Source organism: Numenius arquata, chromosome 10 (genome assembly GCF_964106895.1).
Source record: "Numenius arquata chromosome 10, bNumArq3.hap1.1, whole genome shotgun sequence".
In the NCBI taxonomy this organism is placed as follows: domain Eukaryota; kingdom Metazoa; phylum Chordata; class Aves; order Charadriiformes; family Scolopacidae; genus Numenius; species Numenius arquata.
The window spans coordinates 27,404,040-27,692,397 of record NC_133585.1 but is presented as its reverse complement, the minus strand read 5'-3'; the positions used below and the strand labels follow the sequence as shown (position 1 = coordinate 27,692,397).

The 288,358-nt window shown below is 41.4% G+C and overlaps 4 protein-coding genes across 6 annotated transcripts; 3 read left to right on the top strand and 1 right to left on the bottom strand.

Annotated features, from left to right (window-relative positions):
- The first annotated feature begins 64,012 nt into the window (after nucleotides 1-64,012).
- Nucleotides 64,013-71,578, top strand: LSM6 (LSM6 homolog, U6 small nuclear RNA and mRNA degradation associated). The gene is made up of 4 exons (XM_074155090.1): nucleotides 64,013-64,039; nucleotides 65,000-65,104; nucleotides 68,407-68,520; nucleotides 70,035-71,578. Exons 2-4 carry the CDS (start codon nucleotides 65,011-65,013, stop codon nucleotides 70,067-70,069), a joined length of 243 nt encoding a protein of 80 aa, XP_074011191.1. The 5' UTR covers nucleotides 64,013-64,039; nucleotides 65,000-65,010; the 3' UTR covers nucleotides 70,070-71,578.
- A 7,584-nt stretch (nucleotides 71,579-79,162) lies between these two features.
- REELD1 (reeler domain containing 1) lies at nucleotides 79,163-87,469 on the top strand. The gene is made up of 6 exons (XM_074155184.1): nucleotides 79,163-79,382; nucleotides 80,269-80,491; nucleotides 82,079-82,251; nucleotides 83,248-83,548; nucleotides 84,211-84,274; nucleotides 86,879-87,469. The coding sequence occupies exons 1-6, from the start codon at nucleotides 79,163-79,165 to the stop codon at nucleotides 87,467-87,469; spliced, it is 1,572 nt and encodes a 523-aa protein (XP_074011285.1).
- A 13,456-nt stretch (nucleotides 87,470-100,925) lies between these two features.
- Nucleotides 100,926-253,598, bottom strand: SLC10A7 (solute carrier family 10 member 7). Of its 3 annotated transcripts, XM_074154789.1 has the most exons (12): nucleotides 253,499-253,598; nucleotides 249,669-249,751; nucleotides 244,528-244,664; nucleotides 239,709-239,784; nucleotides 200,672-200,710; nucleotides 152,224-152,259; nucleotides 137,280-137,363; nucleotides 126,012-126,177; nucleotides 123,014-123,065; nucleotides 121,429-121,502; nucleotides 104,767-104,912; nucleotides 100,926-100,970 (listed from the first exon to the last, which is right to left on the bottom strand). In XM_074154789.1, the coding sequence occupies exons 1-12, from the start codon at nucleotides 253,596-253,598 to the stop codon at nucleotides 100,926-100,928; spliced, it is 1,038 nt and encodes a 345-aa protein (XP_074010890.1). The 3 variants fall into 3 exon arrangements, with proteins under 3 accessions (XP_074010890.1, XP_074010891.1, XP_074010892.1); XM_074154790.1 differs by lacking the exon at nucleotides 152,224-152,259; XM_074154791.1 differs by lacking the exons at nucleotides 100,926-100,970; nucleotides 104,767-104,912; nucleotides 121,429-121,502; ... (4 more) ...; nucleotides 200,672-200,710; nucleotides 244,528-244,664 and having other exon boundaries at nucleotides 239,710-239,784.
- A 30,197-nt stretch (nucleotides 253,599-283,795) lies between these two features.
- Nucleotides 283,796-285,513, top strand: POU4F2 (POU class 4 homeobox 2). Its single transcript, XM_074154836.1, has 2 exons — nucleotides 283,796-284,098; nucleotides 284,572-285,513. The coding sequence occupies exons 1-2, from the start codon at nucleotides 283,796-283,798 to the stop codon at nucleotides 285,511-285,513; spliced, it is 1,245 nt and encodes a 414-aa protein (XP_074010937.1).
- The last annotated feature ends 2,845 nt before the right edge of the window (nucleotides 285,514-288,358 follow it).

Here is a 288,358-nt window from a genome sequence, read left to right as displayed (position 1 = left end):
GTGTAAGTGAAGACATTCTGCCAGCATCTGTGACTAAACAGTTCCCAAAAAACTGACTTCTTTACACATGGAAGCTCCACTTACATGTTAACATTGGAGTCTCAAAGGGCCCATCCACCTGATTGAACCCTGAAAACCTCAGGGGGCTAGGCCAGAGGACCTCCAAGGGACCCTTCCAAACTAAATTATGCTGTAAACAACTCCAGTGACTGGAAGCTCAACCTTAACTCTGCCCTTTTAAGCAGATGCCACCAAAACACAGTATTATTGCATCTAATAATATAAATCTTTTTTTTTTTCCCCTCAACAACTGAAGTGTCAGTATCTAGCAACTCCCTTTAAATTAATTTAAATTATTGCAAGTCTGCTACTTCTCTAGCAAACTATTCTATATAGAAGAGAACTTCTTCACCATAGCATGTGTTTTAGCAGCGCAGTCTTGTCTTGCGAAATTACCTCTAAATTTACACAAGGGCTGTCCAATGAAGTCAATGGACAAAAGTGCAAAATCAGGGCCCTGGTGAGCAGCAGCTGTATACTGTCACTTCAAGCAGCGTGGCAGCATTCCTCAGGTGCATTTCAGGTTATGGAACAATTTATAAGACATTAATTAAGGCCTAGAGATCCTAAGAACACAGCTTCCTATCTAAGCTGTGCTAGAGTCCACAGGACTTGCCAGACTAAGTTACATTTGCTCAGTTACATTGTAACACTGGTAAATTAGTCTGTGTACCAACATCTTACTATTTATTTCACCAACAATTGCAACAGAATCCAAAATATCAGGGAGAGCTCCAGGGAAGGTGCTACATCATTTAAGTGAAGAACATTCGTGCACCAGCAGCAACCTGTAACAACTTAGGAGTGAATCATAGCGTGATACCCACAATGGGGCAGAGTTAAGGTTGAATATAGTATTTAGACGTCTTCTTTCTAGATTTGCGTGGTGCACTTTACATTCTTCTGTCATCATTAACACTTCAAAATGAAATATATACATTGTTCCTCTAAGAAGTGTATCGTTAAAACCAGGAGAAATTGTAGGATAAAAATGTGTTTTACACTGAGTACCTATTAAAGCAACATGTTGCTAAAAAAAAATAAATTAAATCACTATTTATAGAATTTGCACACTGAATGCAATGGATTTCAAGACATTTTCTGAATCTGCAGGACTACAGGCCAGAATAGTATCCTGCAATTCTTCCTGAATTATCTAATATATTATTATTATTACCAAATAATAGCTTTTAATCGAATGCAATCTAGTTGTAAAAGAAATTAAAATAAAGAAATCCCATTAAAAGCTAGCATTTGTGTGGGACATACAGCATGTGTGTGTTTCACACACCAGAAGAAAAAAAAAAAAAAAACACAAACAAAAAACCCCACCAACCTCCCATGAATTAAACTACAGAATTAATCCGAAAGAACTGCACATTAGGCCGTGCATTAAAAAAAAATAACAAAACAAAAAAAAACCCCACCAAACAACAACAAAAAAACCCCACCACAAAAAAAACCCCACGACCAAAACCAAATAACACACGCACAACTCAATTTGCACAATGAAGACAATTGTTCCTTGGCCCAGAAACAGCCGTGACTTCCCCTGGCGCGGTCGGTCAGGAGGTCGGGGCCGAGGGGAGCCTCAGGCGCAGCCCGGAGGCAGAGGCAGAGCGGAGCCCGGCGCCGGAGCCGAGCCCCCGCCGCCGCGCAGGGGAGCGGCACGCCCCAGCGAGCTAAAATGGAGCCCAGGTTTGATGTCAGCCCGAGAAGCAGGCGGAGGGCAGCCGCACCGGGGCGGGGGCCAGGGCAAGGTCAGCCGCCCGCCCGCCCGCAGCGCCCGCCCCGAGAGCCCCTTTTCGCCTCCCCTCTCCCGCGGGGCTTCTGCCAAACCGGGGCGGCGGCGGTTTCTCCCATTCTCCCCCCCCCCCCCCCCCCCGCCACCTCCTGAAACGCCCCTCCACGGCCACGCAAAGGCCCTGCGCGCCCGGGCTTGGCCCCTGCCCCCGCCCGCCGCGCCGGGGCCGGGCGCTGCAGAGGCGGGCGCCGCGCTCCCGCTGCCGTCGCCTCCCCCGGCCGCCGCTCTGCGCGGGGAATTAGCGCCGGGGCGGCCGGCTCGGCTCCTCTAGTGGGCAGATGGCGAAAGGGCTGCGCGGGGGGCAAACGGCGCGAGGAAGGGAACGGGGGGGGGAAAGGGGGAGGAACGACACCAGAAACCCCCCCAAGTGAATCCCACCGCAACTCTAGCCCTTGACTCGACTCCGACGGAAAGGAAAAGGAGAAACGTTTACGGGGCTGCAAGTGCCGCCCCCCTCGCCCCCATCCCACCGCCCCCCCCCCCGCCCGGGGCCCCGGCCCGTGGTGCCGGTACTGGAAGGGAAGGGGGAGAGAGGGGGAGCGCTGCCCCAGCCCCTTTGCCCGCATAGCGGGGGGGGGGGGGGGGTGCGGGGGAACGGGCCGCGCTCCGCCCGCAGCGGCGGCGCCCCCCGGGCAGGGGCCGGGGCCGCCCCGGTGAACTCCCGGTGACCGAGCCCGGCTCCGGCAGCTCAGCTCTCGCCCTGCCCCGAGCCCGGCGCGGAGGGGCTGCAGGCACACTCCCGAGCAGATGTGCCGGAGACAGACAAATGACCCCCTCCATCCACCCCCCCGCTCGCCTTAAACCAACCCTGGGGCCAACCGGGGGCAGGGTATTTTTAGGTCCCTTCCCTTCCCCTCCGCCTCTCTCTCAATAGCTGCCGAGCGCTTAATATAAGGAGAAGGGGGGAGAGCGAGCGGGAGAAAAGTTAACTGTTTTGCGAAGAGGGGAGAAAATAGGCAGGGAGGGGGAGGGAGGGAGGGAGCGAGAAGGAGCAGGGCAGGGTGAGCCGTGCCGGGGGATGCGTGTGCGTGTGTGTGTGTGTGTGTGCGCGCACAGGGGGTGCCCGCAGGCGGAGGATCGGGATGCACTTTAGCCCTGTGCTCTGCTGCTCTCGTCTGGGGCAGCGCCGCCGAAGCCCGAGTCTCGCCTGACCCTTCGTTTCACTGCGGCCAGGAGGAGCCCCGAGCCTGCCGCCGCCGCCGCCTCTCCCTGCTCTGCAGGGACCTCGCCTGCCACGGTCTGCCTCCCCGCCGCCCCCTCCCCCGCCGCCGGCGGCGGCCCGGACCCCCTACCGGGTGGCGGTGGGGTCGGTGTGGGGTGCCCCCGCCGCCGGCCCCCGCCGCGGCCGCTGCCCGCCTCCCCCCGCTCCCGGGCCGCCCAGCCCCGCCGCAACCTTTAGCCGGGGACGGACCTCTCGGCTGGTTCCGCACAAGACGCCAGCAGCCGCTTCCCCTCTCGCCGCCCTCCCCTCCGGTGCTAGCCCCCCTCCCCACCCCAATAAAACAGACACCCCCCCCCCCTCCCTCCGGCCCCAAAGAGAAACCCACACGCACCCCCCCACCCCAGCACAAATGCACAATCACGGGCGAGGGGAGGGAGGGGGAGGAAAGGGCGAGAGACGCGAAGAAAGAAGGGGGGAAAGGAGAGAGAGAGGAAAAATTAAAAGGGCACAAGGCTGTTCATCACCAACATGGCTGCCTTAGCTCAGACCTAAAAGAGGAATAACCCAGGCTGTGTCTTTGTCAGTTTCACCTCTGTAACCCTAAACTAATGCACGAAACGACGGAGGCGGCTGCAGAGGGGAAGGAGACGAGGAAGAGGAGGAAGGAGAAAATGGCAAAAAGAGGGGGCACTTACGTGAAGAGAGGCGCTTGGGCTGCTCCTGCTTCCTCCTGGGCATTTTCCCCCTTTTTTCACATTCTCCTCCTTGGTTTAACGGGAGATCAAATAAGACCGGGAGGGGGGGCACAGACAGGCACAAAGCCGGGGCCCCCGGGGGAGCTGCTAACCGGGGCGGGTTTTCCCTCTTCGCCGGGGGAAATGGGGCTGAAGCCGGTTTTCCCGGAGCCACCGCGAAGGGCTCTCTCTCCCCCTCTCTCTCTCTTTTTCCTCTTCTCCCCCCCCCACCCCCCCACCCCCCCCCCCAACCCGGTCGTGCACCTGGCTTGTCCCCGGTCGCAGTATCCCTCAGCGGCCGGGGATGTGTTTCCCGGCGGGCGAGCGGGGCGCCGTGCCGGGGAAAGGGCTGGCGCGGCGGTGGCGAGGGCTGCGCCCCGCGCGGCTCCCGGCCCCTAACTAACACTAACGGCGGGATCAAAGGGCAGCGGCGGCGCTCACGGCTCGCCCGCGGGCGGGCGGGCAGCGAGAGGCAGGCAGGGACACACACACACACACACACACACACACGCACGCACAGCCCGGCGGGCGGGCACACGCGTGCACACACACACACACACGGAGACAGACAGACACACGGACACGCGCGGCCGGGCAGAGCAGAGGAGAAGGTGCCCCCCGCGCCCCCCGCGGCGCTGCGCGGCAGCGGGGCTCAGGCGGAGGATGCGCTGCCCCGGTCCTGCGCCCGCTCCTAATTCACTCTCTTAAAGAAAAAAAATTAAAAATAATAAAAAATAATAAAAAAAAAATATGTGTGTGTGTGTGGATTTGTGGGTCTCCCGTTCGCACGGTGAGTCCCTTATTTCTAGTGGGGAAGAAAATAATAACAACCACTTCTTTTTCTTTTTTTTTTTTTTTTTTTTTTTTTTAAATTAAGACGTTTGGTCTTCCTACGTTAGGAAAGAAAAACTGTACTAGAGGCAAAGCTAACCCCATAGGTGTGTTCGGCCGTTCCCCCACAAAGCACAGGGGCCGGAGGGGCTTACTGGAACTGAACTTCAGTAGAGGGGGGGAGAGAAGGGGTTAGATACAACTCCCTCCGTGCCAAATTAAGTGTACAAAATAAGCAAGAAAGGAAGGTGAAAAAGTTAGCATGTGGATATGCTGTTCCAGTTCCAGTACCAGTATCCCTACGATTTCTAGTGTAGGTCTTAAAAAGTGGAAAGAACACAAGCAGCATGAAAAACCCAACTCTTTGAGAAGTGTGTGTGTGTCTGGGGTGGGGGGGGAAATCAAGATTAGGTCACCCCTAATGGCTGATTTAACTGCTACATGATACTCCTACAGTGCACACAGCAATCTGGACTTCTGAAATTTACTTTTTTTTCCCTGCTGTAATGCAGGTATATGAAGCTTTACCCTGCAGCAATTCTAGCGTGCGTTATGAAACCAGGATAGCAGTTTTCATTAACTGATACATACTTTCATTACTTTACAAATCACACATCTTTCTTCAAAGACAGACATGAAGGTGGGGGGAAAAAAAAAAAAATAGAAGAGGGATTGGGTCTCACTAAAGCACAAAAGGTACTCCGTGAAAGAGAAGTGCTCTCTTTGTGACTTGCAGTCATTTGGATAAAAGTTCACACAGAGGTTGTTAATGATTTAAACTCTAAAACCTGTTACTACAATTGAAGTAAAATGGTTTGAAGCACGGTTGTTTCATATAGCTCTCTCTTTGTGTAAGGAAACTTTGAATTTAGCAGAATACATAATCGAAATCATGAGTCAGGTGTTGCAAAAATTTAAAAAAAGCATTATTCTGGCATGTATACCTGTTAGAGCTTTTTTGCTTTTGACAAACTGACTCATCATTTTATCACATAATTATTTATCCTAACTTCAAAAACTTTTTTTTTTTTTTAATAAACAACTGTCTAGGAAAATGGCAGATTTGCAACCTAAATCTTTTAAACAGTCAACTTATACTCTTAATCACCTCAAGTTAGAATGGTTTCAAATAATATGATGCCCATTTTACAGTCATGGCTATCTTTTCTCCAGGGAAAAAAACACCCTAAATAAGATTTAAAAGATTACGTACACACGAATCTCAGGTTCACTAGCATGCATGTGCAATTCTGAGTTTTAAAACCACATGTATAGAGTACACTTCTACCGAGACAAAATACATTCCTCGTGACTTCAGCTGGTTTATCATCTCACAATACAGCTAAAATACTTCATTTTCATGGAGAGATTTACTTATTTTTAATCCAGAAGTTAAAAACCAATGTGTGTAACTGACAGAAACAGGGCTCGAGATTTTTGAGGGTGGAGATTAATCCAAACAGCTACCTTACACTTACTCATAATCAAGAGTACCAGAGTCAGAATTCCCTCAGAATATTTGGGTCCTGTCTTCTCCTTCATTTCTCCAGATCATGCCGGTTTTAGAGATTTGTATAGCAGTAGTGATGATAACCAAAAATATCAGAGGCATTCTTTACTATTGCTCACAAACCTCAATTTTGGCATGCCTGGGACTAGCAACAGAACTTTGTTCACTAATACGAGTTGCAGTGCTAAACCCTTCTTCAATATTTTTTACATATACTCTAACGGCAATTGTGTTTAACTAAGCCAGCTTTGTGACCAGCAGCTTTCTGTCTGTCCGAATGCTCCTATCTGGGCAGGAGGCCGCAAAGTAGCCATTTCAGAAAGGGACAGAGTACCAGCTCTGTGCTATGACCCACCACTGCTGTGGCAGCCCTTCTTCAGGTGCTCTAGGAGAATGGAACGTAGGAAATACTGCATTCTGCATCATCGCTCTTTCCACCCTCTATTCCTCATACATTTCTGGCATAAATTAATGTTGACATTGTCAGCATTAATTTACAATATGCTGTGTGGGTTTTTTTTCCCCTCCATCATTTGAAACCCCCTTTAGGAGAGTTGAGGTGGCTGCAGCGAAGATGCTACAGGAACACAGCTCTTTGAAAGGGCCATAGGGACTGGCAAGACACAGAGCAGCATTAAATCTCTCTGAGGGTGACCTTGGCTTCAATAGACATCCCAACAGTTTGCCTAAGAGTTTAGTGGGCCAAGCCTTAAGCCTGTTCTGCACTGAAAGAAATCCCAATGGTTGAATGAATTATCAGGGAGAAACTTTATATACTCTAGCTTTGAAGAGTTTTTAATCCCATGCCTGGAAATACTCTATATAGGAGCAACTTGGCTCTTCATATCTGTCCTGACTAATTGCATTGCTCCACATACTGTCCTAGTCGATAGATCGTATTCAGCCATCACATTGGAATCAGAGACACATCGGTCCTAACTTTACCTTCTTCTATACATTGGTTTACGGAAGATGACTAAGGGCATAATACCATTTTAAAAATAATCCTCCACTATATGTTTGGTGGTATAGTAGGAAAAAGAATGAAGTCAGCTGACCATACTTTTGAACATTTCTAGTCCAAACACAAGAAAATAGTTGCAAGTCTTCCACAGATAACATAATATAAATAATGCATTGCTTCTGCAGGTCCTGCTATTAATAAGTAATGATTGTATGGCACCTTCCAAACACCAAACCTAGTTACACATATGAATTAAGTTCAGCCTCAGAAACTACTTTTGAACAAAGTAAATATTTTCTTCACTTACACATGAGAAAAATGAAACAAATTGAGTAAATAAGATTCTACACAGTAATAAATGATGTAACATTCTTAAAACCTTTGCAGGGTGTCTAGCATCCAAACTGTCTTTCTGTAATGTAGCAAATACTTGAAAAGGCTGCTAAACAGAAGTTTAGAAATTAGCTGACACCCTTGCTTTATTCTTTGAAACTTTAAAGCCCAGGCTCAGATATTTTTTTCTAAAGAAAGTGTATTGAGTGGAAAACCAGGACCATTTGAACCAGTGCTTGGATCCCAAACCAAACTGCGATGTTTGGCCATCTCTGCTTTAAGCAAAATGATGGTCAGCTCAGCTGTGCGTCCCTGAGCACACAGAGTTATTCAGGCCCCAGGGGCTCTCTTTAATGGTACTCCTATCTTTAGATTAATTCCCTATCGAACATAGCGATATTTGCCTATAGCCTCCGTATTTTCATTATCTAATATAAGGCACACTGCTTTTCATTGAAATTACTCTCTCTCTCCCACACCTCTTGGAGGGATATCCTCAATGGCCTAAACTCTTCCTCTTTTCTGTTTTAATTGATATCAATATTTCTACACTCAGCAGTAACTATGAATCAATCCTGCAAACAAGATTTGATTACAAACTTCTCTTTGCTCTAAAGCATTAGGGGCAAACACAAGGGGATGAACAAATCCATAGGATAACAACTCATGGATACCATCATCCATGTTTGCAAATGCTCTGTAAGCAAATAACATTAAGTAATGGATTTGTAATAATGATAAATAATGAAAAGTTAGTGACTGGTGACGCCACCAACCAGTTTTACGAAGGCCAATAAACAATGATCAGAAGTCATTACTATCTGACGATTATTACCTTGGGACAGATAACAAACAATTACAGAGTGGGAGGTGGCGTTGGATAACCAGTGGATCCTAAACAACAGACAGGCTTTAGCCTTCGTAAAAGGCAACCAACTTCTCTTTTCCCAGAGTTTGTAACCTTTTCCTTCTTAAAATGAAAGCGCCACAGTCAGTGAACTATCACGGCAATCTAGACAAAAACTCTTTTTGCAACCCCTGAAGTCACTGGCAGCATTCCCCCAACTCTTCAGCTGCCTATGCCATGCTTGTGAACCGAGAGCATTGGGAACATTCAAGACTAAGATTTTCATGAATTCCGCTACAATCTTACAGCCCCAGAACGGAGAGGCATCAGGAAGGAGGAATGCAATATATCCTGCATCTCTTAGCTAGCCCACAACTGGTTTTCTCATAATCTTGTCCAAATCCTGGCAAACAAACTGGCCATAATGATTTTATAATAATTTCAACACAAGATGCTAGTAGTTGCAATGCAAATTTAACATGTTATACTTCTGAAGAACTGTGGCGTTTATATTTTCAGCTGTTAGTATAGCACACTACCTAGGAAAGGTGATATAGCTTCTAATTGCAGTAAAAAAAAATAAAAATTCTTAAAGCTGTTAGCCTTAAACCCATGCTGATATTTAAAAGCTAGATTTTCCAGGCCAAAAATACATTATCTGTAGGTCTGGAAAGAGATTTTATTAGTATCCACATCTTTCTGTTGTTACTTAGATACTATTGGATGTCTCTTCAGACTTATCCAGGAGGTCTTGTGATTCTTATCTTACCACAAGTGTAGTCGTTTTTTCAGTTCCATATTTCCCTACACTACCTCTTCACAGCCCTTTTCTCTAAGTACATTTTGCACAAAAACTCACTTCAGCCTATGACTACTAGACTTAAGTCTACAGATACTTGAAATGCAGAATTTCTCCCCCAAATCTGAACCAGCAACATCTTACCCAGTACAGATTAAATATAGAAAAAACAAATTAATATTTTACAACATAAAATACTAAGCAACTTCTGAAACGATGAGTAGAATTTGTTTAGTCAACTGGGGACTGGAACGCTTAGCTCAGGGCTATTACAGTTACAAATGTGGAAATAAAAAATGATAAGTATCTGCTCCAATCCTGATCTTTTTGCACCATTCTCCATTTAAATGCATTCAAATCAATAGCTTTACCCCATCCTAAGAATCGTTTAAGTTAAATCAGAGTGAGATCCAGAGCACTCTCTCTGTCATTTTGCTTCCGCTTAACATTTTGTCAGTCACTGATCAATTGAAAATTTAGGTACATGCTCATTAGCAAACACCTGCCATGGTTTAAGACATTACCATCCTCCTGGAGAAGCTAACTGCTTCTACCCCCAAACTGGCAAAACAGAATGCATTTGGCCTCCTCATCTGCTTCATTGTGAAGTCTTGCAGCTTAGTTAAGCAGCAAGGCGATAGCATTTTAAGCCACAGCTGTTTGCTAAATGAAAGTGTGTCTAAGTTCTTAAACACCTTGTTACATATACGTTGAGAGGCAGAGTTTCGGCTGCACCTGCAAGGTGGTAAATTCCTCAGGGAAATCAATTCTGGTTTCTCAATTCACTAGCTGGTTTTCTGTTAAAACACCGGAGTAATACTGAGACTGCTTTGGACCCCGAGAACTGGCAAGATCCCAAGGAGCTCATCTACTATCTAGGACTGTGCATTTACCAAACTCATCTCTCTTCTGACATAGCACCTTACCAGAAGTACAGCAGGAGCAAAGCAGGCACAGAAGCAGACGTTAGTGGTACTGATGCCAACTATGCCTTCTTTGCAATACCTTAACAGCTTAAAGAAGGGTGAGGTAGACTAGAAGGGCAATTGGGAGACAAGAAAGCATGGTGGTGCTGAGATCTTGCATTCCTAGGGAAAAGAAACACATTAAAGCAGAGGAGATCAAGCTTCTAGCAGGCTTCACCTGCCTGGTGTGATGAATTTCACATGGCATTCAGCTATGCTTCACCATGCTGCATGTCCTCAGGAATCAGCCCTTACCTACTGGCAGGCAGAAGGGTTTGGGCTCCAAGTCAGCCTGCTGTCACTGCTGCCTGCTGAGCATGAAGTCATGTGGCCAGTCCCCTCCTGTAGGGAATATCTTCTTGCATTGGCACTTCCCCATCGTACCAAACAGCACAGAGGAAAAGACACAGATTTGTGTCTTTGTCTTTGGAGATACTAGGAATAAAGTCTCATCTCCTCAACCCCTGCTGACACGGTTTGATGAAAATACTGTTTCTAGTCCCTACTTTTCAGCAACACTAAGGCCACCCAGTGTTTTCAAGTTTGTAGTTTACAGTAAGATGCATATTATTTGTTCATAAGAAGCAGACTAATAATAGTGAAAAAAAAATCATGCAGAGTAGCAGAAAACTTCATTAGTAGGAAGAAAGGAGAAGAGGTAATGCCTGGAGGGAAGCAGCTTGCATTTCCACACAAAAAAAAAAGCTGAGGAACACACTCTCAACAAGAAAGTTGAGTGCACCTTCAACAAGTTTGCAGATGATATAAAACTGGAAGGAGTGGCTGATACACCAGATGGTTTTGCCACCTTTCAGAAGTACTACCTTGACAGGCTGGAGAAGTAGGCAGAGAGGAATCTCATGAAGTACAAAATGCAAAGTCCTGCATCTAGGGAGGAATAACCCTGGGCACTAGTAGGTCCTGGGGGCCTACCAGCTGGAAAGCAGCTTTGCCAAGAAGGACCTTGGGACCCTGGTAGACAACAAGCTGACCATGAGCCACCAATGCAACCTCACAGCCAAGGCAGCCAACATTAGGAAGATTGTTGCCACCAGGTCTAGGGAAGTGATCCTGCAACTGTACTCAGCACTGGTGAGGTTGCATCTGGAGTGCTGCATCTCATTCAGGTTTCCCTGGTACAAGAAATATCTGGACTTACTCAAGTCCAGCACAGGGCCACAAAGATGATTAAGTGACTGGAGCATCTGTCATACGAGAGGCTGAAAGAGCCGAGATTGTCTAGCCTAGAGGAGAGAAGACTTGGGGGGGATCTTATTTGTTTGTACAAACGTCTGACGGGTGGGAATGAAGGAAGGAGCCAGACGCTTCTCAGCAGTGCCCATTGACAGAATAAGAGGCAATGAGCACAAATTAAAAACAAACAAACAAAACCCAGAAAATTCCATCTGAACACAAGTAAACATTTTTTTTTACTGTTAAGAAGGTCAAACACTGGTACAGGTTGCCCAGAGAGGTTGCCTGAACAATCTGCTCTAGCTGATCCCATTTGAACAGTGAAGTTGGACCAGATATCTCAAGAGGACCCTCCCAACTTAATGGTCCTGTGAAAGTATTGTAACATGATCATTTATTGTTTCCTAAACATGATATTCATGTCTAGTTTTATGGGAGTAGTTTACAGAACACAAATATTCCACTCTGTGTCTTTAGCTACTAGGACTCTTCACTGAAAACACCCTTATGATATCCAAAAGTTCTTTAATGTCCAAATGCTTATTTTTAAAATTCCTACTGGTTTATGAGCTACTTCCTAACAGAAAACACTCATTAATCATTCCAAAATGATGGCTGGTGTTTTACTCCCTCAGTCTTCTTCCCTCAATACGGCTCCTATTCTGAAGATTTTACAAACTAAATGAAGCAATAAGATAACTACAGAGCAGGTAGAAGAGTGGTTGTATTTTTAAATGCATGCACTGGAAGTTTGCTGTCTTTTTTCTTAGACTTTTCTTAGACATTTGCAAAGCATCATTACCTCCACTTTTCAGTTGGGGATCTGCACTCTGCCTCCAAGAGCAGTACATGGTAGTTTAATAACAAAGCTAGATGTAGAATTTTAAGGCTGTTGTTCCCAGCAAACCATTATCACCAACACACACCTGATGTCACCACAGGTTTTAATTGCTTTTCTTGCTAACCTGCACCCATGCTTCCTTTGTGCAATTCTCTTCTCTTACCAGCAACCACACAGCTTACTCATATATCCCCTCATAAATGTTGGCTGCTTGACCTAAGGTTTCCTATTTCATGGAAGTAAAATTCATGAGGTACCCACATAACTTAACTTCTCGTTACTCTTATTCTCATATAGATTTTTGGGACAGATACTGCTGTACACTGAGAAACACCCATTGATTCCAGCCACATTATTCAAGACTTAAGGCGCTCAACACGGCATAGAGAGGTCATGGTGGCTCTTGGCAAAGAGTAGCATGCTCTTCTTGCCTGCAGAGGGAGTATCGGTCCCATGCAACACGCTCTCGCACGTCTCTTTCTCCCCCAACTGGAGCAATAAACATGAAAATCAAGGAGCTGTGGGGCAGAGGGTTTGCCCCTCTGTATGTTTCCCTCCTTGAAAAGCAACTGTATGAATAAAGAATTGGGGCTCTGAAAATGGAAGAATATACTAGAAAGCATTTGAGTGAATCTGTTTATCCCTTTGTGTATGTCCCACACACTCCCCCCCCCCCCCCCCCCCATTTTGTATTAAAGAAGAAAGCAGGGAAGAGAGAAGCAGAAGTGTTCTTAAGGTAAAGGGAGGAGTACTTTTCCCATATTTCCTACACAGGGAGGATTTTGCATGAGCCAAATCGATGGAAGCTGGCAGGAGCCTTAACAGTAAGTATTCCCTGCTTGGCCAGAGAAGGTATGGATCTCCCACTTAGTCCTGTGAAGGTCAACAAGCAGAGGATAAAAGGGAAAAATCAAAGTGAATGACTATTAGAGAAGAGGTGCAGCAAGACAGTTGACTTGTGCTAAGCCTATCAGATTTGAGATGGTTTTTGTTAAGTTTTCTTGAAAATATTATATTTGGGAGGTTTTATTCATTCTAATGTACTGAATGGCAACTAGTGAGAAAACAAGCAAGCCTTCTTGGTCTTAATAACCATTAAGTCAGGTAGCCTCTACCCCAAAGTGCCAAAAACAGCGGCCAACAGAAACAAAATATTCTGGCTGCCTCATGAACCCTAAAAGAACTGTAACAAGTCAACTCAGGAGGGAGATACTGGGATGCTTTCATTTACATGGGGAAAAAAAGCAAAATCAGTGGCTTTTAAATCATCAGCTAAGTAGCAAAACAATTGGGAAGAGGGCCAAGAAAGTACTCAAGTCCAGCTTTCCAAGAGAAAAAAGCATTGGAGAAGGTACTGCAGCAGAGCTGAGATAGGAAGAAACAGTGTGGAATGTTTTTCTGATCTTCTAGTGTAAAAAAAGAAAGTCTGCTCAGTGGAGAAGAGTAATGCAGAAAATATGACAGGAACTCTCCTGTTCAGGGCTTATCAGGTTTATATGATTCATACAACCCTCCAGTCCCCACAGCTGTGATGTCATGTCAGACATAATTACTTCTGCTGCCCAACTGGGTATGCTAATCAAGGAAGCTGGGTCAAGCCTGACCCCCACCTACTTCCCTCCCTTCCATAGCTTTTAATCAACTTATTTAAAATGTTGAGAACTCATAAAATATACAAATATCAAGACTGTCATTCTCCATTGCTGACATTGTTGGAGAACTTCAGAACACAAGGTCTTTTACCAAAGGTCCTGCTTTATGCTTTCAATGCCTATATATTATTAAAAAGAATAAAGTCCAACAAGTTACCTGGAGCTAGATACTCCTGGTTCCAAAATACAAACCCAAAAGAGAAAAACAAGATTAAAACATCACACACAAAGCACCCCAAAAAACCTCAGAAGATACTAAAAAGATGAAGACATTTTAGGTTGCAAGGAAGGTTTTAACACAGCTCAAATATTTCAGCTGACTGAAATTGTCACCCCATCATGTAATAAGAGAGACTATCTAACTTATAAACCTTTTAAGCTTAGAGGCCCTCTCTCTTTCCCAAGTCACCTCATCCAGTACTTTACCCCTCGCTGTTTCTCCCATTTTATCCTTATAGCTGAGGCATATCCCTCCCCTTCATCCCATCCTGCCCCGTAACATTCTTCTAACCTACAAGAACATCTAAGCTTTATATTCTTCCTCTGATCAACCATCCTATCTAATTCAAAGCTTCTACCTTAATTTGTTGCTAAAAATCAACCATCCCTACCAAACTTTTTCCCATCTCCAAATTGCTGTGCCTTCCATAGCTTCCTGTAGTATGAAGACTTCTCTGTCCAGGGTCTTTCAAAATGGGCTGCCTATACTTTTTAAGCTGACCTTCTCTGACAAATTGCTCACCTCCAGGCCCCGTTAAGTCTCCCATTATCTCAGTGACACCGTCCCCAGTGAGGCTTCCCATACTACTGACTGTCTTATTCTTTTTAGCTGCTCCTTGTATAACCAAGCCTTGGGTTTTTACTGGCACAGTAAAGCCATCTTATATCCAAAGTGATAACATGATTTTGCCACATAGTTGGGGTGGGAATTAAAGAAACCTTAAGGGCCTTAGCCTTTAGAGCTCTTCCCTAAGGGCCTATATCTCCTCAGAACCCAGACTGAAGCAGCTATGCTATCAGACGCTTGGACTGAAGGCGCTTCTTTCTTGGCCCACATCCAAGAGCCAGGCAACTCTTCAGGCCTTGCTCTCCTGTCCTTTAAGACAGGCGACATCCTAACCCCTGTATTCGAAATCCTGCTCACAAAAGGGAGAAAGTCTGCTGAGGGAAAAGGCTGTGTCAATATACAGAGGACGACAAAGTCACAAATGCAAAAAGATTAGGTTACAGGCCAATACTTGTTTCCTAGTGATAAGGTTAAGAATACTGAAGATAAGATAGTGACTTATTTATGGGCGCAGGAATAAAAATCCCACACAAATTTAAGTGATTTTTACATCTTATTAAGCAAGGACAAGCTCATCATGCAATCAGCCCAAGACACAGGTACCTTCTGAAACCCACCACACCTTTCTGATGCACTTGAACAGAAGGCAATTGCCATCAGGTGAGAAGAGACAGCGTGCCTATAGCAGCACCGACTCTTCCCAAGCCCTTCTTTGGCTCTGCAGGTCCCTGGCCCGAGGTTTGGTGGAAGCCCTTCTAGCAAGCCCCGGGAGAGGCTCCTACCTTTGCCTTTAAGAGCAGGGGGGCGGCGGCGGGCGCCCCTCTCCGCTCCCCTACCCCGCCAGCCGACGGGGCGGGCTCTGGGCATGCTCGGCGTGGCCGGACCGGCCGCCGGGCCGCACCGGGGCGCTGGCGGACCCCCTGCCCTCTCCCGGCGCCCCGCTGCCGGCTTCGGTCTGCGGGGGTGGGGAGGGGCCGGGTCCGGTGGGAGCCAGCGGCGGGGCGGGCCGCCGTACGTAGCGCTCTGTGTGTGTGTGTGTCCCCCTCCGGGACCGCGTTTGAATGGGGACGTCTAGGTGATACGTGGAGGGGACAGTAAATCACCTCATTAGCATGCACAATAGGCAGCTTTTTTAGAAGTGAGTTAAGGACGTGCCTCATTGTGTTGCGATATTAGAGGCTATTGGGGCGATTCCGGCCCTAACTTTAGCTGTGCTTGCTTCTGTTTTTCTCTCTTCATTCTTACGAAGTGATTCTTAACACGGTTTTGATGGAATCACACTCCATTCAAAGGAAATGTTTAGTTTCCTTTGTATTAAAAAAAGTGTCATTTAAAAAATCCAAGTCCCCTGGAAACACCTGCCACAGTCTGTTACATTACTATTTCTGCTCATTAAAGTTAAATATGCTGAATCACTAAGAATTAGACAATTAAAGCAAGATTTCCGGTAGACATTTAGCTACCGTGTTGGGGAGACTGTAGGAATGTCAGCTTTTGAGTAAATTAACACAAGAATTTGGGGGGGGACAGCTCAGGAAAATTTATCAATGCCATCTTAAAAATAACCCAAGCTGGTTGGTAGTTTGTGTTGCTCAATTTGTGTCTCACCATGTGCTCAAATATGCTCTGTTTAGCAGCCAACTTTTTCCTTTTGCTTAATTAAAACAAGAACATGAGTAGCAATGTTTTAAAGAAAACGATGTAGTAGAACAGCACGTCCACCTGCGCTTTTAAAGTCTCCCCACATACTCTACTAGATTCCCGGTGAACTGAAGCTGTTGTCTGTCCCTTAACACCTACCCACATCATGAGCTTCCCCAGTCCAATATCCTTTAAGATCTACCGCTTGACTTGAGCAGTAGCTTCCACTTGGGCCATTTTCATGTGGGTTTAGTTGTGGAAATACTCATTATTAACACAGATGTGAATTAACATAGAAGATGCGAATGAAACTCTAAAGGACTTATGAATTTCACCCATTAATATCAAACCTGTCAAATGTGTAAATGCTAATGCTGTTAACCACTACCAAAAAAGTTTTCTGGTACTGCAATTTCTAGCCCAGACCTTTCTTCACAAGGTATTCATGAATATTACTACCCACCAGGAAAGCACAGAGAGCAACTGCTGCTAAAACACACAGGCTCAATAGCAACATCACAGAAAGAATTAGACACAAAATTGAGGATATAGATAACCCCACATAGTAAGTTACTGTGGTTTAATAAGTTGGTGCTCATCAGCTGAGCTTCCCTAACTGCTCTTGTGCACCCTTTTAGACTATTATAACAGCAAGTACAATGTGTTAGACTAAAATACCTTTGTTTCACTTCAAACGTGCCAGAGATCAGAAGAGCACAGTCAGCTACCTCATTATGCCATTGTAATTCAATAGCCTGCAACAGTCAGTACAATCCTAAACCAGTGGGTTTTTAAAGTTCTGAATCGGAGGACACATACTGGAAATAAAGGAGTTACTCCGAATGTGCCAACTTATCCTGGATTCAAGAGCCTACTTTGCAGTTGTCACTACTAACCTTTTTTAGTTCTACCATTTTTATTATCTTTTTGATGACCATTGCTGAGCATCTAGAAAATTGCTACTTTTACCACTGAAAACAGGGATTTCCTCAGGTCTGCACCTTCTACTTGTTCATTTGATTTTATTAAGTTCGTCATAGCAATAGAATTGCTGACACAGTCAGATTTGAATGTGAGAAAAAGCATTACACAATGCACGAATACAGAAAAATTGGTTTAAAAAATGGGTCTTTTTGTACTCTTACAACCAAGACTTAGACCAACCCCCATACTGAGAAGCTGCCTAGGGCTAGTAGAAATTGGACTTTAATCTTACTAGTTGTTTATGCATTTTCCTCAACAAGTTTCCCCATCCTACAATAGCCAAATATCAGGTAATATAGGCACACTTTATAAAGTGTAAGTTATGGGCTCGAAACAGGTCCTTTAAAAAAGAAAGTGAACGTAGCTCACCTGTATCCTGGAGTTCACTAACCAGTGGTCTGCAGTATGAAAGACTGTACATCATCAACTCTTCTTTTAGCTTCTTCCCCCCTCTCTGCTCCTTTGATCTGAAAGAAAACAGTAGCAAGGAATACCTTTGCTGAGCAGCCCAATCGCTTACTACTATCTCCATCCACAGAGGCTGGTAGATACATTCTTGATTCAGATCAAGCAAAACTGGTCAAACTGCGTACTATGTCTCAGTTTGAATTTAGAAAACATTTAGCAATGAAAGCTAAGCTTAGGTGCTTCCAGAGCTAAATAGCAGCTGTGGCTTTTTTCCCCTAATTGCAGTCTCAGATGTAGGTAAGATTTGGGTTGGGGGCAGAGGCTGGGTAGATTTGGGGTTTTTGGTTGGTTTTTTTTGGAACAACTGCTGAATGCTAGCCCCCGAACAGAGCCTGGGCAGATACAAGTGCAGGGCAAGTCATTATATCTGCCCCACCACCACTTTCAATAGTTCAGTTTATTTCTGTAGAAAATAAATAGTAATAACCTTTCTACTGCCCAGACTGTGGCCTACAGATTTCTAGCATCCTGTGAAGACATAGGACAAATGCTAAGAAGATAAAATAACAGGACTGTGCTGTTAGCCTTCAGCTATCTTTCTGTCAATCTCCTTCAGACCGCATCTTCCTTGCAGGGAAGTTCTCCTGGTCACCAGCCTCTCTGCCTCTCCATGCATCAGAATTTCCTTCTGAGGGGAACCAGGCAGGCCAGAAGATAATGCATACCAGCTGTCAATCCAACACAGATTCAGGTGGCAATCAGGCTGTTCATCCAATGACCAAAACTTACAGGTGCAGCTGATCAAAGTATTATTTTTCTTCTCCTTTTGTGGAACACCTCAGCATTTTTTTTAAATTTTTGTTATTTTTTTGCAGGAGTATGTAGATCAAATCCTGATGTTGAAATCCTACCAAGTGTGTTCCTGTTCTGTTTTAGAGGATGGGCCCACAAGGCAGTAAATATATAACTTGGTTTAGGGTATTCAGCTGGTCAGCTAAGTCAACACTGCTAGAGAAAACTGACTTCTGATAAATCAACAATCCTCTGCACACTTTTCCCAGTGGTTTTTTTTCTGATTGAAAAACAGCTTTTCCTCAGACTTCTTAGTAGGCATGACCTCAAATTTTAAAAGTTTCTTTTCAATTGTCCTCATGAAGCCAGTAGTTCGGTGAACTTGTTTTCTAGGCTCATATATCTTTTGCTGACTATCACAGCTCTCTGGAGACCAGCTAGACTGGAAACAGCAGAGAGCTGTTCTGAAAAAAAAACAACCACCAAACAAAAAAAAAAACCCAACAGACTCCCAAAGAAGTATCTATAAACAGAAATGGTCAACATGAGATAAGAATGCCTGTATTACTACTGACATAGTACCGGAACTTTACAGAAAGACTCTTTTCTGCTACAAGTCCCTTTTTTTTTTCAGGTGTTTCTACTGTACCTGAGAGGTAATCCACAAATATTTTATGCAGTTATTTAATGCACTTACATCAGCAAGCTGTGCCTGAAGGGCTGAAGAGGAAAGTAATGCAGAACTCACCATTCATTTGCTTTAATGCTCCTTCCATGCATCCATCCTCATCAACCAAATACTACTTTTTAAGTCACATGTTTTAAAAGCAAGTAACACAGGGATTTATGAGACCTGCTTCCCATACTGAAAAGCTGGGAGAGGGCTTCTAGCATTGGCAAAAAAAACCAACCCCAGAACCAAACAGCTCTAAGGAGCAGCACAAGTGTTGCTCATTTGCCATAATTAGAGTGAAATCCTGGTCCCAATTCAATCAATGACAAAATCCTCAATGATCTGCTTTTAGCTGGGGTTTTGCTCATAGAAGTTAATGATTCTAGCTCTCCTGCACCAAAGCATGTTCCAAGGCTTGAGACACTTTACTGCCCCCAACTGCTTTTTCCATCCCTTGGCTAGAAGTCAATTTTCCCATCACAGAGTCAGCAGAATTAATCATATACCTTCACCTTAGCCACTGTATTTTGCAGTCCAGGTGTTAAGACACAGGCAAACTCAGCTAGCTGCTCCTGATCCAAATTAAGTGATTGCTGACACATTCCTGATGGCCTGGCATCCCCTCCTCCTGCTTCTGTTCTGTTGATTTCACTTTCTGCCTTACCATTTCCCAGTTCAGATTTGCAATCTTACTGGTTTAGGGTTTGTGGGTTTTTTGTTTTTGTTTTAAGAAACACTAAACATAGGGTGATATACTAAGCTTTTGCTGGGGACTGTGCTATGTAGATAGCAGCCTGTACCAGAGGAAGACGAGCAAGCTGGCAGACGTTGTGTCTCACCTCACGATTCTCTCAAACCAATTCCAGCTAATCTAGCCACTTTGTTGTTGACAGTTTCAGACATGCAGGAGTGTCAGGTTTTATTTCAAAGCTTTTTGAAATTAATGGAAGATACCAGCCTTGAGGAGTTTCAGGCAGTACATAGTAAATGCAAATTCTGCTAGACTTTACTATGATAGAGAAATGTAGTCATTTAATGTAACCTAGATTTCTAGGTTACCTGTTGTCAAAAGAGAGAGTTAAGCACTACCAGTTGGCAACTGTTCTCCATCCTGTGGAAGGCAGGAAGAATTTCTCTGGAGAAACCTTGCTCTCTCCATGGACTACAGAGGGAACTAGAAGCTTGGTTCAGCCCAAAACATCAAATTTGTAGATAGCTAAACCTAGCTTAAAGGCAAACTCCAACTCTTAAAAATCAATTGTCATTCCATCACTCATTTAACTAAAAGGAATGCCATTTAAGTAACAGGAGTGCTGTGTCCTAAGCCATCACACATAATGCAACACAGCCTAGTAACACGGCAGGGTTTGATACTCAGTGGCAGTATAGTTTGAGCAAATGTAAGCAATTGCCACTCACCTTGCCTATCATTCCTCCTCTTCTGCACCACACTAGCAAAAGCATTTGTGTAGCATGCAGTGAACAAGACTGGACAACAGATGTTGCTAAAACTAACTCAGAAAAATAAAAGCTCAAAGTCACTCGTCATTCAGATGGGTTCCCAAAGGCCCCACAAACTGCATCTCTGAAGCAGAAAACAAGGGCTGCCTACAACTGAATGGCCATTAAAGCCATGCCAGGTAAGATCACACACTTTGCCTGCAGTCCCCTAGCCTGCTGTACACTCTTAAGCATTTCACTCTATTCTTTCTCCTTGCAGATCCTCATCTCTTAAGAAAAGATTAACACACCCCATACCTTACTAGACTGTTATGACCCTAAATATATTACATATCATGTGCTGTTAATGTGTATGTTGTTGTATAAGCTCTGTAAGTATATACACAAGAAGAGCAAGCACCAGAAGCCCACCTGATAGTCTCTCTTCCCATACCAAATCTGTCCCTTCCTTGCTTAGCCCACTAGGCAGGTTACACAAAGGTCTATTTGCTCACCTGCAGTTTTTCAGAATTAATAGTTACTGTGTTTGTTAATAGTGCTTTGGAAGGCTTCTGTCATAGATCAGACTTCTACAAGGAACATACTAGACCCATCACAACCAGGAGGCCAACACTACAGAAACTTCAGCTGCCAAATCCAGTAGATTTTCTGAACTGATGAATCTGACTAAATACTCAGTGAAGCAGTTTCCTCAGATAAAAAGAGCAGGAAGGGTTGCAAATATCCTAGTACAGTGACTTGAGCAATTATACTTTCAGATAAAATACTGATTTCTAGCCTGGCGCTGGAGGTCAGCTCTACTGAGCTTTAGGGTTTCTCAGGCCAGATAAAGAGGATGCCTTTTGCCCTCCACCCCCTAAGATGCAATTAGGTAACTTGCAGATTTCTTGATCAGAATATATCTGTCACTGTTTCTTGCTGAAGGACCCTCTTCTCACTGCAGCCATACTTCCTGCATTGCTCTACTAGCAGGCTGCTTCCACCTCTGACAGAGATCAAGTAGCACAGTCCCACCCATGAATTCCCAGATTTTAAGTGACATTATAGTATAAAAAGAAAAAAAAAAACCCAAAGTGTTTCACAGGATGACGACTGGGACACTCAGCTATAGCAACCTCCTCTCAGACCCTGACGCTTTACAAACCAAGGCTTAGTTCGGCTGTGATAAGCCTTCTGACAGAAAGCCCCCACCAGCGCCACTGCCACTTGCTGCCCGGGAAGTTCTGCACTGATCTGTATCTTGCCACCTCATTTGTACAGCCACAGATCTCACCCTCTACTGTAACCTGTTACGCCACCTTCTGCTTTAGCCGTTCCATAACACTTACACAGCTATTCTACTCAGTCTTCCTCTACCGATGAGAGCAGTTTACTTCTTGCATCAGGCTCTTACAAAGACAGCTTCTAGTCCTTCATCCCCCCGTAGGGCAGCAGAAAGATCTGGGTCAGCATCTTCCAAACTGGAAGGTCACAGGTCAGCTGAGCCACCTTGGAGGAGTAGGAATGTAAAGAGTAGGACGTTCTGCATCCATCATACTGTATCCCCATTTACAGCTTCTATGAATCCAGTTTCCCCCTTGACTAAATACACTTCTGAAAGTTGCTTTAGCAACCCTTTCTGCAAATTAAAATGATACCTGTCGCTAGCAATGAAGCTGAAGATAACAGAAGAGAAAGTAAAGAGGAAAAAAATATAATCCAGTATTTACATACTATAAATACTTTGTCTGACCCCTTCTCTCTCATTTGTGTCAGTACGTAAGTTACTAATTGTTTTGTGTTGGATTATTTGGCATAAATTCTGGAGGTGTTTACACACCTTCCCCCCCCTCTGGTGAACTGAAACAAGTTGGAGGCCCTAGTGTTCTAAGCAACATTCTTCACACTTTGGTGTAAAGTATATTTAGAGGAAATGTAAATGAGCTAATGAATACTTTATACCTCAGTTAAATTACCACAAGCCAAAATGTGGTTCTGATTCTCTTTACCTTGGACCCAATTAGCATGGAAGTTAAGGCAGAGGGGGAAAAGCTCTGAGTTTTTTGTATCATTGATTTACGTTTTTTATCCTTCTTTATAGTGGAAGTTTAAAAAATAGAAAGTAGAACTTGCTTTTTGCCAGAATCTCTGGATGGTGTTTTGAAATGTTTAATTAACATACTACACAAAACAATGTAAATCAGACTAACTTCATCTGTTTCTCAGTGGCTAAAGTAATGAAAAAAAAATGTAATGGTAAAGAAAATGAAGGTTGAGATTAAAGAGGCCTACAGTTAATGACAGGCTGAAGTTCAACTGTCATGTAATTGAAAATGTTTGAGAATGGACAATAATTAAAGTCAAGCAAAAGATGAAGCCCAGATTATTATAATGAGATATGATATGTTCTTCAAACTATCTGGAGGTTAATGTTACTTGGTTTCATATGGTTACGGGTAAGTAAGTACTGTACTATATAGTAAAAATAATGTAACTGGATACAGTCTGCTTCACAGTGACCCAAGGTTAATGGTAGTTGCTCTTAGTATATTTAAAAGGTTTAAAAGAGATGTAACAACCTCAGCATTACAAATCTAGTGCAATAGCACTAGAAATGGTACTGAACAGGCTAGCATAATACTGGTGTTCTTGGTTCCATGAAAGCAGCTTCCAGTCTAATGTATGTTGGCTTTTATCTGTATCATTATACTGAATATGTCCATGAATTCTTTCATTCCTGAATGGCACCACCTTTTGAGTAATAGATCATTGGTATGCATCACTCTGATAAGGTATTACACTAATATATCATTAAAGCAACAGATGTATTAGTGTAATACATTACTGGGATAAAACACTCTGATGATGATGTATTCCTGAAAAGATGGCACCATACAGAGAAGACGAGGCCCAGGAGAAGACTTTTGCTCAGTTTAATAGAATAAAAGGTATGCCTTCCTGGCACAAAAATGTGATGCTCCCTATAAAGATATGGCACCACTATTAATTGTATTCCCATTTGTATTGGTAATTTGAGGATCATACGGCTTGGAAAAAATTTACTGTGGTTAAGGAAAAGATAAAATTTAAAAACATAACCTATCATACTGTTTCACAGTCTTTTACCAGAATGCCTGATCTCCTTACCAGGATCTGTATCAGGGCAGGCAGTTCAGGGATATACTCCCTGGCCCATGTTATTTCAAAGGAATTTCACAGATTTAATTACAAAGGGTGCATGCTGATGTATGAAACAAAGGTGAGGGCTGTGAACAATTAGTCTCCTGAAGCAGTCATCCTTCATGTTTTACTCATTTTCCATCTGTAAAATTCCTCACAAAAATTAAAATTCAAATGATAAATGAATTAATCTGAAAAATAATTGTTTAAACACAGAAGTCCAGATTACAATACCTTAAATCGTGAAGAGTTGTGCTGTATTCCTTAGCCCTCATAAGGCAAGAGAGTGTTCTGATCACAGTTGGGTCTTAAATGAAATTGATTTGAGATGCAGTAGTGAGTATATTGGCAATTTTCAAAATAATGCTGAACAACTGGAATATTAAGGGGTGAGACTAACACTTATACAAAGAAGGTACAATGTTTTACCAGATTAACATTATGAAGTTTTGCAGGGCCGAAAATGACTACAGAAGGGGTGAGGCAGATGGGAATCAGGATCATGGAGTTTTGGAAAGCTTTATTCTAGTGGTGTGGTATTGTTTCTCTTAAAATGTTTTAATTTCAAAATTATAAAGTGGTAAGTGGTAGTAAGACACAAAAGTAGCCTAACTGGATCTCTCTTTCTTTTTCTCTTAATAGGACTGATATGTGATGGGAATATTTGTTAGTACTGTCACAATCACAGAATCATAGAATCACAGAATCTTCTTGGTTGGAAGGGACCTTTGAGATCATTGAGTCCAACCACAAAAAAAAAAAACCCAAACAAAAAACCAAAAACCAAACACCAAAACCAAAACAAAAACAAAACCCCCACAAAACAAACACCCACAACCACACCCCACACCCACCCACAAACAGACGCAAACCAACGGTCTCGGGCACTAGAGCATGCCCTGAAGTGCCATGTCTACACGTTTCTTAAATACCTCCAGGGATGGCGACTCCACCACCTCCCTGGGCAGGCTGTTCCAGTGCCTGACCACTCTCTCAGTAAAGTAATTCTTCCCAATATCTAATCTAAATCTCTCCCGCCCCAACTTCAGACCATTTCCTCTGCTCCTGTCATTATTCCCTTGGGAGAAGAGGCCAAGACCCACCTCTCTACAGCCTCCTTTCAGGGAGCTGTAGAGGGCAATGAGGTCCCCCCTCAGCCTCCTCTTCTCCAAACTAAACATGCCCAGTTCCCTCAGCTTCTCCTCATATGACTTTCACGAGAAGAAACCCCATATCTAACCCATTTTTCCAAACAGCCACTTCATGAAGAAAGTTATCACATTTTTTCCACAGTTATGGTATCAAAGAAAGAGAAAAAAAAAAGACTACTTGAAGAAAACTATTTGAACACACCTATAGATAATGAACCAAAATATAGTGGACTCCACACTGCTTACAGTAAGCATGATTGATAAGGTATTGTAAGGTAGAATCATAGAATCATCTAGGTTGGAAGTGACCTTTAAGACCACCTAGTCCAACCATTAACGTCACACTGCCAAAACCACCACTCAACCATCACAGAATCACAGAATCAGACCTACATGCTCTAGTCAGCGGAAAGTAGGTGATGTAAAATAATTAGTGTGTAGTATATTTTCATATAACTTAGCTTTAGAGTCAAATTATTACCTAATTCTTCTCTTTGCCAAATGCTCTCCAGCAATCTTCTGTTATTTTACCAGAAATATTTGCATAACTGTTAAAGAGCAAAAGCTACAGGGTTTGTTCTGTTCTTTTGTTTTGTTTTGCTTTTTAATCAAATTCTTGTATTTCTCACATGCAAAATACTGCCCCAAATTCTAACTAATGGGCCTACCTTGATTTATTGTAGCTGAAGATCTGTTTCACAATGTTGCATTTGATTGGTATCAGAGAAAGGGAAACAGACGCGTTCATTATTTCAGTACAGTAGCACCTAGGAATCACAAAGAAGCATAGCACAGTTACCCTTATTAGGCACTGGAGAAACAAAAAATACAAAACTACTTCCTGACACGTAAGCCTTACCATCTAGGATTTTGTTTTGGTTTGTGACCCACTTTCACAAACGATGACAACTCAGTGCCTTGCAAGTCTGAGCTGAACAGATGCACCATAGGGGGAGATCATATGTGATATTTGGAGCCTTCCCTCTGCTTTTCTAAACAGATGAGCATCTGTCTAAAAACTTAAACCTCAAAGTCAGCTATGCATTGCACAATTACTCAGCTCTACAGAAGAAGTACTACTACAGTGTGATCATTGGTATTATAATCTGGTCAGTCTGCATGCAGATTTGCTCTTACTTTGCAGAAAGAATCTAGAAATAGGTAACTTCCAAGATGATATCTTTTCTGTAGTAGTTCTGTGGTCTGCAGAACTCAGAGAGAACTAAGGAATCTGCAAAAGAAAATTGAAAGAAGCAAACTTATTCTAAGTAGGTTAAATTTGCCATACACCTACACTGGAAAGCAAAAAGGATTAAAAAGCGCTGATTTATGTGAGATACAACTTTACATTCTCATATCCATCCTAAGTATTTCCCTTAGCAGTTTCTTCCATGCATTACTTGTCTTCTGTCCAAAACCCTATCCTTTTCTTTCAGTTGGAAACTGAGACTGTGTTTTAAAGTTTTTTTTCACACAGAAACAAATTATACAGGAAATCTCTGTAGAACCTGTTCCAACTCTTTCTCTTGAATTCTAGGATGGCCAAGACTGCCTCCAATAAAAAAACATTCAAACAAAAGAAACACCCTCTGGAGTAAGACCAATGATGCATCCAGCCTGGTAACGTGTCTCTGACAGCAGGAAAAACAATGGGGAGGAGGGAGCGTTCTGGCAACTGTTTCCAAGTTTTTATCCCCAACTCTACAGGGAGCAGTAGCCACACCCGGGTGCTTTCCTCTATGTCTCCCTCCACTTCCCTACATATGTATTATTGATACTCTCACCCTCATACCCTTTCCCTTTTTTAGCTGTTGTGCCATGAGTTGTTTTCACATCCTCAAACAGTTTTGGGTTTTTTCCTCCTTTATTTGCCTTTTCCTTAGATCTTTCTCCCTGGGAAGTTTTGTGGGGGTTTGGCTAATGCCTGGCCTAGAATGGAAAAGCCAGTGGAGATAACAACAGGAAAAGCTATTTAGGGAAAGCATGTGAATTTGACAACTATTGGCAATGCATTCCCCTTGTACTTCTCTAGCATCCACTGTTATTGTAGAAATGTTAGAGGTTACCTTCCCACATAGTCATTCTAGTATCCTTTTATACACATCCTGCCCATGAAGTTACCTAATTCCTTTCTGAGCTTTCTGATCCTAGAAAGATTTAGCTAATCCATCACATCTGTGATTTTACGAACCTTTATCACATTTTTCCCTCACCCTTCTCTCCAAGCTGAAGAATATCAGCTTTTTTTAGGCTCTCCTCATAAGGCTGTTGCTCCATCATCACATTTTGACTGACCTTCTCTGTATCTTCTTTAATCCCACTGCCCTCTTCTTAAGATGTGGAACCAGAACTGCACACAGTATTGAATATGTGGGTGCATCACAGCTTTGTATGGTGACAAAATGTCATCTCTTTTTTGTACTTAGTACTTTCCTTGGGGTTTTTTTGGCTTGGTTTGGGTTTGTTTTGGTTTTGTTTTTGCTGCCACAGCACTTTGAGCTTAAGATTTCAGAGAAGTGACAGCAATGACTCCAAGATCTCTTACCTGAATTCAGGAGTTCGGCACCTCAGTTCTGAGTTCAACATCATACAGGTAGGGTTTAGATTATTTTTCATTAGATCACATTTATCTATGCTAAAACCTGGGACACAAAATCAGTTAATATAATCTGCAGACCTGAAGATTTGACTGTTCATTCCCTCTCCATCTTTTTGATGAAGACACTGAATGAAACTGGTCCTAAGACCAGTTCCTGGGGGACCTTACTGCTGACTCTTCTCCATGCTGAGCAATGCCCATTAACCCTTACTCTTTCCTTTCCATCCTTTGTCCAGTTTTCAGTCCATACAAGCACCTGTCCTCCAGTTACTGCAATTTACTTTCTTTAATAACCTTGGGCAGCTGGACTAGACGATACAGACCCCTTTCCAACTGGAACTATTCTATTCTATTCTATTCTATTCTATTCTATTCTATTCTATTCTATTCTATTCTTTGGAACCTTGGCAAAGGCATTTTGAAAATCCAAATATATTATGTCCAGTGGATCCCCTTTATCCATACTCTTATTGTCACCATCAAAGACCTTCAGCTTAGTGAGGCAGGATTTCCCGTTACAGAAGCCAACCTGACTCCTTCTCAACAGTCCAGCTTTATCCATGTGCTCACTGATCTTACTCCTTATTATTATTACAGATGGTACTCTCCCATTATCCTAGGAATGACAGTAAGGCTTAATGATCTCTAGTTCTCAGGATCCTATCCAGAACCCTTTCGGTAGATGGAAGCTGGCAATTTTGTAGATGGCCAAGCATCCACCCTCCATCATGGTGGCTCTTTGTTATTATATTACACATCACGGCCAGCAGTTCTGCAATTTCATACATGAGTTCCTTCAGGACTCTTGGGTGGATATGATCCAGTCCTGGTGACTTACTGACATCTGACTTGTCTATTTGGACCAATACATTGTGTGTATTAACTTCAAATTGATCTATTTTTTCTGACTTATCTGCTACAAAGAGTGCATCAGATTTGGGAATGAGACTGCTTCTGCTGTAAAAACAACTCAAGAGTTCATTCAGTTTCCTTCATCTACTGCAACCCCTTCCACACCTTGACCATTGTGTGGTCACGTTAATCCTCATCTGGCTTCCTGCCTCTGGTGTAGTTACAGAATTCTCTACTATCAGCTTCCGTATTCTTTGCCAGGCTCTCCTAAAATTCTTTTTAGCTTTCTTAGTTTCTTGCTTGAAATTGACCTGCCATTTTATGGGATTTCCTGTTCTCATTTGACAAGCTTTCCACTTCTGAAAAGTCTTTCTTTTTCTTTCAATGGACTACATCATTTTCACATTGAGCCATGCAGCGGCTCATTTTTGGACTGCTTTGTTTTCTTTCTGAATTGTGGCACAATTTTTACCTAGACTTCTAACACAGTAACTTTTAAAAGCCTTTAGGGTGCTTTTAGGTTTCTTCCTTTCAGGCTGCTTCTTATAAGGCCTTTTTCCTTGAGAATGTTCCTCATTTTTATGTAGTTCCCTGTCCTTAAACTGAAAATCTGTATACTGAATTTATTTCGCTTGCTCTCTCCCACTATAATTTTAAGTTTGATTATATTGTGGCTGCAACCATCCTACTATTATTTCTTGAATGAAGTGTTGTGTACAGTCAAGACCAAATCCAGAATGGCATCTTTTTATCACTTTCTGCAATATTATTTTATATTCAGCTTCTTATAACTTGACTAAATGTTAAGTGATTGAGCTGAAATTTTTCATGTCAAGTGACTGCCTCGTTCAGCTCTTTCTGAGAATGAGACTTGCAAAAAATATATTACAAAATAGGTTTGAGACTTTTGTTTTGAAGTATTCTATATCCTCACGCTCTGGAACAGAAAATTGTTATTTGCAAGGGAGAACTTTTAGAACTTAAACACCTAAACCCTCAGAAAATTCCAATCTCATTGTATACTTGAACTTATAGGGCTGACCAGACAACTCATATTATGGGGTATATGATCACAGTGCAGCCCCAACACCTATGGCTGCTCAAGAGGACATTCTTTGTCATGGCCACTTTCAGCTCGCTGGACACCAGGAGTGAAAACAGGGTCCTGGTCGCATCAGTGACTTTTAGGAACCCATGCAGTAGAGGAGAGAAATCTGTCTAATTAAAACACAGAACAAAAACTACATCCAAAGAAAGATAGGGAATGGACTGGAAGAAACAAGCCTCTGTGTGAAAAGCAAGTAAGTGAATGTCAGGGGCAGACTCTGAAAGAAGACCCAGAAGACAAACTAGTTCTGGCTTGATAAAGAGACTGGAATTAGGATGAGAAGCCTCAGGAGTTGAGGTTACGCAAAAAGAACAGGAAAGGAGGCCATGAATGGAAAATTGACAAGATTGGGACAGGCACAACTTACAGAGGGCGAGACAAGCAGGGGCTGAAGTTTGTTAAAGATAGACAAGAGTACCCGTGTGCACTTTGGTATGCTGCTGACCACTGCTCAGAGTTGAACTTGAGTTTTCACTGAAATATTGGTGTTCCTTTGCTGCATCCCACTACAAAAAAATGACAATCATATAATTGAAGGTTATCATAAGGCATATATGCCCAAGGACTGAGATAAAGTTGTATTGCAGCATTGGTACTGGCACTTCCTAAATCCTGAAGGCTTAATTCCAGAATCTAATTGAACATGCTTGTAATATACTTTCTGTGTGTTGCAGAAGGGGAGGCTGAAGAAGGGTAAGGTTGTACTGCTCTGCCTACTGAAATGAGCCAGATCTAGCTGGTGATAAATGATCTGGTATGGTTGCTGTTGAGCAATCTGCCATTTGAAGAACTGGGCCACACCTACTCTGAAAGGGTCACTCCCAGTTTGGAAGGGAAGTAAAAATTTTAAGGAACAATTAGGCTTCTTGCCAAAGTTGCAGCGTAACTAGTGGACTTCAAGAAGGAGAGAGGAAAACCCTGTAATTACAGCAGTGCTCGCAATCTTATTTGGTTGGGTTTTTTTTTCCCTACCTGTCTTTAGCCAACTGTTTTCTGCATGCTTTCCTTCATTTACTTATCTTTAATTATTAATTTATTTTAAAAATAAAACTGCATTATAAATTGCCACCTTTTTTTTTTGCTTCCTTTGGCATGATAGATGAATCTGTGTGGATATGACATCTTTACAGAGATCTTAAGCTATGTGTTGGAGGGTTTTCTTTTCTCTTTTTTATTTTTATATCAGAAAGGAAGTGAATTAAAGGGAGAAACCTCCAGAGGTTAGTTACATAATTTTGAAGATTCATATAAATGCACATACTACACTTTGTAAGTTCTGCTATAGAGACAGTGCAAAGTTCATTCTAAAGTATGTAATGTTTCAGTGACTTATATTTTACTAATATGTATAAATTTAAGGCAATGCACATTAAAATGGGATGCCTTCTTGGTGAAGACTTGAGAGAAATAAAATAGCAGCAATGGTTCCTTGACCTTTTTTCTTATTTAAAGATTAAATAGGAACTATATTGCTCTTTTGGAAGCCTCTCTACATCTTTCCCAGTGGCACCAGAGGTCAGTACAATCACCAGGACCCTGACATCCTGTCTTCTGTAATGAAAAATCCTTAATAATATGTATAGTTAATAAAATCTAATTGCATAATTCAACTGTAATTTCAGTCATGGTACTTGTCAGTGTGTCAAACACATCTTTCATAATGTATGCTTCTATGATATAAGTCCCCCCAACTCTATTCAGCTTCCTCATGAATAAGAGTATACACTTTTAAATATTCAGTAATTGTAGGTTCTTGTCTAAATCCAGCCAAATTTGGCACACTAATAAACTGAAAGGTCATTTCTCAGTTACTGCTTCTCTGAAGGTGACATTCCTTTGGTCGAGCTTCCTGACACTGTGTAATTCCTTCTTCTGTTTATTTTACCACTCTGGTACCTCATTAGCCATTGCAGAAATGGGATTTCTTTGATTGTGGTTTGCACAGAGGACAGAACATATCGATATGCACTTAAAGAGTGTTAAAATGCAGACTATGTAAAAGCCAGTGTTTAGGGACAAATCTGTAAATGTAACTTAATGAACCAACAGACCATGCCAGCTTCAAAGTACTGAAAATATCAGAAGAGAATCAATACTGTGACACAGGATTGTTAGCAGGTTACTTCCATTCTTCTGCAAGGAACATAGTTGATTTCATTACTGCTAAACTCTTCTTACTAGAGAGATACCAAATCTCACCTAAGCCATACCTAAGACAGCCGTGACAACCTCTTCTAGTCTACAGAAGGAAAGTGGGGCCAGAGTCAAACTGTACCTGCCAGTTCAGGTGAAAACTGCCTCAGTCTCCTGTGGACACAGAAGAAGTAAAACTAGGTAATTAGATCTTGCTGGCTAGGGACAACTTTGGGCTACCAGCCCAGAAACCCCATGACATCAGTGTTGTTCTCCTCCTGCTCCCCAAGCTGAATTCCTGGGGCCCTCCTTCGCCAGCTTGAGTTGAAAGACGGAAGGTGACTGTCTGCCACCACAACGTCCTCACCCCAACATCCAATTTTCTACCTGGTTTTCTCTGGCACAACCTCAGATGGAGCTAGCCTTGACACACCAGCTACATTTCACCTAAATCCACAGTTCAGACTGTTCTTCTTCACTGGCAAGACTGAGCCCTCTCTTCCTTATAAGATCCCTTATTAGTTAGTTTTTAAATTATTACGTCTCCCTTCAGCTTTGTTTTTTCTAACTAGACCATGCCAGAATTTCTTAGCCTCTCTTCATAGGTCTCATTTGTCAACTTTTTAGTATTTTTGTTGCTGTCTACTGAACTCTTTCCAACATACTGAGGTAATTTTCAAACCTGGTGCCCACAACTGAACTAAACCTTGCAAATGAGGCTTGCACAGGACTGTCAAATAGAATAATTACCTTGCTTGTCTCTGTATATAATTCATTATCAAAACTTGTAAAATACTACGCTTTTACTGACAACGTCTTCTTTTTAATTCATGATTAGACCATGGGCCAGGATTAGATGTCACCATCAGCTTAAGCAATGTCAAGAAACGAAGCTGGTCAAGGAATATGCAGTTTAAGCAGTAAGCAATAGCCAGGCCAATGCTGTGAAGCTGGAGGTGTCTAAACCCTGTGGAGGAAAGGAGCAAGCAGGCCTGCAGAGAGGCTTGGCAGGACAGAACCACAGCTGTGGTGGCAGACAGCAAGAGCTGCAGCCGAGAGCTGGGCACTCAGAGGTGGTCTGAAAGGCCATGAGGCTGCAGGGGATAGTTGACAGGATCCCTGTATAAGTGAATTAATTCAAAAGTCGGGCTCCCCAGTTCCAACCCTGTCTAATGTTTGACTTCCATTAGATGCCAAGGGAGCTGGATGCAGCTGGCGGGGGGCAGTCCAGTGCCCAATGGCCATCTCATAGCCTCGTGCAGGAAAAGGCATAGTTCTAACACCAGGGGGTGTCTATTTAAAAAAAATACTCTTTTTTTGATTTTTCATAAATTTTCATTTCATTTTATCCTACATTTTTTCATCTCAATTTCTTTCCAAGACATGTCAATCAGTAACAAAACAATTATATCTTTAGTTCTTTCCCTCAATGATTTTCTTTTCTTCTCTTTCTACTCTCATCTGTTGCCCCCTGTTAAGCCTCCCACATGTCTAACACTTCATCTCTACATTAATTTCACCTCCTAACAATTTGCAAAGTCACATATAGAGTCTTCAGGAAAAAACACTGAAAAGGGAAAGAAAGCACAGTGGATGGCGCAGAAAAAAAATCACTATAATTTCCTGTAAACTTTCTGTAAAATGGAAGCTTTCTTTTATATTTCAAAATTGGGCAGGAGGGATAATTGAAGAAAAAAGTGATACTTTCCTTTTATTACACTTGTTTTTGTTCAGAAAAAACAGCTTTTGCATACTTCTGCAGTAGAGGAAAAAGCTAAACAAACAAACAAACAAACAAAACACAGAGCAATGAAGTTTAAAAAAATACCTCATGCTTTCATTAGAGAGAAACTCAAAACACAAATTTTAAAACTAGAAGCTAATAACACGTTATTTTTTCAACTTTCAAGTCATATTAAAAAGAAAATAAAAACTTTTCCTCAAGCACACCTTTTTTCTCCAAAAAGGGCAAGGCAAAAAAAAAAATCCAAACAAAAACCAGACAAGAGGTCTGTTTGATTTGCAGCTGGCAAATTAAAAAAAAAAAATTTACAAAATTTCAGTATTTCTTAAGAGAGATTCATTTAGACTTTCTGGGAGGGTTGGAAATAGAAAATGTTAAAAAAACCCCATATTTTGGTGGTAAAAAAGAACAAACACCTGCAGTCTTTTCTTATTTCACAGAATAACTTCCAGTGAAATGTACTACTGAAGAATGACTGGAGATTTATCTTACACCAGTCTGATTCCTACATTGCAGGTCAAAGCTGAAGACTAGTGTGTATCATTGCCTTTAAAAACAAAATGGGGTCTGTAAAACTACATTGTAATTAGAAGGCTCAGTTCTACCTATCTTGACTTCCATGACATGTTCATCATTGCAGACACCAGTGGAAAACTCAAATGAGGCATGCCACCTTAGAGACTCTCCTATTGCTTTTTGTGGTTTGTAATAAGTAAAGGTTAATTGTTATCCTTTGTATTTCCCAAGAGAGACCAAAGAAATGTAGAGACGTTCAGGTGTCTGTAAACACAGAAGCATTCGGAAACCTGTGGCAAAGGTGGTTATTTTGCTAGCCTTACCCTTTGTGTCCTGTAGTTCTCAGCACTGTCCTTCCGACAACATCTCCTGAAGTATTCATAAAATTATTTCACAGGACGACGGAATGTCACAAAGGCTAATTGTCTTGTGCTGCTGCAGTGATCCATGGCTGTATACATACAGACAGCATTGTTTCCAGCCAAATGTATACACGCACCTGCAAGTGGAAACTGGGATTTGAATTCATAACCTTTAGCTCCCCAAATTCAGGTCTTTATCCAGAGAGTTAAAAGAGCAGCTGTAGTCACACAAAAATACTGCTATTCATGAGCATGTTTATCTTGTTAAGGTAAAGTATCAGTGCATTTTCACTTTGGCCAAAGTGACATATTTCCCAGGGAAATCTACTTCTGGAAAAATGCCACAGTTCCTTTACGGTTTTTTGGGTATACTGAACAGCAGCTACTGGAGTCAGCCTGAGCTGTCTCAGAATTTTTTGTCTTGGTGCCTCAGCTCCTGGTCTTCTCCTTGTACATCCTACTCATTTTTTCTCCAGTGTTTTGTCTAGCTCGTCTGGTAGCCAGAAATATAGTTCACAAGTATATTAAAAATGTTTAAATTTAAGTATGAGGTGCACTTCTCCCAGTACCATTACTAACATTTAGTTAATAAAGAGAACAATTTATAATTGTTGTAATATACCAGGCCCCAGTAGCAATTCATCTCTAAGCTTTCTATCTAGTCTAATACTCCAGTTTAACGCGATCCTTTAGGATTTAAATACGTATTTAGAAGAATTTTCAATGCTTATACTTTTTAATTATATAATTAGGGATGTGGAGGATGTGTTTGCAAAAACTTTCTGAAGGATCATATTAACATACTCCCTGTTGAGGCAGGAGCGCCTCACCTGCCACAGAAGCAACAGTGGTTACCTTCAGTACTTTTTCAGAAACCAGAAGAGACATTTCTACAGGGAAAAAAATATGTAAGACGTGTTTCAAGTGTCCTTTAAAGAACTATTCAAAGCATTTTCTCAGGTTTTAGCACACTTATTTTATGGCTTTGGGGAAAACAGGATTACCACAAAAACACCTTATGGGACTAAATGGCTGCTGTCCGAGGATCCAGATCACCATCCCAGGAGCAAACAAGAGGCACCCTGCTTATACATGCACTCATTTCAACTCATTTTCACCTCTGTGCACAGCCCAAGACTCACACTTGAAAACAAGATGTCCCGATTTGTTCACATGGAGGCACAGAGATGCCTGCTTTCAGCAAGCTGAATGACATCTGTTGTGGTGACATAGAATCATTGAATTGTCTAGGTTGGAAGAGACCTTTAAGATCATCTAGTCCAACCATCAACCTAACTCTGATAAAAAACCATCACTAAACCATGTCACTAAGCGCTATGTCAACCCCTCTTTTACATACCTCCAGGGATGGTGCCTCAACCACTTCCCTGGGCAGCCCATTCCAATGCTTAAAAACCCTTTCAGTGTAAAAATTTTTCCTAATCTCCAATCTGAACCTCCCCTGGCACAACTTGAGGCCATTTCCTCTTGTCCTATCGCCTGTGACTTGGGAGAACAGACCAACCCCCACCTCTCTACAACAACATGACACAAGGTAAAACAAAATCCCACACCTAGTGCAAGAGAGGCGTCCCACTTCTTTCATGCTTTCCTCAATATGATAGCGAGGGACTGGTGGGAAAGAAAAGGATTTAGCGTGTCTTTCTGATGAGGAATACTGTATAGCCAAACCAGAACACAGGTTATGACACCTGAAGAGTGTCAAAGAAAGAGAAGAAAACGAGAAAGGTAAAAATCAGCATAAATACAGACCAAATAATCAAATCTGTTCAATATTAAAAATGGATTGTATACTGATTTTTATATTTTGCAAACACAGAACAACTACAGTACTTTTAAAAGCACTCGAGGAGATGAGTCAGATTCCTTCAGATTGCTGTTGTTCCTATTTGTAATGAAAATGCCATGGTGTGAAGTGTACGTATCTCAGTTTTGCTTTCTCATAGTATAAGTGCAGAATAACAATCATGAAATAAATTCTGCTTATTAGCTTTTATTCCCTTTCATTTCTAAATAACCTAAAGCATTTTATAAATCAGAAGGGTCAGTAAGACCGGGAACTCAGAAACTGTCAGTGTGAAGCTGCTCAGGACAGGAAGCGTGAATGCCATAGCCAACTGATACTTAAATTTATGCAGACAGAATTTAATTACCTAAAAAAGGCTTGAGAAGGGGTAGGACTGCTACTCTTACAAATAACCTTATCTGACCAAAATTACACCTCTAACAGCACAACCCACTTGACAGCTAGGACTGCCAGATATTTGTTAAATCCTTTTATTTCCTGTTGCACATGTACATGTTGTGATGATTTACCATTCAAATACAACCCTTCTCCAGCTTAATGAAATCCAGACTGGTCACAGTACCAAGGTGGTACCAGCTCATAAAATGCAACTTTGGTTCTTTTTTCTCCAAATAAAGGGCAAAAGGCTCTACTTGTACCTAACACCAAACACTGTATTCAGTACTGGATCAATTATTATACTGAGGTGTTTTCTGAATGCAATGCCTATCCTCATTGCTCAGTGATTTTGGCTCTTGACTGTCTGTTGTTCACACGTAATGGTATTGTATAGCTCTTCTATAGGCACTGGGAAGTGTAGCTAAATACCAGCATAAAGGATGTGACAAACGAAGTTAGAAATGGGGAAGAGGAGTGAGGGGAAGAAATTGAAAAAAGAAAAAAAAAAAATCAATTTTAATAATAGCTTGACAATTACAATTAAATAATCCAAAGCTCAAGCTGAGCATTTTTGTTACACACTGCATGAATGATGTTTGTACTTTGGAACCTTTAAAATATTTAAGCAGAGAAGAAATGAAATGAACTGCAACCAGTTAAGGTCATCCATTTAGGACAAAATTGATAAAATATTAAAATGAAAGAAATAAATTTTCAAACAGAGATACTAAGGCTTCATAGAGATGTATTATTCAAAGCAGAAGAACATGTGTGACCTCTCGGCTATTACATAATGGAGAAAGGATACGACAGTTCAAATGAGCAGGAACTACAGGCAGCAGAGACAGAGAGGGAAGATGGATTAACCATTCCGTCAGCCAGTGCTTTGCTTCCAAGGTACTGAGACTGGACCCCTTATTAAAGCATTACATTCTCAGAGCCAGCTCTTGGACCCCACTATTATATTGGGCTTAAAAGACTTCGGAGAGATCATGGATTTTAACTACAGAATGATTTTGTGTCTAACTGAGTTCATTCTCAGAGGCTAGCATTTAAAGCAGGGGTGCTCCTGAGCTGCCGAGTTTCAGTGCCTCGGCTTCTTCTGAATCGTCCTTATGCGTCTTTTGTAGAAAGGCCTGCAGTCAGGACAGCACAAGCTGGCCAAGGAATAGTGCCTCATACTTCTCTCATTTCTGTGGTGAGCTTTGCTGGCTGACAGCCAACCTTCTCATTCACCTCTGCCATACCAGGGCTTGAAGATGCCCAGTTTATGTTTTGGACATCTTCAAGGAAAGTGGTCCTAAACTCTGGCAATAAATTCGCCTTTTTAATTTAAGGCCAGAACCAGTATTTATTATACAGGGTTTATTATAAAATGGGGTTTTGTAAGCATCTCAACTCTTTTGTACCTGAGGTACTTGGCATAAATCTCCCTTAAATGATGAAGTAACTGCCTGAAACAAGAAATATCTTTAAATCCCAGTGAAATCTGTGTAAGAGTAGAGACTTTGCTCCTTTGAAAAATTCATTTCCACCTAGCAGAAGGCCCTTGCCTCCAAGTTCAATGTTCTGATGCAATTCCATTTCTCTCCTGTTGGCAAAAGGTATTCAATATTCATACAGCCAGCAATGCTGTGTCTAATGTAAGGTTTTGAACTGCCCGTCAGGGGCCAGGTGTCAAATAGTTTGGTAACATAATGCCAAAGCTTTTCCTTGGACGTAGATTAGCCTTCCTAGAGGATATACAAAAGCATCTAAACTATTAGGAAAACAAGTGTCACTGACAGTCATTCATGATCTTAACTCCTCTAAATGTTTTTGATCGTCTTCCCATTTCTACTCAGTTGCAATTACTCCATGTGGAAAATAAATCTTTGTATTTGCAGAGCAAGCATTTATTTCCAACTCTGATAGCTCCTTCCAAAACTAAGTATAAACATTATTAGCTTGATTTTATAGCTGTCATAAGCGGAGAGTTAGGGACTGTTTGCAAATGAAGTACTATCAAGGATGTAGGCGTAACCTATGATACTAGTTCTGTGCTCCTGGCACTGCAGCAGGCTTCTCTAGTGACCCTTGGCAAGAGGTTCCGTTACTTCACTGGAAAATGGGGATAATGGAATGTGTCTGACCTTTTGGAAGTGGAACGAACACAGTCCTCGTAAGGCCTATGGAGGATGGAGAGTTTCAGTGGAGAACCAAAACATGATTCCTGGGCCTGGCCCTGTACCTCAGAAACATTTTGGAAGAGAATGGCTGTCGATTATATCATAGAGTTCTCTTTCCATTTTCCAAGGAATTTTTAAAATACCTTGGAAACTGTTTGGTGTGGTTTTTTTTCTAAAAAGGGATCAACAGAAGTCAAAACCTCAATAACAAAACCTACCTTTTTTCATTGGTTTAGCATAAAAGAAGAGACACCTTCTTATAAAAATAAACACAATTTCTTAGAAAATGGCTACCCTTGCCCTTTTTGAATGTCTTTGATTTCCATCTGTAGTGGTATAATTTTCAGGAATACAAAGAAATAGCAAGTGCTTAGGGAAAAAAGTAAACCAGCAATCATCAGGCTTGTAATCTGACAAAGAATTCTCTCAAATAATGTAAAAGTTTCAGTTCATATTTTAGTTGTCAATATATTTTACCCCAGAAGCTGAAAATACAATCACATCCCTTTTCTTCATAATTGTCAAAAGGGATCATCGAATATGAAGAACATAACAGAACTGCTGTCTGTATGAAATGAAAAAGAAAGACTGAATTTCTAGTGTGATTGATTAAAAAGCTGTGGCTACAGTTCTAAAAGAATGTTTCTTACTTTGAGTCAAAGTGAATTTTTTGTTGACATAACTAGGACCGGCCATGTTGATCAAATCAAAGATCCATGCCACCAGCTACCTGTCCCTCCAGCAGAAGCCAATAGCAAATGCCTAGGGAAGTGAATAAGAAGGGGCAAACGTAGTGACACAGCTCCATTATAGTCTTACAGTTTCTAGTGATCTAGATTCAGGGTTACTATCTGTGTATTTGAAAGTCCCTGATAGGTTTTCCTCTCATGAAGTTGTCTGATTATATTTTCAATATATATAAAAAAGTGAGCTCCACAAAATCCTGTAGGAATGAGTGCCACAGTTTAAATACAGGTTGTGTGAAAAAACCTCATTATCTTTCTAGATTTCAGCTAAACAATATGTGCTGATATTTCTCTTCCTGCTAAATCCAACAGAAAAACATCCATTACCAATGGGTATTTGTGTGTGTGTGTGAGATTGGTCTCAGAACTACCTAGAACAAAACCAATAAATACATTTTAATTTAAGCCAATCTATTTTCTTCAAAAATCTGGTAAAAGGGATTTATATGGCAAGACTGAAGAAGTGAGTTACCCTTTTCAAATATCGGAGGAAAAAAAATTGAATTGGATAACTTGAAAAACTCACAATAACTTTATTGAAATTTTTCAGAAACAATCTGCTATGCCTTCAGTGTAGGCAATGAAATTTTGTACCCAACATAATTTTTAAAACTGAGATAAGTATGTGTGTTGGGGGAGGGGATAATAGAGCTTTCTATTAATGGAAAGCAGTCCGGCTGCAGCCTGAACCTTGGTGTCTTCCCTCCCCATAATCATGGCATTAATTACTTCATAGGTCAAATTATGTTTCTGTTTGAAAGAGTCTGGCCGTCTACGTGAATCAGGGCATGCATATTTAGATCTACTGTATCCTCTAGCATGGGCTTTTATTCTTGTTTGATGCATGCAGGCTACTAATTTAGTTTTTCATTGAAGATGGCTCTCTTTTTTTCTCTCCTGCACAATGTCAGTCTGGTTCCAAAATATATAGAACAAGAACACATTAATTGAATCTGAGGGCAAGTATACTTCCTCTTTCGACCATATGGACAGGATTTTTCTTTAAAATAAAAAGGCCAAAAAGTGACTGGAACAATGCCCAAAGGGGAGAATAAAGACAGACATTTAAAGGTGAGCTCACTAGATTTATAATAGCAGGGGACACTATCATCCTTTCCAGCCAGCTGCCCAGTTAGCAGTAATGCTTATATCACAAGAAAGGCCCAGGAGATTCTTCTTTAGAAAATAATGGATACAGCTATTAATATACTGGGGAAGCTGCAGCAATCCACTTCAGATATTGATAATAAATTACATTGTTCAGATATGAAATTACATAATTCAGGCAGACAATCAGAAAAGCGGTTTTTGTGTATCAGTGTTATTTAGAAGAGCTGCTCAGAAAAGTTTTAAGGAATTAGAGTGCTTCTGTCCACAAATAAAAGCCAAGAGCTTTGAACAAAAATACTGCTAATCATTTAAGCATATGAAGAGCCTGGATGAGATAGTAGCTCAGGGCTCACAGGGAAAGCGCTACTTCTTATATTAAGCTGATTCCACTCTTTGTGGAAACAGCTTGTGAAATTATTTTGAACATATCAGAACAGGTAGAGAAAACATCAATGTATTGTAACACATAGCAGGGCTTGTTCAGTCAATGAAAGCCTTTTCACAGTAGGCAATAGCATCACCTCTACAAGGGCCAGTAGTGACACAGCAGCCTATCCACTAAAAACTGTACCAAGACAAGCAGTCTTCGTCTCAGAATTTTTCAGAGGATTAGCTTACTCCCATGTGCAAACAGATGTAGGAATTTTGTTGCCCAAAACTTAAAATAAGAAGCACAACGGGGGAACAGGAAATACACCTGAAAATCCCAATATTGCTAACCCTAAACACATTAAAAATACCATGAGCTTGTTGTAAGAACCACTGTACTTCAGAGCCCTGTGATATTTCAGTCATCTGGCTTGTCTGCTGGTGTTGAGATAAATGGCGTCAATGTTTTTACATTTTTCTCAGTCACAAAGGTTAGACGTTTGTTTGTATAATGATAGCAAATATCCTCGGATTACCACAGCTATGGGAGATGAGAGTTATAGAAGCTCTTAAAAATCATGACCTTGTGATAAGGTTGTGAGTGTTGCCATGAGTGAACTCCAACGACATTTCTGAACCCTGTACAAGCTCCCTTTCTTCTTCTGGTTTCTGACTGAGCATCCGGTACAAGAATTCCCACTGAAGCCAACAAAAGTTAAAATCCCTTTTACTTGAGATGCTCAGTGCTTTGTAGGATCAGAGCATAAGCAAGGCTTACAAATTAATACAATCAGAGTGATATTTTTTTTTTTTTTAACTGTACCCTTTTAACCGTATAGGCATCTTTAACACTACCTTTAAAAAAAAAAGTCTGACTCTAAGAGGATAAGCATAATACAGCAAGTTTGAAAAATTCCCTGACTCCCTGGTACCGCAGCTTCAAGTCTCGGGGTCACTGAACCCTTCACCTTTCTCAGATAGATAAGATGACTACTGCAATATTTAATACAAGATAAGCCACACAAGCATTTGACTGGATTTGACCTCTCAGACAGCTTACAAACCCAAGAGCTTGTGTAACCTGAACCTCTGCAAGGAAATGGATATTTCTGCATTCTCCCGTAACTCTAAGAACTGAGGACTTTGGAAACATCAAATATCATAAACCATGCAAAAGTTGTTAGCCAGCAATATTACTGAAGACACTTCTTTAAGCTGTATCCTCTAGTATCAATGGCCAAAGCTGCCATTCAGCCAGGTACAACCATCAGTCTGAGCTCTGGTGTCCGTACAGCTGCAAAGCTCCATTCCAGAAGCAGCTGCACATCGGAGCTAAATGGTAGGCACGTAAGAACACCAGACAGCTCTTCTGGGTCAGACCAAGGGCCACACTGACCAGCTCCCTGTCCCCAACTGTGGCCAAAGGCAGATGCCTAGAATACAGAGCAATAACAGAGCTAACTGGTCCTTGCTACCATGTGCATACTGCCAGAGACTGCTGTGGCTTCTGACAATTTATGATTCAGCCTCCCTGTGAGCCAAGGGTGGTTACTGCCTGTTTAACAACCATGTACTCTCTCCTCTGAGCTTCCACCACCCACCACGTCTGCACCAAGCAGCGCCACAATGCCTGCCCAGGTACTAGATGAAAAATTGCCACTACTTCTTCGTTTTGACCTGCTGCCTGTTGCCCTCTTTTGATACTAGTTCACATACCCCACAATGAACAATCAACCCTTGCTCACTCTCCTCACGCCAGCCATGATTTTACAGATGGCTAATATGCCCCCTCTCTGCCGTCCCTTTTCCAGACTAAAATGTCTTAACGGATGGTGTTTATACCTTTGACTGCTGCCGCTGGTTCTTGGCTATCTTCTCTGTCAGGAGGCGGCACCAAGCGGCAGTTGGGGCGCTGGCAGGTGTCAGTTAGGAACCGGCCCCGGCCGGTTGGATCCGGAACAAACCCACCTCAGCTGCCACAGCCGCTGCACAGCAGGCAGCCCTCCCAGCAGCCAATCAGGGAGGCTGTGCTGGTGACAGGGGGGGCCAATCCCAGCGCAGGAGGTGGCTGCCCCAGCCAATGAGAAGTGGCAGAGACCACTGGGGCGGGGCCTGGGCAAGGAGGTGGCAGGATGGCTGCCCCTCGCTGGCAGTTGGGTGCCTGGGGGAAGGCAAGGCAAGAGCTGGCAGACGGGGAGCCAGCGTAGGCCTTGGGTGGGGAAGAAACCCAGCGTGCCACGAGCAGCCAGCGCTGGCAGGCCCCAGACCTCCTGCTGCGCTGGGAAGTTATGAAGCAGGTGCCTTTAAGGTACTGGTAAGGGCAACAAGGACCATAGTGTGGCATCAAGCTTGCGTTCAGACAGGATTGAGCTGATGTTTTCATTAACGATGCACTATAGCCCTAAGATCCTGCTCCTAAGTGACAATAGGCTGCTGAGAAACAATTCTTTTGTATGGGAAGTCTTAGATGGGCTCTCTGTTGTCCCAGGTGCATCACCCTGCTTGCGTGTAACTTGGTGGGGTGGCAAACAGCCTTCCCGTTCAGTCAGATAGATATACAAACATAAAGTTATTTTCTTCGTTAGAAGATACAACCAGAGAGGAAACCCAGATAGCCAAAACCATCCACCTCACATGATTTTGCTGTTCCAAGCATTGCCCTGGTGGTTATTTTGGGTAAATGCAAGCTCTGATGCACCAAAGAAGTAGGGCAGGAGAAGACAGAAAGCTGCAGGTGGGTAGCAAGGACAGCCGCAGGCCTGGCCACGCTCCACTGCCTCTCCTCCCTTAACCGGTTGGCCAGGAGTCCTTAGATTTTGACACAGCTCCTGTACAAGTGTTCCTATTCACGTGAAGTACATATAGTTTCAGAGTACATTAACCCCATCTTCCAATGTGACGAGGTTTCTCCTAGTGGCTACCACTGTCACAAAAGAAAGCAATCAGTGCCTGAGGAGAGGTACTTGGGGCTCTCCTGCTAGCTTAGCTCACGCTACGGTACTTCTGATGCACCGGCAGATGCTGTCATTCATACTGCTGTGTCATCCAAAGCCGCTCTGAAAAAAAGTTGTTTATCTGTTGGTAAGGACACAAATGGCTCGTCCACAGTTGGGGGTCTGGTAGTGCTAAATGTAGACTGGTAATGGTGCGAAATTCCCAAGTGCAGACCATCTAAGACAGCCACAGAAATAATCCACCAAATTTCAATAAACTTACGCAAGGCATTCCTATTTCAGAAGCAGTAATTCCTTATGCAAGTATTTCCATTTCTTCTTTTGTACTTCAGGGTGCACTTCAAATGCCTCTGAAAGTCCAGAACAAAGATTCTTGTCTTAATCCAAATGTCCTCTAAACAGCAATGGAATTTTGAAGTTGCCTGTAAATTCTCAGAGACTTGGGGATTTTTTTCCCCCCCTTCTGTTGTGGCATCAACAGAAACTATAGATGACAAAAATTCAAACGGCACAGTTGGAACTAACATTCTCATCCTAACCTAGTTTTAAACAACAAAGATATGTCTTGTTTAGCATAATCTATGAAAGCTTCTTGGAGAATCCAGGACCACTTCAAACCACTTTGACTATGAAGACAAAAAAAAAATCACTACTAAAAAATTTTAGGAAGAAGTACTGGATGTAAATTAATGAAGAATTTTGATATGTTCTTAACACTATACTTATTTTGATAAAAAGAAAAAAATAATTAGAAGATCTTTTATTTCCCCTATTATTGCATTTGTCTATACAAATAAATTAATTCCTATTCCAATTCAGTCCTAACACAGACAGCACTGTTTGTAGTAGCAAGTAGCAGGAAAATATATGTAACTGTGATTGAAGCTATCTCATGAAGGACATATTTTTGGTACTGAAAACAAGTACAGCATTAGAGTTTTATCTAGTCCACTTTTTGTCTTTTTAAGAATGGAAACTATGGTACACTATAGATCACATCTGGTTATGATAAACTGGAATAAACTTCTATTTGGGTTTTTTGACTAAATGATTGTTAATGTAGGTTATTTTTCCTCATTCTGACTGCAGTGGCATGAACTCTTCTGTATGTTATTGCAAGTTGATTCAAACATTTTTGTCCAAACCACTTCACACTACACAATTCAACATTTAAAAGACCTGGGACCATACTAATTTATTGCTTTTGTTATGTTAAACTTGATGCTAACCAGCACAATCCCAAATATGAAAACACGACTTAAACCATGCAAATAGTCACAATTACGTCAGTAGGTCTACTGACATACTTAAACACATGCAGTTTCAGGTTCATGACCCTGGTGAGGCTTCGCCAGCTCTTTGCCTATGCATCCTGCAGATATGTATTGGCTGCAAAATGCTCCTGCAGAGTAAGAGATGAAATCCACAGGCTGGACAACTGCTCGCAAGATGAATAAATATAATCAACTTGCCAGAGGTACTTCCTTTGTGTCAGATTGTTGCACGCAAAAAGGTTTGATAACCTGTGCCTTCAAAAACAACAATTCAAGGTGGCTAAGATCAGTTTCCTCAATCTGACATAATCAGGTATTAGGTATTATTTTCATGACAGAGGCAATGAGTTGACCTAGATTCAGATGCAAAGGTTATTTATGTGTAAATGTTATATATATTACTAAAGTTACAGGAAGCTTTTAAAATTAAAATTTACATTGCATAGTAATGGTTCCAAATATGTGTGAAATGAACAATAAGGTGCCCACAAAAATCTACTGACCCTGATGGCAGTGTCAGCAAACTGCTGCTGCTACAGTCCAGGCTCACAAAGGGACAAATATGGTATAGCTAGCAGCAAGTCTCCTGCTCTCTTCTTGTTACCTATGAGCCAGCACTAACTGGGTATTACTGCTGAATATGTAAATGCTGTGCTTTTTGTATATATACATACATTAATATATATACGTCACGTATATAATACACACACACACTTACATGAAACAAAATAATCTAGATGAGGATTCTTTGGCCATCTAGAATTTGCACACCCCTCATTGCCTTCTTCCAAAATGCACAGCTTTGAGTTCATTGTTTTCATTAATTTTACCCAAGCAGAGCTTTCCTTTCACTTTTGCTTGGACGATTTCTGAGCTGAGCTTCTAGGTAAGCTTTGTTCCAGCCATGGATTAACCAGTTGCAGTTTAATGTCATACCTTTCCATGAGCTGCTACTGTATGCATTAGTCACTGCATTCATCTTGGTGACAGGACAAGAGGAAATGGCCTCAAGTTGTGCCAGGGGAGGTTCAGATTGGAGATTAGGAAAAATTTTTACACTGAAAGGGTTTTTAAGCATTGAAGTGAGCTGCCCAGGGAAGTGGTTGAGGCACCATCCCTGGAGGTATTTAAAAGAGGGGTTGACATAGCGCTTAGTGACATGGTTTAGTGATGGTTTTTTATCAGAGTTAGGTTGATGGTTGGACTAGATGATCTTAAAGCTCTCTTCCAACCTAGACAATTCTATGATTCTATGAAGTCCAGTGTGGTGACTGAGTTCCTGTGCTAGCAGAAGACAAGGCATTACTGAGTTAATTTCCATTGCACTCCTCACTGAAGAGTGCTGAACTAATGTTTGATCTGATGGTGGGACAGACTCCAGCTCTTCTCCTGTAAACGTATTTCAAATGGCAAGAGAGAATGTTTCCAACCATTTGTTGCAATAGGCTTCTTACACCAAGATTTCATTTTGAAATCTTCCATATTAAATCAGTGACTGACATACAAGATTTCTTATTTTGTGGTGTTGGGATTTTATATTCTGTGATGCGCTATATTATCTTAAACCTTTTCCCTTTTTGAGCAAGCTGGTTATGGCAATGTTAACGGGGGTTGACACCACAGAGCTATTCCTCCTTTTCCCTATAATACATGCAACAAATGGTATATATTAAAAATAAAGAAGAAATCCACTTTTAAACATTGCATTAGGATGTTCAGCTAAAGCAATGTTTCCTTGGAGAAACAGGATAATAATAATTTTAATGTGAGGGCAAGATCTGAGGAAGTTAAATTTGATTTTACAGTGGCTAATAGTAGGTGAATATTTCAATGTAGACATGCTACATTTTAACGTAGACATTAAACAGACATGTTCTCTGTCCTAAGGTCATAAAAAAGAGAAGGGAAGGATAACTAAGAAGGAGATTTCAAAAGTTCAGAGTGGCATTTAGGTGAGAAGCTTTTGTGAATGTTGAGTATTTTTGTACTTTTTGAAATTGTTCCTTTCATAAAATAATTGTGATTTTTTTTCCAGGTATTCAGCAATCTTAATAATAATGTCAATTAATTTTGGGGGGGGTTTCTTACTGAAAAAATTACATATTTAGTCCTGATACATTTAATAATATGCTCTGGGGAGGAAAGGAGGCAAGGGAAACATGCAAATCTGGTGAAGCAGCATGGAAGCTCTCTTGGACAACAGCATTCTAGTGGAACCAGCTCAATTAGTCAGGAGCACAGGAGAGACAACCTGATGTAACTTGGCCCATGTTTTCACTCTCAATAAGCAGGGTTCAAACATACTGGGAATCAGTGAACAGAAACTTCAAAATATTTACGCATATCCAGACAGAGCAAAAAAGTTCACATCCATAATTAATGGTCATTAAAAAAAAAAATCAAAGCAAAAGATGAAGGAGATTCTCTAGGCCAAGCTGAATTTAAACCAGGGCTAACTACAGCTGCATTAGACAGCTGAGTCCAAAATTTGGCTCAGGTCTAGTTAAAGCATGATCTGACAGAGAGCCCCTTTTTATTACAACTTTCTGCTGAATCATTTAGTTTGGGAAAGAAGCACGATTCTGGCATCATATCTTAAATTATGAAAATTATGAGATCATTTTTATAATGTGAAAGGGTAATATCAGGCTCTTTTATTAACCTCCACAGTTTGCCTAGGATATTTTTTCTCCAGGAAACATACATGTCACAATGCTTAGCATCCTGTAAGACTTATAATAGTAGTAGTAATCTTATTGTTGTCTTCTCAAAAAAGCCTTGCAGGTTGTGTAACCTCGTTAACTTTTTTTTTTTTAATTTTACAAATGGAATAACTGAGAAGGATTACGCCATTGACAAGCTTGTAAAGCGTTCAAAATTGTCAGTGGCATAAATGAGTGGTTCCCAAACTGTGATGCACATACAAGTAGTTGTATATAAACTCTGGGTGGTATATGATGTAAAGTTGCCACTGCTAATGAATGAACCCTCTAAGATAGTGGTCCCCAAAGCGCGGTGCACCCAAGACAACCTGTTGGGATGCAGGAAGAAATTTTTTTGTGTGTACCATTAATAAATAGTAAAAAAATTTTCATTTAATGTATTTCATCTTTGGCTCATCCTTTTTTAATTTCTATTTTATGTATGTTTTATAATGTACATAATGAATTAGTACAGTCATACATGTATATAATTTATAAATAAATGATTATACATATACAGAGGGAGCATGCTCAAAATTTTTTTGCTGATAGGGGTGCACGATCCAAGAAGTTTGGAGACCGCCGTTTTAATGATCAGTCCCTAAGTGACCAAAGTGGGCCTCCCATAATTTGACAATTCTCCTCTAAAAAATTGGCAACTGTTTCTTGGAGCTTCATGCAAAGATCACTGAAACAAATGGGTGAAACAAGTGGGTTTGGATCAGGCCCATAAGAATTAGAGCAGCAGAGATAAGAGTAGGTATCTGGCATTCTGAATCCTGCTTATACAGCCCTGCTGACATTACATGCCATAAAGTATTATATAGATGGAGAGGAGGGAAAAAGGGGTTATGTGTAATTCTGCGTAGCAAGAGAGTAGTTTTATGGTGAATACATAGATAAATATGCAAACCAAGTATTGCTATGGGGCAAGATAAACACTTTTTAGATCACAGTAAAGGGTATAGTTAGGAAAACATAAATTTAGCTGTCAGCTATGTACTTTTTCTACTGTTGCACAACATAATCAGAAAAAGTAGAACACTTGACACTGCTATTCTAAAGTAACCAAATACACAGCCCACAAGTTTTGACAAACAATGGCATTCTATCGTCTTAAAAATGGGTGCCATCTTATTCCTTAGCCCATGAGCTGTCCACAGCTTTGTTGCTAACAAGAGGGACTTTGTGCTACAAGACAACAATCCTTTTCTGTCATGGATTTATTTTATTATTGGCGGCTACGTTTGGGTGGCATTGATCAGCGCTAGTTACTGACCACAGTGCCACAGCTCTAACAGGAGGTGAGCTTATACTTGATGCCAATCACGCTGTCCCTCGAGCAGTTCAAATGCACTTATTTTTTTTTGTCGGATCTGAATGATGAAGAAGGGCACCTGAAATATAGCTGTTGCTGCCACTGCACTCTAGAAGTGTTGCGATGTAATGCAACGCTTTTATGCACCAGAAACAATTCTAACACTATAAAAAAAGGTAGGTGCATTTATTTAAACGTCTAAAATCAATCATCAGCTACCAAGAATAGATCATGTCTGAAAAGCTATTGCTTATCCTCCTCAGTTTCAATAGTAACTTCACTGTAGGCCTGTCTCTAACTGGCGTAAGTGACTGGGAGGATCAGAAGGAGGAAGCTTAGAGCGTCAGCATATTTTTCTTGCTGTGGACCTCCCTCCACTAATCGAAACTTCTTTCAAGATCTCTCAGCTGGCTTTTGAGCTCTATGCAGAGCTACTGCAGCCCTTCCCAAACGAAATTTTGCATTGTACCAGATGCAAAAAGGTGACTGATGCATCCAGAACATCTTTAATTAAATAAAACACATGGTTATTAATAATATTTAATTACAGAGGATATCACTGAAATTACATTAGCTCTAGAAGAATGCGCAAATATAAATTCAGGGCAACATTTTAGCACTGACACACTACTACTACGCTTTGGTTAATATGATCAATAGGACATTGACTGATGGGTCTGCACTGGATTATTCTCTAGGTACTGGCACACTTGTGCTATGGCTGCTGCTGTAATTTCAATCTATACACAAGGGAGGGACTCAAATTATTTCAGAGGGTGCAGAGGGGCTCATTCATTAGTCTGGCCTCATAAAAGCTTACTCTGCTGCAAATATGTAACTGGCAACACCTATTTTAATGTAATTAAAAGAGTTCATAAATCAATGTCGCAACAAGTATCCCCCTTTAGATATACCCACTAATGATCTTAGCTCTTAGGATACAGCTTTCCTTTCCTTAGTGTCTAGGTCACAGCATCCGGTTGGCCTTTCAGTACTGCAGAAGCAGTGGAAGCCACTAGTCCAGTGGCTACAAGGACTCTCCGGCATCACTTTTGAATCCTTGGCTGCTGCTCAACAGACTTGCTTGCCTCCACGTCCTGGAAGAGCAGGCAATGCTGATATACCTGTGTCTCTCTGCTGCACTGCCTCAAAGTTCACTGCTATCGTTAGTGTAGCAAAGAGGTCCTGTTGCTGCCTCCAAGCACTTTACAATGACAATATATTTTCTTAAGGTAAGTCCCGTTATGGCCTTTTTATAAAAGGGGAAGCTGAATCACAAAATGTTTAGGTGGCTTATCCAAGATTACAAAGCAGCATCAAAGTGGTAATTCTTATGTAACTCTTGGGGAAAGCAGCATATTTCACTGAATCATGCTGCCTCCCAACCATAAATAATGATACTTCGATTCAGCACTTTCAGATCTATGAGCTATTCTGTCCCTGACTGATGGCTAATGGAATCAACTGCTTTTATCCTCCAAAACCTGAAGAGAAATAGGGTATATTTCAAGCTTATCTTATGAGTGAGCCCATTGTGGAAGAGATAACAAGGTGGTGGTTCCCAGGAAACTTTTCATTGTAAGACTAAATAGGCAATTTTCCGGAGACACGCATATAATATTTAAAAATAGAAACTCCAAGGGAGCACAGACTGGCAAAAGCACACCACGCAGAGAAGGACTAGGTCAAACTCATATATCCCCATTCATAACCAGCTGCCCCCCACAAAACCTTTGGGCTCGCACATTAGGTGGGGCAAGGCTGATGAAGCTTTTGAAGGTAGTCTGCCAGATGCAGACAGGTGGACCCCAAAGCACAGTGCGCTCAATATCCAGGTTCATCCACTACCTCTTCACCAACAGCACCCTGTTCTGCTGTTCACAGAGGTGAACAAGGGGAAGGGCACAAAGCCTACTGTACACCTTCATAAGGTTTATGTTTATCTGAACATGGTTTCTGTTATTGTTTTATAGTCTGGAGCATGTTAACAGGAGATAAAGAGGAAAGATGGCTGAGGAATTAAATTATCTATAGTGCTGAGCAAGCCTATTTCAGTCCACTGTGGTTTAAATTTGCCACCTGACATGATAAGGTAGAAAAGGTTATGTTACTCTTCAGCTCAAAATGCACCTGTCTGGAAAGCCCTAGCATCCTTCATTAGAAGGGATAGTGCATGACCTAGCATTGAGGTTAATACTAATATGTTCCCCTGGAGCCATGACTGTGGTCCCTCATTACCATTATCCTCTGAATGTTGTTCTAAACACTGGCACCCTAATTGATAAACAGACTCAGCCAGTTTCAGACCTCAGAGACCAGCGACTAGAATTTGAGATAGCTACCCTTTGAAACAGGCAAGGAGAGCTTTTTTTTTTTTGCATTAGGTGCCTGCAGAACTTTAATCAATCTTCATATGATGCCAATAGTTCACAGATAGAGCTACAGTGCAAAAGGAAATGGGTTATCTTTTCCCACTGCGAGCTGCTATTTCTGAGGAGCATTTGATGCGAGTCTGAAGTAACCATGCAATCTGAATTTGAAAGGACCATTAACCAGGAAAAATTAACAAAATACATAGAAATGACTGAGCTCGGATGGCCAGTTTTCCAGCTATGACCTTTAATTCTCCATAAAGAGAAGGTGCTTTAAAAAGTCAAACATTCTCACCAATCTGGTTATTTAAATAGAATGGTGAATGATGCCGCATGTGCGGAAGGAATCCAAAATCAGTTTGGGGGTAAGAAAAAAAATGCAGTTATAACCCAGCCTTATTTAAAGAAGAAAAATTCATATTCAAGCACATGGTATATTAATTCATGAACCTTATACTGTGAGACTAGTATGTGCTCCCTGACACTAACCGCTTACCTGAATCATAGCCAAAGCAAACAGATGAGATGAACTTCACGCACCAAGCATCAATGAACCAGTACTGGCATTCATAGGCAAGTAAAATTCACCCCTACAGAATGTGTTCTTTCCCTATCCTATCTAATTAAACACACAGAGATTTGTTACCCATCTGAGGGTACAATCCTCGAATACCTGCTAACATAACTACCTCTGAGTTTTGTAAAGAAGAAGCTAATGACAACAAAGCAAGTTACTAATCACATATAGGTTTAAACCTAAGGCTTTTAAAAGAAGGAGCATATGAGTTCCTGGTCCAATATGCATTTGTTTAAAAATGATATTATCATAACACCTAACGATACAAGTCACAGGCCATCACTCTCTTGCACTTGGCACTGTATAAGCACACACAGAAGCAATGCGTATTCCCCAGACAGTTTACAATTCAGTTATAAACAAAGATACAATAGAGGGATACGGCATGGAAAGCACAGGCAAACAATGAGATTGGTTGATGTAATGCAGTAGATTGAAAAACATTGCTTTGATGTGGCTCTTCTTCTACATTTCTACCTTCCAAGTTAAAAATAGCTAAAATCCCTTAATTTCTTCCCTAATAGTACTTTCCCAGGTGACCATATGCCACAGGGATGCTACACGATCACAAATGGGAAAAATACCAAAGATCGTAAGGGGAATGAGTCATGAAGCAGTGAGACATGTTCTAAAAATATTTACAAATCCTTAATTAGAAAAAAAGGGGCTGTTGCAAATGACACTTCTTGGGCAAGAGGATTCTTTGTGTGGACAAATGGCACATGTGACTTAACAAATGGCAAACTTCTCACACAAGACTAATTTTCAAACTGCTTATGAATGTCTCTCTCCCGAATTTCTTCTTCAATTTTTCCTTAAACTATCCTGAGTCTTACATATGGAGAAAGAACAAGCTTAATCGGAGCAACTGTAAGCCTTTCATCAATTCAATTACCCGTTTAAGGACTCACTCATTGAACTTGGCCATAAAATGTTAGAGTTGCAGTGCTGCTCCTGTCTATCAGCTTGTGTCCCCGAATTCTTTGTACCCTCAGGGATGTTTTATCTTTTGAGAAATGTGACTGTCTGCCTTTTGAGACTGGCCTCGGCAGAGCTCCATAACCAATATATTGACAGATATAAGGTAGCATGGAAAGTGAGGCAGTTCACAACTTGTGTCTGTCAAGCTGCTTTCATCTCCACACACAGGATCTTTTAAAACTATTACAGAACCTTTCAAACCATTAACTTACATTAATGGCATCTGATTAGTATTTTTTCCCAGGGATCTATGGATCTACAGCAGTATCACATCATACCTCGTTTCCCAGTATTTTTACTTCTTGGAAAATATAATTATCGTATCTCCAAGCATACAGAGAACTGATCTTGGGAATGTTCCTTAGCTGTCAGAAGAACAGGTTCAAAATGGGGAGAAGAATTCACTGATACTGCCACCATTTCTGACATTTTTACTGAAATGTGAGTTGATTATTTCTATATGTAAACTTGAATTTGCAGTTTCTCTTTCCTGCATTTTGAAGAGGGATGAAGACAGCTGTTTCAAAGTAAATTAAAAACAATCACCTCACCCCTAAGAACATACTCATTCATAAATATTAAATTCAAAACAATAGAGGACTAGCTGTGGAACATTACAGGCATCTTCAGTGAGGTCAACAATCATTTCTGATTTTGCAGGAATAAACACAGATATGCAGCTCTACTGACATCAACACTTCCTTTTTGGGCTAACACTACACAGGTTGGCCAACACTATGATTTTCTCCTTGTTTTACCTTACCTGAATATTGTTGTTTCTGTGCACTGGCACTGCATCTAGGGGAACGTGATGGTTCAGATCCTGCTGAAAAGCATTTTCTTTTAAAATTAAGATTTCTGCAAAGATAATAGAAAACAACAGAATTACTTCTGTTTGTTCTTTCACGTCCTTAGGACGTTCCTTCAAGATCAAACTGCGAAAATACCAAAAGGCATGATATTCAAAGTGGATTTTCTTGAATTTTATTTTAGAGGAAGTGAATCTCTTGATGAGATATATCTATATGTGTAGAGATACATATATATATATATATAGATGCCCACATACTTTAATTTCCTGTCTTTAACCAAAGTCACCAGCCTAATGTTAACACAAGATACTTACTGGACCTTGAGAGTTCTTGCCATTTAATGGCCTTTTCATCTTATGCTCTTGTATACAAGGTTTAATAATGGTGCAGGTTTAGAATGATAAAATCTTTCAGTCAGGAGCTGGAAGCACATTTAAGAAGGGACTTAAGAAATGCACATTTTAAATCAGCCTTTAAAATCACTGGCAAGTATTTCCTAGTCAAAGTAGGAAATTCATTGGTCTAATGTACAATGATAGATCCAGGTTTTGGAATGAATGCCTGTCCTTTATCTCAGTGAAATAATCATGTGTCCAGCTAACGGTAGACTATATTGCTGTCAATATCACTTTCAAGTTATTAGGTCCAATCAATGCTGGATAAAAGGAAAAAAGGTGGTCAACAGGCAATCTAGCTTTCAGTTTAACACTCCCTTGAGGATTTTCATTATCCTTTCCTTTTCTGTTCTCAAGGTTAGCTCTAGCTAGACTATTTCTAGCTTCAACTTCCTGGAGATAATGCACATCCACAATAGCCTTGCTCCTCCAACGTCAGTGTGCCCTTCCACCTGAGTAAGCAGAGTCCTGTCTTTTTTCTATTATTTGTGACCTTTTCCTGGGTTAAAAGGTCGCTCCAGAAGCAGACAGGTTTCACTTCTTATGGTGATTGCAGTGCAAAAAGCAGGCTTCTACCTTGTTAGAAGTGACATCACTGTACATTAAAGACATCATATCTCCTTTCATATTAAAATGCCTGTCAGTTCTGCTGCTTGCAGGCTGTAAATCTGCCACAGTATCCTGTGCTTGGGAGCTTTCATTATGAAAATATAGAAGATAAGCACTCCGCTTTACTGTCAAAAGGAAAAAGTAGTCTGGTAGTAATGAGGTTACTTGAAAAATAAATACACAATTTCTTAAACATGGGTTATTTGACGTGGGGCAATTTTTGAAAGCAGTCCTTTTTATTTCAATTCCTAAAAAAATTCAAGCTTAAAACCCAGTATGAGTAAAGCATGAATATACAGTCCTGTAGAATTTATTAATGCATAGATTTTGCACTTGCTCATGCAGTAAATCATTAGATTTTCCCTTTGACTTTGGCCCTCCAGCCTTGAGAGAAATGACACACCAGAATTTAACCTCTTTTTCATCTTTATATCATACAGATACAAAGAGACTTGTTATGTTCTGCAAGAAAGTGACAACATTCAGCGGTTAGGCATATGACCAGAAAATATAGAGCATAGAAACATACGTCCTAAACAGCAAAGAAAAATATAAAAAAATATTGATCATTTTCTCTCATGGCATCATTAGGATATTAATAATACCTTGCTATTACATAAAGCCTTTCCCCCATTGATCTGAAAGCACTTTAGATAAATCATTCTTCTTGTTTTACAGAAGGGAAACTGAGACACAGAGAGGCGAGATGACCTGTCTAAACATTTGAGAGCAGCTCAGCAACAGAAGTGAGAACAGATCCCACATCTCTAGAATAGCCTGTCCAGTACTCGACTTGCTTATTTCAAACTGGAAATTTGCATCGTTTGCTGATGTACCTCTGAATTGTTCACATAGCATGTGATAATTAATTTATTATTCATTATTGGGCTAAAATATCACAGATAGTGCTTTACTATAAAAAAAATAAATCTCCTTATCCATGTTGTGCGAAAATACTAATCCAGTGCTAGTCCCCATTTCTATTAGAATTCCCTCCAACTGAGGAAACTTCAGCACATGAGCACAGCATGAGTACTTTCATCTTCCAAATGACATATTCCATTGTCGATACTCTGTTTGAGAAGCTGAAATGAGTGGCTCAACAGTTATTTATGGACGATGAAGCCTTTCACCTCCAAGGCATTGATTTTAATGTCTGAACCCTACATCCAGAGACAGAAATATATATTTAGGTTGTGCTGCGTGCATTATGTGAAATCAATTGGTAGTGTCTGTTCCAAGCAGACAAGCGCAAAGGTGAAAACCATGAAAAACTCAAACACAAAAAGATTATTTGGATGAGGAAGGTGAATGCATAGGAAAAAATTTAGTAGCTGAGGAGATGCCATGGTTTGGATACGGCCTGAAGAGGCAAGACCAGAGGATTCCACGTCATGGAGGAAGCAGAGCATTTTTAACTCAGTGAAGCTGGAAGTGAAATGAAACAAGAAACCAAAGAAAAGCAATGCATGGTACAAACACAGTTTGCTTCTTCACCTTCTAGTTTCTCCTGAATACAGAGGGAATTTTCTTCTTTTTCTTCTGTGTAGAATGAAGTCCTCTGTTTATGTAGAGCAGAGCAGAGCGAAGTAATGGGAGCCATAGTTCTTTAATGATCCGAGTCATAAGGATTTATAACCCATTTTACAGCAACGTTGCCAACACCTTCCTAGCCACAAAAGCCTGCAAGGACTGGCTGTTGTATCGTCTCTCTTCTCCTCAGAAGAGCCTTTTCGAACTTTTTCGGTTTCACAGTCACAAGTCTTGTCTGTGCTGAGTAGTTTCTCCACTGTTTTGAATGTCCACGTGGGTCCACCAGCAGTAGCAAGGATGCAATTTTTAATGACAGGTGGTCTGAATTGCTACAGGGACTTTACGCTACTGCTCTCTAAATTTTCTAGGTAGGATTAGGTGAGTGAGAAAACATGGGTGTTGGTTTTGCCCTAGAGCTCCTACAATTCCTAGGAGTAGTGGAGCTGCACTGATAGCACAGATGGCAGTTTTGCCTGAAAGCTGAAAAATGGACCATGGAACAGCGAGTCAGTTGCCCTGCATCATTCCTCTCTCCTAGAAGATAATATTCATTCATACCTGCTAGTGCAGATCTGGAACAGTTAGTATATAACCTTCAATATTGTTTTATATAATTTTTCCAGTAATACATTTTTTCTTGTAAAAGCAGTCAAGACTAAAGTATATAGGAATATTTTCTTGCATGTGTGAACACCACGGAATCAGATCTGAACAGTGTGTTTGAGGTTTTTACTACCTCTGAAACTGCAGGCCCTGAGAACTGGTTCACAGGCAGTCACAATGTATTGACAGATCTATATTTATGGATAGCATCCTTATTTTCACTAGTGTATCCATTGAAATGATAATAAAGCTTAAAAGTCAGGACAGATGCATAATGTACTCGGTTAAAAATTAACTTCTGACTTATTATGAAAATTTATGCTTTTGTTTCATTCCTAACAAAACTGTTTATCTTGCATATATACAATTTCTAGTCCTCCCTTTTGATTTTACCTAATTTTGTTGCTACATTGCAAAACAATCACATTCCATTTTGTTCCCTTAACTTGAGAAATAATGATTTTGTAGTCAATGGCCAAGAATTGAGGCCAGTGAAAAATACCAGCTCACAAATGCTCTAGGAGTGACCTAACATTGACATTAAATCACATCTTGTCTATGAAGAAATTGAGTTCTCTAGCTAGTGAAGGCACAGAAAGAACAGAGTGATTATATGACAATCTCCATTATTTTAAATACTTAATTGTTTAACTTCCTGGATTAACAGTAGGTTAAATATTTATGTTTAAAACTACTGAAACTAGGAATATTTGAGATTTTTCTACATATATCTTCCCTGTTTTCCCTCCATGTAAAAAATAATTTATAGTAATAAAAAGAGCTTCTTCCATCTAATCAAATTTCTTTTAATTGAATGTGGGAACTGAGCCACTGAAGATGCAACCACCCTGGAAGCCTCTGACAGAGGCATATGAGAACCCAGGTATTCTGAGTTACAAAAAATACCATCATTTTTGCCTATTTCCAGTATCCTCAGAACAGTAACATGTCTCAGCAGAGTAAACATTGACTTGGTAGCCTCTTCACATGCCTTCCACCCTGACTAATATCCAGGAACACATCCCTCACATAGACAAACTGAATCATCTTGGAATACTTATTTTCTCTCTCAAATTCAATTATTATTTCATTATTTGCATTCCAGTAACGTCTAAGAAGGTTCTGCATAGTCTACAAATATAAAATAGCAACAAAACTAAAGGTTTGCAAGTCCAGAGTTTGAAACCTTGATCTCTTTTTTCATGTCTTTATTTTCCAGTATTTTTTCTTCGTATGCGTCAGCAAATGCTTTGAATTTCACAGTTATCTACACTTCTTTTTTATATAATGTTGCGGTCTGTCAATAAAACTCAATTTGCTACTATTACAACTATTACTTAAACTGTGCTGGCTGCCCCATACAGTGAAGTAGCACTGCTAGGTTCAGGCTTATGTCTTACAATTTCTGGAAGACTGAAACGTGTGGATGGAAAAAAACCTGCTCAATTTATTTTAGGCTTGATCCCTAATCTGCTGCTTGCTGAAATCCATGGAAAGGCTCTCAGGCTCTTTCCGAGGAGAGGCAAAAATACGTTTTCCCCATATATGAAATACCTGTGGAGGGTCAGGTAAATGGAAAAATTGAGTTGAGAGGCAAGAAGTCAGGTGATGGCAGATTCAGTTAGTTCCCAAAAAGACTTATTCGCCCTGTGAGTCAGATGGTATTTCTTCCTTAGAGCATCAGCTGGATCCTTAACTGGAAAGGGCCAGAGAGGGTCAGAAAGGTGACTGAACACTTTTTAATCTTCCTTCTTCACTGAATTTCAGAACAAGGTATGGATTGTTTTTACCACATTACAAATTAGAGCTGCCTCAGATTTACTTGGTATGCCCAGGTCTGCGTCAGAAGCATTTCTGGGGAGCTGGGAACTAACCTTGCAGATGCTTTACACCAGCAGGTCCATTTAAAGTAACCACTTCAGCCTGTCTCTACACTTAAACTTGACACCAGAGTTTTCAACCTGAAGTAGCAAATTAGCATCATTGAACTGGCTATGGAAAAGTTTACATTGAAATGTCATCTGGAATTTATATTCCACACTGGAAAAGAATAGAGAACATGTCAGTCTTTGATGTAAATATTTTAGTAAGTCTAAACACAAAACGGCTATGTCCAATTCCATCATATTTTGGATAGAATCTAGCTAAATGTTGCAGAAAAGAACCAACAGGGGCGGTCCAGTCTTTACTTAATGTAACAGAAAGCACAATTTTCACGTGATCTATTAAGCTACAGGAGAGACAAACATATGACAAAAGGTAGTAATGCCACTTAATCCATACAGGAAGAACACCCTAAGGAAGTGAGCACAATGTAAGAACTTGAAGACATAATTTAATTGGGCTCTTCATAGAATGGCTTGGGTTGGATGTGACCTTAAAGACCATCCAACCCTTCCGCCATGGGCAGGGACATCTTCCACTGGACCAGGTTGCTCAAAGCCCCATCCAACCTGGCCTTGAACACTGCCAGGGATGGGGCCTCCACAGCCTCTCTGGGCAACCCTTCTTCTACCGGAAATCTGTAGGACAAACCCAATGTTTTTTGATTAAGGTCCAATTACAAAATGCATTAACTTTTTAATTGAGAACATGGCTGGAAATCAGCAGTTCTGATGATTTTAGCATAGCATGGGAAATAATGTTGGATAACTAAGCCTTCATTTAAGGGGAAAAAAAAATCTTTGATCTTTTATTGTATAGGCAGAGATTGACTATCATTCCAATGCTGAAAAGCTTCAATTCTCCCACCCAAATGCATGTAAGGGGGTATGTCAAACCTCTCAAGGCTCATGAAAAAGCTTGTCCCTTGGGGAAGCCAAGGAGAGCACTCCCAGGAACTCCCGGGGAGTTAAGTGGACTCTGAAAGCTTCTGGGGATCTTCCCTTTCTTATCTACAGACCTGAAAGTCTATGAGACAGAGAGAAAGCCTCAGGCTGAGTTCTCACATTATTCTCCCCAGCTCCCTGAAGACCTGCTGACAGCTCCCTGTTTACCAGGAAGTTTGCTGAGGAGGAAAAGGAGGGAGGCCTTCCTTTCTGTTGCTTCTTCCTGCACCCTTCAATGTCCAATTCCTCATCCTCAGGACATCAGAAGAGGACTCCTAAGAAGCACAAATCATAGTGAAAGAACACAGCCCGGCAGGGAGGTTATGCTAATTTCAAGAGAGTCGGGAGGTCAGCTTCAGCAGTCCTGTGCCAAAGTGCAAATCTGGCACAGATCTATTCTCTGCACACAGCACAGCCTCTGACAACGCGCAGCATAACACAGAGCCCTCAGCAAAGCATACCCACTGGCTTGCTATCAGACAACAGCCTGGGGGGGCCACAGCAACGAGGGGGAAGCTAATCCCACTCTTGGGGCACAGGAGTTACTTAAGGACTGAAAAGCAGACAAGCTACTTGGGTGGCAAAAGCTCTCTTGTCATGAGGTTGAGCAGCACAAAACATCAATGCGCACAGTGCTGCCTTAGGAATCCCGTGGGATAGCTGTGGAGAAAGCATGTATGGTGCTTTCTTGATCCCAAGTGGATGGAAAGAATCTACACCTAAGAGTCTTATCCTGAATCCGCTTGGAGGAGTTTTGGATCAGGCCAGCAACTAGAATCCATTGCTGAGAGGTTTCTAAAAACAAGCTGTGACAACTATCAGTCTAACAGTTATCTTCTTGGTACCAGCTCATCGAGATGGATTTCTTTTGAGATTTCAGATGTATTTTCAGTAATTTTTAGAGGCATCCTCAGTACAGAAAAGTAATTAGCAAATCTTGCACCAGCTTCAGTGGGAGCAGAACCTCACCTTCCACCTCTCAAACTCCAAAAGTATAATATTATGTTTACTTCAGGGCCCTCAAGAAACCCTGCAATAACAGCGCTAATCTTGAATTGCAGAGTTTCTCCACCTTGACACTATTTCATGGAGGCCGACATCTCCTTCTGCCCCCACGCCCTCAGAGGCTCTGAACAAGAAAAGTTTCCCTGGATTTGGAACTCGTTCTTGGCCTCTTATTTTATTGCATAATTTTCAAATATTCCCCCCCCCCCCCCCCCCCCCCCCCCTCTTTCTTTCTAATCTAAAGTGGCACCAAAGATGATCATTAAAATCATGTGGAAAGCTGTGATTGTGGCCGGAATGGGTTTGTCCTCTCTGACACAATCTTCAGGTGAGGATCGTTTATTAAATCATCTTTTTTTCCCATCTACTGGTTGTAGCCAGGGACTATTTAGGCTGAATTCAAAATCTGCCACAGACATCCTTTTGTCATCTGGATTGTTGCTCTTCTGCATTTAACTTACATAAATGGTGTGCACTTCACAAGAAATACAAAAACTGGACACTCTTTTTAACACATTCTGTGTTATATAGCCACCTCGCTCTATGGAAATGCTTTTATTTCAAGTAGCTGGGAGAGAAAAACCTTCCTAACTTTGAAGTGGTTTTTATTGCATTGAAGAGAGACAGAGAGAGACTGTCAAACCCCATTTCATTTTTAAAGTTAACTGTAAAGTTTTAATTAGGTCCTCTGAAGAAGAATTCTGCGATGCTTTATGTTTAAGAGTTAGCAATAGTATATGATCCACTGACTTCTATCGTTAAGTTCAGTTGACAAAGGCCAACACAACTCTTTTCTTTGTAACTTTGTAACCATTTATGTTTGAGGTGAAGAAGTTAATATGGAAATTTTGTGAGCTGGGAACGACTTCGAACTCTATCATTGTAATTTATGACCTTTCATCTAAGGCCAAATGTAAAGGCAATCACAATTGTTCTATATCTCAAGGCCAGCACATAGCAGATGTATGAAATTTGGAGTGTTAGACATAAACTTTTATTACCAAATTATAAATAATTTCTACCACTTACAATGTTCACCTTTCAAGTTCATCTTGATTCAAATGCAAGGGCAGCATCTCGCTGATTTCCATGAGTTATATAGCTGGAAAAGCTCTGTCACAGAACAGTATGAAAGGATAAAGCAATGCAGTATTTAAAAGAACCTACAGATAGCAAGGTAAGTAATGTTTTAGATCAAAATCCTTTTTCACCTAGACGATGAGCAAACAAACAAAAGAGTATCATTAACCAACGACATCTTAATTTTATTTTCAGTCTTGAAGCTTTGAAATCTTTAAGGAGTCCACTGAATATGGACTACTTAAATCCTTTGAAGACCACCTTCCTGAGGTCACTGGGGTTTTGTCACTCCGGAAATAACACATTCTTTAGGTTGCCTAATAACAGATGTGATGACATAATCTTCCTGGATGTACAAGATGGGAATTCTCTTCCCAGGTGTGAATCGCGCTACACCAAAGTGCTCAGCAACACATGCCTTCCTGCGTGAAGGTTAATTTACCACTGGGAACAGCATGTGAGACGGCTTTTGAGACCCACGGCAAACCAAGGAAGATTACCTACGATTTGGGTTCATGACTTGGTCTCAAACCACAAAAGAAGGGAGCCAAGGATACAAAACTTGCCATTCTCAATGCCTGTGATTCAAAATAGATGTGTTTGTGAAGTTAGTAGGGTATGAGGCAGGAAAGCAGAAGGATTTTGTTGGCTGACATCAACCAACCAAAGTATCCACAGACATAGATATATGCCTAAACTAGCTAGAAAGCAGCCTAGCAAGCAGAAGGCAAAATAGCTCAGCAGGTTCTGACGGCTAGCAAAAAAAAAAGAAATACATGCTATAAAAAAGACAAGCTCATAAGAAATAAAACAAAGAGAAAGGCTCCCAAACCATAAAATATCCCTAGTTGGACTTGCGAAGTTGTCATGAAAATTTACCAGCCCAGGTGTGAAAAATCTACTTGCCCAGTCTTTATCACCGAGATAAATAACAACAAAGACCGGAATACTCCCTTATCAAAGCGCTGTGCACTGAAGCCGGGCAGCCAAATAAAACTTTGCAAGCCTGCTCCCCAGAGTAACTATTTTACGATCCTTTTCTGCTTCAAGTACTTGATATAATCAAGCACAGTTGGATGTTCCTGATTAACATGACGGTTGCCTGGAAACACGGGCACAGTGTGGCCCAACTTTCCTGGCTGTGCCTGTGCCTGAACTCTGGGACAGCCAGGTGAATGGGGTCAGGTTTGCAGACCTCGCCTCTTAAAGCCTTTTAGCATAAGCTTTGAGGGAAAAGATGTTACCGGATACCTGTTCAAAAAGAGAAGATAAACAACTCCAAAAGGAAGAGAGAATACAAATCTGCGTTCTAAAAAGCCATAGCACACTTTCTTCGTATCACGAGAATTAACAGTTTCACCAAGATACTAAATCAATAACGGAAGACTAAAAATCCAGTCCAGAAGCTCTCACAGCTGATTAACTCCTGTCACGGTACTAAATCCCTTAAAAAAAAAAAAGTATTCTCCAGACATTAGGGAATAGTGGGGAGAAAGGGAAAAAGATGGGTGAGAAGATGAGGAGAAGTAAAAGACAAAAGTACAGCTTCTCGTTGTGCCATATTCTTTCCAGGTGTTTTTTTTTTTTTTAAAAAATAATATATATCTCTTTGCTTCTGTGTTCACTAATTAATCTGTAAAACGAACTGAGCAACACCTTCCTCTCCAGCTCTGGTACAGACATCTACACTGAGATCTGCAAGACGAGCACATATTTCTCCAATAAGCCCCATGGAATTAATGGAATCTCATTATAGTAGAATATAATTATAGAGAATTGTAGAATTGCCTGGGTTGGAAGGGACCTTTAGGATCATTGAGTCCAACCATTAACCTGCCACTGCCAAAACCACCACTAAACCATGTCCCAAATGTACTGGATCATGAAGTTTTTCCTTCAGAAATCGATAGGATTTCGGGATGTGAGTGTAAGCAAGCCATAAAAAGCGCATCTCCGTGAGGGAATAGGGGTTTAGCCATGAAGGGTCCCTGGGTGAAGCCCTGTCAGCACACCCTGACGGGGTTGGGGGGGGGGGGGGGGGGGAGTCATATGAAAAACCCATAGCGCTTTTAGGCCTTAGCACTGCGAAACCAGCCTCTCACGGCCCCAGCGCCGGGGCGGAACCCACCCGAAACCCCACACTCGGGACCGGGAGCTGGAACCTCACCTCACGGGCCCGCACGGATGAAGGCGGGCAGCGGCCGCCCCTTCCCGCCCACAGGCCCCTCCCTCCCTTCCCGTGCCTTTTCGCCACCGGCGCGATTTGTCCCTGCCGCCGCGCCGTAGCGGGGCGGTGCTGACTGGGCCGGCGGGAAGGGGCGCAGGCGGCGGGTGAGTAGGGGCCGGGGCGGTCAGGCGGCGCTGGGGGGCCCTTCACGGGGGGAAGGGGGGGGGCTCCTCGGTTATGTGGGTGGGGGAGCTCCTTTACTTCTCGCTGCCGCTTGCGTGGCCGTTACTGGTGTCCGTTGCAGCCGTTGGTTCTGCTATTTTTTTTTTAACCTTCGTGAGGGGGATGTAGAGCTGCCCGGCGGTTCAAAACGCGGTTGGTTTTTTGTTTTTTTTTTTCCATGAAAGGTCGGGCTATAAAGTGCCGGCATGGCCCGTGGCACTGTGAAGTGTGTGTAGAATCATAGAATGGTTCGGGTTGGAAGGGACCTTAAAGATCATCGAGTTCCAACCCCCCTGCCATGGGCAGGGACACCTCCCACCAGACCAGGTTGCTCAAAGCCCCATCCAGCCTGGCCTTGAACACTTCCAGGGATGGGGCATCCACAACTTCCCCGGGCAACCTGTTCCAGTGCCTCACCCCCCTCACAGTAAAGAATTTCTTCCTGATAAATTTGTGAGCTGAGATCAAAAATCCTCCTCTTGCTGCTGCAGCACAGACCTATGTGTATAGAGTGTGTACCGGCTTCTCCCTCCACCCCCTAAAGATACAAACCACTTCTTACGGCTTAGCTTTCTAATTTTAATAAAACCATTTAAGCAAAACGCGTTACAGGGATGATGAGGCCTTTGGCTCTGTTGGAAGTGTACAAGATGTGGCAAACAAGGATTACTAATAGTTTCAGAAGTAATAATTTTGGCATAAAAATGCCAAAAGGAAGATTTAATGCTACAGCTCTCAGAGCTCTGTCTCTCCACCTCCACCCTTAAGGTTTTTATCTCTTTTCAACATTTTCTCCTACTGAAAGTATTACGAGTCAGGGGACTGCCTGTCAGTACTGAGTGTTTAAGACTATATGTGAGCATGTTGCTTATCCAAATGTTTTCTTTCACTTCTCTTCCCAGAAAAGATCAAGATGAGTCTACGGAAGCAAACCCCAAGTGACTTCCTAAAACAAATCATTGGAAGGCCAGTTGTTGTAAAATTAAATTCTGGAGTTGATTATCGAGGTAAGTTCTCCATCTGTCTCTCACACTGAGTGAAGTAATTGTTTGGGGAGGCTGGAACAGATGCATTGCTTTTGAAAAGCAAAACAGTGGGATCCAGAATCTTGGAGTATGTGAATATAGATCTCAGAATGGTGACATTAAAAATTGAAAATCAGCTTTGGAGAGACTGATTAAAAGAGGTTAATGGTGGACTTAAGAGATTAAAATTACTTATCTAAATCATTAGTTTCCTTAGTCACAGATGGTTAGACTGGAGTCTTGGGACGATTCTGATTTTCTAAACTGTCCAGAAAAGCTTCAAACAGAAAACTGTGCTATCAGTCATAAACCTGGTCTTATATGAGAGATTAAAGAGTTGTTTACATTCTTGGTCAAACAACTGCCTACACACGTGTTGGGTCAAGACTCATGCAGATATAGGAGAAAGCTTATTGTGGCTTTTACTGCTACATGGCCAGCTCATTTTAACAGTCCAGCAGTTTTATTCTGGAACTCTTCAGTCTATCTGTATACCTTCATGCACTGTATGTAGGATCATAGGGTTTTTTAAGCAGCAAATTAAATTTCTTTGTTCAATGAAATGTTCTGATCCTAATCCCATTAGGATGAGACTATCAGCCTGTCCAACTTTTTTAGTACTATCCAAACTCAATTAAAACTATCATGTATTTCCTATTGTGCACAATTTAGACATTTCATTCTGAAATGACTTAAACATTACGGTACTGCTACAGATAGCTTTAATTCAATTGGCTCAGCTTAGCACTTGTGAGAAGAGACTTGTTTGTGCTGTGACAAGGAGTCTTTGTATTACAACAGTTTTAAATTGTTATTGTTCACTGGCAGAGCATGCAGTGCCTTCTTATCCCCTCCTGTTCCTCTTTAGTGTCTCTCAGCTTACAAAATTTGCCATCTGTCACTTCTTTGAGAACCTCATTGTCTGAGCATTTCAGGTGGGGTTGGTGGTTTAAAAACTTCATGGCTTCTCATCAGTGTTTGGCCTCTGTAAATTCTTTCTTGCAGGAGAATGTAGCAACAGCTCATTAAAGTCAACTAAAGGAAGTCATCATTTACCTAGAGGTATATACAAGGCAGGGCCAAACCAGTTTTGGCTTTTGGATGCACTTTCTGTTTTCTTTGAGAATGTTGGTACCTTCTGCTCAGTAAGATCCATTTGCAACTGCTACTCTACTTTCCCCTCAACAAAGCTAGTTTAACATGCCTACAGGCAGACCTACCAGAAATTGAACCATAGTTCCTTTGAACACCCTTATTTGTTACTGGATTTTTTTCCCCTCCCTTCTCCACCTCTGCACTTGATGTGATTCTGCAGTTAAAAACCTGTACACTGTTCTCATCTGTAAAGTATGCACTCTGTTTTCTGCAGAAACTTGACCAATGTTTTTAAAAAAACAAACATTAAAAGAGCCAGCATCTCAGCCTTTTGTTGTAGATCTGTCTAGATTTTCCCTCTACACAGTGTTGCTAATTTTATGTCTGTACCTCCACCCTCTGAGCCACCATAAGCACAAACGTGGCCTAATACAAGTGTTGATGTGTAACCGTAAAATGTCTTGATTTGCTGCCAAGTGCTGTGCACGTCTAAGGGAAGAAGCCCTGGGAAAGTAATCGGTGATAAATTAATATGTATGATTTCTGTATGTTGAGATGGATATGTACATGAAAACATCTCTACATATAGATAAACCAGATAAAATACTAGCCAGGATGGGCAGTGACAATATTTAATGCCATTAGTGGCCTGAGAGTAAACACAAAGAAAAGGAGGAAGAGAGTGAGACAACCATGAATGCACTCCCAGAAAAGAGTTTGAAAATGCTGCATTTATGGCTGAGTGGTAGCTTAAGAAAATCCACAGAGTCCAATTTTAGTTTTGGACAAGTATTTTTTTTGTTCTCTATTGTTACGTGGAGCACTCAGGATTACTGAGGTGAAAGAGAGTTCTGACTTTTCCGTGGTTTGGGGTTTTTTTGGTGTGTTTAGTAACACTTTGTGAGCAGTCAGTTTTTCCTATGTGTGTGGAAGCAGAGGAAAGAAAAACATAAAGGAAAATAATAATCCTCAAACCATTACAGGTTGGCAGGAGAACTGTAATTCCTAATTATTTCATGGAAGATATTACAGTAACATGTTTGAAAAATGAAAGCATGTCCTCAAGGAGGATTCTCAGACTGGAGTTTCTTCCCCTCCCTGAGTACAGCCAATACACTATATTTTGAGTTTTAATGCCAGGTAAAAAATTAGGTGTTTTTCAAACAGAGGAAAAAATTATTTTAGTAGCATTGTCTATGTGTGCAAGGATGAAGTCAGGAAAACACACATGCAAGATGGAGACGATTAATACAGCTTTTTACAAGTTCTTTTGTGCATGATTAACAAGTCAGATTGCATTCTCTGAGTAATTCTTTACATCTGTTAATCCCCACATTCAGCTCTTAACAAGAAAAATCTGTTTGTTGATCAGGTGAGTTAGTCTGTAAACCACCATGGTTCTGATCTTAAGGGTGGATGTAGACACCAAGGGGTGATTTTTAAATGAAAAAATGCCATCGTGCTGCCATCACGTAGGAAGTACTGTGTGATCAAGGTACAGCCTTCAACAGGGGCTGAGAGAAGTGAGAATATAAATACTTGTCTAAAAGCAAGTGCATATTTTCCTGATCAAAAGAACATCTAATATTACAAATGGCAGGGATTTTTTTTCTTGAGTTGCATTAATTAAACTGTAATTTTATTTTTTATGGGAGGATTACAGTGTCATTTGAAAACCCTTTTGCCTGTTGAAAATTATGTAAATTTTGTGTACACCAAAACAGAGACCTGCAGTCAATATTCTAGATCTGTAAGCACAAAGATAAATATGAAAAAGCATGTATGGTATCCTGTATTAAAAGGGTTGTTTTTCAGCTTCATTCTTTACAAGTTTTGATGAAAACTCAATTTACTTAGCCTTGTCCTTAGGTTACACAGTTACACTTAATGTCACAGGTTTTCAGGTGTGTGGCTTAAAACACAAGTGAGAAGGGACAACTTCACCTTTAGAAGTGGAGATTGTCAATATTTCGAAAGTTATGCCTTAATGACTTCTTTCCCATATTAACTGATAAAGTTGCTACTGGAGCGTCTGGAGTTCCTCACTCTTGGCTTAATTCTTTGAAGAATACTCTGATCCACTGACTCGTCTGGACAAGCTTAGGCTTTTTGTGTTCAAACACAATGCATTTTTGTTTATTTTAAAATGAGTTTAAGCTGATTCACTTTTAAACTGTCACTGTCTTCAGGTGTCCTGGCTTGCCTGGATGGGTATATGAATATAGCTCTGGAACAGACTGAAGAATATGTAAATGGACAATTAAAGAACAAGTACGGGGACGCATTTATCCGAGGAAATAATGGTAACTCCTCCTCCTTATGTTATTGCTAAGGAGAAGATTGTGTTTTGATATTCTGGATTTGAGGAGTGGCTGAGGTGTAGACAAGCTGCCTGTAAAAATATTAGTTTTAGGCTTTCTTGGAAACCTTAACATCTTTACTTTTTACAGTTTCACTTTTCAGCGTCTGTGTTTTCTGCATTCCTGTGGCCCTTTTTGTCTCTGAACTTGAAGTTAATTTAGAGAAACACGCTCTTTTCTAACCTTCCTTAGAGCTTATTTCCTGTCATTTGACAGGTTTACTCTTTTGCACTTACTGCCTGCTTAGATGGCCTCTGTTCCAGAGTTGTTTCTGTGTTTTGCTAGGCAGACTACTGCATACATTTATGATACAGTACAGATATTGATGACACTGTAATATTTTTCTTGTGATGCAGTTGTCCAGACCTGAATGAATGCTGTTCATTAGACTGGAGGCTATTTTCTTCTTCACAAGTAAATATTTTACCGCCATTCAAGAAAAACGCTTGTAATTTACTATTGAGCCTTTGAATATTCCAGTGCAGTAGGTGAATTTTAGTGCATTTCAAGGACAATCCCAGGCTCCTGAAATGTCTCTGGTACAGCCTAACTGATAATAGCAGGACATGCCAGGGAGAAGAATATCTAAAAATAGAGAAGGTTCACAAGTCAGATGCAAAGAGACTTGTAGAGAAGGTAAATGAAGCAGAGTTTGACCAAGTTACTTGAGAAGAAAATGGAGGACAGGAAGGAGGGAGGAAGTGTAAAGAAACAAGAACCAAATCCCATGCTACAAAAAGTCAAAGAGAATGTGGCAGCAGTGTGAAAGAGTGTTCTAGGAGGAGAAATAATCCTTGAATGAGACCAAAAGCTTTTTGCAAGGAATTTAGATTATTATGCCAAGGAGTGCAGTGACATTACAGCTGGAGAATTAGTTTCAGAAATAAGAATCTTTTACAAAAGTCAAAACAAATGAATGAGAGGCAGGAAGCTGAAGAACAGGCTGAGCAGAGAATTTAAGACATCCCAGGTTCAGGAGCATGATGCAGTTTCATGTTGTGAATGGATCTGTTCTGGGGATGTCACCAGCCAAGCAGAGGGAAGAGTCTCCTCCTTCATAGGGAATTGTCAGCTTTGCCTTAAGTGCTTGGGATTTCCAGCTTTTGTTTAAAGATCCTAACATTAGTGCCCGACACCTGTAATTCCGCTGCTTAGAAACTCTCTCATGCCCCATTCAGTAATGCTGCAGGGTAGCTGGCTTTATTCTTTCTCTGTTCAACCTGCATCTGCTGGAGTATAGTTTGGCTATGAGTATAATAAATGCTGAACCAAAGTAATACATAATGTGCAAATTTGATAGCATTTCTTGAAACCTGGACTTAAAATTTCCTGACTTTGTTCATGCTGAATGGGATTCATCACACTGTTGTACAAGCCATGGAAATAAGATGTTTGAAATAAACAGGCAAACTATTTAGCAGGGCCCTCTTATGTATGCCTCTTTCTCTTTTTCACAGTATTGTACATAAGCACACAGAAGAGGAGGATGTGAAGATGCCAGAAGGAGGCTGTTTCCTACTTGTGAACCTCTTCGAAGTGATGAGCCCTATTTGATTTGTAGTTAATAACCCACAGGTGAAATAGACAAGTGTTTAAATATTTTTTTTAAATAAATGTAAACTTCCTGAATGTTTTTGTTTCTAAGCATTGCTTTGTTTCACTGTACAGAAAAACAATAAAAGAGAAGCATGTAATAGTGCCGCAAGACTAATTCAAAGCAACAGCTTGTTTAATTATGCTAACAGTTACAGAAAGACTGATTTGAAGGTAAGCAGGCGTGGAGTAATTGCAAATCACAGCCTTGTATTGATGGCAAAACAATAGTTTTACTGATGTTGGGAAGGGAAATGCTAATGTTTTGGTTACAATGACCTGTCCCTTTTGGAAAACACAAGGTCAGCTTTAAATGCCAGTCTAGTAAGAGTCATCCGGTAAAAAGTTCAGCTGTCCAAAAAAATCTTGAATTGTGGATTGAATCAAGGGATGTAGCAGTGACACTTCAACAGTTAGGGGTGGGGAAAGAATTGAATCAAATGGAATAAAGCCCGAGGGGTGCAAAGGCGGCTCTGGGCCAGCTGAGGAAGTCAGTCACAGGTGAAAGGCTCACAGTTGGTATGCCAACGCAGCTAGTAGCTGCTTCACCCCCTGCCTCTGTGCCCCCCACCCTACCCCAGCTTGAAGTTACCTTTTTTCCCCCTGCACCTCTACCAAACACTGGACTTCTTCAATAAAAAGCAATTTTAACTAATATCTAAAGCTACTCCTGAAAACAGACTAGGAATCTAAAAGCTTTTGTAAGCATGCCATACGTATCCCTCTTCAGACGGTTCACTCTTTTTCTCCCATCTGCTTCCCCCCCAACCTAGTACCACCTATATATGCTTTTTCTTTATATGCTAGCCAGAAATGAGAAGGAACACATTAAGCTTGTAGTATGGGGTATGCATTAGGGAGCAGGAACCTCTGTTCAGGCAACGGAGTCAGAACTTGTTTGTTTATATTTTGCAACAGTGCTCCCAGATAATTAAAGCCCATGAGTAAATCCAGCTCAGTTTTACAGGGATACTTATACCAATTTATAAAATATCTTTTCTCCTTTTACATGCAGTCAGCCAAGAAAAAAAACTCAACGTTCAGATATTTCTTAGTCTGAGTGTTGCTGCACTTACCCAGATACTCAGAATGTTTCCTTGCTCCTCTAAATAAAGTTATAAGTTAGGGTAATGTACCTCATGGTCAGGTTATTTAGCCAATTTTCTTAAATGGGTTTTCTGAAGCCCTGCTTTATTCTTTGGGCAGTTTATAGTGCTTCCAGGAACAAAAATACTTCTAGTTGAGGATGGATGAACACAGGACAGTTGTGTGAATGTAACATGTATTCTAGATTATGAAGTCACTATTCACTGTGAGGTATATAAGAAAATTTGTATTAAAGATGAGCTGTTGTAATTCATATTCAAACTTCTGAAGTAGCTAAAAAAATTAAACATTTAATTGCCACAATCACTGACCTTTATGTACATTGTACAAGATTATTCCTCCTTAATTCAGTTTTCAGCCCCGATGTTTAAATCAAGTGAACATTTAAGCTTGACTTCAATTAGGCAGTCAAATACTTGGCTGTAGTCTGTTTTGAGTTGGATAAAACATTCACCTTGGATTTATTTTACTTATCTTTTAGATTTTGTTTTGGCTTACTGTATTCTGTAGGACAACATACCAGTGGCAAGTAAATCAGACGCTGGCCAGGCAGCTTTCAGAACAGCACATGGAACACTATCCAAATTTTAAGGTGAGCCATGCCATTATATATGTATGTAAACATCAAAGTAGAATAGTGTATTTCACAAACTTTTGATGCTTAAAAATGCCTCAACCTAATTCATGAGATCTTTATCTCATTGGGAGATACAAATAGTCTTACAAACACAATATATCTTCATACACAAAAGACTGCGTTAGATACTAATATTCATGTCCTTCATGTTAGCTTGTTTACCATATCCTAATGCTCTTGCCCCAATACCTGTGCATAAAATGTTTTTTTCATCTAGATAGGACTCATCTAGACAGGATGAGGCTCATCTAGATAGGACTGACAACAAAACATTCCTTGAGCAGCTTACAAGTGCTTGTCCATCCCTTGTCTCAGAAGCATGCACCCAAAATTAAGTAATCCAGAAGTATAAACAAAAATTATTTGAAATTCAAAGACTAAAGCTGCATTCACTTACATAGTTAGTACTCTCATACAATGAGATCACTTCATGAAAGCGAGGCCATTCAACCACTACCCCACCCTGCTTCCATGGGCTCAGTTCGCAGGCTCTAGGAAGAGCACTAACTCTGGATTTGCTTCATCCCGTGCAAGTTTCTTGCACTTGAAAAGCCAAACTAAGCCACATCTCCTTAAATAAAAGCCTGGCTGGGAGCAGCAGTATGGCATATCCTGTGGAAATGAGAGGAAGCAAGACAAGAAGGAGGCAAGTACTCACTGTGTGGTGGAGCAACCAGAAGCGAGATTACTACTGGAGCCTGGAGTCCCCTGGACTGCCCCTATATAAAGGGAACAGAGCATGCTGGGAAAGTTTTTCTTTAAAGGTGTACACTGCTTGACCACTCACCTTTACAATTTGTTGCCACCTGTTTCCTAGTTCAAAGGGAATCTAATGCAAACAATTCTGAACGTTATTTGAGTTCTTTCTAGCTTCCCCTCTCCACCCCCCCAATGTAACAATGACAAAACAGCTACCCAGAGCCCTTCTGGGTATGACTTGCTCATTAAGCCCTGAGACTCCCACCCAGCTCCGAAAACCAGCTGTGCCCTACAGCTGGAGGTTTTGGCCATGTTGTTCATGGTGGTCAAGAAAGCATAAAAGTGCACAGTGACGGCCACCGAACGTTTGACTGATGGTACCAAAACAATGCCTGATCTATAATATGCCAACCCCTTCCCCCAGCCAGCTCCAGCCCGGTTTTGAAAGCAGACAGACTGTGGAGCCAGCAGTTTCAAATTCTCAGGTTCCTGTGCCAGACTGTTCTCTGAGGCTATGAAATCAGGTGGGAGGAGGCTTTTCCTGAGCTGCTGTATTGATCCTGACCGCAGGACCCTTGAATGGTTAGGAGTCAGTGACCCACACAGCAGCTTTGGGCTGGGCTGCACACCTGGAGTGGCTTTCAGGTCTCCATTGGGTGCACGCACCCCATGGCTGCAGGACACCTCCATCAGCTCATCGTAACGGAGGAGCCTGCAGGCAGCTCCCACTTGGCACCGTGAGTGCCCCCCTGCCTGGCCCTGCCTTTATCTAACAGAGCAGCAACAAGTTTTCATGAGAATATCCTTTAGAAAGAGGGTTGTTTTCTTGTAAGGAAATTATAAAATAGGTCAAGTGGTGAAAGGGAGAGCTGCTCACCACGGCTGGGGTTGCATCTGTGCAGCGCACTGGGAAAATCCATCTGGGCTCTGTCCAATGCTACATGAACATGGGGAGCCCAGCATCTGAAGGGACGTACAATTTACTGCTGTCTGTATTACTTGTCTTATTTAAAGCAGTCGTTAAGCTACTTGTTGCTGGGTCTTTCTTTTTGAGATCCAGAAAGAGCCCTGCATCATTTCTCTCTCTCTCCCCTCAAACCTCTCCTCCAGTGCAGAACAGCTGCCCAGGTTGCAGTAGTTACCAAATAAAATAAAGGGTTGTTTGGTGGTTTTTAGGCTGAATTTGTAAGGGAAGGAGGCTCATGTTACACGTTCCGTGTGTGTATGTGTCAGTTCATTCCCAGCAGTAACATTTGAATCCACTGTCACACTTCAGTAAGTGGTATAGAGGAACAGCAAGAATAGCCAACTGGTTAGAAAAGGAAGGACCTGCCAGTACTTCTGCCAACCTTCTGTCTAACTAGAGTCAGGAAAATATCCTCTTTTCCCTGGTCTCCCCAAAACACAGAGCCACAGACATGCACAGCTCATGTGCCCGAGATGCCAGTTTGTAGGCATTGTTCTCCATTCTCCCTGTGGGACTACCATGGGTTTTTACTGCTCTCCCACTGTGGGTTTTTAACTGCTCTTTTTGCAGCTGGCCACTGCTCTTTGTTTTAAAGGTGACCTGGAATATTCTTAAATAAGATGGTGCTGCCAGCTTTGTTGGTTTAATGATCAGTTCCTTGTGATTTGGACTCAACTAACTGTTGCCACCTTCAAGATCTCTCCTTGATCAACGTGCCCACTCTTCTCTAACCCCCACCCCACCCCAGACTTTGTTCACAGGACTCAGGTGGCTGCTAACGGTCCAGGAAGGACTTCTAACTTGTTATAACCCTGATTATCTTGCAGTATCAAAGCACTTAACCTGTCAATGAAGCAATCAGCTTGCTCTTGAGTGTCAGTTCTCGGTTGCTTACATCCATGCCCATATTACATACTGGTCTCCACTGCACCTGCGCCATGTCTGCTGTCCCTGTCATGCCCCAATGATGTGGAGATGTAGAAGCAATCTGCAAGAAGGAGAAAGTTTCTGCATCAAAGAGCCTGGGATGTTACTGGGTTTATAATCTTTCTGTGTACTACATTGCTCAAATTTCAAGTTATACAGTTTATAGTCCATTTTAATTATCGAGCTATTACAGAGCATGCACGGTTCTCCCTAGTGCTATTTTAAAATCCCAGCTGTGTTTTTTCTTTCTTCTAGAAATCCACTACAGAAATGCTGCTGAGAAAACAATAAGCAGGATGTAAGTTGTCTCATGTCCCCTTTTCCTTACCAGCTTCCTACTAACACAGAAATTTATGACAGGAAAAAGGCAAACCTCTCTGTAGTGACAGCAGTGCCACGTGGTCTTCTTGTGACTGTCTGGGCTCCGTCGTCAGAGGGATACGCAGAGCCTGGCTGAGCTCAAGTGACTCCAGCAGGTCAAAGCTCTGGCCAGAGAAAGCTGAGGCAATGCTGTCCTGGTGGGTGATGCAACCAGAGGCTATGGCAAGGGCTGTATTTCTTATTGGAAATATCTGCCTGTCACGTGGCATTCAAACGTGCAGTTTGAGGTTGCTGGTAGGTGTTTGTGTCACAGTGATGACTATGACAGGCTTTTTTCCATCTCTAAGGAGGAGATAGTTGTGACATTTGGTTTCACTGCGGCTTTGAAGCCATGGAGTTCCTCTGCTTTAGAGCAGGCAGCGAGGATGAACTCTGCGTAAGGCTGTATTTCAAATCAGCCCAGCAATTAACGCTAAACCTGCATACAGCAGTCCCCAGCAGCACGTCCTGCCCTGCCCAGAGACTGCTGCCATCTTTGGGAGCGAGTAGAGCCAGTTCAGCGCTGCGGTACATCCTATGCTGTTACGGAGGGGATGGGTCTGGGTCTCATTCGTTTGAAACTCTTCTCCCCATAGAGCACCCAAAAGAGCTGCTTCACACAGAGCACCCAACACCGCTGTGTCAGGGTCTGTACTCTCACCCTACTGCTTTTCCCCCTTTTTCAGGTGGAAGCCAGTGGAGAAATGGTCCTCACTGGAACCGGCATAATGAAAATGTGTGCCTAGCTGAAGAAGACCATGCAGTGCTGTAACACCATGCTGTGATGCAAAGACCTACACTTACCTGGAATACTGTTTTCAGACCTGGCCACTGTGTCAGAATGGCTGCGACATGTTTGGCGTTTGCCCTGCAGATCACCAGAGGTCTAGAGCTGCTGCTTTATTATGCCGGAATTGTAAGCAAGGGATAGTTTAGCTTAGGAATAAGTTAATAAGGAAATGCCGTGAGACCATTTGATTTCAGGAAAAGATTAGTCATTAATAGAGCATAAAGGTACTCTCTTTTGTGTATAAAGTATGAGCAATTACAAACTGGAACTGAAGCAATATTGCAAACTCTTCCTCCCTCCCCACTGAACTACTCTGCTTCCAGTGACAACAGGAAAGAAAACTGTAAGACTTGCATTATATCTTGAGATTCAGTGAATATAAGGCCTCTTTCAGATGCAGAGAAGAGCGGTCTGCTGAGAGCCCAGTACCACCAGTTCCCACACTTTCAAACTGGTTAAAGCGATGACAGCTGGGATGTCAGTGGCAGTACCTCAGCGCCAGCCCAGCATCTTGTTTCACTTCCGAAGGACAGGATGCAGAGCAGGGCAGGCTGATGGGAACAGCACCAATAAGTGGGGTGTCTGCAAGCCTGCCTCCAGTTTTTGAGGGGTGCCTCGGGCAAAGGTCACCACTGCCAGAATCCCACACTGATCAAACCCTAAGCAAGATCAAACATAGGCACCACTGGAGCTGCAGAAACAAAACACGGTGGTGTCACCTATGTGTTGGTGTATCTCCTTTGGACATGGGACATCACAGGGCTTTGTGCTGTCCTGCAGGGGGAGTGGCCTGAGCACCAGCATGAACTCATTCAGCCATTAGACACACATTTATCCAAGGAGGAGGAGGACTGAAGGCCACCAAATACACCTTTGCCCCTCCATCTTTAATAGCTTTCCTGCACCACAGGGTCAGCCCCCTTCCTGGTGGGCCTGGGACACCAGAAGCTGCCTCTCAAGGGTCTGCTGGCTGAAGAAAAGCCAGCTGGCAAAAGGGGTAGTTACACCACTCCTCTTGCCCTACTTGGGGCCGCAAGGTGCCAGCAGTATGTTCAGCATCTCCTGATGGTGGCTCTAATGATGATAAGAAATTGGACCCTCATTTCTATCCATTGCGAGCAAGGAGCCGCTGGCAGGGAGTGGGGTGAGCCTGGTGGCGGTGGCCAGGGTCAGCTGAGAGTCCCGATCACCAGAGCGGTCTGCAGCGACGAGGTGGATCCAAGGAGGAGTGGGGAAGCCCAGAAACAGGATCAGCTCCACGGCCAGGCACCAGCACGGTTGCACCATAGCCTGGACAAAGAGCAAGGGTGACAGCCTGGACTGAAACGCAGCTCCTGTGCCAGGGGACAGTCACACGGATCAGATGCTTAGTCCCATGTGCTGGCTCCGGTGGGTTTGCGGCTTGTCGATGGCTCCTCTTGGCAGGGCTGGCGTGTGGGATGCACCTTCCCGGCCTTTCTAGCAAAATTCTGCTTTTGCTATCAAAATAACTCCCATGCAAGCGTGGGAGACAAGGGCATACTGCTGGGGGAGGGGGGGGTTCACGGACTAGAAGGAGCTGATGTGGTTTGCTTTGCAAAGTTTCGGCATGGAAGGTGGGGGGAGTGTGGGGAGGATAATGGGGCAAGAGTCCAATCCTCCAGCTCTGCAAAGGAGTCCCAGGGTGCCCCACACAAATCCCATGGCTTGCTGCTGCCCCCACCCCCCCCGCTAGTTGCCTTTGTTTTCATTGCAGAAGCTTGGAGATTTAAAAAAAAAAAAAAAAAAAAGTGGGTGGGATGTGAAGAGGAAAACTAATATGATTAAGGCAGGATTTGGGCGCTGGCGGAGAGCTGCCGTAGGTGGTGGGTATTAGCAGTAACAGCTGCTGCGCTTCCCATTAGAGGAGAAAGGGAAGAAGGTCCCTGAAAGGATGGGTCTCCGGCAGGCCGGGAGGGCAGCGGCGGCAGCGAGCCCAGCGGCAGACGTGTCCCGAGGTAAGCGACGGCGGCACCAGCAGCCCCAGCCTGGTCGGCCCTGGGGAGCACGGTCCCGCTCCCCACGGCTGGGGGGTGAGGGGCACCGGCGGGGAGGGAAGGGAAATGGGGCGCAGGCAGGGAAACGCTCGAGGGAAAGAGCTGCTTCTCAGGGGGGCTTTCATGAGCTCATGTGCATCGAGGGAGGTTTAGGTGTGCCCAGAGGGGAGGCTGACTCCACGATGAGGAGGCATCCCACCGCTGCTCCTGCAGGGGCTGGGATATTTAGGAAAGGCTCCTGTGACTCCCACAACCATCTTTTGGCACATAACTGGTTGGAATGGCATGATGCTCAGCTGCGGAAGGTTAAACCGCGTCTGTTTGCTCCCTGCTTCAGGCTGGGCACAAACTCTTTTGTGTGCTGAGGTGGCTTGTTAGACTCAGCTGGCAAGTTTCAGAAGTGCTAGAGATGGAGGTGTAAGCTACACCTCCTCAGCCTCTGCTTTCCTCTGGTTTATTTACATCTACTTATTGACTAAGCGAAATGAAACCTAAGCCAGGAAAAGCTGCATGTTGAAAAGAAGGTGTTAGAAAGTGCTACATTAAAAGCAGGGCTTCCTGCCTTACACTATCCATTCGATAACTACTGCACGCTCCTCATTCAGCTGCACTTTCAAAAGCGCATTCTGAAAAGTCAGAGTAACACAATACTCCAGCTAATCTGGAAACGTGTTCTGTGCCAGCCACCAAAGCTGAGAGGTACTAAAGACATGGCATACCAAATATTAATCTTTGACCGCGTCGAGAAAAAAAAATGCTTGCTTGGATTAAAAATTGGAGAATAAGGAGAAATCTTGGCATTAGCCAAAACGGCTGTCCATTTTTCTCAGGCTTCCAATGATGACTTCAAAGACAGCATCGCTTCTGTCTCGTCAGCAATAGCAAGCCCTGACCAAGAAAGACAAGCTGAAATGCTGCTGGTTGGCCAGGGATGGGGCCGACGGTCACAAACAGCCCAGTGCCTCTGAGCTGTGATGGGTGGGCTGCTAAAAGGTGCATCGTGCTTCCCCAGGCAGGAGCGAAAGGCAGCCCCATGCTGTCCCTGCGGGGACCCGGCTCTGTGCCGGGCACCAGCTCTGCAAGCAACGGGTTCTGCAGGTCTAAGGGTAGATGTTTCCCCCATTGATCAGGCTGTACGTTTGGGCTGGGAATGGTGGAGGCTGCTGAGCGTGGTCATGCAGAGTCTTCTCCTCCTCCTAAATGCCACAAGACTTTTAAGAGCAAAGCTTCTCCGACCGCTCCCTCCATGGGCAACTTTGCAAGACATGCATTCTCTTGCAGGGCCTCTCCTCTCCCAGCTCAACAATTTACTTCAAATTTTGAACGTCTGTGGATTACCATGTGCCACAGAGATCATTTATTCTCCTTCATTTAAAGGCTGTGGGAAGGGCAGCTCTGGAGCTCAGCTAATTCAAAGGTGCCGGGCGCACTCACAGGCTGCTGAAGCTGCTGCTTTGAAATGAACCTGCCTGTTGGTTTATGGCTGTAGGATGGAGGACGGCAGGAGACCCCACGTCGCCATCGTTGGCTGGGCATGCACAACCCTGTGCTTGGTGTCCTACACAGCTGCCTTCTCACATGGCGCCAGCCTTTCTGCCTGCACCGACATGATGCCCAGGCACCTGAGAGCGCAGCTGCACAGCCCCAACAACAACTACGTTACTGTCCACACCAACGTGTCCTTCTACTTCCCTGGTGACAAGGTTCCAGGTAAGGAACAGCTTCTCTTTCCTGCATCTGAAAAATACATGATAATTGAGCTCAAGTGATGGCATTAATTCTTTGTGAGGGAAGAAGGAGAGCTGCTCCAAGTGAGTTACGCCACCTCTCGTCACGAGGAAACGAATGTATTTACAGAGGGATTCTATTTGCAGCACTTTCCTAAGCTTTCTCAGGTGATGGCTGACTCCAGATTTTCACCGTGTTTCAGACCAGCTGTTTGCCAGAGGCAGACAGTAGGTTGGGATGCTTCGGGTGGGATTCATTTATCTCAACTCTGTCTCAACCATACGAGACCTCGCCACTCGCAACAGCGTGAGAGGCACCTCCAGAGGGTAAAGTGGCCTTCCCTGCTCCTCTGCACTGCACAAAGGGTGCACTGGGTGACTCACTTCACTCTTAAGTATGGTTGGGCAACGTGCCCTGTCCCCAGCATCACTGCTCCTGAAACAGATGCGGATAGAGCATCTCTCCCCAGCCTGGCCACTTGCCTGCTCATCCCTGTGCAAAATAAAACCCCTCTGAGGGCAGCACACAAGCTTTTGCATACGTACAGGGTGGTACCCAACCCTCCTTCCTTAAAAACGGCTGTGTGCTGCCTCATGCAGTGTGGTTAGCAGCTTATAATCATGGAGGGGGAGGAAAGACTCAAGCAAATTTTGTGTGCAATTACATACTACAAAATTAGGTAAAGTCTGGCCTCCTGTGTCCAGCATGTCCAAGACAGACCCTGAGGACAGACAGTAAGATTTGTTTGTTGTTGTTTTTGCACAAGGTTTTCTTCTGTTTTCAGTGCTAGCACTGGAAACTCCATTGCAAATTACTCACCCCGTAACTATGGGACAAATCCCTTTGTGTCGCATGTTTTGTCTTGCAGTGACAGTGAGGAGCACCCGGGATTTTATGGGCTTTTTGCTTCAAGCTCGCAAAGTGTCTAATGACAAAATCGCTGGCACATTCATCTTCATTCCTCCTGGTTCCAAGCTGCTGACTTGTTTTGAAGATGGTGACACCGTCACCCACTCAGACAAGTCACTGAAGAGAAACCTGTCCTTCGTATGGAAAGCACCAGACCAGCCCATTGGAGACATCAAGTTTTTGTAAGAACGTGCTGGTTCCTAACCAAAATTTGTGTCTTCTCAGTTAAAGGCTTGGCTTTATTTTTCCCATCGCACTTGTCCTGCACAGTGGTTTATGTATCTTGAACCCCTGCAACCGTATCCCAGCAGGTACATAAATCGCCATTTATATTTGCTGGGTAATACTGCTTTTTATTTACATGGTCACTATTTTCTCAGAATAACTACACTGGAAGATGACAGCCTAAGCACTTAGGAAATAGAAATATTAAGGCATAAAGAGAGAATTGTGGTCACTTTGGCTGTCTTTCTAAATAACACAGAGCATAGGACTTCCCTGCCTAAAGGATAATCTTGTATATCTCTTCTTTAAAAAAAAATAATTAAAAATGAGTGGTTTTTAAAAAGTTAAATGTAAGCAGAATTATTCACAGTAGGAAGAGAGAATGAGCACTGGGACAAAACTTGACATCCCTGTTCTGCACCAAAGTCCCAAACTGTCTGAGTATTTTGGTTCTGATTTGGAGTGAAATGAAACATTTTCTAACTGGCTGTTTCAGAGGAAACTCAGTGATATTTTAGTTTAGAATAGATTAAATTGTTATGTTTTGACTTTACAGAACTGCTTAGAAGCTGCTTGGCCAGATCATTGGCTGCTCCCCAAAGCATAAGCATCCTGATGAGCGCCATGGCTTGTGCATCTCATGCAACACTAATTCATTGAAAGAAAAATATCGCTGCTTAGCATTTCCAATTTTGCCTGTTGTTTTAGATTGGGAAATACTATTAAAACCACATAAAACTCAAGCAACCCAACCCAAACCCAACAACACCTATTCCTAGCCTTCTCTGATGCTTCCTTCACCCTCTGGCTTTTGAGCCTCCAAGCTGGTTTCTGATGGCATCTCCCTTTTCTCCCTATTACAGCATCTGGAAAAACTCCTTGTTAGGCTTAAAAATGCCTCATAAGAGTCAACTGGCACAGGAGAACCCGGGCTGGTTTCCCCTTAACTAATTTTCAGAAGCAGCTGAGCAATCTGAGCTGAAATTCTCCCCAAATCTCCAGCTTAAATAAGGCTCTCTGGATGAATGCTTAAAGGTTGGCCAATGCAGTTTTGGCACCTGACAAAAAGCAGAGGGTTAGGAAGGATCAAATATCAGAGGGCTGAGAAGAGAGACTCATTTTTTTTTCCTACCTATTCCACTGTTTGTACAAGTTACATTGACTTGTTTTAATTAGTAAATACCACTGTTGTTTCCCTGCCTACGGAAGATTATAAGCAGAGCTAGTCCAAGTTTTCCAGATGTACTTCTGTTAACACAGGAATATAAGTGTCTTTTTTTTTTTTTTTTTTTAATTTAAGTTCCCAACCCTTTTTTTTTTTTGACTGACCTTAATTATGAGTGGTGATTCTTCACCAAGCATCTTTCTTATGGGACCTGGTGTCTTTCATTTGTAATATAAATTCTGTGACGGGCTAATCCTTTAAAATATTTTTGCGCTGCTTCTGCCTTCGGGTTAAAGCAGTCCTTGTGATTAGCCAAACAGTCGGATGTTTTATTAACGCTATAGAGCCGGTAAATTCTTGCCTAATTATGTTTTAACAGCATCTCTGTAGTCCAGTCATACTTTGTTTACTGGGCAAAGATCGAATCTGCTATCGTGGCTCAGCGAGGGCAAAACGAAACACTTACTGGCAGCGGCAAGAAGCCCGACCCCGTAAGCCCCGAGCCCTGGCAGGGACCGGCTGACCCGCACCCCACAGGGACAGCGAGCAAAGGTATGGGATCCTTACTCACTGCTTCCCCCAGAGTAGTTTTACAGCTTGTTCCAGGCAAGCGTTGAACACAAGTGACCCCAAATAAGCTGGAGGGACCCGTTTAACTCCCGTGGTCATCGGGAAATCGGTGATGGCCACGATGAATGCCTTGAAGTGAGGGGATGGGTCAGCACTCGAGGTGATGGAGCCAGTTCCGAGGCAGGTACCGGAAAGATAAACAGGGTTGCCAGATCTTATTTCAGATCTTTCAGTGGTTCCCAGCGATAGGACGAGGGGCAATGGGCACAAGCTGAAACATGGGAAGTTCCATTCAAATATGAGGAAAAACTTCTTTCCGGTGAGGGTGCCAGAGCTCTGGAACAGGCTGCCCAGGGAGGTCGTGGAGTCCCCTTCTCTGGAGATCTTCAAGCCCCGCCTGGATGCAGTCCTGAGTGATGTGCTCTGGGCAACCCTGCTTTAGCAGGGGAGTTGGACTAGATGATCTCTAGAGGTCCCTTCCAACTCTGATGATTCCATGATTTTATGATTTCAATGCAAACCCTAAAATACAACATACTTTACCTAAAAATCTCACCTCCTGAAAACAAGCAAGTGCAATTAGTAATGCTGTCTAAATAAAGGAATACATTTGTCTCTAAATGTGGCTATTGCCCCTCAGGTATGTATTTAGTTGTATTTACGTGGCCTTTGGTCTGTAAAACGCTCCAAGAATTTACTTATACCCAAATCAGATGTGTTTGTCAGCATTTTTGGCATGGCACGAAGACTGAGTTTTAATTATTTTACTTTACCGTAATTTAGGCAGTGAGCTTTGCTGCTTTACTTTCCATCTGGGTTCCCACTTAGAATTAAGAGACAAGAAAATAACAGAAAGTCACTATTACGATCCTTCCTGGCAAACGTTAGCACCGAGTGGGATTTGAAATAAACAAACCGAAGACAATAGACTTCTGCTCCTCTCTCCCTGCTTCTTGTTTTGTCTCCGTGCTGGACAAGGTCCCACCTCTCCCGTGGCTGCCACCACCTCCCCACAACGCACCCCCGCGCCGCCTGCCAGCCCCACCAGCATCACGGCAACGCCGGCACCGGAGCCAGGTTTTGGTATGGGATCAGATGCCCGTCCTGGTGCTGAGCTGAAGAATCCAGCCTGGCCTTCTCCACCTGTGTCTGGCGGGAGCGGTGGGTCCAGCAGCCGGGGGCTGGAGCCGTCCCTCCCCACCCGAGACCCCGGCATGGTGGACATCTTGCAAGGTTTCATCTCCTGGGACAACGCCTCCAGCTACAGCACCTCTGACAGGTAAACTAGGTGGTGGGAAGAGCTATTTCTCCAGCCCTTCTGGGGAAGGAAAATAGTACTAGTTTCCCTATGGATGAGTGAGGGTCCGTGTAGGAAGGTGACCGCGGCTGGGGGGAAGGTGAAAGGGTGTTTACTTGCTGAAATGTTAAGAAATAATCCTTTGGAGATTGCATGTGACAGAGAGTAACAGGGAGAAAATCCAAAACTCTTAAAAACCTGGTGTTGTGCTGCTCAGCCCAGCGGAGGATTGGCCAGGTGGCTGAAAAACATGATAAAAACTATTGACTGCTACAATATTTTTCTAAAAGTGCATGCAGATATTGAAAAAAACAGTGAACTCAGCAGAGCTATTTCTCCACCTGCAGGGAAAAAGAAGAAAGAATCTAAAGCACTTACGAAATTTGGGCCGGAGGATGTCTGCTCAGAAGTCTTAGAGGGTTTGGGCCACATGAGCTTTCAAGCAATGTTTTACACTGTGGGTGGAAATGATGGGAAGAGCAATAAATGGTCACTTGTCATTAAAAATACAGCCCCGTATGGTCTGTGTTGGCTGCTCTAGGGAGCATCACGCTTCCCTGGTGGTGCAGAGCCCGGGGATTCTGTGTGAGCTGCAGTGACGGGTCTCACTTACTAACCCTGCCTTTCCTCTGTGCATGTCTTAGAGCAGGAAGCACTGCCAGCGCTGCCACCCCACACCTGTGTTTGATCTGTAAAGACGACGGGCAGGTAAGCAGCAGGGACGGGGAGGATGTCTTCTCCAAAGACAGAAAGGTCTAAGAGAAGATGAGATAAACCTCTTTACTGTGTCACAGCACCAAGCAGCCTGTGTAGGTCTCATAAGTGACTAAAACTACACTGTGACTGTTAAGAGTTTTAATTTTTTTCCTTTAACTGAGAATTGGGTTTTATATCTCTTCTTTTTTTTTTTTTTTTTGTTTTCCTTTTGAACCCGCTGCCTGTTTTTATAAGAGTCCCACTGTAAAAGCAATCTAAAGTAACTTTTCCATATGTAGACCTGACTACAGGCTGCTGGATGTTATGGGGCTGGGAATGAGTGTTTTATTCCCATGGAAAGACGAGATGTGTCCCTTCCAGAGGTGCTGGATAGATACCACCCATGACATTCACCAGAGGTTGAAGAGTTCATCTTCCCGGGGGTTGGCCAAGGAAGCTGTGTGCTTTCCGAGGACAGGGTCAGCCTGGGAGGCTGGATGGACCAGAAAGGCAGAGGTGGTGGTGGTGACACGGTTAACCACAGGCACAGTGTGCACTCAGCAGAGAGACAGGACAAGCAGGTAGAAGCCACTTTTTGGAGAGGAATCCCAGAAAGATGTGAAAGGACTGCAGCCCTGGGGAAGTGGGGAGGCTGTATGTATGGAAAGAGATGTGGGAGCTGGAAAGGGCATGTGAGGAATTAGGTAGAGAAAGAAAAGGAGAGCGAGAGGAGGGAGAGGAACGGGAGAATATCAGGGCTGCAGAGATGAGAGGAGGATGCTCAGATGGGAACTAGTGGAGAAGCTGGAAAGCAGGGATAGCTTAGAGACAGAGTACACAGTTAGGGTACAGGGTAGCAGGGAAGTCGAATACGCAGGGGATGGAGAGACGAAAAATGCAAGGAAAATAAAGACCTAGATCTGGGTTGCAGGATGCCACAGAAGGAAGAGAAGTAATCTCACAGAAAATAAAAGAGGAAGGGGCTACACAGACATATTTAGGAAGGAGAGGAGGACAGAGAACAAGTAAAGGAGAGACATATGAGCATCTGGAGTAGCCACAGAGAGAAGTGGAGAAATGACAGAAGATGGTAACCAGAAGAAAGGAAGAATTATTTCACAAGGCAAGACCAGAAGAGCATAATGAAATAAAATATTGAGAAATTAGGCAAGAAAAGAGAGAAGAAGTATGAAAAGAAAAATGAGGCAAAATAGGGCAAGGACTTATGAAGCAATTTCATTTTCTATCCCAAAGTCCCAAATCCTGCAGTATATCCCTACAGTATGGCATCTGCATTTTGAAGGCCAAGTGATCCATACACATGCAATCCTAACTTAGCCAGCCAGCTACTTCACAGTTTGCAGTTCAGCTACTGAAAGTCTTTTATTTACTACTGCATTTTACTAGCAACTTCAGAACCAGTCTCTTCCACAAAGGATTCTCTGACCCTCCCCTACTTTGGTTCACAGCTGGCCAGGGCTCCTACCTCAGCTTTGTGCTCCTGTCACACTGTCTTCCCAGCAAGCTTTAGAAATCACTAATGACGGTAGAGGGTGAGAGTTCTTCTGGTGTAATTAATGGATGTGTGAAAAAGCCTGCTGGGCTGGACAGGCTGGAGAGGCGCCAGCTACTGAGGGCCAGATCCAAATCTCAGTGGAGCCAAAGAAAAGAGTCCAGTACATTTTGTAGGTTTTGGATGGGGGCTCAGGTGCACAGTGGGAATGGAAAAATTCAGTGGGGGCCTCCTAAATTGTACGATTGTTTCACAGTTAGTCTTGGATGATATCTGCAGCAAAGCCTGGGCTTCAGAACTGGCATGGAGCAGCTGTCATTTTGTGATGGATAAAATAAGGTGTGTGGCACCAGGCAGAGCCCCTAGGAACAGGAGCACGCAAGAACAGTCATCCCTGCTAAAATGGATGGTTAAGCACCACTGAGAAGCAGCAGGTTTCAAACTGACTGTATAGACTGAGAAAGCAAGATGGGTTCTGGGGAGAGTTCACTGGTTGTATGTGACAGCCCCAAAACCACTGATGTCCAAGGCCATCCCAAGCCTCCTGGGTCCCTCTGCTCCATGGTTTGATCCACAGCCTCAGAAGGGTGATAAAGAATCCCGGGGGGGCTGGTATGACCCTAAAAAGCTTGGCCAGGAAGATCATGCCTGTCCTTTCAGCACGACGATGGCATCACTTAAGAGGGGAATTGTTTATTAAGTGATTTTTTTGTGATAAAAAAGTTTGTGAAAAATACCACCACCACTACCACAATGGGAGTTGCAGACCTTTACTTAGGCAAAGCCGTGACCTTCCTCTCCGCCTGTCACCTTCACCTCTGCTCCTTCAACCCCCTCTGCCTTGCCCCCCTGGGACCAGCTCCCAGTGCCTTCTCCCTCCCATGGCAGTTCTGATACAGGTAGAACGGGGTTGGATCTGCCTCATTTTCTAAAAGCTACTGAATAACCAGGGGATGGAGCAGGGTTATTCCAAGGCCGGGGGACACCTGGGTATCAGAAACACAGAGCTGAACTATATCGTGATGTCAGTCGTGGATGGGAACATAATCAGCCCTCTTTCTCTTTCCTCACTGAACATCTCATTGTGGTTTTGCTCTCAAAAGGCCACTACCGAGAGCAGGACCATCTTGAAAGCCTCCCTGCCTGTGACAGTGTCTCCTTCTGCCCCGCATGTTCACACTCACTTGGGTGATGCCACTGCGACAACAGCCTGGTTTGGTGATGCCACTGCTGCCGGCAATTTGTCATCGGCTTCAAGGCAAACGGCAGAAAGAAAGCTGGCACCGCAGCCAGAGGTGGCAAGTGCCAGGGGTGAGGAGGAGGAGGAGGAGGCGGCAGCAGGTGGGAATACCCTGCCATGGGTGACCAGACCAGCTCCTGAATCTGCTGTTCCTGGGAAGGGAGAAGACCCTGGCAGAGGAACCCGACTCCTAGCAACCCAACTCGGCATCCTCCTGGTCTGCACCGCTGCCCTGGGCCTGGCGCTGGCAGCTGCCGTGCGCTGTGTCTGTGCCCAGCATTGTCACAAGCGGACAGAGGTCTCCTTCAGCGAGCCGGACCCAGAGGTCATCGCCGTCAGAGAAAACGGGGAGGTGATGCACTTCCGAAAGATCCGGGAGAACAGCTTCGTGCTGGTGCAAACCGAGTACAACTGGGTCAGCCCCTCAAGCAGCGGGAAGAAGACAATCATCTGAACCTCTGCAACGCTGAAAGCGGGGCTACAGCGGCCGGTGGAGGTGGAAACGGCCCGGACTGCACAGCACAGGGTATAGGAAGCAGTGGGGTAGTTCCTCTATAGGAACTACCTATAGTGCCACCATATAGGTAAACAAACTCGAAGCAGCCAGTTCAGACAGAGGTGTTAGTCGAAAGAAGCTAAGCTACAGCTGCTAAGAAAATAGAAGTTGATAGATTGTTCAGTGTGTTACACTTACCGCAATTAATATTGTATATCTGCTCATTAGCTGTCACTGCAGCCATGACATACGCTTCCTCTGTTGCCTTAAGGGTGTAGCCAAAAATAGAAATTCTTCCTCTGTGCTCTAGTATTGTCTCCTGTTTAATCTCAACAAAAGTTTCTAGTGTTATATTTCTTTCTAGGAACTAGAAACCCCCGAAATAAACCCAACCATTCTCATTTAGGAGCTTACAGGTTTGATTCCGTGCACTTGGTATCTCTCAGATGACAAAATATTTGCCGGTGGATTTCAAATTTCAATTTGAAAATCAAAAGCAATAACTCATTAGTGGAGAACATTGATCCAAAGAACGCTGAATTGATCTACGGGAATGAAACACAGGGTGACGGACACCAGCTTTTGGGGGAGAAACATGCCTCCTCATCAGGTGCAAATGGAAGAAAACCTCTCCTGTCCATTTGCACCTGATGAGGAAGCTTGTTGAAGCCTGACAGCCAGCATTTACTTGGTCTTTTACTTCGAGTCAGCTCAGTAACACTCTGTGCAGAAACATGCACTGAGAAGTTCCCTTCCCAGGTCACTTTGGAGATCCCCAGCAAAGGCTGCGTGGAAAGTTAACAGCATCCTTGTCCTCTGAGTGTGTGCAAACTTCTCTCCGACTGTGTGGTTTTCTGCAGCAGGCCACTAAAACAGCCCTTGGAAAACATGAAGATCCTTGACACCTTCTCAGAAGGAGAGGTGATGACAGCAAGGGTAAAGGTTTGTTTTACTGCAGCTTTGAAAGAGCCAGAAATAGCCCTGATATCGATCCTCTTGAGACGTACATTTTAGAGCCCTTCAGAGAGCAGGAATCACCCCTTCTGGTGTCCTTCTCTAGGGCGGAGGGGCTCAGATGGTCCCCAGGCTGTGTAATGGGGGCCAGACGGTAACTTTGGTGCTGCAGCTTATTTCGCAGCCTGCAGCAATCCCCCCCTGAGCTAAGCAGATAGTGACGGGACCCTGGTGGCTCACACATCCTTCCTGGTGACAACTTACGCCCTCTGTCAGGAGAGCCCCGTGGCCATCTCCAACGAGCTGGCCATCTTCATGCTTGATAGTCAGTCAAAGCTCTGCTCCCAGGTCCTCCCTTACCTTGCCATTGACTTCAGAAGAGACAGGTGGGACACAGATGAGTTCTCCTGTTCAAAGCCCTACAGCGTGATGAACTCAGTGCGGCTTTTGCTAGTAGCACCTTCTATTAGTGCTCAGAAAGGGCTGGTGTCTGACCTTACCGCTGTACAGCGATTAGCGATGTGGTGCTTGGCACACACGGCCAAATTTGTCGCGTTAACTTCTAGGCCTAGTGAGCCTTGGGCAAAATAAACGAGTAAGAAAAGAAGTGTACTTACAAATGCAGCTTGCAGAGATGAGCTTGATGTTCTTAACCATTGCAGTTTGAAGAGAAGGGTGGCCTCACCATGTCCCTTCCGCTGCAGAGTAACCAAGGGTAGCGCTGGAATTGAAAAGACATGTGTTTCAGGGCTTGAAAGGATGCCAAGTGAATGGGTTTATGTTTAGTAAGTCGAGCTTAAGCACTACCTGCTAGGAAGTCTACAGGTTTCTAAGTACAAGTCTAGATGCTTACAATGGCATTCCTCTCCCATGTCATGTGCTTTAGAAAGCAATCATGTTTCTGTAACCCAGCGTAGCTGAACTGCGTAGCGACTCAAGCAGACTGCATTCAAGTCCTTGTTAATGCAGCCAAAAAAAAATCCTAATTAACTGAGAAAATAGGTCAACAAACTCTTAAATATTTAAAGAGCTATCACATATTATTTTAAAAAAAAAGTCTTATAATGGCGTAGCTGTTTATGAATAAATCACAAATACCTATGGCCTCTTCCACTGTCTCTCTAGATTTAACGTTACCAAACTGGTACAGCCTCAAAACCGTAACCTTCATTTCCCCGGCACTTTCCCCATGACCCAGCACCACTTCTTGCCAGGCTGACCGGAGCAAGCGAAGGCTTTGCGGAGACGTTCGATGAGGATAGCAGCACTTCACCACCACTCTCTCTTCTGCCAAACTCTGCCTTCTGTTAAATTTATGCAGCTCCAGTATTATTAGTAGTAAAACCAGTAATGGTGAGCTCTGAGGGACACAGCTCCTTTCAATTAGTAATGACTTGTGCTACTTTGCGGGCTTGGCTGAGACCTAAAGTGCTTGTGTTTCTTTTCTTGACTTCTGAATGATGTTTCGTTTATTGTAGTTGCCATGACAAGAGGGATGGAGGTTTTATGCCTTCTTAAGGCTGTTAAAAACATGAGCGCTGATTAATTTATTAAAAGGCAAACCATTCAAACACCCCCCCAATTCTTAAGTGACTCGCCTTGTATGGAAATTCATCTGTGTTCATGTTTGGAACAGATTTACGAGAAAAAAAATGACAGAATTAGGAAAAAAAAGGCACAAACCATTCTAATATTTACTGGAGGGACAAGTGAAAGCCTTGCCTTGTTTCCCTCTTCAGTTGCACGGCTGTGTTGGTCACAGACATTCTGCTGGAACTGGGGGATCTCAGTTCCTCCAGCGCCGGTCAGCCTGCAGCCGGCTGTGGCCCGCGTTAGGCTGCCATCCCTCAGCAGAGGGACAGGGCTTTGGGTCAGAATTACTGACCAAAGGTGTGGAAAGCAGCTCAGACTCAGCTCTAGTGCACATCTATCCTGAGTCTGCCTCCCCACCAGCTGAACAGGTATCAAACGCAGTTTTGGCAGTGAAAACTCCTACGGCTTAAATCTTCCGATGCCGTTACAATGCTTGAGCTATCCTAACTAAAAATGAAAAGATAAAAAATTTAGAAATAACTAACTTGCACACAAGGCGTGCCCGTTCATCACGCCCTTACTTGCATACTCGTTTTCCTACCTTGTGTCTCTGTGATTCCCTCTTTCCCTCAGCTCCACAAAATTATAAACCACTGCCCCATAACCATCAGTCCTGCGCGTTGAGCGTGTAACACCATCACTGATTCTCATCGCTTTTTCCATGGTATCTGAAATCACTTTGGTTTTGCCCATCGTCAAGCCCTTTCCTAAATCTGTTCCCCTGCGCTTCAGGGACGATATCGTGTCGTGCGGTTATTACGGAGATCTGGCTGGGTGGCTCGGCCGGCCCTTTTGGCACAGCTTCTGCGACTACTCAGGATCACCCAAACCAAGGGAGGGAAAGCAGCAAGGCCAGGAACCCAGTGAGTAGAACACGCGGCACGTCCCACAGCAAACAGCCCGGGGAGATGCCTTGCTGAGGGATGAAGGTTCGTCCTCTCCCTCTCCCCTGAGGGCTTGCCCCTGCTTCAGCCAGCTCCTCGGCGGAGCTGCAGGTGCAGGTGCTACATATTCACTTAGATTTCAATAATGATGAGAAACGCTTGTAAAAAGATGAGGAAATGCTCTAACGATCCCTGCAACAGTCAGCTGCAGAAAGAGAGCTGCTTCCCAGCAAAAACCAACGACAAAGGAGTGCCCTGACCTGCCCAGCTGATGAAGAGCAGATCAGCCCCCTCGCTGCTCCCCCCGGCATGCTGGGCCCCCTCCGCTGCCCCTGCAGGGTCTGAAAGCCATGGCCTCTGGGCACGCTCCGCAGGGCTCCCTTCCTTTTGGCCCCCTCCCTCTCTCCCACCAGCGCCTCCGAGGCACCTACCAGAGGGCAGAGAAGGACACGGGGAGTCATGACTGCCCTCGGACCACTGCTCAGGGATCTCTCCCCGCTCCCTCCCACCGCTGAACCGCTTCCCTTTGCGGGTCTCGTCACAGCAGCCCCCTCTTTCCTCATCAGCGCGTGTGTGACTCTCCCGGGAAAGTGTTTTGTTATATGATGTATGAAGGATCATGTCTCAAACCACATTTTACTGTATATTTAAGTGTGCGTTTTGCTGATTTACTGCTGTTCTAGAGAACATCTCCCTTCCTGAGCAGGGCAGGCCCATAAAGGATGTATCAGCTCTGACTAATGATTATTAGTACATCTCAAGGTTATGTACCACAATCAAATAACGTGTAGGAGGGAAGCGAGACTCCAGCTCACTCGGCTGAGGACAAAGATCACAGATAGTCTCTTTGAATCTTCAGATTGCAATATCCATTACGGATTGCCACCTTCTAGTGTCAAAGTATAATTTGTCGTGGAGAAAATGTGTCGCTATTTCAAAGGGGAGTCAAAGATCAGCCTCGCTGTATATCAGCGGCTGTTGATGTACGTTCGGAAGCGACGGCCAGGTACCAAGGACGTTGGGCTGCTGGCACAGAGGGGAAAGGCAGGAGACGGGACTTGCTGGTCTTTATTATGCAAACTCGGGGCCCAAAGTGGGAAAATATTTAACCCAGTCAAGTAAAGCGTCACCAGTGATTCCCGGCGCAAAGGCGACGTGTCAGACGTGTTAACCGCCTCCTCCTCCTCCTCCTCGGGCAGCAGGCGGCGGGGACCCACCGGCGCCCGCTGTGCCGGGAAGGGCGAGGGACGCGGGGCCGCCGTCGGGGAGAGGGTTCCGTGGGGGAGACGGTTCCTGCGGGGGCGGGGTGGGGGGGAGCGCGGCCTCCGCCCGCCCCCGCGCCGCCGCCAGGGGGCAGCCTTGCCCCGGCCATGGCGGCTGCCGCCGGCCCCGCCGCTTCCCCCGGGCCGGGGCGGGCAGCGCCGGGCACAGGGGGGGTCAGACCCGCCGCACCCCGGCGGGAGGCGGGGGGGGGTGTGTGTGTGCAGCCTGTCCGGGCCTCGCCATCCTCTGAGCTGGGGGAAGGCAGCGGCTTTCCCGGCGCTAGGGCCGAGGCAGAGCCCCTGGAAAACCGGGGGATGCTGGATTCCCCGCGGGCTTCGAGCTGGTTGGGATACCCGGCAGGGAAACACACCAGTTACCTCCAGTCTCCGCGGGCTTCGGGCTGGTACCGGGCAGGGAAACACACCAGTTACCTCCAGTCTCCGCGGGCTTCAAGTCCCCGTTGAAGCAGAGGAGGCAGGCACACCAAAAGGCGGAGAAGGAACAAGCGGGGAGAGTCCTCGGAGCTCGGAATCCGGCTCCCCCGTCGCTTTCTGAACTGCGAACAAACGAGGCCCCAGCCAACCATCAGTCCAAATTTTTCACTTCAAAGTCAAAGGGCTGATTTGACTTTTGATTTCTAAAGGACAACCATCAGAAGAGATGGATAGCGCTCTTGGCGATCTGCATGATTTATTTGGCAAAGCCCCTAAGTTCTTTCTGGAGCAAATTAATACTAATTCTCATCTGTTTGTCAGGGGGCATTTAATGTACGCTAAAAAGTCATTGGGAGTTTTCTTCGGATGGAAGTCCGTTCAAAAATGGAACAAAAAAGATGAATTTGAGAGAAAAGCTTAATAAAGTCTTCTTTAAATGAAAACCACTCAAGGCTTGATTGTTAATCAAAAGGACATTACTTACCTTACTCAGCATCGTTGAAACCAGAATCTGGCAGCAAGTTTTAAAAAGGAACCTTTTTTCTCTTTCTTTACAGTCACAATTTATAACAGTTGAATTATTGGCTATAAATACTCTTTTCCTTCTGCTAATGTATTGTGCTTCTGGGATTGTTCAGAGCAAACATTTTGTTGCTAAGACAATAAACTCCTAAACTGGGGCTTCTGAAAAAAAAAATTTCAAGCACATTCCAAGCAGCAGCTATTCAAAGAATACCACGAGGCCATCTTATCAGACTAAATCAAGTTTCGCTTTCACTAGTATTGAAAAGAAATTTGTTTTCTTAAACATAGAAAGCTGCTGCTTGCAATGCGCCGGAGCACATTCATGTAAATAGCAAAGCTAAAAATTGGAACGGGATGAATTAGCAGAGAAAGTTTGCTCTTTAAAGTAACAAGCTAAACAAGCAAAATATATTCTTAAATAGATGCAAAATGTTAAATTATAGAACACGGAAGATGAGGATTTAATACACACCCTGTTATACATGGAGAGCAGTTTTTCTATATGTAATATCCACCTTACTTTTAAAAAAACCAACTACCTAAAAATCTTCCAAAAAAGCTGGTACCACATAGATTTGAGTTTTCTTCTTTTTTAATCAATGTCCCAATAGATACTATAAATGAGAATATCTGGGAACGCTGATACGCAATAGTATAGCTATATACAGCTCTTCATGCCCTTTATAATCAGAGAGGTTACGCATTAGTGTTATGCATCACAAATACGTGTTACCTGCTCAGAAACATGATAAAAAGTCAGGCTCCGCAGACCGCGGCGCTTCTGTTCTGTTCCCCTGGCTCACACAAAAATCTCACGTATCACAGCTCAGCTATGTTTTTACATTTGGAGGGGCCAGAAAGAGTGGTTTTGCGAGCGCAGGGTGGCAAACCCCCCTGGCGCCCTGGGGAAGTGCTGCTCCCGCAGCCGTGGGATTTGGCTCCGGCTTGGGGAGAGATCGGTGCGTGATGCTCGCAGACAGCCGAGCTGAAAAGATACAGCCTTCCCACATTAGCACTCCGTGAGGTGCATCAAATACAGTTATCGTATTAGCTGGCTGAAATTGTGTCATACTCTTTATTTTTAGTATGCTATTATGCCTCTGGGATATATTTTATTTAACAGGGAATTGGACCTAAACAGATGTTGTAGCAGTTTTCTAAAGGGGGCTTTAGGCAACTGGCCGTGAGGTACCTGAAAGAATGCGTGTATGTTTTGAGGGAAGGGCAGAGTGAAAGCGTGAGCCAAACACTATACACGCATCTTTCTTAGTCCTGAGTCACTGTTTGGAAATACACAATTAATTTTTCAGCCAGTGATCTAAAATATTTCAAGGAAAAAAAGATCTTGTCATCTTTATTAAAAAAAATCTTGTGGATCTCCTGAAATTTCTCTAATGTAAAGCAACATTATGAAACGGAACAAGCGAGAATTTGCTGAGGAACTTGGCAAACCATCTCATGCGGTAATTCGGGATTGCCCAAAGCACCAACAGTGACTATAATGGATACAGGGGTGAGCTGCCAGCCCGTGTGGGTGTTCCCATCCAGCAGAGCTGCGAGTCCTAATGAAGAACATGAGAACCATAATTACAATGGCTGAAGTTCTTCTGTGCCAGCGCGAAAAGCTGACTTCTGCTTCCCCAAGCAGAATCTTGGAAAGCTGCCCTGGTCTCTCGGTCACAGTTACCCTGTCATGCTGCTATGGGATGGGGGCTCCAAGAAGAGAGCATCTTCTTAGAGATGCTCTCCAAGCAGACGCGAGCATCATCTTGGTGATAACACCAACAGGTTCAGTTAGGGACAGCTAACTGGGAGAAGTTTAAAAAAAAAAAAGGGGGATGGGGGGAATTTAGGTTGAAGATAGGGGAAAAAAAGATGCTTTATCACTTATTTCACCAAACACTGTTGACAACAAGTGGCAAAACCGCGTGAGGAAGGCACCAGGAAATAAGACAGAATTTTGTAACATCTTGGGTATGGGCTATGCAGCAGACAAAGGACACTGATGGGGAAGGACTCCAGTCACAACGCTAAGAAATGGAGGGAGCACAGAATTGCAAAAGCTTTTGTCAATAGAATTTCATACCCAATTATTGTCATGGGACTCTCAAATTTTATTTCCTGCAATTCTTCTGGCAAAAGGCCAGTTCTCAGATGACCTCCATAATTTTTTTAATCCTATCTACGAAATCGTCTTTCTTTTGAGGCAGCCCATTTTCCTCCCTTTTAAGAGAGCTGACTTCCCTTAGAATTCGGAACTGCTTCGTAAGAAAACTGACCATAAACAGTAAGTTTTCTATTACAGAGGTGACCTAACATCAGCATGCTAACATCTGCAAGCCTTTGATCGTGTTACAGTTATACTAGACGGAGGATACAGAGGATGCCACCCAAAGAGGCTTTTCTTCTTCTACTTCATAACTGGGTGAAAAATGGTTGTGCCAGGTGGCCACTTTGAACACAGGTAAAGAGCGGAGAATACCCACCAGCACGGGATCCTAAGGAGATGCACGGCCTCTTCTGTGTGCTGCGAGCTGTTGGGTATCGGCTGTTTCTCCGAGCAGGAACCGCAATCAATTTCTACTCTCACGCCTGGTTCTGGTCTGGGCTTAGCAACGTAGGGTCAGCGTTGATTTGAACCTACCAGATAGCCTAAGAATTAACAGGTTATTTTATTGCTTAACAAATCCAGGTGACGGGATCAACTCAGTGGGGCTCTTTTCTGCACAGCAATGCCAAAGGCCATTGATCTACCTGCCCTCCCTGCCCAAAACTGCAGTCAGCAGGGCAGGTGGCAGCGAGCAGAGCCCGATTCAACAGCAGCTATTGCTCATTTTCTTGTCACTCTAGAGGTCACCGGCTGGCAGAAATCTCTGCGGAAACGCATCTAAAAATATTTTGAAAACTTGGCCTCCGCTGATGAGAAAATTAAGTGGTGACTCATGCTCCCATCAGCTCCAGACTTGATTACTGCAATTTGATGGACTGAGAAGCTGATATTCCACCGAGACTGCAATTTGCTTAGGGGAGCAGCCGAGAGGCCTCATTGGCACCAATTGCTTCCAACACATCTCTCTTGTCCTTTTAATCACTAACAAATTTAATTTCACTTCTCACTGAGGATCTCACTCTCCACCTCTCTGGCACGAGAACAATTTAGAGGCTGCTTTCATGACCTCTGCTACAGCTCCAGATGCCAGCATGAAGCAGACCTGCCTGCAGCAACGCCTCGCACCTGTATTTCCTGGCTTTGCTTTCTCTGGTCCCGCACGCCCAAAGCCATCAGACAGCCCTTGACCATGCTACTCCAGAAGACTACTTACCATCCTGCAGGGTGTTCTCTGTTGAATGAGAATTTTACAGGAACGGTACACAAAAAACTTCGAAGAATTTAATTCAAAATGCTTCCTCAAAGAAGTCACAGTCTAATGATGACAAGTGATAATGTGGTTTAAGGAGGAAAACAGCAAAGAGGAGACAATCTTCCTCTTCTGCCGTTATTCTGATTTGATGCTGTAGTTTTGGTCTGGGAGATTGGGGCTACCCGTGGAAACAGGGACGAAAGAGATTTGGTTTGTTAGGTGCTGGAGAGGGCAGGCCATCAAATCTGAAGTAAAATACTCCTCATTTACTCTCCTCGTGCTACATTATCACCGAGCTTTGTTAGAACAATGGCAGGGCTCTTCAAACAGCTTCCCCCCAGGGAGACCGCTCCGCAGCTTAACAGCCCTTTCGCTGGAGATGTGCAAGTGTAACCGAGGGCAGAATTTAGTCTCTTGTCTATTTAACACGTTTGCGAGGGGCTGTATGCGTTTCTGGCACTTTATAATAATAGTAATATAAATGCATTTGGATTATAACAAAATGGAGAAACTACGATTTAGCCCTTTACGGTGTTGTAATTCCCAAATGCATCAACATCTATTTAAGTGCAAAATAGTCTACGGTTTACAAACACAGTGCTGCAATCCTCTGCTGTAAAGGTTCTGTATGAGATTATGATTCAATACAAAACACAACTCAGTGTCTGAAATTTCATTTTTAATGTCAGAATAACATCAGAAAAGTAGCTCTTTCTCCATATGCAATCTTGCAAAAAAAAAAATGTATACCAGGGACTTGGTCCTTTCTAGTGATTTCTACATATATAACTGCTCATCTCTTATGCACGTATGCACTTGCACATAAATAAATGTGCTCGCAGACAGACAATATTTCATCTTACCTTCTAACCTCCTGCTGTCAAGATATTTCCACAGGAAACCGTACACAAATAAAACTAACAGCTCCTCTTTCCCTGACTGCCAGAATAACGTAGGGGACTACTTCTGTAAAACCACGCTGCTGGATTACTCGCCTCTTGCTCTGTGAACAAGCACAAACTGTGCAGCTTCTGCGGAGATCGCCTTTTCTGTCGCGTAACCTATTCGCACTAACTAAAGGACATAGAAGAAAAAAACCACAACCATAATTATGATTCTATCTACATAAAAAATGATTTATCTTGGATCTATTACTGGAGTCATCAAAAGCTTCTTGATTTAGCGCACAAAAAGGGAAATAAAATGTTTGAGTAACTGAACGCAAAGTGCTGAGATTCCCTGTGATGTCTGAAGTGCCCCTTTATTGTTTGGGCATTTTTCCCCTCTGCTATCATTAGATGGGATTATAGATATGCAGAAGAAAATAAGTGTTGATGATCAAGCAAATCCTTATGTTGTAACATGGACGAAGTTCTCGTTTGCCTTCAGTTTTGCCTGATTATGTTCAATACTGGATATCCCTCAGTTAAATTTAAAGCCAAGAAGTTGAAAAGATTCAGAACTGTTCTAACCCTCTACTGAAAAACTAGTGGAGTTCAACGAATTAATTTTCAATTGATGATAATTTGCAGTATTCTGAGGACTTTCCCCAAGTTCAGTTCATAAAATATTTCTGTACAGTTTACGGATTTTTTTTTTTCTGAAGAACACGTGAACAGTTTAAAGGCTTAGCCACAAAAGAACGAAAACATAGGTAACAGAAGCAAAAAGTTGACCTAGAGGAATAGCAATTTTACCTTATTTACCTATTAACAAAATTAAATTCAAAACCATTCTGTTTATTAAAGACATATAGGCAAAATAACAAGTCATAAACCAAACATCTTAACAGTCTTTAAACATAACAGAATTGATATGCATAATTAAGTTTCATTAAGTATGGATTTAATATATGTATTTCCATTTTGCTTTATATTCCCTTTAGACCAACACCTCCCAACACTCATACACAATATTTAGGCTGCCCCAAGCAATCAACAAGGACTTTGTAAAGGCTCTAACAAAACTCCACTTTAAAACAGTTTGAAATATTCTTAAATGAAGAAAAAATTTAACAAAGGAAAAAGGACGTGTCCAGTGGAATCTAAGCAAGTTGTTGTACGTACTGAAAGTCGGAGATTCAGTACAAAGAGGTAGCTCAGTAAGGGTACTTGCAGTGTTCTGACTATGTAGCATCGACACAATCACAGTAAGTCACTGTATGCTTGAACCCTTCCTATATATTTTAAAAAAGTGAGCACTCTTTCTGGGCCAGTTGCTTTGCCATTGAAAACCAACAGAAAGCGTCAGCGATTTCAGTGGGATCGGGATTAAGTTCTTACATAGTCTGGAAGTTCAGGTTTATGGAAACAGAACACAAAGAAACTGTCCTGAGTCTGGACTCTCTGCTGCAAGCAGGGTTTTTAAGCCCAGACAAAGGAATTTCTTCCCACATGGAGCCAGTTACCGGTTAGCATGCTTAAGGAAGGGGAACCTTGAATTTGGCCCAAGAACACGCACGCTATCCTCTCCAATTACCTCGCTGGTTGACCTGTTGGGGGATCTTGACTATGTGCTGTCTGGGGATGCGCTGATCAAAACTGTGAGCTCACTGCCCACTGCCCTTTGCATCACTGGCTAGTGAGAAGAGAGCACAGTCCTGGGGGACACGGGCGGTGGACAGTGTCCCTCAGCCCTCCTGCCTGCTCAGTGTGCAGAGCTTCATCCCCCTCCAGGGGATGAAAGAATTCAGCATGTTGCCACCTCAAGTACCTTTGTTACGTGGTCGTTTTATTGGTGATGACAATTCCGAACAAGGTAACGCTGCCAGGAAACTGGAAACTATTGTTTCTCGTACAGATGGCACCAGAGCAGTCTTGCACTGACTGACCATCAGGTAAAGCACCGATGATTGGTACCAGATCACTTTCCTGTTGTTCACAGGAATAATGGACTAGGAATAACAGACTAGGTAAACCAAACACAGGTTTTTTTCACTAAGGCAAAAGGATATGAATTTCACATGCCTGTTGTCATACAAAAGATCTTTAGCTTGTGTAAATGTCCATAGCCTTATCAGAACTACAACAATTTACATCTGCTAAAGACCTGCTCCTAAGTGTTTGCACTCAGTTGTACCCTTAACTGCAACGTTAACTTGAAACTTCTGCATTTATACCGATCCCAGTTTGACCTATTTCTTTCATTCCTTTCAATGTTTAAATGCACGGTTGCCAGCACAGTTTTTGCAGATGGGTACACCTCAAAGTCTGCACTAGAGTACATTTTTGAAATCTTAATTTCCCAGACACGATGCAGTGCTGGCTATATGTTTAAATATATGCCTGTGTTCCTTTCTCTTGAACACTCCTCTTAGAAATAGTATTTTGCATTCTTTTTTAGTATAAGTTTATTAAGAAGAGTAACAAAAGTTGCGTGTGACTGATTGTCAAATTAGCTAAGATAGTGTTTCTGTTACTATAAGGATCCTTTTAATTGGCAAAAAAAAATAAAATAAAAAATTGTCAACTTTCTTGTCCTCACAAGCTATCATTCATTACCAATGCAGCAATATAGAAAATGTAGCTTGGCTTCCTACAATAAAGGCTGTTTCAATATTAGCATCCTAAATTCTGTCACTGCAGATCTCCGTGCATTGCACCAGGGGAAGGAAGAGAAAAAAGAAAAACAAAAATTTGTGTTCTTCAGGGGTAAATTATAAAAGATCTCCTAGCTGCAAACACAAATACTTCACTCATAACCCAAGCACCAGACCATTTCTTTGAAGAAGCTTATGAGGCATTTAAGATATACAATGGCACAATATCATACAATGGAATTGAAAGAATTTTCTTGAGAAACCATTAACTTTGAAGGAATGTCTAGACAACTGTGTCAACAAATGCAAATAATTCATGCTTCTCAGCTTCTATCCAATGGATGGCCCCATGCTGAGCATACACAAACTCAGAAGAAAAAGGCATGTCACAGTCATATGACTAGGGAGTGTAACAGAGTCACACAGAAATTCAAGTCAATCTTGGAAAAAAAACCTTCAGAAAGCTCTTCCCCAGGGTGAGCCGGCAGTGGGATAGGCTTCTGGTCCTTTTGGCTAGTTTAAAACAGAGACTTACAGCTAGTGCACCCTGGCTTCAAATTAGGGGCAATGGAAGAAACAGCTGTTAGTCGTGACCATTCACTCGGTTAGAAAAATAAAAACTAAAGGACTCCAAAATACTGTACAACCTCTTGCAGTAACCAACAAAGTGGCTTCTGGAAACAATGCTTTTGCCAAAAATGCATCTGTAAGGCACTTAACAGGTATCTTTCTAATATATATATATATATAAAAATAAAATATGCACTGAAGCAACATTCACAAATACCCAGTTGTCTCAATTGTCTGTGTGTACAGTATAGTACATATATACATTCACTGAGACACAGGCCATCTCCATAATTATACCTTCACGGGTGCTTTGGGCTGCCTGGTTAACTTCTGTGCCTGTGAACAGTAAACAAAACAGTCACTTTTTTATATTCTTAAAAGACAACCAACAGCACAAGACAAGATTTTTATTTATACGAGGCAACAAAATGCTGCGTGCACTTCTGGGAGGCTGAGCGAGGAGTCAGCATGCAGCTCATAGGCTACTCCGGGGTTTGTGATGACGTTTTTGTCTCTGATAGCCCACCACAACCTCCTCATACGCAGATCGCCTCAGCAGAGGAACCACAAGGAATACGGCTACAGTGCCAGTGAAGGAAGCAGAGGTAGGTCTTGGATGTCTTTTAAGAAAGGAGCTATTTGGACTCCACTCAAACCACTTGTGGCACAGATAGAAGAGCTTCTGACCCACTTAGGGAAAGACCCATGAAGAAAATTTCTGCTAACCCCTTTGTGTTCCCTGGCCTCCTTCCATCTGGCTCGAAACCTGCTCAGAGCACAGTCACTGCTGCAGTGGTGGATGTCTGGCACCTCTATGTTTATACCTTCCTTTCTGAGAAAAGGTAAGAATAAGCCAAAGTCCGTATGTCCAGAGGTGATCTTATGCCAGGGGACGCAAGGTCTTTGTAGCTCTAGTCTACTCTTACTGAGGAGAAGGAGAGAAACCACAAGCCCTTATTTGATGGCAAGGTCCAGCTCTGTGCTCCTCGCAGGGTTGGCCAACTATGGTAGGTGAACTATTTATTCAGTGTGTGACAGAAGTTCAACTCAAACGACAGGTGACTGTACTCTGGTTTGGCAGGAAGCAGCCTCTCTAGCTCAGGAGGCAAATGTGACAGGCTTACAAGGTCTTAGGTTTTCAGCTGCTCCTGTACACTGATGTGGTCACTGAAGGATGCCTGGGTTTTGGTGTGCTCTGCAACAAAAAAGCTCAGTGCCTTCTAGCACGGGATGAATTAGCCTGAGTGAGGGGGGAAAATCTGTTAAATTTGCAAATTCCTGAAATTTGGAACCTCTGTTTTCCTTAGCCCTTTGGGGGAAGTGCCCTGACAGGCTAGCATTTGCCTGTCGAGTGAGAGACTAATCATTTCTGGAGGGTTGGCTAAACAAGCAATTTTCAGTCTCAGAGATGTCTGATGGGTCTCCTTACTGTAGATATTAACCTTTAATATTGTACATTTAAAGCTTGTAAGCACTGCTTGAAAAATGCTCCAGCATAAATGTAAACCCTTAAAAAAATCCAAACCTTTAAAAATAAATAGGCTATATTCCCCTCAGAAACACCAGCATTTAACTATTGTTAAATCTAGCCGTTTGAGATTAGTCTTTTGGATATTATTCAGCAAGAGACTTTGGAGAGAGACATCGTTCCACATTTTGTTTGGGGAAACAATTTTTTAACTTTGTAGTTTGGCAGATTCTGCTGCCATATTTGCAAACTAGAAATACTTTAGTGTAGATGAACCTCTAAATATTTAAATTCAATTTCATACAACCAGATCACATGTACTATCATAATTAAGTAAGAATGTCACTGCAGTTGAGCACTGTGACTGGATAACCGTCTCCCCCTGCAAGAGAGATGCCAAAATGAAGCCAAGGTGTTTATAGAAAATAAACATCAAGGGTGATGATGACATGTTTATTTTCAAAGCGGGAGACCATTATCCAGTCACAACATTCACTTCTATTACACTTATTATAACTGTACCAGACCCAACCTCATTGATTTTTTTTTTTTCAAAGAGTAATTAAAATAACATTTGTGAATAATACAGAAGACCAACTGAAGAAACTGCTGCAACACAACAACAATCCCCCAAAGTGGTTTTACAGTAGCATTACAGTCTGATTAGCACAGGAGGTTTATTTGATGCTTAATGAATAAGAAACTAGTGCTGGCGAACTGTAAATCTCTCCAGTACTGTCAACTTTTCCGATGCCCTGTTTAAAGGCTGTGTTAACTGGCAGCATCTGACAGCAGCCCCTAAAGGCCGTTACCGCCCCTGAGGATCAGGGAGGTCTGGAGGAGTTCCAGCCCCACTCCCAGTCTTGGCAGCAGACAAGCGGTTAGATGCTGAAGAGAAGCCAGCATTGCAGGGATTGTTCCGTCACCGGTAGTGTCAACTTTAGGCTATCTTTCTGCGGGAATAGCATGAAAATTTCTTTACACAATCTGTAATGTCTCCTGATAGTTTCCGATTTTAAAATGTCATGACTTTCAGACTGACGGAGAAATGACATATGATTCTCAAATTTCCATTTTCATAGAACCATAGAATGGTTAGAGTTGGAAGGGACCTTAAAGATCATCCGGTTCCAACCCCCCTGCCATGGGCAGGGACACCTCCACCAGACCAGGTTGCTCAAAGCCCCATCCAGCCTGGCCTTAAACACTCCCAGGGATGGGGCATCCACAGCTTCTCTGGGCAACCTGTTCCAGTGCCTCACCACCCTCACAGGAAAGAATTTCCTCCTAATATCTAATCTAAATCTCCCCTCTTCCAATTTAAAACCATTACCCCTTGTCCTGTCACTACACTTCCTGACAAACAGTCCCTCTCTGGCTCTCCTGTAGGCTCCCTTCAGATATTGGAAGGCTGCTATGAGGTCTCCCCAGAGCCTTCTCTTCTCCAGGCTGAACAGCCCCAGCTCTCTCAGCCTGTCTTCATAGGGGAGGTGCTCCAGCCCTCTGATCATCTTCATGGCCCTCCGCTGGACCCGTTCCAACAGGTCCATGTCCTTCCTTTTCTGATGCTAAGATAAGGTTATCCTAACAAAGTCTGATTTCTGGACTCAGTTCCTGAAAATTGAGAGTTTTCCTGCTTTTTACAGTACAGGCAAGCAAAAGTGGAGCCACATAAAAATCACTGATTTAGGGAATTTAGCATTCAAGTTAGCAAGGTGACTTTAGTGGAGTGATGATAGTTAAATGGCAGCCTGTTGGGTTTTGCTGAACATTGGAAACATGGAAGTTATCAAAAAAACCTTCTCCACTGAAAAATGGAGAATGCAGCGTACTGGTGGCACTGGTCTTCCCACAGTAGGTCTCAGCCTTCACCTAAAATGGTTGTCAAAGACAGCTTCAGTTGCCACAGCTCCTTGATCCGTATTATCTCAGAACGTTGGAGGCAGCATTAAAATCAGCTGCATGGACCTGCTTTTTGTGAGGTGGTTACTACTGTTCTGAGAACCTGACTAAAACCATTGCAACTATTTCATACAGATCACAGAATGGCTGTCAGACGCCAATAGCTTCAATTCATACTGAAATAAGCATAATTTGAATCAGTGACGTTGATGCAAAAACCTCTAGGTTATAGTCCTACAAGCTATCCCATGCCGTAATTTTGGCATGAAATGTGATGCACCAGTCTTCTGTAGACTTCTTGCCATTGTAAACAGTGACCCAAGTAGAAAAAAAAAAAATTAAAAAGTTTTCATCCTGCTTCAATTCAATTCAGAAAGTGCCCTCGTTTTACCTGATTTCCCCAGCTCCCATTCCAGTGGACAGATCTTTGTCACTTCTCCATAACGGAGATCCAAAGCTGTGGTTATTACCCAAAGACAGAGCCATTCTTACTGGGCATAATCGGAATTCATAATTTGAATGAATTCATAATTTGAACTAACCATAGAGGTCTAACTTCAAGATTTGAACCTTTTCAGAGTCAAAGAGGATAAAGTTCAGTATTTTTAACTTGATACTACTGTGACTGTCGCTGTCATAAAGGATGTAAAGGAACAGAAAATGGGACCTCCAAGAAGAAACCTGAGGAGTTTAAGACGTGTTTATGTTTTTTTTTTCCTCATAGCACACTTTCCATTATAAATCAAAACCAGCAATTCTTACCTTTTGCCTAGAAACCATCCAAGATTTTATTGTTGGTACCAGCAAACTGCCAAGAAGAATCTGAGCAGGATGATAGATGAGTAAGGGGACGGAAATTAAGGACAGGTGCTCATAACCCGCAAATACTATCTTCAGCATTGGAATCCCTGCAGACAGAAAAACAGGAGACAGACTCTCACCTCAGACTTGAGGTCCAGTTAAATCAAACCATTTTATGTTGCATTGATATTTTACCAAAAAATAAACCCCAAAACAAACAAAATGAAAACTCAGGAGTTTTACATATATAAAAAAACAATCCAAACAAACCAGCAAGAACATGAACAAAAAAAAAAAATACAGGGCAGAGAAAGTTCTGTGGCAGAAAGGAAGGAGTAGGGGAATGCCATAAAAGATCTTTTCTAATAATGCTAATAGCCATCAAACTCCTGCTGAAGACTTGATATAAAATACATCTTGCTATAGCATGAGTGTTCGGTTGCTGAGCATAGTTCTGTATTGCTTATCTACTGCTTCCTCTCACTGTCCTCCATTTTGTGTTTTCATGATCATCCTCCATCCAACCTGCCCGACTCCTGCTTGTAACCTTTCTTCAAGTCTGTTCACCGTTGGAGGAGGGTTGCGTTTTCCTGGCATACTCCTTGCCAGCTGGTGATACCCAAATGACCGCCTTCCTGATTCAGGCAGTCAAGGTAGAGAGTCAAGCGCCCTGCACGGTGAGTGCTCATGCGTTAAGAGAACAAAACTCTCTGCTCTAGCTGTATGTTTCAGAAGAGATACAGCATGAGGGAGAAAAGGTTTAGTGAACTGAGTGAGCAATATGAAGCGGTCCTGCCTCTGAGGAGTTAGGAGCAGCTGGAGTACAGAAGTTGCTAGGTGCTAGAAGTGACTGTTAAGAGCTAGAGATGGGCCATATTTCATGAGAGCTTGAATTTGCACTCACCATTGTAAATGCATAAACTTCCCACTTGATGATGTTATACGTAAAATCAAATTTGATTTAGTTTCGCAGTAACAAAACTGATTCTTTACTTTGAACATGTTATTGTTCAAAATTATCTGTTTCAATCTTAGAACTTTGCTACCATGCTCCACAAAGCACAGGTGTGGGAAAACCTTGCAACCACCTCTGTCTTGCTTGACCAGACAATTGCATAGTCACCAACAAGAGCAGCAGTGATTCCACAGGAGCCCCTTGAGAACATCCCTTATCTTCTCCCCCATCTCAAAAGTCATTCTAGGAACCTTCCACCAGCATCAACCTTGCAGCGAGGCAGACTACAAACAGTTTTCACAGAGCTCATCTGCCTGTCTCCTTTCTTAGCAATCACACAAAGCTGAGCTTTGTGCCACATGCCCTCCATTCCCCCATTAGTAGATGTTTCAGATCGGCCAAAGTTGCCGTGTTTACACAGACTGTTGTCTGTCTTGGATAAATTTCCATTCTCAACACCCTTTCAGGTTTCCCTTAATAAAAGTTGCCTCCTCCCTATGTGAAGAAACAGCTTATTTGTTAAATATTACTGCTCCCCCAATGCCCCACTATTGCTGACGCGTGTCTAGGCTTGCTGAAATTGTGATGTTTCCACAGCACCATTTCTTGTAATTGTTTTGATTAGCTTCATCACATTAAACCACTAACGATCTCATCCCCATACTAGCAGCCTTTACTTATGTGGATATTTCCAGGGAGAGATTAAATAAAATAAATAAAGGCTTACATGCTTAATTTCAATATTTTAATTACCTTCAAAATAACATCATGGACCTATCACACAATAGGGCTGCTTATTAAGAACGCTAATTTATGGAGCTTGGGAATAGATAGTATTTGGATAGAAATTAAATGGGCATTTGCATTACATTAAGGAGTGCAATTTACTTCAAATGCCCATCATATGTTTTTGTAAACAGATAAAGGTTTTATCGCCTGTTACCAAATCTAAACTTGACCCTTGCGTGTCCTTTTCTGTTTTCTAACCACAGAAAAGAACCCTAGAGTCTCAAGCTATGAACATGCTATATTTATGTTCTTAAGACAGTACCTGGTGTTTTGGCAGTGCAATTTCATCCATAGATCCAAAACCACTTTAGTAAGCTGAACAGGACTCCTACAGAGAATCAGAGAACACTAAAATGTCTAGCCTAAGATCACACAGAAAACTAATGGCAGAGATGTGAACAGAACGGATCCAAAAATGACTGAGACATGCTTCAAATCACTGTATATTTTCTGAAAGAAAAAGTTGAGAAATTCCAACCTAAAAGGTAAATTCTCTAGAGGAAATCTATTTCAGTAAACCAGAAGAAGAAAATTAAAGTTGTCAAATATAAATACAAAATACAATAATTAGTGTGACAATATAATTAGATCACTGGGTGGAAAGAGGTTCCTAATTCACAGTTTGTTTAAATACATGTCACAACAATAGGTTCCTGTAAGCTACTAATGTGCAATTAAAGTTCCTGTTATTTACCAGGAAAAACTAACTGGTGAAAAGAAGAAATAATAATCATTTTTGCAGGTAACCATTAGTTCATTGAAAAGAAAAAGCCCTGTTGCCTTTTTATGCGCTATGTGATTTTTATAATTCCAACTTTGCCAGCATGCAACTCTCTCAGAAAATATTTCATGGCAGAGATCCACAGACTACAATCACAATTGCTTTGTGTCAGTAACATTACCACAAAGCTAAACGAAACAGCATGGGCCTTCTTTATTTTTAAAAATGTTGTCTAAACTTTTTTTTGTAGCAATACATAGTAACTGCAAGCATCAGTATGACTGCTAATGTTTTCCAAATACATAAAACTCATGCAAATTCCAAATTAGGAAAAACACATTTTAATAGTTACTTTTCCCTCTCTTTAAAAAAAAACGAACTGTATTTTTTTAATGTAGATATAAAACACGTGGGGAAAAAAAGACAACAAACAAAATGAAAACCAAATCCCAGCCAAAGGAAGAAAGGTGACATTATAACGCCTGGGCTGATGCTGTGTGCTGAATCTTAGCCCGTAATGCATTTTCAAGATGAGATTATGAACTAGCAGTAAGAGAAGCTATAACAGAACCACTGACTGAAACAGTAGTGACATGAACAGGTGCAGCTATAACACAACTAATAAAGTGAAGGAGATGAGTTTAAATCTTTCAGATAGATAGCAAGGAATGAAGGTGCTAAGCAAAACGGATATGTTTATCTTTATTTTGGGCTGTCCACTCCTCTTTTCCTCATCTTTTATAGCATATTGCCTCCAGTGCTAATGAAGTATGATAGTTACACTAAATTTAAGTAGATACATAAAATTTTGCACAGTATCAAATCTCATATATTAAAACCCAGACCACTATCTTAGTCTTAAGTTTCCTCAAAGTACACAGCAGTTCCTCCCTCCCCCTGCCCTCCAATATTACTAGGGTACTTACTTGCCATCTGGAGCATTAAGCCTGCATTCATACATATAAAGAATAATTCCTGTAAGGATTTTTTGTTTCGTTTCCACAGAGCCATTAATCATGCTTATCTGCATTTCAGGGTAATTGGATTGACTTCTATGGGTCTTCATCTTGACTGACACTGGAGGAGGAACACTGGCATTATCAGTTTATAGACAATCTTTTCGTTAAGTTTTAAGACTGCTGTCGTGGCCTGAAGGCTCATGCCACAAACACCCATTCATGTTGCTGCAGTTTAAGAAGTTACAGGCTTCCAGCAGCTTGGTTCAACTCCTCTGCCAAAAACCCTGCCTCCCTACATATCATGAGCACAAAGTGCTCCTCTCCGGTTTGGTGCCAACTCGGGCAGCTTTGCTCAAAGTAGGGCTGTAACAAACCGTTAAGTTGCCAAAATCTTTTAAACAGCCTTATTGCATGAATGTGTGTCCAACTCCTGGATCAGAGCTGACCTAACACTGTGACAGGTGCAAGTCAGGGCTGTATCCCATCCTCCTCCAATGAAAGCAGAAATGTGGTACCCAGCTGAGTAAGAAAAAAAGCATCTCACCTGACCAGGACTACAGAGAACCGTAGCAGAAGGGAGGAAGCACTGAGATCATCCCACAGATATCCCTTACAAACGAGATCATTGGTATTCCCAGCTTTTTACTCTGAATTTCCCTCTTCTCCTTTGCTTGGCTATGTTTCTCCTACCAGTGGTCCCTTGTGTTCACATCTTCCTCCTTGCTCTTTGGCTCTGGTATCCAGAGGCTCTTTTTCTATTCCTGTTTATATTTTCTCCCTTCCTCCTTTTTCTTCCTCTTCTCCACTCCCATGCTTCTAGCCTGCTTGGTTTTGCTTCCCAAGACCTTTGATTCTGCTCACTTGTCGTAGCGTAAATTTTGGGTACTTCCACTAAAATCACTAAGTTCCACTAAGTACAGCACTAAAAATCACAGTCCCACTGCAACTGAGAGAAGTGAATTAGGCCTGTGATATGGAGCACATTTCATTTTTCTCCCTGTTTGTGTCCTCACTCAGTCCACCTCGTGTAAGAGCTTTGCAAACCTGAGGAAGAACTAGCAAGAGAAAAGCTGTTTAATTCGTGATCTTCAAGAACATCAAGGAAGAGCGAGAGGACTGCTCTTATAGTCTGGTATAGGAAAGCCCAGTTTGCTCTCCATTGCTCCAGGTTATCCCAGTTTGGCTCCAAGTCTGTGGTTTATCAGCGCTGGTCAAAGGCCTCTGTTTCTCGAGTAGCCTGCACAACTGAAAGCTATTTATCCGTCCTCCAGCTTTGCACCCAGTATAACCTTCCACATCCTCCCCTTTCCCCTTTGCTACTTTCACATTTCATAGTCACCTTCTTAAAAGGCCCATGAAAATATTATGCTGCACTTCACTACATTTAGTTAACTGTAAAATAATAATAATAATAAATCCTAAAAGATTTGAAGGTATTTTTAAGAGAATTTAAATATAGGACTCTTTTCATCTAGCTATCACTGCAGTAATATAAATGAAGCAAATTAATTTTAATGCTCCAAGGTACTGATTCTGTGTCACTGTCACTGACAGGATCCAACTAGACTTTATGAGATGGCATTTGACTTTATGGAAGTGAGCACTATGCACGCATTTACAATTTTACAGGGACTTTAAGCTGTCATGCTGAAAAATGTTTATAAAACATTAATCAAAAAATGCCTCTTTAATACAATGCATTGTCTGAAAGATGTTAGAAGGCACATATTGTAAATGGATTCTTTTTCTGACTAAAGTAATTTCTACCAAAAGCCTTTCCCCACTGCTATACAAGTACACAGTGTGGAGAGATAAAGAGCACTTTCTCAGCACATTACTACCTGATCCAAACACTTGGGAAATCACTAATGTACAGCATGCCATATTTCCATGTCACACATGACACATTTGTCTAAAATTACCCAACAGAGTTTGACGTTGCAGCATATTCCATAGCAGGGCTTTCAACTGACATCTGCCAAGTAAGAACTTCAAGTAGGAGCTTTCTTCTTCTAACAAGCAAGTAAGAGTTTTCTTTTATCCTATACCCATGATGGAAGTGATAAAACAATAAGTACTGGAAATCTGGGGTTTTTTTTTCTATTTTAATATGTTTATTTTATGCTTGCTGAATGTGTAAGCTCCCCTCAAAGCACTGTTTCATCATTTGCTGTTTTCTATCACGTTGCAATGGGTTCAGAGAAGTTAATAGAACATTTTTATTACCACTGAAACACAGGCCATTATCTCTCACACCCAAAGCAGAATTATTGCTAGATGCTCTACTTACATACTTTCTGTATAGGTTTTTCCCCTTCAATGTCTTCATCACAAACAATTTATCCTAAAACTTTATTGCCGCAGCATTTCTTGTTAGGAAACAAGGTTTGGTGCAAAACAAAGAGGTCGTCACTAGGGCTAGGGAACTACCAGGCATTCACAAATCAGAACAGCCCTCACAAAGAGGCAGTGGAAACACTTCGAAGAAAAGACTTAGCCTCTGGATTTTCAGTTCTCCCTTCTACTCATCTATACATTTCAGAACTCTCAATTGCCATAATCTTCAAGTGCAATTACAAAATGAATGAAGTGTATGATAGTAGCTTCTCTGACACTCTCCATGCTACTCTTTTTCTGAAGGATCCTCTCAGGGGTTGATGTGAAGGGAACATCAGTAGGCCAAATAGCTATTTCTTTTTTTTAACCGAGAAAAGGTCTGTAAAGAGGGGCATATATTGCATTAAACTCCTCCTAAGCTGCCAGAGCAGCGGTTTTCTAGCTTATCTCTGCAAAGACAGTGTCAAATGAGCACCTGAAATTTTACCACCAAGTTTCAGAATAGAATTGCATGTGGCCCAGAGATGGCATGGTGGTGAGATCTGGGCAAAATCCAGTTTAAAGGATTAGAAAAAGGTTGTTCAAAGAGATAGCTAACAGAATGGCAAGATGTTGCTAATATCGTTTGAAAACTTTCCTAAGGGTTCCCTATCTCTTCTCAGGCAGATCACATTGCTATGGTTAGTTTTGAGGAGACAGAAGTTTATATACTATGCCTCTCCTCAGTGAAGGCTAGGCAGGGACAGAAGATGTTTCTTGCCCTTGTTCAGACTCTGTTATGACATACTGAGATCATGACAGGAGAAGACGCTTTTGAAGAATTAACTGGTTAAGGATTCTTTTTCCTATATCCATGCCGTCTCCAGAGCACGCACTAAACTCAAGTTAAATGCTCTTCCCTCAGGACCAGTTTCATTCAGGTATGGGAACCTCACAACTCATAACAATACAAATATTCACTTGCTACTGAGTATTCCCATTTCAGCTGAAGAATGTACCTTCCAATGTAATACGAAATCACATTACATTGGAGGGACAATAGATTACTTGAAGTTGAGCCTAAAACAGGCAGGCAAGCTCTTCCCCAGGTGAAAAATTCCTCAGAGGAAAATTTGGTAGTCCTTTTCCAGTCCAACTCCAGCTCTGACTCTGACACTTCTGCTCTTAGACCTAACCGAGAGATCCTAGACCTTACAGTCATTTTGTACTCTGCAAAGAAGTCAAGGCCGAGAAAAGTAATAGACAACCTAGCTACTCTCTTGTCCAGAAGGAAATAACAGCGTCGAGGTAAGATAAGATTCCATCCACAGTGGCTAGACAATGGTTTACAATGGTACAATGCTTCGTGGCGCTTTGGGTTCAATCACACCTTGGTGACAAAGCCTGCTGTTACCATGGAAATCTGACTTTTGCCAGTAGCTATAAAGAGATCATCCATCAGCACAACCACCACTGCCTCCAGGTGATACGACACTTGGATATGCAATGTCTGCAGCAGTTGAGACTACATTCCCCTTGCCTTTTTGCCCCCATACATGCCGTATGAAGCCTTGTGCTTAAAATATTTTCAGGGAAAAAAAGGCAATTATTTCAGTATGCTTTCATATTTCAGGTCAGTGACAACTGTAATGGAAAGCAAAACACAGGCTCACAAAGTGGTAAAAACAAACATCGGAAGGGGAAGTTTTACAAGGGACCGGTGAGTCGTTAAGGGAGTCTGGAAGAGCTGCAGGAGAAAACTGCAAAATGGAAGGCTATCCTAGTTCAGTTTGGGGGTCTGCACGGACCCTCATCTTCAAAAACACTTTCAGCTTCATCCTTTGCATTGGAAAAGAACAATGATTTACCAGAATATTCAACAAGGCCTTGCATTACATTAAATGACTGACTTCTTTTGGAGGGCTAGAATTATTGGGAAGGCTCTGTAATGAGCCACGTGGTTACATATTGGCCATATAGTTATGCAAGAATTTTGCTGAGCCCCACACTACGTTGTAAGAGACTGGACCGGTCTATTGTTTAAAGTAAAGAAGGAGAGGGAGCAAGGGAAATGAATGAGAAATAAGATATTTCTTTTGCCATAACTAACAAGAATAAAAAAAAGAAGAAAACCTAATATGCTTCAAATGCTTTTACTAATTCTTGTTCTTCAGGTAACTGGCTCACTATACTCATCACAGAAATCAGTAATTTAAGTGCAATGTAAGTACAGTTACTAGGAAAGAGCACATCTTGATACTATCAAAGTAAACAAAAATGTAAAAACTGGGACAAAGAAAGAAAGTACAGTTTTTCTATTTCTGGGTTTTCAACGGGTGCATTCAGATTGGAAGTGATGTTTAATGAACAACATCGGCAATCTTACCAGCTGCTAACAATAAAACATTTAACACCAACAACTAAAGACTAGTGTCTTAGACTCCAAAACACCTCCACCTCTCTGACAACATGGTAGTAGTAACTAGTTAATAGGGAATTCAAGAATGAATCGAACCACCATGAGTCACATTTTAAATGTGACATCCTTAATTCGGCACCACAATGCAGGCATAGCAATGTTGTAAGCTGTTCCTCGCACTTCAGTGCTTTTTTTATTGCTTGGATATCAGTTCACCCTTCATACACACAACATACTCAAGCACAGGGTAAAGTCTTCCTTGTAATTCACTGGCAATATCTAAGCTATGAAGTTGAAACGAATGGAATTGAAACACTCCCTTCCCTTCTCCATAATTCTTGTAGCCAACACCTTTTGAAGATTTAATAGGTTAGACCTACTAATGAAAGAAATTCTGGACAAAGAGATTGACAAGTATCCTGAAAACACGAAGCTGAGATTTGATTAATTTGATTATTTCCTTGAATGTTACTGTCCTTTCCACACATAGCTGAGGCTAAGGTTTCTCAGCATTAAAGTTCTGATTATGTGGATTTTATTTACACATATTGTTAAGAAAGCCATTCAAAACAGGTATTATAGTTATATATAGTTTTATATTTGTAACCACAAGCAGGAAAGGATTATGCTCCTAACTATTTCACGCTTTTAATTAGATTTTTTTAAAAGCTTTTTTCTCCTGAAACCTTGCTGCAAAGGAAAACGTGATACACAAATTTATTTTAAGTGGTAAAAAAAGAAAGCACTTTTTTCATAAAGAAAAAAAAATATTTGTTAGCAATACTAGCATAATTTTTCCTTTAATTTTCTCTTAATCTGATGTCTGTGGCCAAGAAAAGAAGATATGAGGCCAGAAACGCTTTAATGCTCCAGTCATTTGGGAAAGCACTTTGAGAAAACAGCTCACTACCCAGCAATACTGAGGGATACTATTTCCTATTCTAAAACTCTATGAACAAGGGTTATGTGCTTGCAGTGATCACAGCAGCTTCTAGAGGAGGATCCTTCGTCCCGATTCCCAAGACTATCCTGTAATAGGAGATTTCTAAATTTTGCTGCTGCTGTTGATTTTTCACATCTTTGCACCCACTGTTTTAGAAGTGTCTGGAGTCAGCAGCTCAGGCTGGCTGCCAGAAGGTGCACTGAGAGCAGCAAATGTAGATGCAACTCTCTCAAGGAGACTCAACATCATCTTCAATACTTGCTAGCTTTAGTATGGGTGACACTTGTAGCCTCTGCCAGCTTGAAGTAAAAAAAAATAATCTTGAGTCATGTCCAAACGTGGATCTTCCCAAGGGTAACCTGTCAGCTGTCTGCTGAATATAATGTAGTTTCTTAAAGCAGATAAATTAACTTTAACTGGTTTTGGTGGGGAGGGAGGGCTCTTGTGTCATTATCATTTTACAGATGGATATGTGTGTTTATTTTTTTTTTATATTATAAAGAGGTATGAGCTTGCTGTCATTAAAAACCGGCAATCTGGTTTTTAGTGTCTGATTCAATTAGGTGTACATCTGGGAAGACACACAACCAAATAAATAATTGGAGAGGTGCAACTCTGAAATGACAATTGTTATTCATCGATCTCTTTCTGCAAGTCGAGATTGAGAGATGTAAACTTCAAGTGAATGAGATCTCCTGGGTGAGATTCTTCAGTTCAAACACAGTAAACAACTGTTGTCCTCTGATGCACATTTTAGTACTGCTGGAGGCAAACTTTCTAAATATTAATAAAAAACCTACTACTGGCGGAGTATACAGATGAAAAGGAAGCCCTGGGAGCTGGTACAGAATTCCTTGCCACATTCTAAGTCTAATCAAAGAGACATATGTTTCAGGTCAGAAAGGAAAGGAGATTCCCTAATTTACCCTGGTATTTCCTCTTCTGGAATCAGAGAGAGGTTAAAATTGAGTAAACTTCCACAGATTAGACATTAGACATATTGTGAATCGTGTCATTAAAAAACCAAGGAAGAACTGGGCACTCAGTGTCCAAAAGGCACTGTAACTCACTGGACTATTTCCTACTTTCAGACTGCCATTTCCCACTTTCAGACTGGCCTGCCAGCACAATTCCTTCCTGAAAGTACAGTCCCTAGGGATGCTCTGGTCTGAAGATGATGTCTGCTGAGAAAGATGACATGCCAATTACACGGTAATAACCTGACTGATAATATTGCGTGGTAAGAACCAAACATTGGTTCTGGAAGACTGCCGAGCTAGGAAAGGCGATCCACCTGCCCTCAGGCTGGGCTACAGCAAAAGACGCTAACATGAGAGAAGTGCAGTAGATCCAGGTGCTTCTGTTCTCCCCGCTATCATCTCACGTAATGCAAATCCACCAGTTCTTATTTTCCGGAGACAGAGAGAGGACAAAGAGAAGGGGAATCACAGAACAGAGGAAAAAGCCCAGCTAAATACCTGCTGCTCCTTCCAAATACTGGTTGAAGACTGAAGAGATGAGAAAAACTTTTCATTTTGGCCCATAGAATCACAGAGTCAAAACTCATTAAAGGTTCTAGCAGCCACTAAGTCCCCTGGGATCTCAGAAACAGGAATGGGAGAGAGTTTCTAACTCTCTGGCAGTAGTGAGGGGTACATATTGGCCCAGACAGGGCCTGCACAAGACATTCATTCTTTCAAGCATATTGCTCCCAGCAGCTTCCCTTCTGCCCCAAGGGTCAGCATCCAGCAATTCTAGGCAGAGGAGTAGCCAGATCATTTTCACTTACATCGCTCTGTTGAACACATGGGGAAGAAATGAGACTAAATGTCTGTAACAGATAAGAAAATACGCAAATTCAAGCACTAATAACACCAAGAAGTATGACAAGATGCCAGCAGTAATGTCTCCTTTTCAACACTCAGGAAAATTTTGAAAGTAAGAGAGGCAGTATCAAAAGTCCTACTCTTGAAAACTTTCAGAGAGGAATTAACCAGGATTATTTTCCAGATCTTTATGTAAAATTCAGAAGAATTATTCACACATTTATAGCTAGTCACAGTTAGTACCTTGATGAATAATTGCCTTAGAGGACAATTCTCTGCCAGGAGCACAGAAAAAACCACCACATTTCAAAAATACCACAGAGTACAGCCTGAATACTCACTTAGGACAACGGACCTGATTTTACCATCTTACTTTGAACTATAGAATTATTAAGAGATGCCTCCTTTTTAAAATCCAAATTATATACCTTTTATCTTAGAAAAATGCCAAAATGTTCTAATTTGTGTTATCTAAAGGAGAAAGGTGATTATCACCACACAATAAGAAGAGCCTGAGCTTGATTAGTACAGCATTTCACAGAGTTTGGGTACAGGAAAAAATCAGATGAAGCAAAACCCCAGCTAATATTAAGCAGCAGTGGTTTAGGCTGTGCAAATATATTATTTATCTCTGAAAAATCTTGTAAGGATGTATCTTCAGAAAACATGAGCAACCTATAGATAGCTGTGAGCAGATTGGAGCTATATGTGAGCACGATGCACTCTGTCACATTGTGCAGCTGGGGAACTCGGGGGAAAGCATGGGCTGATTAATCCGTAGCCGAGACGATCCGCTCACAGACAATTGAGTTGTCTGTGAATCTACTTGTGCGTTACAGCAGGCTTTTACGAATTGTTCAAGTACAGACTATCAGTTCCGCAGTAAAAAGCTGAGTATTCAGAAAATAAATTTGAATGAAATTAAAACAATACAGAAGGAAGCTAGCTCGTTGGCTTTTATTTGCAAAATGAACTCTATTTCCTGAAAGTATTTTGTAGCCTAGAAACTTTGACTGCATTACTTTAAGAATTCCCTGGTGAAAGAACTGCTACATTGATAAGTCCAAATAAGGAAAAATGTACTCTGCATCACAAACAGTAAACAATAACCTGATTTTATTATAAGGTGGGGTTACTTTTGTTGGTTTGTTACAAATCTGCTGTTTATCATACCTACAGTATGATAGGTACACCTACTAACATTTGTACTTGTGGTAGCCAAAATAGGTAGCAGTACTCTTTTTTTTTTTTCTGACAAAATAATTTTTCCTAGTAAATACAAAGAATTAAAGTGAAAATATTTTTTGGCAATCCTGCATTTTACTTTTGGAGTTGTAACTTATAGCTAGAAATTCACTCTCCGTAAAAAATAAAATAATGTTCTGTACTTGGCTACAACTTTTGTGTAAGTGCAAGCAACAACTGCAGTATTTTTTTAGATGAGCCACGCTGATAGCTTTGCACTTCCTTGAGGCCTCTTCTCTTCTCACTGAATGAACTCCAGGGAATGGCATCATGTCGGGCTTTCCAGATGGATTATGTGAAGCCATAGCTCAATGTCATTTTCAATAGCAAGGCTCATAATTAAAGGTCAAATAGTCACTTCATCTGCAATCAATCAATAGAAGAAGTACTAATACTAAGTACTAATCAATCAATGGCAAATGCACTAATAAAAGCCATGCATCAAACGTCTGCATACGTGTGTGCTCACATGTACTGTGCATATATGTGAGTAGGGAGAAGGAGAGAAAGAACAAAGTGTGGGTGAATATGCCAGAGGGCATTGTGAGTACTGTATTTATCTTCACTCCTTTTAAGCTTATATCCTGTTTCACTCATTAAGTAAAATACAAATAAACATTAGCTTTTCTGCATATGTGATGCTCTGTATTCAAAAAACTGCCAAAGCACCCACCTCTCTGCAGAAACACCGGCTCGTGTTCCTAACTAAGAAACACAAAGGCACCTACCCTGTGTAATTTGTCCTTACACAAACATGCCCTGCACTCTGATCTTTGAGACAAAAAGTGTGTCAACTGTTCTGTCTACAAAATAAAACCCAGCATATGGGAACAGCACTCACCTCCGTGCAGAGCAAGCACTTATTCATGGATTCAACAGTGGAAGTGGCAGTTGGCCTCATGAGCATGCACTGCATGGGAATTAGTTGGTTTCATAATATGGTGTGGGAGAAAGTGACTTATAAAAGTCTTCTCATGCCTCTCCTATTACCACTTCTAAAGCTTTAAAGCTGTCAGCTCTTCTCCCACTTTAGTCGGTGCCATTCTAAGCTCCCCAGGGAATGGGCCAGACGTACCTATTTGGAGTTTCACCTGCCAAGCTGAGAGAAATGAGTTTCAAAGCGAAAGAACAAGTGTTGGGAGGTCATTTATACACTACCACTGGAATCTTGAAGACAAACAAAGCAGAGCTCCACAACGCATGTGAAACCAGACCCTGAGCTGTGTTTGTGCTTTCAGGCATTGAAATGACAAAGGGAGAGGGAAAAAATTCTCTCTGCTGCAAGAGAACAGAAGTTGTATGGTTTATAGTAAACACCTCTGGACAAGTAGAAATGTGACAGAACAACAAAAGAGTAAGGGCCAAAACGCCTCTGTCTGTTCTTGTTTCTGCTGAGACCAGGGTGGACAAGACTGTGCTGTGTGGATAGATTTAACTGTCATTCAGAAATGGCTGATCCTTAAAAACAAATTAGATCTACTCTGCTTCCACCCTCGGTGAAGGAATAAACGCCAGCTGCTCCGGTTAACATTCCTCTTTACATCATCAGCTTAGGGCCATGCCTCATCGCACTACAGCTTTATAAAACCCGGTCCTCCCTATTTACATAGGAATGTGTGTTTATGCAGCTCTGTCTTATCCAGGCCTGGTACTAACACTGAACAGAGGAAAATACCAGTGGTCTCAAAACCAGCCAGCTTGAAACCGATACACAGTAGGCACACCTACGTAGTGCACACACTGTGTAGGGATGCACACAAGAGTGAGGGAGCCCTGAGGCTTACCAAAGATGGGCTCCTAGGGACTGCCAAAAAGAGGATTTCCCCATCAGGAAATGGTGCTCAATTCAGGTCACTCAGACCCCCAACAGAAGACAAGCCTTGGAGCCTCAAAGAAACCTTGACAAAGCTGAGCCCCAGAGACAGAACACAGCAAGGGAAGCACAGGTCCCAACCACCCAGTGACAATACTGTATCCCACCATCAACCTGTTTCATTTCAACTTGCACGCTTATCCAGGAGACATCTGTATTAGCAGGCTAAAAGTATGTATGGTAGGGGAGAAGCTGTAGGAGTCCTTGAAGACAAGGCGGCCAATGTATTTTTGCTGGTGTTCTTGGGCAAAGAAAGCTGCAAAATATAGAGCCTGACTCATTGGGCTGTGCTAACGAGAGCAGCAGCTTGGAATTGGGAAAATGTGAGCCAAAAAGTTAAGCAAGCTAGGAACCTCAAACTAGATTCTTTTAGAAGAGAAAATTAAATATAAAAAGGAGAGTGCAGAAGAAAAGTGAACAGGCTTAGCTGTGTACATAGGGTGCAGGTGAAGACAGGCGGCATGAGGATGTTTGGTAAGTCAGTAAAAGAAATAAAGCATCCTCATTTTTTTCTGGGTGACAGCAAGCCCCTCTAGGACTTAAATATTAAAAAAAGGCTTTGCCCTTATTTTCTTAGGGTCGTGGCAAGCTGCAAAAGTATTCAACAGAGCATATATAAAACTATTTTCACTGGGGAGGGAAGGGGAGACTTACACATTTGTGCTGTTAAATACAACCAGCTTCTCTTCTGTAGTATGACAGTTGTGTCCTAAGTTTACACACATCTCCAAATAGCAAGTACAGTAGTGTGTTATGACTTAACACATGGAGTTGCTTTCTATAAATACAAGTGTAACTGTCATCCCGAACATAAGCTCATTTATTAGTTGAAGCTTCAGTTTCATAGAACATTTGGTTGAAAAAGACCTAAAGTCATTTAATCCATGTTCTGCTCCAAGGCAGGATCAACTCTAGCTATCTAATTCCTGTCTGAGGCTTGTCTACAATGACAGGGAATTCAAGACATCAATAGGCAACATATTCCAAAGCTGAACTGTTTTACATTAGATAGGTCTCCATGATTGTTAGCTTAAGTCACTGTAATTGAAACAAAGTCCTTCCCTGTTCAAAGTCGGCTGCGAAAGAATTACTTTTTTCCTTCTTTGCATCAACCTTTTATACATTTGAAGGTCACTACTGTATTTGAGCTATCTTCTCTCAACAATCCCAATCATTTCAACCTTCCTTTGGGGTCACAATTTTGAGATCTATGATCATTCATGGCACTCTCCTCTGATCTCTCCCCAGATGGTCCACATAATTTCTGAATTGTGGAGCTCAAAACATCATACAAATGTCAAAAGCCGTAACACTCTTAAGCCATACAACTTTTGCTGCTTCTCTGCAACCCACAGGACCTTGTGTGAAAGGAAATTAGGTTACTTTGGTATGATATGCATTTGACGAATCTACGGTGCTGTTAGTCATTTCCTTGCTTCTTCCTACACTGTTGAAGTAATTTATTTCATTATTTGTTTCAGTAGTTTTCTACAAAATGAAGTTAAACTCACTGATCTATAATTCCTCGTCCCCTCCTCGTTTCCATTGTCAAAAAGAGGCATTATGTTTGCCTTTTTCTTGTCTTCCAGGAACTCCTTCACTTCCCACAGACTTTCAAGAGCACTTGCTAACAGTTCTGCAGCACAGGCCTGGCTGAAGCAAAGAACCCTGAGATGAGTTTTGCTGTATCAAACTGACATGGAAAACATCTCACCTAAGTCTCAACTTGTTTTTCCCTTGTTTCAGGCTGAGTTCTTACCTTTGTTATTGACACTGGTTGTGTTTCTCTTTGACAGATACAGTCATGAAAAGGCGTATATTCAGTTACATATGCTTTACCAAAAGTATGTTTTCATCTTTTGGAAAAACAGTAAGAAAATACTCAAGTACTAGTCGTTTCAATGACTGAATATAATGGATCAAGCAGTACTAAGTGGCTGTAAGCATAGCTGATTTAGCAGTATTTTGTGAATTTCCATGAGAACATCTTACTATCACTAAGGGGTCATAAGTGACAAATCTCTCAATGATGCTTTGATAAATGAATCCAAATAAATAAAACTATCCGAAATATCTGCAGACTTAAAATAAACACATACATTTTGCTCATGTTAAGCAAAAGGCAGTATTGTCTATTTGTGATTTCTGAATTCACCTCATGCTTTGATTTTCACTTGTACATCCCCGCTTTTAGGTGTAAGATTTTACTGTGAGACTGGGCAGATATACCTTACAATCTTCTCAGTAACAAACCTGAAATTTTATCAATATTGGATTAGGCAACAGAACAGAATAAGAACAGAAAGAAAAATCCAGCTTTCCATAAATAAGATGGTCTTATTGCATAACCACTAAAATCTCAGCTGAGAGGACTATGTCAACTGCCCTGTAATAAACATTAATTTTATCTGTGCAAGAATATTATCCTACTATTCGTATCATACTGGTAGCGTTGCTTGTCACACTGAAACCAAAACCATTTAAGCAGAAAATCTAGCAACCAACAACATTTTTTTTTTCAACACAGCAAGGTATGAATGTTACCGTTGTTGCTCAAAAGCTTATCTCCCGACTTACCCAGGGTGAGGGATTTGTGTGTGGAACAGAAAACGATAGCCACTGTGTCTGCTGGTGTGAAACTAGAGTTATTCCTAGAAAAGAAAGTGTTTTAATAATTTCTGATAGCAAAAACCATCTTAAAACATCATCGATCAAATATATTACTTTGAGGATCCATATGCATGTTCGCATCACTTTGATCAGGTCTAGTGACAGAAATAATTCTACCCACAAATGAACAGTAGTGTTTGATTTTATTTTTTTTTTAAAGCAGAATTGTTTCTTGGTTGTGGCAAACTCTCTAAAGAATATGCTCCTGTGTGAAGGAGAGGAATTCTGAACACATGGTATGTAAGACAACTTTATTCCAGCCAAGGTTATTTTTGCAAACATGCTCTATCACAGCAGTGGCCAGCTTGCCACTGTAAAAAAAAGATAATGACCTATGATTTCTTTTCCTGGTATGTAATGTTAACGAAATTTAGATAGTATATTGAGTCTACACTATGAGCACTGCTTAGAGTATGTAGTTACCTCCCACTTCAGAGAAAAACTGCATCTGAGAGTTTACACACTGTAAGGCCAGGAAGGATGGAAAAATGACATACAGAGCAAGATATATGACTGGCCAATGGATCACCCTTTGGTCCAAATTAGGAATTGTTTTATGAGATTCTAAATATTTACCACACTGTCTGAGTTGGTTAGTACTTACGACATTTTAGATTTTACGTTGGGACATATCGTTCCCCCAGGTTAGGTCTAGCAGTTCAAGTTATTTAAAAACGCTTTCTAAGGTCTGGGTATATGATCTTGTCACAGAGAAATTTTCTTGTGGCACTAAAAAAGCATAAGTAGCTCTAAGACATTGCACCCTTTTTTGTTATTCTCCCTTACAGATATTGTATAATTTATATAAAGCATATGTCTGGAGTCTACTGTATTGTGGCACTTCCCATTCAGCAGAGTGCTGCTAAGAAAGTAAGCACCAAGTGACAATGGTTGCTACTCTGAGCAGTTCAGATGGTGCACTAAGCCACCGGCTAACACCATTCTCACAGTACTATTTTTTGAGAAGTGAATGTACAAGTGTTTTTCCTGGTTGATATTTTAAAAGAAAAAAAAGTAGTTCTACCAAACATTAGTTCAGGACAACTGTCTTTTAAGAATCACCATATAAACGTTAACAGATTTGACATATACAGAGAAGAGTCAATTGCCAGCCCAGCAAATGTATCTTGAGATGTAAAAAGTCAAACTGAGTTCTCTCTCTCATATGTCATCAGCATGTCTGCAGGGCAAATTATACCTTCAGTGACATCTGTGCAAATCCATTTTTTTCAGTGGATGAGGTATAGCAGTGATTGATTGAGATTTAACAACTCTGTAATTAACACACAAGAAAGGACAGAATTCAGGTCCTGCTCTCTTCGCCTATGAAACTCTAACAGAGAAAATGCAGTAAGGACAATATGAAATATCAAAAAGAGGTCACCCCTATTCAGAAACCTGCCCTTACACATTTGCATAAACTGTATCACCCAAACCAAAGATACCACACAAAACAAGCATTCAAAGGTTCTGATTCAGCACATTCAGTTACCTTGTAGAGAAGAGGAATGTCAAAAACATGAAGCTCATCTGAACAGAAAATACTGAAAGAGAAACAAGTTAAAATTAGACTTAGATCACAGAAGTAAAGATCATTTAAATCTCTGCAATTTGCGTACATGCCTTTTGCCCCCATACAGCAGGTCAGAAGCTATGTTGGACCAAGTCTATCCAGAGAAATCCAATGACAGACAGCTTTTAAAGACTTCTGAATCAAGTAATTCTTGACACGATGAACGGCAGGAAACTTCGCTACTGCATGCTTCGCATCTGTTTGCACTAGTTTTGTTTATTGGATTGACAACACAAAATCTTTCAGACATGTTCTGGTTGCCAAGCATTTAAATTTAGCCCCTTTCTACTTAACAGCAGACAGTACAATGTGTAAGCATGATCACAATAAGCATCCTTGCATATCCTCACATACTGGGTATTACTACTCTCCCGATGAATGATCACTAGTAAGAGAGATTTTAATTCTCTCTGAGACAAAGGCTAATTCCTGACCTGGGCAGTATACATCAGACAAAGCAGCTTTTGCTCAAGCTCAGTCGGCTTTGTATGTGCGGAGGGTTTTTGAGCATCCTGAGGGGACCTCTCCTCTCTGCCAGCTCTCCTGACACCCTCAGGGGTTGTGGGATGCACAGAACCCGCCCTCGGTCTGCGGAGATGTGGGGAGAAGCAGGCGGCTTCCCCGCTGTGCTGTGAGTAGCTGCTGGGACTGCAGAGAGCGAGCATCGTGCTGGAGCACGGGAACTCCCCACAGAGCTGGAGGAGAAACCCTGTGACCTGCACACACCTTTCCCGGGTGTTTGTGGGTTATGCAGGGAAGGGCTTGTACTTGCAGCAGAATCTGCAAGTCTGAGTGGGTCCTCTCATTTTTTCCTTGCAAAATTTGTGCACGCAGTAAGGCTGATGTGTCCCACAGGGTAGTGCAAGCCAAGACAATACATTTGATTTTGACCCCAGTTCACAACTGGGCAACACGGCGGGGATATTAGCTATTACCAGTGACATTTTCCATTCTCCTACGTACATTACCTAGGATGTATAAATGTCACCTCAGCATGCACCTAATTCTTCCTTCATGAACTAAGAAAGCAATCCATTGTTCCTGAATTACAACTTTCCTGCAACTAAGTACATTAACTTAATATACACAGAATATAAGCCTCTTAATACGTATAATTCCATAAAGCAATAAGCATGTGTTGCTACCAATTATCCCTTGTACATATTTTGCTGTAGCTAGAATATTAACAAAAAAAAAAAATACTTAAAAACATTAATCAGCAGAATAATAAATACAGTTTCATCTCAAACTCCTCGTGCTAATTTCACATCCTGGTATAAAACAACACACACCCCCAGCCAACACATCCAATGGCAGTACAGAAACTTTTGCTAAAATACAATGTGCGTATCCATCTCCACAACTTCCTTGCATTTTGGTTTTATAAATATTTTAGAAAAAAAAAAAACAAACGGCTAATATGTTCCAAGCAGTTTCAGTGCTCATGTTAATACTCTTACTAAGAAACTCCAGTTATGCACACTGGCAATGAAAATGTATATCTAATGATTTTCAGTGTATTGCACTGCAAGTGGTATCTATAATTACACATGGCACAGATGCAGAATTGTCTTGCAGAGAAATAAAAGAAAAGACAAGAAAGGCAATGGAAGCAACCACTCTACACTACTTCTTCTTCAAGGAAGACCAAAACTTTAACTAAAAAAAAAAAAAAAAAAAAAACACGACTTTTTTTCAAAGTAGCGGTCAGCACAGTAACATAAAATTACTTCGTTCTGAGTTTGTCCGCATGTTAAATCAGAGTTGAAAAATTTCCATATCTCTCTTTTTTGCTGACAACTCTGCACTGATTTAAGCGCATCTGGGATGTGGTCCTTCTCAGGTGCCTATGCAAACAAGTATTTCCTCCATTTTGAAAAAAACCAAACTTATTAACATGGCTTCCTTCTTCTTTGCTTTCAGAATAAAGTATTTACACAGTACCATTTATAATTCCGTGTAGTATTTTAAACACATATAGTGTTTCATAATCCAAAAAACTGCCACAATTAGGACAGAATAAGCACTGACTCGCAAAGGGCAGGGGCAAATTTCCTACTGACTTTAGCAGAGGTTGGGTTTATAGAAGATACATTATTTTCATTAGACAGAAACGTGTACATACACACACTTCAAGGTAGGTGATGCACTGATTTCTTGAAATCTAACAGTTTCAGAGTGTGTGAGATGTGATTTATTCTCTAGTTATCTCTCTCCCAAGCAAATTGAAACTCCTGTCTCTGGACAGTCTGAAGCAAGACAGGAATTCCCTACTGGGAGAGGAGACAGTGGCTGTATACCACCGCCTTTCCCTGGGAGGCAGTGATCTGCAAGTGTGTTTTTAACTGATGGCAAGGATACCAACAGTCTATTCTCATGTGTATGTTATTTAAGGCTGAATGACTAGAGTGCTTCTAAAACAAACTGTGCAAGAAATGTGTTCATCCACAGAAATATATCAACACACTCGAACTCCCAACTAGTTTCTAGGTTTATAATATGGTAAGGAAGAACTATTTAAAAGCTAAAAGAGTGCTTTTGAGTAACAGCTCAAACCCAAACCTTTCCTTTCTGTTTGGAACGCACCATCTGTGCATTTATGGTTGCTTAATAGCAAAGCAGCCAAACCAGAATGCTTGTAAACACTTGGAAAGGAACATTGTGCCCCTTTAGAAAGGGAGGACCACTGAGCAACCTCAGGCACCCTAAACAGTAGGGTTCATCCCTCCCTAAATGCTTACTCAATCCCCTAAAAGCATCCAGCCCCAAGAAGGCTGGTAACCTGGTTGACTAGATGCATTAAAAGTGAAAGCTCTAGCTCCACACCAGTATCCCCGCAGCCCCACCATTTCCAGTACATATAGCTCATTACACAACTGAAACACAGATAAAAGCAAAGCTTTAAGGCTGAACTTACTTATGAACACTATTATTATGAGGCTAAATTTATCAAGGTCAATATTTGGATTGGCAAAAGTATCACAGAATGTGGTGTAGATGATCATCAGGAGCACACAGCTGCTGATAGTGCCAAATGGAGGCTTCTTCCTTTCAAGCCAGTCCTTGATGTATCTTCGGACAATCTGAAACACAGAAAACCAACAGGTTGCCTCTTTTCAAAGATGCAGAGAGCCAAGTTGGGCATCACAAAGTGAATCTGACAGCGGAAAGACACAAAGAGAAGAGAGTAATTTGGATGACGGCCACAGTGGATTTCAAAGCTTCCCTGCCACACAACTCTTCTTCTGGGGAATTTAACATTTGTAGTGCAACTTCCACTGGGCGTCCATAATGAGAGTATATTTTCAAGTACATTCAAATCCATCCTTAATCATGCCAAATGTTCTTTGCTAGCTGTCACTGAGACATGCCCATTAAGCCTCCCCAAAGTTTATCTCCTCTGCTGATACTAATGGATGTATGTAATTATCACAGTCCCCTTTGCATCAACAGACAATTCCAAGTGCAACTTTGGGAATCTTAAAAATCTGACATCTTCAGGAATTTCATGACGGTAGATAATCGAAAGTGATCCATGGAACATTTTAATATTTAAATAGCTAGCGATGCACCAGAAGTTTTTAATTAAATTATAACTCAAGCTTGAAAAGCAAAAGTGCATGTGTTGTGGGAGTTTAAATAATTCAAACTCTGAATATCTAGAGTTTTTGTAAATCCAAAGACAAATGCCATTTGCACGCTTTTAGAATACCAGAATTAACACATGAAAACAAGGAAACCTACTGTACTTAGTGGAACTTTTGCACTTTCAGGAAACAGAATTTGAAGTTGTTTTTCAAGAATTTTTTAGAAACAACTACAAATTTTAAAGTAACTTCAACTTTCAAATCATGTCACTTACTACAGGACTAAGCCTCAGCAGATACAATGCATCTATTTCAGTCCTGCCTGGGGAGTCGCTTTTAGTTTTTCTCTTTACTTTATATGGTTTGAAAAAACTTTTTAAAGCTTTTATCATACAGCTGCAACTTGTGTTAATTTTTCAGCAATCACATTATCTTGCCTAATTTCTCCCGAGACCTCCCAATGTTCTCTGTTACCATGCTCTTTCAGATCCTGAAACACTTCTACCAGAGGGCTCTAAAGGTGTCTCGTTATCTTCCCATAGCAGTACGATTAATAAACATCGCCATTATTGGTTAAATAATACAAAACAATCCTGCAGGACCTTTTCACACACTAACTGCCAAAGCCGCAGGATTGACCTCACAGCTGTCAGCTTTCCTCACTGCCTTCCCAGCTTGTTTGCAAGTCTCTCAACAGTGAAGTCCTGGAAGCATCTATACCAGTGACCACCGCAAACAGACTTTCATTGGCCACACGGCAGGGCACATAATAAAAATGTGGTGCATGGGGTTCACGCAGAGCTAAGCAGGCTGAAGCCCAGCACTCACCTCCCAGCACTGCTGTGATTCCCACTGATGAAAAATAACAGATTTACAAGAAACCATGTAAGGGAATGCTCAACACCCCAGTGAAAACACTCAGCTTTAAAATTTCACACTTGCCAGATGTTAAAGAGAGAACATAACTCAGAATATGCGGCCAAACTCCTGAAAGAGCATGCAATGGCGCTCCTTCAGCCACCTCCTTATATGCTACCGGGTAAGAATAAACCACTACATCGATGAAAGAAAAGCTGAGTGAAGACATTTAGTGCACAGTGTGAAAGACACAAAATGGGAAGACCAGATCAGTCTAATCTGAGCAGATTTGAGACTCTGTAATTATCAGAAACAAAAAGCAAAGTTCTTCACCTCTAAAGTGAGTGTTTTCTAATGAAGTTCAAAAAAATCCTAGTATCCTATAAATCAAGGTCACATTAGGAAAAAAGAAAAGCTACTTAAGACCACCTTTTTATTTATGGTCCTTCCAGAGGACTTATACTGAAAGTAATGAGATGTTGAAAAAGAAAAGTGATGGTTAATTATGCCACAGTATATCTTATACTGGAGGTATTTATTACACAAACTATAACCTCGTGCCTGTACAAGGTACAACTGTAACATATATATGACAATAATAAGAATTTTACATGGATTGGCATATAAGAGAAAGAAAAAACATTTTAAAAATGAATCTGCAAGCAGCATTTCCTCAAAATCTTCAAACAGCTGATGTCTTCTTTGAATGTCCCACTCTGTCTCGTCTGGCATTATTGTGAATCAACAACCATAAATACCAGTATGGCTTCTTACTGCACATTGTATTTTAAAGAAAATGACACAGTTGGACCCTGAAGAACTAAATTGTGGCTTCAGGAAATCCTCTAATCAACCCAGCGTCACGTTAAATGTGTACTGTAAAAAACAGACAGAATACATCCTCTCTAACACAGAATCCCATACATTTGGATCTTCTCACAAGGTTCAAGAAGATCTATAATTTCAGAGGCCGATTCAGCCTACAATTGTTGATTCAAGGCCATCTAAATTCTTGTATAACTGAAGAAGAGAGAAATATAACCCTACAAGTATCTGTAAAAACTCAACTAGATATTTCACAGGGAAGCTCATGTCAGCTGATTCATTTTGACTGAAAAACAATCCATTTGTTACTTATTCATGCCCTGCAGAGTTGTTTCAGGACAAGGATGCTTTGAAAGCCTTTTAATTCTTAACCCAATTCTATAACTTTTCAGGGTTAACCCAGAACTTTAAAAAAAAAAAAAAAAAAAAAAAGGGAAGATTTGTAGTGAAATAATCATAAATCCCACAAATACAATCAAGACAACACAGAGTAAAGCACAGAGTCAGCCAGGCAGCGAACCTTGTTGTTCTGTGGTGCCGGCACTCTCTGACAGGATGTTTAATAGAGGTTGAAAAGCCACAAGCAACACAGATTGAAATGATTAAATAAAGAATCTCATAAGTAATTCGGAGTCTGCACAGAGATATTAAGCTTCATTTGTCTGCAAACACAGCAACAGCTAACACAATCATTTTTTGCATGTTATGGCCAGACTCGGGCACCGTACCACCTCTCCGTTGAGATGACAGAGTCCAGTAATTCAAAGTACATACCAATACAACGGGGGCAACGGAGAGACAAGCACCAGAGAAACAAGCAGTTGAGAAAACGTCTGAACTGATACTCCTGTGAAAAGACAAACTTACAGCCTGGGGTAGAAATGCAAACGACTGACATCCAAAACAGATGCATCAGACTGGCAAACTGATGGAAAAGAGCAAAAAAGGGAGTACTCTTCAGATGCAATAACTCTACTGTTCCTAGTGAAAGGGAATTTCACTGAATTGTCAGAGTTGGAAGGGACCATAGAGATCATCTAGTCCAACTCCCCTGCTGAAGCAGGGTTGCCCAGAGCATGTCAGAGCATGTTACTCAGGACTGCATCCAGGCGGGGCTTGAAAATCTCCAAAGAAGGGGACTCCACAACCTCCCTGGGCAGCCTGTTCCAGGGCTCTGGCACCCTCACTGTGAAGAAGTTTTTTCTCATATTCGAGTGGAACCTCCTATGTTCCAGCTTGTGTCCCTTGCCCCTCGTCCTCTCACTGGCAACCACTGAAAAGAGTCTGGCTCCCTCCTCCTTCAACCCACCCTTCAGATACTTATAAGCATTGATAAGGTCTCCCCTCAGCCTTCTCTTCTCCAGGCTAAAGAGTCCCAGCTCTCTCAGCCTTTCTTCATAAGGGAGATGCTCCAATCCTTGAATCATCCTCGTTGCCCTTCGCTGGACTCTTTCCAGTAGTTCCCTGTCCCTCTTGAATTGGGGAGCCCAGAACTGGATGCAGTATTCCAGTTGTTAAAAACATCTTAGGGCAGGGTGGAGGCAAAGATGTTGGAAGAATAATCATTATGTAAAAAAAAAAAAAAAGCATTTAAAAACATACTTTAGAGGGGAAAATACTGCAAGGTGCTCCCGTAGTGCAGAGAATGTATGCACAATTTTTTAAGGTACAACCTTGCAACCCATATCCCTCCTGAGACTCCTGTAGAATTACTTCTGCAAGGAGGGCTTTGGGGCCTCTGGTCCTATAGTAGTGATCACATGAAGCACAATAAACTGCAAAGATTTTTGTGCAGATTTAAATGCCGGTGTCAAAGAACTAGGAATTCATGATGGCTGACCCAGAGGTTGCACATGAAAGAACAGTGCATGGCGAATCCTTTCCTCAAACTGTGATTTAGTGGAAAGAAGAGAGGAAGAAAAGCAAAAAACTTTGTAGTAGGTGATATTTTATAAATAGCCTGCATGATGAAAGCTGCTGATAAACTCACAGAAAAGTTGAATGATAAAAGAACATAAATCTGTCCATCAGGTAACCACCTCCTGGTGACTACGTCCTGGCAATCTCCAAAGGTTTTTGGAAAGGCATCAGCTCAAATTTGCTTCAAAACACAGTTCTAGGTTCAAACTTTCCTCTTGCCCAGGATTTAATTTTTAACAACAAAGGAATGTAACTACACATGAATTAACAGTTGTGTCCCCATTTCAATTCAGTTCTTTTAGCAGAATGGTTGCATCCACAGTATTTTTCCTCCAGACTCCTTTGTATCCTGCCATAACCTCCTTGTCTCAACACCAGCCTCCCCAAGCAATGGGCTAACTGCTCATGTGCTTAATTCACTTAACATTCCCTGTACAAAGAAACACAATCTGCTATTCCAGGAAAGCAGGTAAATAATGCTCATCTATTCTAAGATCATGCATGAAAATAGCAAAAGACGTATTGTAGAAAAACAATTCACATATCTAATTGTACCTTCATAACAGTCAGACTGTATACCCAGAGAAATTTGTCAGTAAGATACAGCTAGAACGTTTCCACCTGCCTGCTCAAGTGCTGGACGTACATGATAAAAAATGCAATAAACAATGTAATTCATTAATGCTCATTATTAATTGAGCTAAATAGGGCAAGCAGCTCCCCCCATGTACATGGAATGGAATAATTTCTGACATTTGTAATACAGTACATCTTTTAAAAATTATCTAGAACTTCAACTTAATTTTTTTTTTAAACCCATGAAATGCAAAAAACCCAGTTACGAAGTCACTTTTTCTGTTTCCATTATACACACAAGGGTATCTCTTGGTATTTACATCCTTACACAAAATAGATTTTTCCTTATTCTATCAAGTCTTTTGGACTGATTTAATCTTTAACAGAATTTACAGTGTTTTTACTGCACTTCTGCTCCTCTTGCTTATTATTCTATTAGTATGTACTTCTAAATGCCTGGGAAACCCAGCTGGGGCTTTACCACTTCAACAAAGAAACACAAGACGCTTTTTCCTTGTGTTGAAACACACAAGGAAGCAAGCTGAAACTATGCTGGATTATCACTATACCTAAATGCAGCAGTTACCTTATTCACTTTGTCTTTTAAGGTAAGATTCCTAACTCATTCTTAACTAATAATATTACTACTTAGAGCAACAGACCTTTGCAATGAGCTGTGCAATGCAAAATTTTCTTCTGAAAAAGCCTTGAGTGAAGCTAGATATTTGCAACAGTTCACTAACTTCTCAATATCTCTTCTTATATAGTGATGGCAAATCAAGAAAGAAGACTGTATGGAATATTGGGAACTATTTCAGTGAAGGACAGAAGACATGAAAGGGGGAAAAACTGGAGGAGTGAACTAAGATGACGACGACTGTGAAAACCCGTAGAAAGAATCAGACACTGGAATGGAAGGGAGATTATGCGGGTTGTAGACATGACATAAATAAGGAGGAACATCTTTCACAGATTTCTACAGCATAGCCACTCTCCATATAACCACGGTCTGCATGGCAGTTCAAATGTACAGACCCTTTTCCAAAGAACAGCTCGTATCACTTTAGCCAGACCCTGTCCTGATAACTTTATAGGGATCGTACCTGTGTGAAGGCACACATTCTCCTGCCCCTACATACTGCTATAAAATATCAAACTTTATGGTTCACCCAGATTTCTATACCTTCTAGGACAACAACAAATGTCAAATCTATCCTTATTTTACGGAGTGCGCAATCTAGTATTTCTTTTCTGAAGGTGGGATGGAAAAAACCCCATTTTTGCAATCTTACAAGCAGCTTGTTTTCTTTCCTCATCTTACCAAACTCCCCTGAAAGCTATCTTACTCCACTATGTCAGTCAGTTTACTCCCAAGAGAAAGCTCCTGACACATATATACCTTCAAAGCAAGTTTTGCAAAACCCACCCAAGGCCACTTTCAAAATTAACTTTCACATTTTGGAGTAATTTACAACTGTTGCTTTAAAACCTTACAAACAGGTGCAACATGGCAAAACCGTAACAGGAGCCTGTAGCAGCTGCACGTTTTCTTCCCATTTTGTATTTCTGTGGAGACTAGGTTCTGTTCCCTGTTTGAGTCAAGCGTCAGAAGGGAGCAAACTGTGGTCTGAAGGCTGTTTTTCTGCCATCTCATTTTTCTGCAACAAGCTTCCAGAAGCACTCATCTCCCAGGGTACCACTCCTCCTCCCTGCAGCTCTCTTGGACTTTGAAGAGAAAGTAGGGCTACTTCCATGTGGATTTAAGTTACAAGAACGAAAGGATTTGACATTGCTTTTTTTTAATAACAGTTTCTTTAACTATTGTTTCCCCCACCCACCCACTATTAAACAAATACTAGGTTTAGGTGAATAGTACCTTCTATTCCCTAGCAGCTGCCACCTACCTTTCCCTTTCAATTTCTTATTCTTTAAAAATAAATACATTGCTAAGCTTTTTAGTTTCAATTTCACTGACAACTGGTATTGCAACATAGCACCCTTTTAGAGTTGTGTTTATAAGCACACCTCCCAAATGCTGATAGGGTTCCTCCGGAACATTTTGGGCAACGATGCAGAAAGCACTTAAAATTGTTTACTTGTAGGACATCAAGATTTTTTTGTGTGACTAGATTCAGCGAGGATTTCTGTGCAACTGGCTTCATTTTATAGATTTGGGAAGAAGAACTACTTAGAATCATAACATTAATTTTAGCTTTAGTTAAGGTCTGTTTAATGTGAAGTGCCCACTTTATGCTGGCAGACAAATTACCAATGGGGCAACTAGAGAATGCATGAATGATAATGTACAGACAAGCTTTTTATTATTTATTCATAGAAAACAGCGGGTTTTGGTGTGCTGCTTTGAAAAATGTTCAAACTAGTAGAATATAATGAAAGCACAGTGAAAATTCTATTTCATTAACATTTAATCATAAATCGCTCTTTAATATAAAACATAAAATAAAAGTCTGTCATAAGCACTTAGGTGTAGAGAATGGAGAAAGTCTGCAAAAAGAGGAAAGGAAATATTGCAGTGGTTTTCACTGGTCCCATTATCTGTCACTTCAGAAGAAAAAAATAAGCAAAGAAACAAGTCTTCAGCCAAATCTCACAACTGGTCTTAAAGAAACTACTTAGACATTTCTCAAAACCTTCTATTTTGCTGGCTAAAAGTATTACCAACTCTATAGACAAGGAAACAATTACTTTAGCAAAATCACAACAGCTCAGGAGCAGCAATTTTCATCAAAACTCTACTATCCAGGAAAAAAAAAAAGAATCAGAACGTCAGGCTGCCAGAACAAATTCAAAAATCTTTTCCATGAAGTATCTATTACCGTGTTTATCATATAACAAGTATTCTCAAATTCCCCTTAGAGGTATACAAGAGTGGTGCACAAATAACAAGCTCTTACACGCTACAGATCTTCAAGGCTTATAGAACATTAGATTATGTCTCTTTTCAAGACCTCTTGTCAGAGAGGTCTTATTCTTTACTCTATAAATACAAATGCAATAGTATACTGTCAATACTGATTTGAGTAACGTCATACCATCAGTTAGCAAAAAAGCATCTGTAGACACAGAGGATGCAGGTCACCATGCTTTTTTAGGTTTGGACAACCTGGATATCTCTGACAAGGAACACAGCAATTCTTCTTATTGAAGACCATCTATCAGTAACTGCTATCTGTAAGAACCAGTGCCTTTCTGATAACATATCATCTTCCTCCTCCTCCTTTAACAGCTCTTTCTTTACCTAACAAATGGCAGCCACCACCTGAGCAGAGCCTGTACCTGCAGCCCCTTACACATTTCATTGTCAGTGGCTAGAAAAGGGTGTTTGACTCCTGTCAACGGCAGTCTCGCCACACTGAAAAATTATTCGAGAAACAGTAGAAAATAAGCATCAATTACACTATTGTGACTTCTTTCTCCCAGCCATCATTAAAAATTCTGACAAGTCAGCCAAGCAACCAAAACTCTCAATACATTTTGCCATAAAGCAAACAAAAACCCCAAACAAAACAAATCTAAAAGCACCTTCTCATCTGCTTTGCTTGTATCCCAGGGGCTGCTCAAACAGCCAGCTCTGCAGCCTGCTCGGGAAACGAGCATTTAGGCAACACAGGTTTTCCCAGAGGCGAGATTTTTTTAAAGCAAAATAAAGCCCTTGGAGAATGCTTCCTCTAAGCAGCTTTCTCTGTTTTACACTGATGTGGATCAAGCATTAAGCCTCTGTTGATCACAGCTGAGTTATGAAGGCTGAAGAGAAACAATCCCCCAAGCAGGCAGGTTCCAAGCTCACTTTTTTTTCCCAATCGAGCTCTTTGCTATCAGGTAACCTTACCAGGCATTCTTCCACTGACTTTTCTGCTGAACGGTATGACTGTGCATGGTAAGGAATTGACGTGGGCATGAAATGATAAATTAGAAGTAATTGCTGAAACTGTCATTCGTGAATTGTGGGCCATTGTCTCTTAATGCATCTGGAATCCCAGAGTGAGCAACTTGAGATTCGCAAAGCAATATTATGTTGCTGTGCTGCATGTTGTGCAAGAGCTCAGTAAACTTCCCATCTAGATGGGAGCAGACCTATCCCTGTATCTTTTGGTGTCAGTCTTCTTTTTGCTTGTCGTTTTCCCTGATTTTTGGATATTTTTGGATATCCACCTTCGAAAATGGCTTCTATACCCATCTGGGCAGTTTGGTTTACCTTTGCACAGTTCTACTTAATGAAGACAATTAATGTCAACTACCCTTTTTCCTCTCTTCCATATCTTCTGAACAGATACAATCACATGCAATAATTTCAGAAACAAAGTCTTTGTGCTTAGAGGAATTTGAGCTATTTCTGTAGATCATTCACTTCCAGAAACTGCTTCAAACGCTTTTTAAGGAGAATCGTCCTATTTCTTGTTGAAGTGTATTTATAAAACCCAAATTCTTAAATAAATGTGATTGAGTTACACAAGCATTAAGATTCTTACTTTTTTTTCTTTCAGTCTTTACCAGAACTCCAAAATCACATCTGCTCTCAGTTAAGTCTCATTACAATTCTGATTTTGAATTTCTGATCATTCAGAGCACTTATTTCATATGTTTACTGCTCAATTCACGTTACTTAGCCTTACTATTTGGTGCAGCCAAAAAAACCCACCCAACTCCATCAGTAAGCTCACGTAGCAATTGCTTGTAACATCTTTCCAAAGTAACATGCCAATGTACGCATTAGATGAAAATTCTCTTGAAATTTTGCAGTCACTTGGTCTAGCAATCTACCATCAAATTCAGACTTATTACATTGCAGTACAGATTGCTGATACTCCATCACTATGGGTTACTTTATTGCTAGATCTGCTGCCATGCTATTTGTTTCCTAGAAATTTCCAACTAAGGCTTCCAACTAACGGCTTCCATATTTTGGACCTTTCAGGACCAGAGGATTCAAATACTTCTGGTTGTCCACTTTTGGTGGAGACAATTTAATTTTGATGAGATAAGAATGTGATACCCAAGTAGATTTCATCAGCAACGCTTTGTGGTCCTAATTAATAAGGAAGTTCTTAATCATTTAATTCAAAGCATGTCAGCAATTCAATAGGTTATGTCCATTTTCCACATAGTATGGTTACATCCAGGTTACGCAGGTACTGATGCTAGTGGCTACTGTCATGCTTATCACGCTCATCATCTTATTAGACTTTAATGACCTTTTTTTGACCATATAAGAAACAAACTTCACTAGGACTTCAGTAAGTTACAGCACATGCCAATTTTGAAATGTGCAATTATACTTTGATACAGGACTGATTGTTCTTCATAGCACAGGCAACGATAGATACTTTAACCTTGTCTAGGGTGCTCCTTTATAGACTCCACTTCTATTTGCCTACATTTTAGCCACCTTTCCATTTCAAAGTCTGCTTTAGGCTGACAATCCAGCTGAACCCAGAGTTAAACTGGATGCTAGAATCAGCCATGGAAAATCCCTTGGGAATGAACTGCAAATCCCACTGATATTCCCTTCATGCATTTTGAATGCCTGAGAACAACGAATACTTACATGTATGTAAGAATTAGGCTTCAGGTGTTTTGGTAATGGTGTCCAAGAATAGTGGACACTTCGAATAACTTTTCGTCTTAATATCACAATTTCCCACCGTGACATGAGAGAAAAAATAATATTTGTAAAAAAACCCCAAATACTAGAGAAAAGTGTCACAGAAAATCTTATATTGCAATTAGTATCTTTACATTCAGTGAAAAATTTCAATCATATGCCATGAAAAATAAGGCCTTGTGTTTCAATATGAACACTGAGTATAAAATGAAATATTGAACAGCTGCTCATTCATGAATACCCTCCATCCAGTGTAACAAATGATAGAGGAAAGTTTACAATTGTGCAATTAAAACGCTTATTGTAAAGCATATGCAAAATGGCTCAAGCAGCCTTAATTTTATTATTTCTTAACTTCTGACGGCTTAGCCCTTATATGTTTTTTAATGTAGACAATTTTTTACTCCTGTAATTAGTAGTAGATACTACACAGGGAGAACTTCCTTCATCATCCAGGCAAAGGGCATGTGACAAAAGGACTATATAGTATTCTCAAAGCTCATTTGTATGGGGCTGGAATTTCTCACAGTCTGGGCTGCCATTTTTCCCACTTTATGTTCACAAACTCTCTCCTCGATATTCAGTAGCGTATGTTTGTGGTAGTGAGGGACAGATGCTCAATCTCAACAAAGATCAATGTGGCTCCAGGGAGCACTGTAGCATCTTTTCTCTGATATTAGACTTCACTATCCCGAGGCTGTTCCTATGTGGCAGCTTACCGGGTTGCCAGTCTGTCTTTAAGATAGCTCTCTTTATCTTATTTTTTTAAATAAGAACGTATATTTAAAAGACATACCTGTCCAATAATAAGGGGGACTACGACAGTCATAAACAGCTGCGAGAATATAGATGTAAAAGGCACAGAGGAGGATGATCCAAGCTACAAAATAAAAATATACCATTAATATTGCACTTTTTCTTAGTATCTGCAAATTTCATACATAGATATCGCACATTAATATACATTCTATTTTATGCATAAAAACTTGGAAGTCTGGGCACAAACTTGGAAGTATGTGCACACATGTTTAGTTGTTGAGTCACAATAAAGCATTTGGTATTCCACAGTAACAAAACTAAAACAATCTCTGGTTGATTATTTTATAACCTAAGGTAATAGTTCCATCAATATTCATTTAATTGAAACCCTGCTACACATATATGCAAAGTAAATCATGTAAGTGTTTGTAGGATGACAGTCTAAAAAGATAGGGAGCGAATCTTCCTAACTAAGCAGTTAGCTCAACTAACCTTACCATTTGTATAAATATCAAGCAACAAAAATTGGTGCAGTTATTTCAAATAAATAAATAAAATAATAATTAATAATAAAGTGAAGACATTCACATGTTTTATTTCAATGATGTTAAAGAAAAGATCTATTCGAAGTATGTAAGTATTCTTTCACTGAGACAGCGACAGGCTTAGTCTTCATGTAGGTGATCTCTTAATTACAACTGTAAATGCTAAAAGTATATTTTTAAAGATGCAAGTAGAATAGGTGAACCAAACACAGTCAGTGGGATTTTTGCCACCTACTTTAGAATGCTTAGGAAAATACTCACTATTTTTTACATTCTGATTGGACTTGTTTTATGCTAGGTCATTGAAAAGTTTCATTTGATGTAATTTAAAATATCTTTAACAGCAATAGAATATGCATTAAGAAACAGAGAGTAAGAAGACTGGAATAGCATTGTCAGAGCTTCCACAGACAACTGTTTGCTTCATGAAGAGGGTAAATACCCTATCACTGAGGATTTCACAGATCCACATTATTTTATATTTTGCACTCTACTTTAAAGATCCTCAAAATGATTACAGAATTCAGAATCTTTTCAGCTCCATCTAAATGACGCTGCTTTTCTAAAACATTCTCACATACATCATTCTCAGAAACTATGCTCAGACTGCATTATACTTTTGACACTTATTTTCCTTTCAAAGCTACCTGAAGGCATGATAGACAAGGTGATCATACGATCCAGTCAATTCCTATAACTCTGCCTAGACAAATCAACATATGACCATAAAAGTGGGTTCGGCATAAAACCAGATTCTTCAGAAATTTAAAGAACAAAAAACTCAGAAATTTCACATACTGAAGTATTTTACTTTATTCAGAAATGCACAACTGCAACCTTTATCTACAGAAAATAATCTGGTAAGAAACCACCAATTATACCACTTTTGCAGTGGTTTACGTATGTATGTGCTGTTTTTGTAAATGCCTTTTGTATATGCAATGCTTGGGAAAACGCTGTACACACCAGCAGGGCTGTCCCTATGCAAGCTGAGCTTTTGGTGCACACAGGTGGCATCAGAACTGGGAAATGGCATGAAATTGAATTAGCTTCTGACACTAGGAAATCATGGGACTTTTGAGTGTTGATTAGAATTTAAGAGAGTGGAACCAGACCAAATCTACTCTTTTTTTAAACATACTCCACCCTTTGCTTTAGTATGTCCTTTTCTGAATATACTCTAAGTAGGGATCCTTGGGCAGAATGTATGGGATAGGGCCATTTCCTATGCAATACCTTAACTAGCAACATCAGGTAAGATTCAGTTTGGCCATTTAATAAATGACGGCATCTCATCCTCATCACCTCTGATTTTAACAACGTGGGCACAGAAGATGGTTGGAGGGGACCTGAAGGTGATGTCATCACTGATACTTTTGGTCTGCAAGTAGGGTGCAAGTGAGAGCACCGAGATTAAGGAGCCTAAATTTCCCATGGAGGCACAAGGGAGAAGTAAGGGCTTGGAGGGGAAGATTCAGATCACCCACAGGAGTACATGAAGTCAGGCAGCACAGCTACTCCATCCCCAAGGGACACAGGGCATGATTCCTTGCAGAAAGGGGAGCAGAAAACTCCATCATACCACTCATTATCTCCTTGTTGTTTTAATTCTTGTAAGGAGCTTCTGAAATTTTAAAAGGTTCATAGTTTTTCAAACTGTATTTGGATTTATTTTTTTTTTTGCTATGTGCTGAGGAGCTAAAAGCATTACTTACTGTGTATTCGAGGAAGCTTTTTCAAGTGAAAGTGAAGATTTTTAAACTTTAAAATCTGCCTGGGTCGCAGAAGACTGAATCTAACCAAGCAGTCCACATGCCAGGACCCTCTGCATAGCTTCACCAAACCATGACACTTTGGCAGTGGCTGTTGTGCATTTTTATAAAAACTTTGATTAGACTTCTCCCACTACTTTAAAGTTTTATGCTGAGTGGATGCATAATCAGTTTCTAAGCCAGGAAAGAAAAAATGTTCAACAATATAACTGCTGAAAAAGGCAGCCATTCAAACAGCAACAGTCTTGCCAGCTTTTGTAAATATTACTTCAAATGTAATGTCTCCAAGCTGTTGTGGATTCTTAAGCATGTGGTATATGTAAGGATACGCTTGTGGTTTGGGTTTTTTTGGTTGGTTGGTTTGGTTTTTTCACATAATTAGAAACTGAATTACAAGTATCGTGCTGGGACACTAAACCATTTTACCTAGGAAAAGTAAAATTATAGAAGAATGTTTCTTTGAATAAAATATCAGCATATTAGGGTATGGTTCTTCACCTTGTCAACTTCACCCCACCCATTCAGGCTCATCTCACTGTCACCTGGACCACCGAAAGGCAGACAGTTCAGGTAACCATCTCACCCTGACTACATTTTAAACAAAACAGAAATCCACATGTCAGCCCAAAATGTCTAAATAAATAAATAACTAAATAAAATATGCATTAACCATTCTCTTGTCCAGAGGAAGTGAGTTCTTCAACTGCATCTGGTTTGTAAGGGGAAAACCACCTCTCCTTCTTGTAGAAAAAGTCAAGTTATTCCGCATCTAATATGACTCCTCTCCTGCACGATCCTACGACCACACTATTTTTGATCCTGTTTCAGTTGTATAGTTGAGAATTATATTCTTCTGCCAATCTTCAGCACCTTCCTTACTTTCTACAGAGAAGTGTGGACCTAGCTTTTTTGGGGAGGTCCTTAAGAGGTCCTAACTGCTACACCACACTTGGGCAAAGAGGTCTGGAGCAGTGTGTTTGCTAAGCTCTACCCCTGCTTCATGCACTGCTATGGTATTAGACTTCCCTGTCCCACCTATGGTACTTCTTCAAACAGACTTCTGAACTTTGTTTCCCTTCTGCATATTATGACAATAACTTCAGTGGACTGCTTTTTACCAGAATCTGTTAAACAACATCCATAAACTCTTGTATTACCTTAATCTTAATTCTATTCCCAGACAAAGACACAGAAGATAAAGGCTGACGAAAAGAGAAGGCAGGAATTCTCAATCACAGAGAAAAAAAAAGAGTTTTTAACCCAGACTCTGGACATACAGTGGCTAAGCATGAGGAATCACAAATGTTAAAGGACCCTCAGCTAATGGATGCATAACTTGATCAGGACTGCCTCAACATAGAATCATAGAATGGTTAGAGTTGGAAGGGACCTTAAAGATCATCGAGTTCCAACCCCCCTGCCATGGGCAGGGACACCTCCACCAGACCAGGTTGCTCAAAGCCCCATCCAGCCTGGCCTTGAACACTTCCAGGGATGGGGCATCCACAGCTTCTCTGGGCAACCTGTTCCAGTGCCTCACCACCCTCACAGGAAAGAATTTCCTCCTAATATCTAATCTAAATCTCCCCTCTTCCAATTTAAAACCATGACCCCTTGTCCTGTCACTACACTTCCTGACAAAGAGTCCCTCTCTGGCTCTCCTGTAGGCTCCCTTCAGATATTGGAAGGCTGCTATGAGGTCTCCCCGGAGCCTTCTCTTCTCCAGGCTGAACAACCCCAGCTGTCTCAGCCTGTCTTCATAGGGGAGGTGCTCCAGCCCTCTGATCATCTTCATGGCCCTCTGCTGGACCTGTTCCAACAGGTCCATGTCCTTCCTGTGTTGAGGACTCCAGAGCTGGACACAGTACTCCAGGTGGGGTCTCACGAGCCCAGAGTAGAGGGGTAGAATCACCTCCCGCGACCTGCTGGCCACACTTCTCTTGATGCGGCTCAGGATGGGGTTGGCTTTCTGGGCTGCCAGTGCGCATTGCCAGCTCATGTTGAGCTTCTCATCCACCAACACCCCCAAGTCCTTCTCCTCAGGGCTGCTCTCCAGCCATTCTCCGCCCGACCTGTATTTGTGCCTGGGATTGCCACGTCCCAGGTGCAGGACCCTGTACGTGGCCTGGTTGAACCTCATGTGGTTTGCACAAGCCCACCTCTCAAGCCTGTCCAGGTCCCTCTGGATGACATCCCTTCCCTCCAGCATGTTGACCGCGCCACCGAGCTTGGTGTCGTCGGCAAACTTGCTGAGGGTGCACTCTATCCCACTGTCCATGTCTCCGACAAAGATGTTGAACAGCACTGGTCCCAGTACCAACCCCTGAGGAACATCTACAGTATGCAAACTCATCAGGCTCACGAATGGGAAGTGTCTCATGGACTCTCAGACATTGCCTGTGTTCCTTCGAACTTGGGTATGTTTATCACATCCATTTTGACAGAAGTGAGAAATAACAAATAGAGGGGGGAAAAAAAAAAGCTTGCTGTAATGATAATCAAACCTTCCTATACATTTACGAATGCAAATATTGTCTGAATGAATGAATACGATTCGGCTCAAGTTTTATTTGCATCAAGCTGAGTTCTGTGCTCCATTTGCTGTCATGGAACAGATTTTTTTTTTTATAAAAAACCACCTAGATGATCTGCATTGTACCAAAATTAGCATTATGCTAAAATGTCTGCTTATATTTGGCTGCCCTCCTTCTTATAATAATCTCCATGCCTAAAAATGAACCTTTCTTCACAGGCAAACAAACAGAGGCAGCACTGCAAGAACTGGTGTAAAAGCATCATAGCATCAAACTGCTGAGTTATAGCTATAAAAAATAATCCAACCGGAATCTCTTATGTAAGATAAAATGTACCATTTAATAAAAAAGCTAACATGAATTTTCATGTCAGCATATTGTCTACGCTTACTTTAGAATGCTTTTTAAACAAAAGGTTGATATTGTAAAGTGACCATTATATGCTATTCCGGATAGCAGCATTTCAATTAAAGGTTTATTAATAAGCCAGGCCTGCCTGAATAGACACACTATTCAAAAAAAGACACTCAAAAATCTTGCTTGGGGAAAGGCACTTTTCACTTAAATAATCTGAGTGATTTCAGAAGGACAACTCAGATGAGCAGGAACTACACCTTCTGCAAATTTTTGCTAGATATGTCTGTAATGGAAGAGAATTCCAGGCAAATCTTTCCAAACCATTCTGTCACCACATAGTACTTCAAACCTGACCTGCAACGTTCTTTCTAATTTAGTCCCAAACCTTTCTTCTCAAGAGACTGCCGGTTTTAAAAAACTCCTGGCAAATTATTTAGTGGGTTTCATTATGAGATTGTGGTAGAAACACTGGCTTATCCTTAACTGGTAGGATATATTTAACTGTTCGTGGTTAAAACAAAAAGCAAAAACCAACCAAACAAATTGTCTTGCATAAAAACAAGACAATTCCGCTTCCCAGCCTAGACTGCCTCCACAAACCAAATGGTCCATTCTCATCTTTCTGGCTGACCAGGCAGATATCACCATGGGTGTTCCCACATCTACAACTGCCACTGACTCAGAAGAAACACACTTCCTACCAGTCACACCAAATTATAATCCAGTGCCACGTGTGTTGCACATATTGAGTCCACTTTGGAGGCGGCTGTCCTTTGGGGCCTTACTGTTCCAGTGTTCTCCTGCAAATAACATGTTTCCTCAGGCTGGGTTTTTGTGCTTTTCAGACACCACCCTCGCTTCAGCCTCGCCGTCTGTTGAGCACAAACAAGGAAGCAAGACATGGCTGACAATAGGGCAGAACCAAGGGGGAGGGTCACTGGCTGCCCTCTCATGTGAGATGTTTAATTTAAGCTTTTCATTTCTGCCTTCAGGTCAGGCTACTCTGATACCTATCTTTTTGAATTTTGTCTTCAGGGTTGTATCATCACTGCTTCTGGTTACTCTCATCCAGTCCAGATTCAGCTGCCTTAGAGGCCTGGCGAGGCCACCCCACGTGCTAATCACGTTATGTCCTGTCGTGGATGACAGCCCTGTTACAGAAAGGACATGGAAGGCAATGCACTCTTAGGAAAGATGTGGATGGGATCCAGTTCAGTAATAAAGGACAATGAACAAGAGTGACCAGCTGAATTAAGTCCTCCCTTGCTCTGGACTCTTTCTGGAACCCTTATCCTGACCTAGTCACTGCAGTATGCTACATTACAGCAGAAAAGTATGCACATCACTCTCAGTAACCCACGTACTTGGCAAATAGAAATGCTTTGCAGAGAATACACTGCAATGGGCACTAACTGTAAGCATGCTGAGGCTCTGGAAGTAGGAAACGTCCATGCTACTCCATGGGAATGGCACTGACGGGTGCCTATGCGACTGACCAAGAGTCATTGGTAATGAAATGGGAAGGGAAGGGAAGGGAAGGGAAGGGAAGGGAAGGGAAGGGAAGGGAAGGGAAGGGAAGGGAAGGGAAGGGAAGGGAAGGGAAGGGAAGGGAAGGGAAGGGAAGGGAAGGGAAGGGAAGGGAAGGGAAGGGAAGGGAAGGGAAGGGAAGGGAAGGGAAGGGAAGGGAAGGGAAGGGAAGGGAAGGGAAGGGAAGGGAAGGGAAGGGAAGGGAAGGGAAGGGAAGGGAAGGGAAGGGAAGGGAAGGGAAGGGAAGGGAAGGGAAGGGAAGGGAAGGGAAGGGAAGGGAAGGGAAGGGAAGGGAAGGGAAGGGAAGGGAAGGGAAGGGAAGGGAAGGGAAGGGAAGGGAAGGGAAGGGAAGGGAAGGGAAGGGAAGGGAAGGGAAGGGAAGGGAAGGGAAGGGAAGGGAAGGGAAGGGAAGGGAAGGGAAGGGAAGGGAAGGGAAGGGAAGGGAAGGGAGCTTCTATAGTAAGAGAAGAAGGAGGGTTCATTCAAAAGCAAATAGGTTTCAATCTGCTCTGGCAGAATCAGAGGTGTCAGAAAGAATTTATTTAAATTTTTAAATAAAACTTTTAATTCTGCCTATCAAAAATGGCAAGCTGTCTCTTCAGAGAAAGGGGCAAAAGGTACGACAGAGATCACATTCAGTGGTTTGACAGTCATGTATTTTAACAAATAGATCTTTCATTGTCATTCTTAAAAATTAGAGGTGGACACAAGTCTCTAGTTCTGCTAAAGAAAAGAGATGTTCTGGTCATATAGTATATTTTGCAAATTCTTCCATATTCTATATGCTTCTGTGGCCATAGGAATTGATTTAGCACAAACATAAAAAAAACCCTAGCTGTCTACATATACCATCCAGTTTTGTTTAAAAAAAATAATTAAAAAAATCAAAGTTTCATAATCAGAAGTGGGGGGGAAAAAAAAAAGCTAGCAATCTGTCAACTCTCCTCCCCATCCCCCCGTTCCTTGGCTTGGATGAAGACACTGTATATTTTGGGGTTCTCTTTTTAAAGTGATCACAGAATCACAGAATGATATGGGGTTGGAAGTGATCTCTGGAGATCATCTAGTCCAACCCCCCTGCAAGAGCAAGCCCACCCAGAGCAGGTTGCACAGGAACGTGTCCAGGTGGCTTTTGAATGTCTCCAGAGATGGAGACTCCACCACCTCCCTGGGCAGCCTGTTCTAGTGCTCTGTCATCCTCAAAGTAAAGAAGTTCCTCCTCATGTTTAGATGGAACTTCCTATGTTCAAGTTTGTGCCCATTTCCTCTTGTCCTATCCCTGGGCACCACTGAAAAAGACCAGCCCCATCCTCCTGACGCCCTCCCTTTAAGTGTTTATAAGCATTGATCAGATCCCTCCTCAGTCTTCTCTTCTCCAGGTTAAACAGACCCAGGTCTCTCAGCCTCTCCTCATAAGAGAGATGTTCTAGGCCCCTGATCATCTTCATAGCCCTTTGCTGTACCCTCTCCAGCAGTTCCCTATCCTTCTTGAACTGGAGAGCCCAGAACTGGACACAGTACTCCAAGATGTGGCCTCACCAGGTCACCAGATCACAGATGTGTGATCCACAGAGTGGATGTGTGAGTACCAAGCCAATCCAAACATACCTGTCAATTTTAAAGCCTTTTATAGAGCTGTAAAAATAACCATAGATATTCTCAATCTCAAATATACCAGAGCTCCTCTTCCAGTTTACCATAGTAAAATGATCTTGAGGGTTAATGTAAAGAAATTAGATCAAGGGTACAACCCAAAGGTACCTAAATGAGAGTTAAATAATTAATACCCTTGGAGAGCTGAGACTTATGGACTAGTATGCAAAAATTCTGCTGCAAACAAAGGGGTGACTAACTGTAAATAAATAGATCAGTAAATACAGGATAATTAAGAAAAAAATAAATATATCAAGGTAGGGGATACTTGTGACATTGCACAAGGCCTGGATAAGCCCTTGTGAAGAACACTGTGCTGCTGTACACAATTCTTATTACCTGGGCTGAAGAAGGAACTAATATTGGAATAACTGAAGTGCACAAAACACCTCAGAATAAGGAATTTGTTTTGGGGTTTGGGCTGTTTGGTGTATTTTTTTTTGTTTGTTTGGTTTTTGGTTTTTTGTTTGTTTGTTTGGGGGTTTTTTGTATTTATGTTTTAAAGATTAGAAATGCCTGGCTTGTTTAGCCTAGCTGACTGAAGTCTGGGAAAGACGATAGGATTGTACACTATGTCTGAGCAAAAATCCTTACTTTTAAGTCGAATCATGTTCAGTTTTGAGGTGAATTGCACAGCATGGAAAAGAGGTGGACTGGGTGAGTCAGGACAGGATCCTCCTGGTATCCTGATTCTATGATCCTATTAAGATGTGTGGTTAGTTCTGCTGTGTAAAAGCAGGTTGTGTACTTAAAAGGCTCCTCTAGCACTGTACAGATAAAAATTTCAAGAGCAAAACCAAGTAGCAAAGAAAGTTCTTCACAGAAACATTACATATTTTAGAGTCTTCGACCTAGACAAATTTACAATATTTTGTGTATGCGTGTCAGGAAAAGGGAGGGCCCCTGTTATTCTCTGTTATTTGTATGCAACTTATGTCCAAAGCCATAAAAGGTGAATTTGAAAAAGGAATAAAACAATTAGGCAAATATTTCATGGCAGTCATTAAATAGTTCTGGTTAACTGTAAAGTGTTTGGATCAGATCAGAGAATTCTGTCTTTCCGATGATTAAAGAAAAAAGGAATGGTGAGGTAAATAACCAGGTAGAATTAATGATTCACTTTAAATCTTCCACATGAATGAGTTGCTCTGTTAACAGCTAATGCACTATGCTGCTTCCCACACACACACTCTAATCAGCCTTTTGTCACATACTAGTGAAATCCATTAGCTGCAACTTCCTTATCAACTTCCAAGGCTTTCCAGCTACTAAAATATTTGCATATTTAACGACTGGTATCAACTCTCATTTACCAAGTGCTTAGAGGAAAAACAAGACATAGTGTGTAGAAATCCTGTTTAAAAAAATCTGTGATGATAGCTCCTTCTAATAAAAAGGTTTACGTGAAAAACACGGCTTGGAGAAGACTTGGCAAACATTTGAGAAGTATCAACAACTTCTAAAACAATGCTTTAATTTAAGGATTGAAACATGAAGTTAAAAGCTTTCCCTATATTCACAATCAGCTCCTAGTTTCACTCGTGTCCTTATTCACCAGTCATTTTATTTCAGTTTTCTCTGTGATACTTGCACAGAATTTCCTTCACTTGTCTACTCCTATTTCTTTCAGCAGTGCTACTTTCTAGTGCTTATGGCATCACCACTACAATGCCACCATAAAAAATACCTACTATAAAATTCAGAAATTTGAGAGGATACCAGAAAAGAAAACATCACTGAATAAATCAGGAAAAGGAGCAAGCTGATAAAGCCTTGGGAAGATTCCATTTTGACACAAATGTCATGGTTATCTTCTTTGGTAAAACAGCAAACACGGGAGCAACGCGTGACAGTTACATGGAGGGTTTTGCCAAGTGTAGTTTTAAAAATACACATGAATTTTGCATTGGCTCTTTAACATTCCACGTTAACTGGTTTGCAGGCATGCTTCTGAAGAATGTAAAGTACATAAAAATGTAAAACACTTACTTATCTCTAACATTTTCTTTGATGGCTCTCAATAAAAAAAAACAACATAGATTCACAAACCTTGACTTTTGTCAAGCTTGACTTTGATAGCTAACTGGCTGTGCTTCCAACAACTGAAGAGACCGCATCTGTCAGGCATAGAGTGTCAACACTAAGAGTAATACCAAGAAGGTGGCAGAGCTGGGATACTGTGCCATAAAAACGGCAGCGTTGGCTCCAACAGGTGTGCAGATGACTGACTCCTTGTATTTTGATACCAAATACAATCAATAAAACCATAAGCTTGTGCAGCTTGGGTAAAATTGCCCGTCCATGCGCTCAACCGACTTTAAGGACAGAGAGGGCAACTCTATCCCAGTGCAGCTGGATAGGAACAGAGCTATGTTCACATGAGAAAGGTCACTCTGCACCATCATCTTACATGGCAGTACAGCATCTACGCTCATAGTGCTTCCAGGGCAAATCCAAGAGACGTGACCTTGCTGAGGCATCAGGCTGGCCTCCACCCTGTGCATTACAAAGGCATATGAAATCCCTCAATGAAAATAAACCTGCATTCGTACCTATTCCTGCTTTTCATGACTGAAGTTACAATCTAAGGACACGTAAGTAAGATGATACAGCTACAACTGTTGCAGACCGCAGTGCTCCTGAAGTTCTGTCTTTCAAACAAAACATCATAAAAAGGAGCTGACACCTTGAGGTTATTAAAGAGATCACAGCACTATTATCTTCACAGTACAATGATACCTTTTGTTTAACTGTCTTTTAGTAACGTAAGCGTGCCCAAATGCAGCATACTTAAGAATTCAAATCATAAACTGTTATTAGAAATCATAAAATGTTATTACAATTACTAAAGGAAATAACTAAACTGAACGTAGAGAACAAGTCATATGGTAAGTAAAGATGGACAGTCATACCCAAGTGACTAACTCCTTCGGGCGTTACTTAACCTATTCGTAGTCATTATTTATTGATAGCAATATAGTTATTTCTAAAAGTAAAATTTAGTCTACGCTTCAATTTCTAGTTGGTGGTTTGTTTTGTTTTTTGGTTTTTTTTCCCCAATTGCCTTTGAGAAAATAAAACTTATTTCTCGGCTTTAAAAAATTTCACTATCAATCTGTTACCTTTGGCTTCAGCTAAGCATATGACCTGACCAGAGGAAGACAGACAGTATCCTTCTCTGAATGCTTTGGTACACAGCCTCCTAATCATCATTAATGAAACATTGCAGAATGTTGCAAAGAAATGTGAATAGCATAACCCCACGTTAACTTGAAACTGATCTATCTTACAGCACTTTGTTTCAACACTTTCACTCACCACATATATATAGTTTACGGGACATTGCCCATTTATAACATCTTTGATGGGAATATAACATATTAACTGTTAATAATAAGGGTTAACATGAAGATGATGATACTGCAGATTAAAGCACCTGGAAGCCAGATCCAATAGCTTCTTATTAGATAAAATGTTCATCAGAGGTATCCGTGGTGAAGACAGCTATTCTTTCAAGTCTAGCTAGGCATCCTCACAAGGATACAGTCCAGTAATTATGTGCACAGTATTTAAGGTTTCGTTAAATCAATCAGAACCTCTTAGAATGCTTTTTTTTTGAGTAAGCTTTACACCAGAAGTTTCATAGTAGAAATACACTTTTCAGAAATGTAACTGACAATCTTATGTTCAATACCATTCATTTAGGATGATAAATTATTTGCAATAAATGCATTATTTATTATAAGCTTCAACATGTCTTTATCAATGTTGTTTAGACAATTTATATTTACATTACTAGGCAATTATGAACAGAAAAGACAGTTCAGAACATTATATTCTCTGGTGCACACAGGGCAAAATTTAAACCATAACCGCTACTGCAGGTTAAGCTCCATAACAAAAACAAGCTACTGGACAACAACATATTTTGTTTCTGGCAGCACTAAGGGTATTTTATGCACCATATACAGGGAGAATAACAAATAGCATCAGTAATACAATATAGCATTCAGATTATTGTAGTATGACTCTGTGGAAGAGTTAATGCTCATGAGTCCCAAATTCAGGAATTAAGATTCACTGAAGGCATTGTCTTCAAAGGTCCCTGAATGGTATTCAGAAGACCAGCTCAGCTTCTATTGAGGTAAATAAGAGTGTTATCTTGAAACTTGAAAATTCCACCCTTTATTAACTAAGCACTAAGGCTAAGCTGCACGACTAACCTAATGAATGATCCAGAAAAGATAACCAGGAAATTACTAGTCAGTGTTTTTCCCTCCACAGTAACTACACAGTCACATTAATTGATCAAGCGGCAAATTGTAAACAAGCGAACAGAAGCATGTGAACTACGTCCTTGAATCCACTCCATGTCGAGCAGGCCAGATGTATCAAGGCAACTCAAAGCAAAATCAGAGAGGTTCACGAGGAAAAAAAAAAGTTTCAGCAGTCCAAACTACAGACTGCCAGGATACAGGAACAGTGCAGCAGGGCATGCACATTTAGTTTGCTGCCCTAAATACCTGCCACTGCATAAACTGAACCTTCGGAGAAGGCAGATCTCTTCTTGGCAAGATGTGCTGCTGGGCTGACCAGGACGGCTGCTCTTCATGTATCAAGTTCTCAGAAAAGATCTCAAGGAATTTTAAATGTTTATACACCCCAAGAGAAGTCCTCAAGTTTTGGGCTTTGTGGAAAAAAAAAAAAAAACCACAAAAAAAACCCACAAAAAAATTGCAGCTTTTGTAACTCCCCCTATCCCCTGGTAAGTTTGTTTACCACTCTGATGAAAAAATAATGTGTGTATTTTCCTCAAGAACAGCTCCAAGTCATATTACAAACCACAAATCAATTAATGTGTTTTACACACTTCTTAAGCAAGTGTCTCCAGGACTGGTAGGAAGAGCAGAGACATACACTTTGCCTTCCTGTTCTTGCACATATAAAGTTTTACCACCTCTTTGGGAAGTAACAGTGAAAGCTGCAATTAATAGAACAGAATATCTTGTAATCTGTCCATAAAGTCACCAAAGGAAAGACCTTTATCTCACTTGAAAAAGTATGCAGATCATTCCTTAACATTTCAGTTTCTACAGAAAATAGCCCTTTTGGCTACATAGAGCACCAAAACTCAGTGAGATATGGCAGGATGGAAGTTGCTAGTGAGCAAAAGCAAAAAGAGATGAAGTTTCAGTCACTCAGAAACAAAGGTACAGGTCTCTGGATGAACGCCCGTGGAAGGAACATGTTCCATACAAGAGGGAACGTGAGAGGAAAACAGTGAGGCAAGACCATCTGGAACCAATGTATTCAGTGCAAGAATAACAAAACACCCATTTTTTCTTAGAACAGTTATCCTTTTCAATCTAGAGTAGGTCTATGGTCCCAGGAATATCAAGAAAGCTTTGTTGGTGTGTATTGATATATATGATAAGGTCAAAGTAGTTCTTGTGTAAACATAGCTACATCAGACAAATTACAATTTGTTATAGTAAAATAGAAAAACTGTAAAATAAGAATCTTCCCACACAGCTTTAATGAAGCAGTAGTTGATAATGCTACAGTTAGTCTCACAGCACTATTTATCCCAGGCACTGCTATATTTGTATATAGTACATATGCTGCTTAAGCATCCCTACTATAAACAGTGTGCCACTTGCACGCCACTTACAAATTGTTTCAGAGTAACATCACACTTACAAACCCTTTCCAGGGTGCTGATTTACGTACACTGCAATCAGTAAGATAAACGTTAAAGAGAACCTATACCTCTCCTGAAATCCTTGAAGTGCTTCAGCCTATTTCCCTGCTCTTCAGAAAGCCACAGTCCTCAGTAACTTGCACTATATGATGCCATTTGTGCCAGCAAACCCTCCACAAGCATACGGCCTTCCTCACCTAGCTGACTAAAGCATCACTGCCCATCTGTTGAAGCCTCTTCACTGTACACTAACTAACATCCATACCTTTCTATAATACAAAGATAAAACTTCATCTTCCCTGCTTTCTTCTACCATGAACTGTAGAGGCCCTGACTGAAGATTAACAACTGAAAATGAAATCTTGAACTAACAGGAATGAAGCAGCATCACGTTTAGTGGTACACAGGGGCTCCAGCAATTTGTCTTGCTGCTGCTCCTGCTATCTCACTAACCTCTACCACAAAAATACCCACGGGCTTAGTTGCACAAGAGTGAGGCTCTATGTATCCAAACAGTGCTTTCCCAATTGGCCTGTCATTCATTTTGCATCATTACAATCTTGTCCAGTTCCTGCATGTGAAAGCCCTCCAAGAGATCTCCTGAGTGATCAACTTACTTGGCAAGTGTTTGTATTTTAGCCAGCCTGACTAACAGCATATGGGTTTGTGATTCTGCAAGAGCAACGGGATTTGGTCATCTTAGAGCGAAGTGCAGGTAACATTTGCATTCATTGCAACACACTTCGATGGCCTTTCTGGGAGGCAGCTTATTTCAAACACTGGCCAGAAAAATTGTCCTTGCTATTTAAGTGTTAAATCACCCACATTTACATCTTTAATATACTGTGCGCAATTACCTAGTAAAAATACATCTTAAGATAAAGATACTTACAAAAAGCAGAAGCAGGAGTGGAGTTATAACAATGCCCTGGAAGAAATAAAAAAAAAAAAAAAAAAAAAGATGTCTGTTAGTCAGGGAAGCAGAATACTCTTTACTTCTTTAGTTAGTGCATGGAAACATACAAACATCATTCAACATCATAGAAATTAAGAGACAAGAAGTTCAACTGTGCTCTTCACTGTGTACGTTCTTTAACTTCTGTACATTGATCATATTATAAACTAAACTCAGTGCAAAGTATCTTTTTTTTTTTTACCTATAGTTTTCCCCATTTTACACCGAAGCCCCTCTATTCTAACAGATCTGATATACAGTATAGACCAATTATTTTAAAAAACATATTAAAGCTCTGCCCTCACTGTGCTGTATCTTAACTCCACTAAGCTGCTCCTCCTTAGGGGTGGAGGCTTGTGATCAAGTCCCACGCTACCCAGTCCCAGGTCCTCCTCTCCTGAGCAAAAGCCGCATCAACCGTGATGAATTAGGTGTCGTGACTGCGTAATGTAAACTGATATTTCCCCAAGGAAATGAGCTGAGATCTCAAAACTCATTTCACTTGATTAGACCTCGCATCACACTGGTACAAGGCAAGTCTTTCATCTAATTTAATCACACAGGACCACCTCAGCCTTGCACATGCCCCAGGCAGGCACAAGCAAAAGATTTGTTGTCTTCACTGACAAGGAACAGGTTTAAAGCTGATGATTGGGCAAAACAGAAGATTTTAAGTTTCATGACTGCGAATCTTAAAATGAGTTGTTTGGGTTGGGAGTTAACATGACATGCATCAGTTTCATAGCAGCAAATAGCAATTCCCCATCATCCTTCCATCCAGCCTCAGTATTGTCTTATTGGTCAATGAAACGATTCTATCATTTAATGCATGCTAATTCACAAAGCTTGCTCAGAACTTCTCTAAGCCAAGACTATTCTTCATCCTGATATGCCTCAAGAATCTTAACTAGTCTTCCCACCATTCACAAGCTTTATTGTTTAAAAGACCAGTGTCCAAAACTTGCTCACATCCACCTAAAAGGATGCTTATTTTCTGTTTGTTTTTAGTTCCAAGTGCAAAACAATCAAACATAAAAGCAGTTGTCACCTGTTTTTCATTTAACCTTGAGTAACACAACTTTACTTCGATCTTTTGGAAGCTAACATAATGAAAAACCTTACAGGACTAGTTTTGTATTTGCTTTCTGGGTCCACAAAAAGACTCCGATCCAGACAGCACATTAGGCACAGAGAGTTCCTATTGCGTTCTTAAAACAAAATGCAACAAGTAAATGCCACAAGGGACAAGAAGGATCAAGGAGGCAACAGTTAAGCTGTGCAACTTGAAGGCTCTGCAGAACTTAAAAACATAATTTGAAATAAATAATATATGCCACATCTGACTGCCCCACAGCTTAGCTATCCATAATAATTTATCTTTTTGCAAATGTCACAGCTAAGATAGATCATAAAAGACTAGGAAGAGAAGAAGTAGAAGCAGTAAGAATTGCTTCAGGGAGTCACTCACTGTTTACAGGGAAGCCTAGGCGAAAATGCAGAGAGCAGTTATGAAGAAATACAGGTGTTCAAGTGTATCAGCTGTAGAGGAAGAAACAAAAATTGAGGAAGGGAGGAGGCAGTAAGAGCTGAACTGACACTTGTGTACAGTAGCATCTACAATGCTTAGAACAGAGAACTGGCAGTTAAGATCTGTATAATGTGGATACAACACAGTCACTTCATCAGAATGACCAAATTCCAGCTCTTAGAACTACTACTAAGAATATGTGAGGCAGACTTTCACCTTCTTCCCACTTCCCAATTGACAACTACACTGCACAGCTCAAGTTCCCCTAAACATCCTGTAATTTTGGGATGGCAGAACACCACCGCAGCAGGGTTCCACCTTCAGACCTTCGCATGAGCAAAGAGGAGCATGGATGGAGCGGGACGTGACACGCCAAAAGTATCCTGTACTCCAAATGAGCATTGAATGTAGGGAGAAGAGAGCACGCTGCCAGCTGGTGAGTACAGCCAGCTCTCCTCTAAATCTGAAAGAACTCATTGATTCAGCACCATTAGTCATTTCTTACGCGCTTCATGCCTCAGTACATTTCACAGCACTTTTATACGTTACCAAAAAAATACAAAGGTAAAAAACCCAAACCAAAACAACCTTCCCCTTTATCTTGTTGATAAATAAAAACAGCGTCCTTTCTCTTTAGGATGGGACCTGTGACTTGGTATATATTTGCCTTAGAAGCTTGGTGAGATTAAGACAATAGGCAACAGCCACTGCTAATTCAAAGCATATAATGCCACAAACGGAAATGTTAACCTCTGTGACAGTAACACTTCTTCATAATTATGTAAGCAGAGAGCAAAAGAATCCTGGTATACATCATAAATAGACTCCTGTCTGAGCTTGTTGAAAATCTAGCATTCAAAAGGTCAATTCTAGCAATTCTTTAAAAAATTTTGCTATTATACCTGGTGATCTTAATAATCAGAAGCAAGTTTCCTGTTGCCTCACCACAGAAAGGGTTTACAAGGTTGAATTTTTCTATTTGCAACACATATGCAATTCCCTGGGAAGCTAAACAACTACCTGACAGAACAGACAAGTTCATATTAAAAAATAGATGATGCTGCTGAATCAGAGTAATTTGATGTTAATGTTTTATTTTGATAAGGAGTGCTGGTTTGAAAAAAATACAGAGATTACATTAAAACCAAGGGGTTTTCTTCAGTCAGTGGTGCTGTGGTAACTGTGATAGTTTAAGGGTGCAAGCAAGGCAAAATTTTTTAGGGAAGGGAACCCCTGTTACCAGACCGACTAACAGAGTTGGTAAAGAACAAACTTTGGGCACATAATGCCCATTTATATGTTACCTGAAAACACTCGTGTCTTTTATGTGCAAAAGCCCTTCTCTTCAGGTTTCTGTTCCACATTTGAAGAAAGGTTTACACGACTAAAGTGTATCTGTCTAATAACAAAAGGGATTACCTTTCCCTGCACACGCTGCCTTGCTTCAACCACTACCTCTCCAGTAGAAACGTGATCCATAATATGCTTATAAGCATTATGTGATGCATCTCAATTCATACCCACTAAAGAATAATATGTAGAGCGCACAGAGTCTAAAGCCTACTGATAGAAAATACAAATGACAATGATTCACTCAGAATAAAGAAAAGCTGGAAGAAGACAGTTAGTCTACACGGTCCAGCTCACGCCCTAGCAGAGGCTTCACAAAGACGAGCATATTCTGACACTGGCAGCATAGCTGCTTTCTAAGACCAAGACGGGCTAAAAAGCACAAAGGAAGCTAAAAATTAAAATAAAGACTATCTTTTCTAAGTCCATTGGACACTAACAACATCTGAGAGGAAAAAGTAACCAAATTTGAGCACGCTTTTCCCTGCCTTGCTTTCCAGGCAAGTGCTGTCAAATACATAGTGTATGGAGATAAACAGATTGTAGATTAGCACTTCCAGCAGAAGCTGAGCATCTGCCCTTGAGAATGCAAGGTCATTACACAGTTTTAGCATCTTCAAAGTTCGGGCGGAGTGTTAAGCTTTCCGACTGCTGCCCACAATGGAGTCAAAGTTGTAAAGTGACTGCCGTTTGCTATCAGCAGAAAAACTTTCAAGAAATCCATTTACACCTCCGATGTGAAAGACTGACTGAATATATTTCAATGATTTTAGTGGTAAGGGAAGAAAAAAATCTCAGCCTGACCTGAGATACTGATACAACAGAGGAGTCTGAATAGTCATATCAGATACTTGTAAACACATTTCTTTTTACAGCAAAGATCATTAAATGTGTCCTAATAAGGAGAGTTTAAATACAGTTTTGTATGTGCAAGCAAGTACATAAACATACACTTTAACAGGAAGGATATACTTGGAGATCCATTTGTTATTTGTAACAAATAAAGATATTAAGATGTTTTTTATAAGTTTCACCCAGTACAGCATTGCTGTAGAGCAGATATTAAAAGGTGTTTATTCTCCAAGAGCATATGTAGAATCAATACACATAATTGGCTGCCAAATTGGACAGCCAAAGGAAGTAACATAATGGATTTGAAACTGTGATGGCAAATCATTAAGAAAGAAATTATGCAAATAGTAAGAGGACGATGGGCACAGATCCAGAGGGACACATGGTAGAAGATGAGTAAGGATTATTGTAATGAGGCATGAAATACATCTGAACTTTCCTTCGTTTCTTTTATCCACAAATTTCCCATGCCATTTTTCTTCATTCTTACAGGTCATCAGTATGACACGCATGTGGCAATTACTAGTTTTTCACTAGTAACTTTAACTAAAGTTGTGTCTGATTTCTTTTAAGAAGTAGAGCTAGAAAGAAAAAAAGTTTTTTGTAATCGTTCTGAACAAATGTGTAATTTCTGAAATCAACTTTCTCCTTATGTGCTTAAAGCTACAGATGTTTTTGAATTCTTCATCACAGTAGGAGACAAAAAGAGTGTGAGCAGCATTAAGTTATAAACTGAATAAAGGTTAGTAAAAAGTTCACTGGGCAGCATTTGCATCACTACTGATACGGGGTGTGAGAAAAATGGCTATGAACTCTGGATGATTTCATCAGATGACAAGCATGAACGAGAACTAAAACTCAATCTTCATCTGTGTACAGAAGTGTGTTCTTATTTCCAGAGTCACTGACACTTTTGGAATAGAAAGAGCAACGAAAAAAAAAAACCAGTTCTCCCCACCCCATCCACCCCCCCAAAAAAAAATCTGTTCCATTTTTGTGATTACAACATGAGAAATAGACTAAAGTCTATTGAACTAGTCTATTGAATAGACTAAAGTCTTTGAAACTTTCCTTGCTTTTGTGCTTAGAAACATGTTTTTTAAAAAAATAATTTTTTAAAATTTTGTTTTTGACAAATTTGCAAACAACTTTATAATGTTTTACATTTCGAAAAGAGACACACACCCCCCCCCGAAAGGTATTTCTGTGTCTGAATTAGGTAGGTTTATGAGCAACAGACAGCTAGTATCAAAGTTCTCACAGAATACAGATAAACAGGTGTTCTCAAAAAATCTGGTACCGTCACAAAGCGAAAAAAAGTGGGCTCTCCTAAAGGCCAAAAAGCTTATTTTTCAGTGTTTTCAAGAACACGATAGAGATTGTAAAGACCATGACAGCACTCAAAGCCAACTCAGTCTATTCATGTGAAGGAGTACAGGGTTCCCCTACCCTCACCCTCAGACCAGTCACAGCTCCACACTTCCAAATGGCGACGTGATGCCTCTGTAAAACGTTGTTTATTAGCTGTGATACCACATTACGCGTTCTCTTGAATAAACTGATTTAAAGCATAGTCCCATGCCAAACTACTTTGCAGTAATCTTAATTTTAGACTTCATATAAACAATGACTCCTACTGCTGAAACACACCTGGATAACCAGCCAGAATCCTCAGGAATGAGTTGCCTTCCATCCTTCCAGCTGCCCGCACTTACCTTCTTTGGAACTATGCAGAACCTTGTGACAGATACCACAGAACAAGATAAAACCCACTATGCTAAATATTCTTACTTGGTTCCAAACCAGAAGACCAAAACCCACTAAAAGTCAAGTTGGGATACCCTGTGCAAGTCCTTGTGAAGCCATCAGTATGCGCTGGATGAAGAGGGGTCACAACAGAAAAGGGCCTGGTAACAGGGTTGCATAGGCAACTGTGAATTTTGAAGATCTCAGTTTTCAAATACTAAACCATTTGAACATGATTTCAAGTCTGTAACTAAAATTATCTGGAAAACATTTCGGTGCATTAGTATTTGGATCCAGTGGCTGCAGAAGCCTATTTGAGATAAAAGAACCCAGAAAAGGTTAATATTCACATAAGCATGGCTATACAAACTATGCTGTTCATTTGTTCCTACTTAAAGATGATAATGGAGACAAAAAAATGTTTTTTGAATTAGATTTCCACAATAAAACATATGTTTTCCCCCTTTTCAAACCTTATGTCCTTGTATATGACAAATGTTTGGTTTTATCTCTAGTCTCAGAGATTAAGTTAGAACTTGCTTGTAATTTCAGTCATTGCCCCACAACTTCAACATCCCTGTGTTATTCGCCCATGGACATCACATAAGCTCTTGATGCCAAATAAGCACTCTGCCTTTTGTTTTCCAATTTTATTATTTTCAAAATAATTTCAGATGCAAAACACGGGCCTTTAAAAGTCTCCTACCATACACCCCTTTTCTGTCAGCTACTCCAGTGACATTGCTGGTTCTGAGAAGGCTTATACAATGGTAAGACTTCAAAATAAAATACAGAATTCAGCTCTTTATTGTCCTGTTTTATATCAAATGACCGATCTGAATGCTGGGAAGAACAAAGGCTGATGAACTGATGTTTTTTAGGATGCTAAATACACCCATCATATCTAAATAGTAGGAAAATCTAAAAAGATATTGAAAAGAACACAAAGTTAAATTCATAAACACTGTACAACACAAAGGCAATGAACTACAATATAAAATCAAAAATACAATTCCACATAACCCTAACTCAAGTATAATTGTAAATAAGCTGCAACTCACCTAATTAGGTCAATACTGGATTTTAATAATGAAACTGTAAAATTAGAAGTCCTATGTCAAAATGGCTTTGGCTTTATCAGAGGGGACAAAATAAATCAGGTTTCACATCAACTATAAGTTTAGGCATAGTACTTGGTGAATTGTTCCAGATGTTGTAACACATTTGTTTTGTTGTGTCAACCTAGTGGCCTCTACTGTGGAAAGGGAAATAAAATTAAAAAAAAAAAAGAAGATAATATTAAAAAGGCATCAGGTAATAGTAGAAACCAAGAGTATTTCCACTAATTATCAGTAATTACTAATTGCAGATGTTTGCCTCACACACATTTTATGTAAGTATTATATCGAAACGGAATCTAAAGGAATGCAAGTAGCCAGAATTTGGTTCTTCCAACATAACAGAGTCTAGAAACTAAGAAATAAAGTGGTCTTATCTACTGGCAGTAATACTACTACACTTGTCACAAATTGAGTGTAAAGAAAAAAAAAAAACAAACACCCACACAAAACAAAAAGAGAAAGCATTCCTTTCAGTAAGGCTGAAGGGTGAGGTTCCAGTATCTTATTGAAAGTTAAGCCAAGAGTCTGAAAACATTATTTCAGAAAGGTAAAACTCCATATAAGCCTAGTTTGCCTGGCTTCCCACCAGAGGGCATCTTCAACACATAGGAAATTTTCTCCTTAAACAGCAACAGAATAGTTCAGAAGACACTAGTGAGGACCCTGAAGTTTTAAAGTAACTAGAAAAGCTTCTTAGGGCTTCGTAGGTGATACTGGAACAGCATCTGAAACAATGCACAAAATACAGAAGAAGTGAATCCGAGTTGGAAATGAGTGCTTCCATCAAACAACCTGAAACCTCATAACCTACATTAGCAATATTATAAGAATAACTGAATGAAGTTCAGTTAGATAGGAGCTGTCTGGCAGAGCATGGAATAGCTCCTACAACATTTGGGAGTTACTGCTGGGCAAACTGCTTCTGACCATACTTTCCAAGTGCTGCAACCTCCTGCTACTCCAGCAGCTCTGCTGCACTGTGCGTGACCAAAGGAGATTTTGGTGGGCTTTTGCTCCCGTATCTGGGACAGGATCAAGCCATATTCCCCACTCCAACTTGTCACACCTTCCTGCAACTTTCTGTTGTCTCTATCTTGTGCAACATGTCCAAGTCAGCTGTCTTAATAATATCTTCAGTGCATTCAGAGATACTGTGGAGCCTATAGCTCCAGATGTTTCCCAGTTCCTCTCGGTTGCTTTTGCTGATCATGGTTCCTGGCCTCAAGACTTTCTTCCTCTTCTTTACCTCCCACATCAATAAGAACCTTTTAAAACTTCCTCATATGCACAATATTTTTCCTAAATCCAGCTCATTAAACTATTTTCTGTTCCTAATCAAATTTATTTCTCATGTGGTGTCAGCAGAGAACAAGATCACTATAATTCTGTATGTAAGCACAGGAACTGAGTTTATATGAATGTATACACTGCCATTAGGTGGGCCTTCCCTAGAAAAGGCATAAAAGGGAGAAAGGAACTTCTCAATCATCCAACACCTACGCATTTTTCAGAGTGATGCCCTTGTCTTTGTAAAAATAATTTTGACACAATCCTGTAATTTCTACAAGGCAGGCAGGTTCCCACACCATACAGCATCACCTCAGTGGGGCTGAGGAGGAAAGATGCACAGCTTGTAGGATTAGGGTGTCTGTAGATGTAAGCACAGTCCTTTCTTGATAAAGAGCTTAATGTGGAATATGGGTATAAACTTACAGTTACACGCTTTGGGATGTACGTTAAGTGCAAGGTATGTTAGTGCAGTGTTAAGGATGCACCACAATTTCTCCTTTGTATGTAGAAAACAGAAAGGCAGTATCATACACATTTTAGAAGAAGTTATTTTTCCCCCCTAATTTTCTCCTGTATTTGGATCTATGTCGAGTAACCAGCCAATCTTAATTTTAATTATTAAGAAGACATTACTAGCAAAACGTGACAGCCTCAGCACCTCTGCTATCACAAAACCATTTGGCAGTATGGAAGGATGGTACACTAGATGGTGCTGTGGGACCTTCCAGGGAAAAGAACCTCCTTCTGAAACACAAGTTGCTGTACTGTTAAATTAGCCATATAGTTGATTCCGCTTCGAAACGCATTAAAGAGTACCGAGTCGCAACAAGAGAAACCAGAGCCACAGAAATGGAAGGAATACACTAAGCAAACATCCTGCCTTGACTGACACTGCTTTTTGGAACAGACCCTCTTCCACTGGAATGGCTTCTCGCCTCTCCTTCCCAAACGGCTTTTATGCTCTACACCAGTCTTACTTTAAAGGGTTCTACATGTAAAATAGAGTTGAAACAGTGATACCTGAAGTCAGAGATCCGACACAGCAAGGTCCCTTTTCTGTCCTTCCTTGTGAGCTGGACCGAATCACCTTCCAGCACCCAGTTATTTTATTCCACTGAATGTTTAAAAAAATATTTTAACACAATAAGCTTTGAATTAACTAAACTGAGTAATAACTTCTCCTGCTGGGATAATAAGTTGTGTGAAAGAAAACAGAAGCACAAGGGAAAAATTACAGAAAAGAGAAAAAAAAAAAAACAAGAGAGAAAAGCTATGACAAATACTACAGAAATGAGCAGTTACAAGCAGTTATCAAAATTGATTCTACTTATTTCTTTCTATAGCTTTCCTTGTAATTGACTATTTAAGTAGAACAGTTTCTGTATAAACACACCATCAATATATGAACCAAAGAACATTTCATTTTGTTAACATAAATGCTATGTTTAAATAACCTCATATCTCCCACATTTTTCTTCAAGCCAAGAACCTCAAATAGCTCAACTATGGAACACTGTACAACCCCCTCTTTGACATACAGAAGAAAATAAAAACTTTATATAATGGGCAGGAGCGTTGTGCCAATAAAAACCTATAAGGATTAATTATGATTCGGTAGTAATAAAACACTTTCTTAGCATTGCAGAGGTCTCTTGATTAACCTGCTATTCAGAAATACCACTTAAAACGTATCACTAAAGTGCTGGCATAATTCTCACACTCACCCAAACTGGGGGTTCGGTCTCTGGTATCCATGAAATGAGAAACCATCCCCCTCTAATCAAACAAACAGCATAGTTTGTCTACAATTTATGTCTAATAGCTATAGATAAATTAGACATCTTACGTTGGTTTTTTTTCAGGAAAATCTCTCATCAGCCAAGGTGCTAACTACACTCTGTAAAGTGAGAAACGCCCTCCAAATCCCTCAGGATATATGATGTTCAGGACCCTTCAGGATCGTTTCCAAGTCTGCTGAACAGTTAAGCTATTAATAATTAGTTTGAGAGTGAACTCGCTCACACATATTTTATTTTTTTTTCCTCTAGTCTAAGTACCCTGAATTCTTTTACTAAAATGTATCACAGAACTCATTCAATCTTTTTCCACTATTATTCCCAGATACGATTTCCTCTCAGAACTGAATATTTCAAAGGCCAAACCCAACCAAAATGCACACAGGCATGCGTCTGTGTGCGCACGCGTATACGCAACCCCCCCAAAACCCAGCCCCCAATATGGTAATCTATATTGCTTGTGTTCTGTGCTGCCTGCCTGGCCCCAAGTCATCAATAATGAATAGAAATGTACAGCTACAGCAGTAGCCTGTGTCATGGGCTTGTCGGGGATTTTTGAAAAGGAACAAAAACACAGGTTTGCCATTTGATTGTGTCTTCTTTTGCAAACACAGAACAGGCAAAACAAAGGGATATTTAAAAAGGGGTAATATGATTAACCCTTTTCACACTAATTGACAGTTTCTTCCACCATACAGAATGGAAAATTATTTGCTTGTAATGCAACCAGTATTCTCCTAGGCCTGGGAATTCAACAATAATGTTGATTCTGAGCACAGGGAGGGGAGGTTGCTTCTATTTTAAGGTAATGAATACATACTCAAGAGGAGTCAAATACCATGGTTTAAATAGAGGGAGGAAAAAAATGGTTTTGTTTTCCTAGGAATCCAGCGAGTTCAATCTCAAATAAAATTGTTCTTGAAGAATAAACTTAATGAACGCAAATATATATACACACATAGTCAACGAAAGCAACAGCATTATTAAAAAATATGCAGATCCTAATAAATTAGTTAGACAATGTTTTGTGTTTTTTTTTTTTTTAAAAAAGAAGTGGTTCTTTTATCTATTCTTTCTTTTCAGTGATCCCAAATACATTTCTACAGACATTAGAACTGTAGTCTTACAGGAGTGATTATCTCACATTTTAGAAACAGAACACACCAGCTGGTATACTACCAATCCACCCCCTGGGGAGGGTGGGTGGCAGACTACAAAATGTCTACAGGACACACACAAACTAAACTGATTGAAAACCCAGTTGTAAACCCAAACCTTTCCTGCTTTCTACATCTCCATAAATTCCAGAATAAGTCCTGCATTAATAAAATTAATTAATATAAACATTAACATCCATAGTAACTTCTGCAGTAGACGAGTAAATATCCTCCACTTTGGAAGATGTAACTGAAGATGCAGTCTTGTCTTCAAAAAGCCCGGAACTAGATAATTTGTATAAGAAATGAAACTATATAAGCACGAAGCTTCAACCGGGCATCAAATGCAAGACATCTCAATTCAAATTATGTTGCCAGGCAATCTTTTCTTGAAGCCAGTAGCAAATAAACTGTTTTAAACACAACAGAGGGAAATTTTCACATAGCAGCAATCAATAACACGATTTAAACAGCCTACTCTGTGTTCTGACCTAATGTTATCTTGTGATAACTGTTTTTAATGGTTGGAATAGAATATTATAGTATTCAGCTGAACTGAATTGTGCATAAATTGCTGAACAGTCATGAATTGAACATGTTATTAATGAGTGTGAATAAGGAAAAAGGACCATAAACCACCTTTCTGTGGCAGATAATAAAATAACTGACTCAAAAATTTCAAGCACACACTGTAGCACGCTAAGGTTAAAAAAACCCTAAACCACAGAAATGTGATTCTCTTTAACTGATTAAATTAACATCATTCACTTACAAAAGAAACCTTACTCTGCTCAAAGTTACCAGAATATTTTATAGCAGAAAAGTTGTTTCTCAATTCTAACTCCAAATATACTTCAGCTTCACTAGACTGATCATTATTAATTTCAACAATTCTATACAATCAGTGAAAACTGCTTCTTTTCTCCTACTGACATGTATTTCGCAGTTTTGCAAGTGCTCAGTTACCTCTCTTCTAGCCTACTGTCTGAACACCGTGTTGAGAGCATGAAACTTCTGCACTGTTTTGGATATTCCCGTGGAGCAGACAATTCACTTAATATAGGTTTTAATGTGCTCAATATATGCATTTGCAACAAGACAATGCAGGGTTTTGTTCATATGTCGTAGAATGGGCCAATACCGCTGTTCTTGTTATCAATGCCATACGAGCCTTGGAATATTTTGTAATGTATTTATTTTTTTTAAACCATCTGCTTCAAAGATGTTCTTTTTTTTTTTTTAATGTTATTCACTAGATAGGGATGCAGATCTCACATTCAAGACCAAAAAAAAAATAAAATGGTGCATTTGTTCAATTGCACGCTCTCACTCAAGTCACAGATGACCTATTGGGCCAAGGTATTGCTTACGGCAGCCCGTCCCTCAGCGCAGCATCCCAAATGCCTCACTCCAACCCCCTGAAGAAGCTGACAACCGCTTTGAAGCACGCAGGAAACTGGTTGAGAATCTACAGCGCTGTCACATCAAAAGACCTCTGTCTACACTGATTTTGAGCCGGCAGGTCCGAGGAAAATTCACCACCCTGAAACTCACCTCCACGCTGCTTGGCTCACATCTGCCACCCGCCCTTGCAAGGAGACAGGAGGGCTGCCCAAGAAGGCGCTCCGTCTGCCCAGCGTTGCCCACATCACCCGAGCACAGCGAGAGGCAAGGGACTGGTGTGAGGCTGAGCATGGCAACAAGCACCGAAGCCCACGTCCGCTGCAGTGAGTGTTCTGTGGAGAGCATCCTCTGACAAAGACAGCACGTCATGGTTTAGCTGGGAATGGTAACTTCAACAGGCTCTGGCCATACTGGGGTAGGTAAGCTGTAGAAAGGTAAAAACCCAGGCAGAGGCAGCCTAAAGAACAAACTGTTTAAAAAAAAAAAAAGGGAAAAGAAAGAAAAGGGGAAAGGGCAAGGCGGGGGCGGGGGGGGGGAGGGCAGCAAAAAAACCTTGGCTTTTTACTTCAATTTCCTGTACAGGTTCTGCTGCTCAAACTTGCCATCAGAAGGAGCCTGCTTTTCCCCTATCTGATATGAATACTGGTTTTGCATTTAAATCATCTGCCCTGAAATGTGGATCTTTGATTCAGTAACATAACAGAGTATTTCCAGAGGGGGAAAATTGTTTCTGAAAACAAAACAGTCCTAGTCTAGCAGAGACTGCCTAGGCAGGGAAGGGAGCTAGGCATGTGAGACTGGAACCAAATGAAGATAAAATATTTCCCTCACAGCTCCCACAAGAAAGGCTTTTTTTCTTGATTTGAGCTCTGAAAAGCTCTGAAGAGCTCAAATGGCAAGACAGTATTAACTTGGAAGGTGTTTCCTACTTTACAGGAGGTAAAACAAGGGAACAACTAAAAGATGTGATCCATGATTTCTACCTTCCCCTTTTCAGGGCAAGAGCCTCCAGTCTACTCTGTCCTCAGGGACATCCCAGCTCCCCAGGTAGCTCCTCTCCAACTCCTCCTCAGGCTTTATCCCAGCTCTTCCCAAAGAACCACTGCAAGGTGGTACACAGAACCTGAAGTTCACGGTACAGGATTAGACCATTTGTGTACTTAAATTTCCAAAGGCCCCAGTCCTCTGTATCCAGAATAATTCTCATTCCACAAGTAGAATACGTGCCTTTTAAAAGTGAAATCCCTTGTAATTACTCAGTTAAATGACACGCCACACACGTTCACAAAATCTCATTAGCTGAAGGGACAAAACATATCCCCGAGGCCCTTAGGTTTACTGAGCATTTCTAGGATTTTCTAACCAAAAGACTTGCTTGTGTCTATTTTGTGTGCCTAACGCTTTTCATGAACTGTTTCACCTGGCAAGCGGCAGACAGGACTTCTCCAGAGAAGTTGTAGAATGAGTAAATCACCTGCTATCTCTACCCTGTACCTGCGGATTGCAGAGAGTGCAGCAGCAAGATTTAACCCATCCTAAGATTAACAACTGATCTGATTTTCAAAGCAGTTCTCAGTGCCCAGTTTGCCTCATTGATTTAAAAGAAGTGAAGATATGCAACTTAATAATTAGTGTTACACAACATTGCAATCTACCCGCTGTAATAATTTTGAAAATTACAAAACCCCATCCAATCCCACTCAGTATTAGCTGTTAATAACTCATAGTTGCCCATTAGAGGGTAGTTTTAATATCCATAACACGGAGGGGTTAAATAGCCTCATCTTGGTGTTAAAATACAGATTCTGCTTGGGTTCTGCAGACAATACCTTACAAATCAGAAATAAAACAGCTCCTGGCTGCCTGGGTATGAAAAGTATGTCTCATCAGAGAGGGGATCCTGACCCACCAGTTTACTCAGATGGAGCTTTTCATCAGCCCTTTTCATTCTAAGTGTAATTTCTATGCAAAAAAGACTCCATTTCCCTTTTGGTTTTTTCCCCCCCCTGAAGTTTTGCTGCATACTCACATACACGCAACAGACTCAAAAAATAACTGCTTTGGTTATTTGCAATTACACATAACTGTTTCTTTTACCTATAAAGCAATTACAGGCAATGCAAATACACATAATACAGGTTTGCATAACACCACAGCGGGTAAATCAAGGCCCTATTATAAAAAGGCAACAAAGCCACCATCCTTCTCATCTCCAGTTCAAACACAAAGGACATCAGCCTAGCTCATACACAGAGCAGAAATAGCCATCCTGTAGGCTAAAAGTGACAATCACCTGGGATGGTTGTTCCCAATATTGGTGCTGTGAATGAGCTGCAAGCTATCTAAAAACTTTAAAAGTGGGTTGTGTTGTTTTTTGTTTTTTTTTTTTTTTTTTAAACCACACTGTTTTACTGAGAAGGTACATGAACTAATGAGTTCCAGGATCAGTTTGCCTCCTAGAGCTTTCCACAAAAAAAAAAAAAAAAAAGAAAAAAAAAAGAAAAAAAAAAGAAAAAAAAAAAGAAAAAAAGGCTAGGGGTTTTTTTTATATATATATATCTTACGTAAGACTTTTTAAAATGTAAATATTATATTTAAATTAGCGTTTCTGGTTTGCCTACAATCAAAAGCCTCTAACATCACAAATCATGACAAGGAGGTGGCCTAGCAACCTAGACAGACAGACACAGGAAGTTCAGTCAGTCAGTAATAAAAAGCTTTGGCTGTCTGGCTTCAGGGAGAAGAAAATTGCTTGGATGATCACTTCAGTACTCTACTAGGTGATGCGCTATTTTATTCTTTCTGATAGCTGCAGTTTAAAAGAACTCAAAACAGGAAAATGTACATGTAAAGGCTGAGCAAAGACGTGGACTGATGGTTTATTTTGTTTGGTTTGAGATTCACACTTTTGATGGAGCCTAGGGAGCCGGAGAGGGAAGAAAGGAAACTGTCCCCCAGCGCCTGACAGTATCAAAAGTGAAACCAGCTGCTTAAGTTGCAAGCTACCTGTAGAGTGGGTCTAGGAGCGAGGGGGTCTGCTGGGGGGGGACACAGCCTTTGCAGCGTTAACAGGTGTCGCTGCAGCATACTTGCCAGCAAAAAAACCCAAACGTATTTGTCAAGTCATGGTCACAATTAAACTTTCTTATTGTGGTTCACCGCGATACAAGACAACGCGCTGCGAATTCTACTCGCCAGTAACTTTGCGGTGAATTTGCGTTGCCGCTCATTATGGACCCAAGCTGGAAGATGCTGAGCATTTACAGCTCCTCACAGAAAAAGGCGGCATTCTGCACCTTGCAGAAAGGTTTGTTTTTAAAAAAGTGCTGGTGTCAGAGCTGAAGATTGTTTCTCCATCCTTCTTCACTCTAATTACATCTAGGTAGTTACAGTGCTAAACTCTATGCTATTGAGAAGCTTTAAATTCTTCTGTCAACATCACTGGTTTGTCTTTTCCCCAGTCTTCTCAAGACTTTCCTTTATGTTCCTCTCTTTTCTTTCTTCTTTTTTTTTCCCCTCATCAAAATCAAAAAGATTAAAAGCATAATCCTCCAAAGAGCTGACTTCCAAGTATACCTAACATTTAAGCCTATACCCAGCAATGACACTGAGGCTCTCTGCATTTCTTTTTTGGTCATAGGAATGTTTTTAAAGAACTCTTACTTAATGATGAGACCAAGAAACACCTTCTAACTTCATTACTAGTATAAACATCAAAAAACCTCCAAACATTAGCTTGTCTTCAGTCCCTCATAGTTGCTGACTACTCGCTGGCCCTGAGTTGCAATGACAATTGGCAAATAAATCTGATTTGGTCATTTATCCAGCAAGCACAGAGCATCAAGATGAACATTTCCAGATTTGACAAGTAATTGCTGTATTAAATACCGTACATGTACATTTCTCAGAAGTTGATGGCCCATCTGTAGAATACTTATTACTAGCAGCAATAACCATTCTGGATAAGTGACTATTCTCTTCCAAGGGTAATAGCATCTGCTTACATAAAGGGATATTTTTGGCACATTCTCAAGGTCTTCTTTCTTCTGCCCTGCTGTCAGAACTCTAATCAGGTATGCACGGCACCTACAGCGCTCCTGCATACTCCAGGTAATTAGCCTTTCCACTAATCAGAGAGCATCTCTCATCGCTGCAAATGTACAGTACGCTGCTTGTTCCTTAACCCTCAGGTTTCCTTTGCTCATTTCTTAAAAGAATTGACTGAACACTGGTTACCTTGAACTACTCTTTCAATGCACACCATTTAGAGCTTTCCAAATAAAATCATTTCTGAGCATTTTGCTGGGAGCTGAATTTAAAGACATGAATTATCGATGTTTCAGCTAAAATGTTTCCCTGATCTTTCCCTTTTCTTCTAACAGTTAAGAAAATAAAAGCTCATAATGTGTTTCCTTGTGACTATCTTCACGTGCGCCTCTGCTTGAAAAATTGATCACCTTAGATAAAAACTAATCTATGCCTGTGATTTATTAAGACAAGGAACTCGTGTTTAAAGGGGAAAAGGCTGCAGTAAGTGTCTATGCTCTGACAAATGGCAAAAAATACAGCTGATTTAACAAATGAGTGCTCAATCAATGATGCACTGAGGCACATGACAAAGGGAAGTCAAAATCCATTACATTCAAGAACCTCCTTTATATTCCACTTCAGTGCACTGACCCTGTTGCTCAATGCTAAAGACTTTACAAGGTTTTCGGAAACATTTAGAAGAGCTTTTGTTTTGGCATTCACTCAGCTGCACCTCACAATTAACACTGCCAGACTCCTTTCTAATCAATTATTCATTAAGATTACTAGCATATCTTTTGAGCGCCTTAACTTCACATCAGAAGTGTGCGAGGGATGACACATGCATGTGTACTTTACAGAATAAAAGGCAGACTCTAAGCAGGTTTTAACGCTAAATGAGAACAAGGCTAAAAGAAGCGAAATCAACACTTTTAGTCAAAGTTGAGCTTCAGGCGAGCTGCAGGCAGTGCACAGCATGAGAGAATTTGGCTCCAGAAAGTGCCCATGTGTTGACAGCTGAATAAGAGTTTGAAGGCTTAATGGTAAAAAATGTTCCGTCAATGATAATGTTACGCATTACTTACTCAGTTAACTACTCATCTTCTGCAGCCCTGACAGCTAATGACGCAAACCCCACTCGATAGACGTTTTATCATTCGCTACACAAACATGTTTATTGTGGTTACGATGGCAAACAAAAAGAGGGAAATAATCTTCAAACAACTACGAAACGCAACCGTGCTGAGAAATTAGGAATGCAGAAAAATCTGAAAAGCTGCTCAAACTATAGAAAAAATACAAATTAATCAGACCCTATTTCTACAATTCTAATGATATATATGCAAGATAAATTATTATCAATTTATATTATAATAGAATCTACTCTATTAAACACAGTGTGTTGGTGGGGAAGGATATTTGACCCCTTAATGTTAAGACATATAACTTAAATATATAGGTTAGGAGGGCTTTGTATTTAAACTCCATCAGAAATCTAACTTGGGCACTGAAGTTTGGTGGTGTAAATGCTTCTCCTCACACTATACAGAAGACCCCTGTTATCATAGAATCATTTAGGTTGGAAAAGACCTTTAAGATCATGAAGTCTGACTGTACAGTTGAAGTTACGGAGTTTTCAGTCCTAGTTTGCATCCACCTGTTTTACCTGGGTCAGAACCAACAACCAACTAGGACACCAGGCAAGATGAGCCTAGCTAGTGTGACACACTCATGGCATGCAGCAGCGGCACTGAGGAGCTGAGTTGGCGAGGGAGTTTTTGTGTTCGACTGCATCCCGGGTAGCATTATGCAGCGTACATGCACGCATAGATCTTCACACAAATATGGCCTAATTGCCTAGCATTTGTGCTTTTTCTAAACATCACAGCATGAGCAAAGTCTACAGGAAAAAAAAAAATAAGAAAAAGAACAGAGAAAGAATAAAATTGCCAAAGACGATCAAAGGGGAGAGCTGTAACTGTTCAAGTGCCTATAGTGCTACCAGCGTAGAATTGAGTTTCCTGAATTTGAAGTTGCATTTGATAAAATCTCACAATCTCTCCAAGTGTGAGCAATCTGTAGCTGCCAAAAAACATGTCAGTAAAATGACGGAGGTGCCTAATATTCCTCTACTCATTGTGCACACAGCTGCTGCCATCCTGACTGAGAAGAGCACCTCCGTGTTTACTTTCTACACATAGTGATGGGCACATGTCTCATCAGGTCATCTAACAAAGGATGGACATTGTGTTCTGGTACCTGTTTTTACATTACAGAACCAATTTTAAAAAAAAGTTGGAAGCAAGAGCCAGGGAATGCCTTTGAACATCTGCCAGAGATCCAAGCACTTCATTCTGAAGTGAAATGATACTCATCATGACCACACCTAGCTCCTTAGTTTATCAAGATCAAGTGTCTTAGATGCAAAACTCCCACTCCCTCAGTTCACTAAGGACAGAGAGAGGTGCCTAGAAACATTAAAAAAAAAAAATTAAAAAGAGAATAAAGGGGCTTAAGAGTGAAACACCCACTGAAATCAAATTAGGTACTTTGAAAAGTTTAGCCTACTGTGACTTTGCAGAGCATACAGAAAGCTACTAATGCATACTTAAAATGACAACTGTATTCCTGAACTAATATTATCTAACATGCTGTAAATATCTGCAAAAGGTTTTAGTGTGTCAAGAAGCACACTTGAAACCTTGACAGCAAAATAACTTATGTTTTCACACCAGCATTACTGTCCCCAAGCCAACAAAGAGATTTAAAATGTCCTTGGAAGAACCAGCACTTTACAGAATTATTTAACTGTTTACTTCATTTTGAACATACTTCAGAAATAGAGATAAACAATTAAAAGACAAATCCAGCCTTGGAATTACTATCTGGGGCTCTCACTGGAGTCAGTAGGCACGATTTATATATAGCTATGGACAAACAAATGAAAATGTATGTTTCACTGTTGTGACATTCCAGCTTTACACTGAAAATACACCGATTCCAATGGATTTAGAACAGGATTGAATTTGAACCATGGAGTGCTGAAGTTATCCCTGTCACCAACTACATCAGCCCACCAAAAGTTACGAATCACCACGGTTCCCATGATTGGGATTGTACACAATACCGGTTTTTAAGATGTCTCTCGTTCCTGTTAAAATTCCAGGGATTTCATAGAATTTGGCTATTCAGAAATAATTGTTTCAAGGAGAAATAAAATATTACGGTATCTCCCAGCAAACAGACTGGTATTCCAATTGAAGTACAGCCTAAATCCCGAGAGGATTTCCTTTACTATCCCGATTTGTTCAAATCATTCATAGGTGGCACTTAGCAGCAGTATTACACTTGCACAAGCTATCTCTGCTTTTCAAAGCCAAAATAATCATTTAGATTTATATGTAAATTTCATGTACCTTCATGAATCTTCACAGCAATACATGACAGACTGCACAGTACTTATGATCAAATATATAGTATCTTAAAAAAAAAAAAGAGAACAAGACAGAAAAAAAATCCTCATAAAAGCATTATCAATATTCGAACACAAACTACAGCTCTGCAATGTAAAGCAACCAACCCACAGCCCTTTTGGACTGCTGTGTGTCATTTATTTCCACTGTAACATAGAGGTCTATTTCAACGATCAGTTTTACAAATGTTCATTGTGGAGCTCACCATCATCTGTAAACCAGACCAAATGGTACCACTAAACACTCCCACACACACTCTGTTTACAACTGTGTATGTAACCCTGTCCTCAGGGTGTATATGAACAATGTTTAAAAGAAAGCAATATGCACAGCTGATCAGACCAGCAGCTGATCAGTATTTAATCATCAAATCCAATAAGGAAACAAATGAGGCAGAGGCACAGGGTGGAAAACAAAGGTAGATGGAAAATGTTAAACAAGCCACCAATTTATGGAAGATAAAAACACTCTCGGAAACAATTTACAAAACAATTTTCTTTTTACACATTTAATAAACATTCTGTCAGGGTAAACGAAATCTCAGAAGCTGGAAGTTTAAAAAAAAAATCAATTAAAATGAAGTCACAGGGAATGGTGGGGAATTGTTCCTGGCAGTTATTTGATATAGTATGGTTAATATTTCTAGTCAGGCAAATTAACAGTTTTGCTGCTGTAGACTTGCACTCACACAATGCATAACCTCTGAGGGTTTGTTCTAAAAGTTACAGAAATATATGCATAAAAATTTTTGTATAGCTACATTTTAGATGTACAGTAACAGTCCTTTACTTTACAAACTTTTATACAGAGGAATTCTACACTGCTAAACCCAGCTGAATGACAAAATACACAATTCATTCCACGAGTTACCATTTCACTCGTAAAGAACACTTTGAAAGCTCTTAGATAAAAACCTATTTCTCTAGCCATCTGTATCAATATATAAGCTTTTCTTTAATACTATTCTACTGTATAATTTGTATTGTGCCACACTCATATTGATTGAAGAAAATTCAAGGGAGTCAGTGTCAGTTTCTGTTTCTACAGGGGAACCACTGAGCTGAACAGAGAGGCACATAAGGTCAAATCAGGATCCAGCTTGCCGTGTTGCTACCTTAAAATTATACAGTGCTAAGGGAGAAAACAAAGGTAGGCTTTGCAGACACGGTATAAATACCAGTAATTAAGCTTTTTCTTTTCATTATCCTATAAATGTATGTTGAATTACAACAACATACCCTTTCATGTATTAAGTCATTTACATTTTCAAGCAGAAGCTGTATTTTCTTTGCATGCTTCAAGCCAAACTTTGCTTTCTCTTCTGTACTGTCAAGTGTGGCCACAGAAGGAAGTTCAAGCTTATTTAATTTAACAGCTTAGCTTTAGACATTCTGCTTAGGACAAGCTGCTCTTCCTCAGCTTCTGCAGCTCACGTTTGAGTTCAAGATTTACCCACCTGGGCTTCAGGTGCAGGAAGGAGGAGAGAAAGCAGCTTATCTTTATCACAGTGCTCTTTGCAAACACATTCCATTTCACGTGGATAGTGAAAGTATGAATAGGCAAACTGATGGAACCTTGCCTTGTCCAGAGGAATGGAAAGGGAAAGAAACACCACTGTTTCACATGCTGAGTTCACTTTCATTTATGTTTGACCTGCACAAGATGAACAACTTGGGGGTTTTCATAGATTCATAGATTGGTCCAGGCCGGAAGGGACCTCCAAAGGTCATCTAGTCCCACCTCCCCGCAGTCAGCAGGGACACCCCCAACTAGACCAGGTTGCCCAGGGCCTCGTCGAGCTTCACCTTGAATATCTCAAGGGAAGGGGCCTCAACCACCTCCCTGGGCAACCTGTTCCAGTGTTCCACCACCCTCATGGTAAAGAACTTTTTCCTAATATCCAATCTAAATCTCCCCTTCTCCAACTTAAAACCATTGCCCCTCGTCCTGTCACTGCAGACCTTTGTAAACAGACCCTCCCCAGCCTTCCTGTAGGCCCCCCTCAGGTACTGGAAGGCTGCTATGAGGTCTCCCCGGAGCCTCCTTTTCTCCAAGAAAGGAGAATTTTCATTTTCATAGGCCCCTGGGATACAGAGTACCTCTAGTCCACATGTTGGGACACCTGAGTGAGTCAGCAAGAAGTGGGAGTTCTAGTCTTGCCCAGTCTTCAGAAAATAAGACTGCCGCTATGCTGAACCTTGGGCCCTGGAAGCTGCAGGTCTACTATGATGCCTGGGCATCATTTCATCCCAGTTCTTAACCTGACTGCATACATTATAGTTACTGACTTTTCTGGATCAAAATGCTGTGCTAATACCATACTATGGGGTTTCCTGAGGCTCATATTTCCTGAGCCTGGCACTACCCATTAGCAACACTCTTCCCTTAACCTGCAAATATCTCAGAATTACATACAAGTATTCCGAGCCAACCAACACCAAGCAAACAGCTGAAAAACTTCCTTCCTCAGTGTAGTACTGTATCATGCATTTGCTTACAAGCTTTCAAGCTCTAATGTAATGTTATAAAAATTGAACTGATAATACAATGACACAAGGGAAATATAAGGATAAGAACAGTTGTATTTGAACTAAAGAAACTATGTTGGCATGAGGTATTTCATTTAAGTCACCCTTTTTTTCTCCTCTGCAGATCACACAAGGCATTTATGTGAGTCCTGTTAGTGCACACATGCTCAAAACAGTGAATGTACACTGGAAGGTTCAGTACCGATTTTTTATAAACACTGTGCTTAATTATTTCTTTTTTTTTTTTTATAGTGACTGCTACATTTAAAAAAAAACCCAAACACTATTATCTCAGCTTGCTTATAGTGCCCCAGAAAGATTAAATGAGCGTTAAACTGAAAGGCATCTCCCATCCCAATAACAGTAAGAATGTCAGAAATAATGCAATTAAAAGAGGATCCACCATTGAAATAAAACCATCTCTGAACTAGTTAACTTTGATTTAAGAGAGTAAAATCGTTTAGTAGAGAACAATGCACACTTGCTAACCTTTCATACCATGTTAACAGTTGGCAGTGCTTTTTTCTTTGATGTTTGTTATGAAGTGAGATTCAAAGAGACTGTTTAGTTATTCTTTGTTACATTTGTATTCCCCTCTTCTATCAATAGCTACATTAAATAACAAAAGAAACTCCCACATAATTTTAACCTTGTGAGATAAACTTGACAAATAGTGCACACAGGCATTTCTGTAAGCACACACAGGCATCTTGTGACTTTTTTTTTTTTTAAGGTATAATTGAAATTATATCTTTCGACTATTTAAAGACACTGTTTTGCACAGAAGTTTTGTTTGCAAAATCAAGATATACAGCTAAAGTTATCAGAAGCAATATATTCAAAAGAGGAAGGACAGGTTACATACATAAGCCTTTCCCCAAACAGTTCCAGTCTGTTCCTTGTCCCAAAAGCAACAAAAATTTGGATCAGTCCCCTGAAGAGAATGGTCTCCTCAGTGAATGAGAGTCCTAACCAAGCAGCAAACAAATGCAAGTTTTTCTGATGCCCATCTCAAACCAGGTATTAAAGCTGTGCCTTGCTCCTGCAGGTTGCATTTTTTATTTTTGCAGACTTGCATTCAAAGAGATCTGTTTTCCATTTGGTGTGTAACCCACTGAGATACCAATGCCTTACTATTTCGATAAAATACCCAAATGGTTAAACCTAACAGAAGAATACTCTTTCTTTAAAACCATTGATCTTTTACAACCAGATGCATGTACATGGGTTGAAGAGAAAACAGAACAAGTTCACAGAAGACAAACCTGTTGAAATTTATTACATACACAGAAATTATAACTAGCTCAGGAAAATACAGAGCTGGAGAGTGCATATATGACACTTTAGGGGAAAGTGTCAGATATGAATTCCAATATATGTCCCTTCCAACTCTAACCATTCTATGCTTCTAATTCCCTAAACAGTGTTCCTTAAATATCTGCTCTTGGCCACTGATAGAGAAAGGATACTCGGTCAGTCTCGGTATGGCAGATTTTATGTTGCTGCAATACAACCTCAGCCACCCATGTATAAACTTATTTTCAAAAGAACATATTCTTTGTTTCCACCCAGAGTCATAATACAACTGAGCAGCCACAGAATCTCTCTGATGTTTTATATTACCTACACACTAGGAGAATTTTAGAAATCAAGAAGACAGATTAATTACACTGTACAATTTAATTACGGCTTTGAAGAATAATGGATCCAACAGAAAGCTCCCTAATAATCTGCAGATAGAGGTATGAAAGAACAGCGCGTCCAAAAAATAGGCTAAATGGCCACAGTGGCATAAAAGCTCCCTTTCCCCTGAAGTTACCTTCTGGGTAACTCAGGCACAGAATCTAGAATTAAATAACTCCACAGTACAAGCCTCAGTGAACACGTCTGCAGCTACAACCTCCAAGACTGCTCGGTCAGTCTGAATATTATTTGAAATATGTCATCTCTGTTAGCAATTAGATGCTTTCTGCTGATCCGCTGCCTCAGTACAGCGCATCAGCTTCTTACACAGACAGCTAAGACACCATAACGGACACTGCTCTCTTTCTGAGTGAACATTTCCAGGCTACAGAGAAAACAAAGCCTACCCATTCACTGTTTTCTAATGAATCAAGATGTACTGCTGGTGGCTGAGGGATGTAAAATGTCCAACAGCTAGGAGAATAGCCCCAAGCTCTTGCCAAATTATGCACTTCAGTATTACAGATCTGCTAGCAAAATGTATCAGATTTTCCTCCAACATGATATTTATTCTTTTGGACAAAGCGGACAGATAAAAATAAATTGTTGAACAAAATTTGATACCCAATGGAATAATAAGGTATTCAACGGGGAAAGATTTTCAGCCACAGTAAAATATTACAGAATCTTGGATGACCAGGACACATGCACAGTAAATGCAAATGCATTCACTGACATACAGAAGTGTGGAAAACTTCGAAAAATAAAATTCATTAATATAAACATAAAATCTTGTTCCATTGCTGAATCCACCTGAAAAGTTACCTATCCAGCTAACGGGTATATATGAGGCAAAAGACATGAATCATCACAATTTTCAAAAATGGCATTGTGAATCAGACATGATTAAGAGTGCATTACTTTATTGAAACTATATGACCATCCATGGTCAACAAGATACGTAGAACACAGCCATCTGTATATTTTATTTTGACATCCTCATTCTCAAAATTAAGGACAGTGATAACTTAAGAAAAGAAAAAAAAAAAAAAAAAACAAAACGAACCCAAACAACAAAAAACCCAGTACCTGAAATACAGTATCAATTAGTTCTACATTAGTGCATCCGGATTAAGGGAAATTCTGTAGACGAATGTATGTGAGTTTGTCTTGCTGACATCAACGCAATCCCATCCAAAACCAGGATTTCACTTATCATATACTTGCAATCAAGGGGAAGGGAAAACCTGTGAAGAGTTCTCTAGTAGCCATCTGTCCTTCTTATGCCAATACAGTGTAGACAATTACAGCAGTATTCCTTTCAACCTCTTGAACAAAGTACATTAAAAACATGTGATCAAATCCTCTTTATGCAATATATGTCACATTCGGTGAATACAAATTGATGACCTTGCCCTTTGCCCTGGCAAACTCCCTTTGTCTTTCCTCTATGAAATGGCATATTTGAACACGATATTTTCTTAAGCGTTGCCTTGATTGCGTATGGAGAGAACATAGGCAGCTAAATGTTAATTAAAGGAATGAATAGGGTTTCTTAAATGCTCTTCTTGTACACAATTTTGACATACTCTCTCTCACCTCAAACATTATCTGTGTAACGAAATGCCAGAAAGGAATATTATCCAAGTAGGTTAAAAAGAAATGGCACAACCTCAAATTATGTAATAGTACAGTGAAAGCATAAATCCTCCTTTTTGTACCAAAGCACCAACAGATTATATTTAAAGGGAATACAATAAACTTTTTAAAAAAACCTCAAGCACAAATTATGTTTAATAACTTACATAGCTATGGACAATTCACCAGGCTGCTGTGACTGAAACAGACTAAAGAGCACCCTTCCTTTTTGTTCAGTTTAGTATGCAAATGGTTGTTAAACAGCCGGAGTAGCTGGTTTCGCTGATTTTTCTATACTGCCAGTTATTCAGTCTCCTATTTCATCTGTATGCAACCTTCATACACACATACAGGAGAAACAAAAGCATAAAAAGGAAGATATAAACGCTTACCTACAAATTAACAGGGGAGTCTCAGCACTAGAACACAGTGATTTGCATTATTTGTTTTACAGTAGCGCTAAATGGTTAGACAACCAACATGAAGCGAACCGTATGTATTTATCAGGCAGTCCCTTCCTCCAGAAGTATATAACCTGGCTTATGAGACATACATTAAAAAAAATCCCAGAGGACAGAAAAGAAAGCCAAGAGACAGATAGATATATGAGGGGGTTTGTCTGGCTTGGTTCCCCCTTTTTTTTTTTTTGACTGGATTTTTAACAGAAATCCCTAAAGAGTCAGAGAACTTAACAGTAAAGGCATGAAGTGAACAAGCACACGTATCTGTTCCTGTGCTCCAGAACAGAAGGGATTCAGTAGATATTTATATAGTGAGTTCAAGTACAGGGCATTGAGATGTAGCACAAGATGACTTTGCAAAATGCACACGCAGAGCATTCAAAGCATTTAACATAGATTTGTTTGTAACAGGCTGGTAGAGACGATGGATTAGGAAGTGTTAAATATGCATTATTTTTGTGCTGGCTGCCATTGCTTGAGCACTAGGAAGGCAAGAAATGGCATTTGATAAGGGGCTGGTTACTAGAAAGAGAAACAAAGAACGCTCCATCTGTGTCACGTGCATGTCACAGTTCATATTAACAATGAATAATACAGAAAAGACGGTTTCTTTACTCACCTTTTGGGGGATAAGAAGATTTGTCCATAAATGAGGACTGAAGAGTCCCCCTCTTTGCTTCATTAAGCAGCAGATAGAGAAGAAGTCCCCTCTGGACCAATGCAGCCCACGCTCCACTGATACAAAACTATTATTCACAAAGGGCACTTCCCCTCTCATTCCTTGCAAAAAGCCAGAAAAGTTCAGAATCCATATGATTTGAGTACTGTAGCAGGGTCTTTCCAGACCCTGTCCTGTAATAGCCATGCCCCTCAGAAGCATTACCAAGTCTTAACTTCACTATCAAACTGTGTGACATATCTCACAGATACTCAAAAATGCAACTGCAAGATCTTACATAACTAAAAAAACTAAAAATAAAATGCAATGTTGACACTATGTTAACAGTGCGACTTACATTTATATCCCCATTTGGTACTACTTTGTATCTCAACTCTTTAGCATTTGAAAAGTAAGTGATTTCATGTAACCTTATCTTAAAAATATTTGCAGATGTTCCATTCAAGCAAAAGGGATTTGAAAGCAGTAACATTTCTCTGGCTGGGTAGACAGTCATCCTAGTTATGGAAAGGCAGAATATCGTGTACATGATTTGTCACATGGTCCAGGCAGGGAATCCAGCAGAGCCACGAGAAGGACATTATCAGAAAAGTGTATGAGCTTATAGTATTTTCACTTCCCTAACCATGCTCAAATCTCAAGACTGGAACGAAGTATCACAGAATCATTCAGGTTGGAAAAGACCATCAAGTAAAGACCAACTGTAAACCTAACACTGTCAAGTCCACCACTAAACCATGTCCTTAAGTGCCACATCCACATGTCTCTTAAATACCTCCAGGGATGGCAACTCAACCACTTCACTGGGCAGCCTATTCCAATGCTTGAATAACCGTTTCAATGAAGGCATTTTTCCCAATATCCAGTCTAAACATCCCCTGGCACAACTTGAGGCCATTTCCTGTTGTCCTATCACTTGTTACTTGGGAAAAGAGACCAACACCCACCCACCTCGCTACAACTACCTCCTTTCAGGTAGCCGTAGAGAGTGATAAAGTTCATAAGATACAGATAAAGGTCAATAAGAGAGCAATATGAAGCATGCTTGGTTGTTTTTTCCTAGCTATAGCTTGGAGCACTTCAATGCTTGATAAGATAAACTTCAAACTACACTACCAAAAAAAAAAAAAAAAACCCAAACCAAAATCCACCAAAAAACCCCACCAAAAAAAGCAACTTCTTCTAACCCTTCTGTTTTGTAGAAAAACTTTTAATTAAAAGAAACCTTGCACTTTGGCACCAGAAGAGTCTTTTCCATTGATTTTCATCGGGGCAGAATTCTTCCTCTAAGTTTACACAAGGCATAGCTGCACTTCAGACTCCTCTAGCAAAGCTGTCTAATGAATTGTTATGCTTAGCCTCCTCTCCTTTGGCCACATTTAACCATCTCCTCTTCTTCAGGCATACACACGAGACCACTTCTAAAATGGATCACAGACATGATCCAAGTGGGGGAAATAAAACCCAGGTTTTTGCTTTTAAACTCAGCTCATTTCACTGTACTGGTCTAAAACACGACTCAAGAAACCAACGTGTTGGCACCTTTTTTTGCAGCATGAGAGGAGTGGAAAGCAGGGTTGTCACCTCTTAAACTGGCTTCATCACCAAAGAAGCCAGTGAGGAATTGCACCTCAGATTAAAAAAATAAAAAAATCCCATTTTGCTGGATCACACTTCCCTTTTGAAAGTGCTGGGGAAAAAAAAAAAAAAAAAAAGTGGCTGTAAAAAAAAGCCCTGACAGTCACTGGACAGGAACATTTGTCACTCTGAGCACCCTGCCTCTACCAAAAGAGCTCTTAAAAGACACGGTAACTTCAAGTGAATGAGTAAAGACATATAGGAAAAGCTATCCCTTATTTGAGGCATGTAGTATAATTCCACACGACCACAGCATTTGAAGCACATTGCTTGCTTTATCAAAGCAGAAGAGCAAGCAAGGCAAGAAGTTTCGTGTTCTTCAATGTTGCCAGGCATCAGCAACGAACTATGAACAGCTGGGATGTCACCACTGGAACACACAAAACTGCCCAATGCCCATTTTGAGCCACTTTGGAACCCACCTTCCTGCCACAAGTTTTTTTCCCAAATAAGATTAGCTTCCAAATTGTAACATTTCTTTCAAAAGGTCAAGTTCATTTTTTGGCCTATTTGATGTTTTTTCACTTCTCTAGTTCCATTCACCTAAACAACTTATTGAAATCAATGCATTTCTAACGATCCCAAATTCATGGTAAAGTGACTCTGGTTTGACTTACTACAGAAATTCTACAAAAGCACCCCACAAAATACCCCTCTCCCAGCCATTTCATCATTGTTCAAGGCTGTACAAAATAAAACTTGCACCACTCAAGTCTCCTGCAGGACCCCACAGAAAGATCTTACTGTGACAGGTACCATAAAAACTAACAGTCTATGACCTCACAGCCTACAGTTATACTGACAAGCAAAAGATATAACCTCAAACCTGCTCACCAACTTGTTTCCTGAAAAGGCTACCATATCTTTGTTAGAAAGAAACAACTTTTAATCACTCCACAGTTATAGTGTGGAGAAGCTCCCTAGAGAAGACATGAGACATCCAAGATGTCATTTCCAGCGGGCAGGTTTACTAACTCCACTTGTGACTTATTTGGAAGTGTTTCTCTCTGGTCACACAGTAAAAACCCTGCATGATTTTCACTCAATTTCACCCTTTCTGACATATTTTCAGTCCTCCTTAAGAGGAAAAACTTCCATTAACCAAGAAAAAATAATTAATATAAACTCTGTAAATAATTTTTTCTTCCAAATATTATGTGGTCATACACAATAACTCTCTCAGTGGTTCTGTAGTCCTTGTGATACCCCCTTGTGATACACTTTTTTTGCCTGTGCATTAGGGATGATTGTGAAGAGAGCTTCAATTCACGATCCACGGTGCTAGCACCCTTATGCTGACCACTGCCACCTTCTGTCAACACAATCAGAACTCACCTCCCCATACTACAGAAGCCTGACACCAAGTGAATGGTCTGGCCACAGATCAAGCAGGACACACCAGTGCAGGAGAACTCCTCTCCAAGACAACAGCGTATTTTCCACTAATTGCGGCATGGACTTACTTTGAATTACACAGAGGTGGAAGGCTTGAGAAGAGAATACTGCAAACGAAGACATGGGCTGGGAGCTGAAAATAGCACCCAATTTGCAGCACACAGAGAGCCTTGGGAACCAGCCAGTTTTGACAGGGCTGGTTCTTTTGTAAGCAATACAAGTTGAACAACGCCAAAAAATACGCCCACTGAGCCAAGAAGGGAGTAAAAATTGCTTGGCAGAAACAAAAGGCTCCCAGCAGCTGTGACAGAAGAACAAGGGAACTGGAATCTGTGGTTTTTCAGGGGTAACTCTTGTTGCGTAAGCCTTGTGAATAAGAAAGTCACTTTCTGAAGTCCATGATTCTTTGCTTTCCTGAAAAGTGGTTCCTGCTAAGGGTAATTAGAAAATTAAAGCCTCAACTCATCGCTAGGGAAGTGAAGTGTGTATGTGAGGTAGACTAAAAATAATCAGCATAGAGAAAAGGCTGGCTAAGCCTGGGCCAAAAGCCTTGCAAGGGTGTTCTCTCAGGCTGCATTTCCACTTTTGAAATCAGAGGGTAGCCTGCTCGCAGAGATGCACATCTGTTCAGAAACTCAGTAGCCCAGATCTGCTCCTTTTCAAGAGCAAGGTGCTGATGATAATCCTGGTTTTGTGTGAGGTTCTTGCAATTTCTACTAATCGCGAGTTTTACTGGGAAACAGAAAATGGGAGCTGTCAGTTTTCCCAGACAGCGCTTAAGATGCTGTGCCTCCCAGCACTTGACCTTGTGTGTGCCACTCACATTCTTCTTTAGCACCTTCGTCGCATATTCTTGATCATAGAGATCCTGGTTCCTCTACTCAAGAAGGAGATCAAGCATAACCTGACGTGTAACTGAGAGGTCCTCTGCTAGGAAGCAAAACTAATCACAGTCTGGTATTCAGAGACTGGATCCAATGATGGCAGGCTGGTGTCTACCTGTGCTGATTGCAACCCAGACCAGTTCCATTTCAGTCACAGGCACAGATCAATCAGCCTATACAGCAAAACTCAACACGTGTTCTGTGCCAGTCACACAAGTGTTTACGAACCAATGCCGGAACATGGTGAAGTAGGATTCTTGCTTTCTATTACTGGTCCTAGGAGATACGGTTGCCGTTTTATGTTTAACCAGGTTGCTTGTATCAGCTATCATCTGCACGCTTGGGTTGTCCAAGTAGGTCCAAATGTATGAACTCAAACAACAGACATCAGTCAGCCTCTGCAGTGCTTCAGTCATAAATTTCTGCATACACTCACTCAATACTTGGAGAAGGCAATGACACATCATGCTACCAGAGTGACAAATTAAGCCTCTAATTTCACAAACTCCTTTTGAAAACTGTGCCACACAGTAGAAGAATTAGCTTCTACTACTGGAGACTTGAAATGACTTCATGAAAGGCTTTCATTACCACATTAGCAGAATTAGCAAATAAATGTGAAGTACACATGTAAATATTATTAGTAAAATACTGAGATCAGACTTATGGCCTCAGGGTTCGTAGACCACAGAAATAAAGTAGTATACAGACAATCTTTCCTATAGTCTGACTACCTAAGCATTGTCTTCAGCTACAACTGAGTTCCAGAAGCTGCCATTCTCTTTTCTCTTCCATCAAACTTTTTACTTCTGTTCCCACATCCTGGAATACCGTCTTGTCACTTCAGACAGCACTATGATAAACCAGACTACTGCCATGGTCAGGATTTAAAACACAACAAATCACAGAATCACAGAATTGTAGGGGTTGGAAGGGACCTTCGGAGATCATCTAGACCAACTCCCGGGCCAAAGCAGGTTGAGCTAGAGTAGGTTGGACAGGAACGCATCCAGGCAGGTTTTGAGTATCTCTGGAGAAGGAGACACCACAACCTCTCCGGGCAGCCTGTTTCAGTGCTCTGGCACCCTCAAAGTAAAGAATTTTTTTCTGCACAAGAAAGCCACAACAAATACAGAAAGGGTTATTTTAATAATCAGACCATGTCTGTCTTCCAGCCCAGTCCCACTGCTAGTTGCATTAGGACAATGGAAGACATGGCAAGCTGCAGGGGATATGTGGGAATGAACAGCCATAAGCGCTGCTAAGGAGAACGAGCAATTCTCCTGTTCTCTTCTTTTGCTTCCCTAGAATTACAAGAAGGCTTCGCTTCCCGTATCGATACAAGACTGCCAGCAGCAGGAACCAAAGCAAAGAAAGACACCCCTAAACCCCCCAGTACATGAAAGTGAAAGGCCAGGGTGTGTGTATATTTTAAACTGTCTCTTCCTCACAAGTGTTAAACTGATCTTTCAATTATTGACAGCTCACTTTCTCAAGTGACCACTAAACTGGAAGCTGTCCAAATCTCTATTTATATTTAAAGACAACAGTCAATGAGAAGTGCACTCACAGCCTTACTAAAAAACTAAGTGAGCATGCCCTATGTAAAGGAACTTTGTAATCTGGGACTGTGAGTGGACATGCTGTTTGCCACTATTAATCTAATTGAAAACTGGAACAAAGATTAAATCTAGTTCTATTTAAAATCGACAGCTTCATATTAAAGTGTCATTTATACCAGTGCATTAAGAGAAAAATGAAGCTTTTGTAAATGTTTTTGCTTAACGTGGCAGTGACATATTCAGTGTGAAGTAGAGTTTTATCTTGTTATATAAAACAAATGCAAGTTGTATAACATCACTCCAAATACTAAATTGCTATGAAAAAGAACATGTGAATGTGCAGATTTGAATTCAGAAATAAAAAACAATGAAAAATTATATCTCCTGAAGTTAAATTAACTGAACAATAATTCTCTGTGGCTCCACTTTAGCAGCTTCACCAGTCAGCGTATCAGCTGTGAAGGCTGGGGGGAGGGAGAAAGAAGAGATATTGCATAAAGTGAAAATAAAAGTCTTCTCTTGTAAAAGTCAATACATCATCTTAAGCTAGAAAAAAAATGGTCCCTAAACATCCGTAACTACAATCAGTAATTGTCATTAAAAGCTCTCATTATATAGAGTAAGTGTAATTAGAGCATCTTGCCCGCACAGGGTGCAGCACACAGAGAATGCTAGAAGGATTCATAAATTAGTGCCAAATCAGTCTCATTCCCATCTACCACACAATCTGCTGTAAAAGAGAAAAATTGTATTTACACACATCAGGGCAAAGCCCACTAGCCTCTACAAAATTAGCCTAAACACGAAATGCAGTTATTTGAGGGACTCCCTATTTCATTATGTGTCTCAGGAATAAAGGGATAAAGTTTGCCATCAATAACGCTGAACATATCTGCTGAACCCCGCAGATTCCAGGGCATTAATAATTTAAACTCTTAGGGGAATTTTGTCATGGTGGAGATAGGACTTGTCTGCAAACGGAGCTCAGGGGATGTTCAATATGATCTATTCTAGTATACACACACAATTGCTACATTTATCATGATGCAGAGGAAAAGAATGGTTCTTTCTTAAGGACTTCAGGAATGTTTCTTCTGTAATTCACACAATAAAACCTCTGAGTATTTCTAATAAAAAATCCCAGGTTCCAAAAAGATATTATCATAAAAATGATACTGAAAAGGTTTCTTCTCTCCCCATCTCTATTACTCATGCATGTACAGTGTGTTCAACACTTTATAAAATGGGATAAGAAGTCAGCAATCCAGCTCCTGATAGTAATGCTGTCTATACAAGATGCTACTGTAAGCATAGATTCTGTATGAAATTACGGCCTAAGCAGATAAAGCCGTATGCTTGACTTCAATATATAAACTCTTAAATGCAAATCTAATAGATCTGTATGTAAAAGTGTCAGTTATGTGCACAACTACTGGACTGCAGTGCAAAAATACCCTTTTGCACGTGCCAATGGTAAGCACAGAAAGTACATACCCCTTTTGAGATGCTTGCAGTATTTGTGTAATACAGATTGAATTCAGTCTTTTGTACAATAGCTAATCTAGAGTAACTCTATTTATGGGCATATTTATGCTGTAAAAAGTGTATTTGTGTTCTAATTTAGCATAACTATTTTCCATACTTGTGCTCTAGAATGGAAGTAAGCTCAGAGTTCAAAGCAATTAGGTGAGAAAAATCTTCCTTTCATAACCAACCACTAATTCTTAGAATATAATTTTCTGAAAAAGCTTAACATTTTTGTCCGCATGCTTTTAATACACATGCATTGCACCTTCACTATGCCAGGCATGCACAACTCAACGTGCACCACAGTTCCCAAGGACTGATACTCAGGCATTAGAGAAGTTAATCCAGTACTTATAAAGCCAGGGAAGTACCTCCAAATATTTCTTTAATCTGCTAAATAGCCAGTGAAATAATATTTCAGTCAATAAATTTATAAGTGATCAGAAAGAGAATCCTAACGGCGCAAGGCATGTCTCAGCATCTTTGTCCTACTGATTAGCTTTTCACCATGATTTAAGATATTCCCTGTAAAACCTGGAGGATAGTGTCCAAAGGCTCTACAAGATTACTGCCTGATTATCCATGAAAATTGAACTCCCTATGAGTTCAGCTCAAGAACTTTATATTATAATGTCATAAAACAATTATTTTTCTATTGGGATATTTATAACAGAATCAGTCTGGAAAAATCTAATTCAAAAGTTTATCACTATAACATCTTTTGCTCAGTGTTAACACCCTGAAGAGCTATGTTCCCATCTCAGCTTAAACACGTTATGTTAGCGTTGTCTCTCAAATGATTACACGGACGAGGCATCCTGTACTTCTGACAAGAAACCACAGGAGCGAGAACAACAGAGAGGCAGAGGATGTGCGGCTACCATGCAGAGGGACTGGGGTGTGTGCACCCTCCTCCTGAAAGAGGTAACCTGCCTCGGGGTAACCTCAGTCCAGCCTGACCCAGAACTTGCTGTTCTTCTGCACCGAAGCTAGCACAATCCAAGCTCTCCCCAGAGATCTGCCGATCCTCTCTCCCTTACGCTTCTCCAATATATTATCTTAATTTAGATCTTCCACTCTCCAGGGCTCTCCTGTCCCAAAACCCTTCTCTGTCACAAACCTCTGTTTAATCTGCTTAAACATATCAGTGCTCGACTAAACTCCGATGACTGCTCCATCTCCCACTTACTAGTTCTCCAAAGCAGAAGAAACTCCTTTGTACTTTGACAGGGCTTTAAGAAATCCATGCACCAAGTATAGAACCAAAAATTTATCTGGAAAGGCAAGAGACAGTGACTACAACTGCGGCAAAACATATGCCTAGAAGGCTTAACCTATACCATGCTAATCTAGGGTGTTTAAAGAGCTTTATGAAACAGACTGATAAAATCGTAGTGTTTATTCTATCACTTACGGCCTCTTCTGCCCTAAAAAGAAAGCATAACAGTTCTCTGGAAGAGGCTGTAAAGGGTTTTTAATAGCCTTTAAAATAATTCCAACAGCAAATAAAACAAATTATACCTCCTCCCATATATTACAGATGACATAATTTTCTGTATATTATTTGATAATACTGGCTCAAGATGTTCTCAATAGAAGTTCAGCTGGCACTGGACTGTGCTGTTATCTGAATTAGCATATCAATTTTAATCCCAAGAGTTAAGAGAAATCAGATTGAAAAATAAAAAAAAAAGGAGCCAGCATAATGCTTTGCAAGCATTTATGGTGCAATAATTATACCACAGCTTGATGTAGTAAGACTCTGATAATATATTTTTCCAAATGTCTGTGGAGTGACATATCCCATTTTAACAGATCTTTATGAATGAGGAGAGGACCAGTCCCCCACTAACCCTGCTTCAGGGTAAGCAAACTGAGATAGTAACGATGAAATTCTGTCTTAGCTCTCTGCCTTGAATATGTATACACATTGATCAGATTTTGGAACTGGAAGACAAAACAGCAGACAGGACAGCTTTGCTGGGAAGCCTACACTGTAATAAAAAGGCAACAAAAAAAGAAGAAAAAAAGAGAGAAAAAAGCGCAGCAGAACAATACTTGTACTTTTAGTAACTGAGCGACTAAACTAAGCAATAAGGCAGTACTCTATAAATATTAGGCTTCAACTAGATTTTATTATTTTGCAAGCTGTTTGTGTTACAGTGATGCTCTTAGCTTGTATTTTAACTACCTACTAAAAATATGGAAAGCAATAGTGATAAATACATTTTACACATGAATTCATGTCACAGTTCTTTGTCTGGGACACTACACGGTCTGTAAAATGAACTATCTGTGGTCTTTTGCTCCGCTTTAATTGGCTTGCAAAATAAGGAAGATGGATAGCGGCTGTTTCTCAAAGACAATGACCAAAAAGTCTTTCTTACACCAGTTAAGGTTAGAGTAAAATTTATATTATTATTTTGCTAACTACTTACTTATAGTGCATTATCTGTATCATGAATGCACCAAGTGGTCTTTCTGGGGACTTTATATGACTTCATATGATTTTGCACCCACTGTAGGGAATTCAGTTCTGTAGCACAGGGAAAGATACAATGACCGTCACTGAAGGAACAAAGATGCATGTCTCTAGGCAGCAGTTATCAGGAATGAGAGAGAAATAGAGCTAAGTCTAGGTGCCTATGGATAGAGGTACATGGAAAACAGTGAAACATCCAGAATTTGTTTGTTGTTCTTACAGAAAAAAAATAAAGTAGGCACATGCAAAACACAACCATTTATAGCCTTTTCACATTTCAAACGACTGGTTTGCCAGCCGGATGCTGTCTATCTCCCAGGAAGCATTGGACAGACACTTGAATATCTGTTCCACTCATTACAACCAAGCTTTCTCAGTCATACACAGGATATTTACAGACTATGGACTAGCTCCTCCAGTCAGAGCAGAACTGCTGCCAATGCAAATACCACACCCCATGAGCTGATGGACAAAACAATATTGACTATTTTTAAAAAAAAAAAAAAAAAAAAAAAGTCTTTCATGAAAACATACTTTTAGAACTAGCAGATCCATGGACTAAGTCTTACTAAAAAAAAAAAAATCCTGCAAAAGCTGTCCTTCCCTTGCAGTCATTCTAGGTGATGGAGGACAGCACCATGTCCCTGTTATTGTCTCCCCTGCTAGCCAGATGCTAGGCTATTGCAGGGATCCTACCACCCTCTTCTCACAACAGTCCAGAGAGAGATGAAAACTGACTGTCTCGTGCTCAGCGAGGGCCTCAGTACTGCTCCTCACTTTCTTTAAGAGATTCTATCTCCCAATCCACTCCCAATTCTAATTTATCTGAGAATTAGACCTCCTACAGATTGATTACTAGCTCCAGGCATCTGATAAGTCATGACAAAATTAAATTCACAGGCTAGTACAGTTTATTAGCAGGTTACTGAGTTGCTGGAAGAAAATACCCTCTCACCCCTCTCCCAAAGCCTTCCTACCAAAACCCTAACAAGCTTCACACCACCCACACCAGTAAGGCACCTGTGTATCATGAAGCATTATGTCCATACAAAGCCTATGAAGTCGAGAAAAGAATGACCTGTAAATTAACACCTTATACCACTTTCTCAGGAGTGCGCTGAAGGATCAGCCACAAATTTCCCAGTGTCTGTGGATTTGTATAGCAACACTACTGACATTGAGTCACATTCATCTGCAGAAACTCTATTTACCCACAATTTTGTTTGCACTGCATATTCCTGTAAAACACCTCACTGGCAAATAAACTTATATTACGGATACATATAGCCACATTATGCACTCTCTTTCCACAGCAAAACTTACACAATGAAGCAAATTCTGTTAGCTGCTCATCATGTACTGTTAAAAAGATTACTGGGGAAAAAAGAAAACAGCATAAATGCACAAGGGCCATCTCCCTAACTGCTGCACTATATCACACAATAAAATCAATAATTTAACTATCTCAAACTTCACATGTGCACGGCACTGCAAGTAGAGCAGTGGCATTTTCACTTCAAATTTATATAGTCTTTAGTCAATATACTTAATCTGCATTTCTAACACCTGCTTCACTTGGCTGTGAAGTGCAATGTTATCTATAAAATTTTCTTTCATCTTTGTACTGTCCATCTAACAAAAAATTATATGATGGTGGATAATTATTTGATTTTAAAAAGGATATGAAACTTTTCACATGTTTTTTGATCATTTCTTGAAAGACACGCTCATATATTTGACATTCCATTTTATTAAAAGGTTTGAGTTTTTAAAAAAAACCTCTGGCTTTCACATTATTCATGTTATCTAATCCTATGTAATATATTTCTCCTTCAAATAGTTAACATTCACTTTCCATACAGTAGTAAAATCTGGGAAAGAAACTAGACCACAATTAAGCCATGAGGCACGACAAGGTGTGCATTTTCAGGCTATTAGCACATACCTCAAGAATATTAGGAGGAAGAAGCTAGAATGACCTTCCCACTCAGGTGGGCATCACCGCTAGCACCGGTATCATACCACAGTACAAAGTGATACATAAAGAGTATGCAGAGGGCATGAAACCACATGCAGCTTTCATCCAGTGGGTTTATGTCAGGCAAAAAAGCTGTTCCTCATCACGTAAGATTTTAAGTTAAACACCAGGATGATAAAGGTATCCAATGAGTGTCCAGTGTTGAGCTTCCAAGACATTGGTTGAAAACCAGAAGATAATAAGAAGCATGGTTTATAAATGTAGAAACAACATCCCATCTTCACATATTAACATACAAAATTTTCTACTCTATATGGAACAGTCACCACATTTAGATACAACTAAAAATAATTCTTTTTATTGGGAAGTAAAAAATAGCAAATTTTCAAATGCTTCATCCTGTCAGAGCTCACATACAATCTTTTCAGGGTGTGACCCAACTTTATCTGTGAAAAACTCAGTGTGCTGCACAAAGTCAGACGGTCATCTAGTCTGACCTTCCACCAACCAGCAGGGAAAGAACATCACATAACCATTCTTGCAACAAGACTTACTCTGGAGTTGACCAAGAAGGTACCTTCAGAAAATATTTTAGAAAATGAATTTGGTGATACAAGCTTCTTTAAAAAGTAGAAGCAAAAAATAAGCAATCTGCTTATCACTGCAGGAAAGTAGCAACCAGGAGTATGTGGGTGGAGAATTGGAATGAAGGAGGAGGAAAGAAGATGCTGGGACGTGCATTTGCTCATGTATCATGCCAGAAAGGTCATAAACTGTATAAGCAAGCCTGAGCCTCAAGGCAGGTGAAGGCATTCTCTCCAAGATGGTTTGGGGTTTGCTGGGGTGGTTTCTGGGGGCTTTTTGTTTCATTGGTTGGGTTTTTGAACAGTGTTATAAGACACCAGCTAATAACAGACCACTAACCAAAATATTTCTCCCTCTCCTGCACAACATCCAGTATTTCCAAATATATATCATTAAGGATGAAAGCTGAGTGTTGTTTTGATACTTTGAAAGAAGCTAAAGAAAAATAATAATGAAAGGAGCCTCTCAGCAATGATACAAGTACAGTTGTTCAAAAAAATTCATGAACTATTGCTGTCTCACACTGAAGGGTCATGATGGCTTCCCAAAACTGCCTTTTAAAAGGTCAACAATAAGTAATAAACAAACACAAATTTCCAAAGGAAGCTCCAGTTTTATAACCGTGCCTTCCTTGCTAGTTGAGTTGCGAAAGCTTTTGACCTAACCTCTGGCACTTCCATTAAAGACAGTATTTGTCACCCTGACAGCAAGGAGAATGGTTTCCAGCCACTCAACTTAAAGTAATAATGACGTCCCTCTTGTTTTTACCCCAAGAGACTGAGGACTGCCAATTTGCAGACTGCTGAGTTTTGAACAGGCACTGCTAGGTCAGATAGAGAAGAACCACAGAAAAAAATCCAAATCTGGGCAGAGCTTTAACCTCTTCTGGGCCAAAAATGAAGAAGCTTAATAAATTAATGAGTTTGGGATGTTTTCCCTCTCCCAAAGAGTCAACTTAAAGTAAAAGAATGTTTGTGTAGATACAGCATTGGTATTGCTGTTTGTAAAGGGATGTCACGAAACATGCATACTGCTTTCTAGAATTGAACTCTTGCTAGCCGCTGAATCCATATTTGGTGGACACAGAAGAAGAAAGAGCTCCATGCTCCATTATGGATTAGTGCATCCATGTGGGGGACTCCTCAGCATACCAGATTGTATTTTATAATAAACACAGATGCCAGGTGAAATGACTCCTCCTTGCAGCAGCACTAGTTCAAAGTGCTAATGAAGCAGAAGACAGGGGTTTAAATAGCCCTGTTCCAAATGACGGGATGATTTCTCTCCACTCCCCCCTGCCTCAACGCACACTTTTCTCATACAGGTGACTAAAAGCTGCAGCACAGAGGAAAGACCATTGCTCCATTTCAATCAGAAGCTAAAACTTTGTGGGAAAACATTAACAGTAGATTCTAAAAACATTTTCATTTCCTTTTGATGAATTTTTTAAAAGGGAGGAAGAAAATTATATATTTTGTGCATTTCCAAATCTTTCTGCAGGGAACATTTACCCTTAAATCAGGCCAAATGACTACATGTTTGTGTACAACCACAGCCCTAGAGGAATGCAGTTTTGCTTTTTCTAGTATTAAAAGATACTACAGAGAGGGCAAAATAAAAACCAAATTGTCTTTCATAGCGCCTCCCTTCTCAAATTTCTCCTTCATGCACCAACCTACCTAACGTAAAGAACCGATAAATTCAAACATTTGTTTCCCACAGACACAAATAATTATTTGCAAGAATTTTAAATCTCATTTTACAAATAAATTGTTCAAAGTTTTGTAGTGTAAATTTTCACCTTTTTAAACAAAGCATGCAAATCTTTCTCCAACTATTTGTCAGAAACAAATAGAGCAGCTTTTCAATGCAACCATTTCAAAACTAATTTAAAGAAGTGATATGACATCATCCCATAATACAAACTGCAGTGACTTAACTAGAAGTTGGATGTCTTGATCTTACTTTTTAAGAGAACTAGTGATACTTCTTCCTGATAATTTTACTTTCTTTGTCTTGGAATAAAAAGACAGGAAACTGTTGCAAAACAGACGACAAGAAAACATCACCAACTAGTACCAAGATCTTTTCAACATTATCATCTGCACACAAGTTCTGTTCTAGTGCAATAGTTTTTTTCAAGTCCTGACCATAAATAAAATGTAAGCAGAACCAGAAAACCAGAGTCCAAAACAAATATTCTTGACAAAAATGTTGTATTTTCACAGTAAGAGCACAATGATGAATTTTACAAGTTATGACAAAAGTAATCTTAGACAACAAACTGATTTTATGCTAAAACTGTGTATCAGCACAGATGTGACTTGCATACTAATTCAAGAAAATGCCTGATTATATAATATTAAACACACATATTTCCTCCTCTAGATGTTCTCCAAATTATAGTTACCAAAGATACAAAGTCTTTTGACTCTTTTATTCGTTAGCAGTCATTTAGTATGGAATCAAGCTTTTTATAAATTTCCAGTATTCAGTTTCCATTAACAAGAGAGATGACTGTACCATCGTCAGTCTGAGAACACTTTCATTTCCAGTTTCCCCATACTATGTGATCAGAAGAAATATGCCAGATCATAAAATTTAAGGTACTTTGAATGCCCAGTTTTAGCTCCTGAAACTTCACTCCTTTCTACTTTGCAATTCATAGATGACAACTGGACTGGAAGAATGAAGGTGCTTGCTCTCTCATGCTTTCTGATTTGCAACAAACACTGAATTCTGCCTCTGAATCTTCTCCAGCAACTTCCACTTTTGCTGCTTGTTTTACTAACTCAGGAGATGCTACTGCACATATACCCTCAGCTATTTCTTTTTCCGAGATCCTGTTAATCCATAAAAACAATAATGATGGGGAGGGGGATTCAATGTACTGTCTCAAAAGCAGTCACCAAGTACCACACCAAGCAAGAGCACTAGATGGGGTTGCTGACCAAAAAAAAGTAGGCACATGAAAAAATCTTACCTAGCTACCTGTCATATGAGGAAGTGGAAAAAGCAGAATACCCAATATATTTATCTTTAAAAAGATAGTGGTTAATTATTTTGGGGATGCAAAGAGAATACAGAGAGATACATTTAGTGACCTACTTATTGCTACCTTTAAATAAACTTTTTTTGGAAGAATTGGCTGCTTGAGTCCCATAAGACCAAGAGAGATGAATTAAATGCTCAGTAGCAAAAAGCTAATTGGAAAACTAGGAAAGCACTCAGACCAGCTACAGCCCACATAATTTATAAACATTTGACAGCTAATAGTTTAATTTTTTATTATTATGTAGATTTCAATGCATTTTACTCTTAGCCATTGAAAAAAAAAATACAGGGACCATTGGCCTTCTAGAGGATACTCTTTTCTGAGAGCTTAACAGAACATTTTCATTCCTCTTGGTTACCATTACCTATTCTCCTTCTCCCTAAGGTTGCAAAAATAACCAACAGCAAGGCTGTTATTTGTTAACTGGTTCTCAGACAGCCTGCACTGGCTGGTCGTGTAAATCAGTAGCTTCATTTGCCACTTTAAATCAATTGTGTTATCAGATAGACCACACAGTAGGTGTTACAATACTCAGATTTCCAGTTATGCCCCTACCTGATTTCTCTCAGTCCCTTGGGAGCAAAATCTCATTTACTTCTTTTTAACTTTCTGATTATCACACTTTATACTCTCCCCCTTTTTTATTTTAAAGGAGTTCAGCATTACTCATAGACAAGCAGATTCAGAGAGAGAATTAATAAATATACTGGGATGGGTGCACATGCCTAGTCATCCCTTAAAATAATCACCTCTATCAAGGACTCTTTTCTTAAGCTTGCACTAACAAGTCTCTGTCACAGTGAACTTTGTTACTCTGCCCTGCTTGTACCAAAGTAGTACAAATTAACTCAAACTTAAGGTATTAAACTGAGCATGCTATACACTGGAAGCACAAATATGCAGTAAGAGTGTGAAGGCCTGCAGACTTTAAAAGTGTTACTTGGCAGATCTGTAAACAGCTAATGATGCCCAAATTTGCATTGAGATTTCAGATCAAGCTAGCAGAAATCAAAATGAGGATGTTAAATAACAACGAGAGAAGTGAGCACCAGCCACAGAATAAGAGAAAGTTATAGTAAGGCAACATAAGTGGCTCCCAAGATGATTTCAATTCCATGGAATCCAAACTCTTCCTGCCAGGTACATAATATCTGGTCCAAAGACTCGCTGCTGCCGAGATCTGCCATCCCCTTCCACTCATGCAAAAACCCCATCCTTCAAGGCTGAGGTGGCTTCCCAAGTGGCTGATTAACAGGGAGAACGGAGAACTTGCTCAGGGTTTTGAGAACTACCCAAATCAAATTTGGAGCACAGACCAGCAGCACCACTGTGCTGCTTCACAGAAGAGGGGACCACTTCAAGGAGTGCGGTGCCACACCATAAAGCAGCTCCGCTTTGAAATTAAAGAAGACTGAATCTAGAATTCAGCACCTGTTGTGAACGGGCTTTCCTGGCAAGATTTTCTTGTAAACAGCTAGCACAGTAAAAAGGGAATCCCAGATGACTGTTCTGCCCCTTTTCATACTGCAAAGGAACAATTAAGAGGGAACAAAGGGGTATACAAACATTTGCCTGTTTTTAGAAAAATATTTACAATGTTTGTGCTCACAATAATTAAGCCAGATAAAGATATTCATCCTAGAAATAACTAAGATTAAAAAAGTGATAATAAAAAAAAAATCAAAATAAACCTAAGCCATTCAACATCCATTAAGGTAAAACAAAGTAAATAAATTCAGCCAATTGGTTATTTCCATACGGGTGGATTTCTTTAAATAGTAATGAAATCATTGCTAAAAAATCCATTGTTATTAAAATAAAAAAGTTGGCTCAGCCTACCAAAATTAGATTTGTAAGTTGCTGGTCATTCCCATAATTAAATCTGTGTCACAAATTTGCAAGAAAAATGGACACTATGACTAATGCATTTACTTTCTGCACTAGTGCTGTCAGGCTGTGTAAATCATTATGCCTGCTAAAGCAGAGTAGATAAGAATTCCATACATTTTCATTAACCAACGAGGCTTTGTGTATATGTGAGAAGCTAACTTTCATATTCCCTGCTATCTTTAGCTTTCATTTGGAAGCCGACGTAAATAAAAACACTAGCCTTGATTTGATTAGCCAAGCGGCTGCTTCAAAAATTATTTGAGTTTTTGAAGAATATGAATCAGCTCTGTCTCCTTCAAAAGATGGTCAGATAAAACAACAAAATCATATATACTTAAATTTGGACAAAGGAGATTAATGAAATGCTGGACACCTGGAATAAGATCCTTCTTTCCTTCAGATTGATTTATGTAACCTAGACACATGCCTTATTTGATCCCGTAGGTTTCAACAGAGGAAGCAAAGCTAATCCAAGACAGCATCAGAAGTCTCAACGAACACCTTCATTTTTCGGCTGTCCTCTGCTCTGTTTTCTCAGGAATGCAATGGTCAACAGAGCAGAGTCCTCTGAATCCTCTCTTTTCCTCTTGATTTCCTGTCACCACAGACTTTCAGATCTTGGTTACAGTTCTTTGTTTAAGGTGAAGCTGATGGCTGTTCCTTTCACTCTTACTGTTCATAACCCCCAAGGCACCAAAGAAACGGACAACATTGACCCACATCACAAGCTGGATACTCTTATGTGTTTCCAAGCCCTCTGTCTCAAGCAGAAAGGAGATTAATGAGAGGCAGAAAGAGATCGGACAATACTGTTTCTAGTCTAGCAGTGCAGAGCTTTTTGCGAGGACATCCTCTTCTAGACTTTAGGCCCTCTCCTCTTTCCATGCACATGACATTATATTGTCACTGCAAATTGAGATTAGCTCTCAACCGAGCACGTGTCTCTGCTTCAGTGCAAGAACAGCCTCAATGACAGTCTATGCCTTGGTGAACTTAAAGTCAAAGGAGCTGAGCCACCCAGGCAAACACCATGGAACAACCACCAGGCACAGCATGTTTTGCAGGGTCCTGCCTACTGCTCTGCGCTTTGGACATTAACAAGCATTATTCTTCTGTTGCAGCACAACTTTTAGAAGCAGAATAGAAATGCTTAGGAAGCATGATAATGCATACAATGTTAAAAATCTCAGCGGATCCATATTTAACGTTCCAGACAATTTCTTTAGCCTTTGGGGGCAAAAGTATCCTCTCTGAAAAGTGGAAACAGCTACCTCAGAGCTTTTTATCTCAGCAGATCTTAGTATGCATTTGCATGCTTTAGAGTAGCAACCTTGCTGATAACCAACCACCCAGTATTAGTAAAACACTATCAGATTTTATTAAAACCCCACTAAAAGGAAAAACTGAAATCACTTATGTTCCACAATTATTGTAAACCAAACGGTTTAAATGATGGGAGGAGATAATGATATTAACTACCCAACTCAAAGCAATCCTCTGTGGTATGATTCTAAATTCCAGCCAAGAGAATATTTATGTAAATTGAATTCATCTACCGTTAGTTATTACTAATCTAGCTACATAAAAACACTTTTCTGTAACAATTAGTTCTTTAAAACACTGTGTTTTTATTAGACCTGGGACATTATTAAACTAAGTGTAAATACGTACTGTATCATTCCATGCATTGTTTTCCTGCATATTTACAGGAATATGGGCTTTGGTGGAGTTTAAAAGGAATCACTCTGCGGCTGGTTGGTAGTTTTTGTAAATCTTTTTACCAGTGAAAACATCTCCAGATGCTTAACCTAAGTGTATTTCTGCTCATCAAGACATATTTGGCATTTCTGCATTTTGTATTTCACAATGTGTTCCTTTTCATCTGAATAAGCTCATATCAACATCACTCTAACATTACACTGAGTCTTTTCCTGCAGACATTTTGTTCCACACTGTAACTTCTCAAGGACCACTTCCTAATCTTAAAAAGGAAAAAAGAGTTAAAAGCATAGCCCATCTTTCAGCTCTTTTAAATCAGCTTGCTTCACACTATCATACACAGGCACTAGCCCACAGGGCATAGTCTGAGAACAGACAATGTACTCCTGGCTTTGTCAGGGCTACACGTGAGTGCAGCAACCTGCCCATGTGCTACACATTGTAAGACAGGGAACATAAGAAAACCTGCAGCTTTGCCAATAGTCAGATCCTTCCAAATTACCTCCAGGTCACACATATGGTTATGGTCACAAAAGCATATAACTGCATCTAAGCCTATCCACAGATAGCACATCATCAGACACTAATAAGAAAAACGCAAATGTGATTTAGATTCATCACGACTTAAAGGCACAGTAAATAGGATCTCCACCTATAGACGAGCCCATAAGTTAGGCACCAATATGAATTGATGGATTTCCAAAACCACCACCAGAACCTTCCGTTATCTTCTCAGAAACGGGCCAATTATTTTCATATTTTATAGAACAGTTTTGACTTCGAACAAGTATGTGTGTATATCTATTTAATGCTTTGCCAGTTGTTCACAGAAAACTCACAAAGTGAAGTGACCACTTGGCAGTGACGTTCAGGAGCCGCTCAATTAAAGGCCGTGTAGAACTACAGCACTGTGAAACTGGTAAACAATTCTGGCTACTTATTATAGACCCTGGCCCACTATCACTCTATTGCATTTTCAGTCATAAGGTTCATCCTATCAGCTTCGTAACTGAAAAAGTTTGGAAGAGTAAAGCTTTCAGTGAACATATTTGTGATTTATTTTCTGTCACACATATATATTCCCTACATAACTAGGATACCACAAGAAGCATCTAAATGCGTGTGTGTGTGACTTACTAGTGGCCACTTTATTTAAAATTGTATTTTTACAAAAATCAGTAATTAGAAAAAAAATCAGCTATGGGATTTCAATCTTGCTGTTCTTTGATATTTTTGAAAAGTCTTTCCTGGGATTTTTTTTTTTTTTTTAACAATAATGTTTACTGCAATGCTGCGCCAAAATTGAAAAAGAAAAATCTGAAGTGAACAAAAAGTGAATTGAGGTAATTATATGTAAATGGAACTTTCTAATCATCAGTTCATGGAACTAAGATCAAAACCAAAATCAGGAGTATTACACGAACACACAAACTATGAGACTTCTTCAAAGTGCTACAAACAGGTTTTTAGAAATAAAAATATGTTTATGTTGCTTTACTGTGAGCCGGCATTGTAGTCAGATGCTCTGGGACCTAAATTCTTATCTGAAGTCAAAAGACATTCTCCTAATGAGAGCTGAACTGAGGCCTTTGGGTATTGGAGGAAACCTGCTGAACTGAAAGCTAGGGACAGCAGAGAAACTGGAGCTCATGCCAAGCCACAAGAGAAAATGCCACACACACCCACAGACTGCAGAGTTGCTCTAACACTGAGGCAGAAAGTACCTTCTTCCCATTGGAGGAGGAGGTGTTAGGTGACAAAAAGGAGCAAGTATTTGGGAACTGTTATTTTAAAAACGTGAATGGTCACCTATGCCCACAAAAACTTACATCCAGCCTCCTAACCTGGTCCCTCAAAAAAGCAGCAGCACAACGCACAACTTCAAAACGCCATGCAACTTTCTCTCTTGTCAGTACAGCTTTACATACTTAAACTCCACCTTTTTATAAAACAAATTATGCGTGAAGTGAGATATTTTGTACTTTCAGTTTTGATTTTAAGCTTCTTAATTTGAATTCTTTTCTCATTCATTCATGTTAGACATCATAGTCCTCCGTCTGGGAACACAAGATTGGAATCACAAACGCACACTGCTAAATATCCAAAATTTTAGTAAAAAAAGAACAAATTCAATTATTAGCTACCTACCTCAATAAAACGTTTCATTTATTTTAAAAAAAAATCCAGTAGCTTGCCTACATATAAAATAAATTGTATTTAATATTCATTAATGTCTCTCTAAACAACATCAATAAAAGAAATCTATTCTTCCTTTCTTCATAAATTTATTTATTTATTTATTTATTGTTCTTTACAGTGTCCTTTCTGAATCTTTGTAGGCAATCGGGTCCACAAATACTGGGTTTGCTTTTTACAGAAACGGTTATATTTCCAGCTGGATTGATTGTTTTCCCATATCCAGCTATTTTAGTGTGTTCCTCAGAGACACTGAGTGGCTTCATTGACAGTGAAATATGCTAAACAAATGACATGTCACTGAGTAAATTAGCATCTACTCTCTGATCAGCTGGGTCATGTTTTCTTTTCAAAATCCATGGCCTCTTGATAGAAAATAATGAGTATTTGATGGGCCTTATTAGAAAAATCAATATATTGATGCCCATGTCTGAAACATCTACATAATAATAGATTCTGTTAACCCATTAAGGAGAAAATTAAGATGTGTTTACACATTATTAATTTACCATGAGCAGAGACAATTTATTCACTACTTTTCTCAAGAGTTTAGCAAAAAGAAGAGAAATTGTAATATCTGTATTTAATGGCATGGTGACATAAATTGAAAGATTATTCAAATTTTTGCCAGCTAAATAGCACAATTCCACCAACACTAATATGAAAAATACAAACACACCAACGATACTGTTAAAAATAAGACTATCAAAGCACTTGCTAGAAATACTGCATTACTTACCAAAAAACTTCCAAAAGCAGAATTAAATATAGCAGCTGCCTGAAGAGAGAAAAAGATAAATATCACCAATGGTAAAACAGCTGTAGTACAAGAACAAAATGTTATTCCCCCATCCAGCAAGCTATTAGATTCTCCAAATACACACATACACAGAGACCATTAGGCAGTTAGCCACTGCTTAAAAAATTGCCAGTGGCCTGTAACTTATGAAGACTGATAGGTTCTAGTTTATGCATTCATAAATAATGTGCTGAAATGGACAAAAGCAGGAGGAGGAGAAAATCCTTGCCAGTAGAATTAAGAGGAATATACACGAGAACTAGGAATATTACACAGAAGCTTAGTCTCACTGCTTTTGCTCCAATTTGCCAGAAGCATTTTTACATATTGACCTATTAATTAAAATAAATTAATTTGATTTAACTAAAACACTGCATTTTCACAGACTTTTAACAATTTTTAATGCAATATTAATCAGGCAAGCAAGCTAATTTAACTGTTCATCATAACAAAGTATTGAAAAATTCAGAAGTTTCTGTAGTTTGACCAAAAAATTTAAAATAGGAACAACAAAAGAAAACAACAAAAATCCCCACACTTCTGAGGCCAAAATGTCTAATAATTATTTTTTACTCTATAGTCCTTTAAAATAAGAAAATAAACAATTTTTATAATGACTTTAGAAGTGTTTGTGCTTACCTAAATATCCAGGAAATATAAGGTAGCAGTATTATTTCTTAACATTAACTCATTAAATTCCAGAAGGTTAAAACTTGAGTCTTGAACAGCTTTCCTCAATTACCAAGAAAGAACAGAAACTCTTGTATGGCAGCCAGTCTGATGATGAAAAGCCACACAGCAAAGGTAAGAGGAAAGGGAGGAGGGAAATCTACCATTTACATGAAGATTTAGAGCAGAGTCAAATTAATCACCCTGGACACTTCCAGCCACAGATTAATAATAAGTGGATGCAAGCGAGTTTAGCAAGTTTGAATAAAGTCCAAAATCTGGGTAGGAGCTGTAGCTGAACCTGCCTTCTGCTCCATAAGAGGATGCAATGAAAATGAATGGGTAATGAGATCCTTGGCTCTAGAGAGCTTAGCTTTCTTATTCAAGTTCATAATTAATTCAAAGCTTTGATAATTTCATTAGATTCCTCCTCTGCTGGCCCTATCAATAAAAGATGGCACTGGACCGCAGCTCCTCAGCGGCCCAAATACAAAAACAAATGCAGACTGGGAAACCTTTGCTGACTTGCTTACTAACAGGGACAATGGCATATGGCACTCCATGTTGCGGAGGGAGCATCTGAATAGATAACAGCTAAATAAAACATTATAGTTGACAGTTGTAAACTACAGTAACATATTTTAACACCTCTTCCTCATCAGCATTCCTTTTTTGAACGTAAAAAGAGAGGCACAAGTCCAAACAGCTCCTATTGCCAGAGATCATAGCTGAAAGCAAGAGTGAGTATTACTTAAAACGATTCTTCAACAAGTGTGAATTAAATCAGGATTTTCTACTTGTGTTTGAAGCAGTGCAGCTGATACTTTCATATGGCAAGAGATACACACATTATACCATACATACAAACCTGCTACAAGGGGTCAGTTTCAGTACAGGAGATGTCCTTGCAGGTATCTTTTGTCAATATAGTTATTTATAGTTAATGTAGATAGTTCCTACTATCATTATATTTAAAAAACCTATTAGGTTTATCAAGTCTCTTTGGTATTTGTTAGACATGTGCCATTCTTTTACACAGACTGATTCTATTTGACGACTTCAATCTGATAAAGATGCAGAAAGGTCCCTTTTATCCTGCCTTTGAATCCAAGAAGGAGGATCTAGACTTCCATTTTTAAGCACACTTGAAGATCTCTTCTGTGCAAAACAGTCTTTGCTATATAAAACAGTGTAAATCAGCTGTTAAGATCTGAAAGACAGAAGCATCTGGGCTCCACTTCTGCACCAGAAGGCTGGGAGGAAACTTAATGGTCCCCTCCTCCCCATGCAGATTTTGTGTGCAGAGTGAGAGCTACATTTCTGTCTTTCCTCCCTAACTAAACTTACCTCCTGTCTCAAAGAAATCCGCTCCCACCAGAGCCTGGGCTCAGGCCAGGCTCCGCTTACAGTGCAGGTGAGCCTGCCAGACCACTGATGCAAGAGAAATAACTTGAGTACCAGAAAGCCCTCAGCTGTTCTCCTGGTCGTTTCAACAATGCACAAAGACCAAAGCAGTAGCTGGCAAGAACCAATACACTTAGAAGGACACTGTGCATCTATTTTCAGCTGCATCAGTGGCTACCAATCCTGATTTGATATCACCTAGAGACATGAAATTTTTTAGTTAAAATCCACTGCAATTCCACTTCCAGGAGAAATTCTGTACCTGGAAAGGTGGTAAGGAGAGACACAAGATGGTTCTACGGTGGTGATACTAGACAGTGATATTTTGGCCATAAACAAACTTCTTTTCTTCCTTCCTTCCTGATCCACATGGAAGATTCCTGTTTGTTTTGGGTTCTTTTTTTAATATTCTAAAGCATATAACAGGTACTAAGACAACAATCTTGGACAAATTTTATGCTTTGGGTATTCAGCCAGTCATGTGCAGAAGTCATACTTCACAACTGGTCCAGGGGTACACTAGTTTGCAATTTTTAATTCCCTTTCTCCAAAATGTCAGAAACCATCCATGGCAGATGATTAAACACTCATTACAGGCAAAAGAAGAAAAAAAATATCAGGAAGACCACAAATTAAGCTATAATCATTCAGATGATCCACGTCAGTGAGGGAGGACTTACACTTGTCGATTTCTCTATTTGCAGTTTTCTCCTGAAAAATAACCTTAGAAGTAAAATCCTGGGGCTTTTATTTGTGATTCTGGTTCAGCTTAAACAATCTGGTACTAAATTGAATCAACTGCTCCAATTTGTAATTAAACATACCTAGTAGCATGACCCTGTAGAATTTAAACACTTTGTGCTTCCAACTCCCTTCTATCAAGAGGGATAATATTGCCTACATACCTCACAGGGCATTGTCAAAATTAATTCATTGCTTAAAAAGCACTCCGAGATCCTTAGAGGAATGATACAAATAAACATTAGTGCTGACACATGATACAGATAGGCTCTTCATTTTTTATTTGAAACGTTTATGAGTCACTATTATTGTATAACTTTTTTTAGTATTTGCTCCTTTTGTGCTTCAACAGATACCAGACTATGTGAAGTCAGCTTAAAAAAAAAACCTAATAAAACATGAAAACATTTAGATGTCCTTATAATACTCCAAGTTCAGATTCGTACGTGTTTGCAAACCATTCGTTGCATTTACCATTAATATGAAGGGAGAGTTCTCTATAAAATCAACAGTAAGACCCTTTCAAAAGGTAAATGCATAGCCATGTATTGAAATGCAAGGTCAGACCACACTCAAAAGCAGCAGTAGTAACAACCAGACCAATTACTCAAGTTTATATCAACTCAGAGACAAGACTGAAAGTCACTGCCAGTATTCTTTACAGGACTAGTACAGAAGAGCACATACATCTCCACTTGAGTTTAAAATAGTACACGCTAGCTCCACTAAACAACAAATTATTTAACATCAAGCACGTGCAATTTCAGTCAACTCTGTATGGCACCGGGCTTGAGGGATCTCTCTTGCTGGTCTGCATTTCCAAGGAAGACTGTCTGGCCTGGAGCACTTTGAAGTGACAAGTAACCAGCCCAACTCTGAAGGAAACCTCTCTGGCAGTACTTGGCACAAGTTTTCCTCTTCCCATTCCTGAGCCCTAGCGCAAAGCTTCAGCCCTTCATAGAATCATAGAACCATCTAGGTTGGAAGGGACCTTCAAGATCATCTAGTCCAACCATCAACCTAACTGACAAAAAAACCCATCTTATCCTGGGATATACGTATGGAAGACACTAAGATTTGTAACAGTGACAGGGAGAGGATCCAAGACAGTCCTCATAGCAACAAAAGCTAGTAACAGACAGAAGAAAATGGCAAAGCCAAACCAAGGGGCTGAGCCCTTCCCTCATGGGTAGGTACCCAAACGCAGCAGCAAGTACAGGCAGCATTGAGGTACATGTGACTGGGCAGCAAATTAAAGCAGCACACTAAGGTTTCGATAGCATTACATACAGAACACATTCCAAACTCTTTTTCATTTCCTTTTATTTTGGTATCAAACTGAACTCTCTTAGAATTTAATAAATTTAATAAACTTTCAATAATAATGTAGCAGGACTACATTAAAGAAGAGGAAAAGATACACTGGCAAGTTCTGGAACACCTGGGTCAAAAATGAATATTTTGTCATTATTGGCAGGATTTGAGTGAAATTGTTATGCACAACTCAACAGGAACTACAATTTCCTTTACTGCAGGTTCACAGGGGAACAGTGGTGCCTCATAGTTCGATACGTGAACCATATAAAAAAGTAAGTCTTTTTTGCCAATACATATACTTTTTTTTTAACACTAAAACATTTAATTCTTGAGTGTCATTTCGCAGCCTTTAGGAAGGTAATCTTCCTAACTGCACTTAACCCTACGCTTACCCCCAGGCACCCTACAGCTGAGAGGCACACGCTACACATGGTAGGACCTGTCTGGCCCCGAGTCACCTGTGCTCTGTGGAAAGGACATTCCAGGGCCAAGGCCACAGATGCAGAGTAATGAAACTAAATGGCCTCGGAAGGAAGCAGCCTGGGCATCATACAAAGCTGCTCTGTGTATGCCCACAATTAACTCTGGTTAAAACCTTATCATTTTCAGACACACACTAGTGGGACAGACAGCTCAAGTGCCAGGTGTAAGACTGAATATCCTATTTAACTCACATGGCACAATGAAGAAGAAAGAAAAACCCAGAACAGTAGAAAAGAACTAGAGAAAGACAAGAAATATCTACACCATATGAAGACAAGATTCTTTACTGTGAGGGTGGTGAGACACTGGAACATCCACTGCCCAGAGAGGCTGTGGATGCCCCATCCAGAGATGTCTTCAACACCAGGCTGGATGGGGCTTTGAGCAACCTGCTCTAGTGGGACATGTCCCCTGCCCATGGCAGGGGGGTTAGAACTAGATGATCCTGAAGGTCCCTTCCAACTCTAACCAATCTATGATTCCATGACTAGCATTACTACTGCAGGATGATATAATAGAGGGCAGAGAACACAATGTGGTGGTATAACATTTTAGTGTCCATGTTATTAATGCCAAATTTAATAGATCAATGTCTCCTATTTGACAGGGAAAAGAGAAAAATAAAAAAGAAAAAAAAAGACCTAAGAAAGTGATGGAAATGGTTTGACCAAACAAGTCAGAAAAGAAAATTTATCTACCCAAAGAGATCAGTGTAGTTCAAGAAGGTGGAGGAAAAAGATAGGACGTCAGAAGTAGCTTGAATGAGTTGGCAGAGTCCCTTTAAACCACTTCTTCAATTCCCTATTTAAAAATAAAATCTCATATGAGTGTTACTGCAGCTCATGTCTTAACTGCTGTTTCCATTAATAAGATGTTACAGCTCTGTAGAAAGCTATTTGCCACAGCACTGTTACTGCAAACAGAATATAAATATACCTAATAAGGTTTAATCTGTGTTGCTGTTCATAACTATTCATCTGAGTTCAGACGGGGAAAAAAAATATATATATTCAAGTTCCTGGTTTTGAGCACCAAATTGAATCAGGTGTCCTCTTCTCTTAAGAAAATTAAGTTCCTTTTGTGCAAGAGTGTTTTAATGAGAACAGAGCCTGCCGACATTGATAAATGGGAATGACACCAGAGAGAGCATGTAAGCAGGACAATATGTGCATGTTACAGTCTTAGAGGCTATTTTTCACTGACTATCCTGAATGACTTCGCTGTTTCTTAAGGGGCCTATTAATCTCAAATTTAGTTATTACACAACGTTTATTTGAACATATATTCTGTGGATGATGACAGTTAATAAAGGAAATCTTTTACAAGCTGTATTTTTACATATTGTTCCAACTGCTGCTTCCAGTCATTCTAGTGTATTGATGGAATAACCTAGTTATGATGCAGCTTTAAAAAAGGCACATATATTCAGATTCTTTTCTAAGCATATGGGGACTCTTAAATAACTGTTAAAATGCATATAAAAATCCTGCTACAGCATGGCAAAAATGAGAGGTAGTGTTAACTGCTCAACAAAATCTCTAGCTGCGCAGTTACCCCCTCAAAGGCAAAGCTCATGCCTCTTTAACACTCCAGCATCATCTTTGAGAAAAAAACAGGGCCTAGATTTGACTCTTGGAGATGTATATACACTCCATATTGAATTCAACAGAAATTGTGGTATGCATCTTACACGTTTTGAATATGTCACAGGGCACCTCACCAGTGTCTTTCATTAAAAAAAAAAACCCAAAACCAAAAACCCCAAAACCAAAACAAAATACCCCAAAAGCCTGCACAAAACCCAACTTTGATAACAACTAAATTTGGATTCCAACGAAATCTTATGAAAGTGTGAAATTATATTCAAAAAGTCTCTTAAAAAACCCCACTGAATTACTCTAATTTTTTTAGTGGAGTGGAACTGTACACATAATATTATCCTCTTAAAACAAACCAAAAAAACCCAAAAAAACAAACAAACAAAAAAAACCAAAAAAAAAACCCACACAAACACCACCACCAAAAAACCCACACCACACACACAAAACCCCCACACCCACCAACCAAGGAAACCCCAGAACACTAGCAGAAAATCCCACCAAGATACGGCAGGAATTATGTTTTTATCTACTGCCGTGTTCCCTATGGTCCAACAGAATTTGTTGACTGCAAAAAAGATATAACCCCAACCTGCCTCTAGAGCTGTGCTGACAATATGAAAACATTTGTTTATTTCAACCACGTTCAATAACTTTCAGTTTTATGGAAATAACGCTGAAAAAACACCAGAAAATGAAAACAGAATAACTAATATGCTGTTTGTTCACATTTCAGCAGGGGAATGTCATCTAGAGAATGATGTCCTCTAAAACACCTCTTTTAGCCCTGGATCCGAAGCTGCACACAGTACAGATTTGTTCCGGGCTGGCAGAGGTTGCCATCACCTGAGTAGAAGTTTGTGCTGCTTCAGCCAGGCTCAGCATTCTGCCACAAGCAGTGCACGGAAACAAGCTGGGAGCTCTGCCGGCAGAGAGTTATTGCCTCCTACCTCTTGCTAGCCAAGTTCTTTCTGTTGAAACATCAGTCTTTCACTCCCCCACTTTTGTAGTTCGTCATAACCACCACCGCCTGATGGTAATAATATTTACAAATACAAAACCATCCATCAAAAAGATGTCAAAAAGCAGGCTTTTTAGACACACTTATTTAGTGTATGTGGTGCTCTCCATTGAAGGATTTGTGTTTCACCGATAGTTTCAGCAATGCTGAGACAGAAAGAAAACTAACCCGCTTTCTTTCCTTTCCTCTCATCAGAAATAGTAACTTCTCTCTACTGTGAGCAACCAGCATGACTCAAGGGAGTTCTGAGGAGTCAGCATGGTATCTCTCATTCAGAGACAGTAGGGGATGGAGACTAAAAACCAGGAGAGGATATACATTAAAGATTTTTTTCCAGAGAGTAAAACCAGAATGTAAACATTTGTTAACAATTCAAATGGCAAACATTAAACATTCAGATCTCAGGAAAGTTTGTGTGTCAGTGTGCAAATTTCCACCAATATTAATATATAGATTAATAACATGAAATTCATGTTGAGCAAAGGTTGGAAAGCAACACTGTCCTGTACGGATGGATCATTTTATTTTAGATTACTTGCATAACCCAGCAGAATGAAAACAAAAGCCTTTGTCATCAGTATCAGCAAGATCACCTGAAGGAAGCCAGGAGAGAAAAACCTCTTTTAGGAGTTGGAATGTCCATCTCCACATCGAAAGAACCAAGACTCGGTCTCCTCAGGTACAGAAGAGATAGATGCTTCAAGAGACATAGTGCACAATGCCTGACTAGCCCAGGCTACCAGCTGTACAGTGCTGTCACTTTGTTCGTAGTTTCTTCGCTTTATCCTAAATGCCACAAATCCACCCAAACCAGATGCTTATGTGGCTGTGTAGGATATGAAACTGGTGTGATGCTCGCAAGGTTTATCAGGGGAAAAGGCCTATCTAGGCCCTATACAGAGACACAAATGTAGGCAACACACCTTTTGCAACCTCACATCTATCCCTTCAGGATGCCAAGCTGAAGAGAGATTTCCTCCTTCTAATAACCATGGTCCGTTTTCTTTCAACAATGAGAAGGACTGTCAGCAGAGACACCAATACTCTCACATAGTCCTTGTGCGAGACTGTTCTTGACCAGTCATACCCTGAGCCCAGCGATACCATGAAGCTGTAGCTTAACCTTCCTGTCTTCCCATCAGCTGCAGTACAAAACGCAGAATCACTCTCATAAGACACAGTGCCTCTCCCATGTTGGTTCCTACATCATACACCCCAAAGGGGCAGTAACCTGAACATCTACAGTGGACTTCTGAATACCAGCATGAATAAACAGAGGCAGTTTCTCTTTTTCTCTCCTCTACTTAAAAATTGTAAATGCAAATACTAAGATTACTGCCCAGTGCCAGTGTAAACATTTGAGCAAGCAGTGATTTAAAGCCAACAGACTCATAACAACACACGCTTTCTCATACTGAGTACATATGTGTATAACTATCTGAAACTCCATGCTCTAGCATCTGACCTACTCCTCCACAAATTTCATACGGTTCTGCCAAGCCAGAAAGCTCTAGGTTCCCAGGAAAGCATAGAGCCACACTTTTTCTATGCATTTGTCCCCAAATGGAAAGTCCATTTCCATAATTTTCCTGGACACAGGGCAACAGAAAGTAACTTCCCCCTTCCGACAACATACTGTAAAGCATAAGCCTTAGCAGCCATACATCAAACCTGTGAAACAGACCACACCACGCAATTAGAGGGCAAAAAGGAAAGAATCTAACCAGTCACTGAGACTTTGGTATGAAAACTACCCACAAACCTTATGCACATCATGCATTTGTTAGGGACTCAAGGCTTATTACCTTAGCAATGGAGGCACTAGCTCTCACACCAGAACAAACGGACTGCTGAACAATGATTTAATAAAGGAGGTTCGGCTGAACAGCTGTATACAAGTAACTCTGCCAACTTGATCCTTTCTTACGGTCAAACACTTCATAACTGTAAGTGACTTTCTCTCTAAAAAAAAAAATAAAAAATTACTGTAGAAGGTATCCTCAAAAGGATACAGAGCAATAACAACCTCCCAAACATACTTTTATTTAAGTTCACATTTTCTGAGATCTTAAGCTGTGATAAAAACACTTAAAGGTCTTGTCCCCTGATTCTCCTGGAGACACGCCATCCATAACATGATTAGAGGTCTAGTTAAACAATGCATCCCACAACTCCGAAGAGTATTACTTCCCTGCTGAAGTGAAATGAAAGCACAAGCCCACTTTTTAAAAGGTGCCCTTTGCATTTACTGTAAGGCTGTGCCTGGACCAGTATTTTTCTATAAATATCCCACTGTCATATTGCTTTCTGGGCGGTTAGTAGCAGAACCAAACATTTCAACTGCTACGCTGTCCAAACCAGATCAGAATGGCATTGTTATTAAAGTCCCTGTCACTACTGCCACTGGGAACAGCTTCACTATTAGTTGTGCAATGTCAGGAAAAGGGAAATAGAACACTACTGCAAGGAAGACCACAGCGTGGGGAGAGACCAGCTCTATAGCTACTGCCTGCAAAAGGAACTATCTTGACATATGCAACTGTGTTCTTTCAAATGCTGCTCAGATAGTTGTCATCTGAATTAGCAATCCATTCAAGTATAACTAGAATTTACATATACACAGAGTGAGAAAGTGGATAAATGTGTATCTTTACATATTACATATCCCCAAAATTTGCCCAAGGAGTTCAGCAGTGGATCAGTAACAACTGAAGCCTCAAGCTGTTTTTTCTCTGAAAACAAATTAACTACAACGTTGACTTTTAGCACCACCCTTCTTTCGAATCATGCCCAAAACATCTTTAAATTCTAGTTAACTATTTGCCCCCATTTTCCAAGAGGACTGCTATACCATCTAATCCAAAGGGGGCGGGGTAGGCAACTCAACTAAATTAAAAATATTTTTATTACTTCCTTGAAGCAATTTACTTTGTTCTCTAATGGGACAGGATACTATATAACCACTACTTCTCTGAAGAAAAGGCGGAGAGAAAAACATGAAAACCTATGGGTTTCATGCACATAATTCCACACACATTCTATGGAGAGCAGAGGCTCACCAAGAGTTGTGCTGTGTGCAAGCCTAAGAAATGCACAGGTTTGTTTTACTGCAAAAGGTCACAAACTTGTCATCTGCGTTGAACATGCTCTTCGTGGTAGCAGTCACCGGGCTTTTACAGTTTCCATTTACATCCAGAGTTGGCTGAAAACTGGAACATCCAGCATAAGGGACATTCCATTAGTTAAATATTTGCTTTAAACCCAAGTTTCCTCTCGCCTCTACAATCAGCACTTCTCATACAACGATTGAAATCTTTTTTAACCATTTCATTTTGGAATTTTGCTGCTTTCAGCTAAATTGCTCTCGTGCCCGGTGGAACATGGTCTCTGCCTGTGCTTATCACTGCACAAAGCTTTTCAGCTGGTCCACAATACAGCACCATTATTAAACTCTTGTGATGCACTGAGAAAATACAGCCAGGAAGACCAGTTTATCAAGAGAAACGAAAGCATGGAGCACTTAAGTTACACTGGAAAATGTGGACAATTTCAAAATTATTTGTTTGCAAAACCGACCCAAGTTAATTTGACTTGAAACAAAATATTTACACACAGATTTTCCTGAAAGAAAGTGGAAAGATTTCTACAAAGTCTAAATTGCATACACAAGGGGAAGAAAAAAAGAACGGAAAAGTTCCCAACTCAACATGGTTTGTAGCCCAAGTTCCATATTTCTAAAGCAGTTACTAAAGAACCAGGTGCATATACAATATGAAAGAGAAATAAAAATGCAGTTACTGGAAAAAACCCCAACTGACAAACAATTCTGTTATAACAATGTGGCTATTTTCCAGCATTTTGTGGTTAAAACTATCTTCTCACCTTACTGATAAACTGTACAGCCAAGGCCAACGCATTCTGATTTGCCCACAAACAACTCAATAAAAAAAAATCAATAATTTTGTGTTAAGTACACAGGCTGCAGCAGAACACAGATACTGCTACTACCTGTTCTGTAACAGTTATTCAACATGGGCACCCAATGAGGCAAGGGGCGTGGAAGCAAAATTATAGTCTGTCATGCCCTTTAAGTCCAGAACATCCTGTTTCTACACAGTCAGACCAAACAAAGTTTGCAGAAGCAATTGAGATCCAGATTTCTTTTCCACCTTAAAGTACTTCACTAACTTAAGATGCCCTAAGATACATAAGAGGACAAGATTGTGTAAGAAGTACCTTCAGGACTCCCAAGTCAAAAGTGCCAAGAGCTACCAACTTTCCTGCACAGCAGGTGATCCCCGTGCCAAGAGAGATGCACCTTCTTAGTAGCAACACATGTGAACACAAAACCAAGGAACAGAATTGGGATGTGCAAACAAATGCATGAAGAGTAAAAAAGTCACCTTCTACACTAGAAGCCATCAGAAATCACATCTTACACAAACACCAAGTACCAGCTAAATGTAGAAGAAAAGCACCTCACTTACCGAACAACTTTATATCTGACACACTAGCTGCATTTCATAAAAACAGCTTTCAATTTAAAAACTTTAATTTAGGTTAACAGCTATTTCTTGGAGTAGTCTGTAGTCAGCAGTTTGAGGGTAAAATAGACAAATGAGGATATTAGAAATCACATCTGGCTGGTATTTTGGGTCAAGTTTTGCCACTGATAGAAGCCTGATAAAAGGTAGAGAAAGACTCTGTATACTGGGCCATATCATCATCATCATCGCCAGAAAAAAAAAATTAAGAACATCTGTTTACAGAACAGATTTTCATCTCTCACATACATTCATTCTGAAACCCAGTTGCCATTTAGTCAATTCTATTGCAGAAAAGACCTCAGAAAAATATCACAGTATAGACACCATCTCGTCGAATCAAAGTTCAATTTGCTCTAACACCATAACAACTATATTTCTGTAATCTGTATCTATCTCCTACTCTTGTGGAAGTATCAACAAAATTCAGACTGATATACTTATCTACAATATATAAAAGAATCATATCACTGCTATAAGCCGCAGTGTAGCAATATAGTGGCAGAGCATGAAACAGTAATCAAAGTCCTGAAAAATACACCATTGTCAGCATTGTACACTGGTACCAGTGTATTATAGCACCTTGGTTTAAAATAAATCAACCTAAGTGCCTGCTTTGGTAAGCACTTCGAATTCACTGTACATCAGCATTAGGGGGGGTAATGCACAAAGAAACAAATCAGGAAGCGGGACCTGTAAATAACAATTCAATTAGCAGATTTATATTACTCATTTCCTAATAAACTTTCTATCCGCACCTACGCGCAAACCCTCCTACAGCCTTCCCCCCTTCATTTACATATCTGTGCAAGCCTGCTCTTTTTTTCTTGCGAGCCCCTTTGCCCTTTCAATCATGAAGTATATTACTCCACTGTCAGAGCAAAGCAGTTCCTAACAACGGGGAGCCCAGCTGGGATAGGAAGAGGGCAGCAGGCTCAGGCATTAACATAATAATCCAACCGCGTTCCCCCAGGCCCTTAGGGCAGACAGCATATTAGGTAGGCCTCCTGCGCCCGCCTGGGTGGAAGCCGAGCCAGATCACCTGCCCATCAACCTGTGGCAGTGGCCCCCACCTCGCCTGCACCAGCTCCCGCCAAGCCCCGCTGCCCAATTACCTTCCCACAAAACACACACACCATCCGTTTTCCCACCTCCGCTTGCAAAACGTACCTGCTGCACGTCCTTATTTACCATTTGAACCTACCTCACCGCGTCATTTCCAGCCGATTCGCTCCCTGCCTTTTAACTTTTGGAAAGTCAAGGGTTTTTTGGTTTTTGGTTTTGTTTTTGTTTTGTTTTGTTTTTAACAGGACCAACTGCTGCTGCCAGCAGGAAACGGACCTTGAAACACAATTTCACATACAAAGCACTGCCCTCCAGAAGCAGCTTCCAGACCTACCCGTCCTCTGGATTTTTCCCTGAAGGAGCAGGAAAAACCAAAAAGGCAGACATAGGCCTTTGTTATTTCTGTGCCGTGCCATCCAAGGGAGCCGGTTCAGGGCTGGCTTACTTATTCTTTCTGGGGTTTGCAGCACTGGAGGATTTTCAGCAGCAAAGCTGTTTCAAAATCTTTGGCACGAGGCCTGCCACCACGCAGGACACGGCTGCTGATTAAGGACCAGAGCCCGTGACAAGGTTTCAGCTGTACAAACACATATATAGGAAATTTCCAAGAATCACCATATAATGCTGATTTCGGATGCAAGGCCCATGAAACCACTCGATTTAAAGAAGGCTTATAATTCCAACTAACATTTCTTAATATCTAAGAAATATTCCCGCATTTCAAATGCTTTGGGTAGCAAACTACAACTCAGAATGCCAATTTGCATGTCCCCTCTACTGAGCCCTTTAAATAATAATTAAAAAAAATGTTTACATTTATTATGCAGGGTATTTCAATGTGGTTCTCTTACAAATCTTTTTATTTACAGTATATATGCTGCTTGTACGGAGTTCAAGCTCAGGTACTTAATAAGAAAGAAGAATAATAAACACACTTGCCAGTAAAAGATATTTTCTTCATATTATACAAGACAAGCTCAAAGACTACTAGGAAAAAAGCCTTTGGTTCTAACATAACTTTTAACTTCATTAAAAAATACATATTCTCTAATTCCCCTTAACAATGGAAGGCACAACAGAAATGTAATACAGTCTTATTAAAATAACATTTTGCAGACTGTGCAAAGCCAGATTTACTTGATCACTTGTGAAGCTAAATTTCCCTAACCTCATTAATTTTCATTTATCTAGGCCTCTCAAAGAAGGAAATATTCAGAAACAATTTCATATTTTATTTTAAATGCTTGGTTGTTACGTTATCAGTACAAAGAAGTGTAATGCATAGTAATCCATGTCACAATAGTCTGTCAGAGAAAGACCATGTAGAATAATGCCTGTCTATATATTTTAAATATTTCAGAAAAGAACCATTATGGAAGTTCTGCCTATTACTATTCCTTGACTACATAACAGTAACAAAAACTATCCAGTATGAAAATCGTGACACGTTTTAAAAAACATGCTTACAAGCAATTAATTGTCACAACGTAGACATTCTCCTGTGCCACCACAGTTACGACAACACCGTAGGAGCATGCCCCTCGGAACTGGGAAGGGGACACAGTTAAAATAGCCCTTTGCATTGAATTTATTCTAGGTCATAGGGTCACCAATAAAACACTAGGATAACCTAGGGGTTTGCACAATATTTTAATACAGTCAAGAGTCCTCTTACACAGCCACAAGCTCATATATCTACTGTGTCTTGACTTAGAATTTTAGGACCTGCAATTTAGAGAGGAAGAGCTTTGTCAACTATCTTGTGATCCTTCCAACCATTTTCTTTGCCCCACAAACCAACCACCAACACATTGGGGACATAAAATTGAATTGCACTTGGAACATTAACTACAGCTTTTCTCCTTCAACACCTCTAAATATTTGGTTATCCACAAACCAGGAAAAGGTGCTGACATTTTTAATTACAAGAGATTAGAAGAAAAATCCCTTGAACACTCATAGTTTTCTAGAGGTTTGTTGTAATTAATTTCCTTCCTTCTCCAAAATATAAGTCAAAAACTCCACAAACTAATGTCAAGATGTACCAGACATGCTGGAAAACCAGAAATTCAACAGCAAGAATTCTCTATCAAGAATTTGAGTATAATCAAGTCATCAAGTAGCTTTTGGTGTTGGTGGTGAATGCTCTGTGCTCACAAACGTGTTCCCAGCAGACAACAACAGAAAGCTGCTATGTTAGTTATATTCATCATTTTTCTTATGAATTTAAATTATGTGAACAGAAATAAACTTGTGAATGGAAATACAGAATTTCCTCTTTATTTCATGCCATGATCTTTAGATCAGATCCATGTTTCAATTAAGTCAATAGAAGATTTTTAACTTAATTTTACACAGCCCAAGGTCAGAACATTGCGATGGCTCAGATAACCAAAAGGGAAGCTGTGACTTAAGTTTCTGATACAGGATGTGCTCGGGTTGTGATGGGCTGTTTAAAACAGTGAACACTCCTGAAATTACTAAATATAAGAGCTGCAGTATGGAGGAAAATATATACATGTTGTTTAAAATATAATTCATATGACTACTTCACTATAAAAAACCCCACCATATTTCCTTGAAGTAACAAACTATTAGGTCCATGTTGATGATGTATTTTAATTTCCTTCACAATTTATCCTTCAGTTCAACCACAATTTTATTTTCTTTTGCAAGACTCACTCTTCCTGACTACTTGTACAGTCCTTGCTCTTTGATAGCACAGTTCCTACGGTTTTATTCTTAAATACAAGAAGGGAGTCCACTAGTACAACAGACAACTGTTCTCTTCCACACATAGCTGTGCCAGAAGAACGAGTACGATCCTGTAACCCCTAGATGCCCATCAGCCCTAACTAGAGAACACTGCTCCCACAGATTTGTAGGGCAGCCTCTTTAGCTCCTATGACTTTTTGCTTTGCAAAAGTTATTTCAAATTCATAAAGACTCTCTTGTAATGGAAGTACCCAGAATTAAGCCATATTCATTAATATGCAATATAACACCTTAATGTACTCTAATTTATTCAGCTTGTATAAGGAATTTACACTTATTTCTGAGTCTACTCAAGCACCTGAATTGCTGTAAAGCCTGTTTTTTCCCCAAGTCCAAATAAAGAATTGTTTTATAGGTCCCTAAAACATTTTGTAGTATGGAAAAGAAATGCACTACATGAATAAGAAACTGGAGGACAATCTAGTTGCAGAAGATGCCAGTAATTCCACCAGTTCCAAACTCCAATTACTGGTTTAATAACCACTAGCGTCTCATAACTTCATCCCTCAAGATAAAAAGTAGCTGGCATCTGCCAGGGAGAAAAGTAGGTCTGCAGTGCTTTTCTCTGCTCCTGCACTGCATTTGAACCTCCCGCACCACCTCGGATCCAGTGACTTTTTTTATTACTTAAACTGGAGAGGTGGTACTAGTGATCAAAATTTATATAGGAGTTTTACCAGCCTGAAAATAAAGAGGGAGATTGTAGTGGTTCTACACTAATGTAGTATTTGCTGACTATGTCACATTCTTGCTTGTCGGCAGTAGCTGTGGCATGGTTTCCAAGAGCTCTAGGCAGATAACAAAAGAGAATGAAGTGAAAGGCATTTCTATCTCGGGTATATTGCAAATCCATCCAGTAGTGTTCTCCCAAAACCTCAGCCACAGATTCAATACCTCCATAGGAAGCACCTTGCTGCCTGCATGAGGTAACTCAAAAGAAGGTCATACTGGCCTCTGCAGACATGACTTCATAGATGCTTCGATTTTACCTATTCCAGTTCTGACTGTGAACTTCAACAGAGTGGTAGAAAACCAAAACTGCTGCAACACCTCCCAAAGGAACAACTGAGAAGAAAAAAAAAAAACAGGCAAACCCAAAAAACACCAAACCCACAAGGGTTGCGCAAAACGGAATCCAAATGTTATGAAGAGTTGATTTCTTTATGTTAGGAGAGCTAGACAGAATCTTTTGAGCAGCACATGGTTCCCAACCAGTCATAGTGAGGCCCCTGTGCCTGGATTATGGCACACTAATGGCAACAAATGATCCAGAGTGCCAACATCCATATGGAAACAGCTATTTCCTGCCCATGAATGACTCCTATAGCTTCCCCTTCCCTTGCATCTCTGAGAAGCACAGTACCTGTCTCTATCCTATGAAAATTTTAATGAGGTTCACAGTAGTAATAAGATGATCAGCTACACCTACTGACAGCGATAGGGCCTGAAAAGTTCAATAACACTGCATCACCAGAAAACTTTGCCCTCGCGTTTCTTTACAGGCTGATTGTTTTTTTTAAACACCACTTCGGATGTTGAGCAGGACTGATGAGGTATGCAACTCAACAGGAGTGGGGACAATAGAGCAGCAGTCATGGCCGTGTTGGAAGATGCAGACAGCAGGCACACCTGTGTCAAAAGTGAAAATGAAAAAACCACAATATGCTTCCAGGCAGGTCAGCTTTTGGGGTTTCTTGCTCAAATAACATGTTTTGAAGAGAGACTGTCAAGACTGAAACAAATAAATCAATTCAGTCCTTTAAATCACTCCAGGGATCTTTTCCTCACTCACTACTCACTCAAAAATGTCTCTCAGAATTTTTAAATGCATGTAATATAGGCAATAAACTGCAAACACATTCAGTGTGACCAGAAACTCACACCCTCCCACTCAAACATCCACATGCAGTATTGACCACACATTAATGTTACATCTTGTTAAAGAAAGTGAAATTGTAGCAGTTATAACAAACAACAGGTATCGCTGACAAATACAGTTTATTATTCAAAAGCTACAAAAAACTGTTCTCAGTCTTCAATTCTATAATGGCAGACAATGTTAGCATTTAGTAAAATAGGCATTCCACTCACAACCTTGATATTTTGATCTAGAGGATTAAAAAAAAAAGCACAGAAGGCTGCAATTAGGTTTTTCTCTCTCTCCAAAGCCGCTCATTCTAAAAGCTCTACAAGAATTCAGAGGCAGCACTTACAATCCTAGTTTGTTGTTTCAGGGTATATAATACAAACAAGCATTGATCACTAAAAATATTAATTAGCATTTCATTAGAAATATCAATATGGGGAAAAGCAGTGATGTGCAGACATCCTGCCTCTGGGATTAGCTTCTAATTCATTTTAGATTAGGAAGCAATGAACTAAAGCCACTACCCTGACAAGTTAACTATTCTTGTTGACACAGTTCTGGATAGGAATAACACCAGCCCTAAGGATAGCACAGTAAACAAAAAGAACTCATGCTAACTTCTGATATTTACAACCAACCGCAATAAAAAGGATCTGGATGGGTTACATAAATTCACTACTATGAGAGCACTGCATTTTAATTTTCTTTTTTAAAACTAACATGCACTTATGAAACAGTACCAAAAAGAACAAATAGTTATTACGGACAGGACTGTAGTGGCAAGAAAATTTAACCAACAAAAGGGTTAATTAGGGATACAAATTTTCTCAGACTGTTAATAATGGGAACGACACATAGTATGTGCCCATAAGTAATTCTCAGGTATCTTTGATCTTCAGCCCCAAGCGATTACTGTTGCCTACCATACCCTGGCCTCTGGGACTCTCTCAGAACCAGACATCTGGCTACTTTGTTGTTTTAGACTAATCTCATCCCAGGAGAGCTCAAGAAATGACACCAGGCAAGGAGGGTCCTGGCAAGGGAAAAAACATTAACAGTATCAGCAGATTTTTGAGTGGACTAGAGTATCAAAATTGTCTTCAAATTTCTATAGGGATCCTGTGGCTTCTCTGCTCTCCAGCTCCGCTTTCACACAGAACACCAGAATGCACATGATCCTGTTTTAAGGAACTGTTAATCTCTTTGGAGAAGCTAATGAATGATAATCCAGGAAAGAAACTTGCAACAAAGGCAAACAGAAGTAAAAATACTGCAAGGAATGGGTGGATTTAATGAAGGTTTTATTGGAAGGTCACACGCTGCATGATCAAACAATGTTTTTCAAAGCCTTCAAAAAATTACTGCAACATCCAAACATGCTATTTTTTCACTAATTCATAGGTTTTAGCCTCCAGCAGTGTTACCCCTGAAATATGACCCTCTGACAACTGCAAGAGGTTCAGCCAAACGCCCGACTGGCTGCTCCACACTTAGAAACAGGGCAGTTGACAATACACTGAGTCCACAGGGGTATGATGGGCTGCAAACACAGAGAAAGGACGCTTTAATTCTAAGGGCAGGCTCTCCTACCATCAGAAGATATCTGGGTTTTGCCACAAACTCTGGTCCGTCAGATTCCCATCGTCCCCAAACCACTCTAAGTTACACCAGAGGTGACACTGGCAGCTGGACAAGAACTGTTGCAGGCAGCCCTGCAGAAGGCTGGATCTGTACACATCTGGATGTAACCCATCCAGATCCTTTTTATTGTGGTTGGTTGTAAATATCAGAAGTTAGCATGAGTTCTTTTTGTTTACCGTGCTATCCTTAGGGCTTTTTCCAATGCTCCTATGTCCTTCCCACAGCAGTGCTCCTACGTCCTAGGTGTTCCCAGCACACACTTAACTGCCTGCACTCAGCAACAGAGAGAACCAGGACACTTAGACCTGGAAGAAATAAAAATCTCACATGTGCTTTTCCGAGGGCAGTAACCATGCCCATACTATTAACATTATCCCCGCCGCATACTTCCAAGCAGCATCATTTTTAAAATCCAGGGGTGGCACAGAGCAATAGCAATAAGGAAGAGATCACTTCTGAGTGTCATTTTTGTTTTAAATTGACCACCACACCTTTTCTTCTCTTCCATTGGCAAGAGCAAGTTAAAAAAAAAAACAAACCAAAAACAAACAAACAAACAAAAAAAACAGACACTAAATAAATTCAGATTCTAATGCTCTTCTAAGGGCAGGCCCGTATGATTTATTTTTGCTTAATTTCAGGATATTTGCAAAGTGTTCAGAACAGAGCTTCGGAGAAACTTCTGAACAACCTGCCGTATCACACCAGCTCCCAAAGAAAACAAATCCCTGCCAAAACCTTTAAAAAGGGCTACAAACAGAAGCAGTTTGAAAATGATGTGCTAAACTTTACTAGGGATCATGCTGTTACAGAGCATCCTACCTCCTTTTTCTTGATATTTCTCACACCACAGCTATCCTGCTTACTTCCAGTCACAACATTCCCCTCTCAGTGGGAGAAACGATGCTAAAAAGTTACACCAATGTATTTTAACAGCTTCCTAATGCACTGTAACAGTTGGATCAAGAATAAAAGAACCTGTGCTTCACTAGCTTTAGTTACATCATATCAACAGTAAAAAAACCTCCTGAATTCAGCTTACTTCTGAGATATTCGGACAGATCCTATGCGATTTTTTTCTGAATACGAATCAAGCAAATTCTCCTTCGCTTTCTCACCAAGCAGGCATGTTGTTAGAGTGAATGTGGATTAGTCCAAATAATTAAATTTTAAAATACCAGCAGCACCAGGACAACAAACTGTTTTGTATGCCTCTATATACAATATGTGCTCAAACGTTTCTCTTAAAAGGATATGAGCCTGTTACGGTTTAGACTGCTGCAGCTTGCAAGTAGCTATATAACTTTACACAACAGAAACAAGTAAGAACAAGTCATAAAACATTCCATACCACCACACTAATAACTTATATTGCATTAATACATTGTCTACTGCAGAACAGTCCCGACTGCAATGTAATAAGAAAAGCATTGTAAGGTAAAACTACTGTCTTCAAAAAATAGCATGTGATTTTATCAGTGGAGATGGCATTAATACAATTAACACAAACAAAAAAAAAAAAAGTGAAGACTGGGTGGAATTTTAATTTTGGTATTTTATGCACTGTAGATGCTTAGTTATACACTGTCTTCACTTGCCATAGAATTTGAACAGTGCATCCCACACACTTATCTTCGTTCCTACTCCTTTTAAATCAACAACAAACAATACTCCACATATGAATGTATAAGGTCTACTTCACAAAATACACAGGAAATAAACAGTCAATAAAGCAAGCCCACCCCACGCTAATTCTATATATTAAAGATTAAAAAAAAATAGAAGATATAGATATCAGTTCTAACAAACATTTCTCAGTGTGAAAAAATCACATTTTTGTAGGATTGTCTTAAATACCACAGTTACAGATCGGACATACATATTACAGACTTATTTTCAAAGACATATGCCATCACCAGGACTCCAATAGCAAACAAGCAAATGCTTCAGAACATAAATACTCCTTTGTTTACTTTAAGTATTGATTTATGTTTTACGGGTATCCTAACATTGGTAGCTAATGCTGCCTTGCACTATTTATTACAAAATCACAGCTATTCAGTAAGCTTTTCTAACAGTAAATAAAACTCCCTACAGCCATTTTCCAAAAAAACCCAACAGCTGGAAGAAGCGAGCACCGTAGCACGACAGGAATGCCAACACATCCATACAAAGGCAAATCAAATACGAAAAAAAAAAAAAACTCCAGAGAAAAAAGGTCTTCAAACAAAAACCTTGTTAACACTTCTCCTAATTTGGAAATGGAATGGAGTATCTCCCATTTATCTGTCATTACAGTGGAACAGAGAAAGAGAAACCTTTTCAGACATTAGTAACAACACCTTGAGCAACATTTGGAATTCCTCCAAGAACCTAGTCAGTCTGTACCAAAAAGAGTTCATGAACAATATTTTAAATGACATATAGTTCAAGCATTGATCTCACTGCAGAACCATTAATCCTGCCCCAGCACTAAATTCTAACTAGAACTCCTGATTTCAACATATATATGAAAGGCTGTATATGCACCTATTACATCTTCTTTCTTCTTTCTTAATCTAGAACTTTTAATAATATAGCTCTATAGTTAACTGCTGACTATATGTATAATATGCAGTTCTTCATTATTTAGGTATTTTATTTCTGTGTGTATGAACAAGCCTAGGAGAAAACATCCATAAACTGATGAAATTCTCCCGAGTTTTGGAGGCTGCCTTTACCTGCAATGAAGGCTGGAGGAAACAGGCTTCTGAATGCAGATGGAAGAACTCCACATTTCCTCCACTGAGCAAAGCTCTGTTTCTTATCTTGCAATTAAACAGTTCGTCAGCTAATAAAATGACTTTATACTCCTCTAATATCTGTATAAGGAGATAGCAGAGGGAAAGCTTAGTGATGTTTCCTGATAAACACACTTCCTAAAGAAAGATAAGTACGATTACTCTAGCTTCAAGATAATGACATACACTTAATGCACAAATAAAGCTCCGTCTTCAGAAGCATTTATAGCGTCAACAATACTGATACTTGTCTTCACTGTTCCATTTTAAATTTACAGGCATAGTTTCATTTATTTGAAACAAAGACCATATTCTCAAAAAGACAGTAATTAACATCTGAAAATACAGTGGACAAAAATGAAGTACCATACGTTACTTATGTATCTACTTAGCATTTTATGTCAACTACACACTTTTGCATAAGACCAATTACTGCTTCTGGAATCCACCTACTACAAATCATACAGACCCAATTTTAATTTGTAACTTTTACCTCCACTTACCCAGTCCATTACTTTGATTTCAACAGAAGAATATCCGATTTACACTAGGATAAAGGAGAAGAATCACTCCCAAGTTTCCAGGTATGCTCACTAGCAGCACAGGTGTTCTTTTGCTGGTAGCAGCTGGCACATGCTAATTAGCAGGAAAACCAAATTCAACTATTTCTAGTTTTGTAAAAACATCTAAGAGGAGAGATGGCTCAGAATAAAATCTCAGCATATTACAATATGCTCTGCAGAAGGAAATAACTCAACAAAATGAAATTTTCCATTTTCATGCATCATACAATTTAGAAGGAACTCGAAGTCTGAAAGACAGGATATCTCCTTAAAATCTGCTTGTATGGCATATCTGCATTAGGTTGCAAAAAATTATTAGAGAGTAAGAGAAAAGACACTCTTGCCTCCCACCACTCGCAAAACAAAACAAAAAATCCCACAAGAGCTGATAAAGAACCCATCAACATAGCCTGCTGGAAGCATTGCTAAATGAGCCATCTACCTCAGAAGGTACCATATGCTAAATGAGCATAACAAGCGATTTGCCTGAGTAAAATAATCTATTGAAAGTTAGAAGCACTGACTGCTGCTAAGACCAGGCAAGTCTGGGAAACAGAAGACTACTGCAGATTTCAGTATGGTTTTGCATTAGTAAGGAAGACAACAAACAACATGCTGGAACTGGCTGGTGATTTGAAAGAGGAGGGAAATTAAAAATCAGTGTGATCACTTAGAGACATGACATGATGCTTACACAATGGGCACAGTGAATTATATGCAAAAATACCGGAGCGGGGAAGAATTGGGAGGGTGGTAAGCATAACTATACTGCTAAGACAAAGAGAAAGACATTTTACACATTCTAAAAATAAAAACGCACATCTGAATCCTGTTAATAAGTCAAGGAGCTCAGCTGTCAGACTCACAAAGTATCTGGGTCATAAAGTGTCATTACGTTCTAGGATTTCATACTTTACAAAGTAAATCAGAGCTAGTGCAGAGGCTACTACTTTGAATTTACATACATCTAAAAAGAGAGAAAATTGTTACTCATAAAACTGAACTAATTTCAATGTAATACTCTAAATTTAAAGAAAACAGAAAAAGAAAATGCTAAGGAGTCAGCTAAAACAAAGAAACCGAGGTTATAAGGTATGTAATGTTGTTGTTTGCAGAAGATTACCACTCTCAGTTTTATCTGCTGGATCATCAGGAAGGTTCAAAAAACCAAATGCAGCAACAGAGGCATTTGTTACTCAAGGGGTCACGACAGCAGACCCCTTATGAAGTAGAGGTGCCTCAGAGTGACTCAGTTTCAGAAGGGATTTGAGGATAGCACTTTACAATACTGCATATTTTTCTGGGTATTCCGTACTTACAAGTAACTCCTATTGTTCCGAGTTTCTTGGATCATAAATTGCAGAGAATCAAGCCATGAAGAAGTCATTGCCATGGGTGGTACGAATAGCAAAAACGTCCTAGTATCAATAGGTCACAGACGTTTGTGACTATGCTGAGAAATGGAAATGCCTCACAACTGTACAATAGAGGTTGCCGTGCTGGTTGAAAACATGTAAGAGGCCATTGACTAAATTATTAAAATATACACCTTGGAGAACATAACCTATATAGAAAGTCTCACTCAATACAGATATTTTGAACCATTTGGATAATGAAAGTACAGTAAGTATTTTTGAGATAATACATATGACATTAACATTACAGAAAAAAAATCTTACAGGATATATTTTCTAAATTGCATACCACATGCCATTTTAAAACAGAAGCATAAAACACATCCATAGATCAGAACTGAGATTTTATGTCCAACTTTAATGTTGTCATTTCTTGAATTACGGATAACCTATTAATCCAGCTTATGCTTCCTCTTCTCATGGGACTTTTAAGAAATCACATATATTGAATATACAAAAAGTTTCCCTAAAAACACATTCATTTTGAACCAAAGTACTTTGCTTAAGTAGAATAAAACCTGATAGCCATTCTTAGAGCTGACTTTCTCTTCCAGTTATAAAACCTTCTTTTTTATATTTTCAAAGAAATTAAAAAATCACTTGCCAAAAATATGTACTTGTTATTTGTAGTTGTAACTCAGGGAATAAATGCACATTTTAATAAATACTTCTCCTTTAAGTAGATGGAAGGATTTAAGAAAATAAAACACTGAAACCATAAATTTTACCTAGAAGTGAAATAGCATGAAAACAGGACTAAACAGACTCTTCCAAATAAAATCACAACAGCTGAAACTTTCCTGTAAATGTAATAACCTTCATGACAGTGAAATCACAAATATGAAGGCATATATTTTTGCCCGTGGTTGTTTAATAATCTGCTTTTATACACAGCACATCACTGGCAAATTTCAACACTTCTACAAGCAAACAGATTGAGCACTGTAGACTCTGAACAAGTGAGCGCTGTTATTGGCAGGGATATTTGCAAAACCGTTCCCAAGATGCAGGCACAGAGTTCAGACTCTCTGCTACTGAGCAGATTTCTGTTGCTCATTGGTACCACTGAAATGCATGCATGTACACACAAGAAGCCTAGCAAAATGTAAAAGCCTGTTGAATGAACAGACAAATGAATATCCATTTCCGCTGACAGGATAATAGTCTAGGTCACTAAAAACCTTAGTTCTACTTACACTTTTCTGCCCCGTTTCCCTTCAACATTTGTTCATTCTGGTTTACGTGAACTATCAACAAATAAGGACAGAGACACCATATCACTGCATGCACATGTGCTTTGATTAATTCGTTAGGGACTGAAGATCATTCAGGTTTACTAAATTCATTACATTTTCTATAGAAAGATTATTGTTATTAACTAAGGAAGGTATTGCCTGAACGCTATGACAGAGACTGACACAACTGAAAAGCTAGGAAATTTTTCTAACAGTCCTCACAGCATTAAAAAAAAAAAAAAGAGGGTTTTTTTTTATCTAAAAAGGTTGAAATAAAGCCACAATAGACAGCAATAATTACAAATATTCTGATCTTCAGTGTCCAGATTAGAGGCTGTAAACTCCCCACCGATAATGTGAAAACCTCAGTGAATGTTTCATGCCCTGGTATTATGTCTGAGAAAGAACTTTTCAGACTCCATTATGTCCGCCATGAACTTGATCTTTCACCTCTCGTGAAAATCCTCTTATAACTATAATTCTAAAGTTAATGATGAGAGATTTCATTTGCTTTCCAAGCACAGATAAAACCTTTTTGAAATACACTCTCACTGCCATGACCTTGGTCTATGACTTAAGAGTTCACCACATGTAATAATTTACTTTGCCCCATGGGGCTCATTGAGATTTCCTTTTAAAAGGTTTTGGATATGCAGTTGGAGCTGAAACACTCACCAGTATGTATCAAAGTATACTTCCTCGTATGCGTTACAGACATTTTACAACAATATCTACAAACAAAATGAATTTAGATCATTACAAAAGATAACAACAAAAAGGTGTAGCTAAGGAAAGTCATCCACACACTAGAAATTCAACATTTTGGGAATCTTGCTGCAATAATCCACAATACCTGCTAGAACAGGGAGTTTCAAAATTTCACTGAAGAAGTAATATATGTAAATTGGGAAACTAATTCAGGAAATACACTTTTGCTCTGGACTTACCAGCTCAAACACAGTAACCAGCTCAAATTCAGCTCAAGTACAGTAATATTCTCTTTAGTTTAGAAGTCAGCAGTTTGGCTGCAAACTTCTTTGCTGAAAGCAGTGCACTAGCTTCTTTCTTTGCTTATGTATTTCTTACTAAACATCCCTTTATTATTAAAATGAAATAGATTTAATTAAATAGATACAGAACTACTGTATCCACCTCCATATAAGGCAAGTTTTTTTGTTCCCCTGAATCTTGGTGAAAATTCCTTCAGAAGTGTTATTTACCCTAAATTCAAGAACTGGCTTGCAGCCCTATTAATAAAAAATATAGCTACTGCCTCACTGTGTTAAATGCAGATCAGTGAATAATAACATGCTGCCAAGCATGACCGTGGCTCCTACCGGTTCCCACTTGGCCTCTGCCTCGCACTGTCTCACAGAGTGACCAAGCAGTTGGTGCCAATTCCCTGGGGATGTGTATGAGGGCCTGAGGCAGGGCAGGATTCGGAGGCAGACATCGTGGACCTGGAGGAAGGTCAGGCTAAGGGTGGCGAGGGGACCCAAAATGCCAGAGAAGCAAATGGTCTGGAAAGGCGGCTTGTGGTGGGATATATATGATGAGGTACTGAAAGGGTTGGCAAAGATTGTATCTAATGGTAAAACTTCTTCTCCCCTGTCACACAGATGAATAATCCGGGGCTGTTGTGCTTTCAGGGCACCTATAGTGGATGCGATAATGTTCCTTTGCCAGCCTCCTGCCCTTCAAAATTTCCTAAACGCTAGCATCTTCTCATAGGGGCTTCCCACACAAGTACACATGTAGCCTGTGCTACAGCTACTCTGAGTGGTGTCATTTCCCCCCCATCCTCATTAATTTACAAGTGGCAGCAGCAGTAGTGGATTTCAGACAGCAAAGGCCATATGCACAAGGAAACACCTGCAAAAATCCTAGCTGAGCAGGAAAGCACCCAGCTGTGAGGACTGCATGTCTGAAAAAGGGTTCCCAGGAGGCATGTGGCTTTTCTTCAACATGTCCAGAAACAGTTTACCAGCAGCTTGTTCAGACTTCATAATAGGGCCAATATTTTCTAGAAACTAGAGCCTAAATAATGCTTTGAAATCAGAGAAAATTTGCTGCTTTATTGCTCTCCACATTTTTTTTGCCAAATGCTCTAACTAACAAATGAACGAAGTCAGTTTAACAGAAAAATACAAACTGAAAACACTTTTAAAATATCCTATCTTCTCATGAGAGTTCTACAAAAACATTTTAAATAAATTTGGGCTTGTTTATTTTATATAAAAATAAAGGAAACTAGAAATTTGTTCTGTCTTATCACACAGATGAGGTTTTCCTCATAGAATGCAAGACACTTTTTCTTCATGCATTGAATATAATCATTTGACAAACAATTTAGAAGACAAAAACCTTCATGATATTCTCTCATAATGATGAAAAAAAGGATAATAAAATCCATTTAATTTCCTTGAAAAAGAATGGAATTTAAAGATAATAGTAATTTTAATTGAAAATCCTGCTTCATCTTATACAGCTATGACTTCCACAAATCAGGACTTAATATTGCACACCCAAAAAGAGAGCTAAAGAAGACCCATTATAGAAATATTGAATTTGCAAGCGTGATTGCTTTCTTTCCTATATATTATTATTAATCACTAAGCAAATATATTCATACCAGATAAAAACATGCTTGGATAAAAACAAAAACTTTCCCAAGTGAAATACTCTGAGGCTTTGATTTTAACACACAAAGGACAAATTTAAAAAAGGAGAAACAATGTAACATCTCTTTACAAGCCAGTGTTCAGAACTTGCACATTTGAAGAACAGTAATGCTGTCCTTGACTAAATCCACTAAAGATATTCCTAAAAGGCATTTTGTCTTCTCAATAGACATGCTTAATTTTGATTTATCTGCAGTGAGCTGCAAACAGTCATATGTAACAGGTACTTATCAGATTTCAAAATGTTAGCAATGCTTTACACGTTACCATTCCAAATGTTCTTTTTAGAAAGAAATACTGCATTGATTCAATTTTTGACAATCAATACTGTTGCATATTAGCTTTTGCTAGTTTTATAAATTCATGTTTTCATTTCCAGTCACAACTCTGGGGCCACCAACAGCCACGCTAAGCCATCTGCAGTAGTATCCCTTCATGCAAGAGGGTCCAGGTCTACAGAGACAGGCGAACACATGAACCGACGTCAAAGGAACCACCTTTACTGTTCATGGTAGAAAATAAACCACCTGCAAGCAACAAAGCCGAACAGCTTCTGTTCTGCTGTATCAGTGACTAAACACCAACCTTAACACATGCAACGATTAAACACTTCACTTGCTATTAAAATGTATATTAAAATAGAGTTTGCTTTATAAACCAACAGGTGAGGGGCAGCAGAACCAGAAGCATGCCGCTGGATTTCAGTGCCAGCAAACACCTGCACGGCTCTGCCAAAAGAAAGCCATTAGAACACGACCCTTGCGCAGTGGATGCTGGCATCATGCAGGCATTCAATGGAATTAAAACTGCATAAAACACTTCACTGCAAACAAATCACTTGTAACCTTTCAAAGCTGTCATCTTCAGAATAATATTTCCAGTCCTCACTGTTCTCCAGAAGATAGCCTTTCCTTTCAAGGACTGAGGAAGGGAGCACAGGTAACGCATTTCCCTCACTGTAAAATACCTGCAGTCTTTCAAACAGCCATAAAGATTAAACACCAGGAAGTACAGAAGCTGAATTTTAGGGGCCAGTAGACTCCACTCTCTGCAAATACTTCAACAGAGGTATTATCGATTTGTTCAAACAGTTAAAAATGCTTGCTTTGCATAGCCAACACACTTCATACAGCGCTCCCCACTAAATAAAGCAAGCTCTTGCACACTGTAATTTTACACTGAATTAACCTGCAGACCAAGACAAATACGAAATCACCTTGCCTTAAAAGGCCATTTCTGTCAAGCATGAGAGCAAGGCTCTTCTTCTATCCTGGCTTCTTTATGCCACAAACAGCTTTCAGGGTCACTGAATGTCCCACAGCAGGCAAAAAAAACTGGTCTCCCCAGTCAAGCATCGTAGAATAGCAGCAGCAAAGCCTCCGAAAACACTCTTGTTAAAGTCAGATCTAGGAGGGTCGGGCAAACACAGCTGTTAAAACACAAGGCTATGATGATTCCAGGTAGATTGCAACCACAGCCCAAGCAGTTTAGCATAATTTAAAGAGACAATTTTACAGCTTTCTAGATTGTGGCACAGCTGCTACAAGCACCCCAGATTTAGGAAGGCTGAACACACAGCTTCAAGTTCTGCGTCATACATCTAACAGTACATAAAGTTGCACAGTTAAGAGATTTAATATAGCCATGATTTCCTTGCACTTCCCTAATCTCTTACACTCCCAGGAGAGTAGGAGAGGGGCTTTTTCCACTGGACACCTTATAAGCCATATGTAAGACCCTGAGTTAGAGGTACTGGTAACCAGGGACAAAACTAAATCTTTTATCACAAGTCTAACTCAACCACTGATACCTTAGTTAGGAAACTAACTGCTTTACAAGGGTATCAGGGGAATCTGAAACTTTGTACAAATTGAACTACAGAGTTTGGGGCTGAAGTGCTCGAATACGGGGATTTTGGAAGTCTCCCTGTAAGCCTGAATTTGCTTCCACTGAATTAAAAGTAGAGTTGAATGCCTTTGAAAATTCCTTCCATTCTGAACAGTTTTAATAGTGGATCTGTATTAGAAGTACTAGTGATAAATGAAAGGGGAACAGTGATAGAGGGGAAAAAAACCCAGAAGATTCCACAATTGCTTTGGGTTATAGAAGATTTGAGAAGACGATGAGGAACTCTAGAGATATCTAATGGAGTTGCATGACTGGGACACATTATAGTTATGAAATTCATATTGTAAGTAATAATTTGGGCTACTCCTATGCATTGATGGATATAAAATGCACTCACCACTCAGGGAAGGAAAAACCCCTAAGTGTCAATAAATAGTTCAATAAAAACCATCTGCTCAAAGCACAGTAATGACAGAAGAAAAGTAAACTCTTATGATACATAAAAAATTAGACTGTAATACTAGAATAGAGTGGGTGAATTTAATAGCACAACAGCTCCTATGTACATACAAGGCTTAAGCTGACACAGTTAATTCTTTATATTTGTACATGTGAAGCACAGACATCTTCCCTAAATTTGTCCTGACACCACATACATTTCCCAGAGACTTCTGTATCTAACAGTAGAATTAGTTACATTTTCATTTAGAACTACTTAATCTGTGTGGATAGACAAAATTTATTAGATAGGAAATAAAAGTTAAAAAAATCACTATAGGTTTTCTTTTCCTTTTACAGTGTCAAATTTAAAAACAGTAGGATGAAATGACTTACCCTTTCACAAACAAAACCTGAAAATATGCATATTTGAAGTACAATTTGGAAATTAAAGTTTAGACCACCTACTGCAAATTTTGACATATTTAGAGAAGAAAAAACTATATTATAGAAGACAACTAAACATCATGACACACACAGTTTATTTGAAGATCTTAAACAATTTTATTTCATAATGTTCATGCGTTACTTCCGAGGGTAAACATTCTTGGTACACCGGTGCACCAGTGTATGAATCACGAACCATTAGAGCTTGTACTTCTTTTTATTCGTTTTATTTTGTTTTTTTTTTTAAAAGGTTAATGTACATGTATACACAGTTCAAAGAACTTCAGATATTTTTAGAGAAATCAATATCTTTCCTGTGGCTTCACAGTAGTGTTAGGGTTCACTTTTTTTGTTTTCACTTAAAAAAGCTACCACTCACAAACAGAGGAAATTTCCAGTGTTCATTTCCCAGTAAGTACTCATACGGTCTTTACTTTAAAATATCTGTTAAAACTTTTACATATAATTTCTTGGCAAAATGTTACTACTCTCCCTTGATTCTTTACCAGAAAGGCTAGCTGTGGACCTTGCAAATTTATATTCAGTTTTATGTTCTACATCTGCTTCAAAAAACAAATCTAGAAATCAATACTAGAACTCTTCCTTTACTTTACATCTTATTTCATAAATACCTTTCTAGCTTTCTTCATTATAGCCTATTTTATATTTCAAAATCTTGTCTTGCATATGCAACACCTCATTTTACAAAAGGCACAGCAGATCCACATAAAAGTTGCAAAAAAATAAAACAGCACCTTGATTAAGACATTTTGTACAAGCTACAGCTTAAATGAACAAAAAATCCTCAATGGTTTTATTGTGTATGAGATAGCAAAACAGCCAAAGTATTATTCAATAAAATGAACTGTCTGCCATGATTTATCTGTACAATTCCATCACAGCTCTTGCCTGTTATGTTACGTTTCAAAAATATGTCATTAAGCTGCCATAAAAGTCATCGCAAATTGTTTTTTCTCCCAAACTGATAATAGACTTATAGATCTAATTTTCAATTTCTTTTCTTCATTACTTTGATTCTTAAGGAGAGTATGACATTTGCTGTCTGAATACTTTGTAGTAGTATCTGGCATCTCTACAGCATTTCTGTCTGAGGATTTCTGAGCTTTTAATAGGTTTGTCTTTATAGCACCTTGAAATGCTGACATATTTATTTGTCTCTCTTGCAGAAATGGATAGTTAGAAGCAGACTTTTCATAGAATCATAGAATCATAGAATGGCTAGAGTTGGAAAGGACCTTAAAGATCATCTAGTTCCAACCCCCCTGCCATGGGCAGGGACACCTCTCACTAGAGCAGGTTGCTTAAAGCCCCATCCAGCCTGGCCTTGAACACTTCCAGGGATGGGGCATCCACAACTTCCCTGGGCAACCTGTTCCAGTGCCTCACCACCCTCACTGTAAAGAATTTCTTCCTTATATCTAATCTAAATCTCTTCTCTTCCAATTTAAAACCATTGCCCCTTGTCCTGTCACCACTCTTCCTGACAAAGAGTCCCTCTTCAGCTCTTCTGTAGGCTCCCTTCAGGTATTGATAGGCTGTTATAAGGTCTCCCCGGAGCCTTCTCTTCTCCAGGCTGAACAACCCCAGCTCTCTCAGTCTGTCTTCATAGGAGAGGTGCTCCATCCCTCTGATCATCCTCGTGGCCCTCCGCTGGACCCGTTCCAACAGGTCCATGTCCTTTCTGTGTTGAGGACTCCAAAGCTGGACACAGTACTCCAGGAGGGGTCTCACGAGCGCAGAGTAGAGGGGCAGAATCACCTCGCGAGACCTGCTGGCCACACTTCTCCTGATGCAGCCCAGGACACGGTTGGCTCTCTGGGCTGCCAGTGCACACTGCCTGCTCATGTTGAGCTTCTCATCCATAAGCACTCCCAAGTCCTTCTCCTCGGGGCTGCTCTCCAGCCATTCTCCACCCAACTTGTATTTGTGCCTGGGGTTGCCACGTCCCAGGTGCAGGACCCTGCACTTGGCTTGGTTGAACTTCATGCAATTTGCACGAGCCCACCTCTCCAGCCTGTCTAGGTCCCTCTGGATGGCATCCCTTCCCTCCAGCGTGTCAACTGCGCCACCGAGCTTGGTGTCATCAGCAAACTTGCTGAGGGTGCACTCTATCCCACTGTCCATGTCACCGACAAAGATGTTAAACAGTACTGGTCCCAGTACCGACCCCTGCGGAACACCACTCGTTACTGGCCGCCACCTGGACATTGAGCCATTGATTGTAACCCTTTGGATGTGGCCATCCAGCCAGTTCCCTATCCACCGAGTGGTCCATCCATCGAATCCATGAGTTTCCAATTTTGAGACCAGGATGTCGTGCGGGACAGTGTCAAATGCTTTGCAGAAGTCCAGGTAAATGACGTCAGTCGCTCTGCCCTTGTCTACCAAGTCTGTGGCAGTATTGTAAAAGGCCACCAAATTTGTCAGGCACGATTTGCCCTTGGTGAAGCCATGTTGGCTGTTTCCAATCACTTGTTTATTCTCCATGTGCCTTAGCAAGGATTTCAGGAGGATCTGCTCCATGATCTTGCCAGGCACAGAGGTGAGACTGACCGGCCTGTAGTTTCCCGGGTCTTCTTTGTTTCCTTTTTTGAATATTGGAGTTATGTTCCCTTTTTTCCAGTCAGTGGGAACTTCACCAGACTGCCACGATTTCTCAAATATGATGGAGAGGGGCTTAGCAACTTCGTCCGCCAGTTCTCTCAGGACCCGTGGATGGATTTCATCAGGTCCCATGGACTTATGCACCTTCAGGTTCTTTAAGAGGTCTCGAACCTCGTCTTCTTGTACTGTGGGTGCTTCTTCATTCCCAGAGCCCCTGTTCTTGCCCTCCGTGACTTGGGCAGTGTGGTTAGGGCCCTTGCCAGTGAAGACCGAGGCAAAGAAGTCATTCAGTAGCTCAGCCTTATCCACATCCTGGGTGACCAGGTCTCCCGTTTCCTTCCGGAGGGGACCCACAGCTTCCCTCGTCTTATTTTTATCCCTGATATATCTATAGAAGTTCTTCTTGTTATTTTTCACATCCCTGGCTAGATTTAGTTCTGCCTGGGCTTTCGCTTGCCTGATCAGGTTTCTGGTGACTCGGACAGCTTCTCTGTATTCTTCCCAGTCTACCTTTCCCTGCTTCCACCCTCTATAGGCCTCCTTTTTGGTCCTGAGTTTGTCCAGCAGTTCCTTGTTCATCCACGCCGGCCTACTGGCTATTTTGCCCGATTTCTTCTTTTTTGGGATGCACCTCTCCTGAGCTTGGAGGAGGCAATCCTTAAATACCACCCAGCTTTTTTGGGCCCCTCTCCCTTCCAGTTCTTTTTCCCACGCTACCTTACCAATCAGATCTCTCAGGAGATCAAAGAAATTTTAAAGATCACTTTTAAAGATCACTTTTAAAGAAATTAGGTTTGCATTTTCATTGAAAAGCTACAAGACTTGACTTTTTAGAAAAAAAAAAAAAAAACCACACAAAAAAAAAGCCTTCTGTGCTGTGAGATGCTATAATGTCATTAAAATCCTGACCTTGACGGCTCAACAAGAGCAAAAAACAAAAGTGAGGCCTTCTGGTTTTTTATCTACATGGACTGTCCTCTTCGCAAATCAAGAGACTTCTCAAATGTTACTGATGAAAGAAACAACTAAGGAATTGAGAAAATATTACCAAATTAAAAATTAGGTTTTGATTTCTCATGGTGATCTGTCATTTTTTTGCCAGTGTACATACAAACATTTTTTTGTTCATATAGAGCTTCCTACACATCAAATTAAATTCAGTACTTGAAACTGGCTTTTTTAATGAACTAAATGTATTTGTGACAAGAGCTAGGAATAGACTGTTTTAGAAAATTCTTCACAGGGTTAATGAAAGCACCATCATACAGGAAGAGATCACAAGAGGAATGATGGAAAAGCAGGGTGAAAAGGGAGAAACAGACTGAAGAAACAAGAGTTGAAATAGTTGAGAGAACAAACCACACATGATACACAGACCAGGGAGAGGCGTTGAAGAAATCTAAGAATGGGTCACAGAGTCAACAGGCGTGAATCTGTAGCCCTACTAGACAAGTTGTATTTCTGCTCATCACATTAAGAACAGCTACTTCCACCAAAACAAAAGACATAGTAGCCATAAATCATCTTTCTCTCCTTCAAAAGCCAGGATTTTCAGAGAGCACAGAGTGTCTCCCTCCCCACCACTGACATCTCTCATTTGCCAACACCTCTCTGGACAGAACAATACTAGCTCCTAGCTACTCTGAATTACATAGGCAGAGCTTTGGACAGAAATTTTAACCTCCACCATATCTTCCTCCAACAACCACAGATAAATGTCTTAAAATGCCACATATCAGATGTTTTCAAAACATGGTACCTATATCACTACTAGTACACAAGTTATTCTGAATAATACAAGTAAACATTGTCTTGAACAGCTTAACACCTCTAGTGCTGCCACTGCCATCAATGGTGATGTGTAAGGAAATGAGATTTGAAAAGTCAGTCTTAAGTCTCATGTAATAAGCAGTACCGAGAGCAAACTAATCACGGCATTATTTTCTTTGCAGCTAGAATCTTTTGTTCTTCCACTCTGCTAGTGCCAACACTGGATGTCTCCTCCATTGATAACGGAAAAAAATAGCCAATACACCTACAAAATTCTGCTACTGTTTTTCAGTTTGATTATCTCTTTGCTGTCTTTCCACTTCTTCCTTATAAAGTCACAGAGATCTTTTCCCCCCCTGTAATCCCTATGACTTGTGAAGAAGGCTCTTTCCAGACCTCTAAAACAAGCCACCAAACCACTCAACGCATCAGAGCTAAGTGAAGATGTTAATTTTCACCCTCAAACACCAAAAGACTTGGAAGCCTTCTGGCTTTCAAATATAATGCTTCTCCCCACCATAATGCTACAGCTACAGCAAGCAAAGGTGCTAATGGACTCGTTTGTCTTCCCTTACTAATGGAAAGCTACTGCTGACAAAGGGCTTTTGATTTATTTCCTCTGGAATGCCCCAACCATCAGAAACAGCCCACACCTGCTCATCTACCAAGCATACTGCAAAGTAATAGAAACGGCTAACGTGGTAGAGTTTGGAAGACATGACTAACGGCTGCTAAGACTAAAAATCTGAAAGCCACATAGATCACAAGGTTGGTGATCAAACAATGTATAGGAAGAAGGAAGATTTATTTTTACTTTGGACAATTTTATACTTGCACTGTTGAGTAATTGTTCAGCTGTTGTATTCTTATACACAGATCAAGAGGACTTAAAGCTTAGATACATTTTTTTTTTAATATACCATGTGTTTGAGCCATCAGGAAAACAAACACTGGTAGGTTCTATAGTTGCTATTAAACACTGACTGTTAAATAATGAGGATTTTTAGCTTACCTGGGTTTGTACTTACAATCCCTGAACACTAACTTTTTCAACAATGAACACAGTTTAATCAGAATTCTTAGTATCAGTTTTGGTGACCACATCTTCCTTAGCCAACAAAAGTAAAACATTTTGTTTTGTGCCCTCAAGCATGTATCAGTTAAAAAAAAAATAGATCCTCACTAGATTAACAAAAATGTCTTCCTTTTATCATCTCACAACCCAATTTTCCAACTGATACACTGCAAAATCCCCCACCTAAGCAACTTCTTATGCTGTAGACTCTCTTTCTAAGCACTTGACCAAGCACTTTATCACCCTGCCCCAGAACAATAAAATACAGCTTACATAAGGCTTTTCAGCACTGATCTTCAAACACTTCAAAGTTACCATTATCCATTACTGTTAACCCCCGAGATATGATACCCCACTCTGTTTTACCCAACAGGTTAATGACAGAGCTAAAAATAGAATCCCTGTTTCCTCAGCCCCAGGTGAGCACTACTCCTACCATGCCACAGTGCCTGATATTTCTTTGAGAATAACCCGGAGTCCAAACTGACATTCAACAGTCACTTCTTAGATAAAGAAAACCTAAAACCCTCTATACTGTCATAACAGAATCGACTACCACAGCTCTCATGTGCTGTGTTTCATGAAATCCAAAGAGGTCTTCAGAGCACTTACTGAGGGTGTGCCTGTACTCTCCAGCAGCAGGACACTTCTCAGACTAATTAGCTCATGTGGAGCTTCCTCGCTATATTGCTTCTGAGCAAGCTCACTTATCTTCATATTACATTATGCAGTGTAGATGCACCTTGGACAAATCAATTTCTCTAGGTAAGGGATACATGCTTGACAAGGCAAAAGCAGTTTAAGAGACATTATTATGAACAAATGCTCTCACAGTACAGTCACTTATATTTCCAGTTGACTCCCAGGTTTAAATTCTTCATATATCAGAATGGATTTAAATTAGAACGGGGGAAAAAATGCACTGTTCTGCTCATGTCAAAGAGAAATGTATCAGTAACAGCTTAGGTGAAATCTGGCAAGGAGAGATGTAGGAAGATCTTCTCCCCTAGCACGAGGGACATGATTTGCTGTTCTTTAGAAGAAAGTAACAGTAGTCCGAATGACAGAGAAGCATCAAATCCCAAAAATACGTTTGCATTGGAAACTTGTTCAAGTTTAGCAATAAATTTGCCACACACTTTGTCTAAATTGAGCACATTTAAAGGGTATTTCTCTTTTGCACACCTTCCTAGAGCCTGACAGAGAACTCTCAATTCCAAAGACCTAATTCTTGATTCAATCTGTCTCTGCTGTCAGCAACTAACTGCAAAAGTCAATTAGAAGGTATGCATTTGTACATTCCTCCAACACTGGCTTGGCACAGAAGAATTAGAGGTTCAAGCTTTCTTTGTCAGTGATTTATATAGTTACATAAGTTTTACATGACAAAAAGTTTCTGGTTTTATTACCAGTTTTTAGTTCTGGTAAAATACACACACACCACCCCAGAAGAATACTACCATGAAAAGGTGAACTCTAATGGTAAAGAAACTAAAGTACCTCTCTCACTCCTTCACACAAATGCTGTATGATCTTGCTTTCAACTAACTAATCACACCTTATTTTTTTCCAGAGGATCTTCTCCTTGTTCTAAGGACAGGACAGACGGCGCTAACATGGAATAAGCACTCATTCAATACTTCATTTCATCCTCACTGTTCACTATGTGGCATCTTTGTATAATTTACAGTACTTGCATCCAGAGTCATAACTAGAAAACTTTTCTCTGTTCATCATTACTATGTATCTGAATTATTTCCTTATACTAATTACTCCACAGCACCTCCATCAGACAATTTTATGATTCTGGTTTTCAGGTAACACACTGGGAGACAGTGATGTGCATCAGGATTGCCTGTAATTAGAGATGCTTGACTTGAGATGCTTTGGGTCTCTCTTCAGAGGATAGAGCAATTAAACAGCACTTTGTCAGTACAAAGTACAACTTCAATCTATTTCAGTGCTATCATGTGTTTTCAAAGCTGACATTAATCGGTCCCAAGAGTCTCAACTCAGAAAATGAGAAGTACACAACTAATGGCCATATTTAAAAAATGTGGCTGAAATGACTTGCCCAACTTCACACAGAAGCTCTATAGCTGAATTAAGATTTGGCTCTAACCCTCCAGAGCAGCATCCCATCAGCCCTAGCTTTAAAACCAACCTCTTTTAGTGTTATTCTCTCCCTTCCTCACCTACTAAGTCTCACCCACCCTCAGCAATTATGAGGAAACAGATCTAAAGGAAATAACCTCATTAATTAGCACACCTGGATTAGTTTCTTAAATGCTAACTGGTCTTCCTGAAAATAGCAAGTGTTTTATGGATAAAGAAAGAGTCTGAAATGACATCAGCATATGCCATTTTAAGGCAGAAATACAACATGACCAAACTGAGTTTGCACAAACAAATTCAGTTCTGATATTTCCTACCTGTTGAGAACTTTGCATTGCATCATTGCCAGAGAATTCCACAGAATTTCATGCAGTCACAAATAACAATGTAAGATTTAAATGAACTTCTGTGTCTCCATCATCACTTGCTATTTTTGCAGCTTCAAGCTCGAGGACCTCCTACTATAGGGCCTGTTGGTACAAACCACCATCCAAACAACCACTGCAAGGGCAGTTCTTCACTATGAAGCGAACGGTTTCTATGACATAACCAGTACACAGCATATGAACATTATATGGTTAGGGATTACAGTGCAGCAACAAGCAGAAGTCTCCTAACACCAATTACTATCAGAAGCTTTTCTATTACCTCAGAAAACTGAGCTCCTTTCAGTTTGAACAATACCAGCAGACAATCCCTTGTTTGACACCAACACAATACCCGAGCTTTAATTCTCGAAGTTTTTACAAACCACAATAGCATCAACATTGCAGTCAGTGTTTTGCTACACAAGCTCATACATAAAAATTTGTTTGAACTTCTGTTTAAAAAAAGCATTCAAGAACAAAATGAAAACTCACCTCATTTCCACCAACAGCTTTGGTTAAAATCACTGCAGAAGACACAGGAGGTGGCATGCAGCCTACTGTCTGCAAACTGAAAACAACAAAAAAAAAATGTTACATTCCTCACATGATGCAAACACTGTGCAACCTAAACTTTAAAATACCAAATAGCTGAATATAAACAATCATCCTATCACCTGCACAACCCAATCAGTTTGTGTTACAGTTAGAGCCCTGCACCAGCTGGTAGGATTTCTGTCCTATCTCTTACCAACCACCACAGCAGAGTCATGTCACCATTTAAAAAACCCAAACACTTAATCTCTCTGTGACTTCATTTCACTACGTGTAGTACTGTATCTACCATTCACAAAGATATCTACTCTTCTATCACAAAGACAACTGCATCATGTGTCTTGGTGTAGTGAAGTTTGTAATGTGTTTTAAGATACCTGTATGTATTTGGAAAAAAAAAAAAATGAAAATAAGGATGTAAACCCCTATTTTCTTGAAAAAGCTGTTCAGTGATAAAAACATTCACTGTTAAGTAGAAGAATAAGGAGAACCATTCTCACTAATTCAGGTTCCCACTATACTTTGTTTTTCATCAATCCCTACTGAAAAAAAACCCAACTTTTTTTTTTTTTTTATTTCCTGAACATTAGAAGGCCATCAAATGTTTAATTTCTATGCATGTTTTCACTTCTTGGTGAAATCACCTGACTTCATTAATCAACACACCAAAAAAAAAAAAATTTTCTTTCTCCTGCATTTCAGAAGTCTAAAATACTTTATTATTATCTGTCATTTTTTTCCATTTTGTGGAGCAAAATTATCTATGTATATAGTAAATGCTGTTGCAAAGTAAGAAAAAATGGTGAGCTTTCTTGTCAAAACAAAAATTTGTTGTATCAAATATGTATTTAGAAACAAAAAGAACATACCACAATAGATTACAAATAAATTTGAGACTAAATTAAATAGGTCTTAAAAAAAAAAAAAACACCTGTGTTGACTTACAAGGAACACTAAGGCATGAAATAAAATGGTCTGCAAAACCCCCAAAAGCATGAAACTCACACATGTTTTCAAGTATTGGAGTTTAAGATGGTATTCTAGTTCAGATCAACTACTAGCAGTGAACTACTCTGCACTTGTGACTGTGTTAGTCCATCCCCGAGAAACACAGTGTCAAAAAGCTACAGTAAACACAAGTATTAAATGCAAACAATAGGGAGTATACTGTAGTGCAATTGATACGCTGCAAATACACAAAAAGGTTAAATGGAAGAAACAGGTAAATGACAATGACGGTATTCAGCTTGTCAGCTACAGACACTGTGGAAAAGGAAAGAGAAAAAACAATGTAAGCATTATATAAATCCAATCACAAAGTGCCAAGCACCACCTTGCAAGTACGTTGTATCTTTAGCTTACAGTCAAGTGAGCTATGGAAGCAGAAAGTTGTCAGCACTTAGGATAAGCTCATATTGAAAAGAAAGAAAACACAGGAAAAAGAAATGGCGTGGAAAGTTTGGAAACATATATGAAAATATACAGCAGACAAACACATGGCGATTCTGATGTTCATCCCCTACACCAGCTGTGATACTGTTATCGCTCTTCCATGCGGTCTCTTGGCAGTCAGCTCCTTGAACTTCTCACCTGCACTAATAAAGGGTGGATTAAGTTCAAAGTTATCTAGAGAGGTACGAAATATAAGCAAGGGCCTTCATCTCAGCTGTCAGGGATTTCTCACACTATAAGAGAAAGATTTAATAACACAATCTCTGTGAACCCTCTCAAATTTAAAATAATACATTTGGAATTCAAAAACAGTAAAAATCACTATCAAGCTATGCTTTTTACATATTCCTCATACGAAAATACTAGTCTACAAAAAAGCCTAGTACACACTAAATTAAAATACTTTTCATCAGGTGTATTTAAACACGCATTTAACTTTTTTTGTTCTCGCTTTGTATTAACTACACATAACACTACCAATATACAAACAAAATGGTCTAATGACTATAGAGAGCAATCAAGTGAAACATTCCACTGGTTCAGGCCATGCTATAAGCACTAAAATCAGGAGTCCAAATACTTGATGAAGGGTGACAAATAATACCTGTTCTGCTAATACATTACAGACAACTGAGTAGTAGGGTGCAAAGTCGCATATTTTAGATATGGAACTACCAAAGTCATATATTGTACCAGGTCTTTCCACCTCACGCCTTACCACCTGTGTTGGAAATGCTATACGCTAAGAATGGCAGAAGAGGTGAACCTGTGAAAACATTAATAAATTGCTTCAGGCTCATTTCAAAGAGATCCTGTCAATGCAAAATCTAGTCAGCTAACAAAAAATTAACTTAAAAGACGCTTGGGATTATGTTGGTTTCTGCTCTATTTTATATATTTCAAAATCACTGCAAAACAACAAACCTCCTGACATCATTCCAGACAGAGAGGGGAAAAAAAACAACAATATCCAACCATAACTGTAGAAACACAGGTGAAAAGCTGGCACCACCTGAATCTGCCTCCCAAATAACATTTGCAGCAAAGCAGACCATTATAGAGGATGGGAAAATCTATCATTCATTATGAAGCAAGGTGGGAAATTAACTGTGGGCTTGACTGTGCCCTTTAGACGTAACCTTATTTAGAGAGTAGTGGAGAATTACAGTTCCCGGCGGAGCCACCCTGCCAAAGGGTGCTGCATGTCCTTGGGAGCACATGCTTATTTTTCCAGGCCTTTGTGAGGACTATCAACTAGCTCCCTCTACAAGTGTGTTAAACATGAGTGACGAGGGAATAACTTTGCCAAAGCCTGTCCTGTTCCCCGCTGTTTTCACTAGGATACTTCAGTGTTTCTAGGGAACAAAAACTACGGCTGTGGGGCATTAGGATGAACTTCTGGTTACACAGAACGACAAAGGCATGGGCCATTCCTCACATCTGCTCCTCGCCCTCCTTTTACATACCTGTACAGGGACATGCAAGTACTTGCTTTAAAACGTGTTGTCCTAGAATTAGGAGAGAGCTCAGTATGTTCTACACCTGCATAACACTGAAGGTACAGCTCCTATCAGGCTCCCTTTTCCAGTGGATGCCTTCGGAGTCACACATTGGCTGCTGCTCCAAGTATGTCCTGAACAGCAGTATTTATCAAGAAAGTACTCTTTAAGGGGAACAAAAAAAATTCCCCAAAACCCACCTTCATTAAACTCCTCAATCTGACTGCTCTTTCAAGGAAGTCTCAATACAACAGAGTTACTGTACTAAAAGATAAAATACAGCCAAAACAGAAATAGTACTCAAGGAACAAGTGCTTGCAAGGCAGCTTGAAACATATAGGAGTATACAAGCTCACTGGTTAAACACAGACATACCTTCATGAAAAAATGAGACTGGCTGAGGCTCCACATTCAGGGAGATACACATACAAGTGTTTCTTTTTTTAAAAAAAAATACGTATCTATGTAGTTTTACAGGCAGTTTCACAGGTGCATATGTATATAATACATACACATATATTTGTGCATGTAACAGATCATGTCCCTTAAATACTAAGAACCAAAGTGGCAAAAGAGTCATAGGAAAGAAAGGAAGAGAAGCGCTGCAAGAAACAAAAAGCACAAAAATCTCTTGTACCTTGCACTTCAGAAACCGAGTGTCCCATGAATTAGGAGGGAATTTTGGCTCACTGGGGAAAATCTTGTCTCTGTTCCACCCGAGGAAAAACTTCGTAATGATTTTACGTTAAAGAATAACCTTTACTATGAATAGCCAAATGCAAACTATACACTGTATAGTAAACTGTACACTGTATAGTAAACTTTTTATTTCCTTGATGTACTGATACTGTTAAGCAAAACAGTGCTAACTTTTAAATGATGTTGTCTCAATTTCACCTTGTTAGTATCATTTGGATCACTTCACACTTGGTGGAACACCTGGAGAAGCCTCTTAAAAACAAAACAAAGCTCTTTTAGGTTTAGGCCTTGTGAAAGCAAATACGAGTAGCTTTATCATTAAACTTTTAAGACAGGGAACTCTCCCCAAGCAATGTTTCACCAAGCAGGAAGAAACAATGGGGATTCTTTAAGTAGTTTTCTAATATAATTGATTTTTGCATTCAAACATTCCCATATAGCTGCATGGAGCTAGGAATTGACCTTTGATTTTGAAAAAAGCTTTTTATTTTTTGGATTTTTCATAACATCTATCATTACTGCACCCTCAATGCAGTTTTGGAAGCACACATTGACACCAAAGATTTAAAACATATTGCTTTCATGTTAACTTAGCTTCTGCTCATCTCAAAGTTCTCCTCCTACAAAAACTTTACTCTCTTTCCCCCTCATCCCCATAATTTAGCTAGGAGCAGATACTGAACCCCAACCTGGACACGTGCAAGAGATGCTCAATAGAGACGTTTAAAAGCAGAACAGAACACCAGTACGTGGCATACACAGTATTTATTCACCAACTTCTGTTTTCCTTCGGCATTCCTTTTCTTTCCTCCCCATCCTCCTTGAGACCCAGCACAGCACTTCAGCTGTGTTTTGTGAAAGAGAAAACTAACATCTTGCAAGCTCTCTACATATGAAACTAACTGACCAGATGTTCTAAAAATGAGACCAGGTTCCTGAAAGGATAATCTTGTGCATGTACTGTGTTTTCGGCAGCCAAGTACTGGAGCACAAAAACAACCAGCAAAATCTGTTTCACAATACAAGTCTTAAAACACTCATTGCAGGCTAAGCAGCCCTTTAAGAAGACAGCTACAAATATATTTCACTCCATTATGCTTAAAACATACCCTTTTAAAAGCCATTCATTTATAGGTGTGATTGATAATAGCTGAAGAAAGAGCCATATTGCTGTTGGGAAGAACACAAGTGTAAAAATCTGGACAAAAAGGTGTAGTTTCACATGCATCAAAGCACTTGTCAGCTCCTGCAAAAGAAAAAGAAGAGAGGAAGTTGCAGTCATAACAGCTGGAGTAAGATCATATTTGTGCTTTTAAAACTAGGATCATCTTTATAATTCAAAGAGAGCGCATGTCAAAAAAAGGCACCTTTAGGGATCATCTGATCTCCTTTTTAATAATGAAGTATATCCAGACAACATAAAAGCTCTGTCTGCTCCTGGGCATTTTTCCAAAAGAATTGTCCACCACTTCAATAATAGTGTAGCTCTCATCGTAACAGAAGCTTTTCAGCAGACAGCCTTAGCACTTTGTCACTGCTTCAAAACCTGTGTTAACTATGCTGTCGGCCTGTTTACTTTATTGACTGCTGATATCAAGAGGAAGGGAAACTTGTAGTGTCCATGTGCTTTCAGGTTTCTCTAGCCTAAAGAGAGCCACAAAGTGTGATTCTCATCTATACTGTGAAAAAGAGATGCTTACATTACAAACAGTCATCATTTGTGGTGGGTTTTTTTTAAGGAAAGACTCACAACCATAAAAAGCAAAGTAACCTGTAGCAGATTTTGATTATTTATTGTATCAACAGATAGTAAATTTATAGAAAAAAAATTAGGCTGATGAAGAATAAGAAAGAAAGAATACCACAATCATAACAAGCTAACAACAGCTAAGCCAATAAAATTCAGAGAAATAAATTGCAAAACACCACTGGAGACTGGAAAAACAAACAAAAAAAAAATTAATTTTAAATAGCGTAAGAGCACTCCAGAGAGGTGATTATGTATCCTCATGCAATTAACTCTTCACTTAGCTCTGTGTCTCTGTTTCTGTCTTTTCGAGCACTCCAAGGATCTTCTATGCAGTTTTTCAGTACAAAGAAAAAGCCTTGTACATTTCAGCTCACTTCAACTCTCATAGATTGAGAAGAAAAATTCCTTTTTCTCTCTCTCAAAATAACTTGCACTCTTTTCAAGTCAACAATGCAACAGTAAAAGAACTGATGGTACCTTTATTCAAAACCTAATTTGCTAGGATTCTCCAGCTATCTGACACCCCAGATGCATTTAAAAAAAAAAAAAAAGTATATTTCTATGTATAGTAATGAAGCAGCCAACCACCCTCTCTCAGCTTCAAAACAGTTGAACTTTTATGAAACAGAAACAAATATTGCATTTTCAACCATCCAAATGCACACTGATATAATCATACATCTGGAAGTACTAGCAATTCAGCACTGTGTCCTTGTTATTTTATTTCTCTTAATAAAATTTTTTCCCAAATTTGGGTTAGGGGGAAAAAACCTTCCACAAAAAAAAAAAAAAAAAAATACACATCCATTCACATCCTATTCTTAAAGTTACACAAAACGTGGACTTGAAATGTACATCTTGATGCAGTTTTACCAAGCAAGTATCATTACATTCAGTGGTTGGTTAACTGAATGAAACATTTTTTTAAATAAAGCAAGCTTTAAGTAGGCTAGTATCACTCTGCGATAAAAAAAAATAGACCTTCACACATAACCTGTCCCACTACCTATGGTGTTATGAACAGCTTCACTGTAGCACTACTTTACCTTATCTCAAAAAGAAAGCAAAAATAAAACATCTAGTAGCAGAAACACACCCTGTGTGGAGAAAAAAAGATACCTGGAAGTACCTATATAAAAGTGTACGTTTTAAAAGTAAATAATACAATTGAGAAAAACCAAAGCAAGTGACTTCTTTCAGCAAAGCTGCTAATTCCTCTTCCTTTCCTGCTAAGTCACCTCCAGCCCAGATTTCCTAGTGGCCTAATCAATAAAGGTACCCCCAATCTAGGCACCACCACATATACAGAAGTCGCCTTTAATTTAGTAATTTTACAATTGGAAAATGCCTTAAAAACAGATGATTTGAAGAAGACTGTGATACTTTCAAAAGCAAAATCCAAGACAAAAACTTGGGAGACTGGTTAGAGCTTCCAGGGAGCAAGGAAGGCGAATACAACACAGCCAACATAGCGCATCAAAGCATGCTGTGTTAGTGGAAGAGTTCTTTGTAGATCTAAATTACCAGTCTTTAAAATGTCTCCAGTGATTGCCTTTCAGAATAGTTATTCCTTAGACTATCATCATAGAACAAACACCAGGGCAAACTGCCTTCACCACCTTTGACTTCACCTAAGCAATCTAAAAGGGCTTGCCCCAAAACACATCTGTCACTGTAGCCCTCAAAAAAGCAGACGTATCAGAAAAGTTATGGCAAGCTGCTAGTTATGACTCTGTTTCTGCACATCAGGTAGAACAGGTTACCTTCTCTTTCCCAGTATTTCAGACCCTTTAGAAAGCTTATCCTAGCCTCTCGCTGGTCAGTATGAGTCCCTGTTGCCATCCAGCCACGCTTAGATGGTCATAGCTGGACTCCTCTGGGCAAATACCCACACAGAGCAAATAGTGTTTTCAGTGGCTTGTCAAATTCCTCATTGAAAGGATAACTCAAGTATGTGATTTATTTTCTGGGGCCCTACAGGAGGTATTTGCTTTAAAAGACCAAGCTATCCAGTCACTGAAAACTGAAAGAGCATTATATTGAGGTGGAATCAAATGTTCTTGTCATTCCTGGATACAGACTATTTCTACAAATGTAAAGGGCCTCAGTCACCTCTAGATTTGAAAACATAACAAGTCCCTGCACAGACAGGCTCTCCCTGAAAGCTGCCAATTATTTTGTAAAATGTTTGCATGTTAGCAAGTTTTTTTGAGCATGCACTTTCCCAGCAGATAAAGCCAAAAGTGTAACCTTAAAAGAGAATCAGCTATTTCTAATTTTGCCAGATTTATCAGAAGGCCTCCATTAACACACAACTTTTTATGATTTCATAAAGCATACCAAACACCAGTTTCAATCCAACTAATATATTATCCAAGGTACAACAGCTAACACACAGGTCAAGAACTAATAAAGACAAAAGCACAAATGATTTACTTTGCAACCCAATAAAAAGATACAGTAACTGACTCACAATACCAACTTTATGTTGTGCTTTAAACAATTAAAACATGCCCCACAGTGTTTTAATAAAATCATGACCTGGCCTCCTAACACATTTAAGGACTGTTTTTAACACACATCCTAGAAATGACACGAAATGGTTTTCTTCCTCTTTATCTTCTACCCCCATGGCAGAAATTTCAAATAAACTTAGCTTCTTGATGGAACATTAAGCTGGATGTACAGCACCAGTTCTAACCGATGCTTCCAAAACAATCTGAGATCCTGGAGACAAACACCAGCTCCTGTAAAAGCCTCATTTACATCAATATATTGCTTTTAGAACCACAGATGAAAAAAGTTACACAAGTTCAAAGCTGGACATGACACATTGCCCAGGAACCTGTTAGCCATGTCACCTTAACTAGAAAAAGTTAGATATACACTAGCATTGAGAATCTAATCAAGACTTTGAAATGCTACTGACTTCACCCTCGCTCACAGCTGCTTTACAAATATAAAGCTTCAAGGATACAAACTAGTGAAAGAGAAAGTTTTACATTTTTTTTCCTCTGCATGCAAAGATTCCTAGCCCTGAAAGCAGAAAATTATGCTCCATTAGTACTACTCAGGCTTTGTGTTTCGGGTCCTCTTCTCTGTGGAAGAAAGTGCCTCTCCACAGCCTATTTCCATTAGGATTAATTACTGTTCCAGGCAAATAGATAACATGGTTCTTCCTGCTTCCCCATAAGACCACAAGGATCTAAACAGCTACTACAGATTTGACTAAAGTTATTCACTTATACTGTGACCCGGCAGAACTAGAGACCCTAGTGCCAGAACTGCCAGCAGACACAGAAGGAGAGGGGCTGCCATCCAGTCACACACCACCTCCATTTGAAAATCTGTCACTATAACCATGATAGAGAAACTCTTTTTTGTTGAGTGCCTGCTGTTCACCTAAGTCCCAGTTTGCCCAAAAGATAACTGGACAACATCATGATGATCCTTTAAGGCACTGGTATCATGCAACATACAAATGACATCATCCGTTCGCATAGCCAACAGCGTAAAAGGCAGCAAGAAACTAGACTAGCAGAGACACGCAGTATTTCATTTCTACTCTGGCTGCACCTTGTCTTCTTGGCACGTAGCCATCATTTCCTTTCTCCATGCCTCATTTACACATCTCTAAGAGGTTCTTCCCTTCATCTCTTCTTACTCCCAGATTGCTCCTCTTTAAAAAATGTGTTTCAAATTGTGTCACAAGTCTCAGTGCCTGTGATATGCAGCAGAACATAGGCACTTTAAGTCCACCTGTCCACAACTAAATACTATAGGAAAAGCTTGCCAAGAACTGTATGTTGGCCTTGTATCTACAAGAGGAACCCTTTTGTGTTGATACTAGCTGCTGTCCTGTGCCCACCCAATGTGGTAGCTTAAAGCCACTCTTTGCTGGCATCAATCCTGTAGTGACTAGCCCAAACAGTTTTATTTAGAGAGCACACCAGCAGGTGAAACGAAGGAGGGAGGCAGAGAGAGCTCACACCTTGTGTCCTACAGAGGTATGGAGATCCCACATAGGCCCTCCCTGCTTCGTTCCCTAGAACATGCAGAGTTTTCTGGACTGTACCGCAACCAAGCAGTGGGGAAGCCAAGGTGCAGAAGGGGTGGCAGAAGACAGGTGCTAGTACGCTCCTGGGTCTCACCCTGACTTGGGTTTGGGACACATCCAGGATGTAGATCCAGTCTCAAAATTGTGCTCAGCACTTCCATTTAGTCAAAGCTCTGCAAAGTCAAGCAACCCACCCTCTATGGATGGGTGAAATTTATTCACACTCTCCTTCTCATTGTGTTCATTACTTTGTGAAGCCTTTTCTGAAATCAAGGAGGGGTTATTCCATAACTGTCTAATATTTATATTCTCATTAGCCATTCTCCCAGCATCAACAATAACAGTGCAGTAATTAAATATTCCAATTACATTCAAACCTAATCAAAAGCAACACAAAACTTTTCAAAGCAAAACAAGAATGAAGCAATGAGAAGTTACAGTACCTCAGTTTTTAAGGAGAGTCCACTGTTAAAGAATATAGCTGAAACAGCAATGTAAGTTATGGTAATTTCTGGTTTCAAGGGTCCTAAAAAATATAGACATAGAGAACAAAATGAACTACAGTCAAAGAGATAATGATATGCATATATTACATCAAAGTAAATGAGGATATTTAAAAAAAAAATACCTGGAGAAAATCTAATCATTAAAGTCTCTAATAAAAAGAATGGGGTTTCTACTAAGTTACAGAAAGCATGCTATTCATTTTTAAATAAAAGCAAACCAGTGAGTGGAGAGTGAAGTATGATGTCATACAAATTCAGCTTCTGTGATTACCAGCCACTGGGAACTAATGAGTAAATTCTGGAAATGTGAAAACGGGGTTCTGTTATCAGAGTATCCCTAATAGCATCAGCAAACTCCAACCATAAACTCAAATAAAAATATTAGCCACTCCCTCCACAGGGCCATCGATATCATTCACATATTTACCTCTCACTTCTTCCCGCACAATACAGACACCTGTCTGGCTGCCTGCACAGAGAAAACCACATCATACCTTGCAGTAATTTCCATGGGGCAATACAATTCTGCATTATTCCCCCCCAACAGGGCTGTGGCAAAGTGGTTCATTCCAGCCCTACAATAACACATTTCAGACCGACTGCTGCAGTGAGATCAGCAAGGGCAGATGCCTGCACTTACAAGTGTTCCACTATATTAAAGGCTTACGTTGTATATATTTATATACTTTTTTTCAGGGAGATTAAAATAAAATACTTTTTACACTGCTATAGAAATGATGAATTCTCTTAATACCCTTTGCCTTCAGAGGCCACCAAGCACAAAATGTATACACTTATTTTTTCACAAGCATTCAACCAGTTATTATATTAGAAAGAAAATACTAGCAGTCTACTTAGGACCAAAGGAACATCCTAACTCTGCAAGTGACAGTAAGTTGTCAAGAGTAAAACTGCAGCAGCAAACAAGCAAGCCTTTACTTGACACTCCAGAAGAGAAGATCCTTTCTGCTCTCTCAGATGAATGATACATTGATGGTTACACTGGAGCAATGTCAATGATCCTTAAATTAGAGGGATTTGATCGTACACTGAGTCTAATCAAATTTGCATCTCAAGTCATTTAAACCCAACTCCCACTCTCAGAGAGGACTCTGTTGATGAGACACTAAAACTGTGTGTGTTAAATAAAAAAAATAAACCAAACAACCTATAGGAAGCATAAGGTAAAAATATGCAGGAAATGCAAGAGTTAAAATTGCAACAAAGCACATGGCTAGTTGCAAAATTATGGCATGTTAACTGAACAGCCAGGGAGGGGGGAAAAAAAAACACAACAGAACAATTATATATAGTTATACAGAAAAATATATTATGTACAGACAGAATTACATGGTTTTTCTAATCTATTAGAAGACTAGAGCATATATGTACATGCACATACACACCTGGGCAGTCAGGCAGTGGGTTAGTTAGTCTGACTAAGACAGGGGTTCTTCCAGGACTCATTTTTTTCTATTTTAGGGTTTTTCACTGGACCACCTGAACTCCTTTACACAGAAGAAACCTCTACGACTAGAGCAACCACACTTTCATGGCGCACAGGGAACTCTGGTCAGAACCAATCCCCCTCATCTCTTGTGCAAAAGAGTAGTCAGAAAAGCTCTTTTCACAAAGGAACTAAATAGGCTCATTCATCAAACAGGAAAACACGAAAAGGGCTTGGCTTATGCCCCGAAAGTGGCAACAGCACAAATCTTTGTTACTTGTGGCACAATGTTCCACTAGTATGGATGCTGGACCATCCGTACTATTTAGTAAGGCCCTGCAAATTACAGTGTACAGTTTTGTCAGCTAGAAATTATAAACTAAGATTTTTCACATTCTGATATTTCCCACCTCCCACCTCTTTTTATTTTTTCTTCTGGTTTTAAAACGAGCACTAAGATCATGTAGTTTGAGAAGAGGGATACCACTTTGGGGAACATGTGCTCACAAGCTTCTCTCAACGCTTACAAGATTTTTCAAGCAAGTTGTCCCAGGAACAATACCATACCAACGCTTGACATATCTTTGCAGTAGGATAATTAAATGAAGTGCTCCATCATAGTGCTTCCATGCAGGAAGTAAGCTGAAGAAAAATTCTCTCATATTCTAGTTAAAAGGATCTCCCACGTTGCTTGCTAACAATTAGCATGACAATCAAGCCAGAAACCACCTGATACTATCAATTTAAAGTTGTCTTTATTTCTCCTGAAGACACAGCACGGATCCTGCAAGAAGCTCCATGTGGGTCCTATTCACCAATGCAAAACAGCACACAGATGTTAGAAGGGATCCTTGCACAGCAGGAATTTGCCTACCCTGAACTCCATGAAGTACCGGAGCTTTAGTTGCCACAGCAAGTGTTCAGAGTCATATTTTTTTAAATCACTTTTTTTTTTTTCCCCAGAACCTCAGGCGAGAGAGAAAAAGGTTAGCTCCTCAGTGAGAAGCTGTCTATCCTCAAACTTCAGCTGTGTTAAGGAAAAAAAAAAATAAAATCTATCAATATAAAAGCACAACTAGATTCTTCCTCCCCTCCCACAACATGGAGTTGCTAAAGGAATTCTGTTCAAGTGTTCTACATTCCTTTTCTTAAATCTTCAGAGATGAATTAGGAAAAAAAAAATATATAAAATTTAATTTGTTCTCGATGATTGTGAACATCTGGAACCAAAGTTACAATGGAAACTAACCACAAGATACTGCCAGCATTTATACTTAAAGATACCCTGTTCATTTTACAATAACACTAGGTATTTCATCAGCTCTTATTACAAGAAACATATAAGACCTCGCTGCATAGAAAAGGACAGATCTTTCTTCCGATTTGTTTACTGTGCACATTTGACACCATCAATTTGACGCCATCATTCTGGCACAGACTCATTTCTACTCTTTTCCCTGATCTTTCACGAGGAAGCAAGAGGGAACAACAACAAAAAAAAAATCTTCAAAATATAAGTATGTTATTATAAAATTAAAAAAAAAATCCTCTGACTGAAATACAGCACCTGAGATTTTAACACAATATACATTAAGCTACACCTCTCAGGAAGCTCACAGATGGCAGACGTTCATACACTGGACTGCAAATCACTTTATGCCCATCTTAGAGTTCTTGAAGTTATGGCTTAGTTTAACAGGAGTTCATTCAAAGTAAGTTGCTAGCCAGTTCTCATTACTACTAGTCCGAAAAGAGCAGGCTACCATTCAAGCCACTAGTACGGTACCTAGCAAAGATACACGCAGGGATATGCCTTGAACTGTTCCTTGGGTAGGGGATGAACAGCGAGGGGCTAACCGGCGGAGAAGGCGAGCTGCTGGCGGCGCAGGAAGCTCAGGCGGGCCCGGCTGTGCCCTGCTCCCGGCAGCCCGCCCCTCCCGCACCCCCAGGGAAACTCCGCTCTCAAAGTTTTCTCAGCGGATGCCCCAGGGGCAACCCCACCAGCAAGTCCCGGCGTCCCCAGCAGCCAAGCGATCGCCACCCTCTGCCGGCGGAAAGGCCCGCAGAGCCTCCCCGCGCCTCCACACACCGGGAGCGAGACGGTCCGCTCCCCCGCCCTGCCGCCGCCGCCACCGGGCCCACCCCGAGCAGCGCCGGGCCCCGGCCCGCACCACCGAAAGGCGCCGGGTGGGGAGGACGGCGCCGGCCGCCGGGAGTTGACAAAAGTACGGCCGGCCCCTCTCGCTCCCGGGCGGCGGATCCGGTACCTCCCGACCCGCCGAGGCAAACCCGTCCCCGGCGGGGCAGCGGCCGGACTCACCCCCTTTGACGCCGACGGTGGGCTCCAGCCGCGCCACCGCGATGACCAGCACGATTCCTAGGATGAACCACTCCTTCCGCAGGCGCTCCAGCAGCCCCATGGCGCTCCCCCGCCGCCCGGCCCGGCTCGGCACGGCGCAAGCGGCGGGGCGGGGTGCAGCCCCACCGCCCGCCCGCCCGCCGGCAGGACCAGCCGGATCCGCTGACAGGAAAAGTCTCACCCACCGCCGCCATCACTACCACGCACCTCCTAATAGACACGCAGCCACACCGCGCCGCCCGCTCGCCCGCCCGGCAGCAGAGCCGACCCCCCCCTTCACACACACACCCCCCCCCACACACACACACACCCGCTCGCTTCGGCCGCCCCACGCCGCATCCCCGCGCCGAGGCGGGGGCGCCGGCGGCCCCTGCGGCTGGCGGCGGCGCGAGGCGGGGAGACGGGATGGCGACGTCGCCGCCGCCGTTGTTGCCGCCGGGGAGCGCGGCCCCCAGAGCCGGTCCCGGCGGGCGGGCGCGGTGGGGCCTCGGCGGGCGCGGTAGGGGTGTGCGCGCTCTTTTGGTACATTACAACGTGTGCGTGACGCCCAGCGTTCGACGCGCGGGAGGGCGGGGGCGAAGGGGCGGTTGCGGCCGTTGGGCGCGCGCGGCGGGCTGAGGGGTGGGAGTAGCGCGGGGGGGAACGGCCGGCCGGGGCAGAGTGGGCCGGGATCTCTCCGTGGCGACGGTTGGCGAGTGACAGACGGTTCCTCGTCGCCTCGCAGTTGGCCTCAGCGTCGCTCGGTTGCCGTAGGCAAGCGCCGTAGGCATCTGCCCTGCCCGGGGCGGGGGGGGGAAGAGACGCCTATGGCGACATCGACCCCTGTGGTGTGTGAGCGCCTGCTGAGGGAGCCGGCTCCCAAACTGGAGACGATTCCCTGCGCAGAGGTCGGTGGATTTATGTCGGCGTTACATACATCTCCGTTAAAACAAGAGTATCGTAAAAACCTCCTCCTGGTGCCCGACCTGCGCTTTTCCATTTCCTATCACGCTCTCGTGCTCTCTCCCCCCATGGATTCATTAGCCCAGCCTCTGCCCGGCCGCCACCCCCTGGCTCTAAATCACATTAACGAGGAAATTGATAGAAGTATGAAACGCTCTGTCATCGCAGCTGCTCGCACCGGTACTGCCACGGCTCCGGCAGGTTTCAAACACGACGGTTCAGCTGCCTAATTTCTAAATGTTTAGGTAAGTTTATACTTCGCAGCCTCTGTGGGCATATTCGGGCTTGGAAGAATAGCCCTGCTACACGCTGCTACCGGGTAAACAAATGGTTATAGCTCAAAGCTCAGCTGTGATCTCAGCTTCTTCAGGAAGTGTATATTGCCGTGTATCCTGTGAGGTTCTCTTGTGTAAACATATATACATCATAGCTGATTTTATTTATTTTTTTTTCATATGGAGAGGACATGCCTTCTCCCACCCACAAGGGGATCCAAAACGTGCAGTTTAAAATGATCATATGTTTCACTGCTTTACTAAAGTTTACCAGAGTAGACATTGGTCCTTGCTCTGTTCTCAGATACAAGTGCCAAATTGCAAAACCTCGTTGCATCTGCCTGTGCAACTGCTACAGGTTGACTGTTTTGGGAGAAAATAAATGCCTAACAGCTGTTTTTCTAGAGCAAGCTGTGAATATAACGAGCATAGGATTTGATTACTGCACAGGAAGGATAAGATGAATCAACTAAAGCTGTAAAGTTCACATTTATCTTACACATTATATTAAATCTTTGTGTGGATACTCATTCACACAGGTGAGGTGGCCCTAGTTCTATGACATGGTTTCTATCTGCACTGTTCATAGATCAGAGTGCTTAGATCTTTTCCTGTGGGCTCTGAAAGCACACTAGCAAGAGCGTAGGCCGTGTGATCTGAACACAGCAGGAGACCAGGCAGATGTCCAGCGTCTTCCAGGTTGTTTTGCTGTGAATGCCAACGCAGCCCTGGAGGTCCTAACAAAGATGGGCAGGAGGCTTTGCACCCTCTGCCTGGCGGGTTTTGGCCTGGCAGGTTTGTTATACAATGCAGGGGCCTCACTCCAAACCACCAGGGCTAGAAGGCACAAACAGCTTCAGCCCAATTCAGAAAAGTATTGTTACCAAGGAAAAGCAAAATGACAAAAAATATTGAGGCCAAAAGCTAAGCACTCAGAAGTTAAAAGAAGCCAAATTTCATAGTGAATGAAATTGCTGCAACTTCAATTGCTGCAGAAGCTGTAGACAGATGCAAAGAGGCAGGTATGGAAGACGCTCAGTCTGGCAATAAAATTCAGCAGTAAAGACAGCAGTCTCTCCCTGCTTTTGCATCATAGTTTTTACATGGTACTAATCCTGCTCCTCACTATTTGCAGATGGATACTAATGATGAATTTCTAATCTTGCCCACTGCCTAAGTTAATTCTAGGTTCATTTTGCCAAGTTTCAGATGTTTGCTCAGAGCAGGTCTGATTGGCAAAGGTTAGAAACCTGAGGTTCGGTCCTAGACTCTGGAAGATTCTCCTTGTTTTCCACTCCTAAGGGCCATTCTTTGCACACTGTCCCAAGCCTGTCTCTCCTTCTCTAGAGAAGGACAAGCTATCTCACTGTGTATTAGATTTAGAACAGTTAAGAAGTGTAAAAAAATAATGAATGGTTTGCCGATGGTCATCAGATATCACAGAAAAGATTTAACTTTTGCCTCTGAGTGCCTATATCACTAAAGAAAAAGAGAAGCTTTAATAATTTGTTATTTAATAATAAGTTATTAATATTTGTTATTTAATAATAAGTTTGAATGGATGCTTTGCCTGGAAATTTGTTTCCAAGAGATCTAAAGTTTGTAATAAACGTCTTTGGAAAACTGAGTTACAAAATACATGGATTCATGTGGCTCTCATCTTCTGTAATCTTTAAGATTGCATGCAGATACTTTAAGCTTTGTATCAAAAGACTTGTACAAACATATTTTAGCTGTTTTTCTTTAAAAGCTGTTCTTCGATTATCACGATAAGCATATAGGTCTCTTAAACAAAACAGATAAAATTGTTTGTTCTTTTAAATAAGACAGAAATCTGTAAGACCTGCCAGGCCCTACCAGTGCAGAACAGGAAGGAAGGAAACACTACAAGTGTATTGTATAATTGGCAGGACTCTCACATGTCCTAAGTCTGTTTGCAAAACAGCATCACTGTTGCTATAAATTTGTCATAGAATCATAGAATGGTTAGAGTTGGAAGGACATTAAAGATCATCTTGTTCCAAACCCCCCTGCCATGGGCAGGGACACCTCCACTAGAGCAGGTTGCTCAAAGCCCCATCCAGCCTGGCCTTGAACACTTCTAGAGATGGGGGTTGTCATCCATATTGAGGCATTTGGTCAGTATTAGAGAGGGATAATTTAGTGTCAGTCATCCAAAACTGTATCTTGCAACATTTCACTTTCCTCATCAGGTTCCCATACAGATAATATATGTATCCTAATTAACCACTGGGACTTGACCACATCCCAGAATGGTCTGGCCCATGTGTACGTATATTCTCCATGACATTGTACAAAACCATTTTGGGGTATTTAGCTGTGGCTTAGACACAGTACAGGAACAAGCTTTTAGCTTCTCTCTGATTTCCCATGACTGAATTTTCATTTTTGTTCAACTGCAAACATACCTCAGGGCTTCCAGATGCCTTCCTGCCTCTAATGGCTTTTGTGCTTCCTTCTACATAAAACAAAAGCTTCGTGACATGCATAGCTACGCGACACCAAATCTTCGTTACTCACAGGTAATCTGTTGAAATCAACAGGACTGTTTATGCGAGCAGCGACTGGTTTTCATGTCTGCAAAGAGGCAGAATGGAATGGTCGTTTGTGGGCTTCATGTTATGAACAATCAGTGGTTTGTAACTGATGCCGAGACATCGGCTCTTCTTTGTGCCAGATGGAGCCTGTTTCTTTTGTGTACCCAGCCTCTTATCTGCACAACATACCTTGCTGTCTAATAACTACACACTTAAGTTATTTTAGGGAATGTGTTAGGATTTTTAAGTTCCGTGGTAGCAGATGTCATCTGATTATGCATTTAGACAGGAGAGATTTCAATATAAAGGAGAGGGGATCATGAGATAAAGGGATCTTAAACGCGAGGAAGATATAGTATTAAATAATTTAACTTGAGAAGAACAAAGATATTCAGAATGAACAAGATAAAGAGAGGTGTTAATTATAAATAGGAAAGTTGAGGAGAAAAAGTGGAAATATATGGGAGACAGTTTACAACACATTTATATTTCTCACAAGCACTTAATGGCATGATCTCAGATTTTCTCAGCAACTTGAAGGGATTTCTATACCGATCCCACTAGCTGTTTTTCCTTATGGAAATGGAATTCACAACTCTTATTCTGTCCTGGCCTAGGTGCTTATACTATTTTCAGGATCTTTTGGTTGTTGATACTGGATATTACTAAATGCCTGGGAGCACTTAGGTATTGCCAGCTGCAGGACTTACTACCATTAGCATAATGCAGTATGAGGAATTATGTACAAGTTCAATTTAGAACAGCACTTAATGGGACTTAAACACACGTATAGGTATGCTTTTCTAAATAGAAGCTATAAGATGGTAAAAGGTTTTATGAATCTTTGGTTTTATTTCTATAATGGTATGATTATTTTTCCCCCAGATACTTCAAATGCATAATGCTTTTTTAATACTTTTTTTTTTTTTTTAAACATGTAATAAAGGGTCCTCTTATATATTTAGGTAACCAACAAATAAGCAAATTTTCTTTTATGTAAGAGCCCAGCGTGAAATTTTCATGCACTAATCTCAGGCATTAGGAAGAAAATTTAAAAGACAACAACAAATGACGCTTTGCTGATCCCTTTCCTAGAACCTGCTTGTTCTTACAAAGAAACAGAACCTGGCTTAATGCTGCTCCATTCGTGATACTCCATGCCTTCTCCTCCTCTCTTGCTTCTCTCCTCCTCTCCTCTCCAAGAGGCCATATAGATTGGTGAAATTTTCATATTTTCCACTTTTTCAGAGAAATATGGTTTCCCAGTAGACAGCAAGGCTATAATGCATTCAGAAGGTTGGATTAAAAAAAAACAAAACAAAACCACAAACAAAAAGCAACTGGCATAATAAAGCTGTGCTTGAAACAAATTATGGTCTTCCTTAACTGCAATTTAAAAACATAAGGAAAAAAAATAATATTTTTTTTTTAAAACCATGAAAAGCTGTACATATTTAAACCTGAAAAATGAAAGTGAGAACATGAAATAGCTTCTCTAGATGATTTCACAGTGAATAACTGGATTTAACCTGTTAACTGAGATACTTCAGAGATAACATGGTGAAACTTTTATATCTTTTTTTTCCTTATGCTTACAAAAATAACCTTCTAATATTACAATAATCACACCAAAACACCTAAAATATGAGCAGTTTCGCTATAAAAACCTCTGCTATATTTTTACAGGGGAGAAGTAGCAGATTTATACCTGGGTGTGTATGCACACCTGTGTGCAGATGCAAACGTTTTACAACAGTTTCAGAGTAATTAACCACTCATAAAGGAAAGAGCATGCAAATTGCAGAAAGAGGAGAGCAATCATCCCAGCTGTGACACCTGTCACAAAGGTCAAGTTTGGAAGGAGCAACCATCAGAGGAATTGGAAATACAGGAGCACATATAGGCTTGAGAAGGAGGTAGTTGCTAGAAGAAAGGTTTGCCTAAAAGCCAGAAGAAAACTGGCTTTTAGAAGCCTAAGCTTTATGTTCTAAGAAGGAATAGCAGGGCTCTTCCAAGAGGAGGGACAACCCATGCTCCAGACTCTATTCACTCAGTCCCTTTTGATTTTAACACTACTCAAGAGCTTAAAAGGTTAAGAGAAACAGAGCAAATTCACTAGCTTCCCTGAGGGAGAATGCCAGAGGAGTTTCTTTAGACTTTCTCAGATTTCTCAGTTTCACACAGATCTTTGCACGTCATTGCCATGTCCTGTCTTTATCACAGGCCAGGACCCAGATCTCCATCAAGTCTGGACAAAAGCCAAGTGCATCCCCCAGACGGAGTTATGATGAACTTTGACCACGGCCAATTTGGTCATCTAGGAGTCTCAGGATCAATGTGAAGTGCAACAGAAAGACGTAAGTGTAGACACATCCTTTGTGCTTAACTTGGCACTTGACTTCTGTTGGCTATTTTGAACATCAGGCAATGTTCATAACTTACAGCCTGGCTGTTCAGTCCTCACCTGCCACCGCAATTTTCCCCTGCAGAATGGAAACCAAGCAGCTTGTTATACATACTAGGGTACAGATTTACAAAGGAAGATTTTGCCTGCCCTCCCTTTAATAAACCAGACCTTTCTTAAAATGCAAGGAAATAGGGGAGCTTACAGTCATATAACTTGATAACATGATGTGCCCTCATACACCTGCATTGAAGTAAACTCCACATTATTGGCAAATCAAGTTACTTGATCCCACTCTTATCTGGTCTTTTGATTTAAAATGGACTAGGGAGTGCCCCTGCAGGACCATGAGTGCTTCCACGTGCTGCATATGTCAGTCCTGAGAGAAAGGTGCATGTTTCACAGTGCTAGTATTGGGATATTCTTCTCCTATTTCTTTTTTTCTCAAATTGTTAATACCATGGCAGAATTGAGGCATCTTGATCAGAATGCAAGACTTCTTCACACCAGGTACTGTGCAAGCATAAACCCACACACATTTACACTGCAGTCAAGTAACTGTAGTGTATACCAAATGGACCTCACTGTAATGTAGTCCTCATTAATACCAGCTGCAGTGATTAATACCACTGGTGATTCGGTATGAATGGGGACCACCAGGCCAAAGCTGTCAGGAGATCTCCACTGGCAGTACCTTGAACTGAGTCAAAACTCCACCTCCTGCAGGCATCCTCACAAGCCCCCTCCTAGAGAGGCGTGAGGGCACATTAGTAGATGGGATCTGATATGGCTGACGTTGATCAGGTTCACATCTGCCTCACCCGTCAAAGTTTCAGAGCTAAGTGGAAAACAATTGTGAAAGCAGATCCAACCCCCCCCCCCAAAAAAAAAGTGGAGTCAGGAAGGGAGATAAGCTACTGGGAAATATACTAAATAATTAGGTTAAAAAATATAACCAGAGAGAAGGAGATCCTTTAAAAGCTATTTAATAACAAATCAGCTATTATATCTGTCCATACAGAAAAAATGAGGATGCTGACAACTCTTCATCCCACGATCTACGGCATTAATAAGTGATAAGTATTAAAAAACGCTTTGTGCCTAAAACAATGTCACATGAGGACAAGGGAATAAAGCTGAACTAAAACAAGGGACATTATTGTATGTTGCTGGCAAATAATGACATAAATGAAAAACAAAACCATGGAAACAAATACAGCCCCTCAAACCATCAAAATATAAGGAAAAACATGACTGCCTCATTTTTTTGGCAGTAATCAGATGCAGATCATGAAGTCAGCACTGTCTGACAAAAGTTTTGGATGCAGTCGTTATTCCAGAAGTGTCCAGTCCAAACCGCTTATTTAAACAAAGATGGGGAGATGGCATGGGAACCAAGGGTTAAAGTGAAGCTGAGGTAAGATTTTTGGGGTCCATGCCATCCCAAGGTAAATAGCACCATGAAGGACGTGGCCTGAAGGGAAATCCTTTTCTATCCAATCCTACTGTTGTACTGCTCTCCTTCCTTCCACCGTGAATTCGTTTCCCTTATTGCTGCCTCACTAACTAGGAGGCAAGATCTTTACACCTCTGGCACATCCAGTGCTCGAACACCCGCCACTTGTTTCTTTGACACAGCCAACACAGTTGCTAAACTCTCTCACTCCTCCCTTCTGTGAGCGCTCAGCATCTCCCCCACGCCTTTACCGGGACATTGCTGAAGAGCTCTGTCCCTGGGACACTCTGCCCTCTCCCTATTCCCAAGGAAAGGAAGAGGTATTCTTTATTGAACCTGAAATATTCCTACAACATTATGAGGTTTCACAAAGATTTCCAACCAACACTGTCCACTGCCTGCCATCTATCCAGCTTATACCACACAAGTCATCTTAGATCGATTCCATATTGTTCATTTCACAGGTCTCATCCAATCTCCCCCATGTAAGTGGCTTTAAAGCCACAGCCTTCTGCAGCAGTAAATGAGGGAAGGAACTCGGGTTTTTTTGTAGGTACAAATCAGTCAGAAAGCGCAATAGGGAAGCTAGAAACAAGAAGAGCAGAGATGGGGAGGGATCATCTGGTTATATTTTGCAGCAGAACCTAAGGAGGCCTTATATTTCCTTTAGAGGATATGCATTAAGCAGAGTTCTGCCCTGTTCCCTTTAGGAAGTGGGAGACTTATGGTGGTACCTTGTCCCTGAGAGCATTTCTAAGCTTTCCTCATAGGAAGCTTTCCTTGTGGTGCATTCTTAAGTAGATCAAATGTAAAGGAAAATCCCAATTCAGAATTAATTGGCATACATTTTTTTCAGGAGCTGGAGGGATTTTGAATTTCTTCCTTCTAGATGAACTTACGACACTCCTACAATCTCACATCCAAAGTTGTACCTGTCTGGGAAGTTGCACCTTGCACGGAAACATGCAAGCACAAGCCCTGTAGCAAAATACATCTTTCCAATTTTACCTTTCCACACTCTTACTCAGAAAGATGCTTTCCAGTGTGGTGTCCATGGCCCACGCTTACTCCAGCTTGTTCTCACAGCATTTGCTTCCTTCGGTGATGTTCTCACTGTGGACACAGTAGCACAGAAAGCAAGCGGTGTTTGGAATTAGCCATTTCCATCATCCCTGCACACTCAAGAGTCAGCAACTGAAGCAGATGCTTGGGAGGTGTAATAAGACTCGTTGTTTAAGGGGGTCCAGAACAATACTTCACTTGGAAATGCTTCATACTTTTAGCTCCCAGGATCAACCACACCATGTGCTTGCCTGACATGATTTTACGAAAGAAGGTGAAGGTGTTGCTACCATGACAAACCATTGTCCCCTTGAGTCATGCTTCTGCTCTCAGAAAAAATAGCTTACTTCTGAACACAGCCAACCAAATAGCACATCCATTGCCCAAGTTCCCCCACTCTTTATTCAGACAGGTATTCAGTTTCCATCTCCCATCCAGCAGCTATCTGTGTATATAGCAAGCTTCATCTGAGTCACGCAGTAATAATCATTGCTTATATACAAGATCCCTTGTGTACTGTATATTAATGTCTGGCTGGTAATTTAATGGCACCTCTAGGCATAAACAAAAGTTTATTAAAATAGTAAGTAAAATGTTCCCGAAGACTGGCCTGCATTTTTAATTTTCTGTTCAGCATTCCAAAACACAGAGCCAGCCTTCTTATGCAAAAAGCAAGCTACGGAGTTAACATCAAGTAACATCTTTTGCACAAGTTAGACGTAGCACAGCCTAGAGCAATAGGGTGCTTCACTTATATTCACAAACCCCTTCTTTTCTGATCATCTTTAACAATGACAGCCCAACAAAATTTTGGATTGATTATTAGGAAATGCGTAAAACTCCAGGAAGCAGCAGCATATTGATTACTGCTCAAATTACTTGTCAGGTGTTACAGTCTCCCATAGCATCCTCATTGGGAAACTAAGGAAGCGTGGGCTGGATGAGGGGACAGTGAGGTGGATTGAGAACTGGCTGTGTGACAGGACCCAAAGGGTAATGATTAATGGAGCAAGTTCAAGCTGGAGGCCTGTAACCAGTGGTGTCCCCCAGGGGTCAATACTTGGTCCAGTCCTGTTCAACATATTCATCAGTGACCTGGACGAGGGGACCGAGTGTATCCTCAGCAAGTTTGCTGATGATACCAAACTGGGAGGGGTGGCTGACACCCCGGAGGGCCGTGCTGCCATCCAGCGAGACCTGGACAGACTGGAGAGCTGGGCAGGGAAGAACCTCATGAGGTTCAACAGGGAAAAGTGTAGGGTCCTGCACCTGGGGAAGAAGAATGTTAGGCACCAATACAGGTTAGGTGTGGACCTGCTGGAGTCAAATTCTGAAGAGAAAGATCTGGGGGTCCTGGTAGACAGCAAAATGACAATGAGCAAGCAGTGTGCTCTTGTGGCCAGGAAGGCCAACGGAATCCTGGGCTGCATAGGGAAGAGTGTGGCTAGTAGGTCAAGGGAAGTCATTCTCCCCCTCTACTCTGCACTGGTGAGGCCACAACTGGAATACTGCATCCAGTTCTGGGCTCCCCAATTCAAGAGGGATAGGGAACTACTGGAAAGAGTCCAGCGAAGGCCAACGAGGATGATTCAAGGATTGGAGCATCTCCCTTATGAAGAAAGGCTGAGAGAGCTGGGACTCTTTAGCCTGGAGAAGAGAAGGCTGAGGGGAGACCTTATCAATGCTTATAAGGATCTGAAGGGTGAGTTGAAGGAAGAGGGAGCCAGACTCTTTTCAGTGGTTGCCAGTGAGAGGACGAGGGGCAACGGACACAAGCTGGAACATAGGAGGTTCCACTCAAATATGAGAAGAAACTTCTTTACGGTGAGGGTGCCAGAGCCCCGGAACAGGCTGCCCAGTTGTGGAGGTTGTGGAGTCCCCTTCTTTGGAGATTTTCAAGCCCCGCCTGGATGCAGTCCTGAGTAACATGCTCTGGGCAACCCTGCTTCGACAGGGGAGTTGGACTAGATGGTCTTTATGGTCCCTTCCAACTCTAAAAAAATTCAGTGAAATTCAGTGTTAGATAGAAAGCCACATGGCAGCTAAAACCTTAAAGCCCAGTCAGTAGTTGGCAGTACCCTCTAGTTAAGATTCAGTCGTGCTCTGAACAGTGGCCATGTAAAAGTGACACTGTTCCTTCCCTGTGCTTATCTCCTCATTTGCATGAGATATTTATTTTACAAATGATTTAGTGCTTTAAACACCAGCAGATTTTTTTCTTTTATCATTAAACAATTCCTTGAGCTCAGCAAAATGCATATAATACATGTATCAGCTAGTACGTATATTATTACACATTTACAGTGAGGAAGTAGGTGGACACATTGTTTGACAATATTTAAGCAGAAACTTGGACTGATTTTCACATTTCAGGTTAAGTAATGGAGCCATGAAAAATTTCAGTAGAAAATTTGTCCGTGGAGGAAATTCACTGTGGAGATGCTGACAAACAAGTGAGGAGCTCTGCTTTTAGCGAGTCTCATTTTGGATCCCAGTCACATTTCCAGACTGCAGTGATGTTCCCCCTCCGCTGCAATTTAGCATACGCTAAGGACCCTGAAGCACTTTCCAGCTCCCAGGGCACATCATCACCTATCTCCATACTGAAACACGGCCCAGTGGTGTTTTCCTGGCCACTGTACCGCTTGGTTTCCACAGAAAGGAAACAGGGGCATTCAGGCTGAAGAGAAGGTAGACAGGCATGCTCCAGCAGGTCCCATCAAAGCAATCAGAGCACTAGGACTTCAGGAGGCTAGAGAAAACGGATGTTGTCAGCTCTTTGCTCAGAGCCTCAATACTTTTGTCATAACCTAGAATATTTGCCTACTTGCCACCATCAAGGGACTCAGGAAGCCGAGAAGTCTCTTGCAAACAACACCAGCAAGAGTTAGCAAGGAGGAGAAAGACTACAGATATCTCGGAAGAAAAGCTCCCAGAATAAATCCTTTAATGCCTGTAAGAATAAAAACCTGGCTTGTAAGAGATAAAAGCATTCATGGCACATCAACTGCTTTTTCTGTGGCATTCTTCAGTGTTACACAGAGTTCGGCTTTTTTATTTTAAAAACACATTTTTCTTATATTTAAAAGACAGTCTAATATAAACAGATTTGCTACTGCCTGTTACCCTTAACCTGCAGAGACTGGTGTCCTTTATTTATAGCAAGATGATTTTAGCTTTAAAAAAAAAAAAAAACCACAAAACACTAACTCTTGTAGGTTTTACTGTCTTGTTTAAGCTAGATGTCAAAGCTTTGAGCATTCAGCAGTAAGCACAAGATCCTCAGCCTTGCACATATATCTCAGGGGTTTTTTTTGTCTATCAGAAATCAGTGGCACTGCTCACATGAGAAAAAGCAAGAAGTAAGGGTCAGACAACAATGTCAGTGTAACTGTGGTATGCATGTCGTGGTATTTCACATTTCCAGTTAAAACATCGGGGCCAATACGTATAAAATGCAGCCACAAGCTATTCAGGCATAATGGACTATATATGCAAATAAGAGCTTGCAGGATTTGGCCCAGAACTTAAAATTAGGCAAATTAACACTACCTTTGGAGCCTTCAGACCCAATGTGGCAGTAAGTCCCCGAAATCCTCTTGGAGGTCAAGGGGTCTTCCACGTGGGAGGGAAATTCTTATTCAAACCATTCCCTCACATGGGACATTCATTATAGGGCTCTCTTTTCTATGTATTTTCTTCTAGAGACGAGGATGACTGTTTAGGACCCTCACTATTAAAGGCAAGAGTTCCTTCCCATTTTAATATTTTAATCTCCATAATTGTGATTTAATACATTTTTAATATTGTGCTGTCTATGCACAGTCCACTTTTCATCCCCTGCATAGCAGCTGTGAAGATACAAGGGCTGAAATTTTAGCCCCAGTTCAACAGAGCACTTACACACATATTTAAGGTGCTGCAGCTGGTGAAGAGGCTGATTTACTTAAATGCTCTGCTGAGTTAGAGACCTATGACCTTATATCATATGGAACTTTAAATTGCGTTAATAACAGATACATGTATGCAATGACAAACCACTGGCTTTTTCATTCCAAGAGCAGAAAAGAATGAGAAGAATGTTGGTCAGAGTCTGGAAGCTTTGCATATTCATACTTCTCACCATTGTTAAGTGTTTGAAAATTCAGGTAATGAGCATACAATACTCTGGCTGCTTTTGTATTGCTTGGGGGTTTGCTATTCTAGTAATATCTCTACAGAAACCATTCTATCAAGTCAGGTTTTTTGCCCTCAAATTGAATTAGCACTTGTACGTTGAAGTTTTCAACATCACCCATAAGATTTTTCGACTTGTCAAAAGAATCTGCATGGTCTCTAACCATGAATAAAAATGATTTCAGATATCATCTTTATTTCAAGTTTTATTTCCTGGGATTAATTTAATTGATTGTGCTGGTGGCTTGTTAAACAGCTGCTGAAATAAACAGACCATTTGTCTTCCTATGAAAACATATGGGTACCTGGTTTAATTATAGTTCATACCAGTGTTGAAAAAAAAAAAAAGAAAACAAAAACCACACTGAAAACAAAAAACACCCTGTTTTCCAAACCGACACCACAGACCTGAAATTGTAAGAACTCTCTTGTAGCAGCAAAGCTTGGCTCCTTTTCCTCTTGCTGATTTTAATATATCTTTTATCATATAGAGAAAAAAAGAATAAGTTCAGTAGATTATATATGCAAGAAAAAAGTGTTATGAGGTTATATATCCTTGTGCTTACACAAGACATCCACTGTTCTATCCTGCCTGATATAACTAGGAGTAGCTCCATAAATCTTTACTTCAATATAATTCTCATTTTATGCTTAGCAGACCTAACCCTGATTTGTGTCTATTATTGCAATCACATTAACCCTGTTTTATGGCTAGGTAACAGATCAGGGGCTAAACCAAGAACTGCAGGTAAAATGCAGTGGAATACACACCTCTTTGGCTTTACCTGAGATTTTTAATTCCCCCAGACAGCTCTAGTAAAGAAAACAGCAATACCAGCAGGAAATAAAAGGAATAAATCACTCTAAATAAATAATTCTTTAAAAAGCATTTAAGAATAATTATTTCCTTTAAGATCATTAGACATCCATTCTTAGCTATTCTCCTTCTATAATCAAAAAATCATGGGCTTACATGGAGATAAAGTCAGGAGAAGCAAGTGAAGCCTCCAGCACTGGAATGGAAGTGGGCAAAAAGAATCACTTCTGTAATAAGATTCTGGAAACTAACAGGTACATATAGGATTAGTTATTAATAGCCTTTTTATGCCTAGATAAGCACCATTCTTAGCAGTGTGCATGTGTAATACCAATGAAATATTAATAAGCAGCACACAGTTGTGTCCATACAGAAGGAAGGCTGCGTAGATAAGACTTGTTCCATTACAGAGAGCCTTAGCTTCTCCCTCTCTTTTCTCCCCCTCCAGCCAGACCACTTCACCAGTTTCCTATCCCAAGCTGTCAATGAAACGAAGCACACGTACACACGACGTACTGCAGGTCATGGAGGGGAGTGAAGCCGAGACAGCTGCCACGAAACACCCAACGAGAGCAGGGGAGAGCGAGTGACAAAGTGAATACTTTACGACGAGCTCCAGTTTTGAGGCTGTCAGAAGACCTTGGAATGAGAAGAACAATGCCAATGTAAGTAGGACATGTAAGGTGTGAAGAGCCTTTGGGAGCTAGACCAGAAGAAAAGCAATCATTGTCCCTACACCACCAAATGGACAGGTATTTCAGAGCCAGGAAGCCAGGGTCCACAGTCATCTGTGCACAGCCACCACTGCTCAGATGACATTGTTTACTGGTGGGAAAGGTGTTCAGCAATACAACCGAGCCTTACAATTGCTCTCAAAGGGAGAAAGAAGAGGGGGGCGGGGGGGAAAAACAGCCAACCAAAAAAAAAACCACCACAAAGAGTAAGAGCCTCACAGTTTCATTACACAGTAAATATCTGGTCAACAACCACCATCCTGAGCTTGAATTAAATAAATATTCACTTTGTCCTACAGTATCCTGGTCCGTCATTGCTTTTAAAAACAAAAGCCATGCCCTGGAAGCTTCACATAGATGTATCTACCCAGACACATTCAGACAGCCAAATTTCAGGCCAGTATCTTCACTGTGTTCATGGATGAATATCCTACTTCAAGTAAATAGAATCTGGCATTAGTAAACTTATCACTGAACTACTTCAAAAAAATTAGGAAGACAACAGAAATCAGAAGAGGTGCAACAATGTCATTGGCACCGGTTGCTGAAAGTAGTTATTCATCTAATGACAAAAGTAAGCTATTCCCATTTTCTCAGATCAGTGTATAATTTGAGGGGCTGTCTATCTTGGGATAACCTATTTTTACCCTTAACAGAGGAACATAAAAATTCTAATCAGTTTTCAAACCTCAGGAGTCCAAAGTGAATTTGCATTTCTGCATAAGGAAGGACTCAGTACAGAAGAATAAAATGGGAACAATTTGGATTAGGTGAATTTAGGTAGGATGCTGCTGTGGTCAGTTCCTTAACAGGATTTACCACGGTTGGTAAGACCTGCCTTCTTTCCACCCCTCCTCTGGAATGATGCCAGCTGTAATTATACATTATAATGAGCAAGAATCTTGAATTCACAGTAGAGCAGCGAACTTGTTTCTCCTCACCTTCAGTAATGTATTTCTGCCCTCCTTCTTCATCTTTCCTGTGTTGTTTTGTAGTTTATGTCAAACAAGTCTCATTCTTCTCATTACAGACAAAAATCTCTGCTCGTTGAAGTGCTGAGAGAGCTAATTCTTGTTGTTCTCACTTGTTACAGAAAACCTCCTGCCAAAGGAACCGTTTGGCTTAAAATATTGTAAACAACTTCTCCTCCTTTACCCGCCACCACAGCTTGCTTTTAAGAAGTCTGTTTTCATAAACAGTACGTCTTGTCTGTTCAGAACAACATAACTAGGAGTTGCCATATCAAATACATTTATGGAAGATGGCAATAAAGAAATTCCTTGACAGACTAATGATGACCTCCTGCAAGCCAGGTACTTAAAAGGCTCACTTTCCTGCTTAGCAGATTAAAAAGTAATAGCTGAGTGGCACAGTTTCCACTCACTCGTCAAATGTAATACCTGCCCTATGGGCTACTGTGAAAATAAAAAACAGACACACCATAGAGATGGCTACCGAGTAAGTCAGTCTGACTCTGTGGAACACGACATAGCCAGGTTAGTGTCAGCTTCCAGTGGCCATTGAAGAGACTGAAGGTACACAAGACAATATGGACCTTCTTTTCCCATCACTTATCTCGCTAAGACCTATGGATTTCTATAGCATTTTTTCCAGGTTAAAACCAGAGCAGGAAGAACCTCCTCTGTTAAGGAGGGGCTGGCTTTGCATCTATCTGGGTATTTTGTCTGGTGCCTAAACATTAGTCTCTTGCACACAGCTTCTCATTTGAGTAGCAAAAGCAAATTTAGAGACAGAAATGTAGAAATGAGAGTAGTATACTCTTAGCAAGAATAAAAATGAGAAAGTAAATAGTAAGAAAGGCTAATTTGGATAGTGCTTCACAGAGGAGTAACACCTGGACCAGCGCAGAATTGCAGCTGGGACTTTGCCACCAAGTTCACTGGGTTTGTGACAAACTCCCTGTGAGTTCTGCAGAGTTGTTTGGGCGGCCAAACACTGGCCTGCTCATGCTGGTGCCTCTGGCAAGAGGGAGCAGCTGTACACTGGCCAGAGTCACTGGCAGTGCCCGCAGGCACCCATCAGGTCCGGTTTTGCCTCGTGGGATTTTTAGGAATTCACATGCTGCCAAGGGAAACCCAAGAAGATTAGGGGTGATGCTGTCTCCTCCCACGTATCAGCTGTAACTTCTCATTTCACTGTGTATTATATTCTGTGGAGATCCCATTGCATTTCACATCCCATAACATGCAAATAGAGAACACAGCTCTTTAACAGCGCAGCATATTCCTTTAAAATTATTTGACAAGCACAATGAACAAATACAACTTAAAGCTAGCTAGGTACTAGCCTCTTAAAATACAAATGCACACAAGCATGAACACTATTAAAAAAAATAACTGTAATCATTATTTAAACAGGTCTATGTAATTCCTAATGTAAGTAGAAAGGGTGGAAAATGCCTCATGCCCACGACTTAGAAATTCACTGGCCTGTGGTCCTGCACTAAGATTACCATCACTCGGCCCAAACGCGGAAACTGGTGGCAAAATGAAGTTCCCTCTTGAATTTGATTTATTCTTTCAGACTCCAAAGCTGGGTGGAAAGACTTGGTAGAAAAAGCTGAAGAGTGAAATCTTGATTCTGTTCAGGTTAATAGAGAAAGTGCACGTGAAGTCCTGACCTCACTTGAAGTCCCGTTAGCATTTCTGAAAGTATCAGAGGCCAATGCATTCCTGCTAAAATAACCTCTGCATTTGAAAGCGTGGGTTTCTCATAGGGGTCCCACACCCACTGGCTGACACTGGGTTATGCTGAAGGTGAAATGAATTCTTAGTTGGATAAAACACATCCTGATGCCCACTGAGCTCCGCCTCCAAGTGAGAATGAGCAAAGCCATCTACAACAGGTCGAGTTGGGGCTTTCCCCCAGAGACCAGGATTAGTGCTTGAAAGTGGGAGAGCAGAAGTCTTGCCCTGAAAAGCAAACAGTTTCACCCTATAAATAGGAAAAAAATCCACCCAAACCAACAGGAATGATGCTAAACCAAACCATGATTAAAACAGTGTTGTGCTTGATATCTAAGACACTTGCAATACCATTAGCTTCCCGATATGAATATTTCCTTAGGAGGATTTCTGCTTGTTGTTTATCAGTAAGAATAATGTTTTTCTCACTTTTGAATGAGACACATGAGTATGTCCTAGAGGTTGTTTAATTTTTCTTTCCCCACTGAAGTGTTTTGAGAAGTTCCCACCTTTGCTTTCTATTTTCCCTGCTATATTTCCCTCCACCTTCTGAAGTTGCATGGGTTACTATTTATTCATCACTTTGCTTTATTAAGATGCAGTTCAGGTTTTCACCTGTGTTGCATGTTTTGCAACCATGAAATATGGATCTAAGATTCAAAAGACACAAGAGTGTAAAGAACCTTTCAGACACTTTCTGAAGAAGCCACAGCAGATACAAGAGTAGTTCAGCAGTGCAGAGCTGTTACCTGTGACCTAAAATAGCTCCTAATATACTGAATTAATTCAGGTTTCAATATTGTTATGCTGGCATAAATATAGAGCTCTTTCTACATTTTCATCATGTTCTGATAAAATCCCAGGTCTGACAGTGTATCTTGACGAAAGGGTCCACATGAAGTATGTTGCTAATTATTTATACACCTCTTCAAAGGCTCAGTGCTTCTACTTGTACTTCTTGCTACTCTTACCTACCCAGGCCCTAAAGCTGTTTTTCAATCACTGAACTGAAACCCCTTAGAGTAACAAGTTTATAATAGAGGTTCATAAACCTGGCAGTGATTAACAGCACGGGTTAATCAAATGAGTGTAGAACAGGCTTTTCCCCCCTTTTCTTTAAAGGAAACTGGCCCCAAGTGTTTTTCCCTTATTGCTATGTGGAAATAAATTTGCAATTAACTTTTACTTATTGGTGTCGTAGCAGCCTCTGAAGACCCCAGCCAGAAGCAAGTGCTGTTGTGCTTTTCAGCACGTAAATGCGTACCAGAAGACAGCAGCCGCTCCGAGGAGCCGACAGCCCCAGCACCGTCCCACAGCTGAGCCCCAGTGATGCCCAGGAGCCACCCCTACCTGAAAAAGAGCAGACAGCCTCATCCTCATGTGTCATCCCACTTACTAAACAAGTTGCTTGAAGATTTACAATAATTAAGAGGAGTTTTCCTCTACCGACATTGGTTGGTCAGCTTCACGAAAATAAAAACGATCAGGTCCCCCTACTGCCAAACCGACAATGTTTAATTTACTCCAAGACCAACAGGACATAATTCTGTAGCATGCTCTACCCAGGGGATTAGTATCCCGTTTCAGCTGCTTGCAATCAAACTCTCACCGACCCTGAAGTAAGGAGGGGAAAGGTGGGTCCTGTGGCAGTTACCAGTCTGGATGGCCCCTGGGCCGACGCAGCCTTGAACTTCCCAAATCTTGGAGCCAGCAAGAAGTTTCAAACAGAAGCCAGCTTTCAGTGGCTGCTTTCTAAACCCCAGATACATTGTTTGTCAGTCACCAGCCCCAGCATTTTTGTTTAGAGTTCTCTGGAGCATAATCTTGAAATTAAAATCTTGATGTAATTCAATTCTGATGGGGAGAGAAAGGAAATTCCTGGATTGGGTTAGCCAAGTGCAGGGATGAAAAATAATTTTTGAAGACGTACTGAAACGCATGGTATTTGCTTCATCTCAGTGAGTCAGCGCTTTGTTTTCTTGTGTGAATTGCTTCTGGGAATTACAAACCCAAACCACCCACAGTCACTGCAGCTAACAGACTGAGCCTGAGCACCCACCACCTTTTCTCAGAGCTCTCCCTTGCTGTTATGAAAACAGAGGAAGTCCTGAGCAAGCACAGGTTACCAGCTCAGTTTATGATAATAAAACCCATCATGTTAACCCAGAGTGAACTCATCCTCCTACCTGACGGCTCACCTTCCCCACCAGGTCCTGGTGGCACTCACAGGCAGCACGAACCCCTCACCCCCTGCCTGTATTCACAGCCCGGCAGGGACCTCTCCTTTCTCTACAGGAGTCACACTGGTGCTCAGCGCTGGGGCGTCCAAGTACCACTCCAGGGGGTACACTGAGCAGTGCAAGCAGTGACGGCTGTGGGGTTACTGTGCTCCTCTACCCTCATCCCAACCACTCAGTAAGTGTTGTTTTTTTTTTCCTCCTACCTAGATTTTTTTTTTCTTAACTGAGCAACTGAGATATCAGAATATTAAGATTTCAGTGACTGTAGTATTTAAGGTCCAATTACATTAGTACATTAGCTAACGAACTAGGGAAGTGATAACATTCATAGGAATTTCTGCTTGCATAATATAAAGAGGGATGATGATCTCAAAAGGTAACCGTGTGTATACACTAAGCAACTAAATTCTTATAATCTCTGGTTTGTCAATTATTTCTTTAATGAAAAAAAACCAAACCAAACCACCTCCCCCACCCCTCCCCCCAAAAAAACCAACCACAGAACACAAAACCACCAAAAAGCCACAAAATCAAGATTGCAAGTTTCACTTGGCACTTTTTCAGTTTTAGTAGTACCAGCACAGCTTAAGTCTCTCCTCTAGATTCAGAGGAAACTCTCGTTCGATGGCTGGCCTTTGACTTGGCAGGAGCTTTGCCATGATGAAGAAAGCACCAGCCCAGCTTTTGTTTGTCATTCCCCTGGCTTTTGCTTTTTGCAGATGCCTGTAGCACCTTAAGTGCACAAAGTCCCTGAGTAAGGGGAAAACTAGCCACCGTTCATACAGGTATATAGAGATCTGTTGTTTTCCTTCACTTCACGTGTAACAGCTTGATTTGAGTGAAAAAAAGTTATCACAATTACAATGAAATAAACAGATATGGCAATACCACACAATCAAATAGTGAATGCAGCCTGTCTAAAAACCAGCTGTAACACTGGACTGCCTCTTTAAAATAGGCACTCTTCCCAAACAGCAGTACAGGAGGCGGCGTATCTCAGCTCTCAGAAGAAAGCTACACAGCTATTCCCAGGTCTGGTTAAATTTTGTAAAAGCATTGAAATGTTTGGAGCATTCACACACATATTAATTCAGCAAAGATGTTTCCAATTCACTCAGTTATTTCTGACTTAAAGTGGAATGAATAAAAGCAAAACCTAGCCATGTACCTTTTCTTCCCTGGTCAAGCCCAGCTTGACTGCTTTGTACACGCATAGTGGTCTTGACAAGGTCAGAGTTGACACAGCAGCTCTCACCATTGCCTGATGCACTGTCACACCACTATACTGTATATGTAAAATCATTATCAAAACGTTACCAAAAAAGATACTGTGTAGGTACAGGAGTGAGTCTGCTATCTCCTCAAAGACTATCCATTTTTATTATGCCACATTATAAATGAAATTTTTCATCATACATCTTAGACATAGAAAGTAAATGCACCAACCCTTTAAAAACAAGATCCCTCACTAAAACCCTCCATGGAAGATACCAGTCCAGAGCACACATTTACAGTTATATCATAAATCTTTGGTAAAAATGGGATTTATAAAAGCTGTGCTGACACAGCTTATCTGCAAGACTGTGAAAACGACAGCTGCGTGTAGAGAGCTCGCTCCTGCTAAAGCATGACCATATGAATATTGAACATCAAGCCCCACGCAAGTCTTCTGACTTTTGCAGCAGGTCCCAAAACAGCAGCACTGCAAGACAGCCCTGCCTCCTTCCCCTCCCCAGCCAGGGTTCACCCAGCCCACAGGGCACAAGTTCCCATCCACAGCTGGAGCACAATTTTTAATCAAATAAAACTCTTTTCATCACCTTCTTCCCTTCACTTGCCTACAAGAAGATATTCTTTCTACCCGCCTGTTTTGGTTTGTGGTTTTTCTGGCCCACTCTATCCCCCCACCTCCCCTCCACTTTTAGTATCTAAAGCAGCTGGACCTCGCTAAATGATGAGCTTAAGGTGCTTTGTCCTCCAACCATATAACCCTTACATGTCAAGCTCCTGAGCTTTTCTGGTCCTTAGGTTCATTTTTAAGTATTCTTAGCAATTGATGAGTACAGACTGAACCATCCTCTCCCTAGACTGACATCTCTCCTGCCTTTGAGGCTTTTTTTTTTTTTAATAAAATATCATGCCCATTATTACATACAAATCAAAATATAGCATGCTGCAACATACTATGATAAGCTATGAGCTGTCATACTGGGGACATGGAAGGACATCAGGTGTAACAGACAGAGGAAGTAAGAATTCAATTGCATTTCATTCCAAGACGTACCTCTCGCACGAGCCTCACAGCGTGTGGGTCACAGCGCTCCACTGGGAATCCTGAGGAGGGTTTGCTTTTGGCTCTGGTTGGGAGGAAAGAGGAATTTTCCCTATTCCCTGGAAATCAGCAGCGGGGACCCAGGCCCGGCTGTGAGCAAACGCCTGCCCTGGGGCACCCCCAGCCATCGGGAAGCACCTCCTGGGGTCAGACCTCCCAGAACAAACTTTCAGTGAATCCAGAGGGTCTGATCCCGGTTTTACTCAAGGGAAGACTGACAAGCTTCAGCTGCAACCAGGCCCCGCTGCCCTAAAGCACCTGGGGCCGGCAGGGTGGGGGGCAGGGAAAGGGTGGAGGATCCTGGTCCTGAGCCCATCTCCCCGGTGTCTGGGCTGCCCCGGCCTCCTGGGAAAAATCAGGGGAGCAACCCCTCACGGTCCTTAATTTCCTCTCTTGTCCCCCCAGGGTGCCCCGGTTGTATCCATACAGTGGGGTGACAGTAATTCAGCCACCCGCCCTCCTCTTCACCTGCGGTGGGGACATTCACAGGGCCACCACAGACAGACAGACAGACCACTGGCAGGGCACTCCCGAGTACACCCCTCCTCATTAAAAGCCGTTCCACAGCTGTCAGCACTTAAGGCAGACAAGTTTTAACGCTTGTAAAAGCTTTGTCAGATCCAACCCCCTCATTCAAAAATACCCACGAGCATTATTAAAATCTATATCAAGCTCAAAAAAGAAAAATTAATTTTCCCCCAATAAAAAAAAACACCCAAGAACAACAAAACTACCCAGAAACCCCCCCACCATTTTGGCCTACTTTGGGCTACAGTGTCTGGACTCAGCAGGAACATTTTTGGAGGCAGGAGAGCACGCTGGGAGCCCAAGTCACTGGGAAAGACAGGGATGCTGGGACCTGTTAGGAAGTGTTACCTCAATTTCACTGGTGTGTAGCAACAAATTCACTTACTCCAAGGAAACGTGCTGGTCTAAACAATAAAAATAAAATGCATTTTACTCAATTTCACTATGTCGGGGTACCTACCAGGTGACATAACTGTAAAGGGATTAACAAGTAAAAATGTAGTTTGATGCTATATTTACTATATGTACACAGCAACAGACACATATGCAGACATACGCAGCTTGATGATGACATTTGAAAGTTTTAAAATGACAGCCTCTTTGGGTTGCCCCAGGTCTGCCCCCTCAAAACAGACAGTAAAGCAGTTAAGCACAAGCTTCATTCATCCCAGGTCAGCAAAATATTTAAAGCAGGATGTGTGAATAAGAGCCCTTCTGAGTAAATGCCTCTACAGAAGTTTGTGTTACAGGCTACAAACTGAATTGTCTGCATTTAAAACTCTGTTTTGGGTTGATTATGTATGTCAGTCGATTACTGATCTCCTCTACTTTTTTTTTTTCTGGGTATCATTTCTTCTGCATTTTTTTCTTTGTCTTCATAGTCCCATTTTCTGATCTGTCCTCTTTTCCATGTGTATATTTGCAGTTCTTAACACAGAACTATTTCATCAGGTTTGATGTTACTGGCAAAACTCCCATTGATCAGCTTGATTGCCTTTGGTAAGAGATTTCACTGGAATTCGATTCCTGTCTCAGGACTGCAAGAGATACATGATAACATAGTCCTAACAGGCTGTTTCCAATAGGAAATGTTGATATGAGCTGCAGAGGCATTTCACAATTTGATTTCATTATATTAACAGTCTTCAGAACGTACAATATTTCATTTATAAAAAGGGATAGGAGAACGCAGGCCATTCCTGCCCATGCTCTGCGTGTGAAGGGAAGGGCTTTGATGTGTGCCCACAGGTCGTAGGAAAGGTGGAATGCATTTCTACTGAATTTTAACAAAAAGAAAAAAAAAAAAAGAGGAAAAAAGACCCAAACGCATGAGGTTTTGTGATTAGCTTTGAATGAAACGTAGACAAGCGTCTATGTCCACATATAAGGTGGACCTCCCCACCGACATTATCATTGCTCTTGTGCACAGTTGCGTCTGAGCTCAGCGTGCCTGGTCCTGCAGGGACCGCTGCTTCAGCACATATCTAATATTTCTGGCAGATGCTGGTGCTAGCTGGCCTTCCTCGCCGCGCTCTGACTGTGTGGACCCTGAATGAAAGGGAGAGACCAGAATAACTGACAGACATTTTTCCGCCACCCATTCACAAAGCGGGATGAGTCTGCTCGAGACCTCACCAAAACTACAGAGGCTGTGGAAAGCACGGAACATCTCACGGCGCACACCAAATACCATACCTGTACGTCATCCACCTCTCATGTGGGGCCGCAGGACCCTGTCTGCCTAAATAAATATTTTAGTATTTAATGGCTCCAAGGTCCAAGTGCTGACCCAGTGACACGACTGTTAAACCATTTTTAAAATTATATCTATCCATTGGTGACAGCCCGCCTTCTCAGAAACATGAGGTTTTCATCACCCTTTTCAATGCTTATCACCTGTCATAGTTTTTCTTCCTGGCTGAAAAGGGAAGGCTGCTCTGTGGTTCCTGGTGAATACTGGGGACATATAAGGAGATCAGCTAACACCTCACATGGTGGAAGGGGGAGACAAGGAACTCAGCTTTACCTTTAAAAGACTGCAGAAGAAGATGGAGGACACTGAAAATTTGGAAGGGCTAAGAGCTCTGAGCTGAGAACGTGCCCATGTTGATGAGCAAATGGAAAATCAAAGTATTTTCTCTGAGTTAGAGCGAGTCCCGAAAGATGGCTGACATGCAAGCACTGTGTTTTGTCCCACTGACTGCCTGCCACCAGCCCCCGGGCACCAGGCTTGGCTGTGCCACAGCAACGTGCTGAACACACGCGTTCTCATTGCTCCGTTTAAATGGCACGCGGAGGTAGAAAGGAATTTTGCGCTTAATTAGGGGATGTGTTTGGAATATGATTTGTGATAATACATCTCTAACAAGGAAAATTAATGAAAATAATTAATGACGGGTAATCTAAGATACCAGGGTTTTGTCTAAATCAGCAAGAATAGAGTCCCAAGGACATCCACAGTGTGATTTATAGGACTTTTTTTTTTTTTTAATGATCCATGAGATCTTAATGTTTTCAGTGCAAGAAGCGATTGGGGAAGTGGTTAGGAAGGGAATCCACCTGTGAGGCTATTTGCAGGGTAGGTTCCTGTGACAGTTAATTCTGAATTTATCGCTTTGTATTGTCCAATATTTCTTTTCCTTTAGAAGCCACTTCATACCCATGAATTTCGCTCCTTACAATTTTATCTTTACCTGTAAGGAAAAGCACTGAAGTTTGCTTCATATCCAGCTGCTTTGATTTTACACAGTGTTTGGACAGCAGGTGTATCTCAAAAAAAACCCCAAACCAACAGAAACACAGGCAAAACCACGGCCTTGCAGGATGCCCAAGACCCTTGAGCTATAAAGCGTACGATGCAAACTCGAATTAAAATGGATGCATTAAAAATAACTTTTGTATGGAGCCATGGCAAGCCAAGCAGATGATGTATGGTGCTGATATCAGCTGTCGTTAAATAGCACAGCACAGCATGGGACAGGAGAGTCACCGTTTCAAGTGTTGTTAACCAAGGCTATGAATGGAAAAGGCCTTTCCCGGGTCCTCCAAGGCTGACAGAGCTTCATGAGAACCCAAGGAGGTGTGAGGGAGCTCTCAGTCTCCCCTGCCAGACTGGGCCCACCTCTAGCAGTAACTCCAGCAAGAAGGAGGAGTTGAAATCCATGCCATATGCCTGCCAAAAAGCCCTGTACAAAGGCAGGACCTACCCTCCACCTCCAGCCAGCTTTCACCCTCCCTCCTGGAAAAGTACTTTTTGGATGGTACCGTGGGGAATGTGTGATGTACGTGAGCAGAAGAGAGGTGGCATGAGCCGGACGGTTCCTGCTTAGCAGTCTGCTCACATCTTTCTCCCATGAAGAATATTCAGCTTTCTTTGTCTAAAATGTTGAGTGGTTATGAATAGTAAGGATAGACTATCTGTAATTATTTTTAAATTATTAATGGTTTTGTTAGATCCCTTCACTTTTACATTAGGTTTCTGTTAATGTAAGTTAAATCAAAATGTACTTCAGTTTCCAGGCAGCTCCCAAATGTATTTTTCATTCTTTCATAACATTACTTCAACTTCTCGATGAGGTGTCTATGATAAAGTTTGCTCCCGAGCCGGCAGACTCCCAGGCCTAATGAATTCAGCGACAGGCTCGCTGAGCAGGCTCTTATCAGCCAGGCTAGATGGCAAATGAGGAGGCCATGGCTGCATTGCCAGTTAATGTACTACCCCCAGCTAGCAGGTGTCATACCCTATTCATAAGAAGGACTGCAGAGGCCACGGGGGTATCGTCAAAGACAAGGGGAGAGTTTATCAGAATAACTGAGTTACTTTATTGGCACTTTCCACTACGCTGAGGAGACTCGGGTTGTTAACGCCAGACGCTCCTGATCAGAAAATATCTGCCGAGCGCCCTCGCTCAGGGCTCACACCTCGCAGGAGGTGAGGAGAGGGTACCGCACGCCTCCCTGCCTGCATCTCTGCCCCAGGAAATGATGCTCTCAGCCGCGGGGGGGTTGGGGGGAGGTGGGGGAGCTCAGCGCCGGGCGACCCCGAGGCAGAAACACGGTCTTCTCCAGAGACACCCCCCCCTCTCCTCTCCTCGCCCCTCGGCCGGGCGGGGTCCGGGGAGTGCGGGCGTCCCGGGGGGTCCGCCGGGGACGATCCGGCCGCCTCTTCACCCCGTGCCTGCCGAGGGGATCGGCGCTGGGGAGAGGAGCGTGCGGAGGAGTTAAACGCGTTGCATTCAACACAAACGCCACGAAAAAAATGCCTGGATAAATTATGCAGAGGGATTTCTGGATTTCTTTCAAGTAATTAAGTTTCGATTTCTTGCATTTATTTTAGTGCCAGGAAGCACGAGGCGCCACGGCCGGCAAAAAGTCTTCATTGATCGTTCCGGGCTTTAAGTTTGACTTCGTGACTTGACTTGGCTTGCGGCGGCGGCAGGCGAGGGGCTGGCGGGGGCTGGCGGGGCCGTCCCGCCTCGGGAGGCGGCGGGGGGCGGCGGGGGCGCCCGGAGGGTTGTATCCCCTCCGGGTACTGCCCGACACCGGCCACCGGATTTGGGGGGGGGGGGAAGGGAGCAGGAGCCGGTGGAGGCAGCGATGCCGCGCTGGGTTGGGGGGGGGGGGGGGGGGAAGCGAGGGTGCTGGGGGTGCGGAGGCACGGCCGCGGGGCGCGGAGTTGCCCCGACGGGGCGTCCCAGCCCAGTGGCTGCTCCAGCTCCGCGGGTTGCAGCTATCCGCATCCGCGGTGCCCCTCAGGTCGCCCGGAGCCCCGGGGGAGCGGCCCGGAGGCGACGAGGGCCGGGGGGGGGCGGTGTGGGGCACCGCGGGCCGACCCTCCGATAGAGCCGGGACCGGCGCTGCCCTGCGCTCAAAACAAAGGTAGTAGAGTTTGCTCAAAGTGTAGCCCGCATCTTAATGGATTAAAAATTCATAGGGCGCATTAGGTTCAGTAAAATATGAATGCGCGGCTTTAAATTTTAATCGTAAATCAGAACACGGATACATGAGAGGCGACAGTGATTTCTCCCCAGATGTCTGCGTGGGTCAGGGCGCGGGCGCGGGCGTGGGGTGAGCGAGGATGAGGGGGTGTCTCCTTTTATTTAGGCGACCCACCGGTGCGCAGGGCCGGCTGCAGGGCCCGCGGCCCCGGAGGGCCGGCGAGATGCCGAGAGGAGGGGGGCGGCGGGGGCTCCGCGCCTGCTGCGGCTTCCCCCGGCCTCCCTCACGACACGGGGCGGGCGGGGGGGGGCTGGGCTCGGGGAAAATAAATAAATAAATAAATAAATAAATAAAAAATATAAATAAAAAGGAGGGGGGGGGGGAGAAGGGAATTTCAGCGTGCTGCCGCGGGCGGGAGCTGCTGGCAGCGGGGTCCGGCGGCAGCGCGGAGCCGGGGCGGGCGGCGGGTCCCTGCAGCGCGGAGAACCCCCCGGCGGGGGCGGCCTCCGCGGGGACCCCCGGGGTCAGCCCCGGGCCCGGCACCGAGGAAAGTTTGCCCGGGTATTCCGCACCCCGCTGCACCCCCGTGGCGGCCGTTCGGAGCGGCGATAAGCGCTCAGCGTTTTGGAGATCGGTTGTCAGTTGCTATTAAAATCAAGATTAATTCATATTAACGATATGCATTCTCAATTCTCCCGTGTGACAGCATACATTAGAACAACTATTGCGAGTAATTAAACTCAGTGCGGGAGGGGTTAAATGTATAGCGTGGAGAGGTTCGCTCCTCACCCTGCTCTCTGCCAAAGTTCAGCCGGAGAGCCGAGCGGGCAAAGCCCCTTCCCCGGCTCGGCGGACCCGGCAGGCTGCCTCCTGCCCCTCGGACTTCCCAGTGCCAACGAGGTATTTTCTTTTTTTTCTTTTTTTTTTTTTCTTTTCTTTTTTTTCTTTTTTCTTTTTTTTTTTTTTTTAGGGTTGTGTTTGGTATGGTTTTGTTCTGGGTTTTTTTTTTTTTTGTGGTTTTTTTTTTGTTTGTTTTGTTTTTGGTTTTTTCCAGAAAGTGGGAGATTTTCCTCAGTCGCCCGCACACCTCCCGGTACGCCCGCGCTGAAGCGCGGAGGGCGGCGGCGGCTGGCGGGGAGGCGAGAGCGCAGGAGCGGCCGGGCGCGCTGCGGGGAGCCCCGGCGGGGCGGAGGGAGGCGGAGGGACCGACAGCCGCCACCCGGCCCACCGTTGCCTCCCCGCCACGGGCGGACCGCGCCGCGCGTGGGCTCAGCTCCGGGACCTCCTGCAAACACGCAAAAATATTATCGATGGCTTTTTCTTGGGCGTTGGAGATGCTCGATGCTTTAGACTAATTAGACAAGCCAAAAGCCTTTTGAAGATTAAGCAAATTGGACAACCCTTGTTAATTAGAACATAATTTAAAGTTTGAAATTATATCACTCATGAAGTAGCCTAATTAGTATGACGATATGTTAATAGCCTACTGAGACACGAAGCACGGAGGTTTGGCATGAACTCCTTAAAGGCTTGCAAGAAAATCCTCTTTCCTATGTTGTCATTAATAAAAGATTTCTATAGACTTCAGCCTTTCAACGGTGACATACAATTTATAGTACACACAATGCATTAGCCCATAGTGCTGCTCAATTTTTTTACTATTATGAAAACTAATAAATTCGTCAAGCTGAATTAAGCATACAAATCAGATGAGGCATAACAGATTACATATTGAAGCGCTGTGTCTCCCGAGCCTAAATGAAATTTCAATCTAATAATTCCTTCCTGGCCCGGCCATAATTTGTTTAGAGATGTTGTTCTACTTCTTTCCAAGCGCTATTCGCACCATAATTAAATGATACTCAAGCTTTTAACTTTGATTTATTTCATTTCTCCGAGCTGGCGACAGTGAGAGCTGATACAATGTAATTTTTTTTATTTCCCTTAAAATTACCAAGTCTGCTGTTTAGGTGAGAAATTAAACACCTAAGCATTTATTGTAACCTTCCTGTTCCAAAGTGAAATTCATGGAAATAAAGCCGGCCACCTTCAGTCAAACCGACTTTCCTCGATTTCTTTTCTCTGTCTTTTTTCCTATTTATTTTTTTTTTTTTCCCTTTTCTTTTCTTCTTTTTCGAAGAGAGAGGCGGCTGGAAGTTGGCGGGACAGCGGTGCGCTTTTGCAGGAGGATCCCTCCGGGTCGCCGCCGACGGGGGACAGACCCCGGGGGACGGGGGACAGACCCCGGCCGCCGCTTCCTCCGCATTTCCCTCCGCGCCTCCCCCCCTCCCCTCCGCCCCCCACCGCGGAGCGGCGAGCCGTGCCAGGGCAGCACCCGGGACACTCCGCCTGTGGGCTCGTTGTGATCACGGACGGGACTTTTCTCTCTTTTTTTTTTTTTTTTTTTAAATGGAGGGTGCATTTGGGGTGGAGGCGGAGGGATGTGTGGGGGGGCGCTTCCCCCCACCTTCACCTTTTTTTTTTTTTTTTTTTTTTTTTTGGCTTTTTTTGGCTTTTTCCCTCCCCTTTCCGAGCGGCGGTGGGGCGCGGCGCGGCGGTGAGAGTGGGAGCACGCGTGGGCGTGGGCGCGGGGGGCGGCGGGGGGGGCGGGCAGGGAGCGGCGGAGGAGGGGGCCGGGGCCGAGGAGGCAGGCGCGGAGGGCCCTTCCCGAGGAGTTGGGCTGTAGTGACAGGCGAGAGGGGAGGGGAGGGAGGGGAGAGAGTAAAACCCACCGGCGCGGCGGCGGGGAGGGCACTTCGCGAGAGGCGAGGGCCGGCGCCGGAGCGGAGGCGGCGGCGGACGGCGGCGAGCGCCCGGGCGGGCGGGAGGCAGCCCGCGCATCCCCCGCTGGCCCGGAGCCGCCTCTCCCGGCCGCGTCCTCCCCGGCGGGGCTCGGGCTGCCGGCTGGGGGGCGAGTGGGACTTTTTTTTTTTTATTTTTTTTAATTTTTTTTATTTTTTTTTAATTTTTATTTTTCGGGGGGTGGGGGCGCGGGGGGGAGGCCGGGGCTCCTGTGGCTTTTTTTCGGGGGGTCCGGGCCCCCGGCCCCGCGCCCCTGCCCTCCTCCGGCGGCGCGGCGGCGGCGAGCACCATGATGATGTCCCTGAGCAGCAAGCAGCCCTTCGGCCTCCCCCACGGCGGCGGCGGCGGCGGCCTCCACGAAACCAAGTACTCGGCCCTGCACACCGCCTCGCCCTGCCCCTCCGCCGCCGCCCCCGCCGCCAGCTCCCCCAGCAGCACCGGCACCGGCGGCTCCGCCGGACGCGGCTCCGGCTCCGGCCCCGGCTCCGGCTCCGGCCCCGGCAACGGCGGCTCCGGCTCCGGCTCGGGCTCCGGCGGCGGCGGCGGCGGCGGCGCGGAGGCGATGCGGAGGGCCTGCCTGCCCGCCCCTCCGGTAGGTGCCCGCCGCCCGCCGCCCCGCTTTAAGGGGAGCCCCTCGGCGGCCCCCCGGATCCGCCTGATGATTTTTTCATGGCCGCGCAGCAAATCACCCGGCGCCGCCGGGCGCTCGCCCAACTTATGCATGCGGCGGCTCTTGCCGTCCGTATTAATTTTTATGACCTGGGATGCTGCGTGCGGCTGGTGCGTGTGTCCGTCCGTCCGTCCGCCCGTCCGCCCGCCGCCGGCTGCCTCCGTGCGAGCGGCTGCGCGCCGCGCCCGCTCCCTCGCCCCGCTCGCTCCCTCTTCTCCTCTTCCTCCCCACCCCCCCCACCCCCCTTCCCCAATCCCCCCCTTCCCCAACCCCCCCCCCTCCTTCTCCAGGATTTCTCTTTTAACATGCTGGGAAGGTTTTAGTGGCACGGCGGAGTGCGCGGGGAGGCGAATTCCCTGCTGAGCGTTATGTGTGCCTTCTATTTGCAATTGCAGAGCAATATATTCGGCGGTCTGGACGAGAGCCTGCTGGCCCGCGCCGAAGCCCTGGCAGCGGTGGACATCGTCTCCCCGAGCAAGAGCCACCACCACCACCCGCCGCACCACAGCCCCTTCAAGCCGGACGCCACCTACCACACCATGAACACCATCCCCTGCACCTCGGCCGCCTCCTCCTCCTCGGTGCCCATCTCCCACCCGTCCGCCCTGTCGGGCACCCACCACCACCACCATCACCACCACCACCACCACCACCAGCCCCACCAGGCGCTGGAGGGGGAACTCTTGGAGCACCTGACGCCGGGGCTGGCGCTGGGGGCCATGGCCGCCCCCGACGGCGCCGTCGTCTCCACGCCGGGCCACGCTCCCCACATGGCCGGCATGAACCCCATGCACCCGGCGGCGCTGGGCATGGCCCACGCCCACGGGCTACCGGCCCACATGGGCTGCATGAGCGACGTGGACGCCGATCCCCGCGACTTGGAGGCCTTCGCCGAGCGCTTCAAGCAGCGCCGCATCAAGCTGGGGGTGACCCAGGCCGACGTGGGCTCGGCGCTGGCCAACCTGAAGATCCCCGGGGTGGGCTCCCTCAGCCAGAGCACCATCTGCCGCTTCGAGTCCCTCACCCTCTCCCACAACAACATGATCGCCCTCAAGCCCATCCTGCAGGCCTGGCTGGAGGAGGCCGAGAAGTCCCACCGCGAGAAGCTGGCCAAGCCCGAGCTCTTCAGCGGCGCGGAGAAGAAGCGCAAGCGGACCTCCATCGCCGCCCCCGAGAAGCGCTCGCTGGAGGCCTACTTCGCCCTCCAGCCCCGGCCCTCCTCCGAGAAGATCGCTGCCATCGCCGAGAAGCTGGATCTCAAGAAGAACGTGGTCCGCGTCTGGTTCTGCAACCAGCGCCAGAAGCAGAAGCGCATGAAGTACTCGGCCGGCATCTGAGGCGGCAGCGGAGGAGAATCAACAGCGTCAGCATCACCGTAAAAAAAATTAAAAAAAAAAAAAATAAAAATTAAAATTGAATAAACGACGACGACAACAACAACAAAAAAAAAAAAAAAAGGAAAGGAGGAAAACAAAACAAAATAAAACAACAAAAAAAAAACCCAACCCAGCCTACCGCCCCCAGCCCACCCCACCGCCCGCCCCGCGCCCAATTTTCGGGGGGAACTTCCCCGCGGAGCCGCCCGGACCCGCCCCGGCAAGTACCGCTGGTTTTTATTCTTAACAGACCCCGCCTGGGTGCCAGCGCCACAGGCGCCCGGCGCAGCGGTGCCCCCCGCGACCGCACGGGGTTTTCTCGGGACCCAAACTTGAATCTAGAGTTGAGGCTTGCGCCGCGAGAGACGTCTCAAAAGTATTTTGATTTAAATAATAATACTAATGAGTAAAAAAAAAAAAAAAAAAAAAACCAAAACAGATGGCAGGTTTTTCTGCATTTACACTGCGTATTATAAATATATAAATATATATATATTTTTACTGTGGTTATTATCCTTTTCCTTCTCTGAAGTTATAACGCTTAGGGAAAGAGCTGATCCTGCTGTGTTCACTGGTCTTCAAAAGCTATTATTAGATTACTGCCAAACAACCCCTTGTAAATTATTAATTTATCTCTCTAGCAACTTCATTTTGTGCTCATTCTAATTAATTACACCTCTTTAATCTAAGTCTTGATAAAAGTAAAAAAAAAAAAAGGATAGTGAGAATCAAATATTTTGTGTTGGTAGGATTTATGAACGTGAGCTTTTCTCTTCTTCTTCTTCTTCTTCTGAACGTCCCTTTTGGCCATCTGTAAATTGTCACCTGAACCTAAGGTATTTCTCTGGCGAGTATTCTTATTCGTACGGCGTCGGCACCCTATAGTAGTTGTTCTACATTATTTGTGTAGCCTGATCCACTGTCCGAGGTTATTTGTTTACCGTGTTACATATTTAATGGGGATTCCCATATTGTCCCCACCACACGCTGCTCCCGAAGCGAGAAAGGACGTGGCCGCGTAGGGGACAGCGTAGGGGGTGTGTGTGTGTGTGTGTGGGGTGGGGGTTTGTCGCTTCGGGTTTCTTGCCAGCACAATATCCGTCTTTCTCGATTTCAAAGCTGTTTCACGACGGTGTTCGGACCGGCTCGGTTATTTATCTATCTATCTATCTATCTATCTATCTATCTATCTATCTATCTATCCGATTGCTTGCTTATTTATTTATTTATTTATTTGGTCGGTCGGTTATTTATTACCTTCAATTGCAATACTTTTTCACGAAGGAAAGTTCCTTTCGGAGGTCTGTTGGTCGAAAAGCCAAAAATTTTCAATTAGTAGGAGAGGGAAGGAGCGAGCGAGGCTGCACCCCGCTCGGTAAATTCACAAACGGTTCGGTACATTTCCTTTTTTTGTTTGTTTTTTTTTTTTTTTTTGGTTTGGTTTGGTTTTGGAACAACAACGACAACAATAAACCGAGGGTGCTCGGTTGGGTACCTTGTACGGCTTGTAAATATTTCATTGGCGTTGACGCACATATAGATATATTCTTACAGATTCCGCTGTATCGCTGTTCTATCCGAGGCTGTTGGAAGTCTTTTAAGTTCTGTACATGGCTCGATTTCGTTGGTTGGGGTTTTCTCTTTTTTTTTTTTTAAATTTTTTTTTGCGGGTTTGTTTTTGGGGTTTTTTTGTTTGTTTTGGGTTTGTTTTTGTTTTTGTTTTTGTTTTTTGTGTTTTTTTTTCTTAATAGGACGTTTATTTATTCTACTAATGTACTAAGTTATTTTTAAATGTTGTTAAACCGTCTTTCATTAAAAAAAAAAAAAGAAAAAAAAAAAGGATTTTAACGTTTTATTGGCAAAGCGTGATTGCTGATTCTTGGATTTTTTTTATTATTATTTTTTTTTTTCCACGCCGGTTTTGCGCCTCCTTTGCCCGCCCGCAGCGGCGGCTCCGAGAGGGGGAGGACCCCCCCCCGCAGCCGTCCGGCTGCGGGGGGGGGGTCCTCCCCCTCTCGGAGCCGTCGCTGCGGGCAGTAGCCCCACGGCCACCACACGCGCAACAAAAATTAACCCCCCCCGCAAAATAAAAAAAAAGGGGGGGGGGGAAGAGAAAAAAGTAATTTCCCTGCTCACAAAAGCCGGGGAAACCCGACGGCGGAGGGCGGGGGGGGGTGGGGGGGGTGGGTGGGAGAGGAGATCATACACGAACCGCTATTAAATATTCATATTTCTGCCCAGCCACCAGCTCCAGCAGCATCTTCAAAGCCGCCCAGGCACTCCGAGGGTGCTCCGCGGGCGCGGAGGCAGCGCCTCATTCCGCCTCCCACCCCCCCACCCCCCCCGGCCCTCCGCGCTTGTCGCTGTCGTTCCCGTCGATTCTTGCCGTCGCGGTACTGTACAGTTCCGCGGGCGCGCAGCGAGGCTTGTCCTCTCCTTCCTTCAGGGCTGGCTTTTTGGGAAAGGGTGGCGCTGTCCTTGCGCGGAGTCTGCGCGCCCCGCCGACCGGGCAACCGCCGGGGCTGCGCCCCCCGCCGAGACCTCCCCCCCGTGAGGAAATGCCTCCCTGTCCCCTCCCCCCCAACCCCCCCCCCCCGCCGCAGGCTGGGTTGTCGCGCAACCTCCGCGGTCGTTTTAAGAGGCGAGAAGGGGCAGGAAGGGGGCGGCAAGCGGTGGGTCGGGGGCGGGGGGGGGGGGTGCTGGGCGCCAGCCGGACCCCTGAAAGCAGCAGAGACACACCCCCCCCCCAAAAACTGTCAGCAGGCGCAGGCAGCGAAGAGCCCCCGAACTACCGCTTCGCCCTCTT

Excerpts from the sequence above, each read along its gene's own strand:
- LSM6 (XM_074155090.1), top strand. The coding sequence starts at position 65,011 with ATGAGTCTACGGAAGCAAACCCCAAGTGACTTCCTAAAACAAATCATT. Across the intron at positions 65,105-68,406 it reads TTCTGGAGTTGATTATCGAG|GTGTCCTGGCTTGCCTGGAT; the intron begins GTAAGTTCTCCA and ends CACTGTCTTCAG. Across the intron at positions 68,521-70,034 it reads ATTTATCCGAGGAAATAATG|TATTGTACATAAGCACACAG; the intron begins GTAACTCCTCCT and ends TCTTTTTCACAG.
- REELD1 (XM_074155184.1), top strand. The coding sequence starts at position 79,163 with ATGGAGGACGGCAGGAGACCCCACGTCGCCATCGTTGGCTGGGCATGC. Across the intron at positions 79,383-80,268 it reads CCCTGGTGACAAGGTTCCAG|TGACAGTGAGGAGCACCCGG; the intron begins GTAAGGAACAGC and ends TTTGTCTTGCAG. Across the intron at positions 84,275-86,878 it reads TCTGTAAAGACGACGGGCAG|GCCACTACCGAGAGCAGGAC; the intron begins GTAAGCAGCAGG and ends TGCTCTCAAAAG.
- SLC10A7 (XM_074154789.1), bottom strand. The coding sequence starts at position 253,598 with ATGGGGCTGCTGGAGCGCCTGCGGAAGGAGTGGTTCATCCTAGGAATC. Across the intron at positions 200,711-239,708 it reads AAGCTGTTGGTGGAAATGAG|GCAGCTGCTATATTTAATTC; the intron begins GTGAGTTTTCAT and ends TTCTCTCTTCAG. Across the intron at positions 137,364-152,223 it reads CACTCCTGCTTCTGCTTTTT|CTTGGATCATCCTCCTCTGT; the intron begins GTAAGTATCTTT and ends TTTATTTTGTAG.
- POU4F2 (XM_074154836.1), top strand. The coding sequence starts at position 283,796 with ATGATGATGTCCCTGAGCAGCAAGCAGCCCTTCGGCCTCCCCCACGGC. Across the intron at positions 284,099-284,571 it reads CCTGCCTGCCCGCCCCTCCG|AGCAATATATTCGGCGGTCT; the intron begins GTAGGTGCCCGC and ends TTGCAATTGCAG.